At 33.5% G+C, this 233,999-nt stretch overlaps 15 protein-coding genes and 1 long non-coding RNA gene across 19 annotated transcripts in view; 7 read left to right on the forward strand and 9 right to left on the reverse strand.

Annotated features, from left to right (window-relative positions):
- The window catches only part of Lmpt (four and a half LIM domains protein limpet), a 93,490-nt gene extending 29,359 nt beyond the window's left edge, over positions 1–64,131 (reverse strand). The window contains exons 1-6 of one of the 2 annotated variants that reach the window (XM_013322400.1): positions 63,729–64,131; positions 34,706–34,791; positions 6,084–6,231; positions 5,242–5,458; positions 5,059–5,162; positions 4,711–4,854 (exon numbers count right to left, since the gene is read on the reverse strand). In XM_013322400.1, the coding sequence (XP_013177854.1) occupies positions 4,711–4,854; positions 5,059–5,162; positions 5,242–5,458; positions 6,084–6,231; positions 34,706–34,791; positions 63,729–63,776 (747 nt within the window). In that variant the 5' untranslated portion in view covers positions 63,777–64,131. Of the gene's footprint in view, positions 1–4,710; positions 4,855–5,058; positions 5,163–5,241; positions 5,459–6,083; positions 6,232–15,270; positions 15,471–34,705; positions 34,792–63,728 lie in introns of those variants that run through there. The other variant, XM_013322399.1, reaches the window with a different exon arrangement.
- Positions 64,132–78,483: 14,352 nt separating this feature from the next.
- Positions 78,484–163,412, forward strand: LOC106125418 (uncharacterized). Its single transcript, XM_013322612.1, has 7 exons — positions 78,484–78,678; positions 133,559–133,790; positions 135,883–136,019; positions 158,975–159,053; positions 159,207–159,375; positions 161,533–161,898; positions 162,062–163,412. Exons 2-7 carry the CDS (start codon positions 133,718–133,720, stop codon positions 162,390–162,392), a joined length of 1,155 nt encoding a protein of 384 aa, XP_013178066.1. The 5' UTR covers positions 78,484–78,678; positions 133,559–133,717; the 3' UTR covers positions 162,393–163,412.
- Positions 163,413–167,268: 3,856 nt separating this feature from the next.
- On the forward strand, positions 167,269–173,361 carry LOC106125192 (regulator of chromosome condensation). The gene is made up of 8 exons (XM_013322298.1): positions 167,269–167,345; positions 169,013–169,138; positions 169,980–170,135; positions 170,256–170,414; positions 170,544–170,696; positions 170,901–171,224; positions 171,809–172,960; positions 173,180–173,361. Exons 1-8 carry the CDS (start codon positions 167,327–167,329, stop codon positions 173,290–173,292), a joined length of 2,202 nt encoding a protein of 733 aa, XP_013177752.1. The 5' UTR covers positions 167,269–167,326; the 3' UTR covers positions 173,293–173,361.
- Positions 173,362–173,876: 515 nt separating this feature from the next.
- LOC106125482 (eukaryotic translation initiation factor 4E-like) lies at positions 173,877–174,970 on the reverse strand. The gene is made up of 4 exons (XM_013322707.1): positions 174,807–174,970; positions 174,453–174,627; positions 174,111–174,195; positions 173,877–174,036 (listed from the first exon to the last, which is right to left on the reverse strand). The coding sequence occupies exons 1-4, from the start codon at positions 174,968–174,970 to the stop codon at positions 173,903–173,905; spliced, it is 558 nt and encodes a 185-aa protein (XP_013178161.1). The 3' UTR covers positions 173,877–173,902.
- A 1,483-nt stretch (positions 174,971–176,453) lies between these two features.
- Positions 176,454–178,775, reverse strand: LOC106125481 (eukaryotic translation initiation factor 4E-like). The gene is given in 5 exon segments (NM_001312473.1): positions 176,454–177,497; positions 177,685–177,772; positions 177,907–178,084; positions 178,263–178,438; positions 178,737–178,775. Coding segments are annotated over 5 exon segments (630 nt in total). The 5' UTR covers positions 178,767–178,775; the 3' UTR covers positions 176,454–177,339.
- Positions 178,776–179,051: 276 nt separating this feature from the next.
- Positions 179,052–185,289, forward strand: Sms (spermine synthase). Of its 2 annotated transcripts, XM_013322731.1 has the most exons (7): positions 179,052–179,445; positions 180,878–180,986; positions 182,130–182,252; positions 183,235–183,321; positions 183,743–183,900; positions 184,543–184,734; positions 185,083–185,289. In XM_013322731.1, the coding sequence occupies exons 1-7, from the start codon at positions 179,164–179,166 to the stop codon at positions 185,248–185,250; spliced, it is 1,119 nt and encodes a 372-aa protein (XP_013178185.1). In that variant the 5' UTR covers positions 179,052–179,163; the 3' UTR covers positions 185,251–185,289. The 2 variants fall into 2 exon arrangements, with proteins under 2 accessions (XP_013178185.1, XP_013178186.1); XM_013322732.1 differs by lacking the exons at positions 179,052–179,445; positions 180,878–180,986 and adding an exon at positions 181,477–181,749.
- Positions 185,290–185,912: 623 nt separating this feature from the next.
- Positions 185,913–188,516, reverse strand: Chmp1 (charged multivesicular body protein 1). 2 transcript variants are annotated; one of them, NM_001312101.1, is given in 5 exon segments: positions 185,913–186,123; positions 186,167–186,717; positions 186,933–187,153; positions 187,374–187,618; positions 188,299–188,442. In NM_001312101.1, coding segments are annotated over 4 exon segments (612 nt in total). In that variant the 5' UTR covers positions 188,321–188,442; the 3' UTR covers positions 185,913–186,123; positions 186,167–186,593.
- A 522-nt stretch (positions 188,517–189,038) lies between these two features.
- Positions 189,039–193,633, forward strand: LOC106125313 (akirin). Its single transcript, XM_013322460.1, has 5 exons — positions 189,039–189,457; positions 191,306–191,508; positions 191,915–192,040; positions 192,259–192,343; positions 192,449–193,633. The coding sequence occupies exons 1-5, from the start codon at positions 189,283–189,285 to the stop codon at positions 192,457–192,459; spliced, it is 600 nt and encodes a 199-aa protein (XP_013177914.1). The 5' UTR covers positions 189,039–189,282; the 3' UTR covers positions 192,460–193,633.
- On the reverse strand, positions 193,629–203,723 carry LOC106125314 (uncharacterized). Its single transcript, XR_001228266.1, has 3 exons — positions 203,635–203,723; positions 201,096–201,098; positions 193,629–193,640 (listed from the first exon to the last, which is right to left on the reverse strand). It is a non-coding gene; the product is annotated as an uncharacterized LOC106125314 (long non-coding RNA).
- On the forward strand, positions 194,433–196,298 carry Hou (GID complex subunit 8 homolog protein Houki). Its single transcript, XM_013322459.1, has 4 exons — positions 194,433–194,679; positions 195,035–195,231; positions 195,455–195,652; positions 195,790–196,298. The coding sequence occupies exons 1-4, from the start codon at positions 194,556–194,558 to the stop codon at positions 195,964–195,966; spliced, it is 696 nt and encodes a 231-aa protein (XP_013177913.1). The 5' UTR covers positions 194,433–194,555; the 3' UTR covers positions 195,967–196,298.
- Nup35 (nucleoporin 35) lies at positions 197,008–199,060 on the reverse strand. The gene is made up of 4 exons (XM_013322457.1): positions 198,756–199,060; positions 198,162–198,584; positions 197,781–197,961; positions 197,008–197,428 (listed from the first exon to the last, which is right to left on the reverse strand). Exons 1-4 carry the CDS (start codon positions 198,907–198,909, stop codon positions 197,320–197,322), a joined length of 867 nt encoding a protein of 288 aa, XP_013177911.1. The 5' UTR covers positions 198,910–199,060; the 3' UTR covers positions 197,008–197,319.
- Positions 199,541–203,641, forward strand: LOC106125310 (uncharacterized). The gene is made up of 10 exons (XM_013322456.1): positions 199,541–199,742; positions 200,021–200,235; positions 200,675–200,824; positions 200,985–201,073; positions 201,151–202,251; positions 202,407–202,675; positions 202,753–202,875; positions 202,962–203,049; positions 203,229–203,324; positions 203,445–203,641. Exons 1-10 carry the CDS (start codon positions 199,608–199,610, stop codon positions 203,555–203,557), a joined length of 2,379 nt encoding a protein of 792 aa, XP_013177910.1. The 5' UTR covers positions 199,541–199,607; the 3' UTR covers positions 203,558–203,641.
- A 2,310-nt stretch (positions 203,724–206,033) lies between the features above and the next one.
- LOC106125150 (ubiquitin-like protein 4A) lies at positions 206,034–207,287 on the reverse strand. Its single transcript, XM_013322236.1, has 2 exons — positions 207,103–207,287; positions 206,034–207,034 (listed from the first exon to the last, which is right to left on the reverse strand). The coding sequence occupies exons 1-2, from the start codon at positions 207,148–207,150 to the stop codon at positions 206,489–206,491; spliced, it is 594 nt and encodes a 197-aa protein (XP_013177690.1). The 5' UTR covers positions 207,151–207,287; the 3' UTR covers positions 206,034–206,488.
- Positions 207,288–207,810: 523 nt separating this feature from the next.
- On the forward strand, positions 207,811–218,308 carry Rfx (regulatory transcription factor Rfx). The gene is made up of 15 exons (XM_013322179.1): positions 207,811–207,926; positions 210,423–210,511; positions 210,740–210,844; positions 210,999–211,089; positions 211,857–211,922; positions 214,499–214,580; positions 214,693–214,967; positions 215,096–215,337; positions 215,415–215,584; positions 215,724–215,961; positions 216,044–216,235; positions 216,415–216,522; positions 217,492–217,724; positions 217,816–217,945; positions 218,111–218,308. Exons 1-15 carry the CDS (start codon positions 207,857–207,859, stop codon positions 218,306–218,308), a joined length of 2,289 nt encoding a protein of 762 aa, XP_013177633.1. The 5' UTR covers positions 207,811–207,856.
- A 4,865-nt stretch (positions 218,309–223,173) lies between these two features.
- Positions 223,174–228,522, reverse strand: Ifrd1 (Interferon-related developmental regulator 1). Its single transcript, XM_013322689.1, has 9 exons — positions 228,252–228,522; positions 227,061–227,180; positions 226,565–226,812; positions 226,120–226,218; positions 225,791–225,898; positions 224,598–224,780; positions 224,091–224,282; positions 223,589–223,804; positions 223,174–223,377 (listed from the first exon to the last, which is right to left on the reverse strand). The coding sequence occupies exons 1-9, from the start codon at positions 228,280–228,282 to the stop codon at positions 223,291–223,293; spliced, it is 1,284 nt and encodes a 427-aa protein (XP_013178143.1). The 5' UTR covers positions 228,283–228,522; the 3' UTR covers positions 223,174–223,290.
- Positions 228,523–230,139: 1,617 nt separating this feature from the next.
- LOC106125190 (uncharacterized) lies at positions 230,140–231,567 on the reverse strand. The gene is made up of 2 exons (XM_013322294.1): positions 231,532–231,567; positions 230,140–231,174 (listed from the first exon to the last, which is right to left on the reverse strand). Exons 1-2 carry the CDS (start codon positions 231,556–231,558, stop codon positions 230,341–230,343), a joined length of 861 nt encoding a protein of 286 aa, XP_013177748.1. The 5' UTR covers positions 231,559–231,567; the 3' UTR covers positions 230,140–230,340.
- Positions 231,568–233,999: the final 2,432 nt, after the last annotated feature.

The raw sequence follows: 233,999 nt of genomic DNA on the forward strand, positions 1-233,999 counted from the left end.
CCCCCCCCCCATCCCTCTTGGCGACGTTTATCTTTTTTGAAGACGACGACGATGACGAGAAGAATAAAGTTAAGCCATTTACCCATTCCTCTTTAACTCAATAACAATATTTTAAATTATTCACAGTTTATCACGATTTTCTTTAAACGGAAAATAATATTTGCTTTAGTACAAAAATATCTTATTAAATTAAATAATAAAATTGGCGAGCCGTCAAATTGTAAGCGTCAATATGACAAGAGATAATCAACTGCGCAGAATCTTATATTTTTGCCAAGTATTCGCACGGCTTATGTCAACGACATTTTTCACGGTCGACCTCCAAACGATACTAAGATTATTAATGCAACCATATGAAAGATGGTGGGCGGAAAACAAAGTGTCACCGCTTTTATAGGCCACATCGTGTGGGATTTACATTAATTATTCCAAAACTTGCTTAGAAATATGGACACATTCTACAATTGTATAAATCTAAGCCCCTTCGTACACAAGGCAACGTGATCTAGGAAACTTTGTATCTTTGCGTAGCAAATGTCGCTCGAAATGTCGACGACTCAATGTACAATTGAATCGTCGACTTTTCTCGCCGAAGATCTTGACAAGCGGGTCGAGAGCAACTGTTTTTGGCGACTAAAGAACAAAATGTCGGTGACGCGTTCTGTGTACGAATTTTTATGAAATTGCAATACGAAATGCTTAGCGACTAAAACCACATTGTGTACGAAAGGCCTAATTGTTAAATGTAGACACAAAACGACTTGTATATAAAGGGCAAGTACACATCGTAGTGGAACTGACCTACACGACTTCCCCGCAACGAATTAATAGTGCGCGACAAATAGTTCGTCGAAAATACGCCATCAAATTTAAACGTGTATAAAGCCATCAGTAAGTGCGCTGTAAACATTATTACACAATATGATAAAACAAGGCATCCAATCCATCTAGGGACAATGCTCCATTATTTTGTATACTTTATTAAACGTATTCCTCTTTAATAGCAGATTTTGGAAACAAAAAAAGGATTGCACAATCTCTTCAATATTAAAAATTTTATTGGATAGTATAACTTTTTTTTTAGTATGCAAATGGTATTAAACTCTCGTTATGTTAAAAGAATATTATAATTAGTATTATTGTAGCCTTTGATTTCGGTATTACTTTGTTTAACTAGCGCGCCATCTGTCATCGAATAGCAAAATCATGTTTAAATTACTATTTATAAAAATTGTTTCAGATTGACGCCCAATTTTTAAAATATTGATTTTTTTTATTTAAATAAACGTAAGAAATTTTGTAACAGCATATTTATAATTTTGTTTACTGCGAATACTAGTTTGAATAGTATAAAAACTAATTTTTTAAACTGAAAAACTAAATAGTTAATTTTTAATTTTAAAATTAAAAATATTTCTGGCAAGCTTTTAAATTAAAAAATGAAATATTTAAAAACAAAACTCACATTAATATCTCACTAAATAGCTCGTTACAGCACACACTGGACACGTGGATAAATTCGAAAACTATCAAATGACCCTAAACTGGAATGAAACACTGGAAGAGGCACGTCTTCGATAGCTGTTCAAAGAGGTTTGATCTCACTCCACCGTCACCCAAGTCCCCGTAGACATGGGTTAATTATATTTATTACACCGAAGCTGTGTCCGTAAACATTCCCAGACGACCGACACTTCAAAGAGATCAATCGCTATTTAGAGGATCGATAGTCGAGTTACACATGGTTGACAAGCCTTACGACACAACTGGCGGAAAATTAGAAAATAAACTACGTATAACTATTTCATATTACATAAAAAAGATAATCAAATAAAGTCTAACCTATTTAAATATATCACAATAATCGAATACAAGAGATTTTTAATTTAATTTAAAGTCAATTTGCCAAACAAATTAGGCAACTGCTTTTAGCTTTAGTAATTTATTCGCACAATATAGGCCACGCCACTCCAGATGCAGCCACAATAAATCACTGACTCAAAAGGTTATCAATAAATTCAGATGCGAATTATGAAAATATTAAGACTTCTGTTCCTGTTTATTGTTAGTGACTCGAGTACTATTCTTAATCAAACATTATTATTATTTGGTAATTTTACAACAATAACATCCAAGTTTATTATTCTATGTTTCGTTAGAAGAAAGAACAATCAATTATTTTATTATAAATATAATACTAAATGAAAATTATTAATAAAAATATGAAAATTAAATTGTCAACACTTTCGTAATTACTACCCGTGAAGAAAGAGATTAGTGAGTCTGAAACTAGTCAATACCTCTTCCCTGTACGAATGACTTTTTCATCGTTTGATTAACCGTTTTATTAACAATTCAAATTAATATGATTACAAGTAACAGTAATTGACTTACCAAAAAGTTAAACTTTGTTAGTAGACACTTTTTACTGACAACTATCGCGTCTGAACGTTGGTCGTGTAAGGGCGCGCGAATTTCCCGCTCTGTGCAGCTTCGACCGAATGGCGCTCAAGGTGTGAACGATTCTGCACACTACTCTAACTGTACCAAAAGTTTATTTTTAACTAAAATCAAAACCAAACTAATTTATTAGGCGAACGTGGTAAATGGTATGGTGTGTTCAAATATAGAAGGATCTAATATAAACAAATTAGAAGGTTGTTCATGAACTGAGAAAATTTTCAAGGGAATATATACAGATGATTAGAGAAAAAAATATTTTAAACGTATTTTAAGCTGTATCTAAGACGCTATCACTTCGGGGTCAATTAAAAATAAAACTGAACTTATCCAACAATATCAATCTGTTCCTAATCGAAAAGCGTTCAATTAAATACACCAATCATTTGAATGTTGTTTTATTAAAATGGAGCTTAGTTAGATAATTTACTTTGATATTTTTAATTTTGAAATAGTGGAATTTGTAGTAGGGTTTCTAAACGAAGTCCTGATAGGTAGAAATAACGCGTAGCTGCAATGATCATTTAGCAGAACGAATGATCTAATAGTAACTACATCAATAATGATAAAATATGGAGGAACGCGTTTGCCAAAAATATAAAAGGCCTGGTTGTTTACAGTCAGGAGACCTTGTGAACAGACACAGGAGTTCGTTTGTCACTATTTGACATTTATGGGAGTCGAGCTTTTCGCAAACGCGAGGCCACAAAGTTTACGACACTCGGATAATTTATAGAAGCGCCATTCCCGCATGAATGGGAGCACAGTTGCACCTCATTTATATTGTCATGGCCCAGCGCGACCCAACTGAGAGGAGGAAGCGGATTTTAACAATATAGATATGTATATCTTTCTTTTTTATGACCTAAATGCGGCTGTCTATAATATACCGCGTATATGTCGATTCGAAAATCTATTTTTTTTTATTGTAAATTATTCTTTGAGTAAGCATTCGGAATTTAATGAAGATGATAGCGTACAAAACGCTTTTACGCTGAATTTCCTAGTCTTAGTAAAATAAATTCATCTTACTGAGTATACGTAATAGTTGCAATTTATACGTTACAATTAGGATTAGATTAATGATATGGTGAATTTCTATATACACCACCTTAGGCTTTTTCAAGTGTGGCTAATAACAATGTAATAAATATTGTATTCAACTTGCATTCATTAGTTGTGTTAGTCATACGGCGCGGGTTCGATGTTATTGGGGGCGGTTATAATTAACGTTGCGAACACTGTCCGACGCAAATACACGATGAATTGAAAGGAGTTGCAATAATGCATTTGTATTTCGTACAACCCGGGATTTTATTTATTAGATTGTTATGAATAAACTTACCATTCGACACACATCGCAGAAACATAACATGGTATGAGAATGCAAGATAAACTAGTAGTAGAAAATTCGTGCTCAATAAGTAGGGGACGCCATAGGTAAGTTTAAAAGGACAACAAAGACAAAATATTTGCAATAAAAGAATCTGATTAGGCCTACTGCCATGTTGACACCCATCAAGTTTTACCCCATCCAGCCATTAATACAAAGAGTACTATTCCTTTGTGATGTAGGATTTCTGTTTCCACATTAAAGAGAACGGCCATCTGTCAATGTATGCACCTGGTAACCATCACGCTGACAGATGGTCGATTAGAGACCAGAATAGCGTCCATTGATGCCACATATTCCCACCTTTGTGCTTTCGTTTATGTGGAAACTTTTGTTTATTATTTCACGGCCATTTCCATTATATCTTCAATGAAAATCAAATATTGTTTATCGACACACTTTAAAAGCGCCTGTAGATATGACTAAACAGTTTGCCAATACCTTTTGAACTAATCACATAACCAGGAGTTAGATATTTATTAATTAGTGTTTTTATAAAATTGTCCCAACCATTATTCAAAAGTCATAAGTTTCATGTCATAATATTAAATGTAAAAAGTCTTGGCGAATCTTTTCATCGATAGATGACGTGCTGAGAAATTTTTCGCCTGCCATCTACCGTCAGAAAGATGGAAATAAACTCGGTGCTTTTCACTAACAGATGGCACTTTTATTTTTTCTAGTAACCTTTTTCGGCGATAGATGGCGTGCGTGGCAAAGTTTGCCTGCCATCTATCGTCGAAAAGAGATATATTTTTTAGTGTCTTTTCTCCAATAGATGGCTGTAGTAGTACAATTAAAAATATAATTAGTATGTTCATATATATATGACATATGTCATAATTTGTCTAACTAACCTCATCGCAGGCGTGACAGCGCGGCTTGAGGCGCTCGGAGTAGTGGCGCACGCAGTAGAGCCGGCCATCCAACGCGCAGTACGCCAGCTCCACCAGCAGCTCATCGCACTCCGAGCACGTAAAGCATGCCGGGTGGAACGCCACCTTTGTATTAATTATTTTATCGTCTACTAGTTGTATCTACTATTTACTATTCCAAAAATTAGCCAATGTATTAAAAGTTAACTAGCTCTTTAATTATAGGTGTGAATTAGTTTTATTTACACTACTACTTAACTTCTTCTTAAGTCCATCTCAATTCTATTCTGTACATAGCATTACACAGGTAACAAATTTAGTTAAGTTTACCTCTTCCCCTATCCTTGGAGCTTGAACCATAATACTTCCACTCCGAATAGGTTTGTTGCATCCCATGCATTCAATAGAAGCACCATGATGCTGGCAAGCTAGACCTAAAAGTAAACAATTAATTTAAAAAAATATAAAATGACATTTCAAATTATCTTTATATCAATAGATGGCGCTGCTTACCGATGTCTAGAGCAATTTCGTTCCTGGCCGAAACAAAATCTTCAAACTGCTTACGATGCTGTTCATCTATATGTCGGCAGTGAGATAGAGATAGGTCTTGTTTGGGTAACTGCATGGCTAAAGCTCGGATTCTCCACGCGCGCCACGCCGCCGACCCAGTGGCGCCCCCTACGCTAGTCGGCGCTCGCTCGGCTAGCGAAGCCCAATATAATTCCGTCTGAAATGTAAAAAAATGTGCAGACAGTATAATAATTGCATATACATATTTCCGGCAATAAATTGTCTTAACAATGAAATATCTGCTAGTTTTTAATACTGCTACTATAGTTGGTAGGTGAGAAGGTCACGTGCGAAACGACTGACATTGACTGCACCCAGTTTGGGAGCATTGGCGTTAATTGAAACACCTGACAGACGATGTAAACGGTAGTGTTCCTGCTGAGCTGGAGGTCGGGTATTATTGGATATTCTTTTTTTATATTTTTTGTACACACATTTGTTGTAAGAGATCATCGGCGGTAAAGTTAGGGTATAGCTTTGAACGAGACACGTTTAATGTACACGTGCCATTAAACATTGAACCTTGCCTTCGAAAACAGCTTACAAAGTTTTGTAATATCGGATGATATCTTTTTTACATGGTTTGTTAAAAGGTCCTTTTTATTATACGTCAAGTCCACTCTTGAACTTCTTGAACCTGAACTTGAATTGTTATGTGTTATTGAGAAGAAGATGAGGGACTTTGCTTTTTATCGTCATTGAAAAATATTTTAAATTTTAAGCACATGATAAGTTGAAATAGAGACTCCCCAAGGTTTTATCCACTAGTAGCTAAGTGTTACCTGCTTGGCAGTGAGTCCGGGAGGGCTGTCATAGGTGTGGTGGTTAAGTCGTGCGTCGCGCAGGCCGAGCCGGTCGCGCACGGAGCCCAGCTCCTCGTGGTACACCGAGTGCTGCAGCCGGTCGCAGCCGCATGACTTGCATGTCTTCCTGTAAACAAAACATAACCACATTAGTTTCAAACTTAGAATGCTCTTAACACAGTTGCCAACAAGAGTCTTTTTTATCATTAACTTGGTGATTTGATCGCCGTACTGATTGAGTCTGTCCTGTTTAATAATTTTTACTATTCAAGGTCACGAGCGTGAGTTTAATGGTATGTTGTGTTTATCTCTCGTAGTTACATTACACTAATGTAATGGAGTAATTATCTTTGTTTGATAAATCTTAGTACAAGTATCTTTGAGGTGCAATATAAATAGCCCAGACGATCTCTTACAGTTCGCAGTTTGAAAGTCCGTGGTCCTTTTTTGTATTATTTGATCTTCAGTGAGTTCAAGTACAATCAAAAATAGAATTTAAATTTAGGTTTACGAGGACGTAGAACAAGTATAGGTTCTTTTTGTGAAAACGATTATAAAAATAATAAAATGTTTTCACATCAAATACAGTAGATAAAGTTATCATTAAATTTCAATAAAGAGCAACTTTTTAAACTTAATTGTATTTGTAGGATATTTAAAGCTATCAAAAATTATTTTATTTGTCAGGAGAAAAATTAGGGTTGCCACGATACGAAAAACCTGAATTTGCATAAGTACTGCCAACCCTGTTAGGATTCGTTTATACAATTAGCATGTACAAACAAGTCTCATCTATAAATACACTGAGCATGGTCGTGACGAGGCGTCGTACACCTAATAGGCCGGCGATGTTGCGTGACCGTCCGACACACATCAATGCCTGTACTTGACAACTTCAATATGTAAAGTGTGATATCGTTATGTTGATCTGCAAACATTAATTGTCACGATTTTCTTTTGTTTTTCAAATTGCAATCACAAAGACATGCGTTATTTAATTGGATCCCGTAGTCACTACTTAACGACTCCTTAAGATGCATACTCGTCATTCAGCGTACATTTTTGGAGTCCTTAAAATTCATGGCACACCATAAAAATTTTCACGAAGAAGGTAATCAATAGAAGCTAATATTATTATAACGATCGTGAATCTTGACATTTGTTTGCATCAAGATGGGTCATTGTATGGAGAGTCAGAATGTGACGTCATTCGTCCGATATGGCTGAGTGCACATAATTCGCAATATATTAATATGATAAGTGTTTTAAATCAATGCCCTCTGGAAATGAACTCTAAAGATATTACAAATGCGAATATTTGGATGGATGGATGGAAGAATGGATATTTCTTAGAATGTATCTTCAGATGGGTTTAACTCTGTGAAATTTGGCATAGGTGTAGAGCATAGTCTGGAAGACACATCGGCTGCTAATTATTTTTATTAATTCTGCGCGAACGAAGTCGAGGGCGACAGCTAATAATATAATAAAAGCTTATATACTGACATCATTATTCAATCTCGTACAAAGCGAATAGAAATAGGGCTTTCAGACTCTATCTACCAAAATGAATTAGAATTCATGAAGATTTATTTATTGTATACAAAACACGTGTACATCGAACCTTGAACTACAGTGACATATAAACACTAAATATACATTATCCAGCAATGGAATACCAACCTGGCGAATACCACGCTACCTGCTCGAGTACGGATACACCGCTGGTAAATTACAAACGACCTAATATGATTCACTCTTACACTAGGAACACCATTAGTTTTAATCAGACCGAGACTAGTCCTAAAAGCAAATGTTTTTAATCAGCTATCCTTGTAATTTGACTTGTAAAACATAACATTACGTTAAATGAGAAACTTTAACTTAATTAAGTTGCATTTATTGACTTATCATATGTTAGATGGCTGTCACATGTTTTGTTACACGGATAAGTTTTCTTTACTAAGATATTACTCGTCTAATTTCAAGGTAAAATGAATTATTGCTTTTAAAGGTGAATAGGATCTTAAAATAATACAATAATCTTACATAAAAAATCGTTGATTTAAAATTTTCGTATGATTTTCGTATCTATGAACTAATATAAAATAACATATTATTATATCCTTGATTTTCCAAATATCATGGTTAACATATAAAATTATGATAGTATCCGGAAGACAGTGTACATAAAACAGATCGTACTCCAAACATCTATTCTGGAGCAGTGGCGCCGCTCCGATACATCCCGCCTGATATTTGTTTTGAAATCGTAAACACTAAAAGGTCCAAAGGTACTGATCACTCCCACTCAATATTAATACATCTCGAAAAGAACATTATATAAGTAGGTACGCGAAATTATTGACTCTGTTGTAATCGAAGCAACGACGGGCATAACTTTGTAATTTTAAATGTTCCGAAAACCAAAATGTCTTTGATATAATGATGTATTTATAAGAAGTAACAATGTTGTGCCCAAATAATAAAATTACAAAATGAAAATGAAGTCTTCATGCTATTTCCTTTTTACAAGAACAATTTCACAATTAAATTGTAGCTAGTCCACTTATCTTCGGCGGCGTTAAACTTCTTCCAACCTGTGTTCAGTACGCTGCCGCGCCTTCCGCGACCTTCATACTGTCTCGTAATGGCTTAACTTTGAACTCTCCACTTTGCTCAAGGTCACAGTCGATTTGTCCAGTCACGTGTATGAATACAGGATTTTATGTAGCTTTTCTTCGCTTCGCTGCCTTTCTTAGATCTAGGGTGTTCCAAATTTCCGGTTCGAAAACAGAGATAAGTCAAGAGAAAATTATATAGACATAACGCAGTGATTGTGTACCGTTCGATTTCGAATAACTTTAAGGTAATTTAATGTAAGTCATCTTTTGAACATCCTCTATGTACTTTGCATATAGATATTTATCTATATGCAAAGTGATAAGGTAATAATGACTGCGGTGTGAGGCGGCTCGCAACAACCGATACGAGATAGTGTCAGTTCCCACGGCATTTGTAATTCGCTTAATTGGTATGCGCAGGCTGCAGCGGCGGCGCCATCTATGATGTCAACGACTTTTGTTATTGCATGCCTTTCTATTAATCCTTTGATTATATGATTATAGGGTTGACACTCTAATGATGATTTTAATTGTAATGAACGAAAAAAAAACTTCAGTGTTGTCACAGTGCAGTAAGATGTTTATCATGACTATAAATAAAACGTTTTTATGGTTATTTCAAGCGTTATGACGGTAAGAAGAGTAAATTCTCCGTTCCGAAAACATAGTACAGTTTCATTGTACACACATTTCTTAAGCTTGTCTTCTAAAATATAAATAATTCTTTTATGTACTGTGAGATAGAAATTAAATAAAACTATAAATAAATTGATGTGCTTAGAGGAAAGTCTTCTATTTTCTGTTGGTTCCTTGACGTTTTCGTTTGAAAACTGTAACGGGAATAGAACCCCGACAATAATCTATCATTCATCGCGAGTCAGTTAATCTTCGCATGTTTGACGTAGACGCCGACAACTGCATTTTGTCACTGAGCCGATTTACTTCATCAAAGATGTATTTAAGATCTGCAGTCATTTATTACTTACTCCTTAAATAATTAAAGATTGAGAAAGCAAAAATATTAGTTTGCAGTCTAACTTATTATCGATTGGGGATCGATTATCGGGTGCGGCTGTAAAAGAATATGTACGTAAATCAAGACACTGCTGTTGACAAAATTAATCATAGAAATTGATTTATGTATCAACAAAAAAACATCCCTAATTATTGCTCAACTACTTTGACTTCCGCTAACTAAACATATAAAGTATTTTAGACATAATTTACATAGCCATTAAGTTGGATTTGCTATGGCACACTAAGTTGTATCTCACTCATTGCTGTAATTACAATGTTACTCATGCACTTATGGCACACGACGAAAGTTTATGAAGATTAACACGAAAATAAAGTGGTGAGGTTATTTATAGAAATGGGGTCAAATGAAATAATAGAAGCTAAACACGCCTTGATTTCGTTAAAAGAAATTATAATAGAAAGAAATAAATAAATTTATTACAACACAGATGAAAAAATATAAAGCGCAATTAAAAGTGTGTCAAAAGGAGTCATTCAGCTCAGCGTATGAAGGATATAATTGCTTTTATAAATGTCTCAGTTTTGAAGTCGCAAACTTTTCGGTTTTTATAATTTCATTATAGAACACTTTTCAAAATTTTGTAGAAATATCGGGACACGATTTAATAACAAAATTATTAATATTTACAAAGAGTTATAAAAACTGCTCCCTTCCGCTCGTATATTGTGTGTTGACACAAGGTTGACACATTAAATCGTATACCAATGTGAATTAGTTCGGGTGCAGTAAATGCGTCGTGTTATGGCAGGAACCGGTAACCACTGCTATTGTTTATGCAGAAGATAACGCAATATACTTGCAATGTCTTTTAACAAAAATAGATATGATCAGTTTTCATTTATAATAAAACTTCTAAAGTTAAACAGACAGTTCTGATTAATACTGTTTGAAGTATTCAACCTCTTTGGTAGACAAAAAGTTACATACTAAAGAGGTACTGGTCTCTAAGAATGCAAGAAGAATTCAAACAAATAACAACGGAATGTAGTAGCATTAAGTTTATATCTGTCATAATTAGTCAAAACCCTGACGTACGAGAACAAGGAAACAAGGAACAATAAATGTTTCGCCATAACAAAGTTTTGTTTATCATTAGAAACACATAGACTGCACTTAAACACATTGCTTTGATGTGTGATTTACAATTGTTTCACGAACAAAGCTGTTAAGAAAATATTTTAACTAGCCCATTACAAATTCTGTATTAATTTTAACGATGCATTTTCGTAAAATTTTAGGAGCCATGAAATCAAAAAAAGTTTGAGAGGAATTAAAGATGTATTAATATTCTCTTTGTTATAGAAATTATATCATGATTAAGGTCCCTGGTAGTTACGCACTCTACTCAAATATTATAATTGGTTATTAATTTTAAAACGTTTTGCAAAATAACTGATACAAAGCTGAAATGAAGGAATGACGTATTTAATTATCTAAAGACATCTACACACAGGATGGAAAACAAAACCGCGGCCGATCACAGCACTCGCGCTTCCAATGAAAACAATCATAAATCTATTCTTAATTTACAATCGTCATTTATTGCCGCTGCCGTTAAACTTCCAGCGGTGAAATCGCCACCAGGGTAATAAATCATCGTTATTTATTTATTTCATAGGCGTTAGAAATACGTGACAGATTCATTTTTCGCGAATAGCGAGTTGGAACTGATCCAATGTGAACTCGGCCTTACAGTTAGCTCTATGGCGTAGGTGCGAAGAAATAGCAGGTGCGACAGTGACTGGTTTTGATTAGTCAGAGAATACGAGCGACATTAAATTTAATAACATCCTCAACAAAGCGAATATAAATTTTAATTACGTCTTTATGCATTTACAAAATCCCTCCACTATTAGCATATAGATGAAGTAGTTTTTAGAACACCCTGTTGTATAGATCTTTCACTCCATAAGACTATTCTAATATCAACTCTCAAGCACAAAAATCAAAGAAAGTGAAAAATATATAACAAACATTTTGCATTCATACAACGAACACCATGTAAAAGTTTATTCATTGTGTACGTTAATTTATTTTTAAACCAAAAGGTACAAAGTATAGTTTATAACCGATTATATAGCTATTAAACGTACAAACACGACACTTGTAAGATTATTCTAAGCAAGATACGTCCGCTGTATAAAACAATGCGTTTGAAATGTACAGGATGTTTGTAAACGCTATTGTTATTATTATAGAAACATCTGTTCATAAGAGATGTCACAAGTTGTATTACCATGAGTTTCCATTTACGAAATACAGGTAAAAAAATATATTTTCATCCATCTAACACACTTCAATAATTTCTTTGTAAAGTGGGGAAAAACTCGGGTTCAATGACACATACATACTTATTTTATCTTTATATTTTGAAACTAGATTAATCCATTTATCAAATTTATTAAGTGTTCAAAATAAAATATGCTCTAGGCGCAGAGATAAACTGAAATATAGTGATCAAATCTTGGCACTAGTCTAAACTAGTAGTTCAAATGGAGTTACACAAAAATCTTATATTAATTTATTACAACGTTCTACATTTCATATATTATTTTCTATTTTGCTGGTCCATTTTAAAAATTATAAATTGTCAAAGTTGCGAAAAGACAAACAGGTCAAAGGTGAAATGACTACGTGTTTTTGCCCTAATTGTAGTGCTCGTTATAAAACGCGTACAAGATGCCTTCGCAGGAAGAAACATAAGACGTATGAAACAAAAGACAATCTAGACATTACTCTAACAATAGAGAATAAACTCATACTTATGAAAACTAAAACGCGGAATATACTCAGGCAAATCAGTAAAATCATATAAACAATAAAGAAGCCAATTAATATTTTAGATATTTTCTGGTATTTAATAAAATAAAATATCAGTTTGTAGTTAAAATAAATGTCATTCAAAATTTTCGCAATAATCACACAAAACCAACGTCACTTGTTTCAAAATGTGGCTTAACCGCGACGCGCGTTAAATACGGAAAAGCCTAGTTATTATGCTTTCCCAATATAGTTCTAATCACTTAAATAAACATAAATTACAATAATTTACGAATCACACAAATATAAAATGATTCCCGCTTCCTGTATTCTCACGAGGCGGTCGTGTGGCACACCGAAATAGTTTTACAATTTATTTATTATCGTGACGTAAGGGGGATGAGTACATGGCACATGAATGAGATGACGTCACCGACAATGGATACTTCTTGGTTCAGTTCCAAGACAATCGAACCGTTCACATGTTAGACCATGTCAAAACAACGGCTGCTAAGCTTATATAAAATGTTACAGCCTGTTTAAAATAAACATATTTTAAAAGGAATCGATGAACGTCGAAGGTCTAATGTGACATGTCTGCTAGTAACAAAATGAAAAAGCTATTAAAATATTAATTTCAAAATTTATTATCACGCTTAATTATTTATTGTTGATGATTTGTTTTATTTCTTATGAAATTCTAATCAGCCAGTAACATATTAATATTAAAATAAAAGAATATTTGGTTATGGTGCTATATAAACTTTTCCGTAATAATTTGTACTTCCATTCATAATCTAATTAAATTTGTTGTTAGTATTTCTATTACATTTCTGTGTGATACATTTAAAATCTTAACAGTAATCCACGGCGGTGTGGGAACCCTATTATCAGATTAATTTGTTTTGAAAGCAATGCAAAGTAAATGCGGTGGGCTTGGCTGGTTCGTTCCATTAGACTCGAGGTAAAGGTCGGGGTCGAAGACTTACAGTATCTGTAGACACGCCTTACATAAAAATCTTTCCAATCAACGGGGTAAGTGGTGTTTAATGGACGTGTAGTGTACCTATTTTATTATTTAACGTTACAATGATGACGCTTCTTTTAGCAAAGGTGGTAAAAGCAAAATTCTTTCGTTTTATCACAAGTTTTATAGCAAAAATCTTCTTTGTGTATTGTACAGATGTTTAAACAAATAATAATCATAATTCAACTGTTTACATCCATCGGTGCATCTAGTGAACATAAAAACGTGCACAGGAAACACATATCAAACGTTTTCTCAAAGTTTGAATGAAATTTTCATCTTTGTTTATGATCTAGTTTTTAGCTATTGTTTAGTTTCTTTCTCTGGTTTATTTTAATAGTAAAATTTAAAAATAAATATTACTGTATAGCGGTCAATTTTATTTATAAAAGACAGCTGAAACACAATTTGATCATCAACCAAAAACTTTTCTATCGATTGAGTTGTATTCAGATTTCAATTCAAACACTAGCCGTATATTTTAGCAAAAAATGTCTTCCTCATACAACATGAAAGTTAGTAGATATCTTTGATCTTAATAATACACGTCCTACGAGACGTAGCAAGCTTGTCAAATTGACAGTTTATAGTCGTCACCCGACCTTGGTCTGTCGTATGTGCGCTATGCCAAGAATGTCTCTACCGTGCTCTAAATACCAACTTAAAGAATTAGGAAATACGTAGATTATCCCTCCAGACGTCCGGATTAGTGTTGACAAATATATTGCAAGAATAGTTATTTTTAAGTTAGAACTCCGTAGGTTGGGTCCAACGAAAGAACTGTTCGAAGTCGTGCAATTTTATTTAAAAGAATTAAAAAAAATGACTGAAGAGATATTACAAACAAGACAGTTCATCTCTTTTACAAAATACCTTGTCACCTCTACTTGGGGTTATCGGGACATAAGCTAATAATGTATGACTAAAATCCAATCACAGGAGACCATTTTTAGCGCATCATAAAAAATGTAAACAACAAAAAATATAAATTGTCTTATGTATTGTTTATTAAATATAAACGTGACAATAAACACCAGGCATATTGTATATTCAATGTTCGGAATAAACAAATATTGTCTTGCATACATTCTTAAAATAACAATGTTTGTTTAAATAATAAAGACGGTGATGACGTCTTATATTAAAACAAATGAAGGCAGAGACAAGATGAAGTAACATTACAAAATTGGCCATGAATTTTAAAAACAACTTTGAAACTCAGTCAGAATTAACATAACTATTTCCGATTGCAATAATATATAAAATAGAACTTAGCTATCCCACTGTAATTTTGTTTTATTATTATTTCCAATTCTAAACAAGCAAATACTGGTGTACACACATTGCTCGAAATATCTGGGATAGTGCCAACACTACACGTTTTCGTTTCCATTAAATAGCCATAATGTCGGTCGATCGCTACACTTTATGAGATGCGATAATTAATTTCGTATTACTCGATAACACCTCGCCGCGCAATCGATACATCGAAGATCACACGTTAACTTTATCGTAAAGACCAAATGGCTTGCTATAAAACTGTTCTTGTTAGTGTTTAATGAAAGATCAACTTTCCAAGACCTAAACGGTAATTGGTTCGATCACCTTCTAAAAAACAGATGCCTAAAGACGCCTAGTTTAGTAATCTAATACAACATAAGTACAAGTAAAGACCGATAGCAATATCAAACCAGTAAAAAGTAAAGGTAAACTTACCTAAGAACTAACTCGAGCACCTCCTCCTTTTCGAAGACTTTGCAGTATAGATGAAGGATCTTAAGACAGGTGTACTGTAGACCTGTCCAGGTGATCTCAGCAGACTTGAGGGCTTCGTGCCAAGGGCAGTTCTCATGTCGCGACAGGCAGAGCATGCCGTCGGCCGCAGTCTCCGTAGGAGGCATTTAAACTGTCTCTTTTACTATTAAACTGTATGTGACTGACATCACCCGTTTGTTACCTAGTTCATAGAGGCAGACAATAAGTTTTAGGGTATACAAGTATGCTTCACCATCTTGCCGAGCTATTATAGGACAGATGTGACGAGAGGGAGCCTGATATACCGAGCTTATGTTATCTAACATGAGAAGAATAGTACTAGAATGTTTACTAGATACGCAAAATGTATCTTAGAGTTTTGATTTTTTGAAACTAGCGATGTACAAGTATCAAACACATTAAGCTAAGGAATCAGTCTTCCGTTACTTCCTTGTAAAGTAACCATTAAAACAAAAACAGTAATTACTCTCCACTGCTAATTACTACTCGTGAATTCGTTGAACTTTATGTAAAAAGCTTATTTCGGTACATTGAAGTAACATGAAACAAATATGATAGACATCATACCAATTGGTAATAAAATTGTAAAAGAAATAAATAATACAATTTTAAAATCGCTCGCAATTAAATATAAACGTTTTGTTACAATTTTAATTGAACTTATCACTAATTCGTTTTTGACTAATTCACATATAACTTTTCAATCAACTGATACGCGGAATAATTTTAAAATTTATTTGCAACCTTTATTTTTAATGATTACTCTATTTAACAAGTTACAGAGGGAACTAACCTTTGCAATGCAATAAAGCTTGTTATTTATATCTATTCCATCGCTAATAATTAAAACTTGTTTGATACTAGTTTTCGTTTTAACATTTGCATTTAAAAGTGCAAAATGAAACGATACATTTCAACTTTATCGAATTACTTTATCTATCTCTATCTATTATAAGTCTAAGCTAAGTTATATGAAACCATTATTATTTAACCAACCTCTTTATGTGACAAGTTCATATTTACTTTTCTTAAGTAAAAAAACTTTCGTTAATTCAAGGTCAAATATTGGTCTAAATATTCATACTTTCAAAATGCTAACAATTTGAATAGACTGTTACTAGATTTTTGAAACGGTCTATTAGAAATTAATTAATAAATCCGTAAACAAGTCAGTTCAAAGCACGATGTAGGAACAAGCAAACACAGGAAGACGGCCATAAACCGACCAATAAGAAAAGTGAGTGAGCCTCGGCGCTAGTAGCCGCGCCGCAAGGAAGTCCCAATTTAAAACAATAACACGTTGACAGCATTGTTTCTGTCTGCAAACCAGTTCGGCGATGCGAGGATTGTATATGTCGTATATTGTTGTATAACTGTATTGAAATTTGCACATTATTATAAAGCATCGTTGGATCCCACAGACAGAATATTAAATATACCAGTTTGTACCAATTTGTATATTTCAGTAAATATTTTGTAAACTATAAAATAGATATTCTCGGCAAAGGTACAGATGTGATGATGCCACAGACAATATAGAGGCGTGATGTCGGTCAACGTGCGCGGGAATGTGACACTATAAAAATAAACGACGCGCCATAAACTGTCCAGAGACAATTACGTGTTTTAAATCAGGTCCCTCAACTAGTGGAGAAGCGATCATAGTGTGTTGGGTGAACTTTATGCATTCGATTTAAAATAAAAGAATGATTGGGATACTCCACTAGAGATAGACATATTGGATAGATCCTGATTAAATATAGTTACTGCGAGTCTGCACTGCCAAAATATCCAAATAAAACATATTTAGTTTTATAAAGACTGCAAAGTATTAAGTATTTCCTGTTAAGTTACTTTTCTTAGTAATTGAAATACAAATTCCTTGTATTTAATCTGTTGAAACAATGATAACGTTATCTATATTATCGTGTTATATACACAATATAAATATGTAGGTCAAGGAACCTGACGTGTATAATTCTTAACGAAAAAAGTAGCAAATAATTTCGCACATCAAACTAAAGTTTGCGAAATGAGGTGAGATGATTATAAAGATACAATATCAAAGATTAATGCAGCTTCCGAAAACTTCAAAGAAAGACGTAACAGTATTAAAAATAAAATATTTTTTATTAACTTGTTAAATAAAATTTAAGTACTGCGAACTGCAATTTTTCTCACGTCAACATGGACATCAGATTTAGACTGACATTGACGGACTTGAATAAATTTAAAAGAAAAAAATATGCGATTTTCGTCTTTTATCTCAGTATCACTTAATAATAGTACGAGCATGATGTTTGGAATATTTCAAAATAAAGCAATACATGACGCATAACTTAATACATTGAAATACCGATCCACTTATTCAAAGTATTGCGATGACTCCTTAATCGGATGCAGTACTAATCAGGCTACTACTATATTAGGAACCTCAACTCTTTAATGCATCAATAGACAGCCAGTTTGCACACTAGCTGCTTGTAAATTAAACAAATTGCTTGCTGAAATATACAATACAATTATCTAATAACCTTATTAAATTAGTGTATAATTATTGGCTACACTTAAAGAAAAGATTGAAAGTATACACCATGAAACTCTTTCATTTTGTTAAATTCGCGGACACCGTAAATATAAAAAAACAAATGACTCACGACATAATTTAGAACTTCTCCAGAAGTTCGTTATTGTACATACTACTATAGTTCGTTTTAATATAATACTTTTCACTCTATTATCGTAATTATATATTTCTTTGATTTATTTGATTTCTTACTGAAGTATCACGATATATGGCCGTATAAGGAGTTTATGTAATGTACGAGTGCAAGAAATATATAAAATACTAGTTTTAGCAGTAACATTGCTCTACTTTAAACATGCAGTAATATGCAGGCCGTCAAGATTGCAGCGCGTCGCTTTGCCTAGCTCGTAGCAAAGTCAATGACAAGAGATTGCATCTGATTAGATCATTTATGTCATTGCATGCGCGTGAGTGACAAATTAACATAATAGTAACGATTAAACAAACCAATTTAAGGACTGCAGTTACGTAATTCTAAATAGACTAAGACATTTAGTAATTACGTGGCATTAATGCCACTGAAAATCCGTTGATTTAAAAACAATCTATGTTCATCTACGATATTTGGTGAAGTGATATCGTAATTTTAAGATTATAAAAAGATATGTAATTTTACTTCAAAATATGTTTTAAGTCTGTGTTTAGCAAAAGCTGGAAGATGAGCGCTTTAGCGCCGAATTAATTCGTGATTCGCTATTAAAATTAGTGATGTGTTAAAGTAACATTTTACGATCGCGGCAATAAAAAGTTTTATTTGTAAAATTCTGGAAGTTATTTGCAATTGAGATTACATTTACACAGCTATGCATATGTATAAATGTTTGATCAATCGTAAAATCTTTTAATGCAATTCGAGAATCGGGTTGTTTTTTTGATAACCGTACCTTCCCTTATGAACGTTATTTGTACCCTTAGTTGTGGAAACAAATACTTACGGCCTTTTTCACCAACAACGTATTAAAATACTAAAAAATATGAGCTGATTTTTGTCATTGTGAAGACATTGTTCCTCTAAAAGAATAGACGCAAGACTAGACTCGTAAATATAAGTCTAACCTACATAATGAAACCATACAAGTATCCAGAGCTAATCCTCTATGTCCTAAGTGTTCGGAGTGGCTTAGTCATTCTTAAAAGAACTTGATTAGGTTGACCACACATATAAATTTTCATTCTATTCGAATTTTAAAAAAGCTTACAAGTAACGTTTGCAAAAAATAGCTGGCTGTTTATAAATCTTACTCAAAAAATACGGAAATAAACTTTCACGATCATGTAAAGTTTTTCCAAAAGTTTTATAATGATTTATGGCGACAATACACTTTTATTACAATCGTCAGATGTGAATGAATTAAAACTAATCTGACATTTACAACGTATGTCTGTACCTCGTTATAAATGATGACTATTCTAAATTTTATTTATTTTTGTTCTACATGTCCATAAATAAAAATAAAAAAGTGCTTACGACGTAATTGTCCGGGAAACATTGCACAGTTATTTACTAAAATAAAAAATCATATAATTTTTTTGATTAAGTCACAGACTGAAAAAAATAATCGGTAGAGAAAAAAAAGTATATTTTAAATTAGGAATGATAATTTTGTTAATACTTCTGGAATGAAGCAAGTTTAGTAAGTATGTACCATTGTATCATGAGCATCTGATTGTTACGAATGACGTCACAAATTCCCAGATTGAGCAATATAATTCATAGCAATCTTTGATGTCCGGCATTAATAGTCTGTATAGCATCGGATGATAAAAATCACAGATACATTCAGCTATAAAGTCTGTACCGTACGTAGTCGCTTCGATTTATTTCATTGTGTAGGAATGCCATAATTTTTAAATAATCTAGGACATTTGGCTACTATTCGTGTTATCATCAAGTTATTTATATATTAATAAGAATCTGATTCATATCTGACTACTGAGAATTTTAAAAAGATTCACCGGAATTTACTATTAAAAAGTCATTGAACTTATTTTGCAAAAGCGTTGTGTATTTTATCTCTAAAGCTCTTTAATATGGAGATAGTAGTTGATTATCTTTTTATCCTACTAACACTGTAAATATAAATGTTTAGATGGTTGGCCGGATGTTTAAAGGTATCTCCGATCGACTGAATGGATATCGCTGAAATTTGTTATAGACTAAGAACCTAGTCTGGTAAAACACAGGCTACTTACCAAGTTTATTTTAATTCCGCCCGGAAGGAGTTGCGGGCGACAGCTAGTACCTATATACCTATTTCTCTATTTCGAGTGATGATAGTCTGATAAAGGAAGACTTAATGCGGAAACGGCCAAATGCTGAAGTTTTATAACGCACCCTTTTATTTTGGAACAGGTGTATCCGTGACAGTTTGAGCTATGACAAACATTACAATTACTTCCAGATGTCGTTAATATATTTAGAGCCAATATAAAACGTTGCCAAACGTTGCGGCCTATCTTAGTACTTTATTGCTTGTTTACATAGTTATTAAAGTTGAATACTTTATTTTATTACCACACGTTACATAAGCTTATTAATCTTTTACATTAGAAATCGGACTAGGTATATGTAGAAATGTCTTATTCAAATTAAAACGAACTTCAGTTGTCGACACTAGAAAAATAAACATAACGTAATGTTCTTACATTTTCATTATAACCTTTAAAGCGTCATGTATTTTTTTATTTATTAATACGAGGTTATATCGAGAGATATATTATTTTGTGAGACGACATTATTTACATTCTAATACTAATGTTTACTGGCGCTGTCTGCTTGGGGAGAGTAAATTATGATTCAAATACACCTACCAAGGTTAGAGATTTGCTTTTCGTGTACCATACACGTAGATGATTATTCATACGATATGTTTATAAAAGTTTGACACCTCATGAGTTGAGCAGTTTAATACATTATTTGTTTAGAAAAAAAATACGATAATTATCTGAATTTTAACGAATCTTCAATAAAATGTAGCTTACATTAGTTAATAAATCTAGGCGAAATGTTTAAATAAACTTAATATGTTTAAAAAGTATATATTGTTCACCTTTAATTCGATTAATGTAGTCGAATTCAATACAAATGAGTAATAAAAATAAAGTTAAGTAGCCTTATACCTTTACTCACAGACTTGTTAAAAACAGAAATGTTTATCTCGTCAATTTAAATAAAGAAAGATCAAAAATGATATCCATAGACAATACCACACCATCAGACAGTAAAATGTTTAAAAATAATTTCTCATTTCTATTGAATTAGACTAAAGCTACGCAATAAAGGGTGTCCTTTATTTCATCGTTAAATAGCATCGAGTGGCGTGCAATAACTGCACACAGTTAATCGTTGCGTGTAACGCTATAATTGCAGCTATTTTTAACGCTATTTAAATATAGAATAAATTCACTTTCTCAACGCCTAATTTATTCATGACTTGGCTGTACGGTCACAAGATCTTTGCCTTTTTTATGAATGACTAAAAATAACTTTAACTCATCGATAGCCGGCAGCGATTCTTAAATAATATTTACCATAGCCTGAATTAATCTGGATAGAGGTTGAAATGTTTGAACTAGAATCATGAAATTGGCGAATCATGTTTACTCGATATTCTTTCAATACATTATATTTATAAATAAACAATTATTCGCAAAGGCAACATATTCTACAGCTGGGCGTAATCCGTCGTACTGGAAAGCTTCGATAAAAGGCAAGTATTAATATTTCCCTCCATATTTTCAAGGATAACGGTCTCTTATTGAATAGATAATAAATATAATTGAATTATTAATAATCCAATTTTATATTATTTTTATTTGAATTATCTTAGTATAAAAAATAAAAAAAACATTGTTGCTTAGTGCCATAACTGTCACAAAATATCGATAAATTACGCTAATCATATTAATAAAATGCTAAGATCAAATCAACTAACTGTATAATGCAATTAAAAACTTTGTTAAGATTAATAGATCAATATCGCGGGTTCGTGTGAGATTTCTTATAAGGCCAAATCTAGATACGAGTATGCGTGAGATTAAGTGAACCTTGCCTTTTATAAAATTCATACACGACGTACATGACATCGTCATTTATTAACCAATAAAGATAAAATAAGCAGTTATCAAGCCTCCGCTTATTGAATTATGCCGCAAATATGGTTCGCTGTAACCATAATGTATAAAATTAAAACATAAAGCTCCGAATCGTCAGGGAAGGGCGACCTCGACACACGATTGTCCCTGCGTGAATATTGCTATTATTTTACAGATTACTTCGACGTGCGATATAATGTTGCCACACGCAAAATAGGACAATATATTTGGTGAATAAATTAAATATTTATTTTATAGTAATTCACACGCTTATTACAATTTAAATAAATATTAATTATGCAAAATGTATAAAAGAAATTGTTTCATACAGCCACGTCGTAAATTACCTTTACCATAATTACATCGGCAAGAAATAAAACATATGTCCATGATCTAAGAATGATGCCAATGCTTTTTTTTATTATTAACCTTATCTTAACGATGTAAGACCACTTTTTGTCCAATACGATTACATTTTATTCAGCGCCATCAAAGCGAAATCACGTGTCATAGTATAATTTATGTTTTGAATTAAATGCCTCTCACTTTTATTGAAAATATTTTGTAATCAATTTTGATCAAAAGTAATTGAAATTTAAATAACAATTGCGCTGCAAAAGAACAAAAGTTATTAAATATTTTTATTGTTATAAATTTATTGTCTATGCAACGATTAAGTAACGCTGTCTAAAAGTATTTGGTTCAATAAAAATGAATTGGAATGTGGGGTACAAGATAATTTCATTTAAAAAGAGAATAACATAATAGCATCAACCAATGTTTTTCTCGTTTTCTGTCTTCTGTAAGCCAAGGCAAATATGTATTTGGTCATATTGTTTTTATTCATGTAAGGAACGCAAGACGGCGCCTAAAATCTTATTGAATCTTGGCGCCAACAAGGCGATATTGAGTTGCTCAAGTACAATAAAATTAAAAATGTTGCAAAATAAATCTTTTTAAATTATTGCCACTACGATTTTAACAATTACTCAAAACAAATGACAAATTATAGTTAAAGGTTAATTAAGAAATAACGCAATACAACACTATTAGCGCGGGAATAATACCTTGAGTTTGACAGATTTTGACGTTCAGACATGACGTTGCCCCTTATTAAAAAATTCTTACGTCCTTAATTTATTAAAATATTTTTATCATGGATAACAAATTATGTGATGACTAGCTGTCGCCCGCAAATCTGTCCTCGCAGAATTAAAAAATAATAATAAATGGCCTATGCGTTCTTCCAGACTATGTTCTACATCTATGCAATGTTTCATCGAGATCCGTTTAGCCGTTCTTAACATTCATCCATCTATAATAAATATTCTCATTTATAATATCGGTAAGAAATAAGATTCATAAGATAGTAAAAATTTAAAAATAACTACTAGAGGTTAAACATTAACTAATTCTAATTAGTAAATAACAAAAATGACTGTTAACCTCCAAACTATTATTCAACGGGTACCAAAGTCAGTTATTTAGGACACAATCGTTAAGAGCTTTGTCATTCTCTTTGACAAGCTGTCCCCTTGTCAAAAGACAAAAGCGAGGCGTTGCAACAATTTTTTTTTTTCATAATGCTAGTTGACAGCACAATAGTCAAAGCAACGGTGTTATACAGTTATTTACACTGTTTACTATGCAAAGGAAAGAAATAAAAAAACATGCATTAATAATACATATTAACTGTGGTAAACAATGTCTTAATCTTGGTAGAGTTTGCTAAATTACTATAAGCTCTTTTATTAGAACTTAAGACCGTACTACTCCGCATAGACTACAGTTCAATGCGATCTTAGCTTTCTCGGATTCGGATATAAATAATTATGTCTACTCTACACCATTATGATTCGTACTTTTTCATTCCCGTTTTTTATTTTTATTTTGTAATAAGGTCGCCGTATTTTTTATATATATGCACCTGTTTTATATACAAGACATATAAATAAAACTATATACAAAATGCGCTTCGTTACAAAAGCCACGCCAAAGAAGTTTATAATCAAATTCAGGTAAATTAAATGTTTATGATTTCAAATATAAAATGTATATTGTACAGTCAATTTAATGAAAATCTGCGCCTCTGTTAGAACTCTTACGATTTGTAAATATTTTACGAAATTGCTTCATATCGTAAACAATTTAAACGTTTGACGTGTTCGTGTTTCTTGTAATAAAGACTTTTAACTTAAAAGTTTAAGATAATATATGAGTCAGGACTTATCATTTATGGCAGCTGATCCGCTTTAAAATTGAAATCTAGATTCAATACATCTCCCACGCGACCCGAGTGTAAGGTTGGTCATAATTACTATATCTCACATCAACTGTAATGTATGTAAGATTGAAAAATAAATATATGACCCATGTATCTGGCTCATCCAGGTAACGTCAATGTGTGGTCGTATTTAATAGTAGCCAAAAAGCACGCGTAGTTTAGACATGAGGGTGTATGACGCGCTTAACGCTTACTCTGTTATTACTGATGTATAATTAAAGAGCTATAAAAATTTAACATGAGATAACTGTTTGTGTGGAAAGTTTTCTCATCAGAAATAAACAGGTAACGAGCGCATTGTCTTTTAATGTATACTTTTGAATAAGACTCTGGAAATAACTTCAGGAAAAGCTGGAATTTCTTTTAACGGTTATGTGGAAATCAGTCTACTCATATATTTTTTGTCAAAACATATCTTACTAATATTGTAAATGCGAATGTTTAGATAGTATGTATGGACGGATGGATGTTTGTTAAAAGATATCTTTTGTACGGCTCAAAAAACCTCGATGAGAAATAGGCTAATAATTAAGTTTTTTTTAAATATCGCGCGTAATGAGTCGCGGGCGACAGTTAGTAAACAATAAAATAAAGATTACGTCATTGATATATCCTAAGTTAGCCTTTTAACTTTATGCCTTGATAGACTTAATGGATAGAACAATCTGTGAAGTGTGGATAAAACTATACGGAATTATAAGCATCAGCGGATACTAATAACTATTTGTCTAAGACATTTTTTCTGACGATTGTTTGTGTTCGTGTAATGGGTTTCGAAGTGTTTAGGGCTACTTGATAGTACTTTGTTAATAACAGTATTATTAGAAAAGACATTAGCATCGACTTCTATGCAAGATGACCTCGGCAATTAATGGTATTTGTGAAAGCGTTGCATTTATTTGTTTTACAAATGAATTGGTTCCTAGAACATTATGCTCCGATGCCAATTACTAAAACTAAACATTGGTGCGGCGGCATTTTAAATTAAATATTGACATAACTCTAATGCCCATTACGCTACTTGTATTGTTAACAGGAACGTAAACAAAGGTGATAAAGAAAATAACAAAGACTAGTTTACAGGCTTAGGAATTTTAGGAATGACATGTTAGTCTGTTGTTGCTATGCTATAATGCTCAAACACATTAAACCTTAAATCTTGTTAAACTTACTGATTATTTGATCAAAAGATAAGCATGGATGTTTCACCAGATAACTCGAGACCATCTTATTTGTGAACTAACTCAAAAGAGAGATTTTGCAATGATGTTATTAGAGGAACTTGCATAAGGGAGACGAGAAGTTTTTTTAGGACATTGCATTGATAGTGTCGTGGCTTATCATTGCATCCGCACAAATGACGGATGCATGAGTATGTGCACGTGGCACACTCTTGTCACAAATTGAACAGTTTCCAACAAATAGGATTGCTAACATGAAGCCTTTGTACTACCAGGAACATAGAACAAGGCTTAAGACGCTACTAGGAAATTAACATTACTTGAAGATTATTTTATATACCTACAATGTGATAGTATTAACTCTTACAGTCATAGTTGCCAAGTGAGCAATAAGATAGACCCTTAGGATAGATTTAGTATGAAATATTGACACTAGGCAACACATTTTTGATTGATTATGAGTGTGGAAGTGTTCTCTATTAGTGTTAATTTTGTGACGCAATTGTTTTTCGGAAATTGACTTAGTAAGGCTTAAAGAATATTTGTACCAGAACAAGTCTTGTTGAGTCAGACGTGAAAGTATGAGCCACCGATTGGTCCGCATGCCTACAGGATTCTATTAAAACATAACATTTATTGTTTCTTTGAATAACCGTATGGAATTATAAGTAAGATTGTTCACACTGCAATTTCGTTTCGTGATTTATTTTAATTGTGCATTTATTTTTCGTAAATTTTAATTAACGACGTACAATCGTTAGTTTCGTTAATGGACGCCGATAAAGTTATCACTTCGAGAAACGTATTAATATAAATCTTATTATCACAAGAGTACATCAATAGATATAAGCCTACTTATAGGAGCATTTCTAAGGCTTTAATAAGTTAATCTAGATAATATTGACGTCGAGGATTTGTTTCCCATTAATTTCTTTCATAAAGTACCAATTTATTACAAATTAAAGATTACATCAAGGTCATAGAAACGGTGTTAAAATTAAATAATATAATAACCTAGATTGCCATATGGTCTACATCCTTTCAGCTTTTAAATCTAGTTTTTTACGATAAGCTTGGTTATCGCTTAACGGTCATTCGTTCATGATTAGTCTAAACATATAAATAAAATTGGAATGTCTGTGTGTAATATAATATAAAAAACTACCTACAATACCTACACATAATGTATTTTGTCTGTCTGTTTGACTGTGTATATGCCCACAGGGCGGTTCAAACTATTTTAAAGGGACTTTGACGGAAAGGTATGTAATTATTTATATAAATAAGCTAATCCATGTCACTATGAAGCCTGTCATAAATTTCATGCTCAGAACTTATCTCTTTGTATTCTCTGATGCCATGGCGTCATGAGACTGGAACTGATCCAATCCGTGCCAAGATCCAAGGAACTGACACGAAACAATTCCAGTCTCTGTATTCTATTAGTATTTATCACAAACAACTCCAAACTCTATCTACACCTTGGTTGTTGACGATTTCCCTTCATAACTTACATCAATTTCAGGTTTACGTATGTTTTCAATCATATATCTTCCAAAATCAAACCAGTATTAATCGAACTACTAAACCAATAAACAAACTTCGACATAGAAGTTTATAAAGTATAGGTCGTATTTAAATTAATAATTTTTGCGTTTCAGAATCAATATGGTGCAATTAATCGAATATATTTATTAAACGATTTATCTGAATCGGAACAATGATATGAAGTTATGGCACGTCGATACTAATTATCGTGATTGTAACGCTCAACTGCACCGAAATTGGATTTTATATTCATCGCAATTTCAACAACATGTTAATGTCATTCCTAACTACTAGATAGTTTAAAAAAGCTAAAGGTAAGTAAACCGATCGGTGAGCTAAGTTGTCTGCTCCAGTCACAAAATAATGTTATTAGTAAGGGGATCGCGCCGTAAAGAAAGATGAAGAACAGTAATCTAGCAGAGAACAAAGGTTTTATTGCTGCTTAAGTCTCGCTAGTTATTAACGTAAATGCTGTCCCTTACCTAAACATTTAAATATCGGTAACATACACGTTTATTTATACGCCCCTGTTAAATGTACTTCCTTGTATTTATTCTGATTAAACAAGGAAAATTTTAGCTGCTCGCTAGGTCAGTGTTCAAATATTTATAATAATATTAATTCAAGTAATATAACATATTGGCATTTTTATTTGTGAAAATGACCTCCCACAACCATACCTATGTATACGCACTTAAATTTTCGCTTTTTATTAATGTGACTATCAAAAATGTATCACGATGATGTTTGTTAAGTTTTTTAATTTGTGCATAACAACGCCCATTTTGGAATGTGCACGTGATGAGTAGGAAAACTTGTCACGTCCTATTGTTTATTTAAAAAAGGAAAAGGAACTAATTAGTATCAATTAGTCCTCATCAGTACTCGTTACTTATCGTGGGATCATTTAAAATTAATCAACATCTGCCGACAGAGCCGAGTAACAAAGCCTATTTTTGAATACAACATTTGTTTTTTTTTCACTAATATAAACAAAAAATGAGTATGAAGAAATATTCATAACATTTGACAAAAGTTAAAATTAATTTTCTCGGAAAAAAAAAAAACATTTAACTGGTACTTACGTACGCCCAAAGATTTTAATCAATTTGAATTTCTAACCTACAAAACTTTGTAAATGATCGATTGATTACTTCACACCTCCACTATAATAGCTACTTATCGGACATTATGCCATTGCCTCCATGAACACAGTAACAAAAGAAAATAAAAAAAAAACAAATGTACACTTGCAACAATAACACTGTGTATTTACACCGTTGGACATACGAAAAAGTTAAATGTTTGTCAACTTTTTCAAATTTGGAACGCCACTTTTTTATATACCTATAACTATAATATTATTACGATATTCACTTTATTCAAAAGTTAATTATTGTAAGAATTTAACTAAGTTTTCTCGCGTATCGTAAATATTTTAAGAAGCGTGCGCACGACACCGACACTGTAGCAACGCGCTTGCGTTCCGGCAACCAAATGACAAATGCGCGTCAACGGGTTGCTCGTTTGTTTACCTCCGAGGTTTTCGCTCGCTCAAGTTCAAGGGATTACGAAAAAGGAACGCGCACATGTCCAATTTAGCTTGAACTCCGACCGCCGAACGTTCAACGTCTATTGTAGTGTAATTGACAGGTTTGGCATGTCGTGAATAAGTGGTAATTTTTAAATGGCAGCTATCTCGCTATTATCTACGAAGGAAGGCGTAATCTTTAAAAAACGGTGATGTCATCCGGCACTGTGATAAGCCAGTACAGTAGTGTTGTGTTTGGTAATGTAAACAAAACAATGTTGGTTATTGCAAAAACAAATAGTAGCTCTACATCCTTAATAAAAGTTTTTTTAGCCAATATGAATGAGTTTATTCCAATTCTGTACAAAGTATTTAATAACAAATATTATCACGAACTTTTCAAGAATAAAAAAAAACAGTTGAAATTTTTCCATAAACTAGAAAACGGTCAAAGTGGATGGGTTTGGCGCTTACATAGGTTGGGGTTGAACTTTAATGGATCGTTTTGAAGGCATTTTATCTACTTCGTAGCCTTGCTTGGAAGGAAATTGAAAAGCTTGATAATGTTGCTAGGATGGGGCACAGTCTTTTGTTACACGTATAGGCGAAGGTCAGTGTTTTATTGAACCGTTCGTCCCGGCATCGCACAAATGCACATTTATTTACTTTTTATATTTTACAGAATTATTTTTATATACTTTAGTCCAGTAATTTTTGAGTTAATCGTTACGAACATACAAATCTTTCTACTTTAGGTGCATTCCTCTATATAGGTAAAAAGAGGGGCGCGACTAGTCATATCTTATCAAGTCACATATTCGCAGAGTTGCTCATAAAATAAATAAATAGCCTACTCGCATTTATTAATTAAGTCATAGCAATAGCATCATAATTCAGTTAGGTGTCAGACTTTCAAGCCTACTATTAATATGTTTTGAATTCCTGTGTTTATATTTTTCAATTCCTGATAAACTTTTTCATCGACCATATTTGTTTACAATAGTACAAATGTAGTTTCATCTAGCACAAATTTTATAGCCTAAATTAGACCACTTCCTGTAGTCAGATTTTTCTGTAATTTCGTACCCCTTTAGAAGACAATACAATTTTTTTATATAGTGTCATTTGTAAATCCAAGATGGCCTCGAATCATATATTTTGTACATCCACAACAACATAGTAGTCAAATGCGTCGCCTGAAGCTTAAATGTTAATTCCTAATTCGGAACATCAAATATATTATACCTATTTTTTTATAATGATGTTATGAAATCGATAATTTTCATAGTAACTTGTAGTGTGTTGAAACATATCTCAGTAGATGGCACTAGAAACGCTTGAAGTAGTTTCAATATGTCATAACAGATGGCGCTTAAAGTAAATATAACTTTTAAACCATAATGAAGTCTTTCAAGAACATAACATAACGGAGATTAAAGGCTTTGACATAATATACACTAAAATTTAAAAAGGAAATTTAGTTAATTTAGTTAAATTTAAAAAAAAAATACATTGTTTACTCTATCTGTAATTATAATTATAGTTTGTACTTTCCTATATTGTTACTGGAATTTATAATGTCCAAGAAACAATTTCTAATGCATGTCAAATATTTGTACATCGATATCATTAACATAATTAGGGCGCAAACAAGACAAAGGATATTGCGTTCTTTCCTTCTTTGTCTAAATTTACAAAAGTTTGTCTTTGTTTGTTTCGGCTACTCTTTGTCCATTGTAATTATTCGCACAAAGAAAATGTCCGCTTTTGTTTATATTAAATCGAGACTGACTCATAAAGCATGACGCTAATTTAATCACATATTTTAGACTAGCTGTCGCCCGCGACTTCGTTTGCACAGAATTAAAAGAATTTAATGAGTAGCCTATGTGTTCTTCCAGAGTATGTTTACATCTGTGACAAATTTCATCGTGATCCGTTCAGCCGTCTCTAGAGATACATTCAAGCATCCATCCATCCATCCATCTAAACATTCGCATTTATAATATTAGTAAGATGTAGAAATGAATTGCCTCTTATGTTTACAAATGACTATGTCCCTTTTTCATCTATTTAACAAGAAATAATACATACAGCATTATATTATATACATAAACTAACTATATTTAATATACGAATTGGTATTTTCATTGCGAAGTTGGTCGTATTTGGTAAAAATATATAAATTAAATAAAGAAAGAAAATTTAAATATTAAATGTTGGTCTAGTTTTATTTACAAGAATTTTGTCGTCATAAAACAAAACACAAACAACATAGATATTGCAGCCGTGATATTTAACCTCAATTGATATATATGAAAAGTGACAAAGCTTGTGTCATCTGATAGTTGATAGGCCGACTGTGTCCGGTTCTTATCACTCTGTACTCTTAATGTTACGTCCGACTTATTGTAACGTAAATTATATCGATATATAGACGAAATATAAATGAGCAACTACAATTGTTCAACCTACATTTAATTCTTACGTTATTACAAGATAACACAGTTTTATATAATCAGTTAATTCAATTTAAAGGATTTTAAAGATCTCAATTTAAAACATTCTTTAAGAGTTTTAAGACCAACAACTTCTAAATCGTTAATTACACTCAATTACTTAATATTGTATTAACAGGGCATAAGATAAAGAAAGAAGTAAATAATCATGTTATACTTAAGACATAAATCGTAAGCCATAAGTTAAAACCTCATTAAGCGGCCCTTACCGTTCTGTGAACATATTTACGACTACTTAATTACAACGGCCACGTAATAAGGGTGAAAACACACTATAAAAATGATTTCCTACAAATTTTGTATAAACGTAGACTAAATAGCAGATATAAGCCTAACCATAAAGTTTTCGAAATCTTTTTTAGAATCCTATTTTATATTATTTCCCAAATATTGAGCATCGACCTTGTAAAGATTATTCGAGTGTGTAAGAGCATGTGAAGTGGCGTGAACTTGATAGACATATAGCGTGCAGGATTTACCTCGAAATCGCGTTTCTTTATTTAATTAAATTAAGTACATAACGAAAATAATGTGATATGTGAGGTACATGAATATTAATCAGCAGTGTATATAACTGTGACTTTTGCGGTAAACTTATTGTTTTTTTTTAATTTTTTGTTTTTAAATTGTCACATCGGGCAGAAGAGTTGACTTCTCGACTCGCCGAATCATATGCAGTCGTTGCATACGTCTTTTAAAGCCAGGACACTATTCATCGATTGCAATCAGCCATTTGGTACAAGTAGTACTTAAGTGTCGGAATGGCTTTGTCCTCGCTCCGCTTTGCACGGTAGATGGCAGTGAGAGCTGAATATATTCCTACATATCCATGTAAATTGCCTGCACACCAATGTCAGCTCAGTGCAGCTAAAGGTCGATTGAATTTGCAGCCTCAAATTCTCAATGTTTTTATATTTGTACGCACCAAGTTCAATTCTATATATTTTAATTTTTTTAAGTTGAACATAAACCCATTCTTTGCACTACATTTGCTGCCACAATCATAGTTGATGGGTGTTTACTGAGGGAGAGACTTAGTATACAGTGTAAGGTATACTAAGTCTCTGCCTAAGCGACTCCTTTACTTACCGTTGGATGACTATGATTTAATAATTTTACTATTTATTTACTATAACTAATACTAAATACAGGAATCCACAAATTTTATATTTTTCGCGCTCAAAAACTTCAGCCATTTTCAATGAACATGTTTTTTTCTTTCAAATTAATCGCCGTAAACTATTTATAAATATGTGACGTAACAACAAGAAAAAATAGGTCAATTTATGACTTGACTTGCAATTGACCGCTTAACGAGTTGAATCTACAGGACAATGAGAGCGCACAGCGCGTTTAAATTAAAAGGAATTTGACGAAGCGCAGTACTGTCCTATGTTGCAAAATGCTTTTTATTACTCAAATACATAACGACTTCCGAATAAAATGTCAACCATTTAATACTGCTTTTCAGTTTTACTTGAGTTAAATGTAGAAAAGGCTTCTTTAGTTTAATACGAAATTAGAATATGTAACAAAAAAAATACGTTTTCACATATTTCCCTCCCAAGTGAATAGTATAAATTCGTCTACAATAGCGACGTCGGATAGTAAAGTGCAGGTCGTCGCCCCTTACTAAGGACTTACTGTCCAATTACCGTAATTGGTGATAAAACAGCCCGATTTATAGTAACAGGATAACACTTTCCATTCTGTTAACCGTTTCCATGTTACCTTTTTGATAGAATCTATACTTTTTGTGTCAAAGGAATCTGTGGTCTTCTATATTATGTGAACTTACTATTTGAATAATTACTTTGGCTTAGTAAACTTATAAGTAAAACAAATTTATTAGGAAATGTTTTTTATTTTTTTCAATTACGATAACATATTGTGTTCTAATTCAAGGTCATTTCGATCACGCCATTTGATGTATAATCTATAATCTAAATATGTTACGATAAAGTCTATGATACATAGTTACATTTTTCAACATTAATTTGAATTTTAAAAATATCCAACATGGACAACTAAGGCACCAAATACACAATAACTTATATAATAAATTACATATTAAGTCATCTATAAATGTGACTATGTTATATATTATTTATTTACTTCGTCAGTGTATAGAGATTAAAAATGTTTTTTTGTTATTCTTTTTATATAAACGTCGAGAAAATGTTACAGCTCTCGAATTACATCCAATAATATAATTTTAAATACATATGACCTTGAAGATCATAAAATTACTTGAGTCTAGCCAACATTAAAAAAAAGAGATTGTAGACAATGATCATTTTAAATATGAATATGAAAGACGTTTACCTCGCAATTTATAGCGATTGTATATTTAACACAAAAAATAAAATTAATGAAAAAATATGCTTTGTAGAAACAATACAAAGTGGTCAAAGACATTTGAAGGCCGTCACTACGTCATTAACGCCACGCTCCTGTCATTTTGACATTGTTTAACGTTTATTATTGAGGGACTAGATATTTAGAGTATATACCTACTGGAAATATCTTTGCAGAAAACCTTAAAATACTTGGAAGTAAGTATTTATTACACTTCGTATAATATAAATAAAATATCCCGTTAGCATCATACATCACAAAGCACAGTCTTGTCACCGCACTACAAATCACTGATGTTTAAATTGCACTCTTCATCTGTTTTCTTTAGCAGCAACTCTAGCACAAGTTTCACAGTTGGCGTGCGATCGAAAATTGTTATTATTATTCTTCCTTCGAACGGCATGATTTCGTTCCCTGGACGGGAATTTCTGTATCTTCCTTTCCTGTACTTCAACGGTCTCTGTTCTCCTTATCCGGCGATATATCTCCGCCCACTCGAGTTGTTTCATAGCCATGCACATGATAGACGTGTAAACGCGGCGACAGCTCGTTTGATTATGTCGCCTTCGTATTGTTTTTGATTTCAATTTTCAATGCGCTTGCGACGCGACAGAGCGTTCAAGGTCTACAATTTTTTCCTTACGCAGCCTTCCGAACGCGATCGTATATGGCTCGAGAACGTACGAAAGTTAAGTGACTTCGATTGGCCTTATCGCTGACCCGAACGACTTCGGTTCAACGTCTGCCTGATAAGACGCGGTCATTTGTTCTAATGTATTCAGTTGTGCTACAGTTCTATTCAAACTTTAAGGCGGCTCGGGCTCGTACGGGATACTGTGACGTTGCGCAGAACATAATTTTAGGTAGGTAGGATTTTTGAGACTTAAAGGGACACGGGACACACCTGCGCGCAATTTCTTCCACCCGCAGTGGGCTTACCGGCCTCTTACCATTAAGTATAAAATTCAGAATAACTACATACCCAAATGCATCACGTCTAGGTAAAGTTGCATAAATTTCATCACTAAATAACCTTATTGTTATTACACTATAAGCGACCGCACCAGACGCAATTTCACCTTCACTTTATGATTACACTCAAGTTAGGCAAACATATTGCAGAACTCTGCCTATGATTACGTTTGTATGTTTCGTTTAAAAAATCCTAAGAGTTCTTGATCCCTAAAAGAATGTAAATATTTATACCTATATAAAGTAACGTATCGGCTTATAACTTAAACTAAGAAAAAAATATATTATGAAGAAACTCACCTCCAGGGATGCGAGATGAAACCGGGACACAGTTCGGGGCAGTTGTCGCAGGGCCTCCCTTCTGACACCTCCTTTATCCGCACGCCCTGCCGACAAAAGGAAGTGAATAAGTAAAAAATTCACAAGTGACCAAAACAACATTAAGAAGCTGACCTCGTATGATTCGATATTGTCATTAATATGCGCTACCATCCTCCAAATACGGTCGTCCTCCTCATTCTTCAGTACATCATTATTCTCTTCCTCGTCACTTGAATCGCATTCGCTATAACTATCTGAAGTAGTGTCACTATCCCGTCTATTAGAAAATAGCTTAAAGATCCCTCCCTTTTCTCTCCACGATTCCCCCTCTACACTACCCGTCCTTCTGTGTTTCTTTCTAGTAATTTTAAAAGGAACTTGTTTGAGTTTCGGTTGTTTAAAGGATTCTTTCCGTGTAGCCGTCGGTTTGCTGTATAGTTTATCATAATCTTCTTCCGACACGCCACAATGGTTGAGAAGGAAATCTTTTCTTATCTGCTCCCTTCCAGCTAGATCTCTCCAGAATGTTTCTTTCTTTCTAACCCCTAGATAGTAATCCAGTTCTCTGTCTCCTAAATCTTGGTCACTGCCTTCATCTTTTTCCTCTTCGTTTTTATTGAATTCCCTTTCCTCATTCCCCTCACTATCTTCCACAAGTCGTGCCAAAAGGCGATACTTTCTTGTATTCGGGACCTTTTTAAGTAGATTGGCGGTATTCGAACTCAGGAATTTTGTAGTCTTTCTACAAACAGTTGCTACTGATTCGCGGCGCTTCTTTAAATTATTCATGATTCTTTTCTTATAGGAAAATCGCGGTATAAAGCTTGTGAAACTAGTAAAATAACTCGAGTCCATCTCTCATCATTTATCTTTTTTTAATGCAATCACTTTAAAACTAATTAAGTCAGAACTAGATGTTACAATGTTACAGAAAATATGAACTGTTGGAACAGAGCGGGTAGTTACACACGTCTACAACGACGGGAAACTAGACCAGGTTTTACTGCTATGAAGCAATTGTTTGGATGACGTGATCGTGGTTACCTGCCAATAAACGCACGAAGTTTCACTCACCAGTAGAACGAGATCTCTAACAAAGTATTCTTTTTTTTCATCCCCATATAATACACCCTAAGACAGAGGAGGTCAGAGAGATCACCTTATGCTGGACGTTGTACCGTTGTAAGGGTGTGGACTCTTTACGATCAAGCAAACAGAACTAAATGTGCCCATCGCAAATGACACGTCAAATTGCAACACCTTGGTAAGAATTGCCCGTTAAACCCCGACCCTTGTTAGTACAAACTTTACTTTACTTTTAGGTCAACGAGAGCGTTTATGTGTTAAAGGTCAATGTTTAATTGAATTTTAACTTAATAATAGCAGATATAATTTTTTTTCACATAATTAATTAAAAGCTAAGAATAACCATTGCTTGTTACTTTGACAGTCAGCGCCATCTATCAATGCTATAAGCTGTTGTCAAACATGTCATGGTAATATAAGCGCCATCTATTATGTGGCCTGTAACCTAAAACAACTTGCCATTTTACTTTAGAAATAAAACTTGAAATTAAGTTATAATTGAATCAAATTTAGAAAAAGTAAACTCTATTATTAATAGATACATAATAATTTTAGAAATATATTTTAAAAGTGCAATAAAACATTCAATAAAATATTTTGGTAAAGAGCCTACAGTGCCATCTGTTGGTGAGTAGCAGACTATTTCATAATGAAATAATGAAGTTGCGCGTTTTTTTAAAGTCTAAAATTATTACGACACTCGGAAATTCACAATAAGACGTAAAAATAATTTAATTCATAATGAATATATTAAGTAATTGTGACCTTAATAACAACACGTGACACAAAATGAATTCGAAAAATACAATAATATAAAATATTACCTATATAGAATAGAATTGTACCTATATGACTACATAGGTACAATTCTTATAAACAAAACGTATACATATTGTACATAATTTGTTTATAGAAATATCTCAAACAAGCTATAAAACCCAGCAAAGGGAGCAACAGAAGTGCACACGTGACGCTTTGAAACGTACAAGAATTTGCATTTCTGAAGGGCTCGATACAATAAGCGGAATCAAATTCACATTCCGTACGGAACAATGCCTCCCACAGCACTGACTTACCAACTTACTCTATACCTACTTGATTTGAATATTTTATTCAAATCCTTTTCATACATTTTTTTACTATGTGAAATAAACAAATGAATTAAATGTGCGTTCTATGTGCAGCATTAACTTAGTTATTATCTTTATCGATAAAATAAATGTACTTATAAAGTTTAATAATACTTGATATTAATTTTAACTGTGAATGAGTTAAAATTGTCATTAATTTCATACAGTACATGCCACCCACGGCCCACCTTAAATAAACAGGCCAATAATTTGGTTACGTATTCCGCAAAGCTAAATGTAAAATATCTAAACATAAAATTAATATTAATTCTCTTTAGATTCATAGTTACCTAGATATAACAAAAAAAACTAAAGCTTGGGAGCTAAATGAAAACATTTTCAACTTATGTTACATATTCCATAGAACTTTTAAAGTTTCGAACAAAAATGCGTCATAATAAATATAGGATGGAAAGACGCCAAACGATGAGTTTATTATATTTTCAATATTTGTTCTGGTAAAATATTTTATTGAAGATAAACAAAGTTAGTAAGTAGACTAACTAAAGCTGTAGTCTCGTATATTGTGGAGTGCGCGCAGTCAGCCGGAATCTGCATCCATGTGTAGGAAATAGTTTAGATAGGAAATGTTGGATTAAACTTTTATTGTTAAGACGCTTGTTTAATTCAATCTTTTAATAAAAAGGTTGATTTCTTGTCGTAAATTAATTTGACATAAAAAGGCGGCTAAAACTTTGATTTTTTATAGAACATGCTTTTGAAATATTTAACCGTAGAATTCTGTAACGCTTTTGGTTTTTGATTGCGTCCATGGTGACAGATGGTTAACAAGTTCGCCTTGAAAACTGGTTAAACATATTGAATAACTATTATAATTCTCACTATTTTGTTCTATAAATGAAAAAGTTTGAATGTATACGAGTTAAATACGACGTAACTCCACAAAGCTGAAGGAATCTATATGAAAATTTAAAAAGATATAGATTGAATATTTATATTTTTTTTTTATTCCTCTCGGACTTAGTAGTTAAAAATAACAAGTGACGCCGGGTTTAACTATAGTAGTAGTGTTATGTCGTATGGATTGTGGGCGTTAGTCACTCGGCTCGCTAACGCTAAGGCCACGACTATCCTCTCATCAAAACATCTGTTTCCTCGATTCATTACTCTTTTGCAAACAAAAAATTACTCATAGCATCGCCTTTGTAATTCGATCGCAAGCATTTAAGTTATGAGCTGACGCCGTTGTATTTTACGCGGGAAATATTAATTTTATTTTACCTGAAAACTTCTGTACATTCATTTGTTTTTGAAACTATAATAATATAATAAAATTTCGATGAACACATTTTTATTTTTGGATACGTGGATACGTTATACTTTTTGGAAATGAATACAGATTATTTTAGTTATATTACCGTAAATGGCGTTGCGAAACTGTATTTACATTTATTTTAAGTACTGAACATAAACTTAAAAAAATAGTCGGACCTGATTAAAAAGCTTAAAAAAACGTAAAATCGTTTAATGTGCTGTTAAAAGGCAAGCTATTTTAATTAGCGGTTTTCAATCCGCTCTCCGCTCTTGGCTTATTTTAATCCATTCGCCCGATTTGGTGTTCAGGGCCAGTGCGGATTGGAAGCCTAACAGAATATTTGTAGGAGTGATGCGATGTTTATTGATGACGCCATCTCCTCAGTAACAGGGCTTATCTGTCCATCTAATGATGACATAACAGTGGCACATAAAAATGTCATTGATGTTCCATATTTGATAACGATTTGTTTCACACAAAATAATATCGAATTAGATTTGAAGTGCCAAAGCCTAATGGTTAATGGTACGCTCGTATATTTGAATCTCGCGGTTTGACTATTGTGTACACAAGCCTGGAGCTTAGTTGGAATGGTTACAAGAATAACATTTCAAGTAGTCCTCTTCTCTTAGGTAAAATATCTGTTATAAACAATGATCTAGGTTTAAGTTCAACTTCTAAATGTATCGCTTTCGTGATTCCAGCAATTAAGATATTAGTTTGAGAGCTTTACGCATATCATTTCTATTCTGTCATACCGCAACAGAATACAAATTTTACTTCTTATTATCTTACTAATGTTATAAATGCGAAAGTTTGGATGGATGTTTGTAAGAAAGTATCTGGAGAACGGTTGAACTGATCTCGATGAAATTTGGCATAGATGTAAAACATAGTCTGGAAAAACACATATGCTACTAATTAAGTTTTCCTAATTCCGCGCAGACGGAGTCCTGGACGATACCTTGTAATTTACAATTTACAAAATACACCAATGACTTAATATATAAAGATAACGGTATATGATACAGTTATTAAAATGCTTGTTTGTGAGATATTTTTTGATGTAAGAGAGGACCGGTTCCATTGTTCTTGTACGAAATTCTTAATTGGCCATTATTACGAGATGCAATTATTACAGTTGAATGACACTATCTGTAGGGTTGTATAAGAATTAAATAATCACACAAAATAATAACGAACTCCTAGTAGTATTAAGAAACTATTTAATTAATGGGTTTAAGACTATAATATTGAAATGGATGTATGGAATTATTCTTACTAGAATGTTAATGTTAATATTAAGTTTGACAATTCCCCTGGTCAATTTTGTTCAGCCCTAGAGTTCTCACTATGTATATCGGTTGCTATAGTAACGTTGTTTGGTCAATAAGGATATTTTGACATGTTATCTTTTATCTAAAATATTTTACGCGGAATTACTATAAGCAAATGGTACGATATAAGCAAAATTTTGCATTAAAAATGTCATCGGCTAAACTAAAACTGTCGTCACAATGCTATGTCTGAATCCTGGAAATATCAGTGTTTATTCGGTTGCTGTGTGTCGTGTCATTCAACTCCAAAATACAATTGTTACGTTGATTTTCGTGGGATATTTTACATTATAACCTTTTATTAAAGTTTATTGACACAACGTTCCTTTTTATTGTGTTGAGTTAAGAATTATGCATCCAATCTCTTTGGTAGGCAAGGAGTTCTGCCAAAGAGGTTGCATACTGGCCACTAAGACCTTTGCCTTTTTAGTGATAGAAAAAGATAAAGGAAAGAATATAAGAATCGCGCGGGAAGTGTTAACAAAGAATTGTATTCGTTGTAGCCACTGTCTTAGGATAATTCCTATCATTGTAACTGTAAGTTTTGGCAATGAAAATCTACAGTAACATACGTTCTTAAAACAATGGCAAAATATTTCTAGAAGTTTTCTACTATTATTTATAGATTGAATGACTTGTATGGTAAACTAGTAACGTTACAGTTGTTTGGTGCATTTGCTTCCTGTTTTAATGCAGTAACAGACAGAAGTCCCACTGCCCGACCTTGTTTAACAATGACTGTTGATAAAACAATTGATGTGTAAACGTTACGACATTATTGAGTGAGCTATCGTAGAATTTTACTTTCTATGTCACACCTATAATTATAAAAAAAAAGAATGCAGATTTTTTGATAATTTCCTAATATTTCTTGTATTATTCCAACTAAGCATGATGCTTGTGCTAGGACATGGTTTACAATAGTCGAATGATGGGGATTCTTACCTCTGAACACGCGATCGGAAATCTGTACCCTTAACAATTAGGCTATTGACTTCGAAATATTGGGTAATTAGTATTAGTATCGTTTTAAAGTGAAATGTTTGTATATCTAAATAATTTTTTGCTTCTCTTTTAGTGGAATAACGCGACAGGAATTATACTAAAATAGAAGACCGTTGTGTGCAGAGTTAGTCAGGCCCGCACCCTTTGTAATTAAATATTTTTGAACACGCGAGTATGTGTCAGGTGGGAGTTCACATGCTATAGGGTGATTACGTGTTATTGTTAATTATATATATGTTTTATTAACCAGGTGAAAGACTCCATTTGTCTACATCTATTTTTGTATAACGTTTTTCTCGGTATTGAAATATAGGAATTTTATTGAACTTAATTTGAATTACATATATCAAACCAAATAGTATTATACTGTGGGTTTCTGAGAACAGAATCTTCGTTTAAAACATATTTTGTTAAAGGAGAAAGACAGGGATGTCGATAAATGTTACACAGATAGTTTGGCGTCAGAAATTCACTGTGAGTCACTTTCAAAATAGGTTTAATTAATTTCCTTTTTACGTTGCTTCCTATTTTAATAAGGCGTTTATTGTAGTCGTAATTTTGTTCCAAATTGTGTTATAATTTACGCACGTAGTATTGGCATTTAAATATTCTTCTCAATATGAGTATTGACTTACTTCTTAATACTTCAGTGAAACAGTTTAATGGAGCCAACTTATAATGACGTAACATTATATCGTTTGTAATTAAATCTCCGACTGAAGAAGTTAAGCAGCAACTTTTAAAAGCCACCCTGACCTTCAAGGCGGTAAAGTGTCTTGTGACACTTGAAAACTTTCGTCTTAATATTCTCTTGAAATTATATTTTAAAAAAAATCTTAAAGTACGTGTAGCTTTTTTATAACAGAAGGGGGCGAACGTGCAGCAGGAACACCGAGGTGTTCAACGACGATTATCTGCATATTTCCTATATACTTGCAAGTCACTCCAACGTAAATATACTATGCGAATAAAAGATTTCTTCTACCTAAGTGTTAACAACAATACTTCAATTTCTGTTATGTAAAATTTGCATTATATACTAAAATTATTTACGTCGGAATCGTAATAATATGGACCGAATAATATAATTTTTGGCTTTAAATAATAATGACTTAATTGCTACGTTGATGACATAATTTAAATACAACTTTGAATGATGTCATATTAAAATATTTAATGGCCAAATAAGGAAAACTCGAACCGGGGCGTGAAGGACCATTATCCTGTAGCAAGGATTAAAATAACACTTAATTAAGCAACACTTAACTTAATCTAGCGATACATCGGCCGTGTCCGTATAGGTCAACCGTACAGGCCATTAGGGACCTAATGGGCCGTGTCATTCGGTCTAAATAACGCGTGTCAACATAACACAGCGAATGTCTTGTTACAAATTTGTTTGTTGACGTACGTGTATTTATAGAAAGTAGTTAGGATCAGTTTACTTGACATTAATGTTACATAGGTTTTTGTTATTCTATGTCAAAATTATTTTGGTTAAGTTTGCCATTTTTATATGAATAGAATTTGAATTCCACTTATCGTTGCGTTTAAAATGTGGAAATTGTTCATTTTAAATAGCTAGATATTGGTAACTTATAGTTACGATTTAGTTTTAAAAGTCTGCTTCAACGCTTACGGGTTTTAGTTTTGAATTTTTTTAAGGATTAGGAAACGCAGTATATTTTTTACATACGGAAATAATCGTAGAAAGCTGATATTCGGACCGCAAAGCCGCGTCCGATGTAAAAAAAAAGATAGGTAAAGCATTGCGGTTAAACTAAAACGTGATATTAAGCCGTAGTACAAAACAAACACTTGATTGTCTTCGCGTAATCGCCGGACATAAAATGGGATTATCAACAAATTAATTATACCACTTATATAGAAAGCTGATCTATCGATGTGTCAGAAATTGTGTAAGAACACTGAAAATTACGCAATATGTTTGTGTAAATGTCTATCTTCTATCCATATATTAATCTAACCTCAACAAATGTAGAATAAGTGACGTTAAGATTTTTTTTTCGAAGTTGCTTGGACTATATACATGACGCTTGGTCACTTTAAAACTAGTTAAATTGCAAATGTTTTCCGAAGACAAATAAGAATCCGCGACTTAACAGAAGACTGTAAACTGGGAATCCCCGCTCACCTTAACCAAAGAGTCCTGTTTTTGTTTTATAATGTGAAATTGTTTATAACTTCAGTGTTTTGTTTAATCCGTTCCAAATCACAACAAGCTAATTCGACGAGCAAAACAAAGTGGGAGTCTTAATTGAGGCAGAGCGCTGCTAAGACATTGCTTCGTACTGAGTCACCGTCGGACTGGGGATGGGAGGGAAGGGGAGGGAAGAAATCTTTCCCGAGCGAGCGAGGTTCAAGGCCTCGGGTGCAATGGAGGACGGTAATTATCGCTAATGATGTAGTCGCAAATGCGTCTGTAAATAATTCTTGTTTAGTTTCGTCTTCGTATTTTGTCGCAGAGATTCTGTTAAAATAGTGCTAATTACTTTCTCATTTTTCTCCCCCATTTTTAACTAACTATGTACGTCTTTATATGTTCATCTTGCTATAAAATGAAAATACTATGACTCGACGACTACTCACATACTTATGTACTATATGTACTTTGCATTATTATGATACATACAACCCACAAAATATAGTTTACTATGTTTAAATGTAAAATGTACATTCTTGAATCCCAGGCGATAATAACTTCACCTCTTAAGTTTATGTCGCGAAGTCGCGATGCATTTGGTGACGTCGTTGAAGTGCGATGCGTTGCAAAGCGGGGCAACGATGACGTCATTTGTAATGCAAATGAGTGTGAAAGGCGAACGGCTGCCACTCCGAGATAACCCGCGTTATTGTAGACCATGTGAGAGAATGTCATATATCAACATCGCCATGCAAATCTAATTCTCATTTGATTTAATGGAATATTTTTCTAGCAAAGTGATTTTTTTTATTATAAACTTTTAAACGTATTGATCTAGTACAGCCAAAGTTAATAACTGCTACTTTTATGATCTTAATACCAAAACATAAAGCAAAGATGATTTGAAAGACAGTTAAAGAATTAAATTAGCCTTCCTCTTAGGATCAAAAATTGTTCAGCAAAATTGGCTCTCTAAAAGCTTGTAATACCTAAAGACCTTTGATTATATACTTATTATTATTTACTTACTTATAGTATTGAAAAGTATATAATCTATGTTAAAAACTAACCGGCATTTGTTTCTGTTCTATGATAAGTGTTGTGGTGGTCGCATTTAAATCAGGTAAGCTTGCTTGTTGTCTCCGACGAAAAATCGATAGCTCCTACGTAGATGCAAGACAATACTTTAAATATTAAATACGATTAATTACGACGACTAAGTTATAATATATTAAAATTAAGACATATATTAGTATTTATAAAGTAATTTAAAAACATATAGAACAACGTGTAAATGGAAAAATTGTGGGTTACGATTATTTACATATGAGCCATCGAAATTGTGAAAATCTCTATTTATTTCAGTGAAAATCAGAAATCCCATACATTTCCTTAGGCAAATGAAGGAAGTCGTTATGTAAGACATCCTGCACAGGCTGGCTCCACTAATGGAACAATACAGGCAGTTATTTAAGTTGCGTTAACGTACAAAGAGGCTTTAAATAAACGTCGTATACGTTTATCTGAGTGCAGGAACTGAGCAGGTAAAGTGGCAAGGAATGCAGGCTAACAATGCCTCGGTTCGCGCCATCTATGGTCGGGCTTTGGAAGCCAGATGGTGCATTAGGCGTGTGGGAACGCCGGTATTTGTTGTCTAGCGTTTAACTGGACTTACAACTAATAGCATTCAATGCTAGAACATAAAATACGCTGTCTTATGGTTTTATTTTATAAATATGTATAAAACAAAATGAAGTTTGCTGATGTTACTACTTTAAGACTTGTTCTTCATCAGGATTCAAAAACACTGTCATTTTTAATATGTTAGTCATTTAGTATTTAAAATATTCTACACTTCAAAGTAAGTTGTAAATTTATGTATGATATGTCGATCGAACATGAGTCTGCTTCACGGATGTCCGCAAAGATCATCGACTTACTAAGAAATTGAATTCTTCGTAAATTGAATGATTAATTTATAAAGATCCCCTAAATTTATCCTTATATTTTAGAGTTCTTGAAGAGTTACAAGAAATTTTTGAATTGTATTTATATTACACACCAACAATTCAAACCAAACACTATTGTGAAAAAGGAGTCTTAGAAGGTTAAAATCAAATAGACATTGACTAAGTTATTCATGCACGGGATCCAACATTTTGTGTCTCGGAATCTATTTACTTGTGTGAGAAAATCGCGTTTAGATGGCATTATAAATTATACATGTGACCGTTCGCCGAGCGCCGACTGCGAGCGCCGAACAAGCTCATTGTTACACAGAACACGTAAAACACTTCATTATGACTATAATTTTAATCACCGTCCGCGCTTACACTTATGCGAACATTGTTAAAGATTTAAAAAAAAAATATTCAATCAGTCTTACAATTTACCATACGAGTTATTAAGAAGAGGTTAATGAAAGCTACATACTCAGTCCTAAAATAAACTTTTTTAAATAATAGATGAAGAACAATTAAAATAGAGAACTACGAGTACGATATAACATTGTTATTACTTTAAAGAACAAGGGGGTTAATATTCAACAAGAGTTAGAAAATTCTTTCGAAGTAAAAACTTGATTTTATTGTAAAGAATTAATTTTGTGTATATTATCAGACATGTTAACTGTAAGAAAGGAAATAATACGTTGTAACTAAGTTGCAATCAGTCGACGTACGGTGTAATAGGCGGCCAAGTATCCAATTCAAAAGCTTGTCACGCGTGTTGAGCATATGTAGTGATTTTTGCGTATTCAAATGAGTCCACGATTAAATATTATGTTTATTTTTAGCGTTGTGTTACGTTGTATTGTAAGTATTACGTTTGAATTCTTTCCGAACATTTGTCTCGTTCGAATATTATACATATGTGTATTACTGTAGCGATTGTCGTTCTCCAGATTAGTCGTTATTCATTTCAGACGTCACGTCACTCCCTTCACGTGTCCTTATGTTCCTCTTACCCCCACAGTAGAGTATAAATATATATTTTATAGTAAAACAACATAGAAGTATTTGTATCTTACTCCCTTATGTAATTCAATTACGTCATAAAATAGCATTTTTTTTTAATTTCCGTTAAGATTGGAAAAATAATTTAATTTATTATATTAAGAAAGAAGGAATGATAAAAGACGACTTCATAAGAAATAGATTCTGTTTTCCGCCTACAGGACTATCGGTAATTTTCCGAATCAAAATGAAATAAAAATATCTTCTTAATTAGGGACATCGTTATTTCTGTGAAAGGGCGGTCTATTTGTAGCTAACCTGTTAATTTTCTTAGAAAATCTATTTTTAACAATTAATTTGTACATTAGTTTTGTACGCACCTGACATCGCAGTTATCTCGTAACTTCACGATTTTAATTGAAAGTTTTATGCAAATGTTTAAAACAAGTAACTCCTATTCCCCTTTCTTAAACTATTACATCTTCTACGGAATTGTCTAAAATTTTTTGCAGGACGTACGTAGGTAAGGTTCTCCTGAGAAAATTTCAACACTAACAATAATTTTTGAAACTTTTTTTAATTTACAACAGAAGGCACTAACACAATATCTCCAGCCATAATTAGGATTCCAAATTTAAAAAAAAAACGGTTAAAAATACCTGACTCGCACAAAATAAAATGCTTAGTGTAAGAGCATCTGAGATTTAAGGTCGGTGACACACTGGCTGCGTCTTGCGTATCATAGAGCGTGTTGGTGTTTCGTGAATCAATCTTTTGCGGTCCCGCGCCCGACGTGTACTGAATACTCCGAAATGTACAATACTTTTTGCATGAATCACAAATATTTTGTTTTAAAATAACACTTTAAATGTAAAAGATGAGGTAAATTGTATTAATTACTCCAATAACTTTTCAATTTAAAAACTATTCGAGAGCATCGTTGGCTCAGGGGTCAAGCACTTGACTTGCAATCTGCAGGTCCTGGGTTCGAATCCCGCCATGTACCAATGTGTTTTTCTGTTTCCGATTTACATATGTACATTTATCCGACGTTCATACGGTGAAGGAGCTGATGATGATGATGAATACGATTCAATTATATATTTTATTGGTGCTTATGGTTATGTATGATGGTAAAATACTAGTTCTTTAGAAAAGGGAAAGATAATAAACAACAGATCGGGCATCAATTTAATAATTATTAAGTGTTAAAGCTGCATAATTGCTTATTTTCTTCATTAGCCATGAAACAAAGTTGCTTAATCATTCCACGTTCCGACCTTTAGCGCAGCTAAGTGATTTTTATTGAAGGTAAAGTGCATTTTTCAAAGCGTTATGAAAACATACGGGCGGCAGTCCCGATCGGATTACGCACGAGCGCTCAACTTAATTGACGCAGCATTGCGCCCCCACTGTATACGTGCTGTTTTTTTTATACACATACATGAAACTTTAACTGGTTCTACTACTTAATTACTTATGTTGAAACGTATTGTTATCCGTTTTTTTTCTTAAAGAGTCTTCTTCACATTACGGGAATGTTTGGACGCTTTAGTAGTCGTCCACAAATATTATGAAAACTAAAAAGGTTTAAATACAAAAAGCAAATTTCTATCCCGTATGTTCTACCGAGAAAACGTTAATAAGTTTTTTTTTAATTCTATGAAATCTGCAATTTATATAACATTTTGAAATAAATTACGCGTACTTTGTGAAAAAAATTGTTTCGGTTCATATATTTTGCACGCGGAATATTATCATTTCGACTTCAAATTATTGAATATTTAGCAACAATCATTAATAGAACCATACTACTAACGATAGGATAATGGAGATTCAAAATAGGCAATTACTCGAACTAATTGTCTTATGAAGACACTGTGTATGAACCGACCGAGTTCTTAATCAACTTAAATCTTCCCAAACCTTCCTGTTAAAGTTACTCCACCTATAATTATCTATTCCTTTGAGAAATTCAGTAACCGAGAAGTCAACAGACGTAACTCAAAAGCATGATGGGGTAAAAATAATAATTGCAATAATAAAATCGAAATGATACATTGCTATAGGGCCTATCGGACTTAGACGACGTGAAGATTTCGGTCCCGTCCGATCAAGCTCTTAACATATGAATAAAAATATACGTTTAATAAATGTAACTAAATGATCTCTGGATGGTGAATAAAAACCAAACATCCTGTTGGTTGGGCTTGTTGTGTATGTAGATTTTACGTGACGAAAATATTTAATGTTCTACTTAAATCGTAAAAAAATAATAATTTATCTTTCATTTTATCTTCGAAATACCGCAAGTTAAACAATTTAATAATTTTGTAGTTACTTATTCAAGTTAACACTTAGAATATTACGATAATATTACTGTGTTAATTTTATTTCAACATAAAAATTAAAAGTTACGTTCTTAATCCTAACTTATATTTAATGATGCCTTATTAAAGAATTCCAAGCCTAATAATTATACATAGAAAATTATCATAATCTCTAATATGGGAATATTATTTAGTACTCTGATAAAGATAAAACACTTAAATATAACCATTGAATAAATTATAGCCCTCAATCATTTAATATTAGGTATATTGTTGTATATTTTTATTACCAGAGGTAATTCTATGGGCAATAGTTTCAAGGCATACTCAGAAGTCACATTAAAGTAAGTAATTTATTTTTCAACAATAATTTGTGTACTTTATGATTAGCATAAAACGTAATAATGTTCTATCTTATTTTTTTCCCCTTTTCATTTCTGAGTTGCATTTAACTCTTGGCTTTTTAATATCACTTGACAGTCGAGCACAATTTTTTTATTAAATTCTCCTCAAGTGTAATTTAATCACGTCTCTAACTAAAACGGTAATGCATTTTCATGGTATAAATTTTGAACGCAAGGAATTTTAATTTAAATAAAAAATCTTTTACCTTCGACTGTTGGAGTAGTTTGCTAGCGTTGGTATTTTTTTTAAGTTGCATTTTGTTAATTGGAATATTGTTTTTGTCACAAAGGCAAAAACAATGACTGCCTTTTGGGGGCGCTGGCACACCTCTACCACCTCTCCACAGTAATTCACTTCGTCAATATTTATTCGTCAACATCAACAAAGATGTTTGTGGCTATTCTTTACTTATCTCTGATCTAAAACGAGTGTATTAAGGCGAATTGAGGTTAGTCCAACTATTTTTCTTTCCCAAAATTAGAAATAACCTTTTTTTAAATATGTTCAGTATCAACGGCTAGCAGCGATGCAAAATGTTCGTAAAATGTCATAACGGTTTGATGCATTCGATTTATTCAACCGTAAATTCATCCCTGGGAAAACTATGTATTTCAAAATATTTACGAGCAACGAGAAGGCTTCGCATGCGATGATTTACACAATAAACATTATACAGTGAATAAATGTCGCAGTGAGTTGTATAGATATCAAATCTCACTTGTAAAGATGACAGGATGGTTTTCTATGTTGAGGATCTACTTAATGCGAAGTTTTAATATTAATAATAAATGAACTATATAACAAGGCGTTCTCATTTTTAACTCTATTTACTTCACCTGGATTGCATTGATAGAAGTAAATACTACATTAATACTACAATATTATATATTGAAAACTATATACCAAGGACACGGAACGTAACACTTAAGCGAGTGTGAAAACTGCTACTAAGCTTCGTTTTCCAAAGGGAAATAGCCCGGACGTGCTGGATGTACTAAACGACGAAAAATAAATTCGGTTTAGTGAAATTCAAAGACGACTGTTACAGCTTAAACTTTTTACTGTCGATCCTTTAACTGTATTACGAGTTTAGATAAGTTAGTTGAGTGAAGCTAAGTTTAAAAAGTAAAATTGAAAAAGATAAAAATGCTTACAATGAGGTATCTAGGCTGTTACTCTTTCGTTGCTATTCTTCAAGGTTTTTTTTAACCAAACACACTTTTCTAATCAAAATCCATATGTCAATTACACGAACACTATAAAGCATAGCTTTAAGATGTTTATACTAGTGTCAATAAACGAAAAATTTGAAATAATGATTGTATTTTTGATTCATATTTCTAAGATAAATGCTTTTAACCAATAATTGAGCTGTCGTACACACTGAGCTCATCTTATTTCATCGCTATTTCTAAAACCACATCATCAAAATATGCAAACGTAACTCTCAAATTACTTGAGAATAGACACATGCATTACATTGTGAGCTGCAGTGTACAGGCATCTCGACGTTCTTTGATGAGCGGACCGTTAGATTGATGGTCGCGACTGTACTTAATCCAACCTTACCCACTATGAGCCGTTAAATCATTTTGTTTTCTGACACACGCGCATGATTGGATTTTAAATTGCCGCTAGTAAATTGCTTTATGAAATGAGGTTAGATGCAAATATTAAGATGGATGTTTTGTCATTATCTACAATTTATAATCTATGTTGTCATTATACTAAAGTAATGGTAGAAGAAGAAACTTGCGTTACGTTTCATTACGAACTTATTCTAGTAGTTGTCTACTCATTTAACTCCAGCAATACAACAATTAGAATGTCTTATAAGCATTCTTATTATTATTAATGCGATTGATGCGAGAGAAGTGTGCTAATAACAATATAAAGGTGTTGCATAAATGTCTTGCATAAATTTATATTTTAATTATTTTAAAAGTGACACGTTAGAGATAGATCTTGTTTCATTTTACAATAGCCATTGGAATCTTAAGGTCATTTTTAAAGGGTAAGACAATTCATTTCATACATAATGTTTCTGAACCATATTACATTGAGATGAATGTGTAAATGTAGAAATTCAAGAGCAAATTCGCCAAAGTTCCGCTCAGCGGAGCATGTGTGCCGAGTGTACCGATATGCACACGAATCATTCACCACTCAGGAGAGAGTAACAATCCGAGTTTAAACTTGAACTCGATAAGGATAATTCATGTTCATTATTTTTAATCAATAATAAATATTAAACAATCTTCAGTAGTAAATTAATTTTAAATCACATTTTATTTTCTAATACCTTGAATATACAATTCCGTCTATTTGCTCTCTCAATTTATGAAATGCATCATGCATGGGTGGCGTAACAATTTAAATAAAATATATAAATGGTTTCAATTGTCCAAATTACACTTATTTCGTGCATAATTCTTAGCGTCCAGAAATCCAAACCCACAGTGATTTCTCCTTTAGTTAAATGAATATTGTAGAGGTTACATAAAAAGAAATATGTAGTTAAATTTCGTCAAATTAAACAAATAAAATGTTCGCTTAAAGAACTTATTTTATAAAGAGTTGTTATTTTACTACATATTTTGGAAACATAACTGAGGTGACCTCAAATGCTTCCTTTCTATTTGTTCTTAAGGTCCACTTTAATTTGAGATAGGAAACACAACTTATTTAAGTGTTTCTTAATGTTTATTCGTGTGAGTATTTTGTTTATTCTCATACTTATAAAAGGAATTCGTCAAGTCTGAGCTGTCATCATTGAGTTTTTAAGTTGTTTCAAAGTTGACAAAAACCTTACGTTACCGGATAGCTCATACATTAAAATTTCAAATTGGCCGCATGACATCCGAGTATCGAGTGTGGGTGGATCTGACTTCATAGATGTACAAAAACACAGCGTGGGTGCCTGCCAGTACGGAGGCTAACCGACTACATTGATTTATATTTGTTACACCTGCATTAATATTTTGCCACAATGACGTATAAATACAAGCTTACATCATAACTAGCAATTTACTTATTTATACTTAACTAGTTGTCTCCCGCGACTACGTCTGTGTGGGTTTAAAAAATATATAGCCTATGTGTTGTTCCAGACTATGCCAAATTTCAGCGAAATCCATGCAGTCGTTCTGGAGACACCTTCTCATTTATGGATAGATGGATAATTGTATCATCCATCCATACACATCAATCTATGTAAAAAATTATAATATTAGTGGGTTTATAAAAATGTTGCAGTTATGTTTTTCTTTTAGTCTTAAAACAAAGTTCTGCAATTTAAGTTTGTCGTTGGTTATCGTTTTACCGAGGATTAGCTTCGTTTCGCTATAGTTAAACTAATTTCCTTCATAACTTCTTTTTCTCTAAAATTTTACCGTAGTTTCCAAGACTAAAAATAACGTTATATGCGATGACAAATGTTCAATTCGCAGAAACTTCTGAAAAATTATCACGAATCTATTGCAATATTATATCTTGAAGCCGACAATTTATTTGATCCAGAAGTTTATATTTCTAATACTAAATAAAAACTATTTATGTAGGAATAGATTTAATCTATCGCCAATACAGTGCAAGTATTACAGGAAGAGAACAAAAGAGTTCCAAACTCATACTTAACCACGAAACGCGAGGATCTTACAAATGAAGCAATTAAAATGCACTAACGAGGAAACCTTTGAACTGTTAACTCGACAAAACTTTCTCGATCTCTTTTAGATTTGCCATTTCATTGGTTTTGGTTTCCGATAGTGTGATTTTACATTGTTATTTTACGTGGAAACAGCATAATAACTAATTTAGACATTATTAATATTTCATGATGATTTAGGTCTATGCTTGCACATTATCTAGATTCTATAATCTAGAACTTACATAGACTTTAGTTACTTATTGATATTGAAGTTCACTTCAGGACTTTATTAATTGTAATGAGAAATTCCATTAGACAGGAGCGACTTTGACGCGAATGATTTATTGCGTTTTATTTATAAATCATCTTTTTGTCACTTTCGATGTCGCACTGTAATGAATATTGATGGCGTATTGTATTCAATATAGATCCCCTACCATGAAACTATATTACACGAATACAATGAGTATGTGATTCGAGTAACACTCTTGGGTCTCCCTATTATTGTTTTATACTTTTTGGCCATAAAAAAATAAATTCGAAAGCATTTTGTGTGCCTATCTACATAATAAAGATTGTTAATATGTTGTGATTTTTCAAATATGTAGCCTAAAATTCAAGTTTAATAACGATAATCTCACTCGATTCTCGAAAGGGTGCTTCTTATCTTGAATAAATGGTAGGAGTGGTTTCACACAAAAGGCTATGGTATCTAATCGAATCAGGTGTTGAATTGGCGACGGACTTTAATTGTGCTGGCCTGTGTACAGAGTCGCCGTGATATATGGGTCAGTGTGTGTCAGTGAGCGATGCTACATTACGTCATCCATGTTTATGTTTCGTTACTGAGAACACAGACGATCTCACATTCGCGCTCACCAAAGATACATTTGCAACATACCTTGGATCATTATGGACTATAGAAAATTTATGTATTTTTAAACATAACATTCACATGTGGAATTTTTAGTTAAGAATATAATTAAAGGAACTGTAAAATTACGCTTCAATCAGATTAAGCCTTTTTTTTCCAGAGAAGAATGCTTTATGCATACTCCGATTAAGCCTGAAAAAAGGAATATGCTAAATATTAACATTGGATGGATGTAATACAACGTTAAAATATATAAAAGTTGACTCAACTTTAAACAGAATTATAACACTGATGCGATATTTAGCACAGCACTAATTATTTTCGAAGAATTGTTTAAACAGGAAAATTTTGCGACCTTACTTTAGCAAGAAGTATGAAATAATTATAATGTTTACAAATTATAACTAGCTGTCGCCCGTGACTCTGTCCTCGCGGAATTTAACAAAAGTTAATAAGTAGTCTATATGTTCTTCCAGACTATGTTCTACATCTATGCCAATTTTCAGTTAGATCCGTCCAGCTGTTCCAGAGATACCTTCAAACAAACATCCATCTAAACATACGCATTTATAATATTAGTAAGATTTATTTCGAGAAACAGTATCAACAAGTAAAGATTATTTTTTGCAGTAAGAGGCCAACGATGATGACTTCGTTGCAAGTTATGAATGCCTTGTAAGTATTTATAAAATAAATTCTACGTCAGTGTCAATTATAAATCATTTCATCACAAGACTAGGTATGCCAGCGATTAGGCGGTCGGCACACCGGCCGGCAGGAACCAGTTTGACGACTGAGCTGCAAAAATAATATTATCTTGCATACTTGATCAGTTTTTCGTGCTTCGACCACAGCCACCGGTCCGACCGGATGGCATTCTTTAACAAATTACACTCTAATAACATTATATCGCCTTAAAAGGACTTCGATTTGAGTTCATTTCTGTAAATATCCCAACACGGGATTTCGTAATAGTTAATCGACTCTTATCTGCATAAGTTGTTTGTGTGACTTGTTACCAACGGTTGTTTCATCCAAACCCAATATCACAGGATACATGAGAAAATCGATAAATAATTTAATAATACTGATAAATATCACAGCTATAAGGCTGTAGCTACACATGTCTATCTATTTAAAAAGCACATTAAAGAGATTGTGTTAAAATATTTGCCATGATATATGACAAAGTTAAGTTGCAGTGTACTTTCTTGTACATTAGATTTTTCATAGCAATACAAAGGGCTTTCATTAAAATCGCAATAAAAATATATCGAAAAGTGACCATGGATACCCACTTCCTAAGCACATGTGCATAAATATATCGTTGTCCCTCTCTTTTTGCTTAATAAAAACAGAGATAGTAGTATTCTTTACGTTGAGTGGTTACAAGCGTTTTGTGACGTATGTACATACCCATTTCGCTGCATAAGCTGGTTAATCCTGACTAAATATTGTTATTGGATATCGACGTCGCATGCATTTGTATTTCTAAACGGGATAATCGGCTTTAAGTAGATTATTAGGTCCAAAGTATACTATAATGCTATAATTATCTAGCTCCTATTACAAATGTCAATGACCTCAACTGAGCTTATTTAAATTTTACACACAATAAATACTATGATATAGGATGTTTTTTACTTGATGTAATAAATAATATAGGTACTTAGATTTGCGTGATTATTCCTAAAGTGTTTGTTTTTCTTGCTATTTTTAGTTGGTCGCAAATATATAAGTGCACCGTTGAACGCATCTAAGGAAAACAAATTAGTCAACAATTTCAGTCACCATACCCCATACCGCGTCCGGTTTTCTAGGAACTGTCGTATGAGGGAAATGGAACAATTTAAAACTTGAGCGCCAAACGAGTCATTAAATGCGGTAAGTGGTACAGTTGTGTACAAAAGTATTTACGTTACTAACTATGAAGAATTGACAATTAAGACCTGTATACTTGTACATAATAACCTTTATGGGTGTTATCTTGTAGTCAGTAAATATATGAGTCAAAATAGGTTTACACATACGTGCGCGATGCCACGGACAAGTTACTGTGTAGTATAAAGTTATGTGTATACATGCAAAATTTTTTAAAACAATATTGCATTAAAATTTACCATACAATATTTAGATTATAATTATATATTTTAATCGTTTTACGCAGGTATATTTTGGTAGAAAATAATTAGCTTATTTAAATACTTGTGTTATCGAGTGTACGTCAAATTGGTAAACATTAGGTAGAGATAGCGGCGCGCGGTGATTGACGCGGTCCGTGCACCGAGACTAGTAGAATTCCACCAGTAACCAGCAACACATAATATAGATGCACTATTTTATCAAATCAGGAGTAATAAACATACGATTCAAGTTAATTTCAACATTTTAAGATAGCCTTGTAGTTCAGAAATTACTTAACAACTTTATGATTAATTACCACTTCTCCACATGAGTTGTGGTGCTTAAATTTGTTACTAATATTTTTAAACATCCTGTAGCAAAAGAATACACTTACGAAACGTGTAATGTGTCGGTGGATCAGTGATATTTTTATAGTCCAGTGATCATTTCGACTGAATGATGTCGATGTTTTTACACTTGATCGCTTTACGGTCATGTAAAGTTGTGTTATCTTTTACGATGAGATGTCACCCTCACTTAGTGTGACCATGAATTAAGTGTTTTTTATACATATATTTTACTCATATGTTTGAACTCTTTGCTCACACTTCTAGTTCATTTCTTCATTGAATGTCTGTCTTTTGGTGTCATGTGATATATTCTATTTATGGAACTACTACACTTATATCGGTTAAATCAGATAGAGATATCAAATTACATTCATCGTTCTTGTTTGTCATGTTGGTAACAATTTATTCTGACACGCTTGAATGTCAAATAGTATATTTTGTTTAGTATTGTATTTTGTCAACTGATCATAGTGTTTATTGGGAAATATTTCGAATATCCGCTCTATAATTAATTTATTCGTATCTCTCTGGTACGTTGAGAGGGCTTAGGTTCATTGCACAGGTGAGGAGTGTGTCTCGTGTAGGGAAGTTGTCGTGTAGTCAAATGTCAAATGAGATCCCGTTACACAGCCGCTGCGTCCCAAACCACGCATGCGAAATGAAGCGACGCGAGACCATCCGCCCGTGAGGATATGCGCATAATATACATGCAAACACACGTACATATATGTTACATGTTTAATTCTTCCTGACTATACAAAATAATAATAAGAAACAAAAGCAAAATTACGATAAACAACATAAGACAACAAAAACAAAAGCTTAGTTAGATTAGTACCTACTGTCTTGAAAGAAAAGAGAAAATAAATTATAGTTAATCATAATGGCTAATTTGACTGTAAGTACGCGCCATTTTTTTTTATAATCTTTACATTTTATAATATTCAATAAAACTTAGATCACATGTTTTATTAATGTATATAGTTAACTGAACCATATGTATCTTGTTACTATCTGTGCGATGTGTGCGTTACGGGCGCGCTGCTTCAGGCCAAGGTTAAGGTCCGCTTCATCGAACTTGACGTCGCAATTACTGCATTACTAATTTGGATGTTGTATGTATTATATATTATATGAAGTATGTTAACATCATTATTTGATAGACTGTTTTTATTTATACTTACACGTACTTATATTAACAGCAATAACTATTGTAAATAGAGGCACTATTTACTTCAGTGTAGCGCCTTAACATTACTTAAGGACACATGTCTGATCATACGTTCGCTTTGTACACTTATATATAAGTTATTTACAGTAATTAATATTTTATTTATTTGTATACTAATTAAAAATAATTTGTAATTTTAGTTTGCTTGAAAAACTTATAACTCTGATAGTATTTGCGGTGAGTCATTTAAAAAGCAAAAAGCATACGCAAATTGTTTGCGAGTTTAAAGTAAATGTTAGTGGAATAAAGTTGAACAGAAATAAAACGACCGCCGTCCGTTTTATGAAGACCTTAATCCAATTGCGACACGTTACGTTGGCGGTTTCAATGTATTATTGTGGCCTTAATTACAAAATTACTATTTAACAGATTACGCACCGTGGGCAGGGTTGCCAGATAGAGTTCTTGGAAACTGCATTAAAGGATATAAATAACATATTAAAAACCGTTTTTTAATCTGTTTACGGATTACTTATCTTTATACGATAAAATTGAAAAACCTACGCGTATTCATCACGCACATAGCTCTGTTTTAAATGCGTGGGAAAATACAGGAAAATTATTGGAATAATATTTTGACTTACATAAAAATAGTTGGCTGTGCTATTACAGCTCATTCAAGTAAAATCTGCTTTTTATATATTTTTAATTTAACAGTAATTTTGGGAACTCTCTCTGGGAATTGGTAACCCTGTGCATGTGATTCAGCGACTGCATTCCGATTGTGGCAGTGCAGCCTTCGTTCTGGCCTCACCGCTTAATAATGTCGTTCGATTTAAATTGCAGAAATGTTCGAGTGCACCTTTTTTATGGCAACCCCCTGCTGCACGAACAAACTGATTCAGATGACGCGTACGTTACTCACGGTTGCGTCACAAAGCGGTGTTGCTAGTGTCAAAGCCCTTTAAAAAATATTTTACATATTTTATAAAATAATAGTTGTTATTTAGGTGTTTCAGGCACAGGACTAGTACAACAATAATCATAGTATACTGTAACCTTGAGCGAAGGGAAAACATTTTTTCATTTGCTTTTTTTAATTGCCAATCTCATGAAATAAATATAGAAAGTTAAATATGAAGAAGTTACGTAAAATGACTTATCGCAAAAATCCTTTTATAACAGTCGATAAATTGATCGAGAAATTAAAAAAAAATATCTTATCATAAAATCTAAGTTAATAGAACTGGCAATAAAATTTCTATTCTAGAATAAATCGAAATTCTATTTTCATCTAATCGATCCATTTATATTGGCTATCCGTGTACAGAGTAATTGATGTCACTTGTTCCGGTTGACTGCATCCATATTTATTTTCATACTGATAAAGAAACCTAACGTTGAACTTTTGAAAATAGAACCAAGCATTTCTATGTGGATAAATATCGTAACGAAATTGACGTCAAAATCTGATAAAAATACATAACAGTAGTGATTCTTTGCACTTCTTTCGCATAAAATTTTAAATATCATTTCAAATTCCATTACAGAACTTCACATCAAACGTTCTCTTTTGTACTGACTCATTCAAATAGTTGAAAAGTTCCAAAGTCTTTGAAAGTTCCTACATACGGGTGCAGGTAAGAAGTCAGACAAAGATTGTGATCCCACATTCTTGTTTATCATTAAAATTTTAAAAATTTAACTTGTCATAATATCTTAGTTAAAAGATCTGGCAATAAAATGCATATATATATACTTATACATAAATGCAATAAAAACTTACAATGATTTGTTCAAAGATTTTTCTGTATATCTGCATGCTCCTTTCTAAATGATTTGCGTAACTACATTTAAAATTTGTTTTTCATGTTTTTATAAAAGATATTATCTAGTTTCATTTACTATTCTGTTGTTATGAAAGAGAGGATTTAAATTCCTTATGATAGTATAGGACTGACGTAACAGAATATCTCTCAACACCTGTGTCCGATTGTAGCTCCTTTTATATTGATATTCTTCTAAGAACTTATATACTAATACAGCATTTAAGGACATTAGTCGATGCGTAAAATGGACTCTAGCTGTATTCATTGATTTAAAAGACGATCTTACACAATTGATGTCGTTAAAACAATTCTCTTGGTATACAAAAAATGTGGTGACGATGTTTTGTTTAGAAAAGGCCTGATGGAACCATTAAAAAAGTACACACGACGAATTTGCTGAAGTGACCTGTGTGAACACACTGAAATATATCTGGGTACATACGGGTGTGTCTTGTGGCTTTAGGCAGATGTTTGAACAATTTTAGGTTATTTTCATGTTACCTTTTAGTATATTTCGGATTGTTTAAAAATTAGAATGTTATGCTTACAGTTAGCAAATAAAGGTTAAATTTTCCATTGTGTTATTTCTATAAACAAATGTGATGTATTCCTGCAAATCTTTCCTTCTGTTTACATCAGTTTTATAGTCTATTAGCGAATATCTAATGACAACGTTTTGTGCAAAATATTTGCTAATAGTTGCAAATAGCTTTTTGTTACCACGTTAGCTCATAACAACGGAAGAGAACTGGATAAAATTTCGAGACTACCTCTTAAGTTGCGGTCTGAATATGCCTGCGACCCTGTTCGCGCGGAATAAAAAAAATTGTAGCCTATGCGTCTTTCCTGACTATGTTCTATATGTATGCCAAATTTCGTCTAGATCCATTCAGCCGTTCTGGAGATACCATCAAACAAACGTCGATCCATTCAAACATTCGCATTTATAATATTAGTAAAGTAATATTTGCGTTCATGAAATCGCAGGCGATAGCTAGTAGTAACAAAAGAGTTTTAGATTTGAATTTCTGATATGAATAAGGACATTTAGAATTCCATGAGCATTTACAAGTCAAAATCATAAACATGTACCAACAAGCTGTGAACATATTGAATAGTTCCCGCACGTGGAGTCACTCGCACGATCCAATAATAACCGTATCAATTTTCGCGACACGTGACGTTTTCAATCCTGTACGTATTCCACGGTGTCCTTATAAGTGTCCGAGTTGCCTTGTAAATCTTTACATCGATGTTGCTATTGACAATACAATGAACTCGTTTAGACTACTAAGGAAGACAAAGAAACCGCATGACTTTAAAAACTTCCTTAGTACATGAAAATATTTACTTGAACATTGAGGCGCTAATTCCTCACATTGAGGAATATTCCAACTTGTGGAATATTAAGAGAATTAACTGGTAAGATTAGTTGTATGCTTTTCGTCAAATTAATTTATTTTTTATAGCAATTGAATACGAAACGAAATACGAACTCTCTTAACCAATGGTTATTTTGAAGGTACTAAAAGGTGAGGAAGGAATGTATTACTCATATTAAAATTATAGTATGTACTATAGCTAGTTCAGATTTAATGCCGTGTATCTAGGTTGTTAGATTAACTTGTAGGCAAATTAAATATTTCCTAATATCTTGACAGATTATTTTTCAAGGCTTTCAAGAAATCTACATATTTGTTTGACTATATAGATATTTTCTTTATATGACATGTTTTATAATTTTGTCTTGTAGTGCAAACATATCAAGACAAGTCCCTGTATTGTCTGTATCACCTGTTTGTATTCATACTTGCAAATTGGTGTTGAGAATGTCATCGCTGCGACGTGGAACGATTCTCAAAGGATTACTCGGAGTGTTGAAGGCTATGAGTTGATCATAGAATTATCATATTCTGAAACAGATATACTGGAAGGTAATTCTGCTAGGGTCAATGTCAACTGACATAGCAAGGTACATTTATAACAAGCAACCGATAAAATGAAACAAACTTTTTAGAAACATTATGATGTGTTGCCATGGTAACAGTATAAGGTGCTTGAGTTAGTCCCTCGGGCAGAAGAATATTGTTCCCGACGTTTTAAATAAAATGACAGGTTCTATAAAATGAGATCCAACGACAAACAGTAACGAGATCGGCACTGAACTATTAATCATAATTAATTTTAACATCTCACAGTCGTGTATCTTTATTGGTCCTTTATTAATATCAGATTAAATAATCCAGCGCATAAGGCTATATGACACCTGTCAAATACGAGCTGATATATCAGGTGTAACGAATCAGTAAATGGGGTTAATGAGTCGTAGCAAGGAAATCAAGATTCGTGACTTTTTATAGCAAGTCATTGCTACATTACGATGGATATGGATATATTAGTTATTATAGATGACTAACTATATGATCGACTAAAATTAGGAACTATTGAGAGACTGGAAAATATATCAAAATATCTTTCTTTCATTTGACTGCATTTTATCTTAACTTTTGGCATTTTATTTCATGGTTTGTCTAAAAGTATTCTGCTGAATGCTTAGGTCCTGATATTTGATAAGTAAAAATATGTTGTGCAAAACCTAACAAGCTCTATTCGTTCATAATTCTGTCCAAAAATGTGATTTTTTAATCGCCTCTTATGTTTATGTAATTTAAGACGTATTCACTACTTGTCATTTCTGATTAAAGCAATATATTTGTACAATGAACTGGCGTAATTTATAACGTGTGAGCGACTCAACGAACATTTAACTCTAATCTTGAGACTTGTCTGGATCTGTTATGTAAGTAATAGGGGTGTTCCCGTGGACCGTGACTCCCCATTAATGCCAAGGCCGAGCCTCGCAGGTGAAGCTTCGGGCATTGTAAAAGATGCTTATTCATGTATTCCCATTATCATTCCCATTTGCATTTCCTAAACTATTTACTTTTACCGAAGAGTTTTTAATATACTTCTTGCTATGTTTTGAGTTACTTATTGATTTTTTAAATCAGTCCAGTAGTTGATTAACTTATCGGGAACACGTAAAGTATTTTGTTTTAATAATATTTATTATCATAAAATTATGTCTGTACGCCTTTTCCTCTATTATTCATTGTGCATTCAAATTTAAAATAGTAATTAAATGATGAAAGATTCGATAGCTCGAGGGTGTAAAACAGTTGACCAGGTTGTTTTAAACGAAAAAGCCTGTAAATGTACTGTATTGAAGCGTGAGAAAAATGCTCTGCATACCTTTCTACAATCAGAAGTTTTTGTTTATTATAAAGATACTTCTTTGAACGTTGATGTATGAAGAGATTATTGTAAATAGATCGACATAATCATTTTGAAGTTAAATTTATTTGTATTGTGATACTGTAAAATTAAAGTTAATCGTCGAATTGCTATGGATTCTTGGCACATGTCTGCTGTAGCGGAAAACGGTTCATAATAACTGTGATTAAATATAAAGCGGCCCGAACGACGTTAAATGTTAATTAATTGGCAATTGTCGTTGCTTCAAGAACACACTGGTACATATAAAATTTCTGGGAAATATTGATTTAACTATTCAAATAATTCAAGGATCAGTAAGTTTGAATATTTTGTATGTTGCTTCGATATTAACATAAAGTTAATATATTCTAACAAGGGTATTTGAGTTGGTAAGAGAGGAGCTACTGTCGCGGTCAGTTCTACCAGAAAATATTTAAAACCTTTATGTTTATTACGTATTTGGGTACGTATTAAATGCATTTGACAATCTGGGATATATTTTTGTCAACGACCAAGACCTGACTTGAAACATTCCTTGCTTTAAGAAGCTATTTTTCCGAGTGGTCTTAATAAAATTTTAATTAATGTATTGTTTAATACTAATCCTATAAATCTGTGTTAATTTGGCTCATAAAAAGTCAATTTCTTTTTGTTCAGGTAAATGCGTATATTCAATTAGCAAATATGCTTCGTAGTCTTTCATTTCGAAGTTAATTAGTCCCCTCGGTATTCGGGAAAAAGGTATTCATATAAATTGGTAGTGATCGTATCGCTCAAATATAAAGAGGGAGCAAACATTGAAAGTGACGGATTTATTTTTTCATTTTTAATGCAAGAGAAATTCAGCGTAGTCAGTCTACGTGACCTAAATCTTTTTTCCATTCCGATTTGTTCACTTATAAAAATCCTAGCAAAGTAGCCAAAAGTATTTAACCAAGAAGGTTTTAGATGCTACGGTCACATTCATCATCATCAGCTCGGAGCCTACCCTAAGTCAGAGGTGACTATGCCATAGTCAACTACGCTGACCAAGTGCGGATTGGTTGACATCACACATATCGTTGAATTTCTTCTAAGATATGTGCAGGTTGCATCACGATGTTTTCCGTCGCCGTAAGAACGTCGGATAAATGTACATATGTAAATCGGAAATCGAAAAACACATCGGTACATGGCGGGATTCGAACCTTCGACCTGCAGATTGCAAGTCAAGTGGTTGACACCTGAGCCACCGACGGTCTCGGTCACATTGTAAACAGATAACTCGATTGTTTTTTATAAAATAATTATCAAATTAATACTCATAATGTTAGTATTTTACAGATATTATGATAAGGTTTTCAAAGTTGATAAAAATGATTGTCTTTGATAATCATATTTACCATAATTGTGATAATATAAAGATTGGTAAAACTGCGATATTATTATATGTTATTGAAGAAAACTATTATAGAACTGTGGTTACTAAGTATATAATATACAAAGAATATTACTTTTAAATGGACAAATAGTCACAGGGTAAACGTAGACTGATGTTATACCATCTTGTTTGTTTTAGACAATGTTATTTAAATACATCTTTAAACATACGTCACTCTTGACACATATTACGAAGAATGATTTTAGAAGTAAAATAAATCACAGTATTATTTTAAAGAACGATGAAATACGATCATTTCTTGCAATCAACCTTTTCTCTTATCATTTGTTAAGTATAAAATGTCTCCTGGCCGCGCAATAAACATACGAAACGACTGGTCTATTTAAATGCTTAGATATAAACATGTTTACAGTTGCAAATACTCGACTGATACATTTCTCGCGGTCAAATCACTTGATGCCGTCTCTTTTGTGTGCACTCAGCCGGTCGTCGTCCGTCTCGTTTGTATCCGATATTAGATTGTGGTCGTTCAATTTCTTTTTTCTTCCTATTTTAGTATACTATTTCCATTTACACTTCACTCGGAAATTTCATACTTAAATCTAACTTAGAAAGTACTTGATTAATAAATTTCATAATTAATTTTCAGTTTATTACTAACCGTCTCCGAAAACGCGCTCTTGGGTCTTCTAGCGGGAGTTCCATTCATCTTGTTCACTTTCAGCACAAGAAAATTATCAAAACAAATTCAGCCAATCGGATCGCAAGAAACTTTTTCACGGACACTTGTAGAGTTCACTGTCAAACTTTAACATGCGTGCAGCACCACAAGTTCACTCTGAATCCTGGTAGAAGGAACATTTGTTGGATAGTTTATATTGGCGAGCGTCGGTTAGCGTGAGCAAGGAGCGCTGTATCGCGGCGGCACTTAATTTAATCGATGACTTCATGCAATTATTTGTTGATAAGTTATCGAGTGGCGGGTACCGTGTAGCGAGCGACGAGGCGGTGAGGCGTACGCGGGGCGACGGGCGATGGACCAGCGCCGCGGCGGGACTGTGACTGGCTCAGCCGCGTCGCTTCGCCTCCGCGCGCTCCAAGCCTCGCGCCATGCCTGCATTTTTTTCACGTCGGACAATAGACGTGTATTTAGAGGTTATGTTTTGTACGCCGCGCCGCCACCGGTCCCTTCCCGTATCGGTCGACGACTAGATATGCAATTTAAAACGTATTAAACCTTTTTTTGGTAAACTTTTTATACCAATAGATTTTGATGTTACCAGTTTTAAGATATCGTTTCGTCTTTAAAAGGCTTCGATATCTATTTACAAATCATTGTTGTGAAAGTTTTATGTTTCGCGCTAAGTTCTGTATATGTCTGTGCCTAAGATTGTTCAATCGTACTTAAGTGCTGTTTAAGTTGCTTCACATTTACGTACGATCACGCAGTTTGGATAATTTAAGAAATTTTATTAAATGTAACTTAATTCTTGAGGCGTTGCGGATATTCATAGGTATCTTTGATCACATCGGTGTTCCCGCTGCTCGTTTGTCCCTTCGTGTTGAACTATTGGATTTAATAAGTATCACTTTCTTTTTTCATATTTTACTATTAATTGTTTTTATAACAGTTTAGTTGACTTACAAAATTTATCTAAGCTTTACATCAAAGTTGCGATGTTTTCTCCACTTTATTGGCTCGTAAAGCAATCGAACGACGGAGCAGGTGAAAGTGTCGGGACTGCGTAGTGAACGAAAGCCTCTCGATTGCTTTCGGAACTTGAAACACCTAGCATATCTTTTAACATTTCACTATATAAAAATAGAAATTTAATTCAAAAAGTTTCAGTTTCTTGAATTTCGACAAAATTAAGCCAACATTCATCCATCCATACATTCGCAATTATATTATTAGTTAGAAGTAAGTTGAAATAATTTATTAAGTGATCGCTTTTAAAGTATTTAAGCGCATCAAGTAAGAAATCAACACTTGAATAGATTAATGCTTATGACGCAAAACTGTAATCTAAATGCATATTTTAGCATCGCTAAGTTTCCTTTTATCTTTCATAGGATTTGTGATTTAATTAAAAAATAATATTACGAGTAACAACGCCTCGAAGTGTTCTATATTTAAATACTCGGAGGGTTAGTAGAGAGAGAAATTAATAATGAGTAAATCACGTCTGAATAAAATTCTTATAAAATAGTTGAAATCCTATACAAATATATGTGAATAACAGTGAAATAATGCGAATGTTTGGATTTATGGAGGGATGGATGTAGTTGTCTCCAGAATGGCTGCATTAATCACCCTGATATTTGGCATAGATGTAAAACATAGTATGGCTGGAACATAATACACAGACTACTAATAAGGTTTTTTGATGCAGCATGTAATATGTATTGCTGATGTTCGATGCTATCTAATAATCGTGGTTAAATAGTTAGTTTACAGATGCGTTACCAATGTTGTTAATGTTGTTTCTGAGAGGCGATGTCGATTGCCCCTTGACTTTCAACTCAAAAAAAAATCTGTTCAAAAACTCTCCTTTTTTTCTTCTTCCTTTCAAAGAAAAAGTAAGACGATACTTCGTACGGGAAGTCGGTAATCGAAGCATTATGATATCCACCATCCTTTCGTTGATCCGTCTCTTACAGCAGACTAGCGTTATTTATAGACTATTTATTAGAATATTTCGCTGAAATACCGTAAAGATATTTATTAGATGTACACTAATGTTGATTTGCTAAAGTATATCCAGTTGAATGATTCACATGAAAGTTGTTTACGTTGTATGAGACCGGTCACTAGGGGACAGGCGGCAGGCGAGGGTCTCGCTGCGCCCGCGTCGATGACGTCACTCGCTCTTTTATCTTTTAGATAAAGAACCGCAATTATGTTGACCTCCAGTGATATTAAGGAGCCTTGTTTATAGCGCTTATCGCGACGACATGGTCACAACACATTTGTACTCGCGAAAACATACGACACAGTTGAGTATACAGTGTAGTCAAGGAATTAAATTAGCTTCCCATATATGTTTGAATATTTTACAGCAAACTGTCACCGTAACAGGCATACAATTTACAACCTTGGTATTATTTCAGCCTAGTTGAATTGGAAGCATGAAAATAACATTTAGGCAAAATGGGTAGGAAATTAATGTCCTCGACTGTACACCGCGACATTATTGACTTCCGTTGATTTTTTTATTATAATCGATAAAACTGCGTCGACTAGTAATCTTAATTAGTGTAGTAGTAATTGTATGTATTGCGTTAGCTTCATAGTCTAGAAAAAGCGTATCATTTTCCTATTGTTTCCACTAACGTTTTATAATCGTGTACTTGTAACTATCTAGGATATTTAACAATACTATTATACATACACGTTCAGCAAATAGCAACGATAAATGTACTGCACCAACTTTCACCGCGAACCCGACCGAGCGACTCGGCGACTAGTTCCTGTCTTAGATGTCTAGATTTTTGCCGGCGAAGCGACGGAAATATATAGCTACATTAAGGTGCGATTTCACTAGATCTAGATGGTAATTTATAATGAGTTTATACTGTAGTAGTATGCTTATTAGGTGTCGTCCGTGACTCCGTCTATACAGATTAAAAAAAACAATTAGTAGCATATGCATTCTTCCAAACTATGTTGTACATTTATGCCAACTTTCAACGACATCGATGCACGCGTTCTAGAGATACATTCTTACAAACATCCATCCATCCATAAATCAAAATATTCGCATTTATGCTTATATTTATAACATGTAATAATTTGTTTTATGTCAAAAAAATAATTTAATTACTCTTTGTCCAGTTTATTCCGTTTCACTTTAATTTTTCGTTTTTCTCAGTACAAGCTTTGTCTATCGACATCACACCTTTCCTTTGAACATTTAGTTGAGCGAGTGCAGTTGTTTGTTCGCCCCCTTGCCCCCTTGCCCCTTTGCCCCCGCGAGCCACCGCCGAGGGCAGCTGTCACTTCTAATGAAGGAATTTGGCAAACAACTCGACGTATTGCAACTGCAAACTCTATTTGCTGTAAAAGTGTCCAAACAACAAGTTCTATTTCATTAACCGGGACATTTCAAAGCTGTGCAGCTTACTGTGAATTTTCCGAATTACATTGTTGCAGATTTGTTAAAATAATACAAAGAGAACAAAGTATTTAGTTAATTAAAAAATAATAAACCCGACTCCTTCATCCTACCTAATTTAGTGTGTCGTATCCTGGTAATTCTTTTTCTTAAGACCTCTCTTAGTTACCTCTAACTATATTCGTAATGAAATAAGTGATTGGCGATTTACAATTGCAAAAATTACAGATCAAAGTTTTGCTTAGATCCAGGCATTCTTTGATGTTACTAACAGGGTCATATTCAAGATAAAGTCTAGGCTCTAGGCAATGTGAGCTTATTTCTCGCCAATAGTTGCAACGCCTCTGCGCTTCATTTTGTTAAAAGCTCGGAACAGCAGCCATCGCAAACACATTTCAGTGTAAATCGCTTCCGCCGCCGTCCGACGCCTCTTTTGTGTACTTTGCATTCAATTGTGTTTATTTTTAGTGACGATTTCTAATGCCTATTTTGAATCACTCACCTTTGGTTTCTGAGACAATAATTCCCGTTTAAAACATTTCATTTTTAACAAAACACTGATAACAATTTGTTTTATACAATGATGTTGGTTTCAGAAACTTATTGCCAATTTACATTTATCTAAATTGTCCTACATTAAAAGCGAAAGTTTAATTTTATAATTAGTGTATTAATTATAAAATTAAACTTTCGCGTCATATACGATGTTTTATGTCTCTTCATATTTACATTTTTATGATGTGTAGAGTGGCTCTTATTTATATTTACAATATTTTTTTGTTGAAGTATGATGACGTAATTCTTAATTTACTTTTTAATGCCTTTGCATTAAATACAACTTAAATTTTGTTTAGTATTTTCTTCAAAGTAATACTGTTAAAATAACTAGACCCTAAAAACTTGTAAGCAATTATGAAACCATTGCCTCTTCTTCGTTTTCTGTAAAAGGTAAAAACAATAACATGAAACGTATAAAAATAAACGGTACAAACGTCCGAAAGCAAACAACATTCATACAAAATTGCAGAACATAAAAGCGAAGTTCTTAAAGCACTTGTACCACGCCGGAACGTTTAGCTGCATTTCTTATGAACAAACTGGTCGTTATTTAAATATTCAGAAATTTATCCTAAAATATCGGCAATAAACGTTTTATCTTCAAATAAGAAGCCGAACAAACTTTATTTACGGCAATAAAGTTTCCACGGATACTGCATTCGGTGCTTCTGAGTGAAAGAGAGCTTTTGCATGAAAGTTTAAATTGTCTTATCGAAGTATTATTCAGCCTAAATAAGAATAAATTAAAATTTCTAAATACACTTTTTATTTAATATTGAACACAAGCGATGTAATAATTTGTTATAACTTATTATATGAAGAAATTAAGTTTTCTCCAAGAATATTTCAATGTAAATCATTTAATTTATTTTGTTTAAACTATTATAGAAAAATTAATTATAAAGACAACTTTGCTATTAGTATTTAAGAATTAAGTAAAGTACAAGTTACTTAAGTGAAGCCTGCACAGATTATTGTTAGCAAAGTGCAGGTTTGTGTAATCCTATTCTAGTCTGTGTACACCTAATGTTTTTTTTTCTTCAACTTAACCTGAGAGGATTTAAAATACTAAAATTATAAAAAACAAATATTATTTATCTTTTTATTTTCTTATATTAGGCATCACGATGCAAACCATGTGAAGTGAACCAACCCGCAGTGGGCCAGTGGTTGACTATGGCCAAATGACTTGAGAAAGCTTTGAGTTCGTCAGTGGGGAGCAATATATAAGCTGAAGATTGTCTTACTGTGAGCATCCACTCCCAGAATTACGAAACATTTTATTATAGTGTCAGTGGAAACCATCACGTAACAAAAGGTTACGCGTTTCTATTAATAGTCGATAAGAAAAACAATGATATAGTTAATTCATTATACCATAACGTCATATTGTAGTTTAAATAAACATTTATTCGTTCCAACCAACACTTTGTGAATGACAAATTAAGTATCATGTAAAAATATTCAGGTGCCAAGTTGAAAAAACAACGACATTTTTTAAAATTCAATGACGATTACGCAAACATGATCCGACCCAATTTCTGCGGTCGTGCTAATGGTGCGCGGGACATCAATTCGAGATGCAACCATTACACAGAGCCAGCTGATACATAAAACATAAGTTTTATTTATTCAAAACAGTCTCGCTCGTTAAGTTAAATAGGTTCAGAAAATCATAATTTCTACATTAGCTTTCATAGATCTACGTACTACGTCGAAAAATAAAATGCCTTTTTTGGTATAATTACTATTACTTAAATGAAAGTCATGCATTTTGTTTTTGAGTTAATATAGTAGATGCTTTTTTTTATATCATAAGGTGGCAAACGAGCGAGCGGCCACCTGAAATCGCTGAAATAGCGAAGCGACCGTTGCCCATAGACATACGCAATTGAATATGCGTTGCCTACCTGTAATCGACGGAGGAGAGGATGCACAGAGAGAAAATATTTTCCCCTTTCCATGCATCCTCTCATCCGGAAAGTCCACTTTCACTTCTCATCGTTTCCTTATAAGAAAAACGATGGGAACAGAAAGAGGACTAAATTAGGCCTCCGGGACGCACACTCATCAGACGAAACACGGAATTGCTTCCACTTCACGCCTTTCTTCTGTGTGGTCGTGGTATTTCACCGGGCGAGCCGGGCCAATTCGTGCGAAGATGTTAAAGCGGGCTCTACCACTGTTAAATTGCTTAGTTCGAAATCGTTCTAAAAACATTTCCTTTCCAAAACGCCGTATTCCCATGAGTCTTTTATATCATCAGATATTGAAATTGAATTTAGTCACGTTCAACTAATTATTATGGCAATGAAATGTCAACAAGTTGTAATATTAGTTATTTTATACTCAATATTTACTTTTTAATACTTAAGCATTTTGTCGACAATATTGAATAATAATGTTAGTAGAATAAAGAAGTTTACTTAATCTTCTTGGAAGTTTTCATAAAAGAAAAGTGGCTTATTACAAGAGCTTTGAGGATTTTCTAGTTTTTGTATTTATCGATCAATCATTTCATTTTGTAAGTATAAAGATGTATCATTAGTAGTTGTTAAATTCCAAATGAAAATATTTCTTTAGTTATTATCTATTATCTCAAAGCCTTTTAGTCAACATTTACAAAAGCCAATAAACAGTTAGACACGCCGTACCGTTACTGCAGTGACCAGATGCGTGCGGTACATTCCACCCCTACAAATATCACTGCAACATATGCTTGCCTAGTAATTATTTCAATAAAATATTAAAAGCATTTAAAATATTATTCTCCTAACAAATTTATATGCACTGTATTTAAGAAGTGTTAAGTTTGGAAATTTATAAGATGACTTCTTCTTAAAATATGCTCGTTACAATTTGCTTTATTTTTACAATGTTTATTGTTTTTTAATCAACCTAATTATTTTAATGTCATAATTTCACAGTAAAACAAATGTCAAATATAAAATTCTTACTAACCGTGGTTTTCTGAGATCAAAATACCTGTTAAAACATTTTATTATATGTGTTTTCTCAAAGACGTCATGTCTTGATACTGATAGGGATGACGATATGTTTTATACAGAGATTTTAGTCATCGAACCTATGTTACAAAATGAATTTTAGTATTTCAATAGCGATCTATTTTCGTGATGCTTAAGAGATGAAATCGGTGAATACGTCTTCAAACTTATACGACGTTGGCATGACCAAGTTGTATCCTTCAAACTTTTCGTAGACGCTTTCTCAAGTAGCCGCGGACACGAGCAAATAGTTAATGTCCCCTTTTATATAATTGCACGACCTTACTTTTTCTAATTCAACATCACTAATTTTGATTTCTAGCTTTTGGTGCTTATTTTTTTAGCTCCAAAATCAGACTAGTGTGAGAACTTAAAGTACTAAATTAATAAATTTTTTAAAGACTTGCGGTGTATAGCAAAAGAAAACTGGTCAATAATTTAAAGTAACTTATGTAACATTTAAAAATAAAATCTGTACTGTATCTGATACTTACATATCAAGTATAAACCCCATTGGAAACAATTGCTTATTCTTAACGTCGACTATAAAAACCTTTGAATACAATAAAAGAAGTGGAAAAATACGAAATAGCCGGCAGAGAGAACCTTGAAACCCTCTCCAGTTCAATAAAACGTTATGCATTTCCCGGGCAAATTCAATAAAAACTTTTTTAATCGAGTTTAACTGGACATTTGATATTGCAGATTGTTTAAAATTTAAATGAACTCTACTTGTCTTCTGATTATTGATTTATTGCAATGACACTACTTTGAACTGTTTAAAGTGTATTTCGATTTTAATGTACGGAGGACAACATTTATTCAAATTAGCCCGCAAAAGTAATACTTTTATTCGATACCGAAGCAAAGACTTTCAAGATTCCAAGGTTGTCAGCACGTACAACGATGACCTCACGAGGACGGTGATTATCAGGGTGAGCGAAGCCAGCCCTATATTATTCCACAATGTTCATAGTTTTATAGTACACTTTACTAAGTTACTATAACTTCTATGTGTATGTGCTTTGGCACGGTAATTTTAATTTATTTCCTGATGTTTTTCCATGATAAAAAATCTTTTTATACTGAAAACAATTATTTAATTGGGAATTTCTATTGTTTATTGGTTTTTGCGCCATCTAGTATCAAGTTGTGAACCTAAAATTTTAGTTTTGCAGTCCGTCGAGAGGTGGCAGTAGATAAACACTCTACTTAACAACAGATGGCGCTGGTTCTTTCATTTTCTGATGTATCCTAGTATGAATGAAACATTTGAATTTGATCCTAAGCATACATTTTTTGTATCTAAAAAGTTATTTACTTTTAGGTATTATGGTAAAAAATAAATAGATACTACTAAATTAGGATTTTTCTATTTATTTGCATTTATGCCATCTAGTATCAAGTTACTAACTTAATAATTTTAGTTTCGCATTTCATCGACAGGTGGCAGTAAATTAAATCTCTACTTAACAGATGACGGAGATTCCACATTTTAACAAACCAAACATTTGAATTTCATCAACAGTAAACTGGACAATATTTTTGTAAATTTAAAAAGTTACTATTAAAAACAGAGTGTACTGTTAGATATAATTCATTCGAAGCTATAAAGATGCACTATAAATATAGTTGTACTATAAAGGATTGTATCATATTAACAATGATACAAACATTGAGAAAGATTGTATACAAAAGATCAACATCAAAGCCGAGAACGGTGGCATTGTTTCAAATAAATTGACCATTGTTGCTAAACTGTAGACGCTAATTGTAAATAGCATCACAGCGGTTTTGCCAGTCAAGTGCGATTTATATTTAAATTCACACACGATGTTTTGCCTAAATTTTGAACTAAACCGGGAATTTATACGAATATAGTGTTCGATAGTGCTCACTCATGGCTGCTTTATTTAGAAAAGTCGTTATAGGTTTTACTTAACTCTTGGTGTTGAGTTAGCTTAAAATGGATTTCATATTTGTGTTTACATACACCTAAGCTCTGACGTCACTGGCTAACTCTTATGTGACACATCCGCTTAAGTGTGAGTCGATTGCTACGACTTTTATTCTAAGATTTTCAGTTCGGAAAAATCAAATCGTCGAATTGTCTGAATGTATGCGAAATCTTATTTTGGCAAACGCCGTTGTTCGCATACCTAACTTTTTGGATCCATGTAACTTTGTAAAATGTCTGTCAACATGTGTGTGTGATTGTTAAACCCGAGCAATAACAGAGATATTTAAGAAAGAACTAATAAAAAACTAGTTTAGCAGTAAATATTGCAATTTCATCTTTTAGTATCATCCCTAATTTAATGTATTTATATGATCGATAGTTAAAATAAAACTAAGAGTCTGGCGTGTTTAACATATGTTTATTGTGATAGCTTATTCAGTGGGAAACATATAACAAATAGTTTTCTGTCAGCCGCCTTCGCTCGGCCCGTCTTTCTCCAGGCAGACTCGGAGGCGGTGACTTCAAAGCTCCCTGGTATAAATAAAACTTTTATTTTCTCAATCCGCTCTATGAGAATGCCTGTCGCGTTGCGTACGCACTCCTAAATAAATATATTACATCATGCACGTCCTCGGAACTGGCGTATACATCAATCCTAGTGATGTGCGAAAGAAATATCGATATTTTAAAATTATTTAAGTATTTATTTTTCGAGTACATAATTGTTTGCAAACATAACTATATTTTTACATATATTTACAATAGATACTTCAACATTAGTCAAACCAGCCAGTGGTATCTACATTACGTAAGGTTCACTAACATATTTAAAGGAATTTCACATTTTAATGAAACAAAGGTCTATAGAATAAATTAACTTATTACGTAACTAGGTAAGAACCTACGTTCATTTACATACATGTCGTATATATTAAATCAATATTTTCAAAATCACATGTTTTATAGTAAGTAAATATGGTAACGGCACTATTAACGAATCCTTTAATGGTTTCAAATATCGATATTTTTTTATGTACATCACTATTAAGCTTCTATTCTCACGGTGTCACCACTTAGCATCGGTAGGCGAAATAACAATTCCCTAGCACTTTACTTTAACAGCACCAATGTTGTTGAAGGCCACGCAATATAATATCACGGACAAACTTGCGAATAAATGTTAGGTAACTTTTTATATTTCGTTCGACCTAATTCCACAATTTTTCAGATTAAAGAAAAACGAAATTGTTTTCAGCCAGAATTCGCATTTTATTTTACATGTTTTGAATTCTTAGGAAAGGTATTGTGATGATGTCATATAAAATAATATCATTAAACTCTGTAAATTAATCTCCATAAAGTTTACGATCCTGAACGAAGACCTTGAATTAATTTAATAAAATAGCTGTAGTAAAATTACAAAGTGGCGTGATGACTAACCCTACTTGTGATGTAAAGTTAAAATGTAGTAGGTCCTATAAACTGATAATAATAATATTTTCAAATAATCACTTACACCATAAATTTAAACAACTCATTCAAAGCTAGCAAGGAAAATTAAGCTTCAATATTTTACAAATAATTATTATTGAGTAAATATAACGAGGCTAGTTGTAGAATAAGGAAAATTTTAAAGCCTTTATAATGCAGGCATTAATAAAACAAATAAAAAACTTACCATTTTACATTCTCTATCTTGCATGTAAGTTATTGCTTAAAATTTTCAGCACCTGCAAATTGCATGTTTACCTACACATTGTCTTGCGACTTACATTATTTGAACTGAGTGTCACAATGATAACGTACGTATGATTATCTTAGATAGACAATTAAGGAAGCGAGTATAACGTAATTTTACACAGTTAATAACTTTAGCCGACATTTTATTGCTGTGTACAGTCAGCTGCATAAATATGTATACACTTACAATTTTTTGAAATTTGTATAGGTCTTCGGTTTAAAAAATACGTTTGCACGAATTCGCCAATGATGTGTAATCATAGTCGGAAGCATAAGGATGGATGCGTGTATTCATATTTTTAAAACCGAACGCATATACTCGTTTTTGAAGCTATCTACATATTTATGCAGCTGACTGTACTATATTGAGGTACAAGACGTCTTTTATTCATTCATTAGTTTTTCAGGATCATTGAAAGATTAATATTATCTAATTTGCTTTTCTTAAATTAAAAGTAATGCAAATCTTTCATCAGAACAATACTTGTTACTTGAGAAAATCAAACGTGCTTTTATACAGTTGTTAAATAAACTAGATATAAACTCGTTGATAAAGTTTGAAACATATAAAAAATACGGACAAGAGCTTAGATTTAGCTTACATCAATTCGTCAATGGAGGTCTTATTTCAATTATTTACTATTATACATTTGACCTAAATATACAGAGCAAGTTAAATAAACCTATTTGAAATGTTCAATACGTCATAATGTTTCCGCGAAACTATTTGTCACAATTAAAATAGAAGTGTTCATAAATTTTACGACCTTAACTAATGTGTAAACAGCGAATGCAGCGGTATGACACTGTAGACGAATTCGACTTTCGCAGAAACGAGATAAGCCATTTGTTATCTATCCTTGAAGGCTCCTCTAGAGAATTAGGTTACTAAGATAACGTTCTTCTGTTACTTTGCTCATGAATATTCGATAACTCACAGATGGGTTGAGATTATTGATGCAGAATGGATCGTTTTGAATCTTACTAATAATATAAATGTGAATATTTGGATGTGTGGAAGGATGGATGTTTGTTAGAAGTTATCTCCAGGACAGCTGTTCTTGCTGAAATTTGTCATAGACGTAGAGCATAGTCTGGAAGAATACAAAGTTTACGTTAAAAGCGATCATTGCAAATGACTTTACTGCTATGGTAACCTTTTTGTTATCAACAATGGGGCCTCTTAATGTTATAGTTCAAATCACCCAAATTTAAATATATTTTTTTATGTAATCCTAAAATGGCTACGACGGTAATATTTCGATGTTGTTTTGAATCAAGAAGTCCAAAATCTGAATGATACGAATCCGTAAATGTCTCGAAATAAATATTTGAATAATAAAATTCCAGTGCATTTTTATATAATAAAATATTTATCAAGCTTTAAAATAAGAGATAAGAGATAAGAGATAAAAATCAATGTTTTGATTTAATATGATTGCACGTAAATGTGCAAAAATTTAGCACACGGAGATAAGTCGCATCGCATCATTGACTTGAAGTGATTCCAGTTTATTATCATTATATTATGATATATCATGGTACTGGAATATTTTGTTAACTGTACTAATGTTGACTTTGTAATGTTAATCTTAAGTTAATCGTTATTTTTTAATAACTTTGATTTACAAAAAATTTCACGATTTGCAAAAAAAAATTTAAAATCGATTACAAAAAAAAAATTTGTAAATCGCTCTTTGATCTGTAATTTAAATATTACCAATAAATATTGCATTGTTTTGTATTTGAGCCTTTATTATGATTTTTTTTTATATAACAGAAGGGGGCAAACGAGCAGCGGGAACACCGACGTGTTCAACGACGCCCATGGACATCAGCAATACCAGAGGAACCGCAGATGCGTTGCCGGCCTTTAAATTCTTAATTCTTACATTGGTTCTTTCTATCTATTTAATTGTATTTCTATCAGTATCTTTTTTCGCTACGCACTTAAAATATTTAAAAACTTATCTAACTTCTTTATTACGCGTAGTAAATCATTATTATAGCTTAATCATTCCTTTATTTTACAGACGTTAAGAAAAAATTTGTATATTTTTCTCCTAATTACTTTTGTAGTTTGTGCGATAAGGGTTAACAGACATGTCTTGTTAGTTAAGAGACAACACGAAGTCCAGGATGTTAAGACTTTAATTAGCGCATAAAAGTGGTAACATAATTTAAAAAAAAAGACCAAATGACACGCAATACCTTTCGGATAAAAAAAAGAATTACGAAAATCGGACAACTAGGGGCGGAGTTGCGGACGAACAGAAAAAAATACAGACAAATTGAGAACCTCCTTCGTTTTTGACGTCGGTTATAGTCCTTTACCCAATAAATGTTAATTCTTTTAAATAGCGGATGTAATGTTAGTAACGTTAAGAATATTGTTATGAAACGGGAACCCGCGTGGTATATATCAGGGTTTAGTTGTTGCCGATAACATTCCGTTCCACACGAGGATTATTTTAAAAACTCATGTTTACTTTGGAATTTGCAAACGCGTACATTTTCGGTGCATTGCATAACGCTGTTCAAACTAAATATTTAAAGTATCAGTCTAGTTTTATTTAAAGAATCTTTTTCAAACAGGATTCAATAGTAATGTCCCCGAAAGATTGTGAAAGATGCCCGTTTGTAATTTGTCTAGGAAAATTTTATTTTTCAAATTGCATTTTATAATAATTCTTTTGCAAAGTGGGTTTTAACTTAGATTACAAACACGTACATTTTGTACCGATCGGTTGATGGTAAACCGGTGAATATTTACAAATGTCTAGGCAAATTAAAAACTGGTGGAATTCACGATTGTTCGATGACAGATATACGCAATAATACCGAGCAATGTTTATGTAAAAATCACACATATAGACAAATAAAAATAAAAAAAAAATAAACAATTTCGGCTGTTAGGTATATTTTTTAATTAAAAACTAACTTATTAAAACTAAACAGGACATTATTAAATAGCTTATTAATAGGAATAAAATTTTATAAATTATTTTGCTTTCATAATAATTAAACAATGATATTAAAAATAGCCTATGTGTGTACGTTTTTATTTATTATGTTTATATATCCGATAAATATATTTATCAGATTATCTTAGTGTGTCCCTGAGCGTACTGAAATACTTTATCTATTGATCGTGCAAGGTTAGAAGATAGTTGAAAATACAAATACATTAAGGCGAGTATAGACTATAGCATTTAATTGTAACGGAACAACGAGTTGCTCTATATTATGTTCTGTTTTATCACCCTTTCACGAACACGACGTGCTTTGAAAACTGCGCTTTCATCTGTATTATAACATTCGTACGAACGTTACATTACATAGATATGCTCGATATAATATTCTAGTGTATAACCACCTTATAACAAGTATTCAAATATTTTGTGGTTATGAAAACATAAACAATTTTCTTGACTCCGCGTAAAATCAAAGATATCATTTTAGGTATGCTAGTAGGATATCGATCTTAAATAAAGAACCCAATAAATCAGAATAAAATATACGTGTAATATGTAGTTAATTATTTGCATTTGTCTCAATTTTCAAGTAATTCCGCGAAAGAAATAATGTTGCTTCATACTAAATATGAACCTCCACTTTAGACATTTAGGGGATGAATTTCATAAAATCTTTCATTCGTAGTAACAGAAACCTGTATGTAAAATTTCATGTCGCTACAGCAGTAGTTTTGGCTAAGCCTTGATAAGTTCACTCAGTCATTTTTGTTATTCCTATATACGTTTATATAAATTTTTCTTACTTTAAATAAATGAAGGAAAATTATATTTAAGTATTCGTATGTTAGCCCTATACACGTCGTCAGAGGGAAATGTAAAATAAACTGACCGACCGACGCTTATTTACTTACTGGCTACGTTTCTCAAATTACGTGCTGGCTGAAGTCATCGCCATTGAATACCAGTATGTAGTAGTAAAAAAAAACAACTCCGCATTGACACATGGAAACAACTGAAGTGAAAAGCGATTATATTTTACGATCCGCATACTATGACTATGATCGCAACTTGGCCAGTATAGCTCCGACGTTCAAGGAGGGAGCACGCGCGTTGATCACACAGTTACACGCGCGCCGGTATCGAATACATCAATTAAAAACGCGTGAAAAACACACGAAATTATATTTATCCCGTGCTTTTAGCAGTGTTGAGCGTGTGTGTGAATTTTATCAACGGCCCCGGTCCACGTATTTTCAAGGTAAATATGCCGGCAGTAATTCCAAACAGCTTTATCAAACTGTCAATTTATTATCGAGATGAAAATCTTTCGTAATAGTTTTCACTAAATACTCTGTAGATATTTTAAGGTCATAACAATCTGCTAAAATTTATGTCGAGATTTTCGTTTATTCTAATACGTTACATATTACATACTTTTCTATTGTTATACCTAATTATTTTCCTGCAGATTTTACTTATATATTAAGATATCAGCTACACTACTCCCAAAAATTGGGACACTTGCAGCTTTTCATATATTACGGGATGGTATAATTTTTAAATTCATTAATAAGATGTCATTGCAGAATTGTATTAATTTAGCACTAAGTTATCACTATATTCTAAAGTAGATTTACCGTATATTTTCACTATCAAAATATATGTAGCTTGGGAGTTTCGATAGCGGAAGCTTTCGGTCAATGAAAAGAAAACTCTTTGCTCTAAAGTGAATCAAGATTTTTAATTGTTCAGATGCGAGTCTCATATTAAGTCAATCAGAATAACAGCATTAGAAATTAAATGGCAATTCGAGTTGAAAATAATACGAAACGAGAATACAGATACATAATACTGTAATTGGAGTACACTTATGTACATGAATAATGATAGCTCACAGAGTTTGCGGTTTAGAAGTAGTCGTCAGGTGCGCGATATGTTACAGTGCAATAAGCATTTGCGCCTTCATATGTTATAAATAAGCATATATGAATAAATTATTTTTTGCACACCAATCATGTCAAAAATACTAAATATAGTATGAAGCTGTGACCGACTGACGCAAAAGCGTCCGATTTTTTTTGGGTAAGTTGAGTTGAGCATCGGATCCCCTAATAGTATTTTACCCGACGCCCATGACGATGCGTTGCCAGCCTTAAATGGTATAGATCCCTATTATTCCCTCCACTATCTAAAATTTTATGAGTATGTTATATAGGATTTGTCAGAAACCATCTAAGAACGTTTGATAAACTGATCTCGTCAGTCAAACTATCTCGTTCGTTCACCTTGCTTAATCATAAAGACAATAGACGAATATTAAGATAAAATAACGAGCCTATTAAATTACAAATTAGTACCTGAAACGGCACTCTAATTAGTAGGAAGTCATAATTATGCTTTGAAAGATAAAAGCGTCTGAACTTGAACAATAAAAAAATGAAACGTAATTAATTTTCTAGATGGCGCTAATAACAGAATCTAGGTTTAAGTCATTAATATTTGAAAGCTGAACTCGGGCCGTACCTCATCTTCATTTGATGCAGCTCGACTTTCTAAACGAAAGCTTTTTCATACTGCAGTTACCCATCACGAGAGGCAAACAGTATATACCATAGAAAATAATTAACTAATATTTGTATTATATTTCATTGCCATTTGAATTACTAAATACATGCTCTTGATTACTATTTGACAATTTTATGACTCTGTATGTTTGTGTGTTGAAAATAAATATATTTATACCGAAAAAATCGAAATACTCTATACATCTTAACCGTTTATATCTATGCGATTGTGTGAAGCAAAAATTAGTCTATTGAATAGTAATGTCACCGGAAAATCGCGAACTCTGCTCGTTTTTATTTGTCTCAGTAATAAGTATATCGTAATAAGTATATCGTACCAATTTATTCGCAAAACGCAAAAATTTAAACTGGACATTACATAAGGTTGGTTGAGTTTAGTGTATTGGATTCATCACTTTAAAAATTTAAAAGCTATTTCTTTGTATGTGTAAAAGCTATGACTTTTTATAGCATGCGAAGAATGTTATTAAAAAACACAAGACCTCTTCTAGCTTGTTCTTGTTAGTACCGGTTGTGGTCTAGGAATGTATTTTTCTATTAATATCGATATTGAATTTCCTATTTCATCCCATAAGCCAGATGGTGTTGTGACTTTAAAACTAACAAGGCACATTGAAGTAGAAAACTAATTGGCCATAATCTCTATACTAGAGTTAGCCTCGCTTTACTTTAGTTTTTACACAATTATTATATTAAGAGGGTTACATTTTTCGTCGTTATGCATTTGTTTATGTGTAATCATTATACTGTGACCCTGTAGACATGCACGCCGCTAAGATCACACATACTTGACCGATCTTTTTTCAACTCGAAGTATTGTAGAGTTATTCAGATTGGTTTAATTATTTTTTTTATGATTTTTTTTGGTTTCTACATAAATGGTCCTTCGTAAAGATCAGAATCATATTGCATTCGAATGACCTGAGATAAACATGGTGGCCGTTATACGTTTTATTTGAATACCGCGAACTTCTCGGAACCCCAAACGGCGAAAACGATAAGTTATTTGAGATACAATGGAACAACGCTTAGGCGGTGCCGGTACATATATAATATTTACTTATATTATTGATTTATTATTCAATTAGTTGGAACAAATTGGAACTTGACGCCATAAGGCTCCATCGTTGTTGATATTTATTGCAGTAGAATCGCTTCATTGCGTTGATTAATTTCTCAAGAAATGAATATTAAAACTTTTCGAATATATAATGAAATATTTTAATTAAGCCATCATTCAGATATTTTTTAGGCAAAATTAGTTTCGCCGTTCCAGACTACCCGAACAAATGCGGTCTTGCACAGACACTTAAACAGACAGATAGATTAAAAATAGATTTTTCGTTATCAGCAACGCAAATACATCTTGTGTACAAAATATGATTTTGTTTCTATTACATATTTATGTGTACTGTAAAAAGGTCACAGATCTTCCTATTTCAATTTGGGTAAAAGTTGCAAGAATACTTACAAATTTATTTTGGTACAATATGTCAAACAAGAAAAGCTATGGTGTGGGGTACATCAAATTTGTTCCTGGCGGACGTGTACCGCTCTGCCGCAGCGCGCTTCGTACATCCGAATTTCAATTGTAAAATCAAAAATTCAACAGAACGTGCCTGGCGCAGCACCAACATACTAACATGATACATGTACTAGAAACCATTTATTCTTGATACTTGATGTATGGTGCATGCGAGTCGCGAACATATTTACAAAGTGTATAAACATAAATCAAAACCATTCAATGTTGCGTTGAATACTAAAGTTAAAGTACTGCAGTCTTGAATTTGTTGAATTTATAAGTGACGTATTTGATCCTATTTATGAAAAATAAAATACAAAAACGTACAACACATATCACTGAGTTGCCAGTTATATTTTTTGGCAGATGAAAAGTTTCATTTAGATCGTAACATTTGCAAACTATTCAAAATAGTTTATCGGTCATGCGAACGTTGACACAGTTGATAGCAAGCATGAAAAACTACTACTTACAACCTATTTACCTATAATTAAGAATTTATCAATCTTACTTATTAGCAAGATTACAAATTCGAATGTTTGGATGGATATATATAGGGTTCGAAGCCCGCCATTCGACTATTGTCGTAAACCATATCCTAACACAAGCCTAGAGCTTAGTTAGAATGGTAAAAGAAATATTAGTAAATTAACAATGAAATTTGCTTATGTTTTATTAAAAATATATATATACGGACGGGTGGATGGATGTTTCTTTGAAGATATCCCCAGAACGGCTACATAGTTTGGAAGAAGGCATAGGCTAAATAATTATATATTTTTTAATTTCGCTCGGACGTTGTGGCGACTGCCTGTACGTAAATTTATAAAGGCAAATGAACTTTTCATTTCAATTAAATAATACTAAATTTAACTTAGGTATGTAAAACTTTGAGTAGGAAGAAATACAATACAATAATGATGACTGTAGGAATCATTTGTGGAGTAATGTTACCACATCTAATAATAGTGATGAATTAAATTGTTAGAATGTACAACGACCGTGAACAAATTCTTAGAAACGAGGAAACATTGCGAAGGTAGAGGATGATATCCCATCAATAATTCATCTTAACGTACTTCTGTGATCATTATTAGTAACAGAATCATCTGACACGTGCATGGAAAATTAAATGAAAAATTAGGTTGATTTTTTTTTCAGAAAAAAATTCCTATTTTGGTAAAATTCTGTTGCCAACAATTGGGTGGCTCTATAACTTTTTAAGTCTATTATTTTGAATATACAACTACGATGACGCATATTAAAAATTACGTTGACCTTGACACTATTGAATATGACACATTAGATGTAATTGTGTTTGACAAAGATTTTAATTTACTGACAACGCGTAGCGGAAAAACAATTGAAGGAACAACTATAATTGACACAAGAGAATTAGGAAGCGTTATTGATGACATAATTTTTTTCTTAAAATATTTCTATGACATCGATGTATTTATCGACAGATTTCACGGTAAGCTGTGAAATTAACACTGCTTTAAGTGGCTATATCCGGAAGTCATTTATTATTTATATTTAACACTAGTGGTCGCCCTCGCCTCCGTCTGCGCGGATTTATAAAAACACAATTAGTAGCCTATGTGTTTTTCCAGACTATGTTCTATATGTATGCTCAATTTCATTAAGATACGTTTTGAATGTTCTGGAGATACCTGCAAACATCCATCCATCGAAACATTCATATTTATAATATTAGTATGATTATGTTTAAATAATTGTTTTTTAGACATTGCATATTATGATTCTCGTCTAATGATTCTGTTCTCAGTTGCAAGGCATTATAGTGTATTACAAATAAATTGTTTAAATCTGCAATCATTGGTTTATCATTTGGCATGCGGCACACGCAGTAAGGAGTGCACACGCAAATTTTTAATGTGATTTATGCAACTGTGGGCGGTTATCGTAATTTTGATCTTGATAGCCGTACGTTCAAGGAACAACGGCCTGTTCGCTCGACTGTTACGGGAAAGAAATTGCAATTCAAGATTCATTGTACGAGATAAAATTGGTTGTTTGTGCGGCTTCATTATATTTGAATAGCTTCGATCATACCAAAATAACATATAGATACCATAAAGAGGTGACCAAACAACTATTAATTTTACCGTGTAATAAAAAATACAATTTGCAAGATCCCCTTCATCACCCTTAAAATTTTCTTGCTAAGTGAAAAGGAATCTTATATTTGCCGACACGTGATCTTCAATTCTTATTCGCCTTTAGAATATGTTCCTTCAACCGATGTCCCGCCCATTGCCACGGTTTAAGGCTAACTACAAAATTGTATTTCACAGTTCGTGTTGACGTCGCTCAGCTAGCAATAGCAAATGGGTTTTATCGGTCGTCGTCAACGGCTCGGAAAACCGTGTGTGAATCAATTTCACACTTGCGACACAATCGTGCGACCATACCGAGTGTGGCCGTGTCACCGACAAAATTAGAATATTCACGTCTTCACGTGGCATGTGAAGATTTCTTACAGAGTACTATGTAAATTCTCGCTAAGGACAAATTAATATGAATGGACAGCTATTAATTTAAGATGGTGCGTAATTCATTATATGGGTGGTCGGTTAATAAGACTTCCTTGGATTTCAGATATAGCCAATTTATTTCTTAATTGTAATTGATATGTGTATTCTTTGTTGAAATTTATACGATTAATGAATTAGCATGTATTTATTGTAATGCAAACTGAGTACGGTTAAAATTAATAGATTTGCAAGAGTCCAATTCTTTCCTTCAGTCAAAGTACGTATCACCAAAGCTTTAGTCACACGTTGTTTTGCTGTAAAAAGATACGATTATACTATGGAAAGTTTATTTATCAAGTTCGTTACTCAATAAAGGCGTTTCCTTCGTATCAGATGTCTGAGGCCTAACGAAGTAAAAATCATCGGCCTGTTTATTTATAACATCAAAAGCGTATTCCGTGTCACCTCTGAAACCAACAAAATCTCTGACAAGTTAGCTAACCACAACATAATGAGGCGTAACGTGACCAGAATTATTTAGATACTGCAAACCTGGGCTTATGAAAACGAGCATTTCTAACTCGAAGAACAACATTCTAAGTCAAATGTTTGTGCATCGGATTTTGATTCTAGCGTAGTCGAAATTTGGACTATTATTCCTTGTAGTAATATTTACTAGTTAGCCTTAATTTTGTATCGATAGTTTACCAACAGTACCATTATCGTCGCGGACTTACGTGTCTCCGGTGCATGTTATAATTTTGTTTTACTCATGAATACAGACGTTTAGTTTACGTAATGGGCAATATTTTAACAAATTACGCATTGTATAATTTACCTAAATAAAAGATAATACAGATTTGTTTTTTAAATAGGTTAACATTGAGAAAAAACTATCCGGCATACACGATAATTGTTTAATGCGTGATTTTCTACGGGCAAAAAACTATTTCTTTACCTTTTTCTGTTTGACATGCAAAAAGTGTTAATTAATGAGATCATCTGAATTGTTATCGAAGCAGTAATGTCATCTACAATACTAACGGAATAGTGATGGGCCTCAATTCGTGCCAGGGTCAAACTGCCCGCCTTTCGGACATGTTTGCCCAACGAAATGTCCGAAATAAAAACCTTCAATTACTGCGCCCGCGCCGGCGTGCTTGTCAAACTAATTGATTTACGACATTGATTTATATAGTTTAAACATCGCACGACATCGTGACACTAAAAATAAGGAAGTGCAGTCGACATGTGTCCCATCTATTGCATAGATATCGATACTTCGTTCTAATTTGTATGCCCTTTTGGTGATTTTAGATAATTAACTAGCTGTCGCACGCGACTCCGTCCGCGCGGAATTAAAAATAGATGTTGGCCGATTCTCAGACCCACTCAATATGCTCACAAAATTTCATGAGAATCGGTCAAGCCGTTTCGGAGGAGTATGGGAACGAAAATTGTGACACGAGAATTTTATATATAAGATTAAATGATTGTAATTAATTCTTAAAAAAAATAATAAATGAAGCACGACAATAAATTCCTTGTTTTTGTGTTAAATACGAATGAAATTCGAATATACGTTGATAAAGGTAGAAACACGCGTAAAGAAAAAAAAGACAAGGTTATTTATTAAAAAAAAATGTCGATGTATGAAACATCTGGCTTTGCTTCGGATTAACGAAGCAAAAAGTGAACCGTGCACTCACGCTCGCCCGGCGAATGTCTAATGTGTCCGGACTCAGATGACACGCGCATCAGAATTCATTCACAAATACGTTAACGATCGTCAGCAAAATGAATGGCCATGATTTATAGGAGTACACATAGATGGAGCAAAAAATCTCGCAGCTGTCAAACGGTTGATTCGCTGTCACTGAGTAGATTAATTATTTGAGGTTAAACTTCTCATATTAGGAATGAATTATTTTTGTGTGTTAATATTTTTGCAAGAATATATTCTTACATTAATAATTTACTCCACCTCCACCGGACTTAAAAAGAAACACTTAATTAGTTACCTTCTAATAATACTTCTCCCAGGCTATGTACTACATATATGCCAACTTTCAGCGAGAACCATGCAACGGTCCTGCAGATACCTTCAAACAAACATCCATTCCATGGCCTAGTCACCCCTAACTTAGGGTAGGTTCCGAGCCCCTGGGTGGGGACGTATAGTGAGCTGATGATGATAATGATGATGATGATGAAACATCATCCATTCATCTATCTAAACTTTCGCAATTAAAATATTTATAAGATAGGCAGATTAATTTCAATGAAAACATTAAAATCTGACATTACTTGTATATCGTTTAGTTAAAATATTTAATTTCCTATTTCTATTATATTATTTTGATCGAATATTCACGCTATTGAATAATGGGTTTATAGATTTATCAATTGTATAATTTCTAATTTGTACAATAACAAAAGAATGCTATATTTGTAATTACAAATGTAGTGCAGTTATAAACTATTTGAACCGCAGCAATGTGTGTCAGATATACATATAATAACTGTGTAGAGCTAATGTAATTGTAACTGGACACTAAAACTGTTTACAAATGTAAACTATGAAAAAAACAAATAGGTCAGTCATATTTATACAGCAGACATTTGGCCAAGTTTTCTGTTATTTTAGGACATCAAATTCTCTAAAAGATCGCCTTAATGATTGGAACTCTGGAAAGAAAACTCCTGATTAGTTCATCCGAACATCTTAAAGGGACCTATTTTAATGGCCATCGTTGCCCTTTGACCATATAGTAAGTATACGAGTCCTGCCCTGCCCACTTAAGTGAACCTATAAATGTTTAAAACCAATTCTAAAAGTATTGCGAGATCAATAAATTTAATCGTAGCCCATTTATTTAAATCAAAGAGCAATTCAATTGGCGAGTAATAAAAAACATATAAATTTCATGATCAATATTACAATGATCTATATAAATAAGCTGCTTAATTGCTTTTTCGCTTCTAATATCAATATGGGTCAGTTAATTATGACTGTGTCCCCGACATAGGACAGGGGCGGCCGTAAATCAATTGAACCTGTCAACTGAGAGGCCCTACTACTGAGAGCATTGTTGCAATGTTACTGAAAAATTCATCCATTTTAAAACGAATGTATTAGAATTTTGTTTGGACTATCGGCGTACAAAGAACGATATTTTGTGGATTACGTTATAATTATGACCTAAGTTTTTAAATTAAACACGTTATAGATTAGAATGTTTATTGTAGTTCCTTATCTTAGACATTTTACAAATTATTCTACTGAACAGTGCACGCGGTTTCCAGTTTATTTTCCTGCCTTGAGTCATTACAAATACTATTGTACAATGGATTGAGGATTTCCAAGAGTAATTATAAGTTTTTATTTTAAGAATGTCTAAATTAAAAGTTTATTATTACTTGTACAGTAAAAATATTTCGATTATTTAAAAAGGGTTTAAGAGAAGTTACTATTTTTTGTAAGCACTCTCAAAAGCCTTTTACCAACCCTTTTTGATATCGCATATCAGCGCACATTCGTTAGGTCTCAACTCAGCCGATAACATTGTAAAAGTCCCGCTCCGATAATAAAAGTTAAAAGCCCTTCGCTGGCCAATATTGAGTGGTTATTTATACATTTTGAAATTGACTCTTGAACTTTTGCGACGTGTATTATTCGATTATTGCCTAGCGCGTAACACAGCTTGCCTCCAACTGTACAGTTAAAATGTCATTCTTACGATTGCTAAAGCGCTCATACATTCAAACTGCAATGCATAAAAAGTTGAACGAACCCAAGCGGAGCCGTAGGCAATATCGATTTTATATACGCGTCGATTACTGCTCGATATATTGTAAGTAAGTGGGTATTAAGTATCTTTGCTTTGTACCGGTTTTAAGGCAATCTTTTAATTGACAATTAGTTTATATTATAACCTAAAGTTATTTCATCAATGATGAATATTTGTAAATCTACATATAAGGAAATGGTCATCCATATTATTCTGCAACTATATAAAAAATCCGAATATATTAAGACAACTTATGTCATGTTAATTTAAAAAACAACACTTGTCATTATTACCACAAATGGTCGAAAGAATCGCCCACACACAACAAAATTTATTTTAAAAGTCAAAGATAGTTTCGTATCATCGGTTTAAAATTGTTAACAGAGTAAATACCGAAACACACCCTTTTATGGTAAAATTATTTATCTTAAGCAATGCTAAGAACTTCATAAAGCAAGATGTTTATCTGAAAACCGCACATAAATTACACGCGCGGGACCGAGTGCGGGAACTTTGGCGCCAAAAATAGTAAGATGGCGGCGTTAAAGTGCCACAACAATGCCACGGTGTCCCTTCACGACTTTACACTCGAATCCCATTGTTTCTTCAAATAATAAAACATCAAAGGAGTAGGCGTTGTTAGAAAATTAATCTATTGTTTGATCCTGCAACATTTATGCTTTTGATCTTTTACCACATTGTACTAGATTTGGTTCATATATTTTCTATTCACACGATTTATATAATTAATTAACATCCTTCCACTTTTCTTAATGGAATTCAAATTCTATTATTAGGATTATTTTAGACAATGTTCCAAGAATCTAGTAAATGTGATTCATAAAAATTCTATGGCGGGCAAAAAAGAACTTAGCATCCTGATTTATTCCTGGCAATTGCAAAACTCCTCTATTGAATTATCTCAGTGCTCGAGATCGCGTTGTCAAAGAACAAGAATAGATATAATCTCAATGTCGTACTTCATTCACATTTTGAATTGTGTTTGCTTATCATCTAAATGTAATCTTCACTTTAGTTTGCGTCCCTGTGGTGGAACGGAAACCGTATTCAAATGAGGCTACTGTTCATAAAACATCGAATTTCAGATGTTATTCACTATTAGCTCACATTCACACAGTTTTCAATACTGCTATTATAGAGATGTACCATTGTAAATACATCTATCTTACTAATATTATGAATGCGAAAGTTTGGATAGATGGATGCATGGCTGAATGGCTGTCTGTTGAAAGGTATTCATAGATGGCCTTAACAGAACTTGACGAAATTTAGCACAGATGTTTAAATTAGTGTAGAAGAACACATAGCCTACTTATTTAGGTTTTTTTTAATTTTGCGCAGACGGGTTCGCGGGCGACACCTAGTCTGTACTAAAACTAAAACCATCTAACTTATGAATGTTTTCTTAAACTCATGGATAACGGATGTTTAGTTTATGTAGCGATGTCAAATGTTTGTAATCGCTTCAATTTGGAACTTTTATGTCAAAAATAAGGAAAAGGTTTCGAGCGAAACTGACTTCCTCTGTGTGTCGAGTAATACAATCTTTGCAACGACAGGTGACCGTAAAACCGTAATACCTCGTCCATTCATGCAGGCTATTTCGGTCGTCATTAAATGTGTTACTGGAACGTATCCGAACAGTTAATCTCCATCGCATTTTTTATATATCGTATATTATAAAGCAATTTCCTGCCGGTAATTATTGCAACTGAAAACGATGCGTGCTTTTTATTACAATAAATGTAAAACAATTTATTTCATGATGAGTAAAAGAAAGACATCATGGTAATATTATAAATCCGAATGTTTAGATGGATGGATGGATGTTTGTTTGATGGTACCTCCAGAACGGCTAAATGGATCACGATGAAATTTTGCATACATACAGTCTGGAAGAACACATAGGTTACTAATTACGTTTTTTTCATAACGTGCGGGCGGAGACGCGGGATACAGCTAGTATTGTAAACGAAAATATTGTCTGTAATTTTTTTTTTGAATACTTAAAATTAATATTGTGACGGCGAATGATTTCAAATCGAAGTTTGAATAAATAAAAGAAGTAACAAAACGAATTTAATTTATCGTAATTTAATTTCGCAAGCATACGTTCTTGTAAGAAATAATTAAAAACAACGACAACTTTTAGCAGGCAAATCTCCGCATGACTCCAATCTTTTAATAACCTGTCGGATATTTCCTTTGTATAATTTGACGAAGGAAAGGCAGCTCCGACGTTTCTTCAATAAATAAATTGCATACGGAGAAATATTAAAAATTTACTTTCACAACTTCAATTCCCTTTTTTTTAAAGTCCCACGAATAACACGAAAATATTTGCTAGATTTTCTATGTAATAAGTAGGTACATAATATATGCTAACAAATTATTGCAAATTACATAATGTCTGAAAGTATACAAAGTCACAGTAAAATGTTACTATAATTTTGAAATAAAACATTTTGTCATTATATTTGGGTTCATTTTTAACATTTCTTATATTTTTTTCAGGTAATAAAAAGAAAGCTTGTTACGGGCATCAGTAAATTAAATAAAGGAAAAATGTAAGTTAAATAAAATTAAATTTCCTTTGTGATTAAAATTAATTTAAATACATTTTAAACCATCTCCAATACGTGTTATTTCGTGAGTTTCCAATTCATCCTGTTCAACAGGATCAGTTTCATGTTGTTACCGATTTCTCAGAACGTCTTTACGGTTCGCAGTAAGATTTAAAGTGTTTCGCAATTTTCTCGTTAAGGTAAGGGCTTTCAGTGTACATTGATACACGTTATTTAAAACCAAAAATTCACATTACATGCAGAAACGAATAAATGTGCTATTCTCGAGATTTGTGAGTCGATTTTATATTCAACTCCTAAATTGGAGGAGCCCAAGGATTTATCTATATAAGCAATCCAAATTCGATTTGTAATCTACGGTTCCGGAATATTTAGCGATAGATTTGTGATAACTTTTTAAATATCCAAAAAAAAAATAGTTTATTGTTTATCATTAATTCTAACTAATGTCATGACACGATTTTAATTCCATATTCCAGTTTATATTAGATTTAAAATGTAGGTGTAGCATTCGTTTTGCTATATTTGGCTCGTTCACGTACCGACACGTGTTGCCGGCTCAAAGGTCTGACATCGACTGACGTCCCCTCTCTCCGGCATGTACTTATGGCGTGTACGCTCGAGACAAACAACACTACGTTTATGCATACACTACATCCCTTCCTTTTTTTAATATATTTAATCTTGCTAAGTATAGGTACTTGTATTCTAAAACTATCAATTAATAGAATACAAGTATACATAAAATTCGATTTTCTAAGTTTCTCTACACTTCTACATGTATATCCATTTTGTAAGTTTAATAAACTTAGATTCAATAACATTTTTCTATAATTTCACTTAATAATTATTTTCACAACAACTGCATAGATATTTGTTACCATCCTATACTTATCTTCCAAGTTTCCATTATTTCTTCCTTCTATATGCTCTACTTCCTTCCATTTGTTATTTAGAACGCGTCAGTGTCCCTCAATTCATTTTAAATAAACTTATTTTCGTCTTGGCATTTGTCACGTTAAAATATTCCGAACTTCAAAATCGCCATCAATACCTGTCTCTACCGTATGGGAAGCAGGATTTTAATTGACGCTTACTTTGTTATCTTTGTGTAAATTATTAATGTCGAAGCCAAATATTTTGCTAAAAATATATGTTTAATAATTAACAGTACTTAAAAGTACTTAACAGTTTGAATGTATCCTAGACGTGATAATTTACGCTAGTAGTAATAATAAAATTTTACTCTGTACTATGAATGCTATGCACTGTAGACACAGTACTAGTTGGTTGGAACACCAAAAGCTGTAACTGATGTAACTGTGCCCGCGACTTCGCTCGCACGAAATACTGACTTGGATAGCATTTCAATCACTTAGGCTAATCACTTAATATTACTAAGTTTTATACTGAAACATATTAAACCCACAAAAACTTGCACAAACTTCACATATTCCAATACATCAAAATCAGTCCATGACAATGGTCCCAGGCTCCCGTCCATCAATGTACCAAACCTAAGCTCAGATAGACAGACAGATGAAGGCACCCTCGCATCAATAAGAATGTTCTATCCCTATATTATGGAATAGTCAATGATAATTTTCTTTTCTAATACATAACCTGAAAATGACTAACTTACTATGTTAACAATTTAATGTTTCTTCTCCTTCAAAGATGTTACATTTTCTATTGAATGAAGGTTTCAAAAGTCAAGACTTATACCTTTGTTATATTTAATTACCAAATTTATTTCCCAGCTTATTTGAGATCTTTCAACCCACAACACAGAGTCACTAACGGTATTTAATTATATATTATTTTATATATTATTTATATTTAACTTGATGGACAATATTTAAATGCCACTATAAGTTTTCAATTTATCAGATGTTCAACTATATCTATATGTAACAATGAATTGCTAATGACTACTCTTAACATAGTAAAAGTCTTTTTCAATATAAGCGTAACATAAATAAACATAAAGAGACAAACTCTTTGTCCCTTCTTTTCACAGGTCAGCAAATGAACTTGTCATTGCCGTTTATTCTCTAATGTTATTTACAATCAAACAGGTAGCTATTTCTGTATGAAAATACTTAAGTTGTAGAACTAAGGGATAGCATTTTATTCCGCAATCGTTTTTATTCAGCTTATAATAATCCAAATGGAATGCCATTTAAAAGTAAAATTATATATTATGTCAACAAGATCTCTTTGATTTTAAACACACTTTTAGGCGGTGTGCTAAAGTCGTTTAAATAAGTCGATAGTGCGATTTTGGTTCAATATTTCATAAATCGGTATTTCTACTCCCTAAATTGAGTTTAAAGCCGTTAAAACTTAATTCAAGTTGACTCACCAATTTGTGCGGGTTATTGATAACAAAGTCCAGCTTCAACATACCCCGACTGCGACTAGTGTGTCCTCAGCGAGGAGTTGCCTAAACAGCGACTTTTACAATGAATTCCTCCATGACTTGGTCCAATAATTATGCTATAAATAAAGCTATTTCAGAAAGAAAACATTAACCTTTATTTATTCTATTTTACGGCAACTGTAGCATGTCATTATCAAAGAAAAACACGTTTCCGCTCTTATTTTTACCAAATTAGAGCAATAAAATCAATATCAGATGTATTTTAAATACAGAGTCATCTATCGCCGAAAGCGGAAACTACTTATATGTTTCACAATTATTGAATCGAAATTCGTTTAGTGCACAGTACATCACGAGATTTGAACTTACATATACTCGTAGTTAATAGTATCTCTGGAAACTTCACCAATCCAGCATTAGCCAAGGATTCGTTAATAAAGCCAATTATGATGACTAGTAACTGGCAATATAATATTAGAAATTGCGTTATACACATTGTAAATATTCAAAACAAAACGTGACTAATAGTCAATCACATTTTATATCATTTTATACTACGTATTTTGTAGTAAGGTGCTTATAACAGGGTTAAAAGAATTACTTCTCAAAAAGACAAAGGAATAGTCACTTACTTGAAAACAATATCGTACAATGTACATAATATAGTCGCCATTGATTTGACTTAAATTTACTTTACTTTTTTACAAATTCTAAAATGTATTCAGGTAGCTTAGATTTAAATTGATTAACTGAACTTACATTTATAAAGATGACAGTAACAACTTATGAAGCTGTACTCCTTCGTTTGTTATACATATATCTCTTTCCACTCACTTTCGGCACAACAATTAGACTTGCTCGCCGAGTGCTGCGTTTATTAATCTGTAACTTTACAAACGACATGTTATTGATGATTTGTTTTGTTGATGATTTTTCTAATTATAAAACATGTACTGTAGGCATATAGTTGATTAATAGTCATTATTTTGATTTTATTGTAGATAATATATTTCCTCTCACCTTAATTTAGATACCTCTCACCTTAATTTAGTTACCAGTTTGCTTCACACAAATTTTAGCTTCAAACTTCTTACCACTAGTAATATCAATTTATCGATCAGGGTTTCAATCTTCTTAATTTATGTACTTGACAACTTTTCAGGCTGTAAATGAACTTATCGATTTAACGATTAGATGATCTAACCAATTTAATGGTCAGCCGTGCTGCTTTCACGTCTGTAAGACATGACTGATCTAACCAATTTAATGGTCCGCTATGCAGCTTTCATGTTTGCAAGACATGAATCATCTAACCAATTTAATGGTCAGCCGTAGTGCTTTTATGTCTTTAGACATGAATGATCTAACCAATTTAATGGTCAGCTATGCAGTTTTCATACTTGTAAGACATGGATCATCCAACCAATTTAATGGTCAGCCGTGGTGCTTTTATACCTGTAACACTTCAATGATCTAACCAATTTAATGGTCAGCCGTGGTTCTTGTCATAAATATTTGCAAGACATCAATGATTTAACCAATTTAATGGTCAGCTATACTCTGTAGAAAAGTGCGAAAGTTCTTCTTCTTCGTCGTTACAGTTTTGTCAGATTGGTCATGGTCATCAAGTATCATTGACCTACTTTACCAGACGCCACCTAGTCGCTGCCTTTTTAGTACATTTGTGGTCCAAGGTATCTTCAGCATTCTTCTCCAGCACCACATCTCGAGCGCGTCTATCTTCTTTTTCTCACTCTCGTAGGATCCACGTTTTGGACGCATAAAGGAATATGGAGAGTACAAGTGATCGTACAAGCCGAGTTCTTTTTTTCTTTGCATTCTTTGCAATTTCTCCATCGCTGACCTAGTGATTGCCATTCGTCGCTTTATCTCGTCTATACAACCGCCGGTGTTCGTGCGTAAGTTGAAAGCAAAAGTGCGAAAGTACTTACACTTTATTGGAGGTGACTGTACCTATGTTATTGAAGTTATGTATACACATAAGGTTGACCGACATTAACATCGCCGAATGCTATTATCCATCTACACACTATTTGTCAACCTTAGGTCGAAGACAGTCTTAAAAATGAATTTGATTATTGTTTTTGGTCAAAATCATGACAATATATGTATATGTCGTGGATATACTACCCTCGTAGTAAATTAATGTTTATTCTATCATTGTAATAGTTCGATATTTTCTTTTCTTATTCATTATTCATTTCCTGCTTCATCAATAGACCGGAATTAATTTGTCGCTTGCACATGTATTTCGATGTGACATCATAGTGCACTTTGTAGTGAACAACTTAGACGGACGAGCACAGCAATGAATCTGTTTCTCTGATAGTCAAATATTGTGTCGATATTCAATTGGTTAAGTTTACATTCCGAACCGTTTTTAAAACATTCACGGCTGGGAACAACTTAAGGCCACGTTTTACAAATAACTATCATATGTAAACAGAGAAGACTGTTGCTATTTTTGGCAATCCATTACCTACTATTTAATTTTTTTTTTTGTAAGGTAAGGCAAAATAATTTAAACAATACTTTCGTCCATCAATTACTGAAATGTTATTTTTTTACACATTGGTCTTCTCCTTCCTTTTTTTTTCAAATACAATTTATTTCCGTACTCACGGTTTTATCCTCGTCGCCAATGTAGCATTCGTTTTGCTATATTTGGCTCGTTCACGTACCGACACGTGTTGCCGGCTCAAAGGTCTGACATCGACTGACGTCCCCTCTCTCCGGCATGTACTTATGGCGTGTACGCTCGAGACAAACAACACTACGTTTATGCATACACTACAGTAGGAATATTTGAATTTCCTCGTTTCTGACAATCCTGATTTGAAAGACGTCAGAAGTAATTATATGGAACAGTAACATTTCATCACTTGCAGTAATGGTTGGCGCGGACCGCGGGTATAGCTGTATTCTAGATATAGTAAAAGAGAATTGACCCAATGCAATGAAATACGAAATACGTAAATTAAATATGGATGTGCTAAATTTGCAGTACAGTATATTCCTAATTTTTTTTAGCTTAAGATAGTAATGATCCTCGTTCATTACGACACCATAGGATGTTTTGGAAAAGATTTGGAAGATAAGAGATATGCCCAACCGTTTAATTCTTGTATGTCAAAGCTTTTGCTTCTTATGCAACGGTATACATGTAGTGGGCATAAAATGCGTAATGCGTTGTGAATTATAGTTTGTTAATCAAAATATTTTTATAAGAGTATTTGGCTTTGGTGTAGAAGCTTTACTAAACATGGTACATTGTATTATTAAGATTTCGCGGCGGCCGGTACGATTTATGTCTTAAGACGATTACAAGCCAGTACCGGGTCACGGCTGCATGACAACTTTCATATGTGCCTGCTGCTAAGAGGATTTCTGTAATTTGTTTTTGAGTGTGCTAATCGGAAATTAAAGTGTACCGAATTGAACTAATTGTGTAATCTGTACCAAATTGTCGTTTGTCTGGTTTAAATGTAAATTGCGAGAGGTTTGCCATCAGATTCTAGCGCTGATAAATAATTTAATTACCAATTCCTTATGAAGAGTTTACGTTCATAGTAAGCTGTCGTAATTTTTGAACCTAACTAAGCATTTGTTATCTAACAATAGGCGTTGAGAGGTTCACTGAGAAAAACTAGAACCATACACTATACGAAACGTTATGAAGAAAATATTCAAATATGTAGGTACGTAAATTTACAAGATCAACTCTTCATCATATTTACTTATTCATAGACTCTTTCTTTCGTAAGTAGATACATCAAATGAAGCCGTAGCAATAGCATTTATCAACAGATGATTGCATCTTATGTCTTTATTAGGCAACGGAGCAAAAAATTAAATCCTAATAAGATTTTTTATACTCTAAAACTATAATGACCGCCATCGACACGAGCAAATCGATCAATCGATATCGATATGTTTAAAAATAAAACATCGATAAAAACAATTGCATCGGAAGCTTGCTCTGAATTGCTTACTCATTGTACATTTACCGTTATAATCAGTTCTTTAAGTAATAATCAACTTTTAATGAGCATCTTTTAAAGTTTATTAAGCCACAGTTTTAAAAGTGCTATGTAAGAGTTTCAAATCGTTAACTTATAAACTTCTTTTTAAAGTTTGTAAAAATGTAATTAATTTACAGAGAAGCTGGGTTTAAGCTACCTTTTAAGTAGACTAGACCTTCAATAGTTTCTAATAAAATTAAGAACAAAATAAATTCAGAGGCCATTACATGATTAGCTTTTGCAAAATAGAAACATATCGGAACCAGAGCCTCACAACATGATGTGTGGTCCTGTTTGTTATAAACTTGACATAAGTAATTTTCTATTTTATTATCCGATTGTTCCACTTGTTAGTGTTGAACATTGCTATTACGAGTAAAGGCTATCGTATCGCTCCGGCATACAAATTTTGTTTTCTATGTTTTATTATGCCGTTAATTTTTGTAACCGTAGGTTTTCATTATCGAATCATTTGTACAAAAATATATTGTTATTTCAGATTATTCAGGGAGATGGAAAGAGAAGAATAATGTTTTGGAAATACAGTTAATACCTATATTAGTGCGATTGGTTCGCATAAGCCATACGGTTCAAGATAAGAAACGTTGAAGGTTAAGAACTTAGGAAAACAAAACACGATCAGCGTTAATTTTACGTTTGTTGTTAAGAAATATTATATATTAGCTTTATTTGATTTTTTTACGGATTAATAAATATTAATGTCGTTAAAATTATGTTGTATCCAACCAAAATAATAGTAACTTTGTGATTTTGTCAATTTCATAATTACTTCCAAGAGAGACTGGACAATGACGTCATGAGAGTCGACATAGTTAAAGAAACGAAATTAAGCTGATGATAACTTATGGCTGTCTCAAATATTGTCCTTGTTGAAATTAGATTTTATTGTAATTGATTATTTTAAAGTTTTATAATCCTCGTGAATCATTCTTTGTTAAGGCTTACTTTGACAATACTGGTTTAAAAATATAATGAAAGTAATGAGAATTTTTTAATATAATACGTTTTATATATTTTATACAACTGTAGTTTTTCAAACATTCCATTTATATTTATTTTAAGAAATATGTAAATATATTTTCGTCATCAAAAGACGTATTTGACTTCCATTATGTGCGGCGTTATGTTGGTACAAAAATGGTGGTGCTTTATTACCCACTCGCAATATTGGATGCACCCCAAGGTTGGATGAGATCATTCCGCAAAACTGTCTCGTGAAAGTATGGTATACTACAATTCATAAGTTACGAGCGGAAAAGCAAACCAAAAAGCGAAATTCCAAAACTTTAATAGTTGGCGAGAGCGTACCAAAAGTCTAATAGAAAGTGATACAGAATAACACTGAAAAACTATACTATATCGATTCTCTTTTAACTTGTACCAAGCCCTAATTGTGGTCGGAATAATGTCACAGGCTAGATTTACGATGGCACAGGCCCTGTGCTCATTTCATGGGGCGACGTTTACAAAGCAATCGGCCCAACGGTTTGTTCTGAGTACACGGTGAGTGTGTCTGTGTGTACGTGCGCGGACGTGTTTAATTGCTCTTGGCGGATCAACTGGCGACTGATGACGTCATTGTCGAAAATTGAAATGCGATGACGTGATGCTTTATTTCGTTTTCTTTACACATGCCACTTGTGTATTACCCAATTTTTCGTGAAGAGACATTGTATAAAGTCTGAGTAGGCTTCGACTTCAAATGGCTTGTAATATTGCTGCTATTACACTTACTAATGTTTTATTGCAGGTAAAATCACATAAACTCTTTCACCGACACACCGAAACTTCGTTTTTTGCCCCACTGATAAGGGGGTAATGTTTTGCGCGAGTATGTAAGTTTTTTTTACGTTTGTGGGTGTGTATATAAATTCCTTTGACGGTCTAGAGCCTAAACGATTGAACTTAATTTGACCGAGTTAGTTTTACATTTAAAATTCAAAATCCTTGTTTTAAATATAGCCAAAAGATGGCGCATTTTCTTTCATAAGATCCTTAGTCAGTTGGGGTTTTTAAATGAAGGCTACGTTGTTAAATAGTAGACACAGTTTCACAGTAATGGACTAAAACAGTTCTCGTATGTGAAGAGTACTACCGATTTCGACATGAAATTCCGAATTGTGAACGCTACAGACAAGAAAGTACGCACTGAATATTCAAAAGTATCCATTGTGCCGGCGCAAGTTGCAACGAAACATTTTTATTCAGCCAACAAAAGAGCATCTGTGTCAACACTGCGCCGCGCCGCGTCGCTCCCTGGATGAGACATGTAGACGTGACGATAGTTTACCAACCGTTCATTCGTTATTTGCAGATATACGAGTTAAGCACAGTAAAATAATGCATGTCTTCCGTCGGTATATGGCACTTACTACGATACTCACCAATATGTAGTTAACTAAAACGTTAACTGCTCTCCTTTAGTAGAGTTTGGTACGTGAAATCTACACTTAAAGACTTTTAGGTAATCATTGAAAGACTATGAGGGCGAAGCCAGTTTTATTTATTTTAATACACGTCTCTACAATAATCTGCCAATTTGCCAAACTTGTAACGTCTATCAGAATTATATTCATGTGAACAATTTGTTATATCACTATTGTCTTAAGCCTACGTAACCGACGCCCACGCGAGATCCTAAAAGGCTTCTCCTGTATCATAGTAATTATTCAAATATTTTTACAACTATCAAGGAGGCATTCGCATGAACTGCTGGCACCGAGGCCATCGTTATAAACAATACACGCAATTTTATACTTTAAAATCATAGAATTAAGTTAAAATCGCGTTAAAGTCATTGTTTCTGTGGCGATTAGTAATTATCTGTCATTTTGACACGTGTCTGCGATTATGTCAAATCGATTAGTCAAATGTCAGTTCCGGTTAATTAGTTATGGTCCTACCATGTTCAAAATATTACGAATGAATTTTCAAAAAAAGAACTTGAAACAATGTCGCTATACAGGCTGATATAGGCACAAAAGTTGACACACATAAAAACCCGCATACATTAAGAATATAATATTATTGTAGGCGTGATGCTAATTTTACACATCTTTTAACACTTTGATGTAGATGGTAACTTAGTAAAAACGATAGCAATAAAAGATAATTAAGAGTGAAAGCTAAATGGACGTCATCGAGTTCAGATCACAGCGTGACGCTTTTTAGTGTCTTTGAAAGATATAGGGTTGTCACTTGGCGTTTTATGACTTTATTACGTTCCTAATTAACGAGTCGCTTGAGTGGTCCGTTATGTTACGACAAGTAGCTAATCGCAGTCGATATCCCTAGGGTCGTATTTTTATGTCAAATCTTTATGTTAGATTAAGTTTATGTACATTTCGTTACATGAGAGAGACGCAAGATACTGACATAGCAGAGAGGGAAAGAGAGAAAAATTATGCATATGCTCGATACTAATAAGATCTCAACATATTTCTGTCAAATGTGCTTTGAACGTAATCTATTTTTTTTTCTTTTTTAACTACGGCACTGATGCTCCTTCGCTTTCTTTTAACTCGTTCTCCTTCTCTCTTACCAAAAAGAAGAACAAATGACATACGAAAATGCAGCATAGGCAGTTGGAACAAACTAAAGCTGCATTTACCTAGTGCAATTAAGATTATGTGACGATAGTTATTTGTTAAGTTTTTTCTAATTGCTTTCGGAAACCCATAAGTAACTTAAATATAAGAAAATTTGCATTATTATTGTAACGGAGTTTTAATATTATGTCTTTTTAATGATTTACAATTTACTATAATTGTATGATTACCGGAGGAAATTATTTCAAAGTGTAGATCGTTTTGTACAGTTTCACAGTTTTATATTTCCTTTGAAAACAGGTGAATAGTTACACGCTATATTATTTACGTTGTTATAATTTATTTAATATTTTTATTAATTTGAAAATATTACAACTGAATAAATATTTTTTTAATAGAAAAATCATAACCACTGACGCCTTTAGGTATTCCAAATGTTAGTTTATAGACTAATAACATTTGATATAAATTTCCTAACATACATTTTATATACTACCAATTTACGATACAATTATATTTATACTACTTTCAATATAACCTGTTTTGAATCTATTAAATTTTAAGTGTCCGTAAAATAATATTTTGATACTATTTAAAACACAGATTCATATTATATTTATGTTTAAATGATTATAAATACATAGGTGTGTATTTTTATTATTTTTATATCCTAATTTATTCCGAATATTATAATTTTAATATTAGAAAGCCTCTTTTAGGAACTTTTTCGAGTTTATCATGTTTATTATTTTCGGAACGGAATAGTTACGCTTAATTTTTTTTTATTACCCTATTAAAAATGTTTAAATTAAATTAGCCTTTCCTTTACCTTAAATATTATGAGTTCAAAATAATTAAAAGAGCTTTCTTGAAGTAGAACGTTGAAATATTTACATTAAAAATAACCAGCTGCTCGCTTATAATTAAGAATGATTTATTTTAAATAATTCATAATAAGTACTATATTCGATGTTGACGTTTAGAATTGTGAAAGACACAGAAATAAACTTGTAGTGCGGCCGTGACCTAATACGATGACGTCACTTCAGATTAGACTGACCCATGACGGTACGATCATATGAAATGCTATGGTGTCTATGCTTTTATGTCGAATAATGACTTCAAACTGTACTAACCGTGGGTTTCTAAATTCAAAAACTCCATTTAAAACATATTGTTATCTCTGTGTTGTCAAAGATAATGAAAAAAGATGAGACTCAGAAACCCACGGCAACTGATATTCTTTTTGTTCTAAATACTAATGCAATAACATATCTGCACGTGCATCGGCGTGATTAACAGATTAATATGCGCCAAAGCAATTTCTAAACAGTTTTTGTGTAAAAACCAATCTATTTGTCTTCTCGTTTGTGTGACTTGACTAGACAATACGCTTTTAAGTTGACACGTGCTTGGGAGTGAATGATTTATTTTTATATTTGTACTATTTCCAATAAGATTTGCATTTTAAAATGTAATATTTTGGGAACGTGTCAAAAAATGTACCGCGTAACTTATTTATTCATTTATTTATTGTACTTTGTAAACCTACTATAAAGTGCTTTTTATACCTGGATAGAAGTAAACAATGGTAGTAATAGGTACTAAATTTTCATCTACCACAAAGTATCCACTAGAACTTTCTCTGAACAAGTTGAAATCCAAATCCGGTGTTCAGCTGTGTTCATAATTCGGCGAATCAAAGCTCCAACGTCCCGAGAAATGCTCACGTTCCTCGTCTATAAATAAACGCAAATGTAACTCGTCCATCGATCGCTTTCTAAACTGAAATTATTTGTTTACGTTGCCCGGACCTAACTTAACATACATTGTTTTGTACTTTGAACACAAATTAACTATGTTTACATTATACTAAATATGTTTAATGAAAACAAGGCAAGTAACCAGACTTTTTTAAAAATGCATTTACCTATTATCTTGTAAGATCTTATATTTGCTTTATTCAGAAAGACACCATTCCTAGTCATGTTTTTTTTTAAGGTTAACATAACGCACTAAACAAATGTTTTCCCCTTGAACTTAATTGCTTATTTAGTATAAGTTTTAGTGACTATTTGAACCAAGTCATGTTGGTTACTCACTAATATTCATCGGCTACAATTTTATTGTGTTTGTGTCGCGACTTACTAATAAACTTTATTGTTGCTGACGAATATGTTTAATTTAGAATTAGGTGATCTAAACGATTACGTCACACAAGTCACGTATGCAAGTAACAATAAGTCGGTGATAAATATAGACGTTATGCTATAGATTTTTTATATGCATACGAAATAGATTTTTGTATTGGACCTAAAATACTTAAAAAATATGTTTTGTAATTCATAGATAAAATGAATACAATACAATTAAGAGTTACCTTGTCATTAGGTGGGAGAGGATTTGGTGGAGGAGGGTTGAATAAGAATAGAAATATCTTCCCCTCTGTGCGCCATCAGTCCCTAGACAACGCATCTGCATATGCGGATGTCTATAGGCAGCAATCAATTCGCCATTTAAGCAAAAGGAGACCGCTTGTGCGTTTTCCACCTTATACTGTAAAAAAAATGCTACCAACAAATTACTATGTAGTTTTAAATTAAGACCGATTAGTGTAAAAGTTTATTAAATTATAATTAACTTTCTTCTTAATTAAATCATTGGAAGTTATTTGTATAGCAACAGTATTGATTAGTAATTAAAAGGTTAATAAACTCCAGTCGGTCAGTATTTACGACTACATCGGCTAGGCTTCGCGCCAACGTTCATTAAGCACTTTTAAGAGCTTTTCAATCACTGAAGGAGCACCGTATTACGCGTAAGCCGCAAGTACATGATTCCTTTTTAATTACCAGTATTATATTGAGTGCTATAAATGGTTGTAATATCTCAAACAAAACGTATATGAATTATAAACATCATTTTATGTTTAGTTAATTGATACTTCTCTTAGCTAAGACGATTAGTATTTAGTAACCGTGAAATTTCACTGACCAAATACTTGTTTGAACAAATTTAGTTATTTCTGTTTTATCAAAGATAATGACAAGGATGACAATATATTTTATATGTATCAGTGGAAACGAACCTTTAGTTGTAATTGAAATTATTTTTCACAATTTTTCTTTGGCCGTAAAGAGTTTTGACGGAAAACAATTTACACGAGTTAATGTGAGGTATGTTAAAAGTTCAAAGCTCTAATGCATTACATCATACAAAGCAATAAACCCCGCGGAATGTGGGTCGAATAATTATTTATAAAACACTCCAAATGCGTGTATGATCCACGTAATGTCTTAATAATCTTATATAAGCCATTTGAATCAATATTTACATTGATCGCGTGTCTTGTAACTTGTAACTTACTAAGCGAAACAAGACATTTTCCTAAACTTTTTTTTTTAGGTGATAGACACAATGAGTTATCCATCCATGTTAAATAATCAACTAGTACCAACAAAATAAAAAAAATAAAACTAGAGTTATTATAAATTTGATAAAGATACGTTTCTTTAACTTGTATGCGTTTTAAAAAAAAACTTGTGTATATATGTATGCTTAAATCCATCTCAAATTTCTTCTAATCAATACTAATATCTGTTTCTAAAATTGACCGTGACGCTTAATGCAGTACTGTCGTAATCCTCGTAAAATAATTACGTGATGTGCAAGTCTATTGCACTGAGTCACGCCTAAGAGGAAAAGCTCATGCTGGTTGAGCTCTAATTATAAAAATACCGATTCTTTGAACATCGTGCTTATTTATTTTGTGCATATGCGTATGCGCGAGCGTATTTATTAAAGCTAACACCAAGTAAAGAAAAAACTCGTGATATGCAATTAATGTCAAATAGAATACATAAATCGGCGCAAGAGCACATGTTTGGAATACATTTCTGTAGTTTTTGGTGAAATATCAAGCGTCGACATCAATTGTCATGCACTTTGTGTCTAAATAGTTTTTTTTCCTCTGAATGTCGAATCTAATTTATTATCTTGTCATTTGCGTGTCTAGACTAGATATGCTTTTGAATGTGAAGTTTGACACCTATTTGAATTTTTTTAATTTTATATTTTAAAGTATTTCTTATCACGTTTTATCTTTAAAATATGAAATCAGTATGTAGAGATTTTCGTCCATCAAAATATATTGACTCGGTAGATAAATTTTGCATTTAATACCGGTGTTAAGCCGTGTTTATGATTCAGCGAATTAAAGCTCCAACATCTTGATAAAAGCTCACGTTCTCTGTCTATAACGCGTTTGGATAGATATTGTGTTAATTTGCGCATACCTAAGAATCTTTTAAAGTGCTGCTGTTCTAGAGATGTATCAAATATCCATATATCCATCCATCCATCTAAACATTCGCATTTATAATATTAGTGAGAAAGATTCATTTTATCCATCTTAAACGGCATTTAATATCATTAATCGGTCATCCATCACGTCACTTGCATCTGCCAGGCCCGTCATCGCGAAATGAGCAATGTTTATTCATGAGTTCTACAGAATGGCCGGTGATGATCCCGACGGCGACGATTAGGCTCGTCAGCCATTGTGTCGCCATCTTGCGGACTGTCAAATACAACAACAGATTCTAAATTTAAATATATGAATGCCAGTATTATTCCTTGTAAATAACTTTCGATAGTTGTTCTATAAAGACTCGAATGGGTGTCTTACAAGGCGTAGTTTTAGTACAATTTCGAATTGAATATACGAATGAAATATAGACGCGAGATTACATTATGTGTTGTTGATACAATGATTAAAGAATAAAGCTGTCATAAAACTGTGGGGAACAAATTTGATAAAGTGCAAATAGGAATCACATTTGCAATCAGGAATTGTAAACTAATTATTTAAGATAAAGGCTTGTTGGATTAAATAGTTACGCAAAGTAAAGACGCATAATCAAATTAAATGAAGTTTATTGGCAATATAACTAGCGTTTTAATAATTTAGATGAGGCGATACCATTTGCAGAACTGTGTCATAAGTTGAACTCAACATAACCTGGAGACAGAATATCATCTTTCCGACTACTTTCACATGCTCCGATATTACTAATGCATTCCTTCATTAGCATACTTACGTTCGAATTAGAAATATATTTTGACTTCTTTTATGCTTCTTACAAAACCTGCTCGTCTGCTTCCAATATCTTGATTAAATATAATTTTATTTATCTTCATTTAATTTGTTATTTTTTTACGTTACAAGCGAAAGTTGATTTACACCTTCGCAAATATATTTTTTAAATTAATCAGAGCACCAAAGAGTATTAAATGTTGCGGTTTATTTAAAAAAATTAAGCATAAATCAACTTGAATTTTAAAGTCGATTTAAATCATGACCTTTTCCTTGCCTTTTACTGCACGAATATATTCGTTAATGCAAAACCTTTAGCAGCATTTTATTCGCTAACATGTCTCGAGAATGTGAGACAGAAATGGTATCAAGGATCGCGATCTGATAATTATTAAGGTTACTTTCTCTGTAAAGACGAGGACAGAATAATGAAGGGATATTTACCTATAATTTTTTTTGTTATATGCTTCTTTAAGAGATCAAAAATCTTGTATCCCTTGTTACAGACATTTTACAAATAGGCTGCTATAAAACTAAATAAAGACGAAATACCATGTAATGTACATATGGCAAAAAAATATATAACTATAAAAACATTAAAATACATGTATATGATAAAATTAATCGTTAACTTCATACAATTAAAATATTGTTTTCAATGAAAACCTTAAAGTTTCCGTATTACTAAAGTGAATATCTTATATTGAATCCACCAGTGTATCCCTAGCCTTATAAAGGAGAATGGTGCGGCGTGATTTTTTGATCTCATTAGCGTCACCCGCGCCGTCGCGCCCTTTGTAACGGTACCTCAAGTGAAGTGGGAAATTATTAGTGATTGATAATGTCGCACTTATCTTACGCCTCGTGCCGAAGCTGTTGCACGTCCCGTTGACTGTTATCAGCTAAATCAATCCTACATGCCGGTAAAACTTGTTAGTGTCTACATTATTCAATCGCTTTGTGCTAAGAATTCGTAATACGTAAAAAACTAACAACGATAAATACCAATTTAAATGTGTTTTGTACAATTTTTGTTAAAAACAGCGCACGAAATTTTTTGATATATTGAGTTTTTACAAAGTTATCTGAAATTATATAAGAAAAATACTTAAATGTATTACTTAAAGTTCACTAAGTCTATCACTTTACCTATGAGTGTGGATTATGTTCAAGAATTTACAAATAAAAAAATTCTCCGTCCTACCAAGTTTTCAGCAATTCGTTTAATTATCACGTTCGTTGCATTACGAGATCTATCAGATCTCTTGCAGGACTTTTGTATTGTGCGTTGAATATAATAGTGTTGTTTCACTCCTTGCGGGAGGATCTAACGTGTAAAGTTCTTTAGGTATGAGTAGGACAAATATACATATTTGCTTCCTACTTAAAGATGAATTCAAGGACATTAAAAAAGAAATTAGAGATGGATTAGGTCCCTAACGCACAGTACTGTAATTATTTTCATTCCTTGCGTTAGGAGATATGTCGGTACTCGTGGAATCGTACGCCTCGTAGACGCAAGAGAGGGAAGGTGGGCGGCGCGGGCGCTGCGTGACTCGTTTTAGTGTTGTCCTAGCATCGACGTGGGAGGTCGCGCGCACGTTTGCAAAATAACACTCGCGTATATACCTACGTGTTGATTATTATTTTTGTTATACAATGAGTGCTTTTAAAAGAAAAAAGTGTAAAAAATCTCTTTATTTTGGTGAGATTTCGGTTATTTAAACAAAAACGTTGTTATAGTAAACTTACAAGAGACCTGTGACATCCAACTTTTATTTAATACCTCCGTATATTTTTTTAAAGCCACAACAGCCTAAGAACAAAAATATACATAAGACACTCGAATAACGAAACTAACAAAATTAGATTCCATCGCATTTACTTCACTGACATAGTTGCATGCTGTTTATTTATACAATGCACTTTATTACAGAATTACCTGAAGGAAGATGTACTGATCATGTTTTCCAACGTGGCGACAAAAAAAGACGTTGTGTGGGTTGTTACGAAAAATTACGACGCACATTAAACAGCACTGACGCTTCTAAAAAAACTAAACGAATTGTTACTATTTGCGCGCAATGCAAGCAATCAATGTGCTTACCATGTTTTAATGAAAAACACTTTGCATAATTAATAAAACTTTTTCAATCGATAACTGAGATATTATTTTATTCCCATCACTACTTACTACACATATTGAACTATCTTCCGTTGCGGTACGAGATACAATCGATATAATTTTTTTTTTTGGTTTTTGTAGTTTATTCAAATGTCATAACTGCGTGCGAACCTAGCAAAATATAAAGCAATAGGCTATCTTTCACCCACAAAAACTTCAAAATATATTTGATTGTTTTTTTAGAAGATATAAACTATTTTGAAAACTGTATCTTTAGGAGACCGATTAGGTCTCAAACGCACCAAATGGTAGGTTAGTTTGGAGATCTTTTAGGGCTCCAAAGCACCAGCTGAAAGTTTTTTGAAAGTGATGGCGCAGGGAACGTGTTATATGGGTATACTTATGTGAGATTGTGCCTGCGTTCCATGTTGATTTTGTAATTTTATTCCATTCTAAATTAAAGAGAATACGCGAAAGGGGCGGCCGTAATCGCCGGATTTAGTGATGGGAGTTTTATTTTTGTTTCCCACATATCTCGCAATTTAAATTTCGCTCGTTTACATTTACCGCAGAGGTTAGAATTAACTTTGGGTTTTATTATGTTTCTTACATTCATAGAATTTTTAAATATTTATCTTAATTTAATCAGTATTAAGATAAAATTACACTCAAAGTTAATCTCGTCTGATATAGTAACGAAAGCTTTTACTAACATATTCAAATGTTACTTGTATTTTTTGTTATTTCGCTTTAAAGTATATGTATCCAGTAATTCAATTTTGATGAAAAAAATGTTTCAGAAAAAGCTAACAAGTAAAAGCTTTTGTATAAAAAAAAAACTTTTTCCTCTAAAATGTACGGGCACATCCCTACACATTCATACTCATATAAGTTAACAGCAATGCAAATTAAACAAGCCCAAGGATTAATGCGTAAACATGGTTAATATGGGACATGAGCATTAATTGGACCCTCGTCTGGATAGTGTACGTCCGTGGATACGTGCCCGGCTGCATTGTGTGTCAATGGAAACAGCTTTTACAACTGACATTTATTATGTCGCTTACCTATTATGTTTAAATTTAATTAACGTGCGAATTTATAAAATAAGTTAAAAATATTTTTATTCATGATTTATGTAAACTTAAATTGTTGAATAAAAAATTTCAGGATGACGCAAAACTGTAAGTTTTACTTTGATAAAATAGTTAAAGCTTGGGGTATTTTGTTAAAATTTGAACACATTCATCATCATCATCAGCTCCCCCACCATCAGTCCTCACCGAGGGACTCGGAGCCTACCCGAAGTTAGGGGTGACTAGGCCATAGTAAACCACGCCTCGCCGCGCCACGTCCGCTGAACACATTACCGATTAATTATATGGGCTTTTATGTTTTATAGGCTTATTGGAGTCATTGCATAAATAGTAGACTCACGTATTATGTGCAACTTAATTTTTATCTCCTGATTTCTAAGCTTCTTTAATTAGTCAGCAGATACTTGTTAAGTTTGAAAATTCATTGGTCACAGTGCGAGTTGTGTCTAGACAGGTAAATTCTGTCGGTTACGGTTTATTTATTCATAAGCTTGGGAACCTGACACATCTAGAAGGTCATGGCCATGTAACCTGTATTTTGTGGAACAGAGACTATTAACCTTGTTCATAAATGGTATTCAGTTGCAGATAACATGTAGCTACTATGATTACGATTAAGATGGTTAAATTTCAATAAAGAAAATCTGCATCAAAACATTACAACAAATGATTAAATAATTATATTGTCTCATACACTTTGTTTTCCTTCTTCTATGATACTTTATTACTTCGTGTTTTCATTTATTATCCTTCTTACAAAAACGTGCTGAAATTTTAACACATTTTTACAAAGTAAATGTATACCGCAATTCTGTAACAAAATACCAAACAAAAACTTTCACTTGTATCTCAAGAGTTCAATTAATGAAGGAAGCAAACAAGGAAAGCAAATACGCATATGCGTAAATAACTGCAGTGAACGTGTAGTGCCAATTAGCACCAGCGGGTCGGAGCACCTCGCGATATATCACCCACCAAGCGCATTGTTAACTGCATATCAGTGAATCACTATATCCCTGAGACAATACGGCAATGGTACAGCAAAAAGCCTAGATGCAAACTTCTTCTTCGTCGTCGCTGCACTCTTTTCAGACTAGTCGCGGTCATCAGGTATTAGTGACCTTCACGAGGCGCTGCCACTCCTCCCTAGTCGCTAACTTAGTACATTGATATAGGGGGGCATCTACAGCCGCTCTGATTTGGTAAGTCCATCTACTGGGACTAGATGCAACCTACACATATATTTATAAAGAAATTTAAACATGCGTGTAAAGTCAACTAAGTAACTTAAACCTCATCCCTAAATGAAAATAGGGTTGAGCCTCTTTGAGCTGACAGATATAAGCTGACGAAAGCCTAGAAATAATATTACGTTCTTATAGAGGACGTATGGTTGCACTATGGTCGATAGCATAGTTAAAAGAACTTGCCTCTCATATTATAAAAGAAAATGGTAATATATTCCGTGAAGAGTTATCTCTATTAGCTAGTTACTCATTTATTGTTGATTGGTTTCGTTCTTATAGATTGAGCCAAACAAGGAACATTTCACACGCGAATGCGTTCGCGTGACCACATCAATATAAGCATGTGGGATGCATTATCTAACGCCTAAGTTGATCGAACGAGACTTACATGTTCTAGCACGCATTTGCTATATTATAATTGTTTAATTAACCTTTTCAATAAGGGTCAATTATAAAATTACATAGAAATTAAATAATTCATGTAGACAAAGGAATTTTGTTGAACAAGGGACTAATTGTAACTTGTCACTTCAGTTTAAAATATCATGGTTTTTTTTTAAATTTTCTCTTTTCAGATAAACCTATGACGGTACAAGATCAGTGGTAGTTTGGCGACATTAGCTAGTATATTTTCGTAGGTAACTATAAATTACCGTGAATAAACTTGCGAATGAAGATATAATGTTAGAATTGAACAAACTGCTAAATTAATCGTAATATTAACATTATAAAACGACCTTTAAAATATTTATAATTTTTTCAGTTTTGTGCCAAAATTATCCTAAATCATATAAAAGTAACTCCGGAAGTTGTGTGAAATTACAATACAGTAAAATATGTTTGGATTTTTAAAACTACTACATAAATCATCAATCATTTCATCGCTCTGTTAAACACATTATAAATATTATGAAACTTTTGTTGTTCAATTTGAATATATATATATATATATATACCTTCTGTGCTTGTGTATGTCACTGAACTTCTCTCAAACGACTGGACCAATTTTGATGAAATTTTTTGTGTGTGTTCAAGGGGATCTGGGAATGGTTTAGATTCACAATTTTGTCCGCTGGACAATGTTTTTTTAATTAATTTTTAATTTATTAGTAGTTGTTGATTTTGGAATGTTTTACATTGGATCCGACAGACGGCGCTACCATCGCAGTGTCAAATTTTAAATAATATTCGAATTAAAGACGTGTAGACAGGATAACGTCTGTCGGGTCCGCTAGTCTATAATATAAAAAAAATCGCAAAATGTGCTGGTAAGCGCATAACTCAACAACGCCTGGACCGATTTGGCCAATTCTTTGTTTTAAATGTACGTTGAAGTTTAAAGATGGTTTTTACCGCGAGAAAAATTCGAATAATTGCTGGGAACTATTTTTTTTTCATTTCACGCGGACGAAGTCGCGGGCGACAGCTAGTTAATTATATAAATGGACTCATAACCTTGAGGCCCTAAAACATCTATCATTGCGCTCGCTCAAGGTCAATGCATTTTGCTAAATAATCCAACTGTATTATACATGAACATTTAGTGGTTGTAAATTCCAGTGGCGTTGTGCTTCGGTGCCTTTTTCTCTATAGGATTACAGATAAAAAGGGGATCGTTGACCAAAGTTACAGGTGCTATTTATGTCCAGACAAGGCACGTGTGTTCTATATACGCATCATTGATGCAAGTGGGTCAATAAGACCTCGGACAGTCACGACTTCGCACGCCTCCGTACGTACTAGCGGACTTATTATCCTAACACTTTGACGCTGCTCCGTCCCTATTATAATTAAGGTGTTAAAAGACACCTAACAGGCGAGAGTCGCTTTAAACATCTTTGTTAAGAAAATTCTAATACTTAATTGGTAGTCAGTAACTTACAGACTTTAGTATCTTTTAAGTTTGTCGTTACTTCGTTTGTTTTAAAACTTTGTCATATTCAGTTTTATTTAAATCTAATACTACTTCGCTATCTAAAAATGTTATTCTTATGATAGCACATGTCATATTAGATATTTATCTTAAAGATATAAATAATTGATCTTTTTATTAGTTTTTATTTTTACTTCGAAACAAAAAATCTACAAATTTTAAATAAGCTGATACAAATATTCTCACAATGGACTTAATCGATAAGTGACGTGGGATAAAATCCCCTGAGAAAGATCTGTATAATCTCATGACCTCCTATAGATTCACACTTGCTAATTGTTAGATTAAACCGGCAAAGATTTTAAGATGTAGGGTGCGAAATCCCGAAGTTTCATGACTGTAGCACGTAAACATATCCACTATGATTACATGCGTTTTGAGATGTATGGATGTCGTTAGTTAAGGTCTTATTTTGTAAGTTAAACATAAAAAATTTACTATAATTTCAGAGTGTCAAAACGACGTGTCGATCGACGTCCGATCCTTAAAATAGGACGTTTTCTTAACCCTTATGTACATTTTGTATAGTATACAACACATACAATTTTATAAAAATATACGATCGTTTTTTGCTTTTCTTCAAAAAAGAAATCTTGCCATAATAAGGGTTAATAAGAAACAATTTTGTTCAAAATGGTAACTCAGTACCAGGTCACCTGCTACACGATTACCCCATTATCCTATATCGTACTCATATGTCTATTATCATAAACAAATATTTTGATGTTATCAATTTTTTTATCAAAATTGCTACTCACAAGTATTTGGCTCACTATTCCTTGCGGCGGCACTTTTCATCTCTATTTGTTTTTCTTATCATTTGGCATTTCGTGCCAGTCGTATTATTGTAATCGACTGCTTTGATATCTTTTATCAAGACATTTTGGATCGAGGCTTTCTTACGTCAGCGCAGAGTCGAAAATCGCAAGAAAATTGATGCTTGGAACGCGGAAATGGAAAACTAGCGCCACTCGTTACTCTTCCACGAACAGATACATCAAGTTAAATTTAATGAAGATTCGATTTATTTGTTCTAATACACATACCAATGAATCTATTCATCACTAATGTCGTTGATATTCAATACTGACAAATGTGACAATTAAATGTCAAGATGTTTTCACGTTTAATAAAATTATATTTAATTTCTATTACTAATAATATGAATAAGCATTTTATGCAACATTCCAATGTGGTAATGAAGGAAAGTTTAAGGTTATCTTTACCCGATTTATAATTTCAACTCTTATCCAAGTCAATCAAAGAATACACTTTACGAGAAATCGATAAAATTGTCATAATTAAGTTTCTACTCTGAATTTTATCTCAAAACTTCGATATCATCGTACTTACAGAAACACCGAAATACTTGAGCTCAATCCACTGATAGCTGATAATGACGTCACATTTACAACCAAAATTACCAAAGTTACGTAAATTCTAATAAAGCCGTTATGTTAACGGAGACATATTATTATAACGATATAGATTCCAAATTTAAGATGCCTACTTTTAAGCCCTTTTATCCGTCTCACCCTTTTCTTATATGGAAGGATGAAAAAGGGAGGTGGATTTGGCAGAGGAAGGGATACAAGGAAAGAGAGAATTATCATCTATCCGTGCGTCCCCTGGGAGGGCATATGCAAATGTAGATATCTATAGGCAACGGTCACTTCGCTATTTACCTGTGCTAGTAGTCGTTACCTGAATTTTTCAGTCGTAGCAAGAAAATAGTTCGTAGTGCTTTACATAATCACCTTTACACTAACTTTAACACTGTAACGTCTTGACATCGCATATTAAAATTTATTTTTATAGAATGAAAGAAATATGAGTCATAATAGTTTTCCTTGTCTTTGATTACGTAACTAAATTTCGTCTAATTAGAAACCCAACTTTCTTCCGTAGCAGTATCCTTAACGGTAAGACGATAGTAACACAGCTGACTCACTATCGGCGCGTTTATTGCCATCATCTAGATTCAAACCACGTACCAATGGGTTACCCATACTATGACACGAGTCTACAAGTCCGGGTTCAATTCTTAATTAAGTCATCTATTGTTTAGGTTTATCCTTTATGACGTGTACGACACCAAAAAAGGTAGTTTTCAATAATTAGTCTCATTTTACTATCTTACTTCTTACTAATATTATAAATGCGAATGTTTAGATGGATGGATGCAAGGTTATTTGTTTGAATGTATCTCCAGAACGAACAGATGCATTTTTTCAAAGATATGTGTGAAGTCGTCAACCAACCCGCACTTGGCCAGCGTGGTTGACTATGGCCTAATCACGTTTAACTTAGGGTAGGCTGCGAGCTCCTCGGTGGGGACGTATAGTGAGTTGATGATGATGATGCATTTCTAAAAATACATTACTTCTTGCAGCGTAGCATCTGCGCGTACGCATAATGTTTTAACTAGTAATGCACGACTTGTATTTCGGAAACAGCGTATTGTTTTGCCCTCATTATGCAATGAGACACGGAGTTTGACCCACAAACTCTACCCACCTACATTGTTTCACTTCCTTATCAGTATCTAAGAGGAGCTGATAACGTTTTCAGCGATAACGGGCACCTCCGAGCATGGTGTTATGGCGAATAAGCTACGCTAATTAGATATTGTTAAATTATTTTCCATATTCCTGTAATAAAGGTTAAAATAAGAAAATCCGTTTTAAGATGACAGCTTGTCTACAGCTAAGATCTAAGATCAAACAGCAGTCAGCAAAATGTTTTAAAATTGAAATGGTCGTAACTCCATAATATGTAATTGTTTCATAAAAGCTTAACTTCGTTACAAAACATTGTTTATATTATAAAATTTATTGTCATTGTGTATTTATTGCGTTGACTTAAATTTACAAATTAATTAATGTCGATTAAATTGACAATGTCTGCATGAAACTGTATGTTATGTCATTACTCAACAATTTAAGTGTGTAAAAGTGAACAGGACCGAAATTAAAAGTGAGATTTTAAATGTAAAGCAAAATTTATTTGTAGTATTATGGCGAACCAATATATCGGTCAAGGGAAGTCACATATTTCTACAAGATACTACAATATTTAAATATAATTGATGAAAACAATTATCCGAATTTGATATTTAAACAAACATAATAAAAGCGAAAATCGAATGTCGAATTTCTGACCTTGCATAACCAGTGGGTGTATATATCAACCTTATAGATGTCTCTTGACTTATCATTCGTGACATCACAGTTTAAACTAGATTTCGTCAAATGTCGTGATACTGCTTCTATGAACCCTTTATCACCGTGATAAAGTTCTAAATATAAAACTGACGTAACTTGTAAAACTACGAACGTTTTCACGATAAACCAATAGGATTCCTGATTGGAATATAAAGCACCTCATTATACCAGCAAAGGATCTAAAAGACATAAAAGAACAAACTACAATAAACGTCCGAGAGTCTAGTTAAATCTCTAGTCATATATTACACGGGCTGTCGTTAGCATACCTAGACTTACGTCTCGATCAAATATCAAATACAAATTTACTTACTAATTTGTTCTGACAATACGGAGATGTAAAATATATATCTTATCTCTTACTAGTATTATAAATGTGAATGTTCAGATCGTTGGATGGATGTTTTTTTGAAGGTATCTCCAAAACGGCTACATGGAACACGCTTTAATTTGGCATAGATGTAGAACATATTCCAAAAGAACACATACTACTAATTATTTTTAATTTTTAATTCCGTGCGGAAGGAGTTGCAGGGGACAGCTAGTAAAGTTATAAATAACATATACTACAAAACTACTAACAATTCAACCTATGATAAATTATTTTTGCTACTACGTATACATAAAAAAATATGTTCATACAGATGTGTTTACTATCATTATATCTACATATACACAAGTATTCAAACTCTTTTCTATTCGAAATGCTCGCAATATGGCCTCATACCACTATAAATAAACTTAAGCACATCGATCAAGTGTACAAAATACATATTTATAGACACGAAACCAACAAAGTCAAACACTCTCAGGGTAAGAACCTTTTGACTAGTAAACTAACGGAAAGCAAATAAAATAGTCACGTACATAGGACGAATAACAAATATATTTGAGAATTTTTAAACAATAAAGTACCGCAACATAGAGATTCCGGATCGAATCCTGGTGTGCATACACTCCGAATGGTGGATATAATTTGTTTTGTTTGTAAGAATTAAGAAATATGCTTGCTATTGAAATCTTTTATGTTTATTAAATTATAAATTATTTTAGAAATGATAGAAATAATTGTTGTTACATTTTTCATGTAAAAGCTATTTGTGATATATATTACGAATCTTAATTGTATATTTTTTTGAGTATGAGCGATTGCTTAACACCATTATCTTTTAAGGCTAAACGTTAAAGTTAAACTTAGCATAGACAAACGATATTTTGACTCGTTTATTGTCATCCACTTCATATATACCTAACAAGGTAAAAGGATACCAACAAACTCATAATCACTTTGTTTTAGATATTAAAAGATATATTTAAATTATTTGCAGCATTAAACCTTGAAATTTCCAGATAAGTTCAACATATAAAAGTAACGTCATCACTATTTTTAGTTAATTTTTAAATTCATTATAAATTTAAACAGTCATAAAAATTGTATTTTATTATGAAGTTTGTGAATAAGTTATTTTAATTTAAAAAAATATTAAATATTCGTTGGAATGATTATATCTAAATTTAGTATTAATCTTACGAAGCAACTTATAAAAAACAGGCAAAAGACTCTAAATTCATCGGTTTCTAGACATTTAATTTACTATTTGACTTTGCCAACAAATATAAAATTTACCAGTATCAAGTATTTAATATATCAATCAGTTAAAAAAGCAACGAAACGCTCAAAGAAAGAGTTATTCTAAACTTAAATCGATTCATATAAAGAGTCTATATGTTAGTTGGCATTGATACATCGGCACTTAGAGGCTCAGGAACAGACGTCCGTTGTACTAAGCCTACGCCATCTCTGGACCTTTCACCGAGTACTGCACGAGAACAACGAGTCCAATGATTTAAATGAGGCACGTGCCTCGCGAAATTATATCATACATTCCACGACCTTAACGGTAAACTTCAAGCTTCGATAAACATATAGGTCAGCGTTAAAAGTAAAATCTGATCTTTATACCTACTTACAATAAATAATAATTAATTGAAATAATTTTAATATTACGATGACGAATAAAACAAATGACGTCAACTATGTCAAAATTAGTGATATATTTGGAGCACTTTACGGTCAATAGGGGGTTCTGTACAAACGCATCTGCGGTTCCTCTGGTATTGCTGATGTCCATGGGCGTCGTTGAACACCTCGGTGTTCCCGCTGCTCGTTTGACCCCTTCTGTTATAAAAAAAATTGTCGATGACGATACAATAGCGATTGTCAAATATTCGTGCTACGTCCACAGACATACGTTACATAGCCTTCTCTTCTTCCCTAAGCCGTAAAAAAATACTAAAGTATAAATAACTATAAAATTACACAACTAAGTAATAACAATTATTATATAGCTGCAGTATTGTTAGGTCATATTTAAGTCTCTTGTTCAACTATAGTATTATTTGATCGTTCAATCCAGCCAAACGCCGTTTATTGGACATACAATGTGCTGCCAGTCTCTATCGTAGTCATGTTAAATTATATACCGCTGATTGTGTAAGTTACGAAGCTTACTCAACTCTTGTAATGTCTTTGTAAAGCTTCGATTCAACGTCTATTGAACCTAAAATAATAAGGTATTGAAATCAGCTACATAATTGTTACGTGATTTCTTGAAGTAAAATTACAGATATATGCATATTTTGTTATTTTCATTATTTAAATAGTGTTTGAATAATAAACATTGCTCTACAAATATTTTTTCCGTACCTCGTATAATTTCTGTGATAAAAAGTTAACAAACATATTGCATAACGTCTAAGAAAAAAGCAGATCATTTTAAATTTAAATCAATCGAAGCAGGCTTTACGTAATATGTTTTTATACAGACCTTCATAGTTTTTCTACTGTCTTTTTGTCGTTTCAAGAACACCAACAAAGTTGCGTTCCGTTTTATGAATGAAGCTCGAAATTACAAAGGTACTCACATAATAATCGGTTGCAGATCGCGTATTCATTTTTTTGAAAGTCGACTTACAGGTTTTTTCTTGAAGCAAAACGATTTTTTTCAATTATTAATGAGTAACTGTTCTTTTATGAAAATATCGGTTTTTGATTATTTTGTGCGACAAAAGACAATATGAGATAATTGTAGTAATAAAGGCATGCGATTTGTAAAAATTATTCTGCTCAAAAATAGTTTGCCGTCTCAATAAATCAACTTTTAGCAAACACGAACAGTAATATACATATTTGGACGTGAAATTTAATGTTTTTTAATTCAAACATCTACTAACTTATACATGCCGGTTAATGGCTGGCACTTTGATTACATAAGTAAGGGAAAAAGCATCATTTGTTTTTCCTGCAACTGTGGAAACATACGTTTGCATCAATTTTCATAGCCGGACTAATTTAGACTTTATTTCCGGACAATAAAGTTAATTTTCATTAAATTAGTGTTAAAAGATCTGTTACCAAAGCCTGTCGTGTAGGTGTACCGGTCTGTGGGTCAGCGTGGTGTGCAGTAGGTTATGTTTGCACATAAATAACACGCCCCATAACAAATAAATTTAGTTTGGCTTGTTATTAGGAAAGCTATTGATTTCAAAAGAAACCGACAAACCACGCCTACGGAACTGGAACTAAAAATATTTAAGAAACATTAAACTGATTTTATAATAAACTTTAACAGATTACAGATTTCAACTGCAAATGTTTATGATTTCTGAGAAATAAGATATAGATAAGATATATATTTACATTGATATATTTCGCAATAAGAAATATCAGCTAGTTCTTGCTAAACCAAAGCTAAACGTTTGGCCTATAAATACATTAAGAAGACATTTGAAATTTATAGATCAATTCCAATAAAACAATCAAAATTATTGCTTCCTTATTGGCGTGGAAAGATATATTAAAATAGAACTAAACGTTTTATAAGACTAACCTTAATAAAATATCGATTATTTGGATCATTTATTTTAAATTGATTTGACGTGAATTTCAAAACTAAATTAATTTAGAATCTTTTTTACACCGTTGTGAATTCAAATAATAGTAATAAAACTAACCTATAAACACTTATCAGACACCGCTTTTAAACAAATGAAGATTTAGACCAGTTTTATACTTAATTGGTCATAATTCTTATTCAATTAAGCTACAAGTTTTTTTTGTTAATATTAATAAAAGCAGTGTTTTAATATTTATGGTATTATCTTTTAATAACTAACATACACTAAAAAAGTAAGTTGGTTTACATAGACTTTAGATAAATTACCATATTATCACCAAAATAAAACTTAATAAGACTTCATCAACATCATCATCAGCTCACTATACGTCTCCACCGAGGGGCTCGGAGCCTACCGTAAGTTAAGGGTGATTAGGCCATAGTCAACCACGCTGGCCAAGAGACTTGCTATGATATTTTCTTTTACCTTAAATTTCATAGTACCTTAAATAACTTAGTTATAGCAGATGATAAGAAAAAGTAGATTCTTTTTATAATGAGGTCACTTCAGTCCAATTCTTCAGACGTAAAAAAGTTCCTCGTTTACGACGTTACTATGTCGACGGCCACGAACCGTCAAATTAACTCATCGACGGCGCTCCGTTCCACAAAAACTTCCAAATTAAGCTTCGGTTAAATGATGTCAGATATTTTTAGTACGAAAGTATGAATTACGTACGATAAAAACTTAATTCATACATTTTCTGTGCCAATAAAACTCTTGAACTTAATCTATGTTACTGTTTATTGCGACTTTTATCATTATTCTCAAAACTTCATTTAAATATTCATGGCGTGTTTCCACTACGGAAACACATTTATAAAACATATTATTATATGATGATAAAATGCATTATTACATGTGTTTACACAGTGAAAACATCTTTGTTTAACTACATAAGCAGGAGTAAATTATCTTGTGTGGTCTCCCTTAACAATGACTTTACGCTATTAAAGTAAACATCAAAACGTTCATCAGAGCAGGCTTAAGTTAATTAAGAAATTCCTGTGAACCTCACGGTCATTAAAATCAAATATAGTTAAAGGCGTCGTTAATATCGCTACAAAAGAAGCATAATACTGTCACAAATGATAAACGGTAGCGATTTTATAATATAGTAAAGATCTTAAACAATATTTTAAATAAAACATTCTTTTTTTTCTGTCTACCGAAACGAAGATGTATTTTTTAATTTGAATTTCAATTAAATTGGACAAGTTTATATGTATTCAGATTTTATGTTTTTGCCATTATGGCGTATCCCTCTTCCGAGTCATAAGTTCCATACAAGCGGTTACAGATTGCTATCTGTGCTTTATTAAAGCCAAGAAATCTTCCCGTTAACGATGTCGATGACCGCTGACCGTCAAATTAACTTCCCAGCCGTTCCCTGATCGTTAAAAACTTTTCAATGAAGTGTTGAATGGTAGATGTTTCAAAGGCTATAAAATACTATTGTATTTGTAAATTAATTTTCTAAGCGAATACATTCTTTACTTCTTCTTATATTTTTGATAAATTTAGGAATTTTATTTATGTGTGTAAAATTATATCGTGTGAAAGCGTTACAAACGGAAGGTCAATGTAAAATCACATTGTGTCAGACATTTCCAACGCGATTTGCGTTGCAGGCCTCTTCTGTTGTTTGACTTCCCAAATCTTTGATATTGAATTGCTATGTACATATCAATGATCAATATTATAAGTTAAACAAAGAATAAAACAAGTCCAAAAGACCTTTCGGAAACCCGAACTTAGCTTACAGTTATTTGGGTCGCCTATGTATACATAGGACGTAATCCAAGACGATGAAGAAACGGGATTTAGTGGATGAAATAACGCCTAACTTAATTTGGCCATGACACAGGCAAAATTACTTTTTCTTATATTCTTTACTTATATATTACTCGTACCTAGAAACATAATAAAAGTAATTTACGACCACCACTTGTTGTCAGAATAACTCAACAGAAGTTCATAAAACACATTTTATTGTTCTCTATCAAAATCAAGGATAAAATTCAATTAAGAACAGACACTTTGATATTTAATTATTTTAGTATAAGATGCCAAGTTCATTTTAAATATGTGGTAACATCGTAAAACGAACATAACGTTTGACAAGCAGGAATAAAAAACCACGATTGCTCATTGACTGAGCGTCGGATTTACGATTCAAAATAAACGAATAACTATCAATATGGCTAAAGATTTAGCAACAAAAAAATCAACGTAACAAAGCTTCTTTACCTAATAACGGTGACGAGGGCAAATGTTAATTGCATTGTAATTATTTATTTAAAGAACACGGAACTGTACTTAAATATTTCCTTTTATTAAAGATAAGAAAGATGGAGGAAATATTTGACCTTTAAATATCACAACATCCAATTATATTTTTAACAAATTAAATAACGTAGAAGCCAAAACAATTAACAAAACCTTTTGTGTATAACATTGCTAAACGTATTTTAAATTTATTTTCATCCTTTAACGATTATTTTTGTAACATCCGCTTTGCCTAATTTCTTCGTATCCCTAGTACAATCAAATATACCTACCATAATAACACAATAATTAAAAAAAATCTCAAAATTAAATTTAATTGCTTCTTCAAGGTCCTTATGTAAATTCATCAAAAAGAATCACAAATAGTTGCGGTCATTGACGTGCGAGCGTGCATAATAAAATTTACGATTCACATTACATTCGTATTCAAAAATTCAGACAAAACGCCCACGGATTTTATTTTGTGTTTTCGCGATGTTGCTATCAGAATGTGCGAATTCCAATGTTAATGGGCTACGTAATGGATTGGCAAAATCATTAATATTTAAAAGAATACCAAGTAGGATCTCAAGACAGTATTGATTGCTTCCTGAAAAAAAAAAACACTTATGTAGAATTATTATTTTCTTCGAGACTCGATGTACAAAAATGCCGTTTTTAGTTTAGATATTTTTCTATGACATTCCTAAACCACAGGTGATAATTTATTCCACAAGGACATCTGCTATATGCTACTATATAAAGACCTTTAAAGGATTAACTTCCTGCCTCGCACAGCAGCGTTGTGGAATGGTCTGTCCTCAGCGGTATTTCCAAACCGCTACGACTTAGGGTCCTTCAAGAAGCGAGCTTATCCCTATCTCAAAGGCCGGCAACGCTTCTGCGGTTCCTCTGGTTGGTCTGGTCGTTGAACACCTCGGTGTTACCGCTGCTCGTTTGCCCCATTCTGTTATAAAAAAAATAAAATTTTAAAATGCTACAAAGTTTCCTCTTAAATCTTCATATGAAGGGGAGATGTACTCGTATGCTTTGGTAGTAGAATTTCTTCTGTTCATGACCTTTCAAATTACAAAGTTGAAAAACCGGTGCAAAATTGTTTGTGACATATAATGTGTAAATATAATTTGTTACAAGCTGAGTCCCACTTACACAACATACACCGTAAATGTTCCACTTATAGCTGATAACGACCAAGTTCACCAACTTTAGACTTTTACAAATGTACGTTTTGATAAGCTTTGATATATGTTGTGCCATTCTATGTTAACGCAATAGTTCAGAGCCGGATTAGAATTATTAATTAACATCATTGTCTTATTGCAACAATTTATTATAACACAGTTCAGGACCTGAATCCTTTTAAGTTACAACAAACTTTTGAAACGTCGTATAATTATGTGTACACATATCGAATTATTTCTCATTTTCATTTCTTTCTCCTTTGATAGCTGAATTTGAAACATAGTTGTTACTGAATAAATTGTGTAAGTGGTAGACAGACATTAATGTTTACATTGCTTGCATTTTATTCTACGTCCAGACATTTCAATGGACGATAAACGGAGTCGGGAATCAAATGACTTTATTGTTGAAGAATGACCCATTTATGTCAAAGCGTCGTTATGTCGCGAGGTAATTGAAAAGCGCCGTGTCATTTGTAATGCTCAATGAGTTTTGAAAGTGTCTAACTGTACGTTTTCACTATCGAGATATTTGTATAAATACACGTTGACGTCACTCTATTTCTCTTACTGGTTTAAATTATACATATTTTTTGGCTTCCGTGTGTCGTTCCTTACCGCATGATATCATAACTTTGAATTAGGATAGTGGAATAATAGTCAGGCGTTTTTTTTAATAAAAACAACATATAATAATGCAGAAGAATTTATTTCTATATATGCAATCTATTATTAGAAGAAGTCAATTTTGATCGTTCGTATTTCTATACTGTATAAATATCTAGTTTTATACACAGGTATTTTTTTAGAAGACGTGAAATTAAGATTTTATCCGTTTCAATACATACGTAAATATCATTAAACCGGTAAAACTATTATGCAAAATGGTCTCTTGTTCATCAGGACATCACGAAGTCACAAAAGTCTCTAGCAACTGTCATTGCCAAACCGGTCAATTCTGAATTTAAAATTTCCATGATTAGTCTAGATTTCATGCTTATATTTTTATCATCAATCTTACTAATACTATAAATGCGAATGTTTAGATGAATGGATGGATGGATGTTTGTTTAAAGGTATGTCTAGAACGGATGAACGGCTCTCGATGAAATTTGGCATACATATAGAACGTAGTCTGGTAGAACACATAGGCTGCTAATTGTGTTTTTTTTTTAATTTCGCGCAGACGGAGCTGAAGGCAACAGGTAGTCTTACTTGTTATCTTACTAATATATTATAATAAATGCGAATGTTTAAATAGATGGATGGATGGATGTTTGTTTGAAGGTATCTCCAGAACGCTTGAACGGATCACGATAAAATTTGGTATACATGTAGAACATAGTCTGGAAGAATACATAGGCTAATTAAGTGTTTTGTAATTCCACGCTGACAGAGTCGCGGGCGACAACTATTTTATCAAAGTATAACAGCAACTAATAATATAATGCAGATATAATGTTGGATTGTTTACATAAAATTCAGCCTTGAAGACGAGTCTACAAGAAAACAAGCGACGTTATTTATGAATGCGCCGCAGCTGACTACATTTTTGATCACTGACTCAATTCTATTTGTAATGATACAGAAATATCAAAACTTGAATATACTTTTAATATAATTATATTAATTATTGCAATTTTTACACAATAATTATAGGAAAGCAGAGCGCTTGCTTATTGAATTTTAATAATCTTATTACAGTCATAAATAACCCCAAACACAATCGAATCGAATAAGAAATTTGTAATATAAATGGTGAAGAATTTTATGAAATATAAAAAATGAAAGATAAATGGAAATATGTCTAAGTACATTTTTAGTAATAAACTTATAAAACATAACTAATAGATTTTTACATTTGTCTATCATTTAAAAATGTAGAGTTAATATTTTGCTAGTGTTCGAAAGTGTAGACAAAAATGCTGTTATCTCGTGCCGTCGACCTGTTCTGAACGTAGTATCGATTCTAGGACAAAAAATAACCGCACGCGCACATTAAAATGGATTACCGAAGCCACACATTACTGCAAGAAGCCGAGGATATATGTTATGCTATGCGAGTATAGCCAGGACCGGTTTCAGCGGCGGCCTGGGCGAGGTTTTTGAGGCGCCCCCACAAATCGTCCCAAGATAGCGTATCTTAGGGGACACCGCAGTCATTTTAGAACCAACCCTGGCGCCCTGGGCGGTCGCTCCAATACGCCCTATCCTAGCTCCGCTGAGTATAGCGTAGGTGAAGTGACTTAATTACAACACACTTTTTTCACCCCTAGCTTTCTTTTACTAAGTATATAATAAATAATAATATAAAGTTAATTCTTGTTATTGAACTCGCTAGTTACTAAATTGCTGTACTCAATTTACTAAGATAAGCAGCATTACTTAAAGTTTTTTACACCACATTTCAATATAAAATATATAGAGTATAAAATGTAAGACACGGATATTGACCGCGCAAGGTCTCTATAGTAAATCTGTAATATTTACAATCAATTATAAAAACAATTATCGCTTGCATTGCAACCATTAACAGTGCTATAACGAAATAATAAGCGAGCCAGATGCGGTAAATCCTAAGAATTTAGAGTTTCAGGCATTTGAGTAAATACTCTTAGGAAGAAAATCCGACACTGTGCCGGTGTACTGGCGCAACACTAGCCTTACTACAATTTCGTCGTTTACGTCCCCTCACTAATCACTGACACTGGACTTTGTAACAAAAGCGCGCCACTCGCGCCGAAGGATTCTAACTAATAACTTTTCTTCAAATAATACAAGTAAACTAAGTAAAACATTTTGTTATAATTTCACTAGCAAATAAAATATTGCACTTCTATTCCAGATTCTCCTTTTTGGATACTGACTAACTGTACAGAACTGTACGAATCCATACAGTGATTGAATTTCTATTTACAACATCGTGAGACAAATACGAATTATCTAAAAGTATTCAATACCCCAGGATTGTAACGGACGAATTCTAACGGATCATCCTATATTTCAACAAGCTATGTGATTAGCTTATTAATCCTAGTAGTTGCCTTTTCAAGTATAGAAGGATGTTCGAAACAGTACCTATTTCTTCGTAACTCTATTTTTAGCGATACGTTTTCATTTATTTGATAACTTTAGCTACATCACTATATTTAAATGTTGACAATGAATGTAGATTAATACAAGGAGATTCATTCATTGTCATTTTAAATGTCGCAAAGTTTTTTTGCTATTATTTGATAGTTTTTTGCGCGAGCGAAGCTTCGTGGACTGCCACAAACCAGTTTTATTTAAATCACTGACATGTAGCTGTCAGAATGAGAATTTTAATGTGCCGCGGATTACGCATCCATGTCCATTATTCATCGTTAGATTTGATACTTCTAATATAAGTAAAGAAAAAAAAACATATTTTATATTCAAGAATAAAATATTTAAACTTAAATACTATTATTTTATTATTTATTACAATTTGAATGTTACGTATAGTATCGTATCGTATCACAATTAAACGAAATGTTTATTAGCAGCAATAAAGTTTAGTAACTTTATAATAAAATTGTCTTACGAACACTCATTATCAAGATGACGTCTGATTTTTAATGGTTTGGTTTAAAATTCAATTTGGCATGTTTTATTTCGCAAGTTTCATACATTGTATTAAAGCACAGGGGTTTATACGTTTGAATATAATTAAAATTTAATACATGCATGACACCAAAAGGTGTCAAAAAAGCTGATGCTATCAGTGTAAAAACCGAAGCCTGCTTACGATCCATTTGCAAAATAATTGAATAAAAATTCTGACGATACTCGTTAACGGTTATTTTTCAAGTGATACGGCCTTGTGTTCGTTTGGCACTTTTGATGAGAATAAATTGGCTGATTTAGTATAGTGGAATTTATATTGGGTCCTGATAAACAGTGGGTTCGAAAGCGGTTATTAAACTTGTGAGAACGTGTACATTATAACTTATGAATCATATGTCCAACTCACTTTCGCATGTCTTTATATAATATGCTTAATTTCGCCAATGTCTTAAGTTATTGCTAAGAATACTTATTGTTTAAAACTAAATAAATTAATTCAGATGTCAAGCCAATATTCTTTAGTTGAGTACAATAAAGATTATATCGCTGAAATAGCGAAGTGATCGTTGCCCATAGACATACGCAAATGCATATGCATTGCCTACCTTTATCGACGGAGGAGAGGATGCACAGAAATAATATATCTTCCCCTTCCATGCATCCTCTCCTCCGGAAAGTCCTATGTTATTCATCCTATAGTTATATTTCTTATTTAAAATTAGAAATTCCTATTATGTTTAAAAATATTTTTTCTAAATATAGAATGCTGTTAATACTTTTAAAGACTAATTAAGTTGACCTGATTTAAATATGAAAATCAGGTTATAGTACCTGCTCTTAGTTTAAATTTATTTTTTACATTAATTAAAATTATTTTTACATATTTTTTAATTTATTCAATCCTAAGACTTGACCGCAATATGCCCTAATTACGTGCAACTATATTTCCGGATTAAAAAAATATAACAGCTTATTAAATTAAATATTAAATTAATAAATAAAAAATAATGTTTTTCTAATATCAAATATTGTCTTCTGATTCACGTGAACACTGTACGGAAAATATTTGTTAACACAAATCTTTTTAAATATGTATGATAGTTCTGAATTAATATGTTCTACCATATTCACAATATTAACTGGTTTTCATACATTTGTCATTATCTCTTTACTTTTATCTCCAATCTCCATGTTCATTAACAAGCATTTAACCAAAAATTTATATTCATTATTCACAACAAAGAATGTACAAATTGGACTTGAACCTTGTAGTATGTTCCATTGACAGTGGCATATTGAATGAATTGATTGTATCTATGAACGCATTCTGAATGTCGTAACATGCCATTGTGTGTGGTCGCGCCACGATAATTAAACATCAATAAATTTATTACACACAAGACATCATTTAAAAAGCCGACTGTTCGAACTATGTCGTAATTTCCTCCCTTTATTAAGTTGACGAGACACTCCTAAGAATGCCTGTGAAGAAAGTAGCTATGTCCATTATGTCGTAATTATGTTTCCGAGTGAAAATTGTAATAAATACTGCAATTCCTTCATTGTTTTTCAATGTGAAACACAATGAAGGAATTCCAGTATTTACTAACTACTATTACTACTACTACGACACAAAAAGCGCGTTCGATTCATGCGAATGTTGGACGAGACAATTTTCGATACTTCAATTGTTTTGTGACACTTTATTATTTGTAGGAGAATTGTCATCGAATTGTAAACCGGAATATTTTGTTTCGTGTTTTTAAATAGCAAAAAATATTGTCGGTATTAAGTAATTTGTCGACTTTTATCATTAAGATATCACAAGCAAAGAAAATATACAAGAATAGTTTGTAGCCTCCATAGAAGCCGGTATAGCATAAAAATAAATGTTGGACTTTTGATGTTCTTAATTGCTATTTAAGTTATACAAACGAGATAAAATACTGAATATTAATAATGGTAACATAATAAGCCAACATTATGCAGAATTTTATAGATTAAATATATTGGCGGTATAAATTAATGCAACCTGTTCTACTAATAAAATAATGCCTATATTTTTTGTAACCGATTTTTTAATGTGTTTGACTCAAAAAAAAAATTATACCTCATTTATATAATTCAATTTATTGATAAAAATAGTGTTTTCGTATCAAGTAGAAATATTTACCATATGATTTCATGTCATTTTACAAAGTGTATTTGAAAGAGGATATAATCTTTTATTATAAGGAATATATACGAATGAACTCGCTTAAAACATACTAGCATATTAGATAATGTTATTGGTAAATAGATATATGTTACAAATAAATATGAACAAGTGATCGAAGTATTTCCTTCTTTTTGTGTTAGAAGGTCGACGGCGCAATTAAAAATCCTCTGGTTATTTTACGCAAGAAATGCATAAAACTATACCGGTAATTTAAGTAAAAATACCGTCCTCCAAGCGATACAAATTATGCCGGTCTGACGTAACTCTCCGTTTAAAGACCTTAATGCACAGACTATTAAATCATCAGAGAGTCGGATACTTATTTTTCGAAGTATACTAATGTGTTTGTTTTTTTACGCAAAATTACATAGTCGAATGGATACTTGTGTCCGCACACAAGTTAAACTATGTCAATGTCAGCTTATACGTCCAATTAAATGACCTAATGCTAAAATATTATGCAGACCAACCCAGTAGATTAGCATTTATATACAATTTATCGCCGTACAAGATCAAGATTCCATCTCCCTGACTGCAACGATTACAAAACACATTATACATTGATGAGTGGCGCTTAGTAATAATTCTACAGTGAATCATTTATCATTTACGCATACTCTGTTCATACATTTAATTGTTTAATTACCATTAGAATGTAAACAACTATAGATTGCTATAAAAATGTTTACATTTCACGTCGAGTTACGTTTCAATGATATCATAATTTTCTTAAGAACTCGGTATCTACAATTAAACTTATGAATGCCGACGTAAATTAATTAAAATAAATAAGATGGTCTCTCTAACAAAAACCTGCTCTGTGATCCGTACGGTACAATTGGTTTACGACTGTCTCTAAAATTAAACAGCGTAACCGCGATGTACTAAGTCCTTGAAAACCGCCTAATATCCCGGACACATTATTCATTTTACTGTTTAACCAACATCCCGCAACAAATATTTAAACCGGAACACAAAAAATCTTTTCTCATATTAATTTCAACCTTTTTGTCCAAGAGCTTGATTCAGTTTAAAAAGAAAAACAAAACAATTTTGATATAACGTCGCATGGCCGGCAACATGAAAAAGGAAACAGACCTCCGAAAAAGGCACCGCGGAATATCGTGGATGTATTTCATTTTTGATATGCCGTGCACGATTCCCGGCGGACCTTCGATATCCCATGTGCAACATTGTACTGCGCCACAGCAAACACCACTGTACTTAATCTCAAGAGCATCTTTAATTTCTCCAAATACGATTGCTATACGACTCTATCAAGATTAAAATTTAAAGGATTTTTGTACTATTATACTATCTTGTGACACAAAATATGATCTAAAGAATCCAGTTCTTGATGTGAGCTTTGTGATAGTTACTAAAAATCCAAATTTCTGACATTAAATTGGCATAAGTGTACCAAAATCTATGTCAAGCGTATTCTCTCTCACTTCATTATCATTTTGTTATTCGTAAAAGATACTCAAAGTGGCAATAGCATACTTACAATTAAAAGCAAATTATTTATAGTTAGTCTAACCAGTTTATTATATCTAGTTTATTATGGGGATGCTCTGTGAGGCGCGATTAATGTCATCAAAATAAAAACACTTCACATTTTGTCTATGTTACTTTATAGCTGACAGGCTCAGCGACGCCCGCGGTCGACTTGTGGTTTTATGGTAGAGTAACCACGATACAGATTTTGGAATACATGAAGAAATAAAAATAAAGGATAATCTTCTTTTAGTTCATTTACCTGTGTCGTATTTGCAAACTGAAATTAAATTTTAAACCATTTGAAATAATAGTGTATAATCTTTGGAGTCCATGCTATTTATTTAACATATTTTTTTAATTCTGTCTTAAAATTTTATCCAATTTATCCGAAATCGTGATGACATCGTCCAGGCGGATCCGCGTTGTGCTCAGCTCATTAGCCGCGCGGCGGTTGCGGTCGGCGGTCAGTGCCAATGCGGCGTGAAACGTAGAAAATTGATCACTGAATACAAACATGACCACTCCGAAGGTCTTCTTATGTTTACTTACCTTCTTTTATTTTATTAAGCACCCAAAAACACTTTAACTCCACTTCTTAAGTTTTCTATCAACAAAAACAGTGATAAAAGTTACTTGGCTTAGTGCCCAAGTATATTTATTGTTATACTTATAAAGTATAGTATTCAATAATAACCCACTTTGCCGTTATTCTAATCTATATTTAATTCACATGTTCAATTGTTTAGTTTTTTTTATTGTTATTGATGAAAATAAATATTTCTTGTATTCCATACGTAACGAAAATTACGAAAGTAATCTATTTTGCCAACGATTTATCAAGCAACATCAGAAATAAATCTTCGACTTTATAGGTTATAATAAACCTACAAACATTTTTCCATTCATGATATAAAAGCAATCAAACGATCGCCTCTGGTAACCATTAAATTAAAAATAATCATTAAGCGCGCAGCGAAAACTTTCATTTCCATCAGCCACGTAACAATTTCACTATGCGCTATAGACAAGCAACTGAATCGAATCGGGAACATCAACTTCCTCTAAAATAATTAAAATATTACTAATAATTCACTTTGATAGCACGCATGCACCCTAGATGTCAACATTTTTAGGACGTTTTAAAAAAAAAACTCGTTTTTATACCAATTCTTTATTTAAACACTTCTGACTGACTACATTTGTCACGCCGAGACATCGCCGTATTAATAGAATGCACCTCGCTTTTCGTTACACCAGATAATCAATATGAAGCTGATATTCATATGTTACCAATATATGAGCAAAAGTCAGTACGAATGTTTATGTAATTAATTCCCAAATCAAATTCTATTAGAAATCAGACAGGTGACCAAGACAAGCAACGAAACAGTATACTTCACTAAACATACAAGACAATATTTTGTAAACGTACAGCATGTATAAGAATTATCAGTCAGTGTGAAGTAATGCAATGGTTTGCGCGAAGCCCAGCATGGCGCATTTCCGTGTCCGCCGAGATATCGCGCCGCGAAACCATAAATTGTTCGGCCGCAGCTGCAGGCCAACGAGTAAAAGTTATTGTATTTATTAAGATACAATCACTGCATAAATCTATAAGAAGACGGGAAATTTATACGAACAGATGTTCTTTCTGAACGCACGTATCTTTAACTGTAGTTTGTAATAGAAGAAACTCCAACAATACGTTAAAGTATTAGAAGAAAAGAACACGGACGAATTGATAACGTTCTCCTTTTTAAAGTTGGCTAAAAATAATCTAGGCTAAAATAATAAACTAAATTTATTAAACTATGTAATTAAAACTAACAAGAAATTTTTGTGATTTGAAGAGCTTGCGTCCTTTAAAAAGTTAACAAAAATATAAGTACTTGAAGTACTTTGTATATCTTTTTATGCATCAAAGCCTTCAAGCGACGACTATAGATTCCATTACGATAAATCTAGTAACCACGACTCCTTCCACATTCTATGGATGTATATGTATGAATACATATAAAGGCTTATGACAAATGTATTTAAATACAAAGATTGACCATGGAGTTACATTTTTCACACATTAATTGTACCAAAAGAATACTTCTAGAAACCTATAGTATACATATTTATAAAAAAAGCGGATTTTTAGAAGCATATGATCGGGAATCCGCACCCTTAATGGTTGAGTGTGCGGATTTCCGGACCAAGAGGTCGGCGGTTCGAATCCCGCCATTCGACTATTGTCGTAAAACCATATCCTAGCACAAGCCTAGAGCTTATATATATATATAGCGCAGTTAAAATCTCTGTATGGCTTATCGCTTTATGACATAACAAATATTATTTTAACACTGTTTAAATTTATAATGATTTAAATATTTGCACTAGATTAAAGCTCTCATTAGTTAGACTTTAATAGTGTTCCTACGCCCACATCCCATAACAAACGTAACGGAAACAAAATTAAACTTTTAAATGCGACACGGATATGTTTTACTGCGTTCGTTATTGATTTACGTCTATAGCTGACTGCTGTTTCAATTTTACTTACGACTGCTCGAGTTATAAAATTCAAATCTTAAAGAAAAAGTTAATCTTCCTAACACTAAAACTTATTTCATTTGAAGAAATATCTCTCTTTTCATAGCGAGAAGATTAGTCTATTTAAGGAAAATTTAAAAGTAAAATAATACACACCTTTACATACATACTTTGTGTTACGGTTACTATTTTCTATACAACAAGTGATCTAATACTTTAATTAATGTAAATGACATCACATTTTTCAAGAAACCTATAACTTATATATAAATTAATTGTGCTAGAGACACGATATTTAATGTCAATAAAGTTAAACGCTTATTTTAACTTCTGGTCTAAAGGAACGCAACTGGACAAAACTGCGTAGAATTACTGGCTAATGTACTATTATTACTACTAATCTTTTATAATAGATGGCGGTTACTACAAAGCTTGCCGAGATTGCAATTTACAGCGTGTCGCTCAAATTGTACTCTTAGACCCCGTAATGATTTTTTACTTCAATCTTAAGAAGTAGTTTTAATAAAATCTATAGAATAATTGTCGTGTGTAACTTCACGCGTTGTTTGCTGACATAGCTATTGATTGAGCTACAATTTATTTGTAAATTTCCTTCGATATCTACTAAAAAAATTGTTCAGGAAAAGTATTGGACACGGACTTTGGGTGCCCTGATAATTTTCTAAGTGAATGAAACAAAGATAAAAAATGTAATTAGAAAAAGATTATCGACAAATAATAGAACAATTTTATAGCGAGCATGAAAACAATTTTATGCTCCGAATCTAGATTTCTCTTGCGGCTAAACTTTCTAACTTAGCCTTAATACGTGCCAAGAGTGAATTATTGTTCTGGCAAACGGTTCACAAATTATATTACCTCTTCGGAATAGTTTTACGACAAGAAAATGATTCACGACTCTGTTTGCGAATGTCATTTGTGTAAGATTAGAATTTCGAGAAAATTCGATGACACTAAGAACATTTAAGATAGGACGCAATATGTTAAAAAGAGTTAAAATAGTCCATACAAATCTCGATTAGGTTTAGAATTGTTGTAGTTAATATTATGGTTTATGCAATAATACAAACTACGAAAAACCTTAATGCCGAAGTAACTAACTCAGTATTTTTTCTCTTGTTGCAGTTCAATCAACACATCGAACTTATAAGGATTACATAATGTCCTGATTCAGTTAGAAGTTTGATTGTTGTTCAAAAATATGTTAACCAAAGTCGAGTGAAGTGAAGTGAAGTGTATCAGTAACGTACGCCAGTGTTAAAGTCAGTTTCTTCAGTAACCAAGATGGAAGCACTTGAAAGGAGGGGAAAACTTCTAGCGATCGCCGCCATCGTATTCATCGTCTTTTGGTCTCAATGTAAGTTGTTCATCTACTTCTACTATATAATAAAAAGTAAGCTAATACGAATAATAATTAGAGATATAGACTGTTACTTTTAGTTAAATCTAGTAGAAATTAAAGCTTCTTTCGTATATTGCGTTCCGGAGGCCTAATTTTAGTCCTCTTTCCCTAACTAAAATTTTCATATTAGGAAAGGGTGGGAAGGGAAAATGGATTGGCACAGGAGAGGAGGTACAGGTAGAGAAAAATGTCCTCTTTCTTTGCGTCCCCTCCTCCGTCGATTAAAGGTTGACAACGCATCTGCAATTGCGGATGTCTATGGGTAGTAGTCGCTTCGAAACTTTGACAAATTCAGGCATGCTCGTATGCCATTTTATGATATAAAAAAACTGTATGAAAAAGCAGAACATAATCTCAGTTTGACAATTGTCATACATGACGCACTCATTAGTAATATCAAAAGCAACACTCACGAAGTAAACCATGTTAAGATACGCACGATAGATAAGATTTACTTTACGTCACAAATATTTACTTTGCCCATGTACAGGCTTTGAGATGATTACATTTCATTTCGCATCTGGTATTACACAAGTAATTTAATAAAATGAGGCACGTGACAAATTATACAGAAGATTACCAGACAGGAAATAATGAAATCGCTATATAAATTCAAATGGCAAACTAATATGACAAATATACGTGTGTCCTGCTACTTAGAGGTGACATTTGTCCAACAAGGGTTATAATACAATCTATTATAGTCATTAATATGAGACACGGCAGTCTCACGTCGTACATTAGTGATGTACCTTAGAACTGCATTATACATAATTTATCATGCAGACCGCTCTGAGCTGAGTTTTGACTGAATGAAATTACACAATCACATACCGCACTTATATTTGGGTACTCATTTGATTTAAGCCTGGCTGCTTGAAATGTGTGTCACCATTTCTATAAAAAAAAAACTCTTATCATTTTAGTTATTTAAAGAAATATTGCATTTTTGCAATTGGACAACTCTATATGACGATTTTCAGTGACACACAGCCTTTAGGCTTTGACAAAGTTAGTTATACAGATTAAAAAACATACATTGGCTTTATCTGATCTTCTTGAGAAGACTAATGACGTGTTCCCAACATTTCTAGGGAAAAAAAACACCGAAAACAGATAAGAAAAGTAATTTATAGTTTTCTTGCTTAGCCTTAGTCCTTACTAGTACTAAATCTATTGAGCTTTAAGTAAACTGTTTGGCAAGACTCACGGACAGACGTATTAGCGCGATCTGATTCGATAGTAATAAATTAATTCACAACATTGTATCAAACAATACTAATCCTGTTAATTTAATAATTGATAATTATCGTGTAAATGAATCGCACTATCGAAATACAGACATCGTAAAATTCTCTCTCACTTGTTTCTCAAAGGTTGGTTTTCTGGTACATTAAGTTAAAAAAATGATGACAAATCACGTAGAATTTTTGCTATTACATTTTTGGTCAATAAGATGGAAAGAGTGGTATATCTCTTAGAAATTTCATTTGTTTTCTAAAGCAACCGTAAAATGAATAAATTAATGAAACAAATGCGAATCTCCTTTTATTTTATATTTAGTTTTTATTATTTCATTTACGTAGTATAACAATAAATGTCACACAAAGTCTAGTTTAGCGGCCACTCGGCCTTGGCTGAGAACAAGTTATTATCTAAATGCTTCGCAGGCGCCGACGCCTACAACCGTTAGTCTTGAGACTCCGGATACAGCTTCTTCAAAAACAAATGCGGTATTAGAATCCTTGCAAAAATTAAATAAATATCGCTAGAAACCATCACATAATTTTTTTAAAGTTAAGTGATTTTTTGTAAAGCATCTTGCCTGCTAATATGGGCTAGCATATTCAGAAATATTTAACTTCGGAAACCCATCAGTTCTATTGAAGATTATATGAAAAGTTACACATATTTTTGTACAAAAAAATAGCGATTAAAATCATCATCAAACATTTACTTATTAATTAATAAAGGATTTACTGGAAATTATTTTTGATAGATGTGAAGTAATCTCTTCACAGTTTAGTAATGTATGTATATTTTATAGGTCCTGGTGTGGATGGTCACCGCAATTCAACGAAGATGTCGTACGTGTGTCCGCCGCAGTTCATCCGGCTCGGCCACAGCTGCTACTTCTTTAGCGACAACAAGGCCACCTGGCAGAACGCACTCTTCGCTTGCAAGGTAACCCTACTTAACTTATATAAACATCTTGTTATCCCTTTTACGACAGGGGAAACTCAATAAAACGTCTATTGAACGATAACTTTACTGATATATCCTACCTGGATGACAAAAACCCTGTGTTACGTAAGTGGGATAAGAACAGAGAGACGATGATGATGAAGTCAACAAATGTTCCACCAAATAGTTTGATTATTCTTTGATTTTTTAACTTAAGTTTTACTAGTTTTAGCCCACCCCAATTCAATTTCATATTTTATTAAAAACATTAAGTGACTTTTCATTTTTAAATATTACCGAGAAATTTATTTAAGGTCGCATTGTAATGAAATTCTGTTGAAGTAAATCGAAGGTTTATTTACGGTGCAGTGTTACTCAATCTGTGAACATTGTACGTGCCCAGTATATCGGTTACTCGCTTTTAAAAACACATTAAATGCTAAAGCTGACTGATGTTTATCTTAAACGTATTGCCACAGTTTTATATGGACTGTAGGATACGCAAGTGTACACGAAAGCAAAACCCTAGACTCTTCGTTATATTGTGTCAATTATTTTCCCGTCACGATATTAATAAAAGTATTTATATTTCTAGCCCGCGACTTCGTCTGCGCGGGATTATAAAGAAAACTTGATTAATAGCCTAAGTGTTCTTCGAGACTATATTCTACATCATGCCAAATTTCAGCGAGATCAGTGCAGCCGTTCTGGAGATACCTTGCAACAAACATCAATACACCAAAACATTTGCATTTATAATATTACTAAGATTAAGTGTTGGTGATTACTAGTGTCGGAGGAAAAGACCCCAACTTTGAGTCGCTGCGTCAACAGAATGAATGTATTCCTTACAGCAATGAAATCCAATTTTTATCTTCATCCCACATTAGTATAGTAAATTACCTCTCAGAGCATAGCTCATACTTGTAATGAAAATACCATAGTATTAGTTTGCTATAAATGTAACATATTGCTAATGAAGACAAATGAATTAGCACTCAATATACCAATCAGTTTATTGCTGCGATAAATATTATACTCATGAATATGGCAAAAAACAGACAGACATTTCAAGTTGACGCATTTAATTCAGTACCAGACATCTTGATTTGGATTTATTGTGAGTCGTAAAATTAAACTGGTGTCCTTAACATTACGATCTCCGAATTGGCTCAGTTGATGCACTCTGTACAGACAATTGTATTTCGCTCGTTAATTTGCTAAAGACGTAAGAGATATTAGTAATATACTTCGAAGAGACATATTGAATCATTGCGTACTCGGTTGTTTTTGCTTCCAAGACGATGTTCAATGAAAATGTTTTTATGATTGGTAGCTTATGTGCAGTTTGCATGTGAATTTGCCATGATGAAAAGTCTAGACGGATACTTTTAACTTATTATTATGCATTTAAATTCTGTTAAAGTTGTAAAATACTATTTATAAGACTAGCTATTAAGATCAAAAGCTCCAATTTTATGTGACACTTAATATCTTATATATTTTATTTAGATAAATATGGTCGAAATCGAATCCGTGTTAACAGGAGGGAAGGAAATATTAGCTTGAAACTAAGTCTATATACTCCGTCAATAAAATCCAATAAAGCGTGCGAATTATTTGACAGGCGACGTGTTTATAAAACAATATGGCCGTCGCGTCGCTTCGCACACACGGTCTTAGCTAATCCTGATTTAACACATCAATTTACATATTTTAATAGAATATGCATAAAATTACGCCTTTTGAGACATAGTTTACTAAATACATTTTACATTTTGTTTATTCTTTTTAAACAATGGCTATCGTCTGCGACTCCGTCTGCGCGGAATAAAAAGGAATAAAAATTAATTAGTAGCCTATGTGTTCTTTCAGACTGTGTTCTACATCTATGCCAAATTTCAGCAGGATCCGTTCAGCTACTCAAGAGATATCTTCTAACAAATCTCCATTCATCCTTCCATCCAAACATTCGCATTTATAATATTAGTGAGATAGTAAGATGAAAGTATTTGAATGTGTACTGTTAAGTCAGAAATACAGAGCATTTAAAATATTAGTTTGGTCAATATAACACTAGAGAGGTTTATGCAACAATAACAAATGATTCGCGCGTGGGCCCCGGCCGACGCAGACTAATATGGAACCAGTTCTCGCACAATATCCTCGGCCGCCAATTTAACAGTACAGCTGTCGGACTCATGCACCGTTATACAACAACGTTTTTTGCATACCATTATAATGGTGTTACCACCTCTAAATTAAGGCTACTGAAGCTAAAAATGCTTAACATTTTTATAAAGAATGCTTAGTTAAAAACATCACCATTTATATCCATTGTCAAGGTACACAACTTTAATTTTTACAATAATTTAAATAATCACGAATCACTTCAGATTTGTCATGCGTTATTCTAAAATTAATAAAACAATTATAAACAAAAAAAAATGTAATAAAAAATGCAAATATTCGGACAGTGAAGTAAAGATAGAGATATTATTTTCGACCATTTCATAACTTCCTGGTAATCAGGACAAAACGTAGGAATTCCGCATGAGCGGAGTAAACACCAGACATCTGGCAACTCATTGCAAACGGTACTGTCTATACATCCCGACATTTGAATACGTCATAAATAGATCGACTCGCACGACACGAATACATAAGTAAAATAATCCATCTAATTTTCACAAATCCTGGTAAAACTGGTTAAACGAACGCAATGCTGAATTCAAATTTGATTTTTTTATGTCAATCGTAACGAGTCGGTAAACCCAGTACGATATAAATTCCACACACGTTCGCCAAAATCATAAACAATGCAACAGACAAGATAATAGAAGATAACCCTTTCAAATATAAAACATTAATTATTTTTCAATAAAAGCTAGACTAATAAGTTACTACAAAATTATAAATACGTTAATTATATCTTCATCTCTAAAATTAAAAAAAAAGAAGTATCAAAAAAAGTAAGGGATGAAAAACGGTAAAGGGAAACGAGCTATATATATATAACAGAAAGATTAATGTGAATTTTGATCGCTCTGTTTTGAAAGTTCACAACATCATATCATAGTGGCCTTGCGTATAACCTTGTTATCAAAGCTTTTTATAATTTTACTATCATAACAGCTGTAGCTATCAATCAACATTTAGGATTACCTTACACGAGTTTACTGACGATTTCTATTGAAAAATCTTATTAATTCTGTGAAATAATAAAAGGACTTCAATGGTAACAATATGAATTCTTGATACTTGAGAAATGTTCGGAGTACGTCAGTCGTACTATTGAAACATTTTAAATAGATAAAAAATAAATAGACCACCGTAGAGGCGTATGATCAGCATAGCTCACGTGTTTATATAATCTGTTGCTATGTTATTCCAGCGCCGGGTACACATGGTGGCCAGGGAAGGAATTCAACTCATGCTATATATTTAAATAATACGCTTCCGAAGCATATGTTACGTTTCGTTATAGAGTCGTTAATCAAAACTGACCTATAAATAACAATTCGTAAGGCCGATCGAACACGTTATTTGAATAGAGTTTAAAAATATTAATCGAATGATTCCACAGCTGGTTCGTATCGATGATAGCTTGCTTGGTTATATTAAAATATCATCTGCCCGACCTTTAATATTGCTATAGGCATATCCACTTTTATTTTATTAAACATACTATGTTATATCTTACTTTATAACTATCATAATACAAATATGTATATAATATGAATGTATGTAATATGAAATTGATACTAAAAGTACTAAAATTACAAATACATAGTCAAAATCACTTTGACGGCGTTTAGTGTAAAACCAAAAAAAATCGCAGAACAACATTATAGAATCAACAAAATATTAGTATAGTTGAACTGATAGTGTGTGTATTGTGCGCCACCGCCCATTGCCAAGTGGTCGGCATTACTTTGATCTTTGATTCCGTAACGTAAACGATTCCTTTGAAACTGAAACCTGATGCTAAGTGCTGTTGCCGGGAATGAGGAGTGTAGTTGATTAAATCGTACGGCAGTTACTTTTTTAAATTCAATCTTTTGTAGTCAATAAGTTCAATCTAGTGTGTGTACTATTCAGTCAAATAATATCACAAGTCAAAAAACCCAAATTATCGGGAAATATGCGTTTTAAATTGTACCTACAGAATATTTTGACTTTTCAGACTGGAACGAAAAATTTTACGAGCTTAGAACGAAAATCATTTCATCGGAGAATATTGTTATATGAATGCTATAAAAGAATAAAGTGGTTCATTTTTTTTTGAGTTGTGACATAATTTGAGTGCATTCTTGTCAACAAGAAACGTACAAAATCATATTTTACAAAATAGAGATCTTCTAAGCCACCATTTACTTCTCAAAAGGAAGTTATCTGTTTAAACTAAAATAAAGAACTGAAATATTTACTACCACTTATAAGAACAAGTTTATGCTTTTAACATTTGTACGTTTAGTGCTTAAAGAAACACGAAAAATAGCTTAAAATACATTTAAAATTTCAAAAAATTATCTAATTACTAAGTATGAAGTCCGGGTCACAAAAATTGCACAAAAAGGAAAGGTCATCATAAAACATTTCAATAAATAAATACTCTGAGAAACAGCAATTTTTTAATAAAATTAAACTTTTTGAACTTTATCTTAAAATTTAGAATTAAATTGTGTGTAATTAAGTTGACTGACAGGAAAATGTGCTCAATCACACATATTTGAGGCATGAAATAATCGATTTCACGTCACAAAAATGTTTTCGAAACGCAGACTTGGATTAAAATACTCGAGCAATAATTCTAAAAATAGAATTAGATTTATTTACAAATTAAAGCCTTATAATAACTTGATATAGAGATGTTTATTTTTATATTAATTTTGATTCTCCCCTTTTGTTTATCGTATGCATGAGTCATCGGCTCGACATTTCAAAACAAACTCTTATATTCAAAACAAACAAATGCGTAGAAACGTTAAAAGAATCTGTAAACCAACACTTGAATGAACCGCTTCAGCTTTTGTCATTAGCACCTCATTCTGTAAAGACAAATTCCTGCGGCTATGCGCATGGGTTCATTCAATTGTTCAAACGTTGTGAAAGTGACGTCATATTGCACGTAATGAAGTAATAGTAATTAATAGGGTTGTCACTGTATTTTTATTTGTTCCAATTATTTCATTGCATTCATTTACTTACAACGAATTATCATTTCTAGAATAGATATTTAATTGATAGTTCAAATTAGCGTTGAAAAAAATCTGAATTTATTTTTTAACAAAACTCCTACTATGACTCCATTGCTGTGGCATTTCTTCATGTACAAAACATGATATCTTATCTCTATTACTCATATATTTGTTATTCGGCAGCATTTGTTATATTAAAAAAATAATATCAACAATATTCTAATACGGGAATGTATTGCCCTCAATTTTAAATAAATATTAAACTTACATCAAAATAAATTGACAAGTTCTGTTTTTTTTAATAATATTTTTTTCTAGACGATATATTAATAAATGCACGATCTCAAGTAATGACAACATTTAACACATATACAAATCGAAATTGATTTTAAAATACTTTTTAAAACATTTATTTTTATGTTTTTTAAACAAACAATTATTCGCTGATTAATAATGGCCACCTACATTAAAAAAACGTTGAAAGCCATTAAATAATGGCAAAATGGCGGACTGAGAAAAACGACGTCTACGAAATCTTTAACTCACCGCCCGCGCCCGCTGTCGTAGAGCGAGCGAGTAGCGAGCTTGTGTGTGGTCCGAAATAAATGATTTGATCAGAGTTATATCCGGCCGTTGCTGGTCGCGGCTGCTGAACGTTCCAGTGACATTATACCAGTGACCGAGACACACTGCGCCCGAATCTAAATACCACATTTCTTTAGGAATTTAACACACCCAATGATACTAAGATTATCATGCAATGAGTTTGCAGGAAGCGAGTTGGCACTGAGTGTGTATCTGTGGCATTTTATTTTCAAAACAAATGTCATCTATCGCAGATAATAGTGGCATTTTTGTAATATTTCTAGAATAGTTAAATAATACACCATTGTCTTTTAATCTTGCAGACTTTAGCTACAAATTATGTTAGCGGATGGCCGCGGTCTTTCGTTATGTCATCTTTTACTGCTTCAAGTATTTTCAAGTTTGCTATAAGTATAAGAGAATTAAATGACTACCAGATTATTGATAACATTTTCAAAGAAAAATAAACATATTTTACATTCAATACAACTAAATACTTAGAAAATTAAACTAGGTATACAGAAATGCAAATAAAACTATGATTCATGTAAACCACTAACTAAATTGTTGCATTAACATTGTACAAGCGCGTGATGATCTCAGACCATCACCATTCAATACCTCCATTCAACTACAAATAATTCTCGTCAACAATAAAACAAATCATGACCATTCATAACTTGACTTTTTATAATTAGGCGCATTTCTCATTAAGCGTGTAACTCTAAACTACATATTGTTAACTTAGACTTTATTGAAGTAAAAAAATATATTAAACAAAAATCTCTTTTACTTAATAAAACGACTGCGACAAAACAGACTTTGAATTATTAAAAGTCGTAATGAATTCAATCACAGTGGTGAAACACCAGGAGCTCATAAACATGTTATAGTTACGAATAAAATGCATTACATCAGTTGTCTAGACTGGTGAGAAACGTGTAGCACTTAGCAACTAGCTTGTGTTTTAACTAGGGTTGCCACTTCTTTCGGCTCAATCGAAATCTCCGGGTTTGAATAGTGCATTCGAGCTGCGGATTTAATATCAATGTATATAGGTCAGAATGGTGTAGAACGAGTCAATGTTTGTCGTATTCAATGTCTACGTTGTTTGTAAATTGACAACCCTATTAATAGCACTTCGCGATGCACAGCTCAAGGTCAAAGCTAGCTGATAGAAATAGTAATGAGTATTGCAGCAAATATAAAACACACTCGAATTATCGGATACACTTCTTGGTATTTGCTTAGTTTAATCAATGTTTTAAAATTATATTTATTTATACGTTTCTGATTGAGGAGTTTGTTTATTTTATAATACTTTTGATATCGTTTTAGTTATTTTGATAGTATGATTATTACTGCAACAGTCTGAGACAGTCATCAAGGCAACTTGATTGGTCACTTGCAGAAATATTTAATTTATACATACTTCAAATACTTCTAGTCTATCTATACTATCTATACTTCTAGTGATAATAACATTTTTAGAAGAGTATCAGAAACCTCAGTTGTTTGCCTTAACAAATCGTAAAAGTGAAATTAAATACCGTAATTTTAAGAATGGCTTTCATATCGGGTGACACAATATTCGAAAAAAGCAACACGAGTATTTGCACAATGAATAAAAAACATAAAAAAATTTACTGCAGGCCACTTCACACAACTCATGGTCATTGAATGAGTAAAATTAAAAAGAAAGCTTAAACATAAAACGAAACAAAAAGTTTTACTTAAAATTAAAAAAAGACAATTAGATTTTAATACGATTATTACTGGCAGGTGTCAAATAAACTCTAAATATTATATAGAACATGGCAATAATTTTCATATTTTAATTTATTTCCTTTCCACATTTTTAACATCGCAGCAGGTATGAATAAATTAAACGCTCTGCATTGCTTGCACAGATGTGCCCCGCGCAAACATTCATTTGTCACAATCTAATTTAGTGTGCCAAATGAAAAGGAAACGCTACCCGCAATTATACCACAAATAGTATAGAAAATAAGGGTCATTATCGCTTAAATAAGTGTGAAATGGAATGGGACACTTTTTCACACCAGACCTTGATGCAGACGAAACATCTGTTATTACGTAACTTTGCAACTTCGTAGACACAATGTCATTAACAGGATGTTCTTTAAATGTCCTTCAAATATATCATGTTACGCTTGGAATTCAAATATTAAAATCTGAAAAAAAATTAACATTCGAAGATTAAACCATTTCTTTAACTCTACAAATCCTGGTATAAATATAAAATCACATAATCTCACGGCAATAAATAGTTCGTAGGTTTATACACTCGATCATCTCTTATAACGAGCATTAGCCACTTGACCTCAGACGAAAATAATCAGCAATTAGTTTTATTGAAGAAACGGCGCTTGTAAGTGATAAGCCCCGTCTGAAACAGAACACTCGTCGTCTAGCGAACAAGAGAACATTACTTGGCTATATATAACATATACTTAACAAAACCTCTGTTTAAACAACTGAAACTCTTTTGACATTGGAAGTGACTAACTAGTATTATTTTTATTCTGGTTATTTGCATCAATTTTTAAATATTATTTAAATTTTTGGAATTCTACGAAAAATAATTATTTTTTTTTCTATTTATTTTTTTAAAGAAAAAGAGAAAAGTAAGATATAAGTGGTGTAAAAAGTGGAATTTAATATGAAGGAGATAAATTAAAAGCTGTAGAACTTATTCAAATGCACATTTTAGTTACTGTATACAAATCATAAACGAAACAGAAGAACTAAATCTAATTTGAGACTGTAAGAAAATAGCAGTCACATTTACTCAACACCACACAGTGAGTACCAAAAGCAAGATTTGTTTTTGTTATTTGCGTGAGTAACACGTCCAGTAACAAAGTGAAAACAACATCAATTGAGTCCCAAAGCTGATTCACGCATCGGTTGTGGCCACCACAAATATAGAAACAATTGTCCTTTTACCATTTAAATTGTTTACCAAACACGTTTCGCTAGAACACGACAAGTTAGAAAGATATATGTGCTTCAAAGAAATTAACTGCGACTTGTACACTAACTAAAACAAATAAGACCTATTAAGACATAAACCGTTTTTCCTTTCCTTAAATACAACCACTTAAGTTAATTGTTTATGTAATTATCCTTAACATTCTTGACTTTTTAAATGCTATATTGATTTGCATGCAACTTTGTCGAGGTTAACGAGGAGTATTATTTTTAAAATTTAGTATTATAATATTTCATACTATTTTTATCGATTATAAGTTCATAGAAACGTGGTTAAAACATGCATCGAGAAACTAAATAAATTGTCAAATAATAAATTGAAAATGGCAGTAATACAATTATTGACATAAACCGTACACAGATGATCTTACATTTAAGCACATAGTAGATTATAAAGTAGCGATTTATCTTTTATACAAAAGACTCGTGAGTAATTCCTTTATTAAGATCTTGCAGATATCGTGGTATAAATCATGACACCATAAAACAACATGTCACTTGTCCTCAATTAATTTTGATTTCTCACCGCCTGCGTGTGACAACTTTTTTTTCTTATTTCCATTGCACCCCTCAACATTTAGAGACGTAACCTACGGACGTAATTAAAACTTTAACTTTTACACTCAGTTATCAAATACTGCGTTGCAAAATAAGTTTGGAATTTTAATTAAAATTATTTTATTACCAGCATTAAATTTTTTTAAAATCATATTTTCAATGGAAGGTTACTGGACGCGCTACAATTTTAACTATTTATTTTAATGCCCCTTAATATCAGCGAAAAAAACATAATACTAGATTTCTAATTGATTTGTTTTATCGGTTCTATTGAATCGCCAAAATTGAATAGTTATTCGTAGTAGATGATTGAATAAATGTTGCCTAGAAATATTGAAATTTTACCATTTGAAACGATTAGACCTACGTCCTACGTCTCTTTTTCTTTTCTTTTTATATAAATATACACTCCTGGAAATTAATTATAATACTGTCCACTTTTGTTTACATTTAAACGTAAAATGTAAACAAAAGATAAAAGTTTATTTTGGTTACAGCAGTTTGATGAGTGAAATATATTCCCTAAAGATAATTATAAAAGGCGTAGCGACGTACAAACAATGTCGTACACAGTACACGTAAACAGTATAATGGTACACAACAAGCCGTTTTACTTATAATTTTAAATACTTCAAATGATCGATAAGTAATTGCGATATTTTCTTAGAACTGTTAGAAGCTACAGTCAATATTTCAACATTAATTAGATTAAAGCGCTGAGGAGTCGTAATTCGACGTGGGCGTAAGGTTCATTGATATAAATCTACATTTGATTGCCGGCGCCGGTTAGAGAGCCTTATCGTATGACATTGTTTGCATTGGTATATGACAGACGAATACTTTTTCTTAGTATTATGTAGCTTCTTTAGTGAATTTCTGGAACAATCTATAATCTATGATGAAGGTTCTAATATTATTTTATGACAAAAAGAAACACACTGTCACACACGAACTTGTAATTACAAACAAAATTGTTTGAAATAAAACGTTACGATGTCATAATAAAGACTAACCTAAGATTCTAAAATTGAGAATAATCAACGAGTTATTTTAGATCTAGAAACTTAATAAACAGTGAACTTAATAACACTTTAGCGAAGTTTAAATACCAAAGTCAAAATAGCATTTGTCAGTCGAGAGAGAAACACGTTCATATTGAAGTGTCAGAATTGACACACCGCCATTGTTCGCAAAGAATATTGTTTTTGTACACGAGGCGTGGCATTAACTGTTCCAATATAGTACACATTAAGCCGTCTACACACCTAAAGTTTTAACTTAGTCGGACTGTTCAAATAAAACGAACGTATTTAGCCAACATTGTAACTGACAGTTAAACTGTACCGTTCTCGGTCTCAAACACACGTTAGTTTTAAATAAAATGAATCTAACTGTTCAGTTGAGTGTGAATTAAAATAGATAAACAATATCTTAGTGCTTTAGCAAAAGTGAGCAAAAATAAATCGATGCATAAAATTTTCCGGCCGATAAATATTTCACACTTTCTTTAGCATCACGTGTTTAGCCTGAAATCTATTCGAAGAGCGGCGCACTCCGTGACGAAATATTATGCGAATTTCAAGGTATTAGTGGTTATTGTTAGCGCGGCATTACTCAGCGCTGCTAGCAGACCGGTGCCGATACAAATGATGTGAACGAACGATCGATGAGGCGCATCTGTTGCCCACCGCAAATTGTAAGCGATATAAATAATAATAAATAAATATTCTAAACTACACGTAAGAATTGAATTGTTATCCCGAGCTAAAGGCATGCCAAAGTGGCTACAGATTAAGTGCAACGGTTTCAACAAATGCAAGTCTTGCCCATATTTTTACGTAAGGACTTTATAAACAGGAGAAACGTTTCAAATACTAGAGAAGAAAAGATGAGAATGATAACATGATTCTACACTACGCTCTCGCCTGATGTAAAAAGTCTTAAATCTAAAAATCATGATTACATTCTATTTACCGGGTCAGTACTACGAATGGTTTCATAAACGTTGTAATCTTATAAATTGAACCAAAAGAAAGTTCTAAGAAAACTCACCCTCAGTGCCAGCACTGAGAAAAGGGCGATGGCATTGGCACGCCACTCTCATCATTTACGAATACCACAGCTGATACACTGAGTACCAAATAGTTATAGTCTGCTGACCCAGTTGGCTGCATAGCGTCGTATGCTAACCTCAGACTAGCGTATAGTTCATTAAATGACAAACATCGATCACCGAAATAAATTATCCAATGATACTTCATGAGTTCTAAGGAGTTACGTTACAACTAATCTCATGAAAAATCATACTTATTGTTACGCTGTATCTTAAACATTACAATAATCAACAATGAAAACTACGTCGACAAATTATCTAATTCAATCTTAATAGATCGTTGAACTCTCTAAGACACGGTTCATTAATCCTTGTTCATAAATCATTCAGTGCTACACAGAAGGTGCATTAGTTTCTGAACAAGACATATTAATAAACTTAATTGCTATGTCCATTTCAGTAAAACATCTCTACATTTATCACATGTAATTGAGGACGCATCTATCTGTATTTCTACGAGATATATTTGACTAGTTTTTTACATCTATATCTAAGGTAACACTAATACTAGTTAGTTCATATCTTTGTCTGTACGACTACGTCAGATTTGTACAATGTATTGTATTGTAATTTATCGTCACCATCAGCTAACTTTACGTCCTCACTGATGGGCTCGGAGCCTACCCTAAGTTTGGGGTGACTAGGTCATAGTCAACCACGCTGGCCAAGTGCGGGTTGGTTGAGTTCACATATATCTTTGAATTTCTTTCAGATATGTTTAGGTTGCATCACGATGTTTTCCTTCACCATAAGAATGTCGAATAAATTTACATACGTAAATCGGAAATAGAAGAACACATTGGTACATGGTGGGATTCGAACCTAGGACCTGCAGATTGCAAGTCAAGTGCTTGATCACTGAGGCACCGACGCCGATGTAATAATAATAACACATTGAAACTTTGTCTTAATCACAAAAAATACTTTTACTTCAGAAGTTTCGTATTACATTGTATAAATTAAGAATCGTATAAAAATTTTTATTTCATAGTCACGTGAAATATTATCTATTTTCACGGTAATTCTACGTGTACATAAGGAAATTTATTACAGTCGATAAAAAACAACATTGCAAAATATTTTCCGCGTTCCACGAACACGTACAAGACATAAGATATTTAGTAATACAATCTTCTTAGTACACGACTTGGAGGAGATTCATTTATACTAAGATATGCGAGAATAAATATTTTTTTGCCGTGTTCACTTGTCAATTTCTGCAATAATAATAAATAGCTTATATGACATAAAAAACATTCAGTTTTTCGTTTCTCGTTACAATAAAAACAACTATTTTCTGATTTTATATATATAAACTGGCGATCGCCCGTGACTCTGGGCGAATAAAAAAAACATAATTAGTAGCCTCTGTATTCATCCAGACTTTGTTATATATCTTTGCCAAATTTCATATAAATACATTTTAACAAACATCAATCCATCCAAGCATTCGCAATTACAATATTAGTAAGATTATTCTTATCATATTGTACCCACGATGTTTATGTAATCTGCAGTGACATACAGTTGCATTCAAATTGACGGGAGATTATTATCCGTCTCACAGCTAACGGTAGTGTCATTTATCGTTTCATATCTCTCTGTGTCTGCGAATCGATGTATTAAGTATGAAAATATTATAACCGAAATGACTTCATTAATTTATATATAACGCATATATATATCTGTTTCAACAGATAAAATATGTTGTATTCATAAAAATATTAAATTGTAATAAATCTCGTCACTCTAAAAGATATTAATAATAACGTAAGTAAAAATTCTAATATTACGGCTCACCAAGACTGAAATACTAAATTACTAGTGATTCCTATGTTAATAACATTGACATCGTGAATTCAAAAAAAAAACTATTTGAATTCAATGACGTAACGTCAATTGGCTAAAAAAAGTTTCTGTACAGTTCAAGCAATTCAATAAAAGTATTTACCAAACACTCGTAACGAAACGCTTTGATCACAACTCTATAAGGCCGTCTCTCAATCAAGCCCGTGTTGCACAACATTACAAACACGCGGTACTGACTTGTTTGCTTACAATTGTACCTTCTTACTTAGAAAAAAGTGTTTCTACTCGTTGAGAATTCGTTTTAACGATTTCTAATTGACATAAAGTAGCTTAGCGCATGTTATAAGTTGTTAGCAGATTTCTTTCTTTTTTTTCGTGTACTATTTATTATTTACTTGATTATAAGTTAAAATTTTTACAAAGATGACATATTGCCCTTTAAGCTTTCGTGTTTCGTGTACGTTTTTAATCGATATTCCCATCGTTAATTTTATTAAATTTAGTAAACACATAAATTTCAAACTCCCATGAAAGTCTGTGCTAAATTGATTTTGCAGTTAAAATGATATTATAAAAAATAGTATACCCCACGCACTTTTGTATAGACGTAAGTGATAAATACAGTCCGCTTTCCGCTTGTAACTTGAGCAGTTGTTACGCAATGTGCCGGTAGCGCGGCCGTGATCTTGATCTCGATTTTCGATTACATTGCCAATGACAGCCGCGTGCGCATCGGATATCGATTACGTCGCGCGCCGGGCGCCACCGCGCGTATCGACGTCTATCGATATCTTTATAAGTCCACCACCATACTACATGTGATAGTATATTTAAGTAATTCTTATCTTTGCTTAGTACGACAGAGACAAATTGATACGTAGCCCATTTCACAGTATCTTTTCCTCGCGACGTACACGAGTTATAAAAGATAAAATTTGTTGTGATATACATGCTCTTCCTAGAATATTTATAAAAATAAAGAGTATAATAATATTATGCAATTCTTTTATTTGATGTTGTATATCTTACTAACTACAAAGATGCCTTTTGCTTTTATTTCATTAGCTAATAATAATCAGCTACATTCACTAATTATTACCATGACAAGGCGGATCATGTTATAATAATTTCTTGCAGATGTGACACGATAGAGAGCAGCTGTGGCTGTACCTCATCATACTAGCGTAAACATCGCCCTCAGTAACTTGCCAAGGCCGTTCTAATGCAAGCCAATAAATGCCATGTCTCATAGCCTCGTTATTCAGCATTCTGGCTCTGCAGATAGACCGGAGCTCAGGATAGACCCTTTCTTGGCTAAATTACTAAATTAAATGAACCATTAAAATTACTTTCATAGACTTATTTCCAGCCGGAATGAAATACGAGCATAAGAAGTCTGATTCCGTCTAAGTGGTGATTAATTAATGAACATTAACAGCATTGTATCGTGCAGCGTGCGCCTCATTATAATGTCATTAGTCGGCTGCCAATCATCTCGTAATGATACTGTTAAACTTGCTTAATTGGCGGATCCGTGCTCGTCATATTCACAATGACATAATAACAATCAAAATTTACCGTGGTCTGATTTAGCTTATACTGATTGAAATAAAAAAAAACTAACCCAAACTTTTTCATTCCACATTATGTGCTATAAACAAAATGTCTTTGATGAGGATACACTTGAAATACAGAACATTTCTAGGTCTTGAGTTTACACTGAAAAATCAACCCGTATTTTAACGAAGAAATATTATTCTCTTTGAATTACAAGCACAAAGGAAGCTGTAAAAATGTTTTATGCAAATATACCAATTAGTCTTTGAATTTCTAGACTAAACGGATACCCACATAACGTTGAACATATTTTAAATAAATAATTAAGCTCAGCAATTTACTACAAAACAATTATTTATCTAAAAGTATATACTTAAGCTTATACGAAGTTAGAATATAATTACTAAGTATATAGATAAAATTAACATGAAATAAACGCGGTCAATAATTTGGTATGCAACTCAACTATTAATTAAAGAATGTTGATTTATTGTCAATACTAAATATTTATATACTTTATGTAAATAAAACATGGTTTTTTCCAACGGTTTAGAGGGAGCGCCGCCAATGCCGCCGGCGGCACCGTGGTGCTGTCTATGTGGCGGGCAGTCACTGCTACATGTAAACTTACTGGTTAAGAACTTACTGGCTACTGTATATTTCTAATCTAAATTATCTTCATATCCCATTCACTTGATAACTTCGTCCTCTAGATGCCTATGGATGGATGGACGGATGGATTCTTTACTAAGATATCTTGGATGTGTTTAGAACTTGTGATGTTTAGAGGTTAACTTTTATGTAGTTGTTATTTATATTGAATTGTTGAATTGAATGAATTTATTACATAATGGTATCGAATTTTGTCAATAAAAAAATTACAGATAATTTTTACTCGTCTAGCTTTAAAGCGAGAAACTTTGTTTTCTTTTTCTCTTTTGTTTTCTTTCCTTTTTTTCTTTGAAATTTCTACAAACTTAATAAGGGCTGCTTTAGTCTAAGTTAGTCGCTTCGATGTCACAATAAATGCAAATGTCAGTGTGACTAACACAAAATGTCAGGACTACACGCCGCGGGCAACCTTCACGTAATTTTGCTATTTGAATTGAATAATTGGTTTCTGATTGAAACGATCCCAATAATTGGGCACGACTAAACCCAATTTTTTTACTACTGAATATTTGTCACCAAGTTTCCTGATATCTCTCTATACTTAGTGAAATATGCTCTCTTAACAATTCGCTAAAACCGAACTTATCATCGCGCCTATTAGGCTAGCGCCCGCGCGGCGCCGGCAGTGACGCCATCGCATCTCAACGAGAACAATTTGCCGCCAACAAATACTATTAGTTAAATGCTTCGTATCTCACGAACTAATGGACGGCGATACGAGGTCTAGGCCACTGATAAAGGACTATCCATTCATTGTTCTTTGATATTAATCCACTGTAAATATTAAACATATTAACATATCGTTGATAAGCGAATGACATAGCGATTTATTGCAAAAAAAAAATCGCTTCAGTAACCTACTTGGCAAGAAAATTTTGAGCTCAGTGCGAAAATTAAACTAAATTATTCAGATTCCCACGCTCGTGCTAATGAGAGGAAAACGTAAACATAACGATAGATATGAAACGTACTTTTAGGATTTGTTTGAATATACACACTTTTATCACCAGTCGTGTAGGTGATGGAAGAACAAACACCGGAAACATAAAAATTCTCCGGATCATACATAAAAAGTACATAAAATTAAACACGATTTAATTTCATTGCTTTTCTTATAGGATTTCACATCACATACGTACCTAAATAATAAGGTGTAAATTCTCCGATTGAAGGTTATGTCTAATTAAAATTACTATTAGCATTAAAAAGGCATAAAAATAAATGAAATAGAACTTTCAGGAAACACTATTCTGAACTGAGCAATAACACTAAGTATATGTTTGAGTCACGAATATTTTCAATAGCAGGTCGCGTGATCGACAAGAAATAATTTCGGCAAATACTTGAGCAACATATTTCTAAATTAAATTGAAGTGTAACAGAACCGCGAAGTATATAACAGTCGCACATATGTATATGTAATACTGGATAAATGCCAAATTTACGAATCTCGCGGGATTTCTGGAAGTAGTTCCGCGATTAATTGCTCTTGTCTGCGACGAGGAATGCACATTAACAATACTTAATTCTAAACATGTCACAATCTAATCTCATTCTAAAGAAATGCCCTCGTAATTCAGTAGTTAGAGTTCGAAGCTTTTATGCCGACCCTGGGTTCGACTTACCTCTGAGCATTCGATGTTATAATTTTAATGAGACGTAACGAATACATTATATACATTTCGATTCTTCAATTTATTCTATTTTTTGATATGTCGATTATTAATATGAAGAAGTTATTAAAATTAGTTTTTTTTTATTTAGATAAAATTATTTTTCGTATTTTGCAATAATAGAAACTCCCTGAAATGACGCATTGTTGGATACATGGAAACATACATCTTTATATATATATATATATAATTCTTCTGTGCGTGTGTATGTTACTAAACTTCTCTCAAACGACTGGACCGATTTTGATGAAATTTTTTGTGTGTTCAAGGGGATCTGGGAATGGTTTAGATTCACAAATTTTGTCCGCTGGACAATGTTTTTTTAATTAATTTTTAATTTATTAGTAGTTGTTGCTTTTGGAATGTTTTACATTGGATCCGACAGACGGCGCTACCATCGCAGTGTCAAATTTTAAATAATATTCGAATTTTCAAATTAAAGACGTGTAGACAGGACAACGTCTGTCGGATCCGCTAGTTTTCTTATAAATGTTTACAGCAGTGAATGAACTTGGTCCACTTTTCTTCAACCCATATTTAAAATTAAAAATACTGACCTAATCTACTGAACTGTAAAAAAACAACTTTAATTAATTGCTTGTCACAATAAAGCTATTCCAAATTAAATAGTTTAACCATCACTTTGACATTAATAACCCACTCTATCACAATGATGGCTTAATTCGGCTATAAATTTTCTCACTTAAAAAATATTTGTTGATTTATTTTTAAAAAAGAACTTCTCAGGCAGAAAATAAAGACTTTATAAAAATTAAGACATAATTATTTATAAAAACATATTTTTTTTAAATCAAAAAAATATTTTTTTTCCAAGACTCATTACGTATTTTATCAATTTTAACAACATTTATTACCCAATATATTACTTTATTAAAAACAAATCTTAAATCTATCAACAAGTAAGGCCGTTCGATAAAAAATAATGCCTTGTTTAACATTTCACACATCGTTAAGATGTTTAAAAACAAATTTCGCGAAATGTTCTTCCATAAAACATTTATTGTGGAGTGCTTCGCGAAAATATTCACATAAAAGTTTGATGTAAGGAAATAAGAATGGTAAATATAGCTATTGTGGGCCAAGGACAATTACGACAATGAATACGTATTCGTAGAACTTGAAACGTTTAACAATTGAATATTTATAGCAACCTATGTTTAACTTTGCGACAATGGTCTCAAAGATGTTGTTTTAAAATACTTTATTTTTACACAAAAATTTAATTTTATACAAGGTGGAGGAAGGAGGAGGTGGAGGAGGAGTTTGATTTATGTTTAATAAAGATTACAAATCCTTGGACTGTTGAAGTGTAAATAAAATCTGCAAGTTACATATAATCGACAAGATAAATGAAAACAATGAACACTTCCATGATTCACAAAGTACTTTAACTTTTGTATAACAATTTCAAAGCTTTGCAGACAATTTGTGTTTCGATCGAGTGGAAAATAAATAAATAAATACGCCTTTCAGTGCATAGCGTGTTTTTAGTATTTTAAACGTTCCGGCATTTTTGCACACTGCCAGATGAAGTGTTTGGGCCGAATAGTTATTACCGTACTATGTGCGGTAAAGCTTTATTTTAGCGCTCGAATGCAGCCGCTACATGTGAACATATCCTTGAAAATATTTTAAAACCGACAATGTAATAACGAACATAAGCGGATTACGGATTACGTTATTGATTGTTTGCTTTGTTTAATTAGCGAGTTATATTAACGAAAAATGTAATAGGCTTTCAGCAAATAGCAGTTATAAATCATATTTAAATTTCCGTGTTTTAAGTATAATTTTTGTTTGAACTATGAATTGCGTTTATGCTTTTTGTAACACAACCTCTTATCTATTTCCGTATAATAAGAAAAATACTTCAACGTTATACGAAAACATTCAGTGCTCGAATGAAATATTTTAATGTAGCTCCGTTAACTAGCAAAGAATTTCCGTCTATATCGAAATGCAAGCACTAACACACGTTACATTGAATGGCATTAAGCTCTGTACAGTTTCAGTCTGAGTGCGTCTAGGCCGCACACTGTTTATGTTCAGAAATAACCGATGTCGGTGCGCTGGTGTACAGGTGTACGCTGTCATAGACTAACTGCTCTCTTTTATCTTGCAACACTAGTGACCTCTAGTTTTGACTGCTCTAGATTGCTCGTGTTTATGTTTTGCGGTTCGTTTAACACTAAAACATTTTATATACAGTACTAGCAGTCGCCCGCGGTTCCGTCCGTGTTATGTGTAAAAAATTAGTAAGTAGCCTATGTGTTTTTCTTGACTACCAAATTTCAGTGAGATCCGTTGAACCGTTCTGGAATAACTATTATATTAACACACGTATACTGCGGTGAACACTTCGGTATTACCTCATTGTCTTGAATTATTCCGTTTTGTTCTATGTACGTAAAATAACGAAGGTTAATGATAAATTTAACCGTGATTTCGTTACATCAGACTGACGTCAAACAATCGTACCGTACGTAACGGTCAAGTGAACACATGCTAATTTTAGGCGTTCAAATAAATAATACAATGACTCACTGCTTGAAAGACAGCTTGAGAATGTTATAATTTTTAAATGAAAATGCACCCAATTTTTGCAGTTACAAGAATTGGAGTGTCTGTATTTACGAAATTTATTGCCTAACTTATAACTAAGAAACAAGTTTCAAATTTTTATATTTCTGTCTGCCTGTCTGTCTGGCTAGACAGATTTTGATGGTACTTTCACTGAAAGGTAACCAAAGTGTGCAATATCTGAACATAAACATTGCCGCGGTCTAGACGCACTTAAGTCTGAAATTTTGCAGCGCTTATGCCACTCAATGTTAGTGCTTGCATTCCGATATAGACGGAAATTCTTAGGATGTTAATATTACAGAAACTTTTTTATTATTACGCTGCTAAAGTAACGAGTGACCGCTAGTGTTTGATAAATTAACAGACTAAGTTTAATCCTAACGTTTTTGGCCAGTAACTTCTAATCCTATTTTCATAAATAGAAAAAACATTTTTCAAAGTAAGATTAGGAGCAAACACCATACGATTTTCAGATAAAATCACGACGTTTGATGACAAATTAAAAAAGAGATGTTTACTATCGTAAGCATCATAAATATCTCAACCATATTTCAGCCGCCCAGTCGACGATATCGTCATATTCATGTCATGTCACCGCACACGACTACTGACATAAATGTCCAAGTCATCCGGTTACTGGACTATACGTAACTGACAAGACCTACGCACTATTTATTTGGCCCGTGGATTTATTGATAGTTGGACTTTTATTTATGTTCTGCTACGCGTAACGTTGAAAATAGAATTGGATGAAAATTAATATATTAACGACTTACCTTGACTGTTTGTCGAACAGTCACGCTCAGCCGTTTAATTGGTACTTGAACACTAGCTTTGTGAATTTTTGTAATTTTCTCATATTGAATTTAAGAGGCTCCCTTAATCATCTTGACCTATAGTGCGACAGTTATAGTCTACTGGGACGGCTAATGATTTCCATAATAAAGGTTAGATAATTTATAAACAAACCATAATTATATTCAGAATAAGATGTCAAATGGTTTTCTATGATTTCCTGATTTTGTCTTTTTATTCCGATTTTATTATGTTACAAAACTGTGTGGTAAAATCAATCTATAATTTTAAAATAAAACATTATACTTACGATAGTTTTGACACGTCTTTACATCAGTTCTGAGCTGCATTATGACGTGTCAGGTGACTCGTTACCCGCAGAATGCAACGATACCACCGTAACTGGGTTTATGGCCCAGTTATTTTAAAGTTTTATACCACGATAAAATAACACGTCGCTGTTTGTTTTATGATAAGACAGCCGGCATGTCGGGAAACTGTTGCGTAGCATTGAGCTGCAGATTATTATGAATATAATTTGATTACTACTGTTAGAAACATATCTAAGATTGTTTACGATATTCAACGAACTAGTACTAATTTTTAAAAATGAATTTCTCGCATCGCCCCGACATTATTAGATCACGTTTTAGAAAATAGAGATTAAATTGTGTTCAAAATTTAAGTAAAATAAACTATTACATCTATACTAGAATTAACATAAACAGATATTCATTCTATTAGACTATTATTTCTCAAACAGTATGAAACATTTTGTGAAGAAACACGAGTTATTTAAAATTGAAATAATCGTTTGTTTTAAGCCAAAACATATTGTACGTATTGTGAGTAAGAAGTAAAAATGTTTTGCCAATATTTAACTGGCGCTCGAAAACTAACCTCTAAAAACAATAAAGCATTGTTCAAACAGAAAAAAATTATGGTCCACGTTCGGATGTTGTAATTGGACTGGGTAATGTTTAACGGCAATATTTTGTCTAGTGTCTAGACTTCGCTATATGTTAGATACGGTATTTATCACTTTTAGCTGTACATAAATCATGTCTCATTTAAATAATGATGCATCATCGAGTATCTTTTATTTTTACTTTTTTATTTTAAATTACGTAATATTTAACTCGATATTAAATATAACAACATTACATAATAACACAACTTGATGTTAGTAATTATTAATTTTAAAAAGGTTCCAGTTTACACAGTTTATAGGGAGATATATTCAACATTATTAACAATCATAACGTAATAATTCCTAATATTTATAAATAAATAACTTCAAAGATTCGTAGCACAACATATTATTATCATAAAAAAGCACTTCAGGCGATTCATTGCCAGAGCCGCATTGTAAGCAACAATCTATACGCTTAGTAATGGTGATTCGATCTGTGACGTCATGGACCCCAGCGTTCATTACCAATTGTCCTACTTTACAACGCTTAGCCTAACATTTGTCGATTCCAAAGAACCACAGTATAGTGAAATCCAAACTTTATGATGGCTTGCAATGAACACTCAACTCTTCACTCACACACACGGGCAACTAATACTACTGACATGAGCTTGCAGATAATCACAAGCACGGGTAAAGATTGAATCTTAAAATACCCGTTCAATCTTGACTAACCTCGACGCTAACAATTCCATCTTACATATCTAAGAACAGACCAGCTGTTAATATGTATGAACTTATTTTTTAGGTTGATTAGAATTAGCTCTTTCCTTTAAAATTGGGAAGACAATGAGTAAACTTCGACCATAAAAAATAAATAGCTACTCCGTTTATAAGGTTTAAGTAAAGGTAACATTCCAATTGAAATTCTTGGTACAACATTTCAAGGGCAGTGGATACCTAAATTTAAAAAAAAATGTTGTAATCGAATCTTGAAATGTCATATCCGGCATCAAAATAAACATTTTACTCATCGTAAATACAAAATGTGTAAAACATATCTTGATAATCTGACCGAATAACTACTGAATTACTCATAGTTGTATTTAAATCAGCGGTAAATAAATGAAAAATTATCCAAAATGTGGGTCGCGATGTCACTCCATCGGTCACCGAGATCAAACATTTTGACGCGCCAAGGCTCGCACGCATCATTCACTATCAGAAAAACAACATTTTTTAAATCATAACTGAGTTATTTATAAGGTAATCTGTTAGATTATCGTCCTAGACAGTTTAAAGATAATATGATATTAAAAAATTCTTCGAGGCGACTGATAAAATCCGCTATTTTAAGCAATCGAACCCACAATCAAAAAGATTAAAAGATTTAAGAATTTTTGTATCTATTTGCAATTATGTAACTGTAAATATAAATGAAAGATATGTTTTATCCTCAGGACCGTGAGAGCAACTTGTCAGTGCCAGCCCGCTGGGAGGACAGAAACCTTCGCACCTACCTCAACAAACACGACGTTGGTTAGTAAAAGATTTTTATAAACTCAAACTTTAAAATCACGTCCTTTCTCTTTTTGATGACATTAAATTGGTCCATTATAATTTACTAAAGCTATAATGTAGAATTATATCATTTACATCTGGATATTGATTGGATAAAATTTATGTTATCAGAGAAAGCGAGCCGTTGGATCGGCGGTATCTACGACTACGGCGCTCGCGCGTGGAAGTGGGGCGGCGAGCTGAGGAGCATGCACTACCAGTCATTCTCCAAGATGAAGCGACTCTCCCCCGAAGAGCTCAAGTGGAACTGCATCGCCATGATGCCCGAACTCCTCTATAGGTAACAATCTTAATTAATCTGTAGTTATTCATTCATTCAACAGTTGGATATGTTACCTTCAAGAACATATTTCTTGGAAACATTCTAACTGAGCTCCGGACTTATGCTAGGACTTATTTACGGCATTGGTCGAACAATGGGATTTGAACCCACCACGTGATCAGATTAATCTTGAGGTAAATATTTTTTAAGTAGGTTTTGTTAAAATACTTTGAATTTCTAAAGAAAGGAAAGTAATTAATAATTCTTTGGATACAATAAAGCTAGCAATCTTGTAGTTTAAATACAAACTTCCTTTTCTTTCGATCCCATTTAGCTTCTAGAAGTTAAGAGAAATGCACAACGCAACAAACAAACAATTGTCTGTAAAGCTCGTAGCTCGCAAGTTTAACTAGCTCTCGGAAGAAATAAGACGTGGAATTTGTTAGTTCCGACTTGTTAAAACTTTAAATCGAAATTTTTAAGACCGGACCAACAACTTTTAAGTAGAAATAAGAACTCAGCTTCGTTTTTTTTGAGGTTTCGTATTTTAAAAATACTAATCAAATAATTTTATCTTACTTCTTACTAATATTATTAATGTGAGTGTTTAGATGTATGGATAGATGTTAGAAAGTATCTCCCGAAGAGCTGCATGGATCTCGTTGAATTTGGCATGGATGTAGAACAGAAAATCCCATTTCTTCCAATGATCATCGAAGGCTCTTTTATCTTTGTGATCAATAGCAAAGCTTAATATCTTCACTAACTCTAATAATAGCAAAATGGGGATATTAAACTGATAACTATAATCATTACAGTACTGTTCACCATTAATATATTTTATCTCTGAACCACCACAATCTAAAAGCAAAATATATCACGTTATCGAAGAGCAAATGCAATTAAGGGCAGTTATTACAAAAGTTTCGCCACAACCCTCCGTTAATAAAGTATGAGTCTGCATTAACGTAACAAATGTCAAGTTCGTGACAAAAGCGTAGTGGGGAAGCGAGGTTCATTGTGGCGGACGGTCTAAGCTAGAGACACGCGCGGTGGCTACGCTCTGCGCTGACCCTAACTACAGAGTTCGCTGAATTCATTTGCAAAATGAGCTATAAAAATACAAGTTATAAGAGGTAGCGTAATCAATGGCTTGTTTATTTCATTTTGAGCCGACTTCAATAAAAAGGAGGTTGTCTATACGTACTTTTTTTTAATTTATAATTAAACAAAGTAATTATTGATCTAGTAAATCTGTAAGCATAACCTTGTAGTCTCGTTCATCATTACTAGGCAAAAATTGCTAAGCTTTTTAACAAAATTATTACAACACTTCAAAACCGCTGACGCTTACTTCTTGTTACCTTACTAAATTTATAACAAACAATGGTTTGCCAAACCGATTATGTTTAAAAAGATCGATACCGGGAATCGGCATAAAGTTTTACGAGCTGCTGTGGAGTCAGATTATGTCGCTCCATTGTCCTGCCGACCCCATGTCCTGCACAGATGGCGATGTGTGATTTGGAAATTTATTTTGGGATTATCGACACATATTCCAGAGGGTTCTTAATTTGATGGCAACATCCAATCGGAATACAAATATACTTTGCAACAAATAAAAAGGAAACTTTATTTATAAACTTACAGAATAGAAGGCAGTTATTATTACACTATTTTATATTAAAATTGTAATAGTTTTAATTTAGTTACCATAAATATATTAGTTTATCAAATGTGAAAGTTTATTCAAAACAACTAGTACCAAACTTATACCTTTTGCTGGGTAGCAACTTATGTTTAAATATAAATGCTTGCGATACAGTTCAAGGCAAAGGGATCAATTGGCAGTACGTCGTGAGAGCAATCGTAACATGAATATAAATTGATGTTGAAGTCAAGCGAATTGACTTTTAATTCACACCTATCTAGAGTGCAGTTAACAGCCGTGACTAGACGTAACTGATGATGATTTGATTGACTACTTATGAGTACGTGACACATATGAAACGTGACTTCGACGCACATTTCGTCATAAAACTTGACACTAATTAGGATTTTGGTTTTAGGAATTTTCTGTAACATAAAGTTGAAACTAAGGGTGTTATTCTCCACCCAAAATACATGTACGACATTGTATTACTTTAAAAAAACATTCTATAAAATGATTCGCAGATGGGCTCCACGTAGCTGCATAGAGGCGAGACAATACATATGTCAGACGAAACTCCGCAAAGTGCCGAAGACGAAGTTAAAAGACCTGCGGCGACGCTGGCAGCGTATGGGCAAGATCAACGAAATCACCGCACCAAGCGTCAGCCGCGAGGTCGACGACCCCCGCACTAATGACGTAACCACCAACCCCGTCGACAACCCCAAAGCATTCGACCTGCGGCCCGCGCCGGTGTACGGACCGCGAGGCAACAGACGCGAACCGAATCCGATACGAAACCACCAGAAACCCTACGATCTGAGACCGAACGAACTGAAAAAGAGATCCAGACCAAACGCCCGTAGGCGGCTCACCAGACCGTTCCCTGGGTAAGGCAAAGTTTTTTACACTAAAATAAGTTAATATTTATAGCAAAGGATTCGGTACAAGATTTTTTTTTATATCTGCTACATATAGTACGTATCACAGACGTAGTAAGAATATTGATACTTTATTTATATAAATCTTTAGAAATTTAAATTTATATTCCAGTTACAAATGGAACCGGCACGATCCCGAGGCTTCGTTCCGGTACAACTCTGAACTGTTGCGGTCGGGCCGTACTGGGCTCAGCCCGCAACAGGTCAACGGGCACCTGGCGAGGCTGCGGCACTTGCGCGACCGGCAGATCAGACGCCGACGGCTGCGCGAAAACGACGACTGGCTCGTCAACGACGTCAGGCAGGTGCTCGTGCCTACGCACGCTCGCACTTACACCGTCGACAACAACATCAGCGCCTTGCACCCCAAGGCCATCGTCGAGGAGTTCGATATGATGCCGCGCCCCATAGTACTGCCGAGACCCGCGCGTGGCGCTGGCTAAACATCTACTAATGTAGTAGTAGGAGCTATCATTTTCCGCAGCTCGTGTACTTCTACTTATTTGTATTTTAAATTATTATATTTTCTATGCTTTGATTCCTATATCACTTTCAATATCTTAATGATATTTTGTCTCTGACATTGTGAATCTATATAGTAATGCTTTAGCTGTTTCTCTCAATGTATTTAAAAATTCCAATCGCCGTGTGATGGATCATGACTCGCTAAGTTTAACTTTTACTTCTCTATTTGTTCTGTTGAACGAAATAGATATTTAGTAGTCAACTTATTTTTAAATTTTCATCACATAATATTTTCTCAACATCAGTCTTCTAATCATCATTTTATACCATCTTAAATAGTGCAACATTATAAAACTTAAATATAATATAGGCTAGTTTCGAATATATGACTTTAAAAAAAATCGTATTCACTTAGTCTTAGTCTGGCATCGTCTTTGCTATTATCGCCTAATGCTGAAATAATTATTAAAAACTTTCACATACCATTTGCCACCAGACTGCACTTTACGAAACGTACAAGGAGGTTTGACACAGTGCATTTAGCTCCGAAGCAATTTAATAACGAACTTCAAAAATGTATGGACCTGAAAGGTTAGACAAAATGCAATCGCTTCGAGTCGATTCAATGGCGAACTTTAAAAATTTATAGAAGTGACAACAATTTTTAATAAGTCACGTGATTGTCGCGCGTCAATTCCATGCAATTTTCAAGTTCGCTATGGAATCGCTTATAACGAATGCACTCTGTCTAAACCCCCTGGCAATAACGTTCGATAAGTCACGTGATTGTCGCGCGTCAGTTCCATTTTGTCTAACCCCACATATGCACTTGCAAACATGGTCATTAGTTAAGGATATCTATATTTAATATACACTAATATTAATAGATTCAGTCCCAACTTTACTGAATTCGGTTTCTTAATCTTGTTAAGCTTCAATATAATATGTTATAATGCGTATTTATAAAAAAAAACTAGTCAGTAAGTTTATCGAGAAATACTATTAAATATTTCTTATCATACCAACCAGTACGTTTAATAAAAATTGTCATTATCAAATTAATTATTCTCTCATCGCTTTAAGTGTAATTTATTAAAAAAAATATAAATTAACAAAATATAAATGTGTCGTACACAATATTGGCATTTCGCTTTGTCTTAAACGTTTAGTATTAATTATAATTGTACGTTCCAACTTGTATGTTGTTTAGGTTAATTGTAACCAACTTATGTATAAGTGCCAACGTTTTAGTCCTCGCATTTAAATCACGAAATCATATTTAGATAGACAACGCCATCTACAGCATGACGAGAGAAACTTTCCCTCGGGAAGGAACTTCTAGAAATTCTGGTCATAATACTTTAAACACGTAGGAAGTAGAAAGTACTATATTAATAGCTAAAGGTTATATTACCATAGTTCACAATTGTCTTTTATCACAATTCTAGCAGTATAAATAGAATGTTGAATATAATCGAAACTGTTTTAAGGAAATTAATTATTAATTATTATATGAAAAGTAGAACAATACTACAACTATGTTATTGATATGAACAGTAATGGAAATGCATTCCATTATTTACAGAATCTTTCTCTCTTTTGCAATAATTAGTACATCTTTAGCTTGGATTTCCATTGTCAAAACGTAGAATATATTGCCATCCCTTTCTGTCCCTATGAGAAAAAAAGAGATAAAAACCCCTTTTTTCTTTGTGTAGAAGTTAAAACCTACCGTTAATGCACATTGAATGTCTATCGTAATCACATGTCATTTAGTAATTCTTAATCATTATTATTTGTAAAATACGGTTGTAAAAATTCGTAAATGTTTCGCAATTAATTTTAAAATGTTATTTGTGTTTGACAGTTGTATAAATGATGGACAAATCTAGATATGGTTTCGTTTAATTATAATTATTAAATGGAGAGATTAATTTCCTATGTACGGCTGCATTTTTATTTCTATTGTCAGTAAGAAATGTAACAAATTGTTACCGTGATTTTTCAAAGCCGTAACAAAAGAACATATTGCTATCTCTTTCATTATCTGTGACAAAACAGAGATGACAACGCTTTTGTACACATGTAAGTGTAGTCAAACCATAGCAGGCTTATTAACTAAGGTTTGATTCCACCTGGAGTGTAGTATTATAGTAATTATCATGATTTTCTGGTAAATTGGAATTAATTCAAATTTTTATGTTCCGATTTTGTACCCCAAGTAAATTCCCGCCCTCTGATTATAAGTTCTTAACAATGTAATTATTTTTGAGTAATTTTTCACTAAGATTTGGTTTTTAATAACACCTCCACCGTTTTGTAAGAAATTTGTCTATTTAGTATTATTTTCTTACCTCCATAGATTTAGTTACGAAATATCATAACTTTTGAAGCAAATTAATTTATTTACATGTCAGATATTTTTTTCTATTTTGTATATGATTAATATTAATTTGTACAGAATCATTAAATGTTGTGTCATATAGAAGCAAGAAGTATTTTTTTGTTTAACTTTATTTGTATTTTACTTATACTTTTGGAATGTAAGTGAATAAAAAAATGTCTAAGCAAATTTAGTTTCAATTTTGAAAGTTTACAGCGCCATCTAGTATTGAATAGCGTAAAGACGACGGTAAATAAGGAGGATGGAAAAGAGCGGTTGGATTTTGATAAACTTTGGAAAATAATAAAGTTAAGGAGAAACTGAAAATATTATAAAATAGAATAAGGAAATAAGATTAGCACGCACTGTTTGTTTGATAATATATTTCTAAAATCTGTCTTCTAAATTCCATCCAAATCCTAATTCTGGATCCGCCGCCGATTCCACCTCCGTAGTTACATTATATGTAGTTACATTATATAGTTAGTTACATTTTATAATGCCCACTGCTACATACAAAAAGAGACGAAAAATAGTACGACGAGTATATTTACTTACATAGCTTTAGTTAATAGAAAGGCCAAGTGCATATGGAGATCGAGGTCGACGACCTGACGGTGTATTTCGCGGCGCGAGATGCTGCGATACGGTCGCTATGGCAACGCGCGCCAAACAACCAACAACCTCTGCGCCATGAACATGACGTGGACAATACAAAGAAAAATTTTAGTAGCTACTATTTATGATGTTATTTCACATATAGATTTCCAATAAAGTAAAGAATAATAAAAATACTACAAGTACGTCAAAAGATGAACTTTTTTAAAAAACATACTTAGTTCAAACCTTTTTCATATTTTAGTATAAAAGAAGGTATCAAAAATTATAATCTGCCAACAGCACAAACGCATTAATTTTATTTATCAATAAACGTTACCGAAGCACTGCTTTTAAACTTAACTTACTTAGTGCTTTTACCTTGACTTTAGTAATTAAAATTGCCTTTTACAACAATTACTTTAAAATTATAATTTAACTTATGTAACACGAAAATAGCGTGATTTACATGAAAAAAAACAACCAAATCTACAATAGGCTACATATAATTGTTATAAGAATTCTGACATCCTGAGCTTTTGAAGGTTAATTTTAATATTTTACTATAATTTAGTTAAATTTTGTTGGAAAAAATTTATATAGTTGGTCTGCGATCAGGAAAAAATCAACATTCATATCAATTCTAGCTTGTGTTGTAGCAACTTTCAAATTTAGAACAGAAGGAGGCAAACTAGCAGCGGGAACACCGAGGTGAGGTATACGAATTTATTAGGACACTTGTGAAGTTTCTTCAACTTGTAACGTTCTCATTTATGTTTAGAATAAATCGATTAATTGCAATACTATAGGCTAAGGTCAAGGCTCGTAACAACTAACTATTACTGTTAATCAGAAAAATACGTCATTATTATAGCTAAAGTCGATTCCGCTAGTGACCAAGCTTCAATGGTTAAGCGTTCTAATTATTATCATTCATTCAGTTGGGTTATGCAGAGTTATTATGTTATGTACTCGTATATTAGAACAATATATTCAAAGCCTAGCTAATAAATAATAGCTTTCACTACTCGCTTACCTATTATTCCTAGAAAAAAAAACTTTACTAGAAGTTAATCAAAATTCGAAACATTTAAAATCGATCGTCATTTTTCTAAAATTATTATTACTGGGGCCTAGTCCCAGTAGTAGACCTAGTCCTATTCAACGTGTTTAGAAATATATATTTAACAAGTTAATTTTATAATGTTACTTTGTTTCATTTTTAAGTATAGCAACTTTTAAAGGAAATAATGACATCACACATAGTCCCAGTAGTCAACATTCACCTTTAAAATAATCAATAACTCGTGGATTTTATAGCGGTGGCAATAGTAATTTGTAGAGTGCAGCGCACACAGACTGACACGCAACGCCCCCTGTCCGCTGCACTCGTATAATGTAGAAAAGTCCGGATATCTATGAATTCACCTTTAGCCTAAAATGCATAAAATAAAGTTGTCCATTTAACGCTCAAACAATCTGGAATCCGGAATCGTTTTTTTTTTAAGTTTGAGTATTTTCGCGTGGTTTGACAGAAGTAAATTTTGTCGGAACAGCTAATTGCAGTTTCAGTAACGAGAATTAACACAAAATTTGTAAACTAGTCTTACGTCCTACATAAGGGCTATCTAGCAGATTTCTGTCTATCTTTAACCAATTTTTTTTTGCATCCATAAGAATATTTTAAAAAAAAGCAGAAAAGTACTTCTTTAATTTGTTGTGCCTAAGAAAAGGAAAGTAAAAGTTTTAATAACATTAATGGATGTCGGGGCGTTTCAGGCAAAAGATTTTTACATGTTATGTTTGTACGTGAGCTTTAATTTCCATGAAGGCGAGGGCGGCACGTGGGCAGCGGTCAGTCGTCGCACCGCGGCCGTCGCGCGCTGGACATGGCGAGCGACCTCTCGTAACCACAACACGAAACTAGCAGCCATGGCTGAGGATATTCCAGGTCTGTTCTATTTTCAAATTATTCGAAAAAAAAAAACATTACTACTTTCGCGCCAATTAATTTGACATTAAAAACTTTAAGTTTTAAATGTAATTTAATGTCGAATTGATTATTCTTAAAGCAACAACTATTTGTAGCAAAACTGTTGGACAAAAGAAAATTATTGTTTTATAGAATAAACGGTGTATTCTTGTAACTTGATTGCCCTTAAATTGCTATTGATTTTGTAATTCAACTAGATTTAGGTCGTATCAATGAAAACATTTTGTATGTCCATATCTCACAAATTTTTGATAAATTAAGAAGTAGATTGGCAATCTAATTTCATCAAAAAGTCATGTACCTAATTATTATGAAAGTGAAGTATCCTTCTTGATCGTTAACTTCCCTTTCTTATGTGTTTTCCAACACTTAAAAATGGTGATCAATCAATTTAAGCGGAATAGATTGGTTATACTGTATATTAAATAGCATTACATACTTTTTAAATGATAACAATAGTCAACATCTTTATGACTTCTGAAATAATAATATTTACTATGAATAAGAGAGAGCGTCGGTGGCTCAGTGGTCAAGCACTTGACTTGCAATCTGCAGGTCCTGGGTTCGAATCCCGCCATGTACCAATGTGTTTTTCCATTTTCCGATTTATATATGTACATTTATCCGACGTTCTTACGGTGAAGGAAAACATCGTGATGCAACCTGCACATGTCTGAAGAAATTCAAAGGTATGTGTGAAGTCAACCAACCCGCACTTGGTCAGCGTGGTTGACTATGGCCTAGTCGCCCTTAAGTTAGGGTAGGCTCCGAGCCCCTCGGTGGGGACGTACAGTACAGCTGATGATGACTATGAATAATATTTGGGCATTTAATATATAGGTATATATTAATCCTAAGTAAAATAGTAATCAAAACTCAATTACGGACCAAACCTCCCGGTAATCTGTCCCTAAATATGAAAAAACTGGCTAGTACTATAAAATATATTTCCATGTGTTGCAAATATAAGACAACTAACACAGATTATTTTTAAAGAATATCATGGACATAATCTACGTTTTAGTTATTTTTAATATTGTAACCATATTTTCTTGGCCAAATGAAAAACAATTGCTGTCGTCCATACGCATGAAGAGGGAAAAAAGCCCTTGAAGGTCAAAATTAACATAAACTCTGTAATTTTATTTTCGCGTCATAAAACATATTCATACTTTCTATTTCCAGCCCCTTAACTAATTCGGCAAATGAAAGCCTTAGTGAGTTTCGTACTTGATTACAATCTGATGTCCGATTAGGAGCTGAACATTACCTCAAGGTCGACGGATATTTCGTGCGTCTAATGTATTAAAGTCATTTGTTTCGAAAAGTTCTAGGTTTTAATAGCACTTAGGTACACAGACTACGCAAATTTTACTTATGTATATTGTATTTCATCTGAAAAATCGGTATATTTGCGTTAGTTTTACTAATTTCTGTCACAGTTTTAGTCCACTACCGAAGTGACTGTATTAAAAGCCTTTTCCTAAACCATATTCTCATCCCTCTCATTGTCTTCGAAAGAAACATCATTTATTTTTTGAACAGATATTTCGGCAGTTAAAACACTGGTCAATTTACATTATGTTTGAATATAATTTATTGTGAATAACTTTCCACTCGTACAGACACTGGCGCGGTGTTCACGTTCGGCAAGTCGCGGTTCGCAGACAACGAGCCGAGCCACTTCTTTATCAAGAACGACCCTGTGGTCGCCATCTCGTGCGGCGACGAGCACAGCGCCGTCATCTGTCGTGAGTAATTAACACCGCTAATTTAGCTACTCATGTTATAATATAAACATATTCAATAGGCTGGCTGATTTTTAATTCATTAAAAATATTGATCAAATGAGACCTCACTCGGTCAAAATTGGTTAAAACGTTTATGCTGCTGAACCTCACAAATGTAGGCACATTGACAAAGTTCAAAGATATATTATTTAGTGGGTAAGTACTTAAGAAGTCAGAAAGTTTATCTAGTATTGTTAACTTGTAAAGTTAAAGCGTAAGAGCTGACAATTATCTCTAGATTTTACTCCTCTGTGATTTTTGTTAACGATCTTTATGAGCTTTAAAGGTTTATTATTTAATAAATAATTACTGTATTTTAAGCAGTCCAGACGATCTTATCCAATACCAGTAATAAAGCATTTCTTTACTAAACAAAGCGGTGACATTGACCTTTGTCAAGTAACGATTTAATTGGCCCTTTACGTGACTTAAGACTTCAGTTAAAAGGCATGCATTGAACAGTAACATAGGACATTGATCTTTTACTAGGATTAGTTTTATGCTCACATATTTGCAGTTTCGCGTGTGTGAAACTCAAGTTATGCCCAGCTCACATTATTGCTATTAAAGCCTATAATATAATGCACTAATTGTTCTTCTTTAGTGACAAATCAAATGTCTTTTTTCTTTTTCTCGGCCGTTAGAGTCTTGTAAGACTAGCCGTGGTCATCATATATCACATTAACCTTTAGGGCAATTGAGGATTTCCTAGTGTAAATTATTCCTTAGTACGGGTTGACAGTATAGTATATAGCAAAGCTTTGGGAATACTGCGTCGATTCACTATGTGTGTGTTGCGCAGAGAATGGCCGCGTGTTCGTGTTCGGGGGGAACGCGTGGGGACAGCTGGGGCTGGGCCACCGTGAGGAGGCGACGCGGCCCAGCTGTGTCAAGTGGCTCAAGCCCCAGCGCGCTATGTTCGTCGCATGCGGACGCGCACACACCGTCTTCGTTACAGGTTACAATAAACTTTGTATTTACTTAAACTAGACTATCATATGTCTATATTTTCTTTAAATTCCAAAAGACTTATACCTACCTAATGTTACTGATATTTTAACATCATTAATATTTCAAGATACAAACGCGATCTACACTGTGGGCTGCAACGAGGAGGGCCAGCTAGGTGCGGGCGACACAGAGCCGCGAAGTGTACCGCACCTTGTCGAGCTGGAAGCCGCGCCCGCGCCTGTGCGCCAAGTTTCCGCCGGCAGCAGCCACACCGCTATACTTACAGGTGTTCCTACTTCTCACAGGACACACTCTAGTGTGATTATACTAGTCACATTTCCGTCGGTCCCAATAGTGGATTTCACCAGCACCAAAGTTAAGGGTTTGGTAACAACTTCAACATATGTATGTACAGAGGATGGGCGAGTGTTCGTGTGCGGGTCGAACTCTGAAGGGCAACTGGGCGTGGGCGAAGGCACACGCAGCTGCAGCCGCCTCACCGAGCTCAAGTTCATGGAGCGCATCTCTTTCGTGGAGTGCGGATACTATCACACCGTCTTTATTACCGGTAATAGAAAGATAAAATACTTTGTGGACGGTGCAAACTTTAATTACTAGTATGAAGCTTCTAAGTTTATATATGCTAACCAATGAACCAGCGAATATTTCGAATCATCTGGGTTCTGCTGGACGCAGGCCCTCTTCAAATTATCCATCAAAATTAGCAAGGTCTCTATTCACTCCAATTTTAATTTACGATATTTACTTACAGAAAAGGGTGCAGTTTTTGTAACAGGCGATAATGAGAATCAGAAGCTCGGTATCCCCAATACAGCCACTACGATATACTCTCCGGAGGTGCTTCCGCTTAATGTACCGATCAAGAGCGCGTGTTGCGGCGCTAACCATACATTTCTATTGTCTATGGACGAAAGTCAGATACTGGCATTCGGTTCCAACGAGAAAGGCCAGCTGGGGATGCCGCAGGAAATGGAAAATGTCACCACCCCCACTGAGATAGATATGGAGAAAATGTTCGATGGGTACCAGCTGAAGCTTGTGGCTTGCGGTGCGATGCATACAGCATTTGTCACCGGTGAGTCTTATGTCTTAGTTAATCTTTAGTCATTTGTACTTTTTAATCTATGTTTCTACATAGAATAAGATTTATAATTTTTTGCACTATAATTCGGTCATTACCTGACTTATCGCTATCATTAAATGTGTTGTTATTTTTATTAAATGGTTTGCTATTTTCAAGTAACGTGCATTTGTTAAAGGACAAACATAGGGGTTACTGACAGCAGTCATTAATTATACACCTGCATGGCATGTAAATGAAGTTCTTAAAGGAAAATTAAAACTTGAAAAAAAAACAAATATCAAGCAAGTAATAACGAAAACTAATTTTTATTTAAGTTGTTCAGAAGTGTTAAGTAATAATTATTTGTCTATAAATTATCCATTTTATTTAAAAAATAAAATTCATTATTAGCTCAATATTTTGGTTCTAAAAGTTGCATTTTTTTGCTGCAACACCACTGCTATGATACTTGTATTTAATGTTCTTCATAGTATCCATACATCCATAAAATCAATTTCTTAACACACGATATTTTTTAAAACAATGTTTTCATTTATATACTTACCATATGTATCAGTATCGCGAATTCATTACAGATAACGGTCTACTTTACACATGCGGCGAGTCGCGACACAACAAACTGTGTTTAGAGGAGGAGGCGGACGTCGATAACTCGAACGAGGCAGTACCTAATCAATACACGCCCAAGCGGGTCACCGCCATGGACGGCTACATCGTCGACAACGTATCTTGCGGCGGCTGCCACACGCTGCTCACTGCCACCAAGAGTTCCAGCGACGATTTATTAAACAACGGATTGAGTACATCGCAAGAGCAAGCCCAAAAAATGACTTCAATCGAATTACCACCGCTACAAAAAGTACCGGGGCAAAATAAAATCGGCGATATGTTGACTGGCGACGTTCTAAATTCCAACTACAACGAAAACCACACGGACACTGTGAACGCAAACAATCACGAAGAAATTGGATCGATAGATTCATTAGAAGCGAACGTGAGCGGTTCACACATCGTCAACATAAACGACCTTGATGAAACTGGTAGTACACACGAAATACCGGACATAAACAAAGATGACATACATTCGACTTCGGTAATAAATGCTGAAATGAAAGGAACGCCTTCACCGGCGCTTGCAGAAATCGAAACAAAGGACATTTTACGAAGCCCGGGTAAACTTGTTGATAAATCCAAAGAAGAAATTGGAGACGTTATCCACAATTTAGAGAAAGATGCAGTAATAAAAATGGAAGTCGTTGAAGATATTATACATAAGACGGAAGCAAAATTAAATCCATTGCATATTGATGAAAAGACAACGCTTGAAATACCGGATAAAACTGCAGAAATAACAAACTCTCCGCCTCCAAAATCGCCGATCATTCAGGATTTGCTCCACATACCAGACATATCGCAAATGAGCCCTAATTTGAGCACGCATAGTGATGATGGTCAGAAGAGTGAAACGGGACAGTCTGAAAACGAGACGATCTTATGTGCTTCGGACAAATCTAGCCCTCAAGCTGGTAAAACTAAAACACAAGCGGTATTGCCCATAGTAAGAAGTGAAGATCATATCGATTCAAATGAAGACGCCCACAATGAAGGCGTAGTAGTTGAAAATAAACTCGAAGAAAAGGGTCGCTTTGCACGTATCTTCCAATCAATCAGAGAGAAAGAGAATTCTTGCATGGGCAAAGGAAAAGTTATCGAAGAAAAAGTTATAGGTAAGCAAATAGACCATTTCATTTTCATTTTGATTGATTAAAATATTTGGTGCAATTCATGTAATTGCTATTTCTTTAAATAAATATTCATAGAAAACAATAAAAAAAGGTAAAAAGTGATTAGAACAGCTTTTCGTTATTTTACCCTTATTTAAACCTCTAAATATTTAGAGCTGTTTGTACTTGTATATATGAGTTCTTTATTTTGTAATTTGTCAGAAAACGTCCACAAAGGAATGGACACCGCGGAGGAAGCCGTGCACAAAGTGGAGGAAAGAGTTGAAACAGAAATAAGAAACCAAACTAATTCAAGAACTTGCAACATTTTATAATTTAGATGATAAATAATTTGTTTTGTCTTTTATAAATGTTTAAAAATTTCGATAATCTTTCTATTCAACATTAAGGCATTATTAATTTGTATATTTGTTATAAAACTTATTTTTATCTTAACATTGTTAAAGAAAATTATTTCGATTAAATAATTGCTAATATTCTCATTTTATCAGTAGTTTTAATTTTACATATTACATTTGGTCTACTATGCTTAAAACTAGAAAATACGCTATTTCTAAAGGTACATTGGAGGAAATTAAACAATTTGATCTTTGTAATCCTGGCGTAATGACGCTGCTGGTACCATTATATCATTTTCCTTATTTTCATAGTACGATGCAGACGTCGTCGAAAAACGTGTTTTATAATAATATTATTTCAATCAATGCTTTAAAAATTAAAAAAACTAAGCGTATGACTTGTTTATCTCTTCATCGTCAAACGTTAAAAAAATCGTACATAATTGGCTCGACAGCAAACGAAACGGCCGACGTACATTCCGGCTCGTCCGGTCTGTGTGAAAACTATGTATATATTAAAAAAAAAACAGAATTAGCCCAGAGGGACGTTTATTAAATAAAATTGTGACACGTAACGTTAACAGTTCTACAAGGAATGAATGTTCTGGTTAGTGTTATGCGAGTGTAGACCGAGCCTTAACTTCGTCGGCAACTGCTCTTTTAACTTACGGCCAATCTCTAAGTTGGCAGCTTCATGTTTTAAGTTCGTCATCCAAACACCTGTAGAGACAATTCTTTTTCATATTTTTTAATAACTAATAACTAAATATACATTTTTATACATAACAACTCACCCACTTTACATTTGGCTCGTATATTAACCACAACGCCACAGATTTCCTCTTCGTGTGGTAAGTTTTCGCCGATAAGTATCAGAACCTACATTAACCATAATAAGTTTAATTTATAAAAAAACCGTGTCACAGTGTCTTGGAATTCGCCACGCCATTCTCTATGAGGCTGTGTGATAAATATGTTGATGTTTTGAGCTATGTTTGTATAACTGTCAAATTTTACCAGCGTTGGTATTTAAACGTTGTTGCCGCTGCTTTCTCAAATGGTAAGAAAGGGAGGACTATATGTCTTGTACAAGTGTATTAACAACTGCCCATTGTTTAAAACTACTCAGCACTAACCACATATAACCAGATATTGTCGAGGTCTGCGGCGCGCTTTCTGTCAAGAGTCAGCAGCCAGCGGCCGCCCTGCTCGTTGGCGGGATCCTCCCACATCGGCCGAATGCCCTTTTTGAACACCGCGTAGCCTTGTCCTATCGGTAACTCGGACGGTGTTTTGGTATGATGATATATACTAAAAAATAATTACAAAGCAGTAACACTCGATGTTATTTTGTTTTTTAGGAATAAGCCTATCGATACAGACAAGCCGTAATTTAAAGGCCGCAAGTCTAAGGGTGTCGATGACCTCTTAACACTAAGGATCGTATGGCTCATAAGCTTTATAAAGTCACACAAATTCAGTAAACTCACCTCCAATAATCTTCTACCGTGTCAAACGTTGTCAACTCCACAAGGTTCTCACTCCAATCTTTGCTCGTATTCGTATACATCCAAAAACTCCACGTATTTTGTAAAGGATGTTTAAAACTTAACAGTTCCATGTTTTCGGATTCGATGAGTTTATCGTTTTCCATAGCCTTCAATAAAATTATATCTTTAGGAAAATATTTAATTAAGAACTGTTAACGAGACTCGTTCAACATCTATGTTTATTTAATATAATGTTGTCATAGCATTTTCTTCAGTAGGAAGTTGTTGAAATCTTAAATACGAGAACCTAACGGAGAGTTTCAAATTCTGAGTAACTTAACACTTACAACGCCTCTAAAACGTCGCTTAGTTAATTTGAAAACTTTGAAAGAGTTTTCGAAATATTTGTAAAAAGTAAATAATTATAAATATTAAAAGAGTTATTGATAAGAATAAAGTCCAGACTCCAGAATTTTTGAAATAACAGCATTATTTATGAAATACTTACATTTTTCTTCTTCGGTTTAATACACGAGGCCATAACAAATTAAAGATAATCCGCACTAAAGTAATGGAATATTGAAAATGCAATAATTTTTTTTTTATCACAGATAAAAGGCAACAGGCAACTTATAAAGACCTCTTATCAAAAATTGCCATGTTTGCGATACTTGGTATTCCCCAGTGTTCTCCGTAAATGTTGCAACTACTACAGATGTTTTGTATATTTCGTAGAGTAATTTGTCGACAATGCACTCATAAAGTGTAATTTTTTTGTAGATTTGTGGTCAAAAAAATTTAAGCACTCTTATGCTCAAGTTATTTGTCCCAGGGGCATATGTGAAACTAAATCATGATAGCTCACTAGCGCCCCCTTTTTAATTTGTTGTAATCATAAAAGCCGAAAAATGCACGACAGCTACAGTACACAAGCGTGACAGTGGTACGCTAGTGAGCCGTCATAATTTTGTTAGACTTCAGCCTGACAGCCTTGTCGGACTTTGATAGCAAAAGCCTTTCTCATCGGACCAGATATCCTTTCTTGACTATAGACCATCCTGGACTATACGCCTATGAACGTCAGCCTAATTTGTCTATGGTTGAGCATGTGGTTTGAAAAAAGTTGTTATCCGAAAACTTGTCGCCCATTTCGTCTGGAAATATAATCGTTTCTAGTAACATTGTAAAGTTATTACCAGTTATTACTTTCAAAAGAGTTAATTCCAAATATATGTATAATGGTTGACGTTAATTTAATGTTAAATTTATAAATTGAGTAAAAAATCTGAAATTTCATTAATTTCGAACTAACCGTGGGCTTCTAGGTCCAAAATCCACGTTTAATACATATTGTTCTGTTTTATCTATGATTATGACTGGGGTCACGATGTATACAGAGATTTTTGTGTCAGAAAACAGTTAATCTTTCAATGGAATATTCTCCCAGCTGTTCTTCAATTAACTAAGTTATATATGATAGAAGTCCTTGTTTATTTGTAGGATTTTCATCTTTAAGGTTATGTCACAAATTTTATCTTTATTCATCAACCAAAACTGTTTTGAGTTGAAACTTTTCACAAGTTTACATTGAAGGTAAGGAGTAAATTGTAAATAAAACCAAAGCTTTATTTTAGTACTTTTTATACAAAATACCAAAACATTCTTTAACATATATGCGCAAACATCAATTTCAAACAATGAGTTGTTACACTAGCGAGACATAAACCATCGTACAGGGATACTAAAGCGTGACAAATTAAATAAACAAAAGTGTTAAAATGTTAAAAAAAAAGAAAATTCTGAAGTCAACTTCCTGAATCACCGGATACTTAATAAGTAGTAAATACAGACTTACAACTAGGTGACCATTTTAACATAACCGAGCATAGCTTTAGTACAAACATCAGACTTTTGGTTAATCGATAGTCAATAACTGCTGGTTGAACCAAGCTCTCGTTACGAGGCAGATGTGAATGACAACATAAATACTACTTCTGTTAAATAAAACATATCTCAGGGCAGCAACGGCCGGAGATGACAAAGTACACACTTCTGTTGACAAATACTTACACAATGTAACTCTGAAAATATCCATTCTCATGGCTTATTTGTATAACTTCGCCATATTGAAATGAAAACCCAATTATCTTCTTTTATTACCAATGTCTTTTCAGACAAAATATTTGGAGTTATTCCAATATACAATACATTTCAATACACAAAGTAAGAAAACACTACAAAGATCCATAACAAAGCCTTTACATAATTTTGGACCACAACTTGTAATATTTAGCACACAACTCTATTTTGGCCTGCCTCAGTAAAGTATACAATACTTCAATAACTGTATTATTATTTTGTTCTTCAGTGAGTTGTGTGACTATATTTGTTGTGTACAATTTGTGACCTATCTTACTTACAATAATTGTCCACAGAAGTTGTACATATTCTAAAAATAATTACATTAAAACATGCTTCATTTTAAAGTCATCTCTTAACCGTTGTTGCTTATTCTAGACATTATTTTAATAATCTAAACAGTATAAAGATTCTTTGTTGCAGAACTATGTTTAACCATAGTGTCTCTGTGTAGCTGGAAGCCAATTTTTCCATGGATGCCTAGCTGCTCTTTTATTTTCCTTCCAATCTCAAGATTGGCTTGTTGCTTTGATGTATCTGCCGTCCATACACCTAAAAAAATAATAGTAGTTTTGAGCATGTTGTAACAATTAAATTAATTTTAAATTAAATTTTGTAGTATTAATTTAATTACATAAATTGTTACATTTATAAATTATGATTAACTAATTATTATTGCCGAGGTATATTTCAATTTATTAATCTTTTATGGGCGCAAAATAATAAAACTCAAACTCACCAATTTTATCAAGTTTAGGTCTTACATTCACAACCGCACCACAAATTTCATCAGAGTGCTCAAAGTTTTCACCTATAAGTAGAAGTATCTGAAATAAAAAAAAATATTAAATGAGTTACTGTTCCAGTTTTATGATATTTTAACTGTCAATAGACATGTGTATATTAGAACCCTTTATTTAAAATCTGCAGAAATGGTGCACAAAAAAATATTTTTACTTACAATTTCCAACCAAAATCGGTCTAAATCTGAGTTACGCTGCTTCTTCTCAAGACTGATAAGCCATCGGCCACCCATTTTGTTGGCATCATCTTCCCACATAGGCCGAATGCCCTGTTTGAACACTGCATAATCATGACCCTGACGTAATTCAGAGGGTAGTTTGATATGGTGGTACAATCTAAAATTTGAAATTGTATTTATAACATTATTGCAGATTAAATTTATGGTATTGTAATGTAGCAACTATATAAATAAGATTTAAACAACACAATGTAAAATATTGAAATTATATTAAAACTATTGAATCTTACTGTTGCTATGATATTCCACCACAAAATAATTGAACCCTAATTTACCTCCAAAAATCTTCCACCGTATCAAATGTCGTCAGTTCAAGTAAGTTCTCCTCCCATGTCTTCGTTCTATCATTATCGTAAAACCACAGACTCCAAGTATTTTGAAGTGGATGCTTGATGAGGAATTCTGGTGGGAGCTCGGCAGGGGTGTTAGTCTTACTCTCAGTAGTAGTCCCCTTTAACACAGTAGACATTTTTATGAAACTTAACCTATACGAATGTAACTTAAAAAATCACGTATTTTAATATAAATTATACAAAAATATATTTGGCTTTGGGTCAACTAGGGTATTAAAGACAAGGATATGTTTTCAAAATTACTTTAAATTAAGCGAACAAGAAACAAATGCAACAGTGAAAGTTGGTATAGCCACATCACCATAGATTATCGTTAATTGACGTAGTATTTTAGCAATTTATTGTCAAAACATTAATTTGCGGCGGTTATAGAATTTTTAATTATTTGCTACCCACCTCAACTTCTTCGGTATTATTACCAGCCATATCACAAATTCTTTTTAGAGCCTTGGATTTTTGCAAAAGACAGCCATCGAAGCGGTGTTACAACATCTTCCTAAAAATTTAACAGATAAAAAAGTAACAGGTCTGATGGCATCTTAAATATTTTAATCATATTTCAAATATTTTTGTATTCTAAATTCTACAGAAATAATAGAAACTATTTTCTTCATTAGTTGTTAAACTGCAATATATGAAAATTTTCTTGGCGTCCGCATTCTAAAAGATAGCAACCCTTGAGGAAAATGTCAAATTTATTTGCGTTTGCGCTCTTTGTCAAACTAGAGCAGGGAGTAGAACCTCATCTTTTCAGCTTTAATTTTGCCGGTGTATCCGTCCGAATATTTCTTATTACCAGTAATTGGCTTAATATTGAAGGAAAATGTCGGTACAGACGTTATTGTTAGATTTTTCTGTTGATCCTGCACGAGTTGGGGATGAGAGCGGTCAAAAAACTGTGTTCGGCCAATTGGAGACCATTCTAAAAGAATATGTACCAAATCTTATATTAGCTGCTGATATAAAGATCGACGGTGGATCTTTAAAACTATTAACTGGGAAAAAAGGGACCACAGTGTCAGTAAGAATGTTTGATCGCGGTCTAGTAACTGTAAACATAGAATATTACAAGGAGGACACTGAAGAGCCACTAATCAGTTTCAAGGTAAATTTATTTCTGTACATTATTTCTATTGCTGCCAATTATTCAAGTGAAGGCGTTCATAAAAACTAATAACCACCATAATTTCATACATTACAGCCATCCCTGTTATATATAGAATGAAAACAAAAGTATATTAAGTTAAATTAAATATGTTATATGTAAAACATCATTTTGCATGAAATTCATATAGACCATATTTAACTAATCTTAGATATCAACTAGGTAATCAGGATATCAATTAAAAAATATTTCATTAATTAAAATATGGCTTGCTCAAAAGCTGTATAATCTAGAACATTTCAACAATACAAACTGGTTAGTACAGTAAAGAATTAGCATAAATAAATTACTGTATCATATTGTAATACTTACAGTATCTGTAATATAAATTTATGCAAAATATTTTTACTAGAAAAAGTAGTCAGAGTACCTAAAATGTAAAATACATTTAAATAAAAATAAAAAATATATTTGTATTAAATGAAATAAAATATTTTTGTAATTGTTTTAAGTTAAGGTTGAGCGCAAAATATTGTGTTTTAGTGCTGTAAACAACTGGAAAGTTCAGTGAAGGTATCCATGGATTGTGACAGAATCAAATTAATGCCAACTATCAAAAGGGGCTATAAATATGATGTTTACCTTACTAGTTCAGGTCAGCTGAAAAGGCCAGTTTGTTGACGATTTATTTTTGCCCCTTTGACACCGACCCTTTACTACAAATATTAGTAGTTTCTCTTAGTCTACAACACAGATTTTTATATAGTCCAAAGGCTTTTGTGTTAGTGTAGCTTCAATCACTATTGTTCATAATTTTTCTCTGATTATTTGTTTGTTAAAGATCATATGAAGTTATAAATATAATGTATATATAAAATACATATACCACACATCATTGGTATTAACACTTTGAGTATAATTGTTTTAACAATGTCATGGTCAATTCATTTCTATTTCAAAATCAAACAATATCTTAACTCACCTTTCATGATTAGGACACTAATCAATATTTGCTTTAAATCAAATAATATTGAATCAGTTTACATGTAGTTTCAATTCATATAACATTACCACATACATGAATGATTGCATGTTTTCATTTCATATTTTAATTGTATAGTGTGACTGTTGTCCTAACATGCTACTAACGAATCTTCCAGTGTTCACCTCAAAGCCGCTCAGCCTTATCTTACTACAAAAATCCTGATTATGAAACGCATGTTAGAGAAATCTGTATTCCTCTTGAATTTTTTTACATACCTTTTTTGCCTGACTGACAAGAAGATTACGATTGATTCCGATTATGACATAAAACTCATTTGTTTTTTAACATGTGATTTGGATCATATTCTGAGAAATAGACTTTCAGTCAGGTTTTCTTTGTTTTTTTTTTTTAATTAACTATTGCTTGTTTATCCATGTTTATTAATAGTCGGCGAGGGTATTGGAAGGTCAACTGAAAAAGTACATCACATTCATAAAATCGCAAGCTTACGCTCCGATAAAAAGGTGCTTGTTTAGCAGGTATTATCCGACGTCCGGTAAGTTGATTTGTTTTTTTTTCTGTTTTAATTGCATCTGGTTGAGAGTGTTTAATTTTGATGCCACTAAAGCATATCAAATATTTATTTCTTTAAGTATGTTGTATTCAAATAAAAAAGAAAATATAACATAAAAAGTTTCTTAAAAAAACATATAAAGTATTAAAGGTTGTTGGCTGTTCAATAAATAAATAAACAAATAAATTACTATAATTAAATACTTGCTTGTGATGATTTTTAAGAATATAAAGGTGATAAAGTATTATTGAATTGACTGTGATATTCACTAGCTTTCAATTAGCTAGCTAGCAATACCTTAAAGTTCTGTTCTATTATTCATGAATAATTTACCATTAAATTTTTAGTAATGTTTTTTTACATATTCAGTTTATAATTACAGACAATTTTTCAGTTAATTTAAAAAGATAAATATTTATTTTTTAATTTCCGCCGTAAAAATTAAGCCAAAACATTATAATTTATAAAACCACGCACGCCGATCCCACGTGAGTGGGATAAGGCCAGGGTGATGGTGAACTAAAGACTTGCGTATAAATAAATTCGCACCGGCACCCTAAGCGCATTGTCGTTTAATCCGCCGTAGTGTTTACACATCTCGTTCACGACCCTCACCCTGTTGGGGGAAAATAAGGAGATTCCTCAAAATTATTTTAAGTGAAGATGAGCGAGTATCAAACCGATATTATTGATGTCAGCGACATCGCGCTTTTGAAAAATCCCTCAAGAACAATACCTACTACATGTATGCATCGGGATTTAATATAATTTTATTAATGTTTAGTTTGAATTAGTCACTTTATTTTACGCCAGCGGCACGTAACTAGACGTTGACGTAAGGGGGTTAAATTTGTTGTCCAAATGTTCGATACTGTGCCACAAATCTTAACTCTTGTATATATTATGGATTAACATAATCCAGCACCATAAATACAATAGCAAATATTACCTGTGTAAATATTTGCAATAATTTACTAATACCATACCAACTAAGCTTAACCTTGAACTGTGATATCGTTCATATCAAACAAGGGCGGATTCGAATACACGACCGTCAATTACACACTTACACATTTTTGCTTTATTCATATTTAGTTGTATTATAATAATTAATTGTATTTCCAGATGAGAGACTCCTTGAGTATGACATTGATGGAGTGTTATTTGATGAACAGTCTCCATTCCAAAGAGTGCAGATTGTTCACTCCAAGTCACTTGGTAACATGTTGGTGTTGGACGACTTACAAAGTAAGTAAATAATATTATCAGATGCGCTAGAATTTATTGTAGACACACATTATCATAGATAAGTTATCTCAGTAGTAGGCTACAAAGGTAGAGGAAGACCGAAGAAAATAAGCATAGATTATGTGAAAATGGATAATAACGAACATAGATGTGTCAGCTGATAGAGATGTAAGGAAGAGTATAACTCTTTTCAAATATCTTGGCGGCCCATGCCCCTCCACCCGCGCTAAGTTTAGAGCCTCGAAGATATCTAATAACATTTACAGTAAATATTGTTCCCAACATCCATTTGGAAAAGGGCAGGGTATGAGTTTCTTACATGGTCCTAAGAGGATATTGGCCCTTAGCTGGCACATAAATTTAGGAACAAACAAATCAGGAAATAATTATCCGAAGACATTTATTTGAAATTTGATATACATATTATTTTCTTTGGTGATATTTGAAACTGTAATGTTAAATGTTATGCGCAGTTTAATTATTCATTAATCACATAAAATTATATATTTATATTGTATTTTTATTAGTCAAAAATGCAAATAGTATGTTTATAACTTTATAACATAAATCATTTTTAATGTAACATAGTAAAAGGTCAAGGTGTTTGTCCAGGAACAAAAAAATGACCTTTTGTATCTAGAATTTTGTTTGCGTATTATGATTTAAAATGTAATATTATTTAATCATAGAATTGGCATGTGCTAATTAATGCAAATTAAATATTGCCAAGGACATCAACTTTTTTAAATGTTAATTCTATGCGATTATTACAAGTCTACTACAAATAAACGTAAACGAGAAATACCACTGACATAAAAAATGTTGTTGTCTCTGTTTATACAAAGATAATGAAGAGGGACGATAAAATGTTTTCATATAATTCCTTTATTTGACAATGGAAACTCAGTCAGATTAAGGAATGCGAGTATTTCTTATTTGTTTACATTTGATACTGAAGTAATATCATGTTATTTTATTTCAGACATATCTGAAGCTGATCTGGTCTACACGGAAACTCTTATGCAGCGGGGTCGAGAGAATTATGAAGGCAAAGAAATTGTCATTTTAGGTAAATAAAATTATATACGTTGAGGACAATAGAAAATGGAATTTGCAGCTAAACACGAGCAATCGGACACCTGACTCACCAAACTCGCGAAGCGACTGCGAAACGTGCTCCGCACAGAAAGAGAATATTTTTTTTCCTATATCTCCCCTCTTCCACCCAATCCACATCCCCTTTCCATCCTTCTCTTGTAACAATACGGAGTGAAGGAGAAAAGGACTAAAATGAGGCTTCCAACACCATACTCTTCAGACGAAACGCAGAAGTGCTAACACTTTTAGTTGCCCCATTTGTACAACAGGTGTTGTTGCTGGCGTCTACCACTGATCCTTCCTAAATATGTGTTCCTTCACTTCAACATCATAAACTTACCATCTTATAATTAAGTTGCTGCGATATATGTGATATTTAATTCCTTGTTCAGGTGGCGGGGATGGCGCACTTCTATTCGAGCTGCTGAAAGAGAAGCCCAAGTTCGTGTGGATGCTGGAAATCGACGAGACAGTGATGCGCGCCTGCGACACGCATCTGCGCTCCATCTGCGGAGATGTGCTCGAGCGGAGGAAGGGGAACAACTACGAGGTAACTTACCCTCCGTCTGCTACTGCTACTCTCTCCGATCAAATACCTCTCTATGGTCGGTAACTACTTTATGTTATCGTTTTAATTATTTTCTTTTTATTTACTTGCTTATGTATCTAATATCATCATCATCAGCTCACCCTAAGTCAAGGGTGACTGGGCCATAGTCAACCACGCTTGCCAAGTGCGGGTTGACTTCACACATATCTTTGAATATGTGCAGGTTGCATCACGATGTTTTCCTTCACCGTAAGAACGTAGGATAAATTTATATATTGAAATCGGAAATCGAAAGGCACATTAGTACATGGCGGGATCTAATATACATTTATCTTACTTCTTACTATTATTATAAATTCAAATGGATGTTTGTTAGAAGGCATCTCCAGAACAGCATGGATCTGCTGAAATAGCTCCAGAATGGCATAGATGTAGTATATATAGTCTGAAAGAACACATAGTCTACTAATTATGTTGTTTTTAAATTTCGCATAAACGGAGTCGCGGGGGACAGCTAGTTTTGAAACTGGAACGAAATTTACTTGAACTGTTATTTAAAATTTTCACATCCGTGTAATCTGTATTAAAGTTAAAAGGTTACCTGTTATATAAGACTATCACGTCTTATGCATATTTTTACAGATAATTGTAGAAGACTGCATGGTGACAGTGAACAAGTTCATCAAGGAGAACAAGAAAGTGGACTACATATTCGGCGACCTGACCGACATCCCGATATCGGAGTCTGCGTGCGGTGAGCTGTGGGAGTTCATGATCACCATACTGCACTCCGCCTTCCAGATCCTCAAGCCCACCGGCAAGTTCATGACGCATGTACGTACATTTATCTTATTACTCAGAGACCGGTCAACAACTACCTCGTTTACCTTATTATCGGACGTATTAAGGTTTTCAAAAATCTTGGCGCCTCGGAAAATAGCACGAATCGCTGCACAGAACACAATTTCAGGTGTAGTGGGGCGTAAAGGGGTGCGATTCGAGGGGAGGGCAGACCTTGAGCTGATAAAACTATTGAAACAGCCTATACAATAATTATGACATTTCAGGAATTCAAATGATACCCCACACATAAATGTTGGTCAAGTTGGTTAGGTTAGGTTATAAAATAAGGAATAATAACTTGACTGTATTATAATGTGATTTATTCCTAATTCCTAACAGGGTAATGGAGCAACCTCACGTAAATCGTTGGAACTATACGAGCAGGAGCTAGAGAAACTGAAACCACCCGTAAGATTTACAAAGAGCAAGGCCTTCGTACCTTCCTTCCTAGAGGACTGGATCTTCTACCAAATATCATTCAAATCTACCGATAATGGGGATGCTTAACACACCAAACATGGTAACAAATGTTCCTCCATAGTATTTACACTAAGTCATATAAATGTCATAAGCATAGTTAATACTTTAGTATTATTAAGTCTAAGAATGTGTTTGAAACTTTTTGTGTACAGTATTTCTTCTGAAAGTTTATAACATTGGACCATATTCAGGACCGAGTATTGACTAATCACACGGAAGCCAATGTAAGATTTAATTACCTCTTTCTAACCTCTAGAATTAAAATTCAAGTAACAAACATTTGTTTATTTGTCTACTGGAATGACACATACCACTTAGTGGATTTTCTTGTGGACAGTAAAATTTTTTAAGCAGCTGTAAATTGTGAGATTAAAAGTAGTCCAGTGATTTTTGTATTAGTTTTAAATGAACTTTTTTTGTTGATGCTTTTATTTGTAATTTTCACTTGTTCATATTTTTGTTTTATCAATAAAAATATTTTACCATGCATCATGCATTGTTATTGCATATCCTATCGTTAACAGTATATAAAAAGCTGGATGTAAAAACATTCAACTCTCTCTTCACGCATTCTTTGAACATAAAGAGTAATTCTAGAGATTCAAGTGACATTAGGAATAAAATATACTTAACAAAAAAAAACATGTCGCTTTAACTTTAAACATATTTTATTAACATTTACTTAACAGAACATTCATAAGATTGCATTTAAATTGATTTTAATACAGATTAAATATATTCCTGCACAAAGTATTTTTCACAGGTTTCAAATGGCTATAAACATTATTTTTTTTGATGAACATAAATAATATAACATTTTTTACAAGAAATGTATCTATTCAAAAGCCGTCATTAACAATATTTTTCTTTTAATTTTCCAATTTTTAGAATTGTATTCATTATGATATATTAGTAAGATTGTGAACAGCAAATTATTTAGAATAATAAAATTATACATTAAATGCTAATTATCTTAGATATAAATAGTTCGAAAATTTATTGAAATATTTTATTATGTAACAACAGAAATCATAATGAACTGCAATGTTTTATTTAAGATTCATAAAGCCAGCCAAATGCTATAAGGAAAATAAAATGTAATAATCTTACCTCACTTTGAGTTCCCACTGCCTACACATCCGTATCTGAACATATTTTCATCTTTCAAATCCTCTTGTAAACAGAAAACAATGTTTTGATATAGATATCTCAAGAGTATAAAACTCAAAGTAACGAGTAGCAAAACATCTTTAGTTATAAGTAATCATAAAAAAATAATGGGTATTTCTTTCAAAACTTCATTACCATCACAATATAAAGCATGTATGTATAAAATCTTAACATAACTAAGTTTCTGTACATTTTGAACATTATTCAGTTTGTCGTAACCTGGCCAATCTCTGTGTCAACTCGTCCTGTTCCTGTGACACCACAGTGGTTGTGCCTATTGATGTGCTTGGCACACCTGATGGTAATTCCATGTTCAGTTCCAATCTGAGAAAAAAAGCATAGAAACAGTTCAATCATAAAACTAAGAAAAACTTAACAAATTCAACACAAAACTTATCATAGATGCAACAAATGAGACAATAGGAAAGTCAAAAATAAAATGTTAAGTGCTCAACAGTTTACGGAGAGAATACATCACTGTCACAAAATATATAAAAACAAAGTTTATATGTAAAGGTGTTAAAGTATTGTATATGTACCCAGCTTCATCAGCGACTTGTTGCAACAACTTGTCCACATCACCCTGTGGTACCGTAGTTGTTGTTGTTTGAGACATAGCGTTCTCCATGTACGAAGATTGTACATCAAGATCTTCAAATTGACTCTCAAACTTGTCCATTAGAGTTGATATCTTCTCTAGATTCATAGATTTCATTGCCGCATCCATTGCTTTAACTACACCGGCCATTGAATTTGTTACCTGTAAAAAAATTCAAAAGTTTTCATTATAGTATATTGTAGTATAAATTATGATAACACATCTTTTTTTTTGTATCTGTGAACAGTAAAGTCATATTGACTATGTATATTTTAATATTGTCAAGTCAAAAATAGGTTTTAATTTTAAATAATAATTATGTATATATCTATTTGAAACAGCATTATCTGTGTATAAATATTTAAAGCAATTTTTTATATACCTTTCTTGTTGTAAGAGCAGTTTGTACTCTACTGGAAACCGCATCCACCCTTGCAGACATCCGAAGGTAATTAAGAGCCTGATTTTTCTGTCGTATTGCATTCTCTGCATGTATTCGAGCTCCCTCTGTATTACCTTTTTGTATCGCCTTTTTTGCTTTCTCTTTTTCAAGTTTTTCCTCTTTCTCACATTTTTTTGAATTTCGTTCTAACTCTTTGACCGCAAATTTTAAATTGAATAGATGTTCTGGTTTTTAGAGAGTTAAGAATTATTTAAAATACCAAGGTTTATTACTCTAATACAAAAAACTACTATAAGATGTATATTATACAAGTCCACATGACTTAAAAACTTGCATCACATAATGACCAAGCAAAACAATGTTATTTGGTTATGTTAAAATCACCTACACTGACTTGTCACTTAAGAGCTAGAGTGACTAATTGGTGGACTTTAAGACTAAAACACATCATTATCTCTGTTGGATGTGTGGGATAACAACATTATTTTTGTACAGGGATTTTGGTCTCCAACAAAAGAAACCAGCAAAAAGAAGGTCAATGAGTAGCTCAATAGAATAATATTCAAGTAACATTTTCCTTAGTCAATAGAATAACTATGCTTTGGTTAGCAATGCAAACAACAATGCAAGAACAGAACTCAAAACTAAATAGAATAATAAAAACAAAATATTTCGCTTACATATAAGTATTATGAGTTATAACCATACAATTAGATCCAACAAACAAATCTAAATGTGATAAACTAAATCAATTAAACTGGTAAGCGCAATAAGTACATTACACATAGGACTACTTTGTAGTTAAATTTTTAAATAGATACATAAACAGATTTCTTTTAAATCTACTTCAAAAAGTACTTAAATTCCTGGATAATGAAGAAAACAACTATTTTAAAAAGGATACTTTCCATTGCAGACGATGACATTTCGTTCCCCAGCTTGACGGTTTACGGAAACTAGTATAAAAAAATTAAAGGCGAAGCCTTTTAAGTATCACTGAATGGCTTCGTTAAGACACAAAAGTTTCAGTGCTGGAAAATAGAAACTTTGTTGAGATGAGTCACAACTTAATCACAAATAAATCCGATTCCGTGACAATGAGAAATGTCAAATAGTAAAATTGACAGTGAAAACTTGGTGAAAACCAAAGAGTATGGCCCTCCCTTGCTCTCTTTACACGTTCCTTAATAAATGGATAGGCTATACGCAGTTGGACTTTGTGCCTATTTGATTTTCGTCATTTTGACGCACACGGTTTCGGTTGGTAGCAATGGTGAGTATTCGGACTTATAATAAAAATATAATACAATTTTTGTCGCAAACGTCAACAAGCGTATTTAGATCAGAATGAAGCAAAATCTGTTATTTACAAGCAATTACTTGTCCTTCTTTGGAGATCAGTGCTTCTGTACAAACACAGGTCAAAACGAAAGTTGGAAAATGGGGAAAATATCATAACTGAACATTATATGGGCCAAGAACCTTCATATGCCTTAACTTATATGAATTAATTTAAATTCCACCACGATCAAGTACCGTGTGTTTCTTCCGACTTTGTCTATTTTTAAAGTTCTTTTAAAATTGTGTTGTGTTGGTAACTCACATTGTTGGCAATGTTGGTAAAATGTTTTGTAATAACAAAGCTGTCAAAATTGTAAAGTCACAAAAGTCGGATTGCGGATTTGGAAGTAAGAGAAGTTGCTGCACAGAAATCTAAGATATTTTTAGAAATCATTTAAGATAATTTAAAGTTGAACTTAGTATACGAATTTTAGTGTTAATTTTCTTTAAGTTTTGATAATATTTTTAATTTTAACTTGGTTAGTGACTAAAACATCTAAACCGAATTAGGTATAAAGTATAGACATTCGTTAGGCGTAAAAAGAAAATGGCGTGCGCTACTCTCAAAAGAAATTTGGATTGGGACTCAATGTCGCAAACGCCTGCGAAAAGAAGATGTGTCCCATTTGCTACATCTAGCACCAGTCCTGGAATAAAATTGACGGAAAACAAACACTCTGCGTTCGGCGAAACTGTTACGGCTCCTGCAAAATTAACCCCAGGTTTGTTTATTTTTGTCGTAAGCTCTTTCAGTTTCCTTAGTCAGTAGTCATTCTTTGATAATTAAAGCAACAATTTTTGATCAAACTGAGTATTACATACACTTTTATGGAAGTTATATGTGATTATCGCCATTGTTTCTTGTATCAGAAATATTTTTATCGTGTGTGAGAGAGACAACAGATGCGCAATGACCGTTGGGCGTAATGGCTTTGTTATTTTTTCTATTTCGAATAAAAAACAACAAAGGCCGAGCTTTTGCTCAGTTACAGCTTGCGTACCTTTCGTTATCCCTAAAGCTGTGTTTTTTTTTTCATCATAATAAAAGATATACAGGTTAGAGGGTAGTGCAGGCATTTGATAAGAATGCTTGCATGAATTAATTTCAAAATTAAAATTTTTAGTTTCTGTTACTAAATTATTTTCTATTTAATGCAAGATTCAAGGTGACAAAGTATGTAATTGAATTCTCATTTTTGGGTTAGCCAAACCCTATTATAATTAATTATTTTTATGCATGGTGATTGTTCATGTTTATGGAAAAGTAATTTGACACAACAACCATGGATGGCAAAACTTTATGCAAGGATTCTTGTAAAAGATTCTTTATTAGGGTAATAGACATATCATCATATAATTTTGTTTGTAATTTTTAAGAGCAATCTGTAGCTTGGGATCACATGCATTTGCTTCCTATATAATTTCTACTTCACAGTTTTTTACTGTGCATAATGAATTTTGTAATCAATAACAAGCCAAATTTGTGTCATCTGAATTTAAGGCTCACTGGTTTCCCATTCCTCATTTATGCAGTAACCTCATGAAAAGCACTATATCAGATTTATGTAACCAATTTTAACTTTTAAGCAGTTAATAATTCTGGTTAATTTCTTCATAAATAGTACTATTTCAGCCATGCAGTCAGTTTTTATAATACCACATGGTAAAAAGTTGCACATGTTGAGGCAACTGTGATTCCACAACTGTTGTATTGACAGTACTTTAAACTTCAAATTACCCATATAGTGTAGCTAAAATATCTTAATTCCTATTTCAAGATTGATTAAGTTTATTTACTATATCATATCTTGATATCATTATATAATATGCAAACATAATTATCAAATTTGTGCCGATTATTACTTAATGCCGACTTACCAGCTTCATGCATGCTTAATGTTAGACTTATCCAACTGTCACTCTGACTGATTTAATAATTACTTAAGCTGTCCATTATGGTACATACCTCATCTTATATCTTAATGGCTCAATACCGTAATCAGAGTTACTAACCTCTTACCACAAGTGTCTTTTTCAAGAGATAAAATATTCAATTACGGGCAGGGTAAATTTTATAATTTTGTTTTGCAGTAACATTGTTACCTATCAGCATAAGATTTTTTAATCAATGGAGGTTAATTGAGGCTATTTTTTTAATTCTTACAATCTGAGGCAATGAAACAATTTGCATAATGATTTTGAATAATTGTCTGTTCTAGGTTAAAATAATTACAATGATTGTAAAGTAGTAGACATAATTAAAGCTTTGTAAATTCTGTATTTAATCTTTAAAATGATGAAACTTTGGCTCAATAGTCTGATAATATTTCAGAAGGTGCCTGTTTCCATAGCCACTTGATCTTGTGACTACAATTATTTTTGTACTGTGTCATTATATTTGCAAATAATATACATGGAGGCCATTATGACATCGGTCTTAAGTTATTTTGTTTAAATTCTAAGATAAAGTAAAGTGATAAAATAAGCATCCCTAATATTATAGTTTTTTAGGAAAAATTTGGTATAAAGATAAAATGTTAAGTAAGGCATATGTAAAACTGCGTTTTCAGAGCGCATGGTGCAGGAGATATGTGAGGAGATCCTGCGGCTGCGGCGGCGGCGCCAGCTGCGTCTGGCCGAGGGCGCTGCGGGATCCTCATCCAGTGGCAGCGAGGGCGACGCCTCACCGCCGCGACATGCCGCTCACGCATCGCACACGCGCGCGCACTCCACACATAAGGTGCACAAGCGTGTGCTCTTCACATTTGATCAGGTATGTCCATAATTACTAGCCTAAATTTAAGAAAACAGAGAAATGTAATAATTCCTTTATTAGTTGGATATTTGAATTTAATTTTCTAACTTGGTAGAGTGCTGTCCGCTCATTTTCTTTATTCATACTAGTGCCTTCTTTATTTTATGTAGTTTGTCATGGAATTTTATGGGGGTTTTGATCACATAGAATTCCCAAAAATACATATGTTTATATCACAAATCTTTAAATGCCTTCAAAATGCTGCCATATTTAGATTTTTTATATATTTGAAAATCAAATAGGTCAAGACCAGCGCAGTGCTCTACTCCACACTTAAAATTGTGTATGCTCAGTGAATCATGCAAATATCCAAACCTCTATGATATTTGATTTCTCATATAACACAAGTGTATGTGACTTGCAGGTGCGCATGATCTGCGAGCGGGTGCTGCGCGAACAGGAGGCGGCGTTGAGGGCAGAGTATGACACGGCACTAAACAACAAGCTCTCCGAGCAGTATGAGTCCTTTGTGCGCTTCAACTTGGACCAGGTAGATAACGACATTTTCATGTCAATTCTGCAACAATCATTATTTATGACTTCTATTGTTAGTGTAACAGTTACCAATGTAAGGACATGATCTAAATCCTTAACTAGACCTTAGTAAATAATTAACAAGTGATATTTATGAAGGCAAACTGTTTACTAACCATAAATAAACATGATTATTGTAATTCAAATAATAATTTTGCACAAATGTAATTGCAGGTGCAGCGTCGCCCCCCGCCCGCCACGTGCATGCCCCTGGGCGCGGATTCTGAGCACCACATGCATCAGGACCTAGTTCCTAGCTGTAAGTACACAAGCTAGAATATTACATTAACATAGATAACAAATGAGTTATTTATTTTACTCACAACATATTATATTAAAATTAAACTTCCTTGTTTGTTCTCAGATCTGTCCTAATAACGAAGGAGCCAGTTGTTGGAAGTGACACTGCAAATATATCAAGACAAACATATTTTGGTATATTACGTAACATTATATGCTGGAATATAATGTGACCTAATGATTGAAGACATTGTGATTGCTGCTGGAATCTAGCCAACATCAATATTGAGCCATTGTGGCTACCGGATAACTTGTAATGCAGTATTAAGTTTAATTTTGCTACAATAATATAATCACTTCCCTATCGTCGAGTACACAATATTGGTATGGCTAGGTTCCACAATATTCATGCCACATAAACATAATTTAGCTTATAATGCTTTAGATAAGATTCGCTGGATAATTGTGTTCATGGACTGAGTGAGGATGGGAGCCGAGGCTGTCAGACTTAGCCGCGCCCCGCCGCCTCCGCCGACTAAATGTTTTGTGTAAGACGACGTCAAACCCGAGTGTTTATGTTTTTGTATATTTTCTAAAGAATACGATAATATGTAGAGAATTAGAGATAAAACAAAAGGATAAAATTCACACAGAGTGCCTGCTAAGATTACATCCTCATGAGTTGAAAGTTAGTTAGCCATAATTTCGATTCGTTTAATTTTTTTTAGTTACTTTTTAGTGTAATCGAAATATAGATGTAGTTTTTAAATTATAGTTTTATATTCTTTACTGAATACTGTACGCAAATACACGACCCGGCTTATTCATTGTACGACGACGAGACAACTGGCCTTGTGGAGCGTCGCCTCCACGAGAGTCCGTCATTTGTGTCCTGAGCCGCAGTGATGTCAGGGGTAGTATAGTACTTTTATGACAATTGGCCTCTTGTATCAGAAATTTAAACTACAAGTATTTATATTACGGCTTTTCTAAATTATCTTAACTTTCTAAATTAACTCAACTGATACATTAAGGCTTTAGTAAATGTTTATGAATTAGCTTTATTTAATTTTCTAAGTTATTGTCGGTAATATTGTTTCGTGGTTCCGCCCACGCAAGTGCTACTGCATAATTAGCTTTTTGTTTTTCAAAATTTAGTTATTTCTTTTTTTATAATGACCTGGTATAATTTGTTACCAAGCGTTTAAAATAGGATAGATCTTTTCTTTTAAATTGTATTATCAGCTCATATTATTATATAGGTTATTGGCGTTTAAGAACTGAAAATAAATTAGCTAAACAACCATAACTATTGACTTTTTTTTAACATTACCCATCATCAAAATATACTTATTTCTAATGTTTTCAGGGAATTAATTTGATTTGTCTATAAAGAATCTCTGGCTGTAATGAAATTTAAATTCGACTTTGACATTAATTCTTCCTGAAGTCACATACAAAGTTGCAATCAGACATGGATATTATGTGATGAAAAAGCAAATAAAAACGCATTTGCACATATTGTGTATTGGTACTAAACGCAACAAACTATCGAGTTTACTTTCTTGTCATGAATACAAAGGTAGCGTGCCAGGAACGCGCCAAATGGGCATCTTTATTTGCTCAGCCCATTGGGTTACAGGCGTGAATTGTGTTAGAGCTATCATAGTTATTAAGTCAATATGAAATAACGAAATTACAAACTACAGTACTCTCTGCGCCGTGTGTGAACATACCCTTACTGTGGGTTTAGTTGCTATGACACATCGTCGCTGTTTTTGTCAAAGAGAATGTAAGGAATACTTCTGGTGTTAGAAGTATGTACACTTTTCCTTTTATATTACACTGGATTGGTTTTAAGGCGTAATATTTTTCTGCCTATTCGATACCTTCTTAGAAAGGATAATGACAAAAGAAAAAATGTCCTTACAGCTACAGTACAAAGAGGTTCTTTAAAAAAATTTCTCGATATAAGACAATTGCTTTAGGCAGTACTTTGCTATTTTATCAAGACTTGAAATCGTATAAAAGAGGCTTTTTAACTTGCAACATTCGTAGTTACATAGTCTTTGACTCTCTAATTTATATACTATTTGATCTTTGAGCTTGCTTTAATCTGTAATCTGTGGACGTTCCTAATACCACAGATCGAAAATTGTATATGTTGTGATAATTAGCACTCAAGTAATAAGGAGGAATTCTTCATTTCTCAATATAAAACTTAAACGAAAATGAGCTTCGAAAATTCTACAAATAATGGAAATAATCAAGAAGAACATAAACACGGTAAACCAGAGGGTTATCAAATATCGAGGACAGATATGAACATGTTGATAATGAATTATTTAGTAACAGGTGACGTTCTTTTGTGCTTTATTTTCATTTTAATTTTTTTTATGTTGTCCTAAATGTAATATGAGGTAGTTAGCATGTTATAGTGTCTTATCATTGCAAAAGTCAAACTAAGTAAATCAATTAACTACAAATAAAAATTCTTCTCATTAAAACATTTTTAGATTTCCAAGTATGCTTTTAACCAATGTTAATTATAAACTTGATTTTTTATCTTCCTTAAGTTTATCCTTATGGACAATACATTCATATTTAGCAAGATTAGAACACTTCGTTAGTGTTGAAATTTGATATTTTGGAAATATTGATGCAGTGAACAACCATAAGCTACAGAGCTAAAGAATTGTGTTCCTTACAGAAGGTTTTAAGGAAGCAGCTTTAAAGTTTCAACAAGAGGCAGGGCTGCAGGAGCCTGCGCTCTGCAGTTCTTTAGATGAGCGTATAATGATCAGAGAAGCAGTACAGAATGGTCGCATCCCTGAAGCTATTGCAATGGTCAATGCCTTGCATCCAGAATTATTGGACAATGACAGATTTCTCTACTTCCATTTACAGGTATAATACTACACTACTTTATACTATAACTACTGTATGAAACTGATTGTTAAACAAATATAGACATTGATTATCTTACTAATATTATAAATGAGAATGTTTGGATGGTATTTTGGTAGAAAGTGACATTACTTGCTGTTAACATGTAAGAGAGGAAAACGGAACAGGACTTTATACTGTTTCTCTTAAAAGTTGTGATGTTTTTATTTATAAATGTTTACAGCAACTCCAACTGCTAGAACTGATACGTGCAGGGCGTGCAGAGGAGGCATTAGCGTTCGCAAGCGCGACGCTTGCTGAGGCCGGCGCTAATGACCGTGCTGCGCTCGCCGAGCTAGAACGCTCCCTAGCACTGCTAGCCTTCCCTGATCCACACTCTTCACCCTTTGCTGACCTACTCTTGCCCGCACATGGACAAAAGGTAACAAATTATTACCTATCTTAAATGGAAAAAGGAGAATTAATTGTAAATTATCATTACAAAACATCAATATAATTCTAGAGGTCTTACATTCAGAAAAGAGGACTATTCATTGTAATTTCTTTTTAAATTAACAGATAGCTAGTGAACTCAATGCAGCAATATTAAAAATGGAAAACCAAGAGTACACAAATCCGAAGCTATGCAGTCTCTTACGCATGATCCTGTGGTCACAGAGTGAGCTTGACAAACACAATGTCAAGTACCCCAAGATGACCGACTTAGCCAATGCAACTATAGAACAACCAAAGTGAATGCATATGTTAGCTAATAAATTACATTGATAGGAGTGTTTTAATTCACTTGACTTCTATAGACATTCTAGTAATGAAAATAAAAATAGTATGCTCAATTTTAGTTGATCCAAAATATATGTTCGCCGAAGAATTAAATGTATGGTTGTATTTTCAAAACTGTTGTAATAACTAGTGTAAAACTGTGGTCAACTAAACAAGCAACTATTATGTGGAGATTTTACAGAATGTTCATCAAATATATCATTAGTATTGGATATTGTTTTGTTTATAGATGTTTCTTTTTTATATTAGCGATAGTTTAGAGGAAAATGTTTATTAAGAAATCTTAAATTTAGTCGTATAATTTTTTTGATCATTTACAGTTAAAATTGGATAGTTAATATAATTTTTTTTTAATTGCAAATAATAATTTATACATACTTTATAAAATTCAAACATGTTGTAAAATTACTACTTGTTTACTTTTTGCATTGTCATCATGTCAGGGGTCACCAACTGTTTTGTGTTGTTTTAACCTTAACTATGTTTTTATAAAGATCTTGAATAAAAACAAATGTATCATTTCTTTTTATTCTTTTCATATTTATAATCAATTTTAGTAATCTTTTAGTATAAAATGTTTGGAGACTTCTGAAGTATATTTTTAGAGAATTTAGATCTGGGACGCCCTCGGAAAGGATTAATTATTGGTCTTAGTATCTTCACTAGTATTATAGATCTAATATATATTTGTTTCATAAGATGTGGGCCATATTTTTTTACAATCATACTATACTATTTTCTCGAAAAATGATAAAACTTGATGAAATTGGTTAGTTCTTCTGACAATGTTTTAATAAGTTTAAAAAATAATTCACATATACTAAAATGGTTCACATATTTGGTGTCACTTTTGGGTTTACATACAATGACTTAATATATGATTAAGGTATAAAGTGTGTTTTCTTTATTTATTCAGTAGTTTATTATTCAGTGTACAGTAAAAAAGATAAAACCGCAGAAAACCCCTGAAGACATGGTGTATAAAATGAAAGACAGACAAAATCTTAATTCATAATTTATCTTCATATTATAGTTGTTTTTAGATAATATTAAAGTTACTTTATCAACATTATTTATATAAAACAAGGAACAATGCTAAATCTGGTAAAATATGTCATTGAAATTATTTAAGCTATCATGGACTTATGTGCATGTACCAATTTTCTAATCAGCTCATGTTACCTATTTACTTCACTGTCAGTTTTATAAATTTGTTCATAAATATATAAGTCAGATTCATAGTAATTTCTTATGCAAGATTAACTTTAATGAACTTGCAAGTGTCTGAATGTATCTAGGTATTGTGTGTCACCATCCTAGTACATAGTCAAGAGCTTTGGCAATGATACCATTGGATCTCTGAGGAACTGGGGCTGATGCGATAGGTGTGGGGCACAAAGACCTCACTGTTGGATGCCTGTAAGAGATAAGTATTAAATATTAGTTGGTAATATGCATAAATGCTTATGTTGCTCAAATACAAAATGTTAATTATTGCTTTAATATTTTTAGGTATGCAATGGATACAATACCATGATGTAATGAAAAGTGATCACTTGATGGAAAATCTCAAAGCAAAAGTATCAAAATAATGTATATCATTGTGTCCTAAAAGCAGTCTCTCAGACCTAAAATTGTTAGTCTTTCAATTATTTTAGTACATAGAGTTTATAATACATTTTACAAGTTTCCTATCAAAATTACAAATATTTGCATGAACAATGTAACTTTTTTTCAATCATATAATCTATTCAAATTACAGTATTTACCTTTCAGGCGAAGTTATCCCTGGATGTGTTGTGGCCATCCTGGGAGGTTCCCTGCATTCTATTACTCCAACCATAACACCAGGTATGACCTGTCTACCATTTAATGCTAGCGCCCGTTCTTTCTCTGCACGGGTTGCATACCGAACATTAGCCCAGTTGCCTTGTGTTGGGTACTGCTTATCTGGTTAAGAATGCACAATATTAACAAACAAAATGCAAATCCTGTAAAGCATTAAAATAAGGAATATAAAAGCTGAAATCCTAATAACTTGATTGGCATTGGTACCAAACATTTGCTTTTTTTCTACTTTTTTTAAAATTCTGCAATGACAAAATGGCAGGGCAACCAATAGCATAATTATAAGAACTTGTAATTCTTACCTAATATGGCACCACAATTGCTAAATCTAGCTAACACAGTGTTGGCGGCATTTGGTGGAAAGCCAAAAACGGTAATCCAATACTCATCTTGTTCTTGACAGCCATCTTGCCAGTTTGTTGTGATTGATTGATTGTTCATTGATGTGTTAACATATGAGTTCTGCATCATTGAACCATTGTTCCCAAAGGCAAGGAAGCTATCTTGGTACATTGACTTGTTAGTAGGTTCATTGCTTTTTATAGTATCAAAAAGATCTTCTATGGGTGGGCCATTGGGTTTGCTAGAGTATGACATGTTAGGTGAGTTGGGAATGTTTGCAAACACATTCTGCTGATTGTACAGAGCTTGCTGGTGCATTGAGACATTTGATCTATACAATTTTTGATCCGGTGTTGATGTCTGGCTCGGGCTTGTGGGTGAACCTAAAACATAAGCAATTTAGTACTTAAAACAATCCGAAAGACTTTTGAAGAAACACAATATTTACATTCGTGATTCGATCTGTTTATTAAGGTTTAAAAATATGTATTGAATCACAATGCTTTGACGATACTTCAATCCGGAGGTAAATTGCTATTAAGTAAGATACTCACCAAATGCCATGTTCCGACCCTTTGTTGGTGAGAGACTGTTAGTTCTTGGTGTCGTCGGCGGGTTTATTTCCCCCAAAAGAAAAGGTGGTAGGTATCCTACATTGGGACTTCCCGAAGGAGAGTGGGTAGGACTTCCAAGAGTCATTGGTTCCATTTTATAGAATAATTATTAATTTTCGTAGGGAAATCTATTAGTTAAGTTATGTATTTATAACTTTAGGAACTCATGAATACACAAAAACAATAAATTATAAGTTGTAACCGTTCCGGCCACCTTAAAATTTGATTGACAATACCTGTCAGTGAAGGTGAAGTGACAATGACAAGTGACATTTTTTTTTGTTGCTCAAAGAGTACATAGTTTGACTGTCAAATCTGGCCTGGCGACAGGGGCGCTGCCATCGCGGTTAGTTCTTAATTCTGTTACAAAATCGTAAAACTTTCATGGGAATAGAAAAGGGCAGAAAGAAAAACATGACATGACAGCTACAAGACTTATAAGTACAATATTCTCTTTGTACTGCGTCTGTAATGTCATTTTTTTTTATTTTACGTCATTTATCATGTTTATGCAGGTCTTAAATAAATTCCGACTTCTTATATATATTCTGACAGAATCAACTGCGACAGAAATTTTAGTTTTAGACATGTTCTAGACGATTTATCTTCACATTTCCAAAAACAGGCAGGAACGCACCAAAGAGTATATAAAACTAAGGCACTATGAAATACCTAAATACAAATGAAGTATGAAGTCGATATGAAGTCTAGTATTATTTGTTCATCTTAAAATCATAGTCAACTGTTGGCAACATTAATTGTTTTGTCAAAACTCCAGTCAAACAAACGAACATGGATTCTTTGGCTGAAGAGTCTGAAAATACTTTTCAATTTAACGAAAATGAATGCAATAAAACAAACTGCAATACATTTAAAAATGGCTCAGAACATAGTAACAATATTGTGCATAAATTATTTAACAGAGAGGTAAGTTACGTTTCCAATAGTCCATGTTTTATTAGAGACATTCGAATACATTACTCCTTTTTTTATTTTTTCATTTATTTATACGCCGGTTCTTAAAACATAGTCCTGAAGGTTTAAGTTTTACTTAAACTGTATTTTCTTATATGTTGTACCTTTATGAAGTAGAGATACATACAGAATAGATAAAAATTGGAATCGAAATGACTGCAGATGATATTTTGCTAATATTAAAGTAAATTATTGTATTTTTGTATGTTGTATTTATCTTTGCTTTCAAGATATATGGGAGCACTTCAAGAAAATCCAATGATAGAAGTCGTAAAATGTTTGATAAAATTCCACCACGGTTAAGGTTTTGTCTTATGGATATAGTACCTATATCATACCTCAGGAAACACGTTTTTATGGGCTTTTCACAATGCGGACAGTTCCTACTCAGTTTTACATATAGTTGCAATAATCAAGTTTACTTCAGGGAAAGTTCCAAATTCAAGTAAGTACTTTTGTGAAGCTCTGAGATAGTTGTCACATTAACCATGGGTTTCTCAGACTGAAATGTCTGTTTAAAACATATTGTCATCTCTGTTTTGCTAAAGATGTAAGATGAGGATATGTTTTATTCGGAGATTTTGATGACAAAAACTCATGGTAAGTCAACCCATTACACCAAAAGAATTACATCAAAACTGGTGTATTCAATATTCTATATTACCATACACAAGTAACAAATGTTTGGTATTTGATATTGTAAATATTTAAAAAGTGGTAGCCAAACCCACATAGTTATTTATAAAAAAAACTTCACAACACAATGGTGTAGATCATCTATCTAATTTATATTAAGTTTAAGTTATTTAAGTTTTTGAATTCAACTGTTTTTTCTACTCAGGTAATTGATAGTCTCTGTATAATGATATGATATTTCTCTTCAGGCTTCATTTTTTATCATGGGTCCCAGGCAAGGTGGTCAGACCTGTTCATAGTGTGCCATTGTTTGGTGATGACTGTGTTGACAGCAAGGTGACAATCTCCATGGCTCAGTGGAAACATAACCCAGGAGTTCTTGTTGTGTATGGCATAGCGTAAGTATTTTTAAATTTACTTATAATGAGGTTTCTTAAAGCTTTAGGTTAAAAACATCTTTTTAGTTGTATGCTGTAATTTTGCAACATAGACTGGTGCTTAAAGAGAATGGTAATTCATTCCTTTGTATGCATCAACAATTGTTTGCATTATTTTCAGATTTTCATGCTCAGAAAGGTCCTACCTCAGTGTTATTGGTGTACCTCGTTTAGGATGTAAGAAATGTGCGGCGTATTCAAAAGAAGAAGGTGACTATATCATTAGAATTACATACTAGTTGTTAAATTTAGTTTTTACTCACTTAAACTTGTAATTATGTTTTCAGATGATGCACATTGGGGTAAAAGATGTTTAGAACACAATTTTGCTATCCACACAAAGTTTTTCTGCACATCTGATTCTAGTATGTACGAACCAGTAGTGCAGTTGGCATATTCAAATCAAATTATAATCTACACAGACTTTATCCATATACTGGAAATTGATTTTGTTGACCCAGACCAAGATCGCAATGAGACAAATGATTACAATAAATTTGCATTAGACAGGGATGACATAAACTCTATGGACACAAATCCAAGTACACCTGCCTCAGATGTGTCAGCACCTTTTCAGTCACCGAAATATCAGAATAATGTAGTGCAAAACATTTTAGCTGATTTCTCAGACCTAGAAGCAGAACCCTATCAAATGTCGCGACCTGTGCATTTATCAGATATGATGGGACAAGAACTGTGCATACAGGCTTCCTCTATATCACATAACTTGGTTGAAGAGTGGGAGGGACCGTCTCCGTCCATCAGAACATTGATTAGTCCACCTCTAAGGTCGCCTAGAAGACGACCGGCCGAAAGCATGTCACGTTTTAATGAAACACATAGGACTATCGCTGAAAAAGCTTACGAATTTGTCGAGGAGACGGATACGAAGTGCGAGAAACTTAGTATATTTCGTAAGAGAAGACTAGCTGATAAAAAGTACGAATTTTCGGAAGACAACAACGAAAACATTGTTCCTTTCAGAGTGTTAAGGAGTAATAGGAAATATTTTATAGGATCGGCTAGCAAAAGTCAAACGAAGCGAGCGAAGTCACCTCCGACGGAGAGTGTAGTATTGAGAGCTCACAATCAGATAAGCAGGCCGACGTCTCCTACCACGAGCTGTGACTTGAAAAATCCTGGACTGTCTGCTCTAGAGTCGGACAGGAACAGCGAGTCGGAGTACAGAGTTATGGAAATGTTGGACGACGGCTCGCTCAAGACGGTCGCGGTTCACGACAACACGTCCAAGACTCTGTCGGATATTCCCGTCAGTCCACAAGACCCCTACCTCGTGCACTCGGAGAATTCTAAATGCAGTAAATTCTTCACCAGATACTTTGTCGAAAGCGATGACGAGATCACTTCTATTATCACCGACTCTGAAGGTGAGTAACGTTTTGAAACATGAGCAACTCTTGATAAGAGTCTTATAGAGGTTTCTCTCAACCCAATTTTTTGGCTTACGCAGGACGCGACTGGTGAATGTTTCTGAAGTGTACATTCTGGGTAATTTGACTAAGTGCATGTATGATGTTCACAGACGACTGCATGTCGGGATACCACGTGGCGCTGCACCTGACGGCGCACGGGGCGCGCTACGTGCCGCTGCAGGCGGTGAGCGCGGGCGCGTGGGAGCGCCTGCCTGCGCGCCGCACGGTGCGAGCCACGCAGCGCTCGCTCGACACCGAGCTGCTGTGCAACGAGGTGTGCGGCCGGCTGTGCCACCTGCAGGGCATCAAGTTCATCTACTGCTTCGACTGGGGCTGCCACGTCATCGACGTCTGCCACTCCAGCGGCTGCCTCTCAGGGGTACGCAGCCACAACTCAAAACATCCACAACAAGGTAGACACTTTATTGGGCTATGTTTAACTCGTTGTGTGTGCAGCTGTGCGCGATGTGGCTGTGGGCGAGCGAGGAGGCGGGCGCTGGGGGCGCGGCGAGCGAGTGCGACGCCTGCAGGACGGTCAGCGCCGGCTGTCTCTCCCATCGCAGACAGTATGCCGCTGAGGTGACCACTACTTAACATACCTGTACAAGGCTTTGATTTGGTGCGCTGGAAAAGTTAAACTTATATATTGGCGTATGTTTTGACAGTGTCTATTCGTGTGGGATCTCGTGACCGGCGTGTACAGAACTGAAAGAGTTTCCATGACTGAAGATGACAGCCAAGAAGGTTCTAGAGGTATGTATTTAGCAATTTACCTTATGATCAGGTGCACTGTGAATTAAATTCTTTGTACAACTTTCATCACTTGATATTATTGAATAATTTCGTTTGATCCAAAAGTATTTGTAACATTCAAATGCGACAACATTTGCAAATTCCTTGGCAATGTTTATGTAAACATGTATGATGGTCAGTGTCAGGTGCGGAGCGAGCGCGCGAGCTGGCCAAGCGGCTCGGGCCCATCAACATGCCGCCCGGTAACGAGAACAGGCTGCTCACTACACTTACTGGTATGTCTCTGTTATATTATTTTATTAACACACATAAATATTGGTACATTATTTATTTTTAAGTAAGATTTACTCATTTCAAAGTGAACCTGTTAAGTGCATTAAACTTTAAAATTACAGGAAAATCATTAAAAAGGCTGACAGATGTGGACAACTGCATCGAGATAACAAAGAACCATCCCGACAGTTCTGAGTCCGAGTCCTCCTCGGAGGAGGACAGCGAGTACGACTGATGACGTCACACGGGGTACAGTGAGGATTGAACCAGTGTACTGATCAGTGTTGCTATCAAACAAGCCCACCTAAAAACTTCGAATATTATAAGGCAAGTAGGTACGGGAGTGTTGGAACGGCTGGCTATGTGTTTGCTAACTTGTGAACAGGGTGTTGATTGGTCTTGATATACGTATGAGGATGTAGGCTCAAATATTTAGTGTAAGATGATATTTAACTAGTCTTTGTCTATGTACTCTGAAATGTATGAAAAATGTAAAACTTTTTGTCCCATGTTTTTAATTCTCGTTTTTTAAAACTTGCAATACTCAACTTGTGGAAGATGTATGTTTGATAGCCAAATATGACATAACCCTTGCCTCAAGATAAATACAATATTAATTAAAGACACTTATATAGAAATTTCCAAGATAATCTCAAAATATCAACTCTATGATAAAAATACTATATAACCTGAAATTAAAATTGTGAAGTAGTAAGTGAAGTTATCAAAATGGTATTTGTGATATAAATTAGCACTATACTAAAAAAATGTAAAAAAAAATTCTGATGTGTGTACTAAGAAATATGTGTAAGATATATATCCTTAACCTAATTTAAGAAACCTTCAATAATGAATTTTAATGCTCATGACATGCAAACAAAGCCCTGCCCTTTAATTCTTGCCCTATATTTACGTTTCAAAATTCATGACATTTTTTTTCATTGTTTTGTTTATAGTTACCTAGGAACAATGACGACGAAAGATTTTTTGAAATGATAAAAATTTTTATTTTTAGAATAAATTTCAAATTATTAAAAATAATATAATTTGGTGCATATTGTTTCCACTATACGTAAAGTGTACTGCAATAAAAAGATTGCAAGTTACATTATATTGGTCATTTATGAGATTTTAAATATCAAACTCATTTGTCATGTAAATATTGAATTTTATTATACTTGATATGCTGGAGGTCATGGACAAAGCTTATTTTGAGCACTCTTGAAATAAAACAATGGCAATATACATGTAAAGTCATAGAATATTTTATTAATTTTTCTTGTGTTTGTATATTTTTTGCACCCTCAAATGACAATGGAGATTTTTATGTTTGTATATTTTGTTTGTGAGCTCCAAACTCAGAGAAAGTTTTTTTTGCTTTGATAAGTTTGTACATTGATGGTTGTAATAATTGTACCTATGGTTGTGAATTGTATTTTTGAGAATGGCTTAAATGTCTCGTAACCAGGGCATAAAATCTTCAAAATAAGTATTAGACGGCAAAACATCTTTGTTTAAATTGAAGAGTTAAATATCTGATTTGTCAATGTATTGCAAATATTGTAATGTGGTTTTACTTACCACATTAAAAAACTTTTATGGACTGTAGTATTCAAATTGTTTTTGTTTATCTTTTGTATAAATTGAATGAAATCTCATAGATATTTTATGTATGTGTGTACACAGAATATACTTTTAAAATTTTTTCTGTAGTGTTGAGACCCATTCAGCCAGATATATCACTGATAATTAAAATATTCAATTGATAATGTGTATGTATAATACTCTCATTTTCTTTAAATAATATCTTTTTTAAAAAAAAAATAATGAATGAAAATAATATGTTAATGTTTTAACTCCAATTTTTCAGAATAATTGGCAATTAATGCCTGTTTAATTTTTCTATATTAAATATAAAAATGTTTTTATCAAAACTTTCATATTTTAGGTTTCAAGCAATATTATTTTGTATATATTCAATGTGTGCTATACTGCTGAATAAATTTCTGTGAAACTATGGCACTCAAACTTGCTAGTACTACAGGCATATGCCATTTAAAAGTTAACTATTTTATTGTAGATAATTGTTTAAGATGTGATGTAACTTGATATTAATGCATTTAACTGTGGAGTGTTGTCAGCGTGTATGCTTGCCATGAAAATGTACTTTATTATAAGTAGTTATGACAAAAAACAATGATGTATAATCACTATATAATTATTATTTTTATTAATAATAATTAGATTAATAAATGATGAAAGGTGTAATTGTTGTTTACTTTTTTCCCGTTTCTATTTTTAACTACAACTTGTTTTACCTGTAACGTTATCCTCTAGGTTTGAAAAAAAAATCATAAACTTAGTTTTAATTAATAAGCAAAATACTTATTATTACTTTATTGTATTAAATTAATTTATAATACACATATTGCTAGAATCAATCCCATTCAAACACTAAAATTAACTCATTAAGTAGAAACTTTAGCAAAATATAACTACATATTTGCTATTGGCTATAAATATAGTTGGTAGCTTGTTAACTATCAACTTCTATTGTAAAAACACTTGTATAACTATCATATTAGCTATCAATCACGACTTCATTCACATGTAATTAAAAAATCTAATTAACAATCCTATATGCTTTTCTAGACTATGTTTTACATCAGTAACAAATTTCATCAAGATTTCTTGAGCCTTCTTGAGTTACATTCTAACAAACTTTCATCTATCTAAACTTTCCCATTTATAATATTAACAAAGATTGTCCCTCTCATTATCTTTAAATCTGTTTCAATACAGATGTTTTAACAAATGGTATCACACTCTAGTGTTCAAATTGACATCAGTACAATGGCAGGCAAAAACTTAATATGAATAGAAGAAAGATACATATAATTGGGTTAGAGAATTGGATTCACTGCATTTTAATTTGGTATTTTTATAATTGTAATGGCTGAAAGTTTCCTTAGTCTTATCTTTATCAATGTTAAATTAATAATGAATGCAGCATATTATCTATTTAATTATGCAAATGTTTTAACTTTTCAAATATATTTACACACAAATCATATGCAACAAAACTATTATACATTCTTGTCTTAGTCTTTTTAGACATCACAACTCGAGAACACAATTCAATATTTACAACAATATTTATTAGTGGTCACAATATATCTTCACAGTCTGGGTCTTTTTCCACAATGGGTCGCCGCACTCCCCTCTCATCCAGCAGACAATCTAAACATAATTTGTCAACATCATCCCATGACATTTGGTTAAACTTATCTTCAACTACTCTGAGTAACTTCTTTGCAGTATTTCCAGCCTCTGTGTCATTCATTCCTTGTTTCTTAAACATTTTTTTTGATACTTTGTACAGACCTACAGGGTTTGACTCTCTATCTTCAGGATATTTAATGGAACTTCTGGGTTTTTTAATTGGTCTATCAAGCTTTTGTGCTGGTACTTCTGGTATTTTGGCTGATTCCTCTGGTTTTTTAAGGGGTTCTTTTGTATTAATAATTGGTCCTTCAGGTTTTTTAACAACTAGATTTATTTTTGATCCGTCCTTGATGGCGGGATATCCGGCGACAGTTTGGTCATCTGCTAGTGTTCTACCTACTAACAGTAACTTTTGTTCTTTTACGGGAATACCAAGTTTTTCAAACACTTGTTTCTTTATTTCCGTTATTGTTGTGGTTGGAAGTATCTAAAATAGGCAATTCTATTACATTCTGTAACATTCCAGAAATCAATATTGTTGTTACATCTACTTACCTCTAAGATGCATTCCCCGCCCTGCAATTTTTTAACAGTAATTCTCATTTTGATTGCCTACAGTAAATATCTCTTGAAGTTTTCTATTTTCCTTAAATTTTCATCAATTTTATTTCACGTTGTATAAAGTTTACAAAATTATGATATGACGATGACATTGACACAAATTGACATTGAAGTGACAATTCTAGGTTGATATTCTTAGTCTATGGACAAAATGTAGAATTATATAATGTTACCATTTGTTAAGACGTTGAGTTGAGTTGAGTTTGAAGTTGATATCTAGCTAGATAAATGAAATCAATGAAATCAATATTATTGTAACATAATATGCAATAGTAAATAGCAAAATAATATTTTCATTTTTATCTAATGTTTAGTCGTCGAAAAATCCTATTTTATTCAATAATGTTTTCGTGGGTAATAATTACAGTGGATTTTAAGAGTTTAAATAGGCGTTCATTTAGTAAAGAAAAAAATTAAGCTATAGTTATACCTTTACGATATTAAATAATAAAATAAATGGTATTTTCTCAACTTCTTGTTTATATAATGCTTAAGAAGGTTTCATTTATAAAATGTAAATGGCCATTTAAATTGAAGACACTATCATTATATCTTATATTTTAATAAAATCATGTCACTGATCTTTTAAGTGTTGATAAATAAATTAATTACCTAGGAGATAAATACTGTGCTATCATTTGTATATTTTTGTCACCCAAAAAAACTTTTAAGTACTTTACGAAATACTATGGAAAATAAAATTGAATATAGTACTCTGGCCAATCCTGTGATAATTTTCGAAGCTGATGACATAGAAGGTGATGGTTATACTGGATTAAACAATAATGACTATTCATAATCTAGATTTTAGGATAGATTTAGTGCTATTTACTTATTACAAGCGTTTAGGCATAGAATCCTAGAAGACCCATTTTTCTTTATTGTAAAACTAGAGGTGTGTGTTGTGTGGCCAATGATGCTTGAGAAAATTTTGATATTACATGTTGACACTATAAAATGTGTATGTAATGTAAAAATATGTTAAAAGCAGTGTGTACATCATATAGTGACAAAAAATTATGTATAATTGTAATCAAGTATAAGAGTTTACTGCATAGACATTTAATTTAAAGGTATTAAAGAGTGTTTTTTAAGTTGTGTCTATAAAATTAAAGCATTAAGAAAACCCTTGAATCGTATTGGTACGTTTCGTTTTTGAGCTTAATTCTTTGCCCTATTGATTCGTTTGCAGCGCCACCTATTGGTATTCTGTCAGAGATAGCAAATTTTCAGGCATTCTGAAGTGGCCCGGATCCGTAGCCTAGGAAACGGGTGTAGCTACAGACAACAACACTGATTAACGTGTTACATAAAATTGTTGGAAATACTATTAAAATTAAATTATATTCTTGAGATTTTACCAAAATAATAAACTTTAATCATATTATAGTGTTCAAATTCATATCGGAGTAATAGGAAGTTTGACAGCTTAGTGTGGATCGCAGATTGTCCTTAATTTTATGCGTTTAAATCCTGAGAGAAAACAAGGTAATGAAATTGTTAAATATACAATAGAACGTAGATCATGGTAGAACTGCGCAATATGTAGCGAGACAAGTAGGACACGTCCTACGCGTTCCCCCTGCGCCGTTCGATTGTGTCCCGAAATGTGTGATTATGTATATCACCTTTATCAGCCGTGAGTGGGAGGGTCGCGCCGGGACAACGGTGCCTGACACCGTCGTCTCTCCCACCCGGTCCCTTACCTTAACTCAATGTCTAATATTAAAATAAATAAATTCTCTGAAAATGTTACAATGTTAATAAATTAAGTCATATGTTAAATTGCTTTGTTTCTCCAAAAAAACCAGCCCTTGTATAAACCATATACCTTAAATCAGTGTGATTTTGTAAAATAATCATTTTCTAAAATTTTTCAATTGAAATATTGCCATTTAAACTATAATACAAACTGATTTGCTGACAAAATAATACAAAATGTGAACAACTATTACTGTTACATACCTAATACTTTAAATAATAAAAGATGCAATTTGACACACACCAAATATGACATAATAGTAAATGAGCAAAGCAGTTATCAGTAACACTAGGGTAATGTTGTTCAACAGAGCATATTGCACACTAAAAGCAGGTGCGGTCAGTGAAGCGAGACACCACCTGCCCTCCCCACCCCTGCCCTCCCTCAGCACCGCAACACTCACCTCAGGCCACAGCTAAATTAAAAAGCAAAACTACAGATAGAGATACACAGCAATCTGTATCATAGTAACCGTTTGATCAATATATTAGTCAGTATTTGTCCGTGGAAGCATAATGAACACCAGTAGTGAAACAGTGCTCCTTGTGCAAGTTTAAATTATTGAAAATGACGGAGATGGCGTTTGAAAATGTGTTTTATTTAGAAAGTGAGTGTTTTATATAGGCTATGTTAAGAGCAGAGAAGGGATTCGGAGGGATGAGGTGTTGCCGGGATACCCTCCCTAGATACTCTCCGCACCCCGACCTCCGCACAGATCAATAACATCTCCACAACCCGGGATAGTGTTATGCAATTATTATTACATTCAGTTCTTATTACTTTTATTTATATTTTAATTAGTCTTATCTGTACTTAAATATTGAGATTTTTATTAATAAGGTGTAACTTCACCAACATAAAGGGTTGTAAAAAGTAAATATAAAATATGTTGTACCAGAAAAATGTATGTTTGTAATCTAATGTGTAATTCCTCATTTGTTAAAATTTGCTCATTTCCATTTTTATTATGTTTATTAAGGTTTTCTGACTTTTTTTTTTAATATTTGAAATTTTTTTTTACTTATTTTAGGGTAAAGTATGGTGTAATTTTTTAATTAATTTGTTTTATAGCTACATTTATTTCAATAACTTATATTTTGGTCAGCATTAGAACAATAGTCAGTCTTATTTAAATGTTACGTAATTTATAAATCTGCCAGATAGGTCTATTTTTTTTCTTTATTAAAAACAAAAATTATAATTTATTGAATTGCACTTATCATTAAATATTCTTTGAGTATGATCATAAATTGTTTATCTCTCCAGCTGGGTTACTTCGGCGCTGTTCGTTATAGAAGTGACGGCTTGCTTAGTACTTAGGCGTGTATTAGGAATTCAGTTTTTTGGGGGTTTAGTAATATTATCATGTTTAGGTTATGCAGAATCTAGGAGTTAAGGATAACGAGCAGTTCATCTCCATGGCATGTTTTTTCTGACACTTATCATCTCTAAAGTGTTGTCTTTTAAAATGTATGTTGTTTGTTATCTTTAGACTTCGAGTGCGCGGGCGACGAGGTGCTGGTGGAGTCTTCGCCGCCTGCCTCGCCCGACATGGCGGCGCGCCTCGCCGCTCCGGCTCAGGTATACCCAAATATGTACAAACAAATATGCAAATAAACACAATTACCACATATATTCTTTGAACAGTTGGCCTAAGATTGTGGATATGTGTTTATACAGCCTTTGTTCTCGTCAATATCCTATGCGTTGACATTGTGCAAGTAAATTATATTTAATTTGTCTCCTATTATAACATTCTTTGCCACTGTATCGTTAATAATACTTAACGCAAACGATGACGTGTTGTAGGGCGCCGCCCCGGGTGCCGGGGAGGACTCACCGACGGCGGTGCGCGAGCTCATCGTCATACCCGAGATGCCCAGCTCCATACATCTGCAGCACGCTATTCAGCAGGTAATTGCTTAGAAATGACAGTTCGCAACCGCTACCGACCGGCACGGAAAGTGGCACAAAACACCGGTCCTTATAAACTGTCTATTTAATAGAGGTCAGTGGCGATACCTATTAAGAGTGGAACTAAAAAGGTTCAACAATGGAACTTCCGCAGGTGTCGAGCACGGTGGTGGAGATAAACGGCGACAGCTCTGGCCACTCGAGCCCCACCGCTGACCCGCAGCACACCTACATCACTGTAGCCAGTGAGTTGATACTATGATATGATGACAATCGTACAGCATGCTACACCTACTTATTCATAGTGAAATGTTTTCATTTTATTTGCAAATCATACATCGTAAATGTGGCTAGGTTTTTTATCTATGTGACATCCAACCTGGACTTTTTACCTGGAGATCAATCGATCGTTTTCACTCCTTGTTATATCAGTTGTTACTCTTTTGTCTTTTACGTAATCCATTAATTTTTTCACCTCGAAATATACCCAATATTTATACAAAACACTTCTCTTGTCTTCCGTTCGTCCTTTCTCATAAAATGTGCAAACCATGTAATTTTTTCTTAATTAACCATGGAGTTCCTTTCATGCTTAGGTTGCCAACTACAAACAGAATTGCCTTGTTAATGTATAATAGTTTTTTAAATCTTTGTTTTGACGTCCAGTATCTACCTTGCTGTTTTTTTTAAATGGAAAAATTTTAAAGCAAAAGAAAAAGTATAGTTGCTTTTTATGTGTGCATGTATAAAATTATTTAAGTAGTTTTTTTAAGCAATTTTAACAGATCTAAGATAATGTACCTTTCTCACGTCTATTATAAATGGTTAAGAAATCGATATAAATTAAAAGAATCAATCTTAGTTCTGTTAGAACTAGTTAGACAGCAGGTAAAGCTTTCGTGGCAGCATTTGTTAGTTTGCAGATCGCCTTACTTGTATGTCTCGAAGGTTTTAGCTGCCCTTAGTGTGTACGCACCGTTGCACAAGTTTTATGTTGTGTGTTGTGGCACAGTCGACGGGGCATGGAAGAGAGATGACACTCGCCAACTCAAGGTGGAGGCTCCCAGCGACGAAGAAAGCAAGTTGTTTTTTTTATTTTATTTTTTATTTCATTTATTCTTCCTTGGGGCTTTGCATGTTTTTTTTACAATTTGTCTGTTATAGCTAAATGATTAACAATTTCATGTAAGTATACTAATTTTAAAACATTAACTTTTAACAGCCGGGTGGTTTTGGTAACGAATCTAACGCAGTTTCTAACAACAAGTTTTTACTAGGCTATTTTTAAGTACTTATTTGGTAATAGAGAACAGTGTGAAACGATGTGCATATTTTTTATTCGTTTTTATAATTAAAAATTTACTTATTTCTATAGGGTTGCAATGATAAAAATATATTTGTTTATTTCCATATTTCGGATGGAATATCCTCTATTTTTTTCTCAGTTTGGTAAATGTTACATGATTTTTCTTGTCAAAAGCTTTCACTTGTTAGACTACACCTACGGCACACGTGCCGAGGGAGAGTGTAATCGCTCATTATTATGTCGGATATCGTTACAAACAGTGGCCCAGCTCAGCAGCTCCCGAGGAAGCCCCTCATTGATGTTTCAATTACAAAAATACATCGCAAAATCTCACCCCTTGACGTCTCATATCACTGATTATCTCCCACCTGTTATACCGCTACATTCAAATGTAAATTAAGACTTCAGGGTTCGAAATAAGGTTCAGAATTAATAATGTTGCAATGATGAAAAAAAATCTTAATAATAGCAAATAATTGGTGATGCCCCATCGGATTATTCAGGTGGATGCGCTCAAATGATGTAGTGAAGGGTGCGTAAGATATTGTCTATTGTGATATGCGATAGTCCACCTGCGCTGCTTACCTTTGATATGACGCGTGCCGCCTGGTTTATTGGACGACGCTTTTACTGCTGCCTATGTTGTTAGCTAAAGTATATACGAGTACGATTGTTGTACACTTGTGTGCTCCCAAACATCGATTGTGTCTCGACTCGCTAACATCAAATCGGAATATGCTAGGTATTGTCAATAAAGTGATCTTACATAACGATACAATTTTCATTTTTAATATAAAATTTAATGATAATAATTACATTGTCATATTTTATTACACGATGTTTTTCTTTTTAACTTGTCCCATTGATTTTTTTTGGCTGTAGTAAGGTAATATGAGTTTCATTTTCATTCAGTCTGAAGGAACTGGAACTTTGGTCTTTTATTTACTTTATGTGGTTTCTTATTTTTTTTCATATTATAAGGTGGTATACGAGCATGCGGCCACCTGAATACGTCGATATAGCGAAGCGATTGCTAGCCATAAACAATTGCAATTGCATTACATCTACAAACCGCTTGTCTTGTGTGGTCGTGGTTGACAGACAGGTGTTGTTACCGGCGTCTACCACTGTAAAAATTAGCTATGTATCTTGATGAAGATACTTCTTCTGTGATCATCACTTTCTGTTCTATTATAATGTTATTGCCAACACGATAGTCGAAGTTGATAGCCGTGTTGATAGTTTCCTATACATGACTTTCTTGACTTCCCATTATCCAAACACCTGTACAAAAAATTATGTAGGCAGTTTTACGATGTAAGAATAATTTCACCTGTTTCATTTCATCATGTTTGAAATTGTAGGAATCTTATTTAAATTCATAAGTAATCAGCGGCACGTTGTTTGAAACATCTATAATCTTTAAATCTATCAATCTGAGACGAGCACGGCTGAATCGAACATCATTTCTCGATATGACAAAGGGCATTTTATTAGTTGTAGTGGCTCCAGCTTCCTCCGACAGGTTCTATACTAGCAAACATTTAAGATCCCCTTGTACTTTAATTTAGTAATATATAAATATGTATATTACTAATCTCAGGTAAGTATATAAACATCAAAATGCGGGGTGATTGTTGTGTCGTGAAGTGGCGACAATGGCGGGTAGGGTGAGGTGGCGGGGTAGGGCGAGGCGGAGCGGGGGCGCGGGGCGGTGTGCCGGCGTCCGCAGGCGAGTTGCCCGGGAGATGTCCGTCGGTATGGAGGTGCCTCGCTACCGTTTCTGTGAGTTCCCATGTGAGTGTCGCGCCCTCACCCTGTCTTTGCTCTGAGGAGGTCTACATCCAGCCCGGAGACCAGGGACCAGAGTAGACGTTGAATTTCTTCCGTTGCTCGCTTTACTTGAAACTTTTAACTTCCAATGGTTCTAAAAATAACTTAAAATTTCAATAATCTTAATCTTAATTGAGGCCTTGTTTATTTCTTTAATTTTATTTCATGTAAAGGATTTCTCACAATAGTCTGTTTCATAATTCAATTGGTTTAGATTAGCGTTTTCTTTTTATTGTACTAAAATAATTTTAAATTATATTTAAGGATTTTTCCTTAAACTTATTTGTTCTAATAAGAAATTAATCATATTAACAATCTTAAATAATCATTTAATTGGAACATTAACATAACATGAAAGTGGTTAAAAGTGTATTTTGCATGTTTAAAATTTAGTATAGATACCGTGGCACTCTCGTGGAATGCTGAAGCTCATCTCATCCTGTGGTCAGTCTGTCTGTAGGGGACATGCATGGAGTTGTTGATTATTGAGGTTAACGTGTGTGGTGGATGTGCAGGCGAGAGCGGCAATGGCGTCAACTACCACGTGCAGTACATGGAGCCGCAGGAGCTGTACGCCCAAGGTCATCAGCCTCACATGTAAGATTTATACCTTTTGTTCACTTTTTTGATGATTTTGATGACGAAATTAATCAATCAGCGCGTATATCAGAAAAAAATGTCTAGTCTAAACAGTTGTGTTACGGTGCAGGGAGCAGCTGCGCACGTACCCGGTGTACAATGTGGCGGACGTGGCCAACGGGCAGAACGTGGGCCTGGACGTGGGCGGCGTGGCTAGCGTGGGCGTAGGCGTGGGCGTGGGCGTGGAGAGCGCGGCGGAGGGCGCGTGGGGTGGCGACTTCACGTTCGCGACGAGCAACACGGTGGCCGCAGCCGAGCCGGACGCACCCGCCTCGCCCGCAGCGCCCGCCCGCATGCCGCCCGCCACCGTGCAGTGGCTGCTCGACCACTACGAGACTGCCGAAGGTAACACCTTATATCACGGTCCAATGCTAAAAGTAACATAGCAAATAAACGAGCCTGTTCTCCTCGGCTCGGGACTTTTTGAGAGCTTTAAATACTTTGATTGCATTACGAGACTCTGTACTGTATAGGCGTGTCGCTGCCGCGGTCGAGCCTGTACGCGCACTACCTGCGGCACTGCGCGGCGCACAGGCTGGAGCCGGTGAACGCGGCCTCGTTCGGCAAGCTGATCCGCTCCGTGTTCGTGGGCCTGCGCACGCGCCGCCTCGGCACGCGCGGCAACTCCAAGTACCACTACTACGGTATCCGCGCCAAGCTCGGCGCCGACTCGCCGCTCGCCTCGCATGGCGACAACCAGGACACCGACCTGCAGGCTCGTGACGCACTTATTTATATGTATGCAGAGACATATAAGACAGTGGTTTGATGTAATACAATGGTCGTGTGCAGGAGCGACAGGCGGGTGAGGGCGAGGGCGTGGAGGGCGCGGAGGGTGCGGGCGGGCCGCACCGGCAGTACTTCGGCTGCCCGTCGCCGCCCGAGCCGCCCGAGCTGCGCGTCACCTCGCTGCCCCCCGACATACCGCTCTCCGCGCTCGACGCGCTGCGCAAGCACCACCGGTACGTATGTCATTTTTGTTATATCGACTCAGGAGCAAGGATAATAATCTGTCAAAGATGCGAAAGTAAGAAGTTGGTAGGTGAATAGACATGGGTGGAGTAGAGTAGCGTAGTGTAACACGCGGTGGTGGCGGTGCAGCGAGCACGGCGCGGAGCTGCTGTCGGCGGTGGCGGCGCTGGACATCGGCGGTGTGGAGCGCGCGCGGCGCGTGTTCTGGCGGCGGCCGCGCGCGCTGTGTCGCCGCCTGCTGGTGCGCCTGTGTGCGCGTCGCGCCGTCGCCCGCTGGCTGCTGCGCGCAGACCTGCAGCTGCACCAGGCCGCCGTCGACCTGCTGCTGCCCGACGTGCTGCATCCCATACCCTCCCACCTCACGCAGGTATATACTTGTATTTCGTCACTAATGGTGATGCGATCCCGCCGAAGCGAATCGCCGCCACGTGTAAGTTTGTACGGTGCAGTCGATCCGCAACTTCGCGAAGCTGCTGGAGGGCGCGCTGTCGGCGGGCGGCAGCGGGGCGCCGGCGCAGGCGGTGCGGGCGCAGGGTGCCGCCGCCGCCGCGCTGGCCGCCGCGCTGCGCCGCTACACCTCGCTCAACCACCTGGCGCAGGCCGCGCGCGCCGTGCTCGTCAACCACACACAGATCGAGCAGGTGACGCGGTGACGCGGTGACGCACTGACTCACATTTAAATACTTACTTTATATTGCAATCATTATTTTATCATTATTTAGTTGATGATGCAGAGGGATCCGATCCGGTCCAGGGATGTCTTTAATTGAAACATCCAGCGAAGAATGTTATTTGAAGATAAGTGTGTGTCACCCGTCAGATGCTGGCGGACCTGAACCGCGTGGACTTCCGCGTGGTGCGCGAGCAGGCCGCCTGGGCGTGCTCGTGCGGCTCCTCCAGCGCGCGCAGCCTCGAGCATGACTTCAAGGTGGGTACCGACACTCCTTCCCTTATCGCTATCATACCTCTTGGCATACTGCGACTACATTCAGTGTCGATGTAAATCCAAGATGGCCGCCTTCACAAAATTACGGGCGACTTTGCACAAGACGACCATGGATTTTATTAGAAGGATGGAATAATTAAAACTCAAAAATGAATTGTTAAAGTAGTAATTGACCTAAAAATAATTTTTAACATTAAGGATATTTTATATTTTATTTTAACAAGAAGGACATTATGTAATGTACTGAAAAATATTCATAAAAAAGCAATGATTATTGGAATATGAAGTTATCAAAGCTGTGATTGTTCTGTAGCTGAGCTGACCATGCTACATGCGATAGCTTTAAATTACATTTGATTGCTTATAACACAAATATCATCGAACTAATGAAAGTTGCAATTTTTTTAAGATGAAAATAAAGTTAAATCTCGCTAAAAAGTGTTGATAAACCACTCGCCTCGTTGGTAAGGCAAGTTGTATATAGTATTCAAATATATATGCGTAGAATCTCTGTACAAAATGTAAATAAGTGCACATTATCAGAATTAGAACGATGTATATAACATCATTTCATATAACATATAATGTAATTACGTAGATATTTAGTACATATTATAATACATTTGTGAGGTAATCTGCGCATTAATCGATGGCAGTATCAGTAAACATATTCCATTGATTCATATAGAGGTATGTTTCACAATGTACAGCAGAAAAAAAACATTAGAAACGTAGAGAAATAGGCGTAGTTTGTAAAATGTATTTTTTTAACATTTGAAAAATTCACCGCAATCGTAACATTAAAATGTAAATGTAAAATGAAAAATATAAAACGCGAATGTAAATGTCAAATCAGACAAATTGTAAATGTTACAAATGCGGTGGATTTATTTTTGTATGCGCTAATATTTGTAATATTTTTGGAGTTTCGTTTTTTTTGGACAATTCCAGAAAACTAGTCTCGGGATAATCGAGGCCCGCGGGGAGCCCATACGGTATATCCTTCTGCAGGCGAGCCTGGGGCGCAGCACCACGCTCGAGCAGTGGGCGGACTGGCTGGACGGCTGCGTGCGCAACGCCCTCGCCGTGCACGAGCGCCGCCCCGACTACGTCTCCCGCGCCCGCCGTCTGCTGCTCGACTGGTCCTTCTACTCCTCGCTCGTCATACGCGAGCTCACGCTCAGGTACAACTTGCTACAATACTTCCGTAATCCTCGGCTGATCCATGCCTCCAGATGCTCAGTATAGTTATGTGTGGTGTGGTGTGGTGCGCAGGTCGGCGGCGTCCTTCGGGTCTTTCCACCTGATCCGGCTGCTGTACGACGAGTACGTGTCCTACCTCATCGAGCGCCGCGTCGCGCTGCACACGCGCCAGCCCCAGATCGCCGTCATGCAGCGCGCACTGGTCACTATACCCGTCTCTCTCTCTCTCTCTCACTCTCTCCCCCACTCTCACTCACTCTTACTCCCTAATATTTAAGAAGTGATCTCCCGCTTGTCTCTTGTTGTCATTGCTATCATTTATGTAACGTATCGTAAAGATGTTTTAAAAGTGACTCATCGTATGTAGGAGGAGGAGGAGGACGACCTGCTAATTGAGGCGCGCGAGGGGGAGCTCGAGGGCGAGGGCGAGGAGGAGGAGATGGAGCAGGAGCCGGAGCCGGAGCAGGAGCTGGAGCTGGAGCAGGACCAGGAATGGGAGTGGGCGGACGATGATGACGACGACGACGACGTTGGCGTAGAGGTCAAGAAGGCCAAGACCAACTAGGCGAGTGCAGACATTGCGCCATCAGCTATCCTTTGCCGCTTTGATATGATAAACATGTGGGACGAAGGTAATCACAAGTGAAAGAATATTTTTTTGTTTTAGGTCCTCTTAAGCAAATCTAAAGTTGGCTTCGAACATGGAAGAAGATGAAAGGAGTTACATATTTTAATCTTCAGCATAGAATAGTATCGCCACGTGTTGTGATTAAATATCGATGTGTGTTAAATGTTAGTATATAATGATAAGATATATGTCTATGTACATGACATACATTTGTTTATGGATAAGTGATGCCATGCAATTGCCAGTCAAAAAATTTTTGGTTGAAATATTTGTTTAAATGATGGTTCGTTTAATGTTTGACGAGTTGCCATCCTCCAAACATTTGTCTAGTCACAGCGACTTTGTAATGGGTCTGGCCAAATATATGTTCACTTAATGCTCTATAAATGTTGCCATGTAGAACTTAAGAACCTTTTCTTTTTAATTAATAACAATTTATTCCAACTACGACATATTGTAAAGTAAAAATATGAATTGAATTTAGCATGTTTAATATTAAGACTATACGACTATGCTTCATTTAAACCTTATCTATATTACTGTAACTGGTAAGTGTATGTTAATATAAAAAAAAATGAAAAAAAATCTTATATTTATTCAAGAAAAAAAATGAGGCCAGTGTAAAGTGTTGCCGTTTTAGAGGAGAGTTGTATCGAGATAAATTTACACGTAGAGGATACAGGGCACTATTTCAATACAATGTTGTTAAAAATATGTTGTACATACACATTCTTAGCATAAGTATTATTCTGTGAAACGCTAAAATATTATTATTTGCACTTACCAAAAGTTTTGTTGCTCATGTATGTATACGAAGCGTTGCCGCTACGTTTATTATTTTAATGAAGATTATCGTTAATATTAAGACGCTTAGGTATAGTTGCTAAATGTTTGATGTTTACTTCTTATAATTAATATATTATTGAAGTAAATTGCATCACAATTTTTATTCCTTTACCCATTTGTACAAATGTTTAAGATGCGATGAATTTTTAATTCTATAATTGTAATTATTTTATATAAGAAAGCACAATGGTAATATTAGTTTCGTCCTTTGTATTTTCTTAATTGACATATTTGTCTATGGTAAGTTCTGTCAAAGTGGCGATGTTTCAAAGCAAGTGTGCTTTTTTTTACCAAATTTATCTTTCTCCAGTAAAGTCATACGGAAATTATCCGTACATTTGTATTAACATTGAGGCGTTTGTAAATATTGACTGAGAAAGAATGCTTGGTATAAAATTCGCTCTATATTTGTATAGGGTAATATTTTCTTATTGATGTAAACATTCCACTGTTTTAGAACTTGTGTATTTTCTTACTATCATTGCTGCTGTTGCGTTATCATTTCATCGATTTCTTTAAACTTGTTTGGTTTCTCTACGAAATTTCTTATCGAGGAAACTGTATACAGATAATCAATTGGTGTTGCCATGTAAAAGGCCTAAGTGTTGGTAAATGTTGTGACATCCATTCGTTTAGTCGTTAGTTGAAGTTGATGGAGTATCGATGTTGTGAACGCTTTCCGCAAATTATATTCATTGTATATTGCACGAGAAGTTGTGCTAACACCTAAGTTTCGCATAGCATGAGGTATATTATATTTAAGATTAAGATAAATGTCGAAATACCTTCTCGAATTTCTTCAGAATGTATTATATGATTCACAATTTGAAAGTAACGGAAAGATTGATTGATACGTAAGTACGCTACAGGAAGTTACGCTAAAATTTCTTTACTGACATTTATAATCTGTACCTAAAGGTGTATATTTTTGTATCGAGTAACAAACGCAGTGTTTGCTCCGCCTTAGTTGTTGCCTTACTACTGTATACCACGCGCCGGGCGTTGCTCGCGTCCGGCACACAGCTCTCTATTAAAATAAATTATTAGTGTTTATAACTACTAAATTATATATACATATTGACAGAATTTGTAGAATATTGAACAGAACAATCACAGAAAGATTGAAGTGAAGACTTCACTTGTCTTAAAATAAGCAGCTTTCGTTGCAAACTTATTTTAAAATTAAGTATGGGATTTAAAAAACGAAATTTTAATAGATAAAATTTTTCATGTTCTTTTAAATGTGTTCATTTCTCCTTAGCTTTCTAATTCGCCAGTTATGGTGTTACAATAAAAAAATATAAATATATACTTATCAATTGTAATTGGCGATGCCAATAACATCATATTGTCTTCGCAAAAATTGATTGATGAGAGCGCTCATACAAATTGTGTCGTCTCTGGTAATCGTATTAGATTTAAGTTGGTGTTAGGCCGATGTGAACGTCACTTTGATATAATGAAACGAACAATACAACATAGTGTCCATATAATACAGACATGTAAAAACGATCTAAAGAAAGAAAACATTGCGAATTTAACATCTTACTTGTCTAATTCACCTCATAATAAAAATACCCTACCCTCATTTCTAGTTCTAACAGAATGATCAACGAGGTCTTAGGTTGTCAGTGGGTCCTAGAGGTCCGGCGTTGTCTGAGATGTATCTTCGTATCTATGTATCACTAGTGACGTTCACTCGATAACTGTTGTGTAATCTATGTATCCTTAGAATTATAGAAGTCGTGTTAAGTGCTGGCAGACTGTAGCTAAAATTGTCGTATTACTGTTTTATGTTTATCCTGTATTTTTCAAAATGCATATGGTTAATAATAATCCTAAATGATATGAGAATACGTCACACTTCTTACGTCCAAAGAACTTATTCTGAATGCTTTTAGTTTTTTGTGCATCGTCTTTGTGTAATTGTCAATCAGCTGCAGTCAGGGAAATGAGCTTATGGTGAGCGGAGGTGGCGATTTTATTGATAAAGAATTGATTCGGACTGCACCATACATAGGAATTCCTTTTGCTTCATACATAATAATTTTACTCATTAACAAATTAAGGTATGTCTGTCTGAATGTCCTCTAAAGTCTGAAATAATAATATGTAAAGAAGAATTTTTATGTCATATCTTGTGCAGTCCGAAGGGTTTGCGGTGTTTGCAAAGTGCTGGTTAGGAAAGCGAATGCGTCTGTGAAAGCGTATATGTCTGAAAATAAAGCTAGTCATGTGTTTACATTGTTGTTTTATTTCTCTATCTCATGTTCGCAAGGAATTAAAAAATGTATACCACGTCCCACGGAAAAGTATACAATGTCCGTTTCCTAATTGTAAGCTACGTCCCCACATATTATTAGCCTTTCTTGAATTATAGTGTAGCTATACTTTTTATTTATTTTTTTAATACCACATGCCGTGCTCTTGACTCTTCTATCGTGTGGCATCACTTTGCAGTTAGCAGTAATAGAGTAGGTATTAGGTAAATAAAAAAAAATTCTTTCTCATAATAAATATTATTTCAACATCCCACATATAGTCTAGTCAATGTACAATAGAGGCGGCCTCGGTGACGAATACAAATCAAAATAATATTCATAGAGAAACAAATTATATAACGAATTCCGAAAAATTTGCACCGTCCGAAGAAAGAAGTTTCAGAGACGAATACAGTTAACCATAAATTTTATTTAACACACGTACAAAAGACATCTCTGTTTTTCAAAGAAATTGTCGATACAATATGCTTTTGTATGAGTTTTTTATCAATAAAATTCTGTGGTAAAACTTACAAGACTTTTACAAAAACATAAAAACACTCCTTACTCCGAACTTGATTTAATCAAACTAAATTATTTAAATGATACCTGATATAATTACATTTTTCTATTTATGAAAATGTGAAATTAAAATGAATTTTTAGAAATGAAACCGACGTTTAAAGGTTTAATATTTTTTTTAATTGGAACGGTCATTTAGTTAAAAATTTCTTGAACGAATCAATCAGGCATCAGATTAGTGATTTTGACTTTTTGAATATATCGAATATTTTAGTCTGTGCATACAATATATAAAATAAAAACTATAATTATTCTATTTATTAGTATAATTGGGCTATTAAATTATAAATCAACATTTTTTTAAATTTCTAATTAACATAAAATGAAGTGATTTATGTTACAACGGTCCAACATAATATTAAATCTAAGAAAATCAAAATTAATACTAAAAGCACAAATTCTAAAAATAGCGGCAAATAACACATCGAGTGATGACATTGACAGCTGTCAAATTTGATATGTCTGCGATTATCTATGCCACAGACAACAAATACAATTAATGATTTTAAAAGTAACAAGCAAAAACGTTTAGCAACGCAACATTATCAACAATTTTCCTTGTGTCAGTTTGTCCACGACCAAGTCACCATATGTTGGAGTAAGTTGAAGCTAAATATTAATAATTATAAAGAAAAATCTTTGTATATACAATACATATACAACTACACAAAATACACGCAATTTTATCAAATAAAAATGTTTAACAATTTGTTAATGAAACTGTGTGTATATTTGATTTAAAATATGACAATGTTACATCGTCTGATATCTTCAAATAGAAATTTCACAAATCTAAATATATGGGATATGTGTAACATGTTCTGAGCCAACCAAATGAAGTCGAGGGATAGATAGACGGGCGGTTCTTATATTTTTCTATATATTTTTTTAATTTCACACATTCTTAACAAACTTAAGTAAAGCAAGGATATCCAGCCTAATATACTATTTTTTATAAGCATTTTATAACTCACAATTTAAAATAAACAACAAAAATAAGCATCTTTGGTTCTGATACCAAGTACCAATTGTGTTTAATACAAAATTAAAATCCCTTAGTTTCTTATTTTATATCCTAGTTTTCATTTTTTTGAACAGTTTTTTAAGTTATTTATTATTTTTTCTTGAAATGTTTGTTTTGACTCTATTTTATATATTAACATATATTTTATATAATTAAAGAATAACGAACCGCCCGCTACGAGTCTGTGTGTGTGTATGTGTGTGTGGTTAGAGGGCGAGGGCGGCGGAGCGCTTGTCGCGGCTCTTGTTGCGTGCGAGTGTCCGCGCCTTGCACGCCGCGTTGTTCTGCAAATGCTGTGAAAACACAATCAAATTATTCAAATACTGTTGTACTCATGTTAAATTAATAACTGCCATGATTTTATCGCACAGTTATTGTTTTTAATCGAAAATTTTACTGTAGATTTCTCTTACTAAATCAATATATTGAGAAAGATTCTGTACGTTTCTGTGATTCAATTATAAATTGAAATTAAAATGAATGAAAAAATATTATTTTTCTAACCCGCTGCAGCTTGTCCTGTCTCGTGGGCGGTGGTGCGAGGGGCGGGGAGGCGGGCAGGGCCAGGGCGTGTCGCAGCGGGGCGCAGTGCGGGGCCAGGGCGCGCAGACCGCCGCCCAGGGCGCCGGCCAGCGCGGCGTACGCGGCGCGCGCACCCCACGTGTCGCACACCACCGCCTCGCTGCCCACACGCACCGACAGCTCGGGCACCTCGTCCTCCTGCACGTACAAACATTGCACTATCTTACAAATAGACCGTCATTATCTCCCTCACAAAAGGTCGGCACACAAAACTTTATTTATACGGCCAGCCGCCTGTCTGTCCCCTACTTAGGCGAAGAAGTAAAGAGACACGTCATTACACATTACGTCATTTACATGATGCGCAAACGTTATTGACAAAGAAATTGAATATTAACATTGTGTGTCCTACATTGAAGTAAAAGTAATTTCTAAGTGAAAGATATTATTTGTTACTAGTGAGAGGTATGTACGTATTACAGACCTCGAAGTACTTGAGTATATCTCTGAACGTGGCGCGCTGCAGCTTGCGGTCTCGCTTGGCGCGGTACTTGTGGGGGTCGCGCGCAAGCTGTGCCAGGCGGGCCAGCAGCGCCGCCTCGCCCGCCGCCCACACCTCGTCCTCCGCAGACCGCTCGTGAGCCACCGCCAGCGCTCCGCCCGCCGCCATACGCACCTGCACATTACACATTCTTTACATAAGATAATCCATCTATTCAAACATATCTTACTCATGTAAACAATAAAAAAATGTCTTAACCAAACTTCTATATCTAGCCATGATCGTTAAGGATAACACTGATGTTAGCCCCTGACTATAAAATTAGTGTTTTTGTAATTACGTCTAACTAGCTGTCGCCCGCGACTCCGTCCGGGCGGTATAAAAGACATCTTAATTAATAACCTATGTGATCCATGCAGCCGTTCTGAAGACACCTTGTAGCAAACATTCGCATTTATAATATTAGTAAGGTGTTAATACAATAGTGACCTCGAGGTTGCAGGCCTCCAGCAGCTGCAGCAGCCGGGCGGGCGAGGGCGGGTGCGCGCGCAGCATGGCGGCGGCGTGCGCGGGCTCCGCCAGCGCGAACAGCAGCGCCCATCCGTCCAGCGCCGCCGCGTGCCACAACCCCTCCTCCACCGCCGCGCCCGACACCTTCACGCTGCTGTCGCCCTGCACACACACACACTCACACACACGCTCACACCTCAATACAACCAACGAGAGAGAGAGAAAGAGAAAGAAAGGGATAGAGGGGGGGGGCGTATAACTTTATTTGTCAGCAGTAAGGTGATTTGCCTTAACCTCAAGTTAAGCCAATGCTATAAGTGTACACTTGTAAACAGCTGTATGTTAACTCTATTTTAATATTATTGCTTTCTAGCTGTAAGTCTACCATGTCAATAAATAAATAAAATGTAAAATTTAATGTGTAAAATATTAATTTGAATAATGGAAATTATCAAAAGAATGAGAAGAAGAAAAAAAATCCTATTATATGAATATATAATCTTCATATTTATTGTTTTCATCGTAAATATCGCAAAGTCTTCAGTAAATGAAATGATTCATGAGTCGTATACAAAGGAATATTTAAATCCGACACGGGAAGAATTGTCCAAGAGCAGTGAACTTGACAGACCTTGAACACGCTACGTGTGTGAGTCATGTCTGACGACAGCGGTCACGTGACACGGTACATATTTGGATGTTTATTGCTGCGTTTAGTATGGAAAACTTTTATAACAAAAGGACTAAAGATATTTTATGACATGGAATTATTTTTCCTTGGTTTTTTTTTTGTTCCTTTGCTACGCATTACAAAATTTACTATAAATAATAGATATATTTGATAAAATTTTCCTATTCTCGCAACTACAATGTGTTAATTGCTATCCATTTAGCATTACCTAAACAGGTTTGAATGACATTGTTTTTTAAGTATTTCTCATGATACTTCAATGTTCAAAGCAATTATGATGGATTTATTCTTTTAAATAAAGTGCTGAAATTAAATATTAAAATTATTTTTTCTATTTAGGAACCAAGACTTTATTTACATTGTATTTAAACATTTTACTGTTAGTTTAGTAATTATTTTTTTATGTGTTTTATAGTTAATTGTATATTTTTATTTACAGGTTTCAATAATATATATTAAATAAGACAATTTTATGACTTACTTTAAGATAGCTGCCGCTGAATATGGACTCATACATGCGAAGGATCTCGATAATCTCAGTGAGGTCATCCTCCAGTAAGTAGCACAGTACAGCCAGAGATGAGCAGCACTAAAAATACACACAATAGTAATTAATTTTAATTTCTTTGCCATGCAGCTTTAAAAGACTTTAAAAAAAATTTTTTTTCAACAATACACAAGGAAATAAGACAATACCTAAGAATGACACTTTTAGTACCTAGTAGTAGATTCAAACTACAGCAGCTCGTTTTTAATGCGAGCGCATCCTTCGGGCCGCTATAAAATATGCATAGCACTATAAGTACTCACATCAGTCCTAGTTTCAAGCGAGGCAGACTTGTCTGTGCAAGCGGCAAACAGTGCGGGCCGCACCTCCTTCATGAACTCTTCTGTGCCCTCCTCACCTATCTGCAAATATATCAATCATGCCACAATGCTAAAACTTGATGGAAAATATATGCATAAAATTGCTAAATAAATATTTTTTTGATGAATTTTTGCTGTGTTTAAGAGGGTCCCACAGACAACACATAAAAAACAAAGTAACTTTACAATAAAATTCAAAGCATTCATGAGTAGTGGGCAAGACAATGTTTCTATCATGGCCATCGCCAGCCAATGGTCTAGTTTAGGTCTTTGGTTACCATTAATTTTGTCTTGTTTGAATTTGTTTTCATATATATTTTAAATTTTTCTCTATGCCCTTCTGGCGACGCCCAGGCTTCATGCTTAACATCTGTTAGGTGTGACCAACCTGCAGTGCTAGTAGTGGTGCGACATTAGCGGCGGCTCTGCGCTCTCCGTCCCTGCCGCGGCGCAGCGTGCGCGAGATGTGATCTGCGAGTGTGGCGCGGTGGTTAGCCAGCAGGCCCGCCAGGTAACGACGCTGCAGTGCTCCTTGAAGGGAAACCAGCGCCGCAGCGCGCGCCGCGTTCGCTCGAGCGTTCAACGCCTCAATCAACTCCAGCACCTTCTCCTCTAATTTCTCTTGGACATCGTTTTCTGCAAACATTAAAGATTTCATATAACAATAATTAACAAGTCTTTAAGCTTTCAACAGTGAAATCCTTATTTCATTTTCACCGAATTCATAAATAGATTCAAATATAAGGACATTGATGATGATAATCATCATCAGCTAACTCTATACATCTGAGGGGCTTGGAGCCTACCCAAGAGGACATTGAAGAGAAGGGGAAATATTTGTGACCAATTAACACTCTAAATATGAATAACTTTATAGTACAAACCTGCATCTTCATGGTTGCTCTTCAAGTCAGACTGGCCTGATATCTCCGAGCAGTTGTCTATGGTCATATCTATACCAGCATCTTCATCTGAAGAGTATGCTTGCTCCGTTCTTTTATGTTCTGTAAGAATATATTTCGAAAAATATTATTGTATTTATTCCATACAAAATATTAGTACACCTTTTATCCTATCCATTACACACCAGTTCTTCACAATTTTATTCATGGCATGCCTTTTTAATTAGTTAACATATAAATTGCCACCAATTGGCCTGGTAAGTTTAATTTTTACAGAAATGTTGGTGGAATATGTTAAAGATTCAATCATTATATTTATGTAGTAAATATTAATTGAAAGTGAGCTTATATATTTCTTATATGCCAACTATTAACTAGTCATAGCAATTTGCCTTAAGTGTTTCTTGTTACAGAAAAAAAAAACAACCAATCCATAACTGTTAATATTGGTAATAAAAAGCAATACTGGTCATATAAACTGTACATCTATTTTAAGGATATAAAATTGATAATTGTCACAAAAATAATTTAACAATTAAAATTCTGCAATGTTCATATGTTGAACCATGACCTACAACAATGCAATTTTATCTATTATTTTGAATGATAATATTACACAATCTTTGTGAAACATTAAAAATAAATGTTTATCAATTTAAAAACGTATGGAAGACTCTGGTAAAAATTTGATTACCCTAAATGCCTAAAATGTTTGCATAAGGTGTTGATGGATCAGTACTGATATGAATTACATAATTTATCTACGAGGTAAATAAATCAAGGTCAGGTCGTTTGTTTGGAGATAGATAAAAATATAATCAATGCCACTAATCGCTTATAGCCATTGGTACTTAAGCCAAGCACAACACGTGTGTGCATTTGTTGTTATGAAATGTCGAAAGTAATAGTTGCGTCGTCGGATTGCAAAACGCGGAACTTATCTCAAAGGTTTCGAGACCTCGACAAACATATGGTTGCTACGCTAGGACGATGTTGAATTTATAATCGAATGTGAAATATGTACGTGGACTGTCATTAGTGCAGACTTGAGTTGCGAACACAAGGTCGCCGCGTGATCTCATTCCTGGCAAATTCCAATTTTGATACTAATCAAAGAAAAAGGAAAAACGATAACCATTATTATAAATAATGTAAAATATTGGGCGGACTTACCGTATTTACCCTTTTTCTTTCCTTTTGGCATCTTGATTTTGGAACGTAGCTGACTTACACAAACAAAAAATATATTCACTATTTATTATTTAACTATATTTCTCACTTAATCAAGAAGGAGAAAAGTTTATTATATCAGTTCTTATACAACAATTTGGGCACCGAATGTAACATAAAACTAAAATTTCAGGAAAAGTTTTTAACATGTTTAACCGTGTATCATGCACACACGACTCTGCTGCTTTGCGCAATGCGCTTTGTCAGCCTGTCACTTTTGTAAGGATTTTCACGTCATGCGTCATGTAAGACCGCCATTTTTGTTCTGTGTTGCTAGTTTTTTGATATATTGAATTTTATCAAGAATCGATTCAAAGAGTATATAAAATATGAATCGATTATTCGTCCTTTATGTTAATTGTAACTTCAGAAGAAGAAATAGTATAATAATAGTTGTAGAAATGGCTGTAGGTAATAGTTGAACAGATAAATATATGAGAAGTCCTCATTAAGTCGTAAAAAGATCAGTTTACAATAGCGCCAAACAGCGTAAAACACCTCTTTCCATAAACATAAGTGTGTAAATGTTAACATTTATTTGTAATTTACCAGCTTTATCAACTTTTTAGTACTTACTTAAGACTTGACTTTAAAAACTTTTTTGCTATAAAAATCTAAAGCAACATTGTAATATCGATTTAGAAAATCGATTCTTTAAATTGCCATAAGCAAAAATGGGTGGTGTCTTCCAATTAAATTGCACCATGTTATTTTACCTGTTGTAAACCAACCATTGCATTAAATTAGAAAATGTTATGATTTCTTTGATGACAAATCATTTTAAAAGTTGCCTTTAGAAATATGAGCTCGACGCTAATCATCATGTAATATTAGCATGCAAATTTTACATGAGGATAAATAAAATATATTGCTTAATATTATATGATACTTAACTAGCTGTCGTCCGCGACTCTAACCGCGCGGATTAAAAAAAAACATTATAAGTAGCCTATGTGCTCTTCTAGATTATGGTTCTATGTTTATGCCCAATTTCATCGAAATCCATTGAGCCGTTTTTAAATTCCTTCAACCAAACAACTATACACCCATTCACCTTATTGATAAATTTTATCATCAGTAGTGTCTAGCCTTGCTAATAACCTAACTGTTTCGTACTGTTTCTTATATCACATTAAAAATATAACAGAACTTTCTACTTTAAACTATTGATAGATATAGCTAGAGTATTTTTTTTCATCAACTTCAGCACCTTACTTAATTTCCCGCTTTCATGATCCCTCGCCGTCTCCTGTGAACGTGAACCTCAGGTGATCGATCTGGACCACTTTGGGAATCACTAGTTGGAAGTGTCAATCTAAAGTTTGCGATTGTTGTAGCCTCGCACTTTGACGCAAGTTAACGTGGTACTAACCTTACGTTACGTGGTCTGTTATGCAATTGCGAACGATGCTGAATGAGTAAGTAATTGGAAAATATATTTTGTGTCTATTATTTCACAATATTCATAGTAATCATGATGTTATTAAAATGAGTAAATATTTCAAGAAAAATAAATATTTTTATTGATGAGAAAAACGTGCTAACGTAGTACGGAAGCTTTAGTTAAGTAAATCTAAGTTTTTCAACTAAAGTTGTCGTGGGTCTCTGAGACCAAAATCCTAGCTTAAATCATATTATCTTTGTTTTGTCAAATATAATGACAGCAATGACAAAATGCTTTATACAGAGATTTTGGTCTTAGAAACCAACGGTTAATAATTTTGAGCATTATAGAACAAAAACGCAAGAACAAAAATTTACTAGTTCTCGTTTTCTAACTTTCACGGTCTTTCAGTTTCAAGTACAAATTTCAGATTATGGTGAATGAAGAAATAAAGAGAGGCAAGGTTCGTGACAATAAATTTACTTATATTATTTAATTATATTTATAATTTATAGCGGCACAATGTTGAGCCAACCAAAAGTAAATCTCGTTCATTTATTAAAAATATATAAATACATATCTCTCACAGGAACATGTCTTTGGCTTCCTATAATACTAATCCCTATAAAAATTGAACACAACAGCTTTCTATAGTAAAATAAAACACAAAAGCAAAATAACAGCTACAGATATACTGAGAACTTGCGAACTATTCCTTTGCTCCTGCGCTCTCTCGTCCTTCTGACTATTAGCTGGGTCTATCCATCGCGCTTTCATTTCCTTCGAACCCGATAACTTGCCATATCTGAACTCGGCGCACTGGACGGTCACAACCGGTGGAATACCTTGGAATATCAGCCTCGAACTTTGTCTCTTCAAGGACGGTGACCCTCTCATTTCTTCAATTTCGCGGCCGTTGATGTACCACCGTATCTCAGCGTCGGGTGCGCCGCGGCAGTACGCCTGGATGTCATCTTCGTCGCCGTACTCCTCGGCGAGCCCCTCCAGCAGTGGGCGCCTGTGCTCGTGGCCGTGGACCTCCATGTAGGCGGTTCGCGTTTCGAATTTGTAAGGTGGCACGTCTCTCTCAATGTCGCACCTGTAGAGTCCTGTCGCCTCCTCGGTGAGGGCGCCGAGCCGCAGCCGACACGCCGCTGGACCGCACGCGATCAGCTCGACGCGGCCAACGCCGAGGATGGGAAAGGACCGGGTACTAGGCGCGGCGCCTGGCTTGTAGCGGAAGAACTCGTTGGGCCCCTTGAACCAGTTGAGCAGCGTGAAATTGGCATCATAGCGGCACTCTATCTCGACGTCGGTGATGCCTGGTGCGACCACCTCAGGTACGATTAGATGTGTGATGTTGAAGGTTCGCGTGCACGCGGCGCTCGCCAGTAGCAGCAGCACGAGCAGAGGATAAAGTAGCATGGTGCCGGGGCGCGCGCGCTCGCAGCACTGCGCTCCCGTTCCCGTTCTGACGCCGCACTTAATTAATCGCTTTATTAAAGTCCAACAACTCCGACACTTAACCGTTCTCTGCTCCCGTGGGTGCGATACCGAATTTAATTTTTTTTTGTCAATCCCAATTGTTAGACAAACTTTTAATTGGCTAGGGGTGGTTTGTAATTTACTCGGGGTGCCATTATACAGACAAGAATGTTGTAAATTGGATTTATGTAATCTAAATTAATTTTAAAAAATTACAATAAAATTAAACGAACGAATCATTTTATTTATGATTTTGTAAATTAACGTATAAAATTAAGTAAAAAGTTGCGAATGAAAACATTATTTGCGTTTCCAATTTGAATGAATAGATGTTGTACAACATAGATTACTTACTTTATTTACACAATGTTTGTGAGTCATTGCGGCGGTGGCGGCGGCGGCGATAGTGGGTCATTCATACCTTGCTATGGATTACGCTGTAAAGGTGAAATTCTTATTCACATGCTGTGAGTAACACGTGTTGTTATTGTTGGTGCAATATTTCTAAATAAACAAAAAACCTTGAAAAAATTCATATGAAATATTACGACTTCTTTATCATAAAGGAGGTTAATGATCAACTATAAACATTTAAAACAAACTTTTTGTCTATATTCATTCTATTGCAATGAAACGTACAAAAAAAACATAAGACTATTTTTGTACATGCGGCAGTGAAAGGGTTGAAGGTGGCGGCTGTAGCGGTTATCGTACGAATTATGATATGTGTCATCTCATTTCGCGGCTCAGGCGCACGAAGTAACTAATATCCGCTCTTGTATTAAAAATCCGGGGACAGATTGAATCAACGATGAAACTAAAATCATCACCTACTCTGTATTAATTCATATTAATTATAATTTAATTAATTAATACTTAAAAAGTAGTTGTGCTATTGTACCAAATCGTAAAGGGAAGACTTCAAACATTAATAAGTCAATTTCCATTTTTCACTTAATTTATGTCAGGTTTTCATGAAGATTTGGATCTTTTGGAAAACCTGTAATTTTTGTAACATGGTCTGTAAACCATGTTTGCTGTTTTATCAGGTTACTAAAATACCGAATGCCACTATCGAGAGTTCGTTCTGACAAGATTAGCGGTCAGGTACGATAATTATTTGATAGTTCTGGAATTTTTGGACAATTGCCATCGCCTCCATGGTCCGCGCAGGGTCACCGGCGCGGGCCCACGCGCCTCCTCTCGGAAACAACACATTACAATTTTATTAGCGGTAATCATCTTAAGTGTTATCAGCTTAATTGAATAATGCATCGGCATAGTAAGGAGCGAGTGCTTTGTTTTATTATATCTGTTACATCGCTCCGCCCTCGGCGTTGTCTATGGAATTTTTTAACAACTATGTTATTGAAACTATACAGGTAGGCGAGCTGAGCAGTAAACGTTACATCTAGAAATATTTTAATAGATGTCTACAAAATTGTAACAAAGATTTAATATAAACTTTCATCTTATTGTTAAGATGTTTGAGATAATTTGATGGGTGCTTCCGAAAACAATTCGTTAGTTAATTCCTTTTAATGTTAGAAAATGAGTTCATAAGTTCTAACTAAATACTAACCCTGCTTTATGTTAGCCTATAATTATTCACCATTAATTTTACCCATATTCACTTTTGTTTACAAAAATCTGGTATACATCCGAAAGCCTTCTCATTAGAAAGTAAACCAAACTGCGGGAAATACAAACTGACAAGCAGTTTTGCATATAGAAAAGAATAAGTGGTGGTCATTGTAACAGGATATGAGAAGCGTGGCGCGGGGAAAAGGGGAAGAGCGAGTGATGCCTGAATTGATTCCAATGACGCATTCCAATGAAGATAGTTGGTCACTGGCCACCTTCTTGAACTTGGATTACCAAGAAGTATTTATACAAAGTTTTAGTGTGGTTATATTAGTGTTAGTTTGTGTAAGTTTTATTACTATTGTTAGCGACACAGATAATGCGATATTATACTACAAGCGATTAGGCCGCCCATACAAATTTTTGCTCCAAATAATTTACAATTGGGTATAACCCAACTTGTCCATATCAGTTAGTGGACCTAGATACTCTTTGTCGCTTTGACCTAACGCTGTTAGTTACGTATTACGTCATGGCTTAGTTCCTTTGCCCGCTCTTTCGAGTGAATAATAAAAACAACAACAACAACGTATTACGTCAATGGAAGATATAATTTTTATTTTTTTATATCGACTCATAACAACACAATAGACTAGTCCCATGTTATATTAAGTCGTTCAAAAGGTACTAGTGTACAAACAAAAGTGACAATGACGATCAAGAAAGACTATGTATTTTTATAACCTAGATGGCTTTAGCAAGTACAAGACACTTTTTTTTTTCAATTTATTCAACGAGACTAGGTAGGTGAGACTAGGAGTGTAGAACAAGAGCTTTAGAATGGAAAATTGGTTGTTCTTTATATGGAGAACGTTTTCTTCAGTTTATTTTAGAAGTTGTTTTATTAAAGGGTCGGTTGATTGAAAAGAAGTTGCATAAAGTTGTGACTAAAGTTTTATAATTCATAAAACAAAATAATCTTTAGATCGGACGTTTTTCATAAATTAGATCGTATTGTCCTGATACAAAAGAGCAGATTCATGAAAGTCAATTTTTAATGTCCTTTTCAATTAACCTTTAATTTAGAAAAAAATCGTCATCAAGACATTATCCATTCAGACAGACAAGACCAGATTTATTAATTCAGAAGGTTAACAAGAAAATTAATTTTGAAATTGGACACTGGACACAATTGGAATTTTAACAGTGGTAGAGTCCGCATCCAGTATTTGCTGGTT

Source organism: Papilio xuthus, unplaced genomic scaffold (assembly GCF_000836235.2).
Source record: "Papilio xuthus unplaced genomic scaffold, Pxut_1.1 DF825928.1, whole genome shotgun sequence".
NCBI lineage: Eukaryota > Metazoa > Arthropoda > Insecta > Lepidoptera > Papilionidae > Papilio > Papilio xuthus.

Bases quoted from the DNA above. Each gene is read 5' to 3' on its own strand.
- LOC106125150 (XM_013322236.1), bottom strand. From the start codon at position 207,150: ATGAGAATTACTGTTAAAAAATTGCAGGGCGGGGAATGCATCTTAGAG. The intron at 207,035-207,102 runs GTAAGTAGATGT...TGCCTATTTTAG, and splicing joins GCGGGGAATGCATCTTAGAG to ATACTTCCAACCACAACAAT.
- Nup35 (XM_013322457.1), bottom strand. From the start codon at position 198,909: ATGGAACCAATGACTCTTGGAAGTCCTACCCACTCTCCTTCGGGAAGT. The intron at 198,585-198,755 runs GTGAGTATCTTA...CTTATGTTTTAG, and splicing joins GGGTCGGAACATGGCATTTG to GTTCACCCACAAGCCCGAGC. The intron at 197,429-197,780 runs GTAAATACTGTA...TATCTCTTACAG, and splicing joins GGGATAACTTCGCCTGAAAG to GCATCCAACAGTGAGGTCTT.
- LOC106125192 (XM_013322298.1), top strand. The intron at 170,136-170,255 runs GTTACAATAAAC...TAATATTTCAAG, and splicing joins ACACACCGTCTTCGTTACAG to ATACAAACGCGATCTACACT. The intron at 170,415-170,543 runs GTGTTCCTACTT...ATGTATGTACAG, and splicing joins CCACACCGCTATACTTACAG to AGGATGGGCGAGTGTTCGTG.
- LOC106125482 (XM_013322707.1), bottom strand. From the start codon at position 174,970: ATGGAAAACGATAAACTCATCGAATCCGAAAACATGGAACTGTTAAGT. The intron at 174,196-174,452 runs GTTAGTGCTGAG...TGGTTAATGTAG, and splicing joins ACAATATCTGGTTATATGTG to GTTCTGATACTTATCGGCGA. The intron at 174,037-174,110 runs GTGAGTTGTTAT...TTGTCTCTACAG, and splicing joins ACGAGCCAAATGTAAAGTGG to GTGTTTGGATGACGAACTTA.
- LOC106125313 (XM_013322460.1), top strand. From the start codon at position 189,283: ATGGCGTGCGCTACTCTCAAAAGAAATTTGGATTGGGACTCAATGTCG. The intron at 189,458-191,305 runs GTTTGTTTATTT...CTGCGTTTTCAG, and splicing joins TCCTGCAAAATTAACCCCAG to AGCGCATGGTGCAGGAGATA. The intron at 192,041-192,258 runs GTAGATAACGAC...ATGTAATTGCAG, and splicing joins TGCGCTTCAACTTGGACCAG to GTGCAGCGTCGCCCCCCGCC.
- Hou (XM_013322459.1), top strand. From the start codon at position 194,556: ATGAGCTTCGAAAATTCTACAAATAATGGAAATAATCAAGAAGAACAT. The intron at 194,680-195,034 runs GTGACGTTCTTT...TGTTCCTTACAG, and splicing joins AATGAATTATTTAGTAACAG to AAGGTTTTAAGGAAGCAGCT. The intron at 195,653-195,789 runs GTAACAAATTAT...TTAAATTAACAG, and splicing joins TGCCCGCACATGGACAAAAG to ATAGCTAGTGAACTCAATGC.
- LOC106125310 (XM_013322456.1), top strand. From the start codon at position 199,608: ATGGATTCTTTGGCTGAAGAGTCTGAAAATACTTTTCAATTTAACGAA. The intron at 200,825-200,984 runs GTAAGTATTTTT...CATTATTTTCAG, and splicing joins CTTGTTGTGTATGGCATAGC to ATTTTCATGCTCAGAAAGGT. The intron at 201,074-201,150 runs GTGACTATATCA...TTATGTTTTCAG, and splicing joins GGCGTATTCAAAAGAAGAAG to ATGATGCACATTGGGGTAAA.
- LOC106125190 (XM_013322294.1), bottom strand. From the start codon at position 231,558: ATGACTCACAAACATTGTGTAAATAAA. The intron at 231,175-231,531 runs GTAAGTAATCTA...CGATTAATTAAG, and splicing joins ACAAACATTGTGTAAATAAA to TGCGGCGTCAGAACGGGAAC.
- Chmp1 (XM_013322215.1), bottom strand. From the start codon at position 188,320: ATGTCATCGTCTGCAATGGAAA. The intron at 187,619-188,298 runs GTATCCTTTTTA...TCTAAAAACCAG, and splicing joins GTCATCGTCTGCAATGGAAA to AACATCTATTCAATTTAAAA. The intron at 187,154-187,373 runs GTATATAAAAAA...ATTTTTTTACAG, and splicing joins CTGCTCTTACAACAAGAAAG to GTAACAAATTCAATGGCCGG.
- Rfx (XM_013322179.1), top strand. From the start codon at position 207,857: ATGGAAAATAAAATTGAATATAGTACTCTGGCCAATCCTGTGATAATT. The intron at 207,927-210,422 runs GTGATGGTTATA...TGTTATCTTTAG, and splicing joins CGAAGCTGATGACATAGAAG to ACTTCGAGTGCGCGGGCGAC. The intron at 211,090-211,856 runs GTGAGTTGATAC...GTTGTGGCACAG, and splicing joins CACCTACATCACTGTAGCCA to TCGACGGGGCATGGAAGAGA.
- Ifrd1 (XM_013322689.1), bottom strand. From the start codon at position 228,282: ATGCCAAAAGGAAAGAAAAAGGGTAAATACG. The intron at 226,813-227,060 runs GTTTGTACTATA...TAATGTTTGCAG, and splicing joins GAGCAACCATGAAGATGCAG to AAAACGATGTCCAAGAGAAA. The intron at 223,378-223,588 runs GTTAGAAAAATA...GTGTTTTCACAG, and splicing joins GACAGGACAAGCTGCAGCGG to CATTTGCAGAACAACGCGGC.
- LOC106125418 (XM_013322612.1), top strand. From the start codon at position 133,718: ATGGAAGCACTTGAAAGGAGGGGAAAACTTCTAGCGATCGCCGCCATC. The intron at 136,020-158,974 runs GTAACCCTACTT...TTTTATCCTCAG, and splicing joins ACGCACTCTTCGCTTGCAAG to GACCGTGAGAGCAACTTGTC. The intron at 159,054-159,206 runs GTTAGTAAAAGA...TTATGTTATCAG, and splicing joins CCTCAACAAACACGACGTTG to AGAAAGCGAGCCGTTGGATC.
- Sms (XM_013322731.1), top strand. From the start codon at position 179,164: ATGTCGGTACAGACGTTATTGTTAGATTTTTCTGTTGATCCTGCACGA. The intron at 179,446-180,877 runs GTAAATTTATTT...GTTTATTAATAG, and splicing joins AGCCACTAATCAGTTTCAAG to TCGGCGAGGGTATTGGAAGG. The intron at 183,901-184,542 runs GTAACTTACCCT...ATATTTTTACAG, and splicing joins GGAAGGGGAACAACTACGAG to ATAATTGTAGAAGACTGCAT.